This window comes from Anomaloglossus baeobatrachus, chromosome 5 (assembly GCF_048569485.1).
Source record: "Anomaloglossus baeobatrachus isolate aAnoBae1 chromosome 5, aAnoBae1.hap1, whole genome shotgun sequence".
NCBI classification, from domain to species: domain Eukaryota; kingdom Metazoa; phylum Chordata; class Amphibia; order Anura; family Aromobatidae; genus Anomaloglossus; species Anomaloglossus baeobatrachus.
In genome coordinates this window covers 470,407,980-470,696,337 of record NC_134357.1, presented here as the reverse complement: position 1 = coordinate 470,696,337, position 288,358 = coordinate 470,407,980, and the positions used below count along the sequence as shown (strand labels likewise).

At 48.4% G+C, this 288,358-nt stretch overlaps 1 protein-coding gene across 2 annotated transcripts; it reads left to right on the top strand.

The window, feature by feature from the left end:
• The first annotated feature begins 83,124 nt into the window (after window positions 1–83,124).
• On the top strand, window positions 83,125–275,049 carry PREX1 (phosphatidylinositol-3,4,5-trisphosphate dependent Rac exchange factor 1). Of its 2 annotated transcripts, XM_075350642.1 has the most exons (39): window positions 83,125–83,946; window positions 149,817–149,888; window positions 166,120–166,242; window positions 174,512–174,616; window positions 175,226–175,327; window positions 176,330–176,491; window positions 177,294–177,427; window positions 177,816–177,931; window positions 185,498–185,647; window positions 188,342–188,486; window positions 191,192–191,292; window positions 192,695–192,798; window positions 194,467–194,516; window positions 195,860–195,935; window positions 200,632–200,704; window positions 201,595–201,731; window positions 203,349–203,441; window positions 210,041–210,189; window positions 210,722–210,807; window positions 221,471–221,607; window positions 221,737–221,887; window positions 223,286–223,464; window positions 223,555–223,716; window positions 223,943–224,153; window positions 225,241–225,520; window positions 225,970–226,179; window positions 226,523–226,611; window positions 234,911–234,993; window positions 236,719–236,809; window positions 237,213–237,383; window positions 237,465–237,682; window positions 244,551–244,650; window positions 259,713–259,856; window positions 260,073–260,184; window positions 268,226–268,283; window positions 268,383–268,570; window positions 271,913–272,015; window positions 272,112–272,179; window positions 272,908–275,049. In XM_075350642.1, exons 1-39 carry the CDS (start codon window positions 83,794–83,796, stop codon window positions 272,948–272,950), a joined length of 4,929 nt encoding a protein of 1,642 aa, XP_075206757.1. In that variant the 5' UTR covers window positions 83,125–83,793; the 3' UTR covers window positions 272,951–275,049. The 2 variants fall into 2 exon arrangements, with proteins under 2 accessions (XP_075206757.1, XP_075206758.1); XM_075350643.1 differs by lacking the exons at window positions 83,125–83,946; window positions 149,817–149,888 and adding an exon at window positions 161,007–161,072.
• The last annotated feature ends 13,309 nt before the right edge of the window (window positions 275,050–288,358 follow it).

Sequence of the window (288,358 nt, the reverse complement as noted above, 5' to 3'; positions counted from 1 at the left end):
TGTCAATCAGGCATATCTCACCAGCGACCAGTGACCTCCCACCAGCGACTCGTGGAAACGATGCTGCGCTTGGTAACCAAGGTAAATATCGGGTAACGAAGCAAAATGCTTTGCTTGGTTACCCGATATTTACACTGGTTATGCACACCGCTTAGCGCTGGCTCCCTGCACTCGTAGCCAGGGTACACATCGGGTTACTAAGCAAAGCGCTTCACTTAGTTACCCGATGTGTACTCTGGCTACGTGTACAGGGAGCCAGTACTGGCAGCCTGAAAGCGGTGTACACTAGTAACCAAGGTAAATATCGGGTAACCAAGCAAAGCGCTTCGCTTAGTTACCCGATGTGTACCTTGGTTACCAGCGTCGGCAGCTGTTAGAAGCCGGCTCCCTGCACATTCAGATCATTGCTCTCTCGCTGTTAAACAGCGATGTGTGCTTCACAGCGGGAGAGCAACGAGCAAAAAATGAACCAGAGCAGTGTGTAACGATCAGCGATTTCACAGCAGGGGCCAGGTTGCTGCTTAGTGTCACATACAGCGAGATCGCTGATGAGGTCACTGGTGTGTCACAAAACCTGTGACAGCAGCGATTTTGCTAGCGATCTCGCTATGTGAGAAGTACCCCTTAGCCTTCAATTCAGCTGCAGCTTGTGATTATCTCTCTTATCTATTATATATACCCTTCACTGGCTTCAATTCATGTTGGATATAGAAATATGTATCCCTATTCTGACCACTGTGGAGGAGCATGTTTCTGTGAGCTGAGTGTTCATTCCTTTTGCAGTAGCACAGCTTCCAACTTGAGAAAATCTTGGAGTCCTGTCAAACCTGTTGCCTTACCTGTATTACCTGTGTAGTTTCTTGCTCTCCCGCCCCTATATTCCCCTTGGTGGGAGGGGGGGAATTTAGGTGAGTCGTATCCAGGAGTATGGCAAGGTACGAGACTCCGGAATCTACACCTTCAGGGGTAATCCTGAGTACAGTGATTAGCCTAGAGACCCCTAGCTTGAGGGGCAACTCAGGTGCACAATATCCCTGTTACCTGTTATCTCTGGACTAACATTATATTCTGCTCACATTTTTTGCAGGATTTTTTTATGGATATGTCGCAGTTATTGTAGATCAGTTGCAGACTCTGTCTTTAGATCTGACAGAGCTCCGGTCTGAATTTTTATATCTGCAAAGGCAGCCCTAAGGTTTGACAGCCAGCTATGCAGAATTTGAACCTAAGGTGGCACTCCCAGACAGGTTTTCTGGGGGATGTGATAAATTTGTGGTTTTTCGTGAAGCTGGCAAGCTCTACTTTAAGGCTATGTGCCCACGCTGCGGAAAATGCGCGGATTTTGCCGCAGATTTCTCGTGGAAAATCCGCGGATTTTCCAGAAATCTGCAGCACAGCTACTCCCCAGCCATTTCTATGGCATTTGGGAAATGCTGTGCCCACAGCGGAAATCGTGCGGATTTGCGTGCGGAAAAATCTGCAGCATGTCAATTATTGTTGCGGATTTCTCCGCAGGGTCCCATATACTTACCTGCCTTGATAGAGACCCGAGTCACTTTCTCCGTCCGGTGTAGCGGCAGCGGCAGCAGCGCGGTGGATCCAGCCAGGTACAGGAAGGAAGAGGTGGGCGGGGCCTGCACGAGCTCCGGTCATGTGACAGCCGGAGCTAGTTCAGGCCCGCCCACCTCCAGCACAGTGAACCAGACGCTGCCTGACAGTGACCCGGCCGCCAGCAAGCGAGGTGCTGCATGATGGAGGTAAGTATGAGCATCCCGATCACTGCAGCACTTGTTCTGCATTGAGGATGCAGTGACGAAGCCATGGTACTGTATCCTCAATGCAGAATGCCCGCACCATATCCGCACGACATTCCGCTGTATATCCACAGCATTGAAACAGAGAAAGTTCTGTTGCGGATTTCTGGGAGCACCTGCGGAATGTCTTGCGGATATATCCGCAGGACAATGTCCCCGTGGGCACATAGCCTAAGGCTATGTGCCCACGTAGCGTATTTTCATGCAGTTACGCTGCGTTCTGTACCGCAGCGTAACTGCATGCGTCCTGCGTCCCCAACACAATCTATGAAGATTGTGCCTAATCCATGCCCACGTGGCGTATTAGAACGCAGCACTTCGGCTGCTGCCGAAGCGCTGCGTTCTAAGAAGTGACATGTCACTTCTTTCATGCACTTTGCATGCAGCTCCCGCTCTGTCTATGGCCTTGTGCGCACTAGGCGTTTTGCCGCGTTTTTAGCGGCGTTTTTTACCGCGTTTTTGTGCTGAAAACGCAGTGACATTGCTTCCCCAGCAATGTCAATGGGTTTTCATAAGTGCTGTCCGCACACAGCGTTTTTTTTTAGCTGCGTTTTTGTGGTGACCACAAAAACGTAGCATGTCAATTATTTCTGCGTTTTTCACTGCGTTTTTCACCCATTGAATTCAATGAGATGTTAAAAACGCAATGAAAAACGCATATAGCCGTGTTTCTATGACTAAAAACGCAGCTATAAACGCAAGGGGTGGGTACTACAGTGACGTGTACAGGAAGAGGATTCCTTCTGTTGGTAAACACAGAAGCATGAATCCTCCCGGTACCATCACCGCCGCTTCCACCTCCCGTCCTGTGCATGTCAGCTCCGTGCGGCGCCATGTCTGGGCGGGAGGTGGAGGCAGCGGCGAAAACCAAAGTGAACAGTAGAAAAAAAAAAAATGTCATATATACTCACCTGTCTGCAGGGTCCCGGTGCCATGCCCGCTCCCAGCTCCTCCCGGTACCGCCGCTCTGGCTGTGTGCAGTCTCCCCGGGGCAGGACCTTGCTTGCAGGACCTGGCGGTGGATCACCTGATGCAGTCACCTGACGCATCAGCTGATCGCGGTGTCGCCGGCTTTTTCGCGCCCGGCCGGCTATCAGCTGATCCTGCCGTCAGGGGACTTCATCAGCTGATTACCGGCAGCTCCTGCTGCGATCGGACGGGATCAGACTCCTGTCCAATCGATCGCTCCAGGAGCTGCCGGTAATCAGCACAGCACATAAGTGAGTATTATATTTTTTTTTTTTTCTACTGATGCATCAGCTGATTGTATAACCGGCTTTTATACAATCAGCTGATGTGTGATGGGATTCAGGCACTTAATCCTGACACATCATCTGATCGCTTTGCCTTCCAGCAAACCGATCAGATGATATTGGATCCTGATTGGACGGCGCGGGACCCTGACCCAGGATTACTGCGGAGGGGGGTTTATTTCAATAAAGATGGAGTCACTAATTGTGTTGTGTTTTATTTCTAATAAAAATATTTTTCTGTGTGTTGTGTTTTTTTTTTATCATTACTAGAAATTCATGGTGGCCATGTCTAATATTGGCGTGACACCATGAATTTTGGGCTTAGGGCCAGCTGATAATATACAGCTAGCCCTAACTCCATTATTACCTAGCTAGCCACCCGGCTTCAGGGCAGCTGGAAGAGATGGATACAGCGCCAGAAGATGGCGCTTCTATGAAAGCGCCATTTTCTGGGGTGGCTGCGGACTGCAATTCGCAGTGGGGGTGCCCAGAAAGCATGGGCACCCTGCACTGTGGATTCCAATCCCCAGCTGCCTAGTTGTACCCGGCTGGACTCAAAAATTAGGCGAAGCCCACGTCATTTTTTTTTTTTTAATTATTTCATGAAATAATTAAAAAAAAAGGGCTTCTCTATATTTTTGGTTCCCAGCCGGGTACAAATAGGCATCTGGGGGTTGGGGGCAGCCCGTACCTGCCGGCTGTACCCGGCTAGCATACAAAAATATGGCGAAGCCCATGTCATTTTTTTTTTCTTTTTGGGCAAAAAACTGCATACAGTCCTGGATGGAGGATGCTGAGCCTTGTAGTTCTGCAGCTGCTGTCTGCTCTCCTGCATACACTAGTGAATGGAGGATGCTGAGACTTGTAGTTCTGCAGCTGCTGTCTGCTCTCCTGCATACACTAGTTCTGCAGCTGTCTGCTCTCCTGCATACAATGAACATTTTGAAGAAGGAAATGACATCAGACCTTTTTTTTTTTTTCATCAACAATCTTTAATGGCATTGTGCACTGATTAAAAATGCAGTGAGCAAAAACGCAGCAAAAAACGCACCAAATCAAAACCAAAACGCACCGTTTTTTAGCCGCGGGTGCGTTTTTTTAGACAAAAATGCACATAAAAACGCAGCGTGAAAAAAACGCCTAGTGCGCACATACCCTATGGGAGGGGGCTGCATCCAGAGCGCATGAAACGTCTTTGTCATAACGCACTGTTTCTGCAGCGATTTGAAGCGCACGTGTGCTGTTCAAATTGCTGTGGAAATTTCTGCAGGGACAGAACGCAACGTGGGCACATAGCCTAAGGCTGTATGCGCACACTGCAGTTTTTTCTGCACACAAACTGCAACCAAAACTGCACCTTGTCACAGAGAGCCTGGAAATGTAAAAAAAAGCTTGTAAAGTGGGTGTGTTTTTGGTGCGTTTTTGGTGCGTTTTTTTATGCGTTTTAATAATGCGTTTTTTAAAGGAGTAACAAAATATGATAGGATAGCATAATTGATAAATAGCTAGAATAGATGGATAGATAGAAAAAATAGATAGAAAGAGTAGATAAAATGAAGATAAAAGCAGTCACACACTAGAATGGCAAAGATATAAACTACTAATAAAAATGTTTTTAGAGGTGTTTAGAATATTAAAATGGCCGTTGTAATATCAGCCCAGCGCCACGTCACGGCAACCTCCTTTGCTGGGTCCTACTCTACACTGCATCTGACTGGGCTCCTAAAAATTCTACACAAGATCAGTAACTCTGGAAGTTTAAGGCCCTGTGAAGAAAAATTAAGAAAATTCCGCAGGGTCTAAACGATTATCGCACCCGCGGTAAAAAAACGCAGCAAACCGCACCCAAAAACCGCATGCGGTTTGCCGCGTTTTTTTCCGCTGTATTGTTCGCGGTATTGCCGCGGTTTTTCCGCGTGTGGGTTGGTACTTGTGTTTTAATGCATTCAATGCAATAAAGCACATTGAAGAAAAAGAAAAAAAAGAAAGAAAAGTTCCTTCTGAGATATATAGATAGATAGATAGATAGATAGATCACTGCATTTCTCCCGAGCGGTAATGTGTTCTTCACATTGCCGGCCGTGGGAAATGCCCTGTAATTACCTCTCTGCAGTCTGTCTCGTTGCGAGCCTGCATTCAGCACTGTGTGTCAGTCGCAGCTGGATGCAAGCATCGCAGGACGTGGATTACGCCGGAGCTGTGTGTTTCGGGAGGGGTTAATAAAGGGGTGAAACGGGCTTTTTTGTGTTTTATTTAAAATAAAGGATTTTTTGTTGTGTGTTTATTCACTTTACTTACGGGTTGATCATGTCAGCTGTCACATAGACGCTGCCATGATCAAGCCTGGACTTAAATGGCAGCGATCCGCTGTCATTTAACTCATTATTACCTGGATAGCCACGGCATCTGGAAGAGCCTGGGACACTCCGGTACTGCTGCATAATGGATGCGACAGTCCTGGGGCAGCTGCGGGCTGATATTCTCGGCTGCAGGAGGGGGGAGGGACATTAACCCTGGCCCTCGCCCTCCCCAGCTTGAGAATACCGGGATGCCACTGTGTGCTTACCTCAGCAGGAAGGTAAAAATACTGCGGAGCACACATGTTTTTTTTTCTATATGTCCGTTTGATTTGCATGTGTATTGTATGTGTCTGTGTGTGAGTGTGATGTGTGTGTATTGTATGTCTGTGTCTGTGTGTGTGTTTACTCTCTGCTCCGCTTCCTCTTCCTGTTATAATGACATCACTTCCCTGCAAACCGCAGGGCAGCGATGAACATTACCGCAGGTAAACCGCAGAATAACGCAGGAAAACGCAATGAACCGCACAGAATTTGCTGCCTGCGTTATTCCCTGCGGGATTTCACGATTACATTGCAGTCAATGGAGTGTAATGCCGCAGCGAAGTGCGGAAAAGAAGTGACATGCAATTGTTTTTGCTGCAGGAATCCCGCAGCAAAACATGCAGCTGTCAAATCCGCATAGTGCGCACAGCATTTTTTTTCCCCATAGGTTTTGTTGGTGAATCACTGCAGAGATGTTATGAACATAACATGCAGCAAAACATGCAGTAAAACCGCAGGAAATCCGCAGCAAAAACCGGCAAGTGCGCACAGGGCCTAAAACACAAGGATAAAAAGTGGGGGTTGGTAGTGCAAAGCCAGTCTAAAGAACATCACTCCATACTAGATATAATAAAAAAAACAAGAGAGGACTGGCAGCACTTGCCATAATGTGAATAGGTGCGTACCTTGTTCATGATACAAAATAAAAAGAAGATAAAAACAGTCACACACTATAATGGCAAAGATATAAACTATTAATAAAAAAGATTTTAGAGGTGTTTAGAATATTAAAATGGCCATTGTAATATTAGCCCAGCGCCACGTCATGGCAACCTCCATAGTTTTTTTAGGAGCCCAGTCAGATGCAGTGTAGAGTAGTTCCAAGGTTGCCGTGATGTGGTGCTGGGCTGGTATTACATAGCCATTTTAATATTCTAAACACCTCTAAAACATTTTTATTAGTAGTCTATATCTTTGCCATTATAGTGTACAACTGTTTTTATCTTCATTTTATTTTGTGTCATGAACAAGATATGCACCCATACACATTATGGTAGGTGCTGCCAGTCCTCTCTTTTTCATTATAGAAAGAATAGATAGATAGATAGAACATATAGAATAGATAATAAGAAGGACCAGCTAGAATAGATAGAAAGAAATAACAGAATAGCTTGATAAAGGGATAACCAGGACAGCTGTTTTTTTAATTTTTTGGGGGGTAAAAAAATAACGTGTGGTCCCCCTCATTTTTCATATCCAGCACAGGAAGAGCAGCAGCTGCAGGCTGCAACCCTCAACTGTCTCCTGTACCTTGACTGGTTATGAGAAATAGAGGGGATCCCACTCTTTTTTTAAGTATTTAATTTATTTAAAAAAAAAATGACGTGGGGTCCAGCCATTTTTCTAAAATCAGCCAAGGTACAGCAGACAACTGGGGTCTGATATTATTAGGGTGGGAAAGGTCATCGATATTTGGCCCTTTCCCGCCTAACAATAGCAGTCCACAGCCGCCCCAAAAGTGACACATCCATAAGATGCGCCAATTCTGGTGCTGGACCCAGCTCCTGCTGATTGCCCTTGTGCGGTGGTAATCGGGGTAATAAGGAGTTAATAGCAGCCCATAGCACCCACTAAGTCCTAGATTAGTGATGGCAGTCGTCTGAGACCCCGCCCCCATCACTAATCTGTAAGTGAAAGTAAATAAATACAAACATGGCACCGCTGATCGCGCAGATAACTTCAGTCACTTGGGTGATTTGCTGTCACAGGTGGAGGACTGCAGCTGTGGCTGCGGCTAGCCTGAGTGACGTCATCGCTGATAGCGCATCTCACTTCAGTTACTGCATGGAGCTCACAGCGGGCAGTCATGTTCTATGGCGCTCGCTGTGAGCATCAGATGTAGCAGTGCTGGAAGCGTTGTGGGACCTCGTGTGGATTACGTTGGCCCTGGAGGGGTGTTTGGGGTGTTAATAAAGTGGTGAAAGAGGGTGTTTTTTTTGTCTTTTATTTCAAATAAAGGATTTTTTGGGTGTCTGTGTTTATTTATTTTCACTTACAGACTAGTAATGGGGGGTGTCTCATAGACACATGCATGACTAATCTAGGACTTAGTGGCAGCTATGGGTTGCCATTAACTCCTTATTACCCTGATTGCTACCGCACCAGGGTAATCGGGATAAGCCGGGTAAAGTCCCAGGACTGTTGTATCTAATGGATGCGGAAATTCCGTACGGCTTCTGGCTGATATTTTTAGGCTAGGAGGCCCCCAATAACATAGGGCTCCCCAGCCTGAGAATACCAGCCCTCAGCTGTAAGGCTTTATCTTGGCTGGGTATCAAATTGGGGGGGACCACACGCCATTTTTTTTAAAATTATTTATTTATTGTACTGTACGATATAGATCTGTGTTATGATTCAGTGACCGAGGAGGATTAGAAAAAGGACAAAAACTCGGAAACCCAAAAAATAACCAGAGTGGCTGGAACCTTAACAGACTGCAGACCTAATATTGACACACAACTAGAAGTAGCCGTGGTGCGTGCCTACGATGACCTGGTCGCCTCAACACAGCCGGAGAACTAAATATTCTTACAGGGAGAAATATTAAAAAAGCAAATCTGCCTCGGAGCAGTCCCCAAACATATAGCTAGCCCCCCACATGTAAAACTAAGGTGATATAGGAAAACACAATACGTAGCTAGAGAATACATTTAGCAAAGATGAGGCCCAAACTATCTGCATAGGAAAGGATAGGAAAGAGCACTGACTGCAGCCGTAAAAACCCTAGTAAATATCAGCACGCCTGAAATGGAAAAATACTGAGCCTACACAGGCACTACCCCACTATATCAGTACTCTGGTGTTACTGGGATCCAAGAAAAACACTGATATAGAGGAGGGACTGAATTTAGTACCAAGCATGACAAAACACCATACATAGCAGAACATGGAGGAAAGTACACAGATACTCCCAGCAGGGAATGATCCAACCCCACCAAGAACTCCACACAGGCAAAATAACAAGAAAGTGAAAACCATAAGCAGAGGTACAAAGACCAACTTATCTGAGAGGAGTTCTGGTAGACACAGAGAAAAGGCTGGTTTCAGAATGTCCTTAGCACACAGGAGATACATTGAGCACCGGCAAGGAACAGGAGGAAACTACTCAGCTATATAGGCTCAATCCAAATGGCCTGATTGCCAATTCTCCTCCGCTGTCTGTTTCCCATTCAGCAAGTCAACTGCACTACCAGCACTGACCACAAGAGGGAGCCCCAAACTGGAATCTAATTCAAATGTATTCACAACAGATCTGCCCACCGGCGGCTGTGATTGATTGCAGTCAGACAGCAGTCACTCAGCATGGGGGCGCATCTGACTGCAACCAATCACAGAAGCAGTGAATATGTATGAGCCTAATGAGTGGGTGCAGTGAATATGTAATGAGGCTAATGAGTTCTTTGGGGAAGAAGAATGAGAGGCCACGGGATCAGAGTGACAGTCGCACCGGTGATCGGTGAGTATGAAGCACTTGGAGAGAGAGAGACACCGACACTGACACCATACAATCACTCCAGCATTGATTTTCTCATTCTATCTAAGTTAGTGAGCTGCGCTTTTGAGCAGGGCAGATCAAAGTATTGTAGTGCGCCTGCGCAGGAACGGCGAGTGTGTATGACGTAGCCGCATCATGCACACAGGCTTCCGAAAGAAGCCGAAGATGGCCGAAAGGGGAGGCGCCCACACCGGGCAACGGAGACGCCCATTAGGCCCTCATCCACTGCATAGCAACCGTTAAGTAAATATTATAAAGTGGTTTTTATGTTCTCACAGCGGCCTGGGCTCTTATATACAGCATGTTTGCATGCTGTATATAAGAGCCTACTGGTGGTAGCCGCAGCTTATACACCAAAAAAGTGGTGATAGGTTCCCTTTAAGTCAAGCTGTGAAAAAAGCTGTGGCTCATTGGGGCTTCTTTATGGTCTGAATCTTCTGAGTCAATTGTTGGTAATGACACCAAAATTATCCACCAAAGGTCAAGCAAAGGGGTTAAAGTATGGTGAAATTCCAAAGCGTATGGAGTCAGTGTTTGTGAAAAAGCTGTTCTTGATGGATTTTTTTTCAGAAATTGAAATAATAGAAAAATCACATCTTTTCAAACAATTTTACACATACAGACCTGTGTAATCAGTCATAAAATAGACACATTTGAAAAAAAACCCCTGACAAATAGGCACTAAAAGATTAAACGGACCTCTGACAAAGGTATTGTTAATGCAGAAAACATTGAATACACCACAGTTCTACTGACATTGGTCAACTACAATCATCCATATGTCCTGCTCACAATAATCCACAGTATCTGAAAGGCCTCTTTCACACGCCTGTGAAAAACCACGCACTTTTTCACGGACGTGTCAAAGGTGCGTTTTGCCCTCCGTGAGCCATGTTTATGGCTCATGTGTGTTCTCTGTGTGTTATCTGTGATAACACACGGAGAACGGGAACTTTCTGCTCACCTGTCCCTAACGTCGCTCTTCATGGTGCTGAACTTCCGTCTCCGGTCCTGCGACTCCCCGCTGCTGCAGCTTCCGGACGCAGTGTAGTGAATATTCAATTAGCATAATGAACGGCGGTTGGCAGCAAGGGACAGCAGTGGCAGGGCTGGAGAAGGTGAGTAAAGTTTTGTGTTTTTTTTCTCACAGACACATGTCTTCTCTCCGGTGCGTGTCACATGGAACACATCAAATTTGTTTTCCATTTCACTCTTTACTGTCATCTTTTTCCTTCAGTCCATACCAAGGTTGCGTTTATGGTTTCATTCTGTTGAGCCCTCGTTTGAGCAAATCCTATTTGGGAGCGTGGAGGTCCATAGACCCATGATTTCAGGTGGTTTCTGGAGATGTTCCAACTAGTGTTTGAGGCTCTTGGTCACAACTCCTCAGCTGCCTATTTGGTTATGACTCAAACGCAGACACCGTGGCTGTGCATTACGCATTACGCTTTTGTACCGTAGCCACAGAGCTTTCTTGCAATGAAGAAACCCTGGTGGTGATCTTCTGTCAGGGGTAAGGTTGGTACCCCTGGATCTTGGTAGACTGCCTTGGTGTGATTTTAGTGGAAAAGCTTTGGCTGTCATGATACTGTTAATTAGGGCTCTATGTGTTACTATTGAAGGGGGCAGGAGATGGATATGGCTCATGACCCTCTCTCAGAGCTGAATGTGACTCTCAAGGTCAGAAAGGTTGGGGACCTTTGCCCTAATGTGTACATTGTGTCCCTACTTTTTTGTGGTGTAGCAGTGTTAACTGATACTGTGTGACTTAAGTATTTATGGGTACTGTGATTTTGCTCTTTATGTTGCAGCAGTATTATGCAGACATTATATGACTGCTGTTTGTGGTCTAACAGGATTATGCGCATACTGTGTGACTTTGTTTTTTTGTAGTGTGGCAGTAGAATGGGGACACTGTTCAGAATGGGGACACTGTTCAAATAATTTATCATCTCATTTACATGTCAATCAAGTCTCTAAATTTGTCCAAACTTTTGTGTCTTTTTTTTGGTCAGGTCTTTTTTAAAAACTCTTTGTGGTAAACCACCATGTGTCAGATTTACTGTAATATGCACCAGAAACCTTGTGTTCATGGCCGGTGTAGATTCCATTTTTATTGGATAACTAGCTGTAGTACCCGGGTGTTGCCCAGGATAGTAACTGTCTCTCGGTCTGTCTCCCATCTTCGTCTATTTGTGTCTGTCTGTCTCTGTCCGTCTGTCTCTGTCTGTTTGTCTGTCTCTGTCTGTCTATCTGTCTATCTCTCTGTCTGTCTGTCTCTGTCTGTCTCGGTGTCTGTGTGTGTCTGTCTCTGTGTGTCTGTTTCGGTCTGTCTCTTTCTGTCTGTGTCTGTCTCTGTCCATCTGTCTCTGTATGTTTATGTCTGTCTCTGTGTGTTTGTTACTGTGTGTCTGTTTCTGTCTCTTTCTGTATGTGTGTCTGTCTCTGTCTGTTTCTGTCTCTTTCTCTCTGTCTTTCTGTCTGTCTCTGTCTGTCTCTTTCCCTGTCTGTCAATGTGTGTCTGTCTGTGTGTCTGTCTCTATCCATGTCTGTCTGTCTGTCTGTGTCTATCCCTCTGTCTCTGTATCAGTCTCTGTCTCTCTCTCTGTTTCTGTCTGTCTCTCTTTATCTCTGTGTCTGTCTATCTGTCAGTCTGTCTCTTTCCCCATCTGTCTCTTTCCCCGTCTGTCTCTTTCCTCGTCTGTCTCTTTCCCCGTCTGTCTCTTTCCCCGTCTGTCTCTTTTCCCGTCTGTCTCTTTACCCGTCTGTCTCTTTTCCCGTCTGTTTTTGTCTCTTTCCCTGTCTCTTTCCTTGTCTCTGTCTCTTTCCCTGTCTCTTTCCTTGTCTCTTTCCTTGTCTCTGTCTCTTTCCCTGTCTGTCTCTGTTTCTTTTTCTGTCTGCCTGTCTCTTTCCCTGTCTTTCTGTGTCTGTCTGCCTCTGTCTGTCTCTTTGACTCTCTGTCTCTCTCTCTGTCTCTTTCCCTGTCTGTCTGTCCTCTCTTTCCCTGTCTCCCTCTCTCTGTCTCTCTGTCTGTCTCTGTCTCTTTCTGTCTCTCTCTATCCATCTCCCCACTGACATCTTATTACCTCACACATAAGCTTCTTATACTAACAGTTTATTTTGTTCCTATAGCAACTATTGACAGTTGCTATTAATAGCCTGTAGCTCCCACCTCCATTCAGTTTAATGGAGGCAGGTTTTTTGGAGAGTAACTGTAAAGTGTGGGGTTAAATTTTTCCATGAAAGCATAGTCTGTTACGTTTCTTGAGTCACATGAGGTGTCTGTGCAAAATTTCGTGATTGTAAATGCGACGGTGCGGATTCCTTTAGCGGACATACACACACACACATACATACACACATACACTCGGCTTTATATATTAGACTAGAATACAAAGCATCCAAAAATTACACATTGATCTATTGTGGCTAAACAAAAATTTAGAAAACTGGACATGAGGTCCGAGGGTAACATTTTGATCAGACTGTATGAAGTCCACTGCCATTTGGTAATTTCTATTGTTTCATAGGTGGCATAGATTGAATTTTCTGGAGCACAGTCTGCCCAAAAGATGTGCCAAAATCTATTAAGAATCATGTGCCACTTAATGAATTTAGTTCATCTTATTCCAATTTGCTATTGATTCAAGATTATCATACGAAACGCCAGTCTGGTTACATTTTTCTCTTGTATCACTGTATATGTAGTGCAGTATTATTTAGGCCATATATACTTACTTTATGGTGTATGTATTGGTATTATTGAAAACTACCGTACTTTAATTTATAGTGTAGCAGTATTATATGAATGCTGTGCAACTACATTATTTGTTGTCTAGTAGTGTTAGGGCTCATTCAGATGTGTCACCACCAAAAATATATAAATGTATGAGAAAATATGAATCACCGACAAAAGAAAGAGAAGAAGTCTAATAAAAAAATAACTTTTATTAATTAATAGATAAAATATAAAAGCATAGACAAGGATGTCTTCAGGAAAAACAAACCCCATTAATGGGTCAAAAAAATGTAACTCACAAAGTCATGTTTGGGAACACCATAATATCGCATAACAATAATAATAACCATGAAGATATACCAATATTCCTGCAGTTATAAATATATATGTAATATAACACAAAAGTGTTGTAAAAATACAAGACTCAGCTAAGTCAGTTGTAACAAAGTAGCGATCAGTATACCTACGGAATCTTACATAAATGTAAATGATGTCCCGCACCCTCTCCGACGCACGTTTCGCGCTGTACAGCGCTTTATCCAGGAGTGAGGTGCAATTGAAAAAAGGTCCCGTTATATAGTGCTAATATCCAATCAAAAAAGTCCATAAGCAGACGCCTCCACCATACGTTCTTATTAGGCACAGCTGTTAACAAATGTCATGTCCTCTCAGCAAGAATAATAAAGCCCGTAGTTCAGTGCTCGTTGCCAGGTGGAGAGAACATGCGCCGCATCCAATCAAATTTAATTTAATTTAATCCTCAGAAACAACACCTTCAAGTTTATTGACAACTGGTTTATCCCGTGCTATGGTACAGCGATGGATACTGCCGTAGCTTGTTCCCAGCAAACATTTTTCCTGGTGTTTTTGAAAATAAATATATTTACAGTCTAAACAACCCCTTCTTGATGAATATGAAACATTACATTAGGTTTGTCGATGACATTATTATTGTTTGGAACGGTTCTGAGGAGGATTTCCAGGGCTTCATTGGATATTTGAATACGAGCAATTCTATGAACATGAGGTTTACGTCTGTATTCGGGGGTTCAGAGCTTGATTTTCTTGATGTAAAACTGGCTGTAAGGGAGGGACATATAGAAAGAGAAGTCTAAGGAAAATCTACTTCTACGAATATTCTGTACTATAATAGAGCGCATCCAGCACATAGTAAGATCTACCTCCCTTACAGTCAGTTTTTGCAACTTAGACGCAGTAATAATAATGATAACAATTTTTTGATCCAAGCTGAGGATTTAAAGAAAAGAGTTATCTACCCCTCAAGGTAACTCTTTTCTTTCTACCCACATAGTTTGATTCAAAATGCTTTTGAAAAAACATATTCTATTCCCCCTGAAAACATAGATAAAAGAAAAGGGATAAAATAGTACCTTTCCTAATAAAACGGAAAATGAAAGGTTTATTTTAATTTCAAGTATGGACCTCTGGATAATGTCATCTGATAGACCATTAATAAAAACTGGCACATCCTTGAGACATATGAGGATTTGAAAGATATTGTAGAAGTGTTTGTATATAATCACTTGGCCCCTAAAAAATCCTGATTGCAATAAACTGTGTTAGCCTGTAACTTTCAATCTGGCAGTTGTTCTTATTGTGCGTCGCATCTTATGGTTAATTCATTGAACATCGGCGATAAAATTCACCTTGTTAAAGATTTTATTTCCTGCAAAACCAAATTCGTAGTATATGTAATCTTTTGTCCCTGTGGCTTTTTTTTATATATCAGAGAGACTAATAGACCTTTGTACGTTAGATTCAGAGAGCATGTCAACTAGTACTTACAGGCAAAGGTGTACTACGGTTTATTAAACGTTAGAGATTGCCGTAAAGGAAACTCAGCGGTCCTGCGATTTCCAGGACCTGAAAAAGTAATTTATCCGCCCCAAGGAGGTGATCACCATAGAATCTTGTTGAGGAGAGTGGCCAGGTGGATCATGAAGACCAAGGCACAAGGTGCGGTTGGTCTCAATGACAGGATTGATTTGTCCGTGTTCTTGTGATTTTGTTTGACCATATATCTATATATATAATTGCCTTATTCTGTCTGTCTGTCTGTCTGTCTGTCTTGCTCCAAAATTGTGTCCTTACCGTGACATGTCCTTACGGTGACAAACAGCGGATTGGCCGCTGGCCTCGCCATGACCCCGCCCCCCGCACGGATTGGCCGCTCGTCTCGCCTCGGGTCCGCCCCCCCCGCACGGATTGGCCGCTCTCCTCGGCTCCGCCCCCCGCACGGATTGGCCGCTCGCCCAGGCTCCGCCCCCCACACGGAATGGCTTCTCGCCCCGAGGTGAGCGCATCAAGGTCCTGCAGCGGTGGAACACACACACGCACACACATAAGAACAGACACACACACACACATCAGATCACACTCACTCTCACACACCTCACACACACATCAGATCGCATCCACGTCCTGCAGCGGCGGAACACACACACACGCACACACATAAGAACAGACACACACACACACATCAGATCACACTCACTCTCACACACACCTCACACACACATCAGATCGCATCCACATACTCACAACATCCCGTGATATCGCTTGCTTCTCGGCGGCGATACTGTGCAGTGATCTTCCAGGACCTGCCGAAGGATCACATGGCCGGAAGCATGTGGTATCTCCAGATGTTGTGATTGTGTCAGCGCGTATGTGCGATATCGTCAGTGTGTGTGTGAGTGTATGCGATCGGATGTGTGTGAGTGTGAGTGTGTGTGTGTGTGAGTGTATGCGATCGGATGTGTGTGAGTGTGTGAGTGTATGCAATCGAATGTGTGTGAGTGTGTGTGTGTGTGAGTGTATGCGATCGGATGTGTGCGTGTGTGTGTGTGAGTGTATGCGATCGGATGTGTGTGAGTGTGTGTGTGTGAGTGTATGCGATCGGATCTGTGAGTGTCGGCAGAGGAGCACGGCGTGCAGCACAGCTGCTGGGACCGCCCACCGGTGGGCACAGGGAGAAGTGGTGTGTGTGTGTGTGAGTGTATGCGATCAGATGTGTGCGTGTTTACTGTCTGATGTGTGACTGTGGAGCACGATGGGGAGTGCGCATCATGGGGGATGGAGCACGATTGGGAGTGTGCAGCATGGGGGATGGAGCACGATGGGGGGTGCGCAGCATGGGGGATGGTGCACGATGGGGAGTGCGCAGCATGGGTGATGGAGCACGTTTGGGAGTGCGCAGCATGGGGGATGGAGCACGATGGGGAGTGCGCAGCATGGGGGATGGAGCACGATGGGGGGTGCGCAGAATGGGGGATGGAGCATGATGGGGAGTGCGCAGCATGGGGGATGGAGCACGATGGGGAGTGCGCAGCATGGGGGATGGAGCACGATGGGGAGTGCGCAGCATGGGGGATGGAGCACGATGGGGAGTGCGCAGCATGGGGGATGGAGCACGATGGGGAGTGCGCAGCATGGGGGATGGAGCACGTTTGGGAGTGCGCAGCATGGGGGATGGAGCACGATGGGGGGTGCGCAGCATGGGGGATGGAGCACGATGGGGAGTGCGCAGCATGGGGGATGGAGCACGATGGGGAGTGCGCAGCATGGGGGATGGAGCACGATGGGGAGTGCGCAGCATGGGGGATGGAGCACGTTTGGGAGTGCGCAGCATGGGGGATGGAGCACGATGGGGAATGCGCAGCATGGGGGATGGAGCACGATGGGGAATGCGCAGCATGGGGGATGGAGCACAATGGGGAGTGGGGATGGAGCACGATGGGGGGTGCGCAGCATGGGGGATGGAGCACGATGGGGGTTGCGCAGCATGGGGGATGGAGCACGATGGGGGGTGCGCAGCATGGGGGATGGAGCACGATGGGGAGTGTGCAGCATGGGGGATGGAGCACGTTTGGGAGTGCGCAGCATGGGGAATGGAGCACAATGGGGAGTGCGCAGCATGGGGGATGGAGCACGATGGGGAGTGCGCAGCATGTGGGATGGAGCACGTTTGGGAGTGCGCAGCATGGGGGATGGAGCACGATGGAGAATGTGCAACATGGGGGATGGAGCACGATGGGGAATGCGCAGCATGGGGGATGGAGCACAATGGGGAATGCGCAGCATGGGGGATGGAGCACAATGGGGGGTGCGCAGCATGGGGGATGGAGCACGATGGGGGGTGAACACCTCCCCCCAAAACACACACACACACACACTGCCACACACGCACTGCACAACACACCACACACACTGGGAACCACAAACACTGCCCTACAGACACCCACACACACAACGCCGCTCACACACAACACCCAACACACAAACACCGCGGCACACACAAATATACGCACATACCGCACAACACACACATTGCACAAAACATACCTCCCCCCAAAACACACACCCACACAAACCGCGCAACACACATACACAACGCTACAGACACACAGCGCTCCACAAATAACGACACACAACGCAACACACAAACAACACCGCTCTCACCCCCCGCCACACCCAGACAATACCCAGAACATGTACAGCCCCTACACAAACACTTGGTAACTACACACAACAACATCTATATATATATATATATATATATATATATTTATATATAACAAAAATCATACATTAACTACACAATACGTAAATTCTAGAATACCCGATGCGTAGAATCGGGCCACCTTCTAGTTTGTAATGATTTTCTAACGTTAATATATTTATTGTATTTTTCTTCCATGTTGTGATACTCACTACGTCCCTTTGAATTTGTACCACGTTTTTGTAATGTGATGATGTGTATATGATTTTACCTGAAAAGGAAGTGAAGGGGCGGTGTATTATTGAGTCTGGACCCGATGAAGCGCCATTGTGTGTGAAGTTGCTGCTGTCGTCCACATATGCTCGCCGCATCCCCTCCTGCCTTTTTTATATCTTGACTAAATAAATAAAGAAGAAGAGGGTGAGTGCCACCATTTCCTTTTCTTGTTATGGCTTTTGATATGTACTTTCATGGTATGGATTGAGCACTGCCTGTCTGGATTTCTGGCCAGTAAATTGTCTGTGCCAGGTGAAGATCTGTTTACGTGGAGCTAGGTGTCGGACTTTTTCATTTCCTTTGTTTTGGATTTTGCATGGAACCCTAAAGCTATGTATTTAGTTTTTACAAGGTGGCTCAATATTGTCGTCCCTATTATTATGTATATAGCACAGAGCCAAATCCTAGTTTATAGGTCATTCATAATCATATTTTCTCAGAAATTTCAACAATTGTGTGTCATTATCAAGAGGCAACAGAAGTTTTCTGTCAACGCAGAAGACAAAGAAAACTGTCCCCCTGAGGGAAGAAATATGTGTGAAGATTTCTGTAAATGCCTCATCTAATTGGAGTTATCTTATCTTCCCATTTGTTCTGATAGGTTTATCCCAGTCCCTTGGAGCCACATCCCAGCCATGTAGCCCAAACGCTGTGTTTCACCACAGATCAAGCAAAGTGGAATGATTTCTGAAATTGCATGCCCACTGTGCAATTAAAGAAGCTGTAGAACTGTGATTTTGGGGGGCTTTTTTTACTCCATTGGCTTTTATGCAAAGCCTGATAAACATGCATAAAATTATTGCTTTCATGAGTGTGGAATCCCAGCATTTCTACACTAAAAAGCCATGGAACATCTGCACTAAAAACACACAAAGGGTCCAACACATCCAAAAATTGCAACAAAAATTTAATCATCAAAGCCGACCACTATTTGATATTTTGGTGCGGACAGCTGTAGGAAAAAAATCCCGCATTTCTTGACATAGGAAATTTGCCTCACAATAAAGCTGACTTCAGACATCCGTATAGCATGGTCCGAGTAAATGAAATGCCACAATGCATAGACTGGCTGTGCTTCTCCTGACCTATCACCTTGGGTGTGTTTGAGAAACTGAATATGGCCCTCTCTAGTAAACCTACAGTGTAATTGTCTGCTTGATGTCTGCTAATATACACCAAATCACTTTGGTTACAGATAAATGAAGGGAATATGACAGGTAATTCCACATTCATACATCCATGTGTCACGGTCCGAATATGGACCATGATGCATGGGCTGTCCTCGGGTCTCCTGACTTGAGCTTTGCAGCCTCATCTATATATATAATTGCCTATTCTGTCTGTCTGTCTTGCTCCAAAATTCTGTCGTTACCGCGACAAGCGTCTCATTGGCCGCTCGCCTCGGCTCCGCCCCCCGCACGGATTGGCCGCTCGCCCAGGCTCCGCCCCCCACACGGATTGGCCTCTCGCCCCGGCCCCCTGCACGCATTGGCAACTCGGCCACGCCCCGCCCCCCTCACGCATTGCACGCTCACTCTGGCCACGGAGCCCCGACTCCCAGGTGAGTGCTGTACCCCCGGGAGCCCACACCAGCGTACGCCGGCAACCCAGCCGACACATACCCTCGCATTGCTGGGGTTGCCGGCGTACGCTGGTGTGGGCTCCCGTGCGTGCGGGGGGCGGGGTACGCTGGTAACCATGGTACACATCGGGTAATATTGTGTATCATGGTTACCAGCGTACAGTGAGCGCATCAAGGTCCTGCAGCGGCGGAATACACACGCACACACACACATAAGAACAGACACACACACACATCAGATCACACTCACTCTCACACACACATCAGATCGCATCCACACACTCACAACATCCAGTGATATCGCTTGCTTCTTGGCGGCGATACTGTGCGTGCAGTGACCTTCCAGGACCTGCCGGAGGATCACATGGCCGGAAGCATGTGGTATCTCCGGATGTTGTGATTGTGTGAGCGCGTATGTGCGATATCATCAATGTGTGTGTGCGTGTATGCAATCGGATGTGTGCGTGTATGCGATCGGATGTGTGCATGTATGCGATCGGATGTGTGCGTGTATGCGATCGGATGTGTGCGTGTCGGCAGAAGGCAGAGGAGCACTGCGTGCAGCACAGCTGCTGGGACTGCCCACAGGAGGGCACAGGCAGAAGTAGGGTGTGAGTGTATGCGATCAGATGTGTGCATGTATACTGTCTTTTGTGTGACTGTGGAGCACGATGGGGGGTGCACAGCATGGGGGATGGAGCACGATGGTGAGTGCGCAGCATGAGGGATGGAGCACGATGGGGAGTGCGCAGCATGGGGGATGGAGCACGATGGTGAGTGCGCAGCATGAGGGATGGAGCACGATGGGGAGTGCGCAGCATGGGGGATGGAGCACGATGGGGGGGTGCACAGCATGGGGGATGGAGCACGATGGGTGCGCAGCATGGGGGATGGAGCACGATGGGGGGTGCGCAGCATGGGGGATGGAGCACGATGGGGGGTGCGCAGCATGGGGGATGGAGCACGATGGGGGTGCACACCTCCCCCCAAAACACACACACACACTGCCATACGCGCACCGCACAACACACCACACACACTGGGAACCACAAACACCGCCCTACACAGACACCCACACACACAGACAACGCCGCACACACACAACACCCAACACACAAACACCGCAGCTTACACAAATATACGCACATACCGCGCAACACACACACATTGCACAAAACATGCCTCCCCCAAAACACACACACGCACCCCACACCCACACAAACCGCGCAACACACACAGCAACACACACAGACAACACTGCAGACACACAGCGCTCCACAAACACCACAACACACACACAGCGCTCCACACAAACAACACCGCTCTCACACACCCCCACCCAGACAACACCCAGACAACACCCAGAACATTTACAGCCCCTACACAAACACTTGACAACTACACACAACAACATCTATATATATAACAAAAATCATACATAAACTACACAATAAATTCTAGAATACCCGATGCGTTAGAATCGGGCCACCTTCTAGTAGTCATATATGAGGCTATTAAATTTTGGTCAGGAGATCAATGTACAGTTTGTGGATCACGGTCCATACTCGGACCGTAGATAGGGATAGCACGGCACTTCTGGCTGGGTGGTGCACAAGTACATTCCAAACTCGTATGTCGTGTAAAGTAATACTTGGCACTCAACTGGTGATTTTGTTCAATTTATGTTAAATATCCAGAAATAAAACAGGCACGAACGTTTCAATCAGGGCGACCTTCATCAATGTGCAGACATGTTTAACTGTCACTGGCATCAGGATGACCTAGAACTGTGTGCAGGCTGCGGCATCCACCTCTGGCATGATAGCCGCTGCTATCATTGGTGCTCTAAAAGCGGTGGATGCCATGGTCTGCACACAACGCTCAGTCACCCTGATGCCAGTAATACTTAAACATGCCTGCACATTGATTAAGGTCGCCTTGATCGAAATATGTGTGCCTGTTTAATTTCCGGATATTTAAAATGAATTGAACAAATGACCAGTTGAGTGCCAAGTATTACTAGATACATAGTCAGACCATGACATATGGATGTGTGAAGGCGGCATAAGGGTAAGGCCTAACAGTATAGTTGTGATCTGGTCATGACACAGTTGACCACGTCTTGGAGCCCACCTCAAATAGGTCTATATGGCGAAAAATAAGGTCTGACAGAGCACACAAGAAAATCCACTTGTGACTTTTAGGATCGCTACTTCCAATAGGTGGCGCTGTGCTAGAGTTTGTCTCCTTTACTGGAGAGACAATTTGAATATTTCCCAGAGGGGCATTGCAGCTATAAGTCCCCTTACCTGGCAGCCAGACTGGCTTGCAAAGTCTCCTTAAGGAGAATAGTGTTCCCCCGTGGAATTTTAGGGGCATTGCAGCTATAAGTCCCCTTACCTGGCAGCCAGACTGGCTTGCAAAGTCTCCTTAAGGAGAATAGTGTTCCCCCGTGGTCCCCACATAGCTTTCTCATGAGCCAGATCAGACACCCCCATACTTTGCACTGACGAGGGGCAAGCACCCCGAAACACCGTGTCTGCAAATTGGGATTCTGATCTGGCTTATATATCCTGAGTCATATTGCAAAGGATTGTCGAAAATCCACTTGTGACTTTTAGGATCGCTACTTCCAATAGGTGGCGCTGTGCTAGAGTTTGTCTCCTTTACTGGAGAGACAATTTGAATATTTCCCAGAGGGGCATTGCAGCTATAAGTCCCCTTACCTGGCAGCCAGACTGGCTTGCAAAGTCTCCTTAAGGAGAATAGTGTTCCCCCGTGGAATTTTAGGGGCATTGCAGCTATAAGTCCCCTTACCTGGCAGCCAGACTGGCTTGCAAAGTCTCCTTAAGGAGAATAGTGTTCCCCCGTGGTCCCCACATAGCTTTCTCATGAGCCAGATCAGACACCCCCATACTTTGCACTGACGAGGGGCAAGCACCCCGAAACACCGTGTCTGCAAATTGGGATTCTGATCTGGCTTATATATCCTGAGTCATATTGCAAAGGATTGTCGAAAATCCACTTGTGACTTTTAGGATCGCTACTTCCAATAGGTGGCGCTGTGCTAGAGTTTGTCTCCTTTACTGGAGAGACAATTTGAATATTTCCCAGAGGGGCATTGCAGCTATAAGTCCCCTTACCTGGCAGCCAGACTGGCTTGCAAAGTCTCCTTAAGGAGAATAGTGTTCCCCCGTGGAATTTTAGGGGCATTGCAGCTATAAGTCCCCTTACCTGGCAGCCAGACTGGCTTGCAAAGTCTCCTTAAGGAGAATAGTGTTCCCCCGTGGTCCCCACATAGCTTTCTCATGAGCCAGATCAGACACCCCCATACTTTGCACTGACGAGGGGCAAGCACCCCGAAACACCGTGTCTGCAAATTGGGATTCTGATCTGGCTTATATATCCTGAGTCATATTGCAAAGGATTGTCGAAAATCCACTTGTGACTTTTAGGATCGCTACTTCCAATAGGTGGCGCTGTGCTAGAGTTTGTCTCCTTTACTGGAGAGACAATTTGAATATTTCCCAGAGGGGCATTGCAGCTATAAGTCCCCTTACCTGGCAGCCAGACTGGCTTGCAAAGTCTCCTTAAGGAGAATAGTGTTCCCCCGTGGAATTTTAGGGGCATTGCAGCTATAAGTCCCCTTACCTGGCAGCCAGACTGGCTTGCAAAGTCTCCTTAAGGAGAATAGTGTTCCCCCGTGGTCCCCACATAGCTTTCTCATGAGCCAGATCAGACACCCCCATACTTTGCACTGACGAGGGGCAAGCACCCCGAAACACCGTGTCTGCAAATTGGGATTCTGATCTGGCTTATATATCCTGAGTCATATTGCAAAGGATTGTCGAAAATCCACTTGTGACTTTTAGGATCGCTACTTCCAATAGGTGGCGCTGTGCTAGAGTTTGTCTCCTTTACTGGAGAGACAATTTGAATATTTCCCAGAGGGGCATTGCAGCTATAAGTCCCCTTACCTGGCAGCCAGACTGGCTTGCAAAGTCTCCTTAAGGAGAATAGTGTTCCCCCGTGGAATTTTAGGGGCATTGCAGCTATAAGTCCCCTTACCTGGCAGCCAGACTGGCTTGCAAAGTCTCCTTAAGGAGAATAGTGTTCCCCCGTGGTCCCCACATAGCTTTCTCATGAGCCAGATCAGACACCCCCATACTTTGCACTGACGAGGGGCAAGCACCCCGAAACACCGTGTCTGCAAATTGGGATTCTGATCTGGCTTATATATCCTGAGTCATATTGCAAAGGATTGTCGAAAATCCACTTGTGACTTTTAGGATCGCTACTTCCAATAGGTGGCGCTGTGCTAGAGTTTGTCTCCTTTACTGGAGAGACAATTTGAATATTTCCCAGAGGGGCATTGCAGCTATAAGTCCCCTTACCTGGCAGCCAGACTGGCTTGCAAAGTCTCCTTAAGGAGAATAGTGTTCCCCCGTGGAATTTTAGGGGCATTGCAGCTATAAGTCCCCTTACCTGGCAGCCAGACTGGCTTGCAAAGTCTCCTTAAGGAGAATAGTGTTCCCCCGTGGTCCCCACATAGCTTTCTCATGAGCCAGATCAGACACCCCCATACTTTGCACTGACGAGGGGCAAGCACCCCGAAACACCGTGTCTGCAAATTGGGATTCTGATCTGGCTTATATATCCTGAGTCATATTGCAAAGGATTGTCGAAAATCCACTTGTGACTTTTAGGATCGCTACTTCCAATAGGTGGCGCTGTGCTAGAGTTTGTCTCCTTTACTGGAGAGACAATTTGAATATTTCCCAGAGGGGCATTGCAGCTATAAGTCCCCTTACCTGGCAGCCAGACTGGCTTGCAAAGTCTCCTTAAGGAGAATAGTGTTCCCCCGTGGAATTTTAGGGGCATTGCAGCTATAAGTCCCCTTACCTGGCAGCCAGACTGGCTTGCAAAGTCTCCTTAAGGAGAATAGTGTTCCCCCGTGGTCCCCACATAGCTTTCTCATGAGCCAGATCAGACACCCCCATACTTTGCACTGACGAGGGGCAAGCACCCCGAAACACCGTGTCTGCAAATTGGGATTCTGATCTGGCTTATATATCCTGAGTCATATTGCAAAGGATTGTCGAAAATCCACTTGTGACTTTTAGGATCGCTACTTCCAATAGGTGGCGCTGTGCTAGAGTTTGTCTCCTTTACTGGAGAGACAATTTGAATATTTCCCAGAGGGGCATTGCAGCTATAAGTCCCCTTACCTGGCAGCCAGACTGGCTTGCAAAGTCTCCTTAAGGAGAATAGTGTTCCCCCGTGGAATTTTAGGGGCATTGCAGCTATAAGTCCCCTTACCTGGCAGCCAGACTGGCTTGCAAAGTCTCCTTAAGGAGAATAGTGTTCCCCCGTGGTCCCCACATAGCTTTCTCATGAGCCAGATCAGACACCCCCATACTTTGCACTGACGAGGGGCAAGCACCCCGAAACACCGTGTCTGCAAATTGGGATTCTGATCTGGCTTATATATCCTGAGTCATATTGCAAAGGATTGTCGAAAATCCACTTGTGACTTTTAGGATCGCTACTTCCAATAGGTGGCGCTGTGCTAGAGTTTGTCTCCTTTACTGGAGAGACAATTTGAATATTTCCCAGAGGGGCATTGCAGCTATAAGTCCCCTTACCTGGCAGCCAGACTGGCTTGCAAAGTCTCCTTAAGGAGAATAGTGTTCCCCCGTGGAATTTTAGGGGCATTGCAGCTATAAGTCCCCTTACCTGGCAGCCAGACTGGCTTGCAAAGTCTCCTTAAGGAGAATAGTGTTCCCCCGTGGTCCCCACATAGCTTTCTCATGAGCCAGATCAGACACCCCCATACTTTGCACTGACGAGGGGCAAGCACCCCGAAACACCGTGTCTGCAAATTGGGATTCTGATCTGGCTTATATATCCTGAGTCATATTGCAAAGGATTGTCGAAAATCCACTTGTGACTTTTAGGATCGCTACTTCCAATAGGTGGCGCTGTGCTAGAGTTTGTCTCCTTTACTGGAGAGACAATTTGAATATTTCCCAGAGGGGCATTGCAGCTATAAGTCCCCTTACCTGGCAGCCAGACTGGCTTGCAAAGTCTCCTTAAGGAGAATAGTGTTCCCCCGTGGAATTTTAGGGGCATTGCAGCTATAAGTCCCCTTACCTGGCAGCCAGACTGGCTTGCAAAGTCTCCTTAAGGAGAATAGTGTTCCCCCGTGGTCCCCACATAGCTTTCTCATGAGCCAGATCAGACACCCCCATACTTTGCACTGACGAGGGGCAAGCACCCCGAAACACCGTGTCTGCAAATTGGGATTCTGATCTGGCTTATATATCCTGAGTCATATTGCAAAGGATTGTCGAAAATCCACTTGTGACTTTTAGGATCGCTACTTCCAATAGGTGGCGCTGTGCTAGAGTTTGTCTCCTTTACTGGAGAGACAATTTACATGAATATAGACATTTAGAGAAAAGTACAGGTCGCTTGCAAATATATGAATGCTTTATGATTCCTGAATGCAGGTAAGTGAAGAATACAACACAGGTAAGGTGGTGTGAAATGGAGGGTGAAAGATCACCTAAATTCAGGAAAATAAAACTATAGTATACAATCAAATATTTGAATTATGAAGCTGTATAATTTTCTGGCTCTGTATACATAGAGAATCAAGAAACATTTCGGTACTCTCCAGTGAAATTCCCTGAGCGCTTAGTTGTGGCCACAGACATTTCCTACTTAGTTCCCGTTTACTTCTGTCCAGACCTAATCTAAAGGGACCCTTCTTTGTGTGCAGTGGACGGCACTTATACCCCATTTATACAATCACATCAGTATAGTCTCAACACTCTCTTAGCATCACTGTATTTAATGAAACTCTTCAGAATAATCCTAGAACGTTGAAATCGGTACTGCGAATTATTCTGAGCTGGTTGCTAGGTGACACATTAAACTGTCAGCAACATTGTTACTACAGGGACTGAATATAGGAGCTCCTGAAAGAGCCTAACCGGTCACCCACCCTCCCTTCCCCCATATAGTAGCGTCACACATGTCACAAGTGCACTGTGCCAATCTGTTAGAGATGTAGAATATTTATAGAATATGCCATTGACTAAATGGATGATCATTTCATTTTGAAATAGAGGCAGGACCAAAAAATTCCACTCACTGTGTCCTTTTTCAAAGCTGCTGCTCCAGAATTCACACAAAAATCTCCACTACTCCCTGTATTATATTTAATAATTGTATCTGGTGCCATGGTGCATTTTTTTTGCTGCCGGTTGCGTTTTCCTGCATAGACTTTAATTAGTGCCGCATGGGCTTGCGTTCCGTCCGGTTTTTGCCGCATGCGGCAGATTTAGCCGATGCGGCGGCCTGATGGAACATTGCCTGGCACGTTTTTTGTGCGGCAAAAAACCCCGCATCGTGCCGCATACAGCCGATGCGGCGCATTTTTCATTGCATGCCTATGGACGCCGGATGCGGCGCGATGCGGCAAAAACCGCATCCGGCCGCCGCATGCGGTTTTTGCCACTGCGCATGCTCAGTAGCATGCCGCAAGCGGCAAAAACCGGACGGGCCGCATTTAAAAAACTTATGCAAAGGATGCAGCTTTTTCGCCGCATCTGTTGCATAGGTTTTAGAGCCCGACTGGCCGGCTCTGCACCGACCGGATGTGTGAAAGCAGCCTTACTTGGTCATTAGTTGGAAAATATTTGCATGCAACGTTTCATTTATTAGCAACTAAAATAATCCATGTGGCGCAATAGAAACATTTTTGATCAGGTAAAAAAAACAATCCTTGAAAATCCAGCTCACTGCCACCTGACCTGACCGCTGCCCAGACTCGGATGTGGGCCCTGCCCTGGCCGTGAATCAAACAATGAATAAAATAATCCAGCTGAGTGCAAACGGTATTTCTTTATTCGTGCATGAACAGACAGTGCACAACCAACGTTAATGTGTTTCTGGCTTAACGCCCTTAGTCATAAGCCAGAAACGCGTTTACGCTGGTTGTGCACTGTCTGTTCATGTACGAATAAAGAAACACCGTATACACTCAGCTGGATTATTTTTTTCATTGTAACAAAACAATATTCATGCTCACACCTTCCTAATGAGCGTTTTGATACATTACAAATAAGAGATCTTGTTTTATTGTGGGTATCTGTCAACAAATAGCTGGCCTTGTGTGCTATAGTTTTACCAGTTCGGGATGTTTTTTCTTGAAGAAACTTTAATTGAATTGTTTTTTAACACCACACAGATTACACAGGACTGCAAGGGTAAAATTGTTTGAAATTTAAGAGATGATTTTTATATACTTTCAATCTCTGAAAAAAATTCCATTACATATAGTTTTTTTAAGAAACACTGACTCAATAGATGTAACGCCCATACCGGCATCCCTGCACTGTCCTGCTCCCCTTCCCTGGCGGGAATGCCGGCTATCTCACCTTCCTGGCCACCTCTTTTCATGCTGCAGTCTCCCAGGGCCTGCGTGGGCCACACAGGTCCCCTGGGAATGTCAGTAGGATGCATGTGCCGCCATGTCCCTTTTCTTAAAGGACCTGTATGCCCTGACCCGAAAGTGCCTCTCAGCTCGCTAAGAGGCATCAGATATTTAAAATACCTACCCCTTTAGGGAGGTGCCTGGGGAACAAGTTATATATTTTGCTAGTTCTCAGGTCCTCAGTGCTTCTGTTGCTGCTGTCATTGTAAAAATATGCAACCACAATCATAGACATGGAAAAATGCCAGAAAAACAAAGTATCTCTGGTTATACCTGCATAGGGAGTCTGTAACAAAAGTTAAACTATGGCGTCCCCTCACACCCAAGTGATACTATGTTTTTCTGGACCTTTTCCATATCTATGATTGTGGTTGCATATTTTTACATGTAATACTAATATGCCACACTTGTGTTTTTATTTTAAAAGGTACTGTATATTTCCCATTTGTTTAAAAACTATTATGACACACGTATCTTTTTTGAAAAGATATTTCCCATATTCATGGTAATTTATTTTACAAGATATTGGTCCTGAAGTATTAGTTATTTTTCTTCATTAATTTTTATACACATTGTGTAGGGGGTTTGGCCAGGTGTCCCTAACATGTACCATCTGCCTTCTGTTTTTTTTTTTTTTTTATAATGAGACATGTTTTATGTGTCTTACTATTTTTCAATAAAAAGGTATATATTTTATGCGGTTTCATAAGTGTTTTTCTTGGTGTCATTATTTCCTGTTATGTGTTCCCACTATTGAGATTGGGGTATAAGTGTTATTATCTACTTCTTTGTGGACTGAAAGGGATTTGGTCCTGGGGAAAGGTCATGGAAGCCAAGGGAGAATCTTAATGCACCTCTTAAGAGATTCCTGGAAAAGAAGGGCATAAGGGGGTACTGTAATGCCCATACCAGCGTCCCTGCATTGTCCTGCCCAACTTCCCCGGTGGGCACGACGACTCTGTCAACTTACCGCCCGCCCAGTGGTGGCCACCCCATCCCTGGTCCATGCTGCTGTCATTGGATGTTTGATTACAAACTCATTAGGTGCTACGACAGCTCAGGCTATGTTCACATTGCAGTCTGACAAGCAAATTGATGTCTCCTAGTTGTTCATCCAGAGCTGGGCGTTGGCTGTTTCATATCCACAGTCCTGCAGGAGTTAATTTCTGCTGGCCTGGGGAACTCTGCTAGGAGCTCAGGTAGATAATTACCAATCACAGCCGTCTCCTTGTTATATAAGGTACTGGATTATGGTGCTCAGTGTCGATAAGAGCTCCAGCTTGTACAGAAATTATACTCTGATAATGCTAAAGTATGGAAACCATGAATATGTGAACATGGACCTGCATTACTGCTAAGGAAAATCTGAGAAAAATGAGATATTTAGCATATATAAATGGCCATTTGTATATCTGCCCAGTTGCCCCTTCACGGCATATTGTCACGCTCCCCGGGTCCTCACCCCCGTTCCCCGGCTCACCTGCCACGCTCTCCGCTCCCCAGTCACCGGATTCCGTCCGTCCCAGGGCTCCGGGCCCCCGATCCCGGCGCCCGACAGCTTCCCTGGACCTGGCCGGCTCCCCTGCGTCCTCCTCGCAGCCTCCTTCCCTGGCTTCTGGCACCCGGGCGGCGCGCATGCGCATTAGGGCGCGCGCGCGGTCACTGACCCTTTCTTAAAGGGCCAGCGTCCATTAACAGGAAATGAGGTTGCACAGGTACAGGGTATATAAGGGGTCATTGTCCAAGGGGGCGGGGCCTGATCTTCGTGTTCCCTGAGCTAGGAGTCAGGTCTCCTGGTGTTACTGTGCTCGTACTCACCTATCTCTCTTTGTAGAGCCGTGCCTGCTTCGCCATCCAGTCTGCCGTATCCTGAAACCCGAACGCTGTCCATCTGCCATCCTGACAGTCCGCACCACCTCGGATCCCTGCGGTGACCCGTCTTCTTGCTCCCAAGGTTCCGGACCCCGCCTGACATCATCTCGGCTTCCGAACCTGAGCTGCGTCACCCGGACTACCACCCGTAACTCCGTAGTCCCAGGGACTTCTCCGCTATACCTGTGTGCAAGGACTGCTCTGCTGTTTCTAGTGCTCCAGCTGCCGGACTCTTTGCTACCATCTAGGAGTTCGGTCCAGTGGATCCACCTCCTGGGCCTGCCCGTACACCTGGCCGTGACAGTAAGATCAGGCCATGGATCCCGCTGCAGCACTATTGGCCCTGCAAGAGGAACTCCAACGCCAGCGTGAAGTCCAGACCCGCATGCTGCAATTTATGACCTCCGTGGACACCCGCCTGTACACGTTACAAGCATCCATGACGCCTGCGGCACCCAGGTCCTCCAATGGACAATCCACGGCTCCCGCACCAGTGGCAGCCTCGTCGGGTGCTTCCCAACTCCGGTTGGCTTCACCACCTCGTTATTCTGGAGATCCCAAGACCTGCAGGGGCTTCATCAACCAATGTTCCCTTCATTTCACGCAGCTGCCACATCTATTCGCCTCCGACCAAGCCAAGGTCGCCTTTATAATGTCCCACCTAGAGGGCGAGGCACTGGCGTGGATGAACCCCTTGTGGGAGAAGGAGGACCCCGTGACCAAGAACCTTCGAGAGTTCCTGCAGGCCTTTCGCAGTACCTTTGACGAGCCGGGACGCGCCTCTGCGTCTGCCTCATCACTTCTCCGCCTACGTCAAGGAACACTGACGGTGGGCCAATACGCCATCCGTTTCCGCACTTTGGCTTCTGAACTCGGGTGGAATAATGAGGCCCTGACAGCCGCCTTCTGGGAGGGACTCTCGAGTCGCATCAAAGATGAGTTGGCGGGTCGTGACTTGCCCTCCACCCTAGATGCCCTGATTGCCCTGGCTACTCGAGTGGACATTCGTTTTCAGGAGCGCTCTAAAGAGCTGTCTCGTGAGAGACGACCGGTACGGCATTCCTCACCTCCCCAGAAGCCCTCCGCACCTCAGTCATCAACAGCTGGGATTCCCGTCCACGAGCCCATGCAGATTGACCGAGTACGACAGTCTGAACAGCGTCGAGCAGAGCGGCTCGCCAAGGGCCTCTGCTTTTACTGCGGAGAGGGCACACACCTGCTACGCGCCTGTCCAGAGAGGCCGGGAAACTCCAAAGCCTAGGGTTGGTAGGAGAGGCCACCCTAGGTGCTGGGACTCTCTCAGACCCGGTTATGTGGACTGTGCAAGTGTCAACGGGAGAGACACGGTTCACGGCTGAGGCATACCTCGATTCCGGGGCAGCAGGCAATTTCATTCAGCAGGCCACGGTGGACAAGTACCAGCTGCCTGTTACTCCACTTGACAAACCCCTCGTGATAGCCTCTGTGGATGGGAGACCCCTCTCTGATACCATCTCCTGGGTCACCAGACCAGTCGAACTACGTATCGGTGCCCTGCACACCGAGAACATCTCTCTCTACGTCCTTCCACACATGTCCCATCAAATCCTGCTGGGACTTCCCTGGTTGCGGACACACGAACCCTCAGTCAGCTGGGGTACTGGCGAAATCACCCGATGGGGTCCTTCTTGTCATGAGAAGTGTCTGAAGTCCATACCACACATCCGACGACCTCCGGTTCCAGAGAACCTACCGGAACTGCCCTCGGCCTATTGGTCCTTCGCAGACGTTTTCGACAAGAAGGAGTCTGAGGTACTTCCGCCACACCGTCCCTACGATTGTGCCATCGACCTGCTCCCAGGAACAACACCACCTCGAGGACGGATATATCCGTTGTCCCCAGCCGAAACCAGGGCCATGTCTACCTACATCACAGAGAGCCTGGCTAAGGGATTCATCCGGAGATCCTCCTCTCCTGCGGGAGCGGGCTTCTTCTTCGTTAAGAAGAAAGAGGGTGACCTACGCCCCTGCATCGACTACCGGGGTCTGAATCAGATCACCGTAAAGAACAAGTACCCTCTGCCGCTCATCCCCGAATTGTTCGACCGGCTCAGAGGAGCCCGTGTGTTCACCAAACTGGATCTTCGGGGTGCTTACAACCTAGTTCGTATCCGCTCTGGGGACGAATGGAAGACCGCGTTTAATACTCGCGATGGGCACTATGAATACTGCGTGATGCCCTTCGGCCTATGTAATGCACCAGCAGTCTTCCAAGAATTGGTGAACGACATCTTCCGGGACCTCCTCTACGTCTGTGTAGTAGTGTATCTGGATGACATCCTTATCTACTCTCCGGACCTCCAGACCCACAGAGAGAACGTCCAGCTGGTCCTACAACGACTGAGAGAGAATCGTCTATACGCCAAATATGAGAAGTGTGTCTTTGAGCAGTCTTCTCTCCCTTTCCTGGGATACATCATCTCGGGTACTGGACTGCAAATGGATCCTAAGAAGGTGTCCTCCATACTCAACTGGCCTCCCCCTTCTGGACTAAAGGCAATCCAACGGTTCCTGGGATTTGCCAACTACTACCGCCAGTTCATCCCTCCCTTCTCTGCCCTGACTGCTCCTCTCTCCGCTTTGACCAAAAAGGAGGCTAATCCAAAGGACTGGTCACCTGCGGCCGACGCCGCGTTTTGCTCACTGAAGCGAGCATTTGCCTCCGCTCCTGTACTCCACCGTCCGGAGTTAAACCGCCAGTTCACCTTGGAGGTGGATGCCTCCTCCTCGGGAGCCGGAGCAGTGCTCATGCAAAAGTCCTCCTCCGGGAAGATGGTTACATGCGGTTTCTTCTCCAAGAGCTTCTCTGCACCTGAACGTAATTACACCATCGGTGACCGAGAACTATTGGCGGTCAAACTGGCTCTGGAGGAATGGCGCTACCTCCTGGAAGGAGCAGTGTACCCCGTGATTATCTACACGGACCACAAGAACCTGGAATACCTACGGTCCGCTCAGCGACTGAACCCACGGCAAGCCAGGTGGTCCTTATTCTTTGCCAGGTTCGACTTCCAGCTCCATTTCCGACCCGCAGACAAGAATGTACGTGCGGATGCCTTGTCTAGGTCTTTCATGCCCATGGAGCAGGAGGAAGAGACTACCCAGCCTATCATCCCTCCTAGCAAGATTATTCCGGTGGCCCCTGTCACCCTGGCCCAGATACCGCCCGGAAAGACCTATGTCTCTGAGACTGACAGGCAAAAGGTGTTACACTGGGGTCATGCCTCGAAAACAGCCGGTCATGCAGGCCAGAAGAGAACATGGGGTGCGATTGTACGCCATTATTGGTGGCCATCCCTTCGCACGGACGTCGCTGCTTTTGTCTCTGCCTGCTCCTCTTGTGCCAGGAACAAGACGCCCAAACACCTGCCCTATGGCCGTCTTCTGCCTCTGCCGATACCCACAATTCCGTGGCAACACATAGCGATGGATTTTATTACGGACTTGCCATTATCCTCTGGACACACAGTCATATGGGTCGTGGTGGACCGGTTCTCCAAAATGGCTCACTTCGTCCCTATGGCTGGACTGCCCTCTGCTCAGGAACTCGCGGAAGCCTATATACATCACATCTTCCGCTTGCATGGTTTCCCATCCCACATCGTGTCCGACCGAGGAACTCAGTTTACCTCCCGCTTCTGGAGGGCGCTCTGCAAACATCTGGGTGTGACTCTGGACTTTTCTTCTGCTTACCATCCTCAGTCTAATGGCCAAGTGGAGAGGGTCAATCAAATCTTGACCTCCTTCTTACGTCACTACGTCAACGCCCATCACGACGACTGGTCCACGCTTCTACCTTGGGCTGAATTCTCACATAACCACCACATCAGTGAGTCGTCCTCCAAATCTCCCTTCCATGTAGTTTACGGACTTCAACCCTCCGTCCCGTTGCCTATATCCCCTTCATCGGATGTTCCGGCTGCTGATACTGCAGTTCGTGACTTTGCTACCATTTGGGACTCTGTCAAAGCGTCCCTTGGGCGCGCTTCCCAGCGGATGAAGAAACACGCTGACAAGAGACGTCTGGATCCTCCGTGTTTCTCTCCTGGTGACCTGGTCTGGCTTGCTTCCCAGTACATCCGATTGAAGATACCTTCCTACAAGCTGGGTCCTCGCTACATCGGGCCGTTTAAGGTCCTCAGCAAGATCAATGAGGTATCCTACAAGCTACAGCTCCCGGCCACGATGAGGATACCCAACTCCTTCCACGTCTCTCTGCTCAAGCCGGTTGTCCTTGGTCCCTTCTCCGCTGCTGCCAGTCCGGCCCCTCCTCCTATTGCCGATGATGACATCTATGCGGTAAGGGATATCGTGGCCATGAAGACCGTACGAGGTCGGCAGTTCTTCCTGGTGGACTGGGAAGGGTATGGTCCTGAGGATAGGTCTTGGGAGCCCAGGGAGAACGTGGGCACTCCTCTTATCCGTGCCTTCATGTCCCGGTTGCGGGGAGGGGGGCGTGGGGGGGGGGGTACTGTCACGCTCCCCGGGTCCTCACCCCCGTTCCCCGGCTCACCTGCCACGCTCTCCGCTCCCCAGTCACCGGATTCCGTCCGTCCCAGGGCTCCGGGCCCCCGATCCCGGCGCCCGACAGCTTCCCTGGACCTGGCCGGCTCCCCTGCGTCCTCCTCGCAGCCTCCTTCCCTGGCTTCTGGCACCCGGGCGGCGCGCATGCGCATTAGGGCGCGCGCGCGGTCACTGACCCTTTCTTAAAGGGCCAGCGTCCATTAACAGGAAATGAGGTTGCACAGGTACAGGGTATATAAGGGGTCATTGTCCAAGGGGGCGGGGCCTGATCTTCGTGTTCCCTGAGCTAGGAGTCAGGTCTCCTGGTGTTACTGTGCTCGTACTCACCTATCTCTCTTTGTAGAGCCGTGCCTGCTTCGCCATCCAGTCTGCCGTATCCTGAAACCCGAACGCTGTCCATCTGCCATCCTGACAGTCCGCACCACCTCGGATCCCTGCGGTGACCCGTCTTCTTGCTCCCAAGGTTCCGGACCCCGCCTGACATCATCTCGGCTTCCGAACCTGAGCTGCGTCACCCGGACTACCACCCGTAACTCCGTAGTCCCAGGGACTTCTCCGCTATACCTGTGTGCAAGGACTGCTCTGCTGTTTCTAGTGCTCCAGCTGCCGGACTCTTTGCTACCATCTAGGAGTTCGGTCCAGTGGATCCACCTCCTGGGCCTGCCCGTACACCTGGCCGTGACACATATCTCGTAACTGGGTCCCTGACGCTATGCTGAAGCCTCTCTCTAGGTTAAAAACCTCCTGTGTATGGGCAAGTAGGAACCTGCTATATAGGATACGATTACCTGTGGCACCTGGGGGAAGGGTGCACGGCCAGAAGGTATGACCCTCTTCATATAGACAAAAAAGACTGACTGCACTCCTCGACCTGACGTGTGAACAGGTGCATAACTCCATGTTCACATATTCATGGTTTCCATACTTTAGCATTATCAGAGTGCAAACTGTTTTTTTGTATTTTATGTCATGTTCAGTTATGCACCTGTTCACACGTCAGGTCGAGGAGTGCAGTCAGTCTTTTTTGTCTGTACAGAAATTATAGTCTTATAGTGGTGGTCCAATCTTTGGTGATCTGTGGTGTGCTATACTGTGTGGTGCAGAAGTTTCCCAGTTGTTAGTTTACTTCCTCCCTTTTATGTTATTTTCCCCTGTGCATGTATTGTCGCGCCTTTCTGTTTGGTTGCTGTGTGTATGAGTATTGGTTATTCCCCTGTCTGTGTCTAATTGTGGGGTTTGTGACTATGGTCCCAGCTTACCCGAAGGGGAGGGTGTCACAAACCACCGGGGGGGTCACTCAGAAGTCCCCCGCGCTGGCTACCAGTACGTCACAATCGGGGGGTAACAAGTGGGGTCACCCCTCCTTTATACCTCCCGACCGACAGACAGAGCACGTGACGCGCTCTCTAGCGCCCCTCTTATAGTCAGGCCAATTATGGAATTGCCCGACAATAAGCAAGGAGGCCGCTATACTACTTATGCCGATTATTGAAGGGTCCCCGGTGAGAGTAAGGTATATATTCCCCCGACCTCCGCGGGCGGAATATATAATATCTTCCCGAGTCTCACTGGCCTCCCCACAATAATCCTTGGCACAACTCGCTGCCACCAACCGCTTCACGGTAACTATTAGCCGAACACACGGACGTGGGATTCGAGATCGAGATAACAGAACAGCTCAAGATTAATTATATACTTTAATCAGCCTAAAGCACACTAGAACTACAATATATACAATAGGGAATCTACAGAATATACATATGTCAGAGTACAGTTACAGATAAAGCATGGGTTACAAACAGGTATACAATTACATCAGTTACCTTGTGTGTCTGGCCACAGGGGGGCGCTGTAGACCAGGTTTCTAGGATTCTTCCTCACAGGTCTTTCCCAACCAGGCCCCCGAGCAGAAGAACACTGGAAAATGGCCGAAGTAGGGTTATCAACCTGGGCAGATCCAGGTCCCCTCCTACCTTAGTGACCTCACAGGGAAGCACTGCCACTCCCCCTGCATGGATCAGAATTATCCAGCAAAGGGGATATTGGCCATAACTTTGCCTGGGAGCGTCGTAGGCGGACGCCAATGCTCTCATTGTGACAGTTATGAATTTAGCTACAGAACGAGGGGACTCATGACCTGTCTACGAGTTCCCATATGGCTGATATCACGCCTGGGGTATTTCCCAAGCTCCCCCTTCCATAAAAAAGGTGTGCCAGCATCGTCCGCCTGCGCAAACACCATTTTTATGGTTGCCATATTTATCGGAGATATGGCTTGCGAGATATGAACCATTTTTTACTGGAGTCGTTCTGTCTGGCTACTTCCAAGCCTTGCTAATGAGATACAACTCTTGTTACAGGGTGACGGCAGGGAGTCATCCTGGGTCCATTGTCCTCACATCATCTCATCTCCATATCAGAGGAGATGGCTGTTGGAGGTGTAAGTGGGATGTGACACCTTCACAGATGCTGGACATTTGAGCACAAGAAGGGAGGGGGGCACTGCCAGGGAGTGATGAGAGCAATTATGACTTCTAGTCATAATTCCTCTTCATATCCCAGGATTTACCTCACACCTCCCCCCTTTTGAGGGCGCTAGGGGGCAGCACACTCCGGTGTTCCCCCGTGCGCCCGTCCGCGACCTCTCCTTGTCGGGACAGCCCGTCTGCGTTACCGTGGTCACGGCCCCTTTTGTGGCGAATGGTGAAGTTGTATTGCTGGAGCGCAAGGCTCCATCGCAACAATCGCCCATTCGTCCCAGAGACGGTGTGCAACCAGCTGAGGGGATTGTGGTCCGTCTCCACGATGAAGTGGCGCCCGTATAGATAGGGTTGCAGACGCTGCAGGGCCCACACTATGGCCAGGCACTCCTTCTCCATTGTAGAATAGGCCACTTCCCTTGGTAACAGCTTCCTGCTCAGGTACAAGACTGGGTGCTCTTGGCTCGCAGAGTCCACCTGGCTGAGCACCGCACCGAGGCCGAAGTCACTGGCGTCGGTCTGTACTACAAGCGGCCGCGTGAAGTCGGCTGCCTGTAGCACGGGCGGGCTGGACAGGGCGTCCTTTAGGGCCCGGAAGGCTGTCTCGCAGTCCATTGTCCAATCGACTGCAGAGGGCAGCTTCTTCTTGGTGAGGTCCGTCAAGGGCTTTGCCAGGCTACTATAGCATGGAACAAACCTCCTATAGTACCCAGCGGTCCCCAAGAAGGACATCACCTGCTTCTTGGTCCTGGGGGTGGGCCAGGATGCGATGGCCTCCACTTTCTCAGGCTCGGGCTTCAGCGTTCCCCCACCTACCCGGTGACCGAGGTACTGGACCTCGCTCATGGCCAGCTGACACTTTCCCGGCTTGATGGTCAAACCTGCCCGGTGGATCCGCCTGAGCACCTGTGCTAGATGCTCTAGGTGGTCCTCCCAGGTGGGACTGAAGACGGCAATGTCATCCAGGTACGCGGCCGCGTACCCTTCAAGTCCCTTGAGCAGGGTGTTGACCATCCGCTGGAAAGTGGCAGGGGCATTCCTCATCCCGAATGGCATCACCGTGGACTCGTACAGTCCAAATGGGGTAATAAAGGCAGAGCGTTCCCTGGCCTTGCGAGTCAGGGGGATCTGCCAATATCCCCGGCTCAGGTCCATGATGGTCAGGTACTGAGCCCCGGCCAACTGATCGAGCAGGTCATCGATGCGTGGCATTGGGTACGCATCGGCGACCGTGACAGCATTGAGCCCCCTGTAGTCCACGCAGAACCGAGTGGTTCGGTCCTTCTTAGGGACGAGGACTACAGGCGAGGCCCAAGCGCTGTTGGATGCCTGGATCACCCCCAGCTCCAGCATCTCGTCAATCTCCTGGCGCATGTGTTGCTGCACCTCCAGGGAGACCCGATATGCTGAACGCCGGATCGGGGGATGATCCCCAGTGTCCACGTGATGGACAGCCAAGTCAGTCCTTCCGGGCTGGTTGGTAAACAACCCCCGGAAGGGGTGTAGGGTGGCCCACAGCTGGGACCGTTGGTCCTCCAAGAGCTGGTGGCCAACCTCCACATCCTCAATGGATCCGCCTGCCCTAACCTGGGCTAGCATATCCAAGAGGGTTTCCGCTTCTCCCTCCTCGGGCAGGTTGCACACGGGGAGCGCACATGCCTCCCGCTCATGATGTGCCTTCATCATGTTCACATGGAAGGGCTTCCGCCTTCCACGGGCAGGGTCCAGGGTGACCAGGTACGTCACAGGGTTGAGCTGCTGGTACACGAGGTATGGGCCTTCCCAGGCTGCCTGAAGCTTGTCCTGTGGTACGGGGACCAGTACCCACACCTTTTGACCCACTTGGTAGGTCCTCTCACAAGCGTTCTGGTCGTACCAACGCTTCTGATCGGCCTGGGCTTGAGCCATATTGTCGTGTACCAGTTGCGTCAAGGCCTGCATTTTGTCCCGGAAGCGCATGACATACTCGATAACCGACACTCCAGGGGTGGCCAAATCCCCTTCCCAAGCCTCCTTCACCAGAGCCAGGGGGCCCCGCACACGTCGCCCGTACAGGAGCTCAAACGGTGAGAATCCTGTTGAGGCCTGTGGAACCTCCCGGTAAGCAAATAACAGGTGTGGGAGATACCGCTCCCAGTCACGCCCATGGGAGTCGACCAACATCTTAAGCATCTGCTTTAAGGTGCCATTGAACCGCTCGCACAGGCCATTAGTCTGTGGATGGTACGGGCTGGCCACCAGATGTCGCACCTGGACTTGCTTACAGAGGGTCTCCATCAACTGGGACATGAATTGGGTCCCCCGGTCGGTGAGCATTTCCTGGGGAAAACCCACTCGGGAGAAAATCTCCAGCAATGCGGTGGCCACCTTGTCAGCCCGAATGGACGACAAGGCCACTGCTTCTGGGTACCGGGTGGCATAGTCCACTACCGTCAGTATGAAGCGTTTCCCGGAGCTGCTGGGGATGGCCAGCGGGCCGACCAGATCCACAGCCACCCTCCTGAAAGGCTCATCGATGATTGGCAGAGATACCAGTGGGGCTTTGGGGCGTGGCCCCGCCTTCCCCACTCTCTGACAGGTTTCACACGAACGGCAGTAGGCAGCCACATCGGCCCCCATTTTTGGCCAGTAGAAATGCTGGTTTAACCTGGCCTTGGTCTTAGCGATCCCTAGGTGTCCGGCCATCGGAATCTCATGTGCGATCCGCAACAACTCCGTCCGGAACGGATAGGGTACCACCAACTGTCGGTCCCTGGGCCACGCCTCCGGTGAACCCTGCTGGACCGTGGCCCGGTACAGCCGTCCTTGGTCCCAGACCACTCGCTCCGGGTCCGAGTCCGAGGGAGGCTGTGCCGCCTGCTCCTTTAGAGCTTTCAGGCTGTCGTCAGCTTCTAACGCTGCCTGAAACTCCTGACTAGATGTGGCCAGAATCGACGAGACTGTCACATCTTCAGTCAGTACCCCGGGACCTGTGTCCTGGCCTCCACCTGACTCGGCTGCCACTTGGTCAGAAGGGGAAGAGCTATCGGACCTCCGGGAGGCCCCTTGGCTTCCAGCACTCCCACTGCGGGTGACAGCGGCCACAGCCGCTGCGACCGTGGGTCGTGCCTGCTCCTCCTCCGTTCCTGACCAAGTCGCCGGTTCAGGCAGACCTACCTGGCTTCCTGACACCCCGGTTGTGGGGGAACCCTGCACCGAGATCTTACCTGGGAGCACTTCCGCTCCTGGACCGGCCCCAATCTCACCTGCCTGTTCCCCCCCTGCAGCAACAGAACCCCGCTGTGAAATCTCTGGGGACCCCACATTTGCTGTGGTAGCCCCCACCCCACACACTGGTCCTCCCCCTGCAGCACCCTGCTCTCTGCTTATCCCTGCAGAGGGCAGCAGATCCCAGCTCACAGGCTGGTTACTTGTAGAGGCATTGTCACACCTTTCTCTGACCCCCTCCCCTGTCACAGCTGCAGCTGCGTGTGTGTCTATGGTGTCTATGCAAGCAGAAATATCAGAGTTCACTCCCTCCTCCCTTACATCATTCATAGATAACACATTAACATTGTCCAGAGGCACGTCAGCACTGGCTGAAGGTTCAGCCTTTGGGGCGGGGCCAAACTGGGAGGTTATTTGCCCCAAATCTGTCCCAAGTAGCACGTTTGCAGGGATCCGATCAGTTACCCCCACCTCCCTCACCCCTCGCCCTGCGCCCCAGTCCACATAAATGTCAGCAACAGGCAGCGCCGGGTCAATGCCTCCAATCCCGGAGACAGCGAGGGTTTTTCCAGGGATCAAGTCTTGGGGGGACACCATCTCAGGCCGCACCAGAGTCACCTCCGAGGCGCTGTCTCGCAGTCCTATGGTCACAGACTGGCCGACGGTGACAGGTTGGAAGCTGTCCAGGGACCTACCACCACCCCCACCCACACAATACACCTTGGGCGGCCCTTGGGACGGGGACGGAGCCGGGGCCTTGGGACGCTGAGGGCACATGGCCTTGAAGTGTCCAGGTAGGTTGCACTGGTGGCACCGTCTTGGTTCTGCCACGGGCCTGGAGAGGGGAGTTGAGGGGGACACCCCCTGCAGTCTAGGGGCAGGTGGGGCAGTCGCAGAGTTCATCTTACCCCCTCTCCAGGTGCTGCTGGTGGCTGCTCTCCTGGCTTCAGGAGCCCGATTGTTGGTGTAGTCATCTGCCAGGGCAGCTGTAGCCGTGGATCCCTTTGGCTTCTGGTCTTGGATGAACTGGCGGAGATCCTCAGGGCAGTTCCACAAGAGTTGCTCCGTGATGAACAAGTCCAGGATCTCCGGTCCGGTGGAAAGCTGCAGGCCTTGGGTCCAGTGGTCGGCAGCTCGGGCAAGTGCCCGCCGGTGGTCAGCCCAGGAGTCCTTTGGTCCCTTCTGTAGGCTCCGGAACTTCTTGCGGTAGGACTCCGGGGTGAGGTTGTACTGTTGGATCAGGGCCCGCTTGATGGTGTCGTAGCCCTGATCTGCCTCAGCAGGCAAGTCCCCAAGGACATCCAGGGCCTTACCCCTTAAACGGGGGGTCAGGTATTTGGCCCACTGGTCCTTGTTCAGATGGTGCTGCAAGCAAGTCCGTTCAAAAGCAGTCAAGAAAGAGTCCAAGTCTCCATCCTTCTCCAGCACTGGGAAGTCCTCAACACGGACCTTTGGAAGTTTGGTGTCTGGAAGGTCACGGGTGGCTGATGAGGGCCGGAGCTGAGCTAGCTGCAGCTGGTAGTTACGCTCTGCCTGGCGCTCTTCACGCGCTGCTTGCCGCTCACGCTCGGCCATGAGTTCCTTGTAGCCCTCCCGGTCTCCAGCCTGGCGTAGGGCCATAGCCATTTGAAGAAGGCTATCCGAGCCTCCCAGGCTCGGTGGAATGGCACGTGGTGATCTGCGGCCCGCTGCGGAGCCTGGTGCTTCACTGTCCATTGCAGAGCGGAGGGCTGGCGTCTGGCTCGTTGAGGACCCTTGGGCGAGCTGCTCCTCATCTTGTCCAGCAGTGCCCGGTTGTGCAATGTCCTCTGCAGAGCTGTTTTCTGGCGTCGAGCTCCTGGAGGACTCGTGGACAACCTCCTCATCGTCTCTGGCCTGAGCATCGGCCATTCCTTTGGCTTTGCTCCTGGTGCTCTCAGCCATTCTTGCAGACTTTTGGTCACTGACACAGAACTGACACCTGATGCCTCCACACACCTTACAGTATCTGCACTCTGACACTCTAGTGTTGAGCTAGTCTGAAGACCCCAGCAGCCACAGCTGCTGCAGGCAGTCTTTAGTGTCTGGGAGTATGGGTCTCACACTCACACACACTATTATCTCGATCCCACCGCTTGCCACCAATATGTCACAAACCACCGGGGGGGTCACTCAGAAGTCCCCCGCGCTGGCTACCAGTACGTCACAATCGGGGGGTAACAAGTGGGGTCACCCCTCCTTTATACCTCCCGACCGACAGACAGAGCACGTGACGCGCTCTCTAGCGCCCCTCTTATAGTCAGGCCAATTATGGAATTGCCCGACAATAAGCAAGGAGGCCGCTATACTACTTATGCCGATTATTGAAGGGTCCCCGGTGAGAGTAAGGTATATATTCCCCCGACCTCCGCGGGCGGAATATATAATATCTTCCCGAGTCTCACTGGCCTCCCCACAATAATCCTTGGCACAACTCGCTGCCACCAACCGCTTCACGGTAACTATTAGCCGAACACACGGACGTGGGATTCGAGATCGAGATAACAGAACAGCTCAAGATTAATTATATACTTTAATCAGCCTAAAGCACACTAGAACTACAATATATACAATAGGGAATCTACAGAATATACATATGTCAGAGTACAGTTACAGATAAAGCATGGGTTACAAACAGGTATACAATTACATCAGTTACCTTGTGTGTCTGGCCACAGGGGGGCGCTGTAGACCAGGTTTCTAGGATTCTTCCTCACAGGTCTTTCCCAACCAGGCCCCCGAGCAGAAGAACACTGGAAAATGGCCGAAGTAGGGTTATCAACCTGGGCAGATCCAGGTCCCCTCCTACCTTAGTGACCTCACAGGGAAGCACTGCCACTCCCCCTGCATGGATCAGAATTATCCAGCAAAGGGGATATTGGCCATAACTTTGCCTGGGAGCGTCGTAGGCGGACGCCAATGCTCTCATTGTGACAGTTATGAATTTAGCTACAGAACGAGGGGACTCATGACCTGTCTACGAGTTCCCATATGGCTGATATCACGCCTGGGGTATTTCCCAAGCTCCCCCTTCCATAAAAAAGGTGTGCCAGCATCGTCCGCCTGCGCAAACACCATTTTTATGGTTGCCATATTTATCGGAGATATGGCTTGCGAGATATGAACCATTTTTTACTGGAGTCGTTCTGTCTGGCTACTTCCAAGCCTTGCTAATGAGATACAACTCTTGTTACAGGGTGACGGCAGGGAGTCATCCTGGGTCCATTGTCCTCACATCATCTCATCTCCATATCAGAGGAGATGGCTGTTGGAGGTGTAAGTGGGATGTGACACCTTCACAGATGCTGGACATTTGAGCACAAGAAGGGAGGGGGGCACTGCCAGGGAGTGATGAGAGCAATTATGACTTCTAGTCATAATTCCTCTTCATATCCCAGGATTTACCTCACAGAGGGGAATTACACCAGGGCTAGGAGTTAGGGTCACACTGGCGACTCAGACCTTGCTACCATCAAGCGTACTTCTGAGCTAAGGGACAATGTAGGGTCCCCACTCTGAGGGCCAGCCTAGGTGTCCTTGTCCAGTGATCAGCTATCTCCCAGGACCTGCACAGGTCTCCTGGGAAAGCCCTTGTGGTACACACAGCCACACCCCTTTTCTTGAAGGGCCATTACGCCCTGACCCAAAAGTGCCTCTGAGGTATAGGCATCAGGTATTTAAGATACCTTTCCCTTTAGGGCAACAAGTTCTATACGCTGCTAGGTCTCAGGTCCTCAGTGCTGCTGCTGTCATTGTGCTGTATGTTGTTACTGATTTGTATCTGAGTTTCAGTGGATTACAAGTCCACTGCTGCAACTATCCACGCCGGCTGCTTCCTAAGATATTCACTGCTGCAAGCATCCACACTGGCCGCCTACCACAATATCCGCAGCAGCAAGTATCCACATCGGCCGCTGATACTGCATCCATCCATCTTGGCTGAATCGACGACACCAGCTGCTGCTGCTGCTGTTCCTACAACCAGAGACTGTTTGTATCTGTGGCACCAGCCGGTGAGGTACCGTTGATCCCCTAGTGCGGCGCCTCTGTCGGCTGCCTACCAGCATATGTACCTAACCACCACCTCCGGTGGCTTTAGTGAAGACTCAGTGGTTGATCCAGTTTGCTCCTACTGGCCGGTGATCTGTACTTTTGGTACAGTGGACCCACTAACCCGTGCTCGCCCTGCGAATATAATAGGCTTTTTCTTGCACTGTATTTTGACCGCTTTTTCATAACCTTTGGTGGATGGTTTTGGTGCCATTAGAGTGGTTAGAAATTAATAGACGCTTAAAGGATTCTGACGAACACTTTCAAGCTAGTCTCAACGAGCCACAGCATTTTTTCACAGCTCAAATTAAACAATTTAGTCAGGGTCTTGAACATTTCTAAACATTCTGCAGAATTTTTAGGATTTATACTAAAGAAAAAAAACTGCTAGCTCTTGGTACCTGTTTTTCACGGTATAGAAACAGAGAAAAGTAATTCCTTCCATACACTGACAGGCAAAAGGGTAACAATGTTCTGGAATTTTGACTTTCAGGCTCCATATCTTACCATATACAACAGCCTCATGAGAGTACCTTCATTTTATAGACAATCATCTGAGCTATATCATACATGAATTTGACTTGCAACTATTTAACCAATGTTTAGTTATGCAGATTCTTGTCATGTCATGGCATTGTTACGGTTTTGCTCCATAAAATCTAATTTTTAATTTTTGCTATTTTGTTAGTAATTTGTAAATCCACCTTTTGGCTTTCAACACTACTTGAATCCTTCTGGACATGCTCTTGATCCAACTCGAGCATGTCTCCACTGAAATCTGATCCCAGTTCTCTTCTACACGTTCCCGATGGTGCATACGGTCAACTTACTTGAGTATGTATACAGCTTTTTCTTCATCTCTAACCACAAGTGTTCAATTAGGTTGAAGTCTGTGAACTGTGGAAGACAATACAGCACCTCTATGTCATTGTCATTGAACTATTTCTTCGTCAATCTTGACATATACGTTGGGTCGTTGTCCTGCTGGAATATTATGTCGTCCATTTCATACACATAGTACTCAAATGTATGAAGTAACTCGTCTTGTAGGATACTCACATATAGCTCAGCATGGAGACCACCACTTATCCTGGTCAAGTATCCAATGCCTTTGGCTGTCAAAAAAAAACATATCATAAGGCTTCCTCCACGGAACTTGACAGTTCCTTTAAGTTCTCGATTTGTTAGGCCCTTTTTTCTTCCAGATCCATTTGCACACATCAGAACCGAGTCTATTGACATTCGTCTCATCACTGCAAATCATCTAGTTCTAATCATCTACTGTCCACTGTTTTGTACTTTTTTTGCAAACTTGAGCCAATGCTTCTTATGACAATATTGAAGTTGAGGCTTCACCTTTTTTCGGGCCACCATTCCAGACTTCTGTAACGTGTGTCGCACAACGCTTTCATGGATGAATGTGATCTCACTATTACAAAATATATAAGCAGCCTCCACTGCCATATTTGTCACGCCAGAACTGATAGACCCTGTGATGAGCCGACTTGTTGACTTTGATATTTTGCTTAGACATTCACCTCTTGGCTTTTGAATGGATCAACGGACATTGTTTCATATTCTTTCAACTGTCAAGGCACTCACATGATGCAGTTTGGCAATTTTCTTGGGTGAGACACCACTATCGATTAGCTGGATGATGCTGTTTCTCTTTTCTTGGCAAATCTTTTTTGTGGCTGCTCCTCAGTTGAAACCAGTGACGTTTTGTTTGGGAATCAACCTAATAACACACTGAACTATTAGTGAATGTGATAACAGGTTGTAATTTGTAGTTTACAGGAAGAAAAAGATTTTTCCACTACAAGGAGCAAAACAGTAACAATGCAGAGAGATGACAATAATCTGCATAACTAATCGTAGGCTAAATAGTTACAAGTCAAATTTATGTATGAGATAGCCAGGATGATTGTCTATAAAATGAAGGTAGTCTCACGTTTGAAGCTGTAGTGGATGGTAAGATATGGAGCCTGAAAATCAAAAGTGTAATACATTGTTACCCTTTTGCTCATCAGTGTACTTTTCTCAAGACTATGCTCTAATGTATTACAGTGATTTTCCTGGGCAGATGGAAAAAATTTAACACCGAGTACAATATGAGCGAGTGGAGACTATTGCTTCAGCCAAAAAAAGTCTGAAAGCTGTGCTACTGCAAAATGGCAGCAAGCATGCTTCAGTGTCTGTAGGGCATTCTGTGCACTTGAAGGAAAGCTATGAGAATTTATACGTCATTCTGAAGAAACTTAACCACGGGGAGCAAGGATGGTCATTATGTGGGGATCTGAAAGCTCTCTCTCTGCTCCTTGGGCAGCAAGGGGGATACACAAAGTACCCCTGCTTTTTGTGTGAATGGGATAGCCGGGATAGGACTCATCCCTGGAGCCAAAAATGATGGCCCACGAGTACATCTCTGCAACCTGGACTCAAGATCATAGTTGTGGAAAGTTTAGTTGATCCCACTAAAGTTCTCCTGCCACCACTCCACATTAAGCTTGGATGGTTGAAGCAGTTTGTGAAAGCTCTACCGAAAGAATGAGAGACTAAGTACTTGTGTACCAAATTTCAGGGACTTTCTAAAGCAAAAGTAAAGGAAGGCATTTTTGTTAGTCCGGATATTCGGAAACTCATGAAGGACATGTACATTTTTGGCTACAATAAAGCTTTTTCTTGTTCATCTCGCTGGTATGTTATTTCACATGTGTTTTGTGCAAATTCCATATATTATGTTTAAAAAATAGAAGTGTTTTTTTATCAGGGCATAAGAAAACATGAGAATCAGTCATTAGATTTTAATCAATTTTCATAAACCAAAATTTTGTATACAAGTGTTATTAGACAACCTAAGTCTACCTACCTTGTGTCCGATGCTCTGTCTGTATTGACATCCGAGACAATTGTAGCAGGTAAACTGTAATCAGGGAGAGGACGTCATTATCGGGAAAAAACAAGTTTAAGGCCTTGTGCGCACTAGGCGTTTTTGCCGCGTTTTTAGCGGCGTTTTTTACCGCGTTTTTGTGCTGAAAACGCAGTGACATTGCTTCCCCAGCAATGTCAATGGGTTTTCATAAGTGCTGTCCGCACACAGCGGTTTTTTTTTAGCTGCGTTTTTGTGGTGACCACAAAAACGCAGCATGTCAATTATTTCTGCGTTTTTCACTGCGTTTTTCACCCATTGAATTCAATGAGATGTTAAAAACGCAATGAAAAACGCATATAGCCGCGTTTCTATGACTAAAAACGCAGCTATAAACGCAAGGGGTGGGTACTACAGTGACGTGTACAGGAAGAGGATTCCTTCTGTTGGTAAACACAGAAGCATGAATCCTCCCGGTACCGTCACCGCTGCTTCCACCTCCCGTCCTGTGCATGTCAGCTCCGTGCGGCGCCATGTCTGGGCGGGAGGTGGAGGCAGCGGCGAAAACCAAAGTGAACAGTAGAAAAAAAAAATGTCATATATACTCACCTGTCTGCAGGGTCCCGGTGCCATGCCCGCTCCCAGCTCCTCCCGGTACCGCCGCTCTGGCTGTGTGCAGTCTCCCCGGGGCAGGACCTTGCTTGCAGGACCTGGTGGTGGATCACCTGATGCAGTCACCTGACGCATCAGCTGATCGTAGTCTCGCCGGCTTTTTCGCGCCCGGCCGGCTATCAGCTGATCCTGCCGTCAGGGGACTTCATCAGCTGATTACCGGCAGCTCCTGCTGCGATCGGACGGGATCAGACTCCTGTCCAATCGATTGCTCCAGGAGCTGCCGGTAATCAGCACAGCACATAAGTGAGTATTATTTTTTTTTTTTTTTTCTACTGATGCATCTGCTGATTGTATAACCGGCTTTTATACAATCAGCTGATGTGTGATGGGATTCAGGCACTTGATCCTGACACATCATCTGATCGCTCTGCCTTCCAGCAAACCGATCAGATGATATTGGATCCTGATTGGACGGCGCGGGACCCTAACCCAGGATTACTGCGGAGGGGGGTTTATTTCAATAAAGATGGAGTCACTAATTGTGTTGTGTTTTATTTCTAATAAAAATATTTTTCTGTGTGTTGTGTTTTTTTTTTATCATTACTAGAAATTCATGGTGGCCATGTCTAATATTGGCGTGACACCATGAATTTCGGGCTTAGGGCCAGCTGATAATATACAGCTAGCCCTAACTCCATTATTACCCGGCTAGCCACCCGGCTTCAGGGCAGCTGGAAGAGTTGGATACAGCGCCAGAAGATGGCGCTTCTATGAAAGCGCCATTTTCTGGGGTGGCTGCGGACTGCAATTCGCAGTGGGGGTGCCCAGAAAGCATGGGCACCCTGCACTGTGGATTCCAATCCCCAGCTGCCTAGTTGTACCCGGCTGGACTCAAAAATTAGGCGAAGCCCACGTCATTTTTTTTTTTTAATTATTTCATGAAATAATTAAAAAAAAAGGGCTTCTCTATATTTTTGGTTCCCAGCCGGGTAAAAATAGGCAGCTGGGGGTTGGGGGCAGTCCGTACCTGCCTGCTGTACCCGGCTAGCATACAAAAATATGGCGAAGCCCATGTCATTTTTTTTTCTTTTTGGGCAAAAAACTGCATACAGTCCTGGATGGAGGATGCTGAGCCTTGTAGTTCTGCAGCTGCTGTCTGCTCTCCTGCATACACTAGTGAATGGAGGATGCTGAGACTTGTAGTTCTGCAGCTGCTGTCTGCTCTCCTGCATACACTAGTGAATGGAGGATGCTGAGACTTGTAGTTCTGCAGCTGCTGTCTGCTCTCCTGCATACACTAGTGAATGGAGGATGCTGAGACTTGTAGTTCTGCAGCTGCTGTCTGCTCTCCTGCATACACTAGTGAATGGAGGATGCTAAGACTTGTAGTTCTGCAGCTGCTGTCTGCTCTCCTGTATACACTAGCTCTGCAGCTGTCTGCTCTCCTGCATACAATGAACATTTTGAAGAAGGAAATGACATCAGACCTTTTTTTTTTTTTTCATCAACAATCTTTAATGGCATTGTGCACTGATTAAAAACGCAGTGAGCAAAAACGCAGCAAAAAACGCACCAAATCGCGGCAAAAACGCATGCGTTTTTGCCGCGGTTTTTAGCCGCGGGTGCGTTTTTTTAGACAAAAACGCACATAAAAACGCAGCGTGAAAAAAACGCCTAGTGCGCACATACCCTAAGAATAAGCAATCTCTTGGTAAAAAAAAAAAATCCCAGATGTGGATATTGCCTTGAAATCTATATGGATACGACCAACTTAGGTGGAATGTCTGGATTTGACCAGGAACATGTATTATTATTAATATTTAATTATAGAGTACTATTGATTCCATGGTGCTGTACATGAGAAGAGGTTACATACAAAATACATATATGTCGCGGGCGGCGGGGCGCTGCGCTCACCACGCTCGGGTCCGGCGCTGCTGCTGCTCGGTGGCTCGAGCGTTGGGCCGGATCCGGGGACTCGAGCGGCGCTCCTCGCCCGTAAGTGAAAGGGATGGTTGGTTGGTGTTTGGTATGTCGGTTTGTGACGCCACCCACGGTGTGTGGTGAGATTGGGGCACCACCGCTGCTCTGTACGGGGATCCCGGGAGCGATGGCAGGGAGCAGCTGAGATGTTTCTCTCCCCTCCGTGGGTAGGGGGGTTTTTGGCAGCCCCGGGGCCCGGAGTTGTTGTCTGTAAGGAGGGTTGCGGGGCTTGGCCAGGTGCAGGGTCGCGGGGCAGCACAGTGCCAGACGGCACAGTGGTACTTACTCAGCCAGTAACGCACACGGAGTCTCTGGTAAAACAAACGGCTGGATGGACGAGTCCCACAGATGGCTGCGACGGTCACTCCCGGTAGGTTGGCGGTAACTGTCTCTCCCTGCACCGGTATTAATTATGTTCTCGGCCCCGATGGCTTCCCACCGGTAACCCGCTCCCCAGCGGTTGGTTGGCTAAGGGAGCCTCTGTTTGCCCGCAGGCTCTGGCCCTGGGAGCTCTAGCTCTGGCGGTAGCTTTCTCTCCCTCACGGTTTGGACGGTTGCCTTCAGTCGGGTCTTTACTGCTGGGAGACCCCGGAGGTTTCCGTCGCTGACGGATTTGACCGGTTTAATGGCGACTCCTAGCCTGGTCGGGGTCCGTAGGCCCTGCCGGATGGTGCTGGCTTCTCTTCGCTCCCCGATCCGGTACCGGCGGGCCACCGCCCGTCCCCGGTCCTTACGGTTGTGCGTCAATTGGCCTCTCCTGCAGACGGTCACCACTGTCTGCCAACCTTGCTGTCAGGTGCCCGGGCCACGTACCCGGACACGGCCAGTCAGTTCCTCCACTACCACTTCCCTGACTCTCACTCTCTACACTCCAAACTCGACTCTAACTGCCTCCTTTTCCCGCCTCCAGGACTGTGAACTCCTCGGTGGGAGGAGCCAACCACCTGGCTCCGCCCCACCTGGTGTGGACATCAGCCCCTGGAGGGAGGCAACAAGGATTTGTGTCTGACTTTGATGTTCCTAACCGGGGTGTGAGGTGTGTTGTTGCAGTACCTGAAAAAGATAGAAAACGGTAAAACATGTAAAATCACAAACATTTTATAACGGTACGGCTTCCGCTCTCCCCCCGCCCAAACAACCTGGCCCTGATGCTGCCCCTAAGAAGTGGGCAGCACCCCTTGCCCCAGTCCAGAACCAAATTGCCCGAGCGGGTACGGTCTCTTTCAGGGGACCCACGTCCATGGGGGACCCCTGAACCCCCGGAGGATTGCCACCGGTTACGGTAGTGGTGGGCCTGGGCCATCCCTTTCCTCCAGGCCCATCCTCCCAAATCAGCCTCTCCGGAGGCAATCACGGTAACAAGCCAACAATTTATTTACACTCCACAAGTTTGTGGTTGCCCTGTGAGTTGTCAGGCTTTTCCGTAAGAAGTTCCTTACGCACGGTGCAGAAAGTCCCAACGGGGACTAGTTGCCGGCAACGGCCGGTTCAATCACGGTGTTAATCTGATAAACTTCTTCGGTTGATTGCTTCTTCTTATCATTCGGTTACATTCAACAACATACAAGAACATCACACCCCTAAATGTTAGTCTCCCTGTACCTAAGCGGGGGTCGACCTAGGTTGGGACGTGCGGACCTACGGGGGCCAATGTTGGTGGTGGTAGGCAGTGGAGTAGAGGGCACAGCTAGTCCCTCCCCCCGGCTATCATGTGGGGCAGGCAGAGGCATAGGGGAGCTGGGTACAGGCACATCCCTGGGCGCTGGGGCATTAACGGCCACTTCCATCTCTTTTTCCTCCACGGGTTGTGGGAACAGTATTACAGGAAGGATCACTGCGCCGTTCTGTGTTGGCCAATCGGCCGGGAAATCGCCCATCATGGTGTGGATTACCCCTTTCTCCTTCTCCTCTCCGCCAGTTCGGTGGCCGGGGCTTCAGTTGCCGTCCTCAATGGTGGGGGATACCTCTTCAGGTGATCTCGGGAAACCGTGGCCGAAGTCTTCCCCTGGTCACGGCTGATCTGGTAGGCCTTTCCATTCTCCCATTTGGTGGGTTGTATTACATACGGGGCCTCCTCCCACTGGTTGTTTAGCTTGTGGGTCCTTCGCTTCAGCTTCAAGACGACATCTCCGGGCAGGAAGGGACCTGCAGCCGCCTTTTTGTTGAAGCACTGCTTTTGCTGCTTCCGACTCTGGCACAAATTCTTTTCTACATAGTCTTGGACCTGTTGGTACTGTGCTCTGCGTTGAATGTCCCACCCCGCGGTCGAAGGGAGCGCTTCTGGGGCCTCCAACCCCATCTCTAGGTCCACTGGCAATCGACCGGGCCAAGCTCTCATCAGGTACGCCGGTGTGCACTTTGTAGAGCTAGAAGGAATGTTGTTGTACATATCGACCAGGTCAGGTAGTTTCTCTGGCCATAGGTTCCGCTCCTCCAGCGGCAATGTCTTGAGGAGGTTCAGGACCAAGTGGTTCATCTTTTCGCACATGCCATTGGTTTGGGCGTGATAAGGCGTGGTCCGAATTTTCTTGCAACCGTACAGCTGGCAGAATTCTTGAAACACCTCCGCTTCAAAGGCCGGGCCCTGGTCGGTAAGTACCTTCTCCGGGTATCCATGTGGCCGACAGAAATAGGCCTGGAATGCTCTAGTGGCGGTATGGCCGGTCAGGTCCTTGACTGGGACAACCACCATAAATCTTGAATAGTGGTGCACAATGGTCAGGGCATAAGTATACCCACTTCGGCTAGGGGTGAGCTTCACATGGTCGAGGGCCACCAGCTCCAGCGGTTGATGTGTAACGATTGGGCGTAGCGGGGCCTTCTGGCTGGCCTCATCCCTTCTGCTCAGTGTGCAGGGGCCGCATTCTCGGCACCAGGCCTCCACAGATTCCTGCATCCCGCTCCAATAGAACCGCTCTCTTAACAGCATTTCCAGCTTTTTCCAACCGAAGTGTCCGGCACCGTCATGGTATGCCTGGAGGACAGTGGGCACGTTAGCTTGAGGAATCACCAGCTGGCGAATCTTCTCGTGGGTCTTCGGATTGATTAACTCCCGATACAGCTTCCCTTGATGCAGGTATAACCGGGTTCGTTCCCACCACAAGCGTTGGGCCTCGGTAGGGGCAGTAGGGTCCATTCCAGCCGAGCCCTGTTCCACCAGGGTTTTGACCAAACGGACAGCGGGTGCTTGATCCTGGGCTTCTTGCCACCCCTTACTGGGCAGCGGGTCCAGGTTCACCTGTTGTTGATAGACACGCAACTTCTCGACTGGCGGCCGGTGAAACGCAGGCAACTCTATCTCTTCGAGGTCATCATCGTCCAGCCCCTCTTCCGACAGGTGGGGCATCCGGGAGAGGGCATCGGCGTTGGCATTTGTACGGCCGGCCCGGTATTTGATGGTGAAGTCGTAATTGGCCAGCCAGGCCACCCACCGCTGCTCCAATGCACCCAGCTTGGCTGTATCCAGATGGGTTAGTGGGTTATTGTCCGTGTAAGCGGTGAACTTGGCCGATGCTAGCTAATGGTGGAACCGCTCGGTGATAGCCCACACTAGTGCTAGAAGCTCGAGCTTGAAGGAGCTGTAATCCTCAGGATTCCTTTCGGTGGGTCGGAGTTTTCGGCTGGCATAAGCGATCACCCTTTCTCTTCCGTCTTGATTCTGGGCCAATACCGCTCCCAAGCCCACATTGCTGGCATCAGTGTAAAGCAGACCTGGGCAAGGGGCGGCCCGCGGGCTACTCTCTGTGACCGGCACGCCTGGCTCCGGGCGTCCTTCCTGGCCGGTCACTGATGAGGGCAATCTGACCTGTTGTTCAGAGCTCCAGGCTCCGGGCGGCCCATGGTCAGATTGCCCTCATCACACGCTGCGTGCCGGCGTGCAGGGAACAGAGGACAGATCCTGCAGCGCCGCACAGTGCAGCAGCGGAACGCAGGAATCTGTCCTCTGTTGCCTGCCGGCACTTTCTCTGTGACACAAACGCGCGCGCCCTGATGTCGTCAGTACGGCGCGCGCGTGTGTGTCATTTGAAAAGTTCCCGCCCGGCAGGAGAAGAAGATGCAGCAGCCGGGGCCTCTATGGAGAGAGAAAGCATCTCAGTGGGGGGCCGTACAAGAGAAGAAGGATGTCAGCGGGAGCCCGTACGGAGATGCCTGAGGAGGGAAAGGTGAGTGGTGACTAAGTAACCAGAGGGGACAATGGGGGGAGTGGAGTGGAGGGAAGGGGGGGGTAACTGGTGAGTAATATTTGGGTGTAGCGATGTAGTATATGGCAATGTTGTTTTACAGGTGTAGTATATAGGGGTCTAGTGATGTATATGTGGATGTAGTGATGTATATTACAGGTGTATATGGGGGTGTAGTGATGTATATTACAGGTATATATGGGGGTGCAGTGATGTATATTACAGGTATATATGGGGGTGCAGTGATGTATATTACAGGTGTATATGGGGGTGTAGAGATGTAGTATACGGGGATTGTTTGTGTATATATGTATATAGTGTGTGTGTGTGTGTGTATATATATATATATAGAGAGAGAGAGAGAGAGAAGCCCGTAACTGCAAGTGTTACTGGAGTTACATCGGGTACCACGTGCTGTCTTCCCGCCCCCTGCAGCGCCATACCGCCATTACAGGGCCTGATTGCGTTTCTCCGGTACCTGTTTGCATACATGTGACAGGTACAGGAGAAAACACAAGTCTGTGAAATAAAAAGTTTTTCCACATTTACCTGCTTTCTTCAGCTCTGCTGCCTCCCGCTCCTGACCACCGCTCATTCATTGATTATTCACCACACTCAGGACCTGGAAGCCGGAGCATCACGATGACAGCACCGAGCACAGCACCGTTGAGGACATCACCGCAGGGACAGGTGAGTATTCTGCAAGCACAGTGACCTCCAGGAGGTCATCAGAGTTTCCAATGAACTCTGATGACCACCCTGCGACACCCACGCTACAGCTTCATGGGCTCATCAGAGTTCATTGGGAACTGTAACGAGTCCCCGAGATGCTCCGGCTTCCAGGTTCTCAACACACACACACACACACACACCTGTATACTCACCCAGCGATGCGGTCCCCAGCGCTGTCCCTGCTTCCAGCTGCTCACTGCAGTGAATATTCAGTGAGTATAATTACCAGTGATAAGGAGCGGGAGGCAGCAGAGCGAGAGACATCAGAGCCAGAGACAGCAGCGCTGGAGAGCGGTAAATATAGAAAATCTTTTTATTAAAAAGACCCGTGTTTTCTCTGGTACTTGTCACACTGATGTCACACAGATCACATCTGTGTGCGGTCCGTGTGACACCCGTGCTGCCGGAGAAAAAAAGGACATGTGTGCGTGCAGGGCCACGAGGGGTCACACAGTCCGTAACTTACTGTTTGTATATGAAGGGATAGTATATATACTGTATACAGCATTGGGTAAAACTGAGTTAATTAAATTAGTCAGGCCCTCTAAAACCATCCCAATTTCTCATGCGGCCCCATGGGAAAATTAATTGCCCACCCCTGGTGTAAAGGATGAATAGGAGGCTGTAGTCTGGGTACGCTAGGATCTCTTCCCCGGTCAACGCCGCCTTCAGCTGGCGGAAAGACTCATCGTGCTTTTCCTCCCACACTGACTGAGTCCCAGTAGGCCTACCACCCTTGGTCTGTCCCACGAGGAGGTCTTGCATGGGGGCAGCCATCTTCGTGTACCCTTTTATGAAGCGGCGGTAGTAGCCCACTAGGCCCAGGAACTGTCTCACCTTCCTCACCGTAGTCGGCCTCGGCCAGTCCTGTATGGCAGTGATCTTTTCCGGGTCCGGGGCGACGCCTTCCGCGCCCACCACGTGTCCGAGGTACTGTACCGTGGGCTTCAACAGTTGACACTTGGAGGGTTTCAGTTACATCCCATACTTGGCAAGGGACGCGAACACCTCAGCGAGGTGCTCCAGGTGAGCTTCATACTTCTGTGAGTACACAATTACATTATCCAGGTACAGCAAGACAGTCTCAAAATTCAGGTGTCCCAGATAGCATTCCATTAGCCGTTGGAAGGTTCCAGGGGCGTTGCACAGCCCAAACGGCATGCTGTTGAACTCACAGAGTCCCATGGGGGTAGCGAAGGCGGTCTTTTCACGGCCCTCGGGGGCTACGGCCACCTGCCAGTACCCGCTGGTGAGGTCGAGGGTAGAGAAGTAGTTAGCGGTCCTCAGCGCGGCTAGAGATTCTTCAATACGGGGCAGAAGATAGGCATCTTTATGGGTTATCTGGTTGATCTTCCGGTAATCCACACACATCCTCATTGTGCCATCCTTTTTCTTGACCAGCACCAATGGAGCTGCCCAGGGACTGCAGCTATCCCGAATAACCCCTGCCTCTTTCATGTTTTTCAACATATCTTTGGCGCATTGGTAATGTGCGGGCGGAATAGGCCTATACCTCTCTTTAATAGGGGGGGTGCCTGCCGGTGGGTATGTAGTGTTGGACCCCCTTAATCTTCCCAAAGTCTAGTGGGTGTTTGCTGAAAACCTGCTTGTATTCCTGTACTACCCGGTATACCCCGTCCCTGTGATATGTGGGGGTATCGTCAGTGCCTACATGCAGCTCTCGACACCACTCACCCAACTGGGCAGGGGGCGTGTGGTGACTGGCGGAGGGCGAGGAGGTTGGGGAGACTGCCTCTTGGATGGAGTGGGGGTCCAGGGTGAGTAGCTTGGCGAGGGTGGCGTACCGTGGGAGCCTAACCTCTTCCTCACCACAATTTAGCACTCTCATGGGCACCCTCCCATTCTTAACGTCCACCACTCCCCTGGCGGCCATTACGGTGGGCCAGTGTTCTGAGGGCATGGGCTCTACCATGGCCGGGTAATCACGTCTCTGGGGACCTACCACTGCCCTACACCAGATCATCATTTCGCTCCGGGGAGGCACAGTTAAAGGGGCCACATCCATGACTCTCACTCCCCCAATCTCTCTTCCCGCAGAGTTCACTTGCTGCCGGTACATCAAGGCCCGAATCTCTCGCTGCACCGCCCTTTGTCGACCTCCCGCTGCGGTGGTGGCCAGCTGTTGTAGTAGGGTCAGCACCTCACTCATGCAATGCTCCATTACATTCGTTCCTAGCACCACCTTTGGATCATGATCGCTGGGGATATTCCTGATCACGACCATCCCTTGGTGTTGTAGCTCGGTTCGCCCCACAGTCATAGCCACATGTTTGTACCCCACTTGGGTCAAAGGGAGGCCATCAGCGGCAATCAATGTCATGCTGCTATCTGGAGGGGCAAGTTCATCTTCCCCCCAATAACGTTGATACATTGTATACGGGATCGTTGTTACCTGAGATCCAGTGTCCAGGAGCGCCATCAGCGGGACGCTGTCCACAGCCAGAGGGATGATGGGGCGGGCCCCGATGAACCGGTTCCGCCAGTCGGGGGGGCCACTGGGTTCTACTCCTGAGGATTGGCCCTTGGCCCCAGGGGTTGTTCGTTTAACGGACACCGTCGGGAGTAGTGACCGGGCTTGCTGCACTTGTAGCAGATCGGAGGTCCATACCGCGGGTCGGTAGCCCTTCTCCGCTGCATCCAGGGAACATCTTTGGGGCGATCGGCGAGCTGTAACCCCCCCAGGGGCCTGGACCTCGTTGGAGGCTGCAGTGCGGCGAGGTTTGGGTTCGCCCATCCCTAATGCTCAGGAGAAGTGTTAGGGTACCGTCACACTAAACGAAGTACCAGCGATTCCGACCACGATACGACCTGGTCAGGATCGCTGGTACGTCGAGCTGTCAAACAGTAAGATCTTCCCAACGACGCAACAACGATACGGCAGTCGCTGGGTTCTGTCACATAGCACAATTCAAATCTTGATTAGTAACATAGGCGTGCATCTACATTGCCTTTTCCACGCCCCCTCTGCTCCGATTGGTGGTCGTAACTGTGTTGTGACTAGACGGCCTTGCTTTTAGAGAAGGCAACATAATAACGCTTGCATCCTTCTCCATCATGGTCCATCCTACAGTCCCGATGCAGAATGGACTGTATTACGATCTGCTGCTACACGCGGTCCGGGACAAGTGAATTCAGCCCTCCATAATGTACTGCGATCTACAAGCGAAAACATAGGATGGAAGCGGCCAATCCGAGCGCAGTAGCGATCACCAATCGGAACAGAGAGGGTGCGAAAAACGACAAAGATACACGCTTACGTGAGTCGCGAACGAGGACGTTAGGTAAGGTGTCAAACACACCCATGCGTGCTGCCCTGCGGGAGCCCGACGACCAAAAAATGAACCAGAACAGTGTGTAACGATCAGCGATTTCACAGGCCAGGTCGCTGCTTAGTGTCACACACAGCGAGATTGCTGATGAGGTCACTGGTACGTCACAAAACCTGTGACTCAGCAGCGATCTTGCTAGCGATCTGGCTATGTGAGAAGGGGTACTTCTCACATAGCGAGATCGTTAGCGAGATTGCTGCTGAGTCACGGTTTTGTGATGCACCAGTGACCTCATTAGCGATCTCGCTGTGTGTGACACTGAGCAGAGATCTGGCCCCTGCTGTGAGATCGCTGCTCGTTACACACAGTGCTGGTTCATTTTTTGGACGTTGCTCTCCCGCTGTGAAGCACACATCGCTGTGTTTGACAGCGAGAGAGCAACGATCTGAATGTGCAGGGAGCAGGGAACCGATGTGTGGCAGCCTGCGGTAAGCTGTAACCAAGGTAAATATCGGGTAACCAAGCAAAGTCCTTTGCTTAGTTACCCGATATTTACCTTGGTTACTAAAGTCCGCCGCTCTCAGGCTGCCAGTGTCGGCTCCCTGCTCCCTGCACATGTAGCTGGAGTACACATCGGGTAAATAAGTAAAGCGGTTTGCTTATTAACCCAATGTGTACTCTGGCTAGGAGTGCAGGGAGCCAGCGCTAAGCGGTGTGGGCTGGTAACCAAGGTAAATATCGGGTAACTAAGCGCTTGGTTACCCGATATTTACCTTAGTTACCAAGCGCAGCATCGCTTCCATGCATCGCTGCTGGCTGGGGGCTGGTCACTGGTCGCTGGTGCGATCTGCCTGATTGACAGCTCACCAGCGACCATGTAGCGACGCACCAGCGATCCTGACCAGGTCAGATCGCTGGTGGGATCGCTGGAGCGTCGCTAAAGTGTGACGGTACCCTTAGAGGTGGTTGAATGAGGAGTGAATGAGATTGAGGAGAGAAGGAGATCTAGGGAGGACCAGAGAATACGTGTTGGAGTGTAGTGGGAGATTAGTTTGGAGATATACGAAAGAAACAGACTATGTTCGGCTTTGTAGGTCAGTGTTACTAGTTTGAATTGGATTCAGTGGAGAATTGGGAGCCAATGGAAGTATTTGCAGAGGGGAGAAGTGGGGTAGTAGCGAGGAGTAAGGTGGATCAGTCAGGCAGCAGAGTTAAGGATGGACTGCAGAGGTGCGAGAGTGTTAGCAGGGAGGCCACAGAGGAGGATGTTGAAGTAATCAAGGTGGGAGATTATGAGGGCATGGACTAGCATTTTTGTAGATTGAGAATTGAGGAAAAGACAGATTCTGGAAATATTTTTGAGTTGAAGATGGCAGGAGGTGCTGAGGGGTTGGATGTATGGCTTGAAGAACAAGACACAGTCGAATGTTACTCCGAGGCGGTGGACTTCAGGTACTGGGGAGAGCGTAATGTTATTTATTGTAATAGATAGATCAGGTAGGGAACATTGGTGAGATAGGGGAAAGATGTTTAGTTCAGTTTTGGCCACATTGAGCTTTAGGAAGGAAGAGAAGAAGGAGGATATGGCCGATAAACATTCCGGGATTCTGGACAGCACAGTGGTGACATCTGGGCCAGAGAGATACCGTGCCTACAAGTAGTATTCAACCCCCTGCAGATTTAGCAGGTTTACACATTCGGAATTAACTTGGCATTGTGACATTTGGACTGTAGATCAGCCTGGAAGTGTGAAATGCACTGCAGCAAAAAAGAATGTTATTTCTTTTTTTTTTTTTTTTTTATTTAAATTGTGAAAAGTTTATTCAGAGGGTCATTTATTATTCAACCCCTCAAACCACCAGAATTCTGTTTGGTTCCCCTAAAGTATTAAGAAGTATTTCAGGCACAAAGAACAATGAGCTTCACATGTTTGGATTAATTATCTCTTTTTCCAGCCTTTTCTGACTAATTAAGACCCTCCCCAAACTTGTGAACAGCACTCATACTTGGTCAACATGGGAAAGACAAAGGAGCATTCCAAGGCCATCAGAGACAAGATCGTGGAGGGTCACAAGGCTGGCAAGGGGTACAAAACCCTTTCCAAGGAGTTGGGCCTACCTGTCTCCACTGTTGGGAGCATCATCCGGAATTGGAAGGCTTATGGAACTACTGTTAGCCTTCCACGGCCTGGACAGCCTTTGAAAGTTTCCACCCGTGCCGAGGTCAGGCTTGTCCGAAGAGTCAAGGCTAACCCAAGGACAACAACGAAGGAGCTCCGGGAAGATCTCATGGCAGTGGGGAAATTGGTTTCAGTCAATACCATAAGTAACGTACTCCACCGCAATGGTTTCCGTTCCAGACGAGCCCGTAAGGTACCTTTACTTTCAAAGCGTCATGTCAAGGCTTGTCTACAGTTTGCTCATGATCACTTGGAGGACTCTGAGACAGACTGGTTCAAGGTTCTCTGGTCTGATGAGACCAAGATCGAGATTTTTGGTGCCAACCACACACGTGACGTTTGGAGACTGGATGGCACTGCATACGACCCCAAGAATACCATCCCTACAGTCAAGCATGGTGGTGGCAGCATCATGCTGTGGGGCTGTTTCTCAGCCAAGGGGCCTGGCCATCTGGTCCGCATCCATGGGAAGATGGATAGCACGGCCTACCTGGAGATTTTGGCCAAGAACCTCCGCTCCTCCATCAAGGATCTTAAGATGGGTCGTTATTTCATCTTCCAACAAGACAACGACCCAAAGCACACAGCCAAGAAAACTAAGGCCTGGTTCAAGAGGGAAAAAATCAAGGTGTTGCAGTGGACTAGTCAGTCTCCTGACCTTAACCCAATTGAAAACTTGTGGAAGGAGCTCAAGATTAAAGTCCACATGAGACACCCAAAGAACCTAGATATATTGGAGAAGATCTGCATGGAGGAGTGGGCCAAGATAACTCCAGAGACCTGTGCCGGCCTGATCAGGTCTTATAAAAGACGATTATTAGCTGTAATTGCAAACAAGGGTTATTCCACAAAATATTAAACCTAGGGGTTGAATAATAATTGACCCACACTTTTATGTTGAAAATTTATTAAAATTTAACTGAGCAACATAACTTGTTGGTTGGTAAGATTTATGCATCTGTTAATAAATCCTGCTCTTGTTTGAAGTTTGCAGGCTCTAACTTATTTGCATCTTATCAAATCTGCTAAATCTGCAGGGGGTTGAAGACTACTTGTAGGCACTGTAGATCTGAGTGTCATCAAAATATACAGTAGGTGGTACTGAAAGCCATGGGAGTTTGAGCGGTCCCAGGCCAAATGTATAGATGGAGAAGAGTAAAGGCTGCTTTACACCAGACAATCTATCGTGCGATAGATCGTCGGGGTCACGGATTTTGTGACGCACATCCGGCATCGCTGGCGATGCCGGCCTGTGTGACACCTCCTAGCGACGCAGTATCGCTCACAAATCGTGAGTCGGGTACTGCTCGCTAGGTTCCATAATATCGTTTAATTTAGTTGACCATCGTTTCCGTGGTAGCACACGCCGCTCCGTGTGACACCACGGGAACGATGAGCAGCTCACCTGCCTCCCGCGGCCGCCGCCGGCTCTATGTGGAAGGAAGGAGGTGGGCGGGATGTTTACGTCCCGCTCATCTCCGCCCCTCCGCTTCTATTGGCCGGCGGCCGTGTGACGTCGCTGTGACGCCGAACGTCCCTCCCACTCCAGGAAGTGGACGTTCGCCGCCCACAGCGAGGTCGCACGAGAGGTAAGTATGTGTGACGGGGGTTACTAACTTTGTGCGACACGGGCAGCGATTTGCCCGTGACGCAAAAAGGACGGGGGCGGGTACGATCGATTGTGAAATCGCACAATCGGTCGTACCGTGTAAAGCAGGGTTTAGGGTCCCAGGACAGAGCCTTGAGGGACACCAACATAGAGAGGGTGGGATGAAGAGGTTGTGTGGGAATGGGAGACACTAAGGCCCTGTGCCCACGGGGAAAGTGTCTTGCGGATAGATCCGCAGGAACTCCCAGAAATCCGCAGCACAACTTTGTCTGCGTTGTGCTGCGTTTTTGGTGCGGCAGTCCAGCGGAATGTCCTGCGGATATGCTGCGGGTATTCTGCATTGAGGATACAGTACCATGGCTTGGGCACTGTATGCTGAATGCAGAACAAGTGCTGGAGTGATCGGTGAGTTCCTACTTACCTGTATTGCACAGCAACTTGGTTTCCGGCCGACTCCTGCAGAAGATAAGCGGGGCCTGGACGAGCTCTGGCTGTCACATGACCGCAGCTTGTGCAGGCCCTGCCCACCTCTTGCAGCCTGCTCCTGGCTTCGTCCCGCTCTTCTACACCGAAGGAAGCATCTCCGGTGTCTTCAATCAGGGCAGGTTAGTATAGAGATCGCGCGGAACAATCCGCAGAAATAATTGACATGCAGTTCTTTGCGGCTGCGGAATTCAGCAGCATTTCCCGCAGGTGCAAATTCCGCAGCATTGAAACAGCATTCCCCAAATCCAATAGAATAACATGGGGAGTGCCTGTACTTGCGTAAATCTGCAAATTTGTCTGGAAAATACAGAAAATCTGCAGGTTTTCCGCCGCAAAATCTGCATGAGTTTTGTCTCTTGGGCACAGGGCCTAAAAGTGTGGCTGGAAAGGTATGAACAGATCCAGAAGAGGGCAAGGTCTCTGACACAAAGGAAAGAGAGAATCTGTAATAGGAGGGAGTGGTCGACAGTATGAACCAATCCTCTCACTCAACTATCCAGATAGTGACATCAGGCTTTGTTCACATCTCACATTTATCTTTTTTTACGTTTATCTTTTTGGTTTAAAACTGATAAAAGTGAATTAGCATCCGCCACATTCCATTTTCAAATGGAAGCAGAGGAGCCTCTCTGATTTATTTGGAGTTCGTCTGGTTTCCGTTTGTTGTTTATTTTTAGAACAAAATAAAAGACTCTCAGAATTTTTTTCTTTAGGGTAAGTTCACACAGTGCGTTTTTACGCGGCGTTTTTGCGCGTTTTTCGGGTGCGTTTTTGCCTCAAAACTGCATGACTTTGCTTCCCCAGCAAAGTCTATGAGTTTTCATTTTTGCCGTCCGCACACAACTTTTTTTTTAAGCTGCGTTTTTGAGCTTAAAAAAAAAATGGACATGTCAATTCTTTCCTGCGTTTTCTGCATTTTCCTCCCATTCAATGCATTGGAAAAACGCAGCAAAACGCAGAGATCAAAAACGCAGCAAAACCCAGCCAATCGCGGCAAAAACGCATGCGTTTTTGACGCATTTTTTGACGCAGGTGCGTTTTTGTGCGTTTTTAGAGCCCAAAAACGCAGCGTCAAAAAAACGCAGCGTGTGCACATAGCCTTAGTTGTAAAAATAAACAACGAAACGGAACAGACTGACATCATATGAATCCACGGGGCTCATCTACTTCCATCTGGATCAATTCCAAAAAAGTGTGACCACAACAATTGGTTCTAAAATTCTTTATTTCTTCATATAAATATATTATATAAAAACATAAAATTAGGAACCATTAAGTTCTGATGTAGAGGATGAAGGGGCAAAAGTGGTGCTGTTAGCCTGGTAAAATGTATATAAATGGAACACCTAACCACAAATTTCTTCATACATTTAATACTAAATATAAATGATCAGAAATTTGATATTGGATATCAGGAACAATCTATACAAATATATTCATGAAATATCGTACTGTAAATGGGATTAATTATCATTAACATGTATAAAACATGCAAATGCCTCATGACTGTACCCATCAAAATATACTCTGTTCACCAAATAATTACACAAATAAATATCCCGATCTCTGCGAATATAAATGTACAGTACTAAGATATAGAATTAAACCAAACCATCCACAGCAATGATTATGAGGGTATGTAGCCAAAAATATAAAATGTAAATGTACAGTAACCAGATATTTAGCATGGAATTGAATTATTAAACAATCCCCATATATTATATATTATGATGATATATTGAGGGGCTGTTGGGGCTGCAGTCATGATCATGGTAATTATGACATATTAATCAATCTGGATATACTACAGGAATGCCTGGATAGGACCATTCAAATCTTGAGTAGTGGATGGATTTATTATTTAGTTGAGCATTGTAGGATTCACAACAGTGGTTACATTTGTCCCGTGGTACACTACCGTTTTTTTATCTATGTGTGTATGGGGCAGAAACACCTTGGAACACGGTTACACTTTTGTTAGATTTGGCCATTAATATATCATCATAATATATAATATACAGTGGAACCTTGGATTCCGAGCATAATTCGTTCCGGGAGTGCGCTCTTAAACCAAGTTACTCTTATATCAAAGGGAATTTTCCCATGGGAAATAATTGAAATGCAGACAATTAGTTCCACAACCCAGAAATATTTACTGTATTTATACAAACTTATTACAGTAATACAAAATAATGTACTGTATTCATAACAAATTATTACAGTGCACTAATACAAAATACTGTACAGTAAAACCATATAAAACAAATTAAACTGCACGTTGGCTTACAAAAGAATTGTTGATGTGCGGGAGGTACAGTATGAGCAATGTGCTGTACTGGTTAGCAGAAAGAAAGTACAATACTGTATCCACAAATGCAAATTGATAGACATGCTATATAGTATATACTGTACTATGGTATACTATATATACAGTATACAGTACATATGTACAGAAAGTTACCTCCAGATTAGGTTAGAACGCGGTGAAAGGACAGAACCGGAAGTGTGCACGGTGATTATTTGCTCTTATTGCAAAGCTTACAAATTTTTAGAAAGATTTGCTTGTCTTGCAAAACGCTCTTAAACCAAGTTACTCTTAAATAGAGATGAGTGAACCGGTCGCGGTTCGGCTCGAGTTCGGTTCGGCGAACGGACGTCTCGTTCGAGTTCGGTTCGGCGAACGTTCGACGAACCGAACTCGAACCGCATAGGAAACAATGGCAGGCAATCACAAACACATAAAAACACCTAGAAAACACCCTCAAAGGTGTCCAAAAGGTGACAAACAACTCACAACACAACACAAACACATGGGAAAGTGACAAGGACATATACTCATGCGAAAACAAAAGAGCTGGACAAGGAAAAAGAGGAGGAGACACAGATATAGGCATGGCACGCCCTTCTAAAATCATGTAAAACACCGCAAGGTGACTCCAAGCGGAGTCTCCCTTTTTTTCCAAAAATTGGGCCACACACACACACACACACACACACACACACACACACACCCCTTCAGTGGCAGCACTTGTGCCCCAGTTGTACACTTCACAGCTAGATTTACATCAAGCACATTCAAAAATACGCCATACTTAACCGTCCCCAGGATGACACCGGGGTAGGTAGCAAAGTCTTTGCTGAACCATGACTTGTTCATCTTGGCTCCTTTTAAAAAACACAGCAAGCAAGGGTTACTCCAAGCGGAGTCTCCCTTTTTTCCAAAAATTGGGCCACACACACACCCACCCCTTCAGTGGCAGCACTTGTGCCCCAGTTGTACACTTCACAGCTAGATTTGCATCAAGCACATTCAAAAATACGCCATACTTAACCGTCCCCAGGATGACACCGGGGTAGGTAGCAAAGTCTTTCCTGATCCCAGCTCTGTGCATCTTGGATCATTTTTAAAAACAATGTAAGCAAGGGTTACTCCAAGCGGAGTCTCCCTTTTTTCAAAAAATTGGGCCACACAGACACCCCATCAGTGGCAGCACTTGTGCCCTAGTTGTACACTTCACAGCTAGATTTGCATCAAGCACATTCAAAATACACAAGCATTTACTCTCCCCAGGATGACACAGGGGTAGTAAATTCCTTGTGGATCCATGACTTGTTCATTTTGATGAGCGTTAGTCTGTCCACATTGTCACTGGACAGACGCGTGCGCTTCTCTGTCAGCACACACCCAGCAGCACTGAAGACATGTTCAGAGACAACGCTGGCAGCTGGACACGACAAAATCTCCAAGGCGTAAGTGGAGAGCTCTGGCCATTTTTCAAGATTTGAAGCCCAAAATGAGCAAGGCTCCATTTGCAAAGTAATGGCATCGATGTTCATTTGGAGATACTCCTGTATCATCCTCTCCAGCCGTTGACTATGTGTCAGACTTGTTGTCTCTGGTGGCCTTGCAAAGGAGGGTCTAAAAAAAATTATGAAAAGATTCAATAAAATTGCTGTTACCAGCACCAGATACGGTGCTACTGGTACGGGGAGACTGTTGAAGATGACGAGACCGTCCCATGTTTGTCAAGTTACAACTGGGAGATTCACTACCTGCACCTGCACGGTTGTTTGGTGGAAAAGCTGAGCTAAGATCGAGTAACAGCTTCTGCTGATACTCCTGCATACATGCGTCCCTTTCTATGGCTGGAATTATGTCACAAAATTTGGACTTGTACCGGGGATCTAATAGTGTGGCAAGCCAGTAGTCATCATCACTTCTAATTTTGACAATACGAGGGTCATGTTGGAGGTAGTGCAGCAAGAAGGCACTCATGTGTCTTGCGCAGCCATGCGGACCAAGTCCACGCTGTGTTTGTGGCATAGAGGTGCTAACCGTTCTTTCTTCCTCTGACATCTCCCCCCAACCTCTTTCAACTGAAATTTGACCAAGGTCTCCCTCATCCGCTGAGTCTTCCATGTCCATGGACAGTTCGTCCTCCATTTCTTCATGTTCTCCTGCACCTTCCTCAACATTTCGCCTGCTACCATGCGCCCTTGTTGATCCCTGTCCCCCATGGTCCCATGCCTGCCGCGTTGGTGATGATGAACGTCTGGACCTTGGTAATGTTGTGTCTTGCGCATATGAATCCTCCTTTAGTTCCTCCCCTTCCTGTTGTCCCGCCCCCTGACTCCGAATAGTGTTTAGCGTGTGCTCCAGCATGTAAATGACTGGAATTGTCATGCTGATAATGGCATTGTCAGCGCTAAACATATTCGTCGCCATGTCGAAACTGTGCAGAAGGGTGCATAGGTCCTTGATCTGAGACCACTCCATCAGGGTGATCTGCCCCACCTCTGCATCTCGTTGGCCCAGGCTATACGTCATGACGTATTGCACCAGGGCTCGGCGGTGCTGCCACAGTCGCTGTAACATGTGGAGAGTCGAATTCCTGCGTCTCGCCACATCGCATTTCAGGCGATGAACCGGCAGGCCAAAAGACTTCTGGAGCGATGCAAGTCGCTCAGCAGCGGTGGTTGAACGGCGGAAGTGAGCAGACAGTTTTCGTGCCCTGTTCAGAAGGCCATCTAGACGGGGATAGTGTGTTAAAAATTGCTGGACAACAAGGTTCAACACGTGAGCCATACAAGGCACGTGTGTCACCTTGCCCAGGCGAAGGGCCGCACCCAGGTTTGCAGCATTGTCGCACACGGCCTTACCAGGCTGCATGTTGAGTGGAGACAACCATTTATTAAACTCAGTCTGCAGAGCTGCTCACAACTCATCCGCTGTGTGACTCCTATTTCCAAGACATGTCAAGCTAAAGACTGCCTGATGCCATTGCGCTCTGCTGCCAGCATAGTAATGAGGGGTGCGTGATTCCTTCTGCGCAGTGAGAACACTGGTGGCCTGACCAGGCAGGCTTGGGGCGGAGGTGGAGGACCAGATGAGGTGGAGGAGGCAGAAGCAATGGCGGAACTTGGACAGACAGAGGATTGACACACAAGTCGTGGGGATGGCAAGACTTGTGCAGCAGACCCTTCACCATCTATCATCATAGTTACCCAGTGCCCAGTCAGCGACATGTAACGTCCCTGTCCATGCTTACTGGTCCAAGTATCGGTGGTGAAATGCACCCGTTCACACACACAGTTTCTCAAGGAAGCGGTGATGTTGTGTGCGACATGCTGGTGTAGCGCGGGCACACCTTTCTTAGAGAAGTAGTGGCGACTGGGCATCTGGTACTGGGGCACAGCGACAGACATAAGGTCTCTAAAATCCTGTGTGTCCACCAGGCAGAAAGGCAGCATTTCGGTAGCCAAGAGCTTACAGAGGGATAAAGTCAACCTCTTAGCTTTGTCATGGGTCGCAGGAAATGGCCTTTTATTTGTCCACATCTGAGGGACAGAGATCTGGCTGCTGTGTGTAGACGGTGTTGAGTAGGGTGTCCCTGGAAAAATGCAGGTTTGTGAGGAAAGTGCAGGCGTAGACATGATGTTGCCTTCATCCAACGTTGGTGCTATCGATGTCTGAGAGAGCTGTACACACGCACTTGTTTCCCCTTCCAAACCAACTGACGACCTACCAAGCAAACTGCCTGTTGCGGTTAAAGTGGGGGAAGTTGTGCGTGGAAAACCAGGTGTGACAGCTGTCCCCACAGTCCTAGAAGATGAAGAGCGCGTGGATGCACTGGAAGGGGCAGGCGGTGGATGGTTCGCTCCGCTAGGCCGCATTGCAGCACGGTGAGCTTCCCACTGGGACATATGATATTTATTCATGTGACGATTCATGGAAGAAGTTGTCAAACTGCTGAGGTTTTGCCCTCTACTAACAGAATCATGACAAATTTTACAGATCACATAATTTGGGCGATCTTTTGCTATGTCAAAAAAGGACCAGGCTAGGCAAGGCTTAGAGGGCATGCGACCTGCTGATCCACCCCGACTAGTGCTCAGAGGCACAGTGGTGGCTGAGGATGCAGTTGTAGACGTGCTACCAGTACTCCGACTCTGTCCAGGAAGGCGCAAGGTAACTTCGTCGTCAGTTGCATCCTCCTCCACCGTCTCTGTTGACCTCGTCGAGGGCCTGACTGTGGGTTGACAGTAGGTGGGATCTAGAACTTCCTCATCAATTGTTGTGTTTGCACTCCCCTCACCCTCAGACCGAGCCTCTTCTTGCCCTGACCGAATATTTAAGTTGTCATCCCAATCTGGTATCTGCGTCTCATCGTCCTCAGTATGTTCCTCATTGTCTATTACAACAGGTGTTTTAGTTTGTGAATAAGGGTCAACATTATGCTCAGAAACTTGGCCATCACGACCTGAATCTGAGTCACAAAGGTTCTGGGCATCACTGCAGACCATTTCCTGGTCTGTACTCACTGTAGCTTGGGAGCAGACCTCTGATTCCCAGGCTATAGTGTGACTGAACAGCTCTGCAGACTCAGCCATCTCAGTTCCACCATACTGTGCAGGACGGATGGAGACTTCAGAGCTGGGAGAAAGCAAGTGTGATTGGGATGACAACTCAGAGGACTGGTGTTTTTTGGATGCGGTAGTTGAGGTGGAGGAGAGGGCACTTGTTGGACCACTTGAGATCCATTCAAGCATTTTCTTTTTTTTGCTTTCATCTACCTTTTTTCCAGTTGTTCGTGTCCGTAAAAAAGGGAGCACATCGGATTGTCCACGGTAAGTAGTAGACATCTTACTTTTGCTGGAAGATGGTCTATCTTCAGCAGATGTTAATGGAGCTTTGCCACCTTCCCCACGGACAAACCCTTTTTTTCCTTTTCCAACACGCCTCTTCCCCTTTCCACCAGCATCTGTCATTTTGCCACTCATTTTGATTGCGACAAGATTGTGCACTTAAAATGTGGTAGTAAAAATTGAGAGGTGGTGTAGATTGCAGCGGTGGTCTATCTTTATTAACAGCAGAATAAACAACAATAACTATCCCTGACAATGCAACTACGACCCTTAAACTGGCAGCATAGTTTGCTAGTATAATGGCTTAGTAACAATGAGTTTGAGTGTGCAATGCAGAGGTGCTGCACATAGATATGCACCAGTGGGACACTAATGGAAGTCCAACAGACACTTTTAGGATGCCACTACGTTTACTCAGTGTTTGCTAGTATAATAGCTTAGTAACAATGAGTTTGAGTGTGCAATGCAGAGGTGCTGCACATAGATTTGCACCAGTGGGACACTAATGGAAGTCCAACAGCCACTTTTAGGATGCCACTAAGTCTCCTCAGTGTTTGCTAGTATAATGACTTAGTAACAATGAGTTTGAGTGTGCAATGCAGTGGTGCTGCAAATAGCTTTGCACCAGTGGGACACTAATGGAAGTCCAACAGCCACTTTTAGGATGCCACTAAGTTTACTCAGTGTTTGCTAGTATAATGGCTTAGTAACAATGAGTTTGAGTGTGCAATGCAGTGGTGCTGCAAATAGCTTTGCACCAGTGGGACACTAATGGAAGTCCAACAGCTACTTTTAGGATGCCACTAAGTTTACTCAGTGTTTGTTAGTATAATGGCTTAGTAACAATGAGTTTGAGTGTGCAATGCAGAGGTGCTGCACATAGATTTGCACTAGTGGGACACTAATGGAAGTCCAACAGCCACTTTTAGGATGCCACTAAGTTTCCTCAGTGTTTGCTAGTATAATGGCTTAGTAACAATGAGTTTGAGTGTGCAAAGGGCAGGAGGGTACAGTGGCAGGGTTGTGGGTCTGGGTAGAGGAAAGGAAGCCTCCCTTTCTATCCCTCCTAATGGGGAAATGCAGCAAGGAAATCCCTGACCTTAGCTACACAGACGCTGTCATCTTGTGTAGCTGTTAAAATCTGTTTTCACGGACCTGACTGTCACCTATGGCTCTGACCCTGCCGGTATTAGCCCTTACAAGGGCTGAAAGAAACTTCTATCCCTATTCTGTATAGCGCTGTGTATAGAGCGTACACAGCAGTATCGGAGACAGGAGCTATGCCAGCGGTGACTGACACCAAGACGCAGAAGGGAGATAATGGCGTGCTGGAGGAAAATGTCTGTTTTTATAATGCATGGACATGTGACATGGACATCCTATCACACATGCCGTTGCTTCTCTGGCTAAAAGTCCACTTAGCTGTGTGTGTGTCTGGGATTGGCTGACATACTGGCCCGCCCCGCTACACGCGCGCGCTTAGGGAAGGAAGACAAGGGAAAAAAAAATGGTGATCGCCATTATCCAAACAGCAGTGATCTGAATGCGCTGTTCCCTCACACTATATGCTGAAATTTCATAATAGTGTGAGTCACAGAGTAACTTACACTATTACAGCGGAAAGCCAGCTAGTAATTAGCTTGTCTTTTTGCTGCTAGAACCGTTCTCTAATGTATCTAGAACTATCGAGCTTTAGCAAAAAGCTCGAGTTCTAGTTCTATCTAGAACAGCCCCGAAAATCACTTGAGCCGCGAACTGGAGAACCTCGAACCGCGAACCGCGCTCAACTCTACTCTTAAACTAATGCAGCCAAACGAGAACAAGTCCTGCACTGCCTGCCCTCAATTTACCTTTTGGTTCAGGAGCTCACGTGCTGATGGTTATCATGTGGCGCTGGTTTCAGGCGCAGCGTGCTGGTCGGTAGCAGACAGCTAGGGGATCCAACAGCAGGGAGACGAAAAATCGACCGCAAACAGCTGCTATGCCAAACAATTTCTTTTATTTAGACGATTTTCTCCATAGGTGCAGGTAAAAATGCCGGAGGTGGCTTGGATGCGAGTCCCTCCACAGGACGACGGCCATTTCGTCTGTAAGTCAGACTGCCTGCACACGTAGCAGAGTACCCATCGGGTAATTAACCCGATGGATGTGTACTGTGGCTAGGTGTGCAGGGAGCCAGCGCTAAGCGGTGTGCGCTGGTAAACAAGGTAAATATCGGGTTGGTTACCCGATATTTACCTTAGTTACCAAGCGCAGCATCGCTTCCACGCGGCGCTGCTGGCTGGGGGCTGGTCACTGGTTGCTGGTGAGATCTGCCTGTGTGGCAGCTCACCAGCAACCCGTGTAGCGATGCTCCAGCGATCTCTGCCAGGTCAGGTTACTGGTGGGATCGCTGGAGCATCGCTTAATCAGCCCCAAAAAGCCCTCCATGTCCGGCGTAATCCACGGACCTCCAGCGTCGCATTCAGCTCTGCTGCATGCAGGTGACAGGAGCAGCAGAAGACACCGCCGCTTCTGTCACCTCCACGCAGCTAATGAAGGCAATAGCGCGATCGGCTGAGCTGTCACTGAGGTTACCTGGATCTAGCGGTGGATGCAGTGGTGGCCGCGGGTAACCTCAGTGACAGCTCAGCTGATCGCGCTACTCACCTCAGTTGCTGCGTGGAGCTGACCGGAGCGGACCTGAGCTGTCACTGAGGTTACCCGCGGCCACCGCTGCATCCACCGCTGGATCCACCGCTGGATCCAGTGACAGCGGGTAACCTCAGTGACAGCTCAGCTGATCGCGCGGCTGTCTTCATTAGCTGCGTGGAGGTGACAGGAGCGGCGGTGTCTTCTGCTGCTCCTGTCACCTGCATGCAGCTGAGCTGGAAGCGACGCTGGAGGTCCGTGGATTACGCCGGACATGGAGGGCTTTTTGGGGCTGATTAAATTGGTGATGAGGGAATTTGTTTCTGTTTTTTATTACTAATAAATGATTTTTTCAGTTGTGTGTGTTTATTTACTGTAATTTACAGATTAATCATGGAAGTTATCTCGGGGAGACGCCTGACATGATTAATCTAGGACTTATTGGCAGCTATGGGCTGCCAATAACTCCTTATTACCCCGATTTGCCAACGCACCAGGGCAAATCGGGAAGAGCCGGGTACAGTCCCAGAACTGTTGCATATAATGTATGCGGCAATTCTGGGCGGCTGCTGACCTATATTGTTAGGCTGGGGGGCTCCCCATAACGTGGAGCTCCCCATCCTGAGAATACGATCCTTCAGCCATATGGCTTTATCTGGCTGGTATTAAAATTGGGGGGGACCGCACGCCGTTTTTTTTAATTATTTAATTATTAATTTCACTGCACAGTATAGACCCGCCCCCCGGCTGCTGTGATTGGGTGCAGTGAGACACCTGTCACTCAGCGTGGGGGCGTGTCTCACTGCAACCAATCATAGGCACCTGTGGGCAGGGAAAGTAGGGAATATGAAATTGTTTAATGAGCGGCCGGCTTTTTCAAAATAGTAAAAGCCGCCGCAGCAGTGTGAATGCCGTGCAGCACCGCGCCGGGGATCGGGGATCGGTGAGTATGAGAGAGGAAGGGAAAATGACCGACAGACTGTGAGAGAGGGACAGAGATAGTGACGGACCGACAGAGAGAGAGAATAGAGACCGAGAGGGAGAGACCGACTGACAGAGAATAGTGATTGACAGATATTGTGACACATCACTCGTTTCCAGTGTTTGACTAGCTAGGTCGTTCTGCAGGTCCGGATCGCTGTTGCGTCGTTGGCCAGGTTTGCCTGTTTGACAGCTCACCAGAGACTCACCAGAGACTTTGTAGCGATCCCGGCCAGGTTGGGATCGCTGGTGTGATCGCTTAAAGTCTCAGTATGTAAAGGGGCCTTTAGTGTGACATCTCACCAGCGACCTCCTACCAACTTACCAGCGATCCCTATCAGGTTGTATTGTTGTTGGGATCGCTGGTAAGTTGTTTAGTGTGACTGGGCCTTTAGTGTGACTGATCAATTACAGGCTGATCATTCATATGTAGATATTGCCTTGAAACCTGTATGTAAATGTCCCATTCAAGTCAACCATTCAGACGCTAATATTGACTTGAAATCTGTATAGCTGACTGACTCAGGCAACCACCTAGATCAGTTGTTCCCAAACTCCAGTCCTCAAGGCCCCCAACAGATCATGTTTTCAGGATTTTTTTAAGATTGCACAGGTGAGAGAAAATGTGGTAATTTATGATGTCATGTTAATTCCATCACCTGTGCAATGCTATGAAAATCCTGAAAACATGACCTGTTGGGGGCTGTGATGACTGAAGTTTAAGAAACACTGGCCTAGATGCTGATATTGATTGGATATATGTGTTAATAAATGGACAACTTAACTTAAAAGGGCAATTACACTGCAATTTAACCGTAAATGAGCATTGTTAACTCCTTCACGACTGGCCGATTTTGCGATTTTCGGTTTTTCTTTCCAAATGCAGAAAAGTGCGGTTCCATGATTGTTTGGGGGGATATTTTATTCACTGTGTTCACATTATGGTAAAACTGATATGTCAGTGTGATACCTGAGGTTGGTGCGATTTCGTAGACACCAAACATGTATAGGTTTACTTTTATCTAAGGGGTTAAAAAAAAATCAGAATTTTGTCCAAAAAAAGTGGTGCATGTTTTGCGCCATTTTCCGCGATCCATAGCGTTCTCATTTTTTCAGGATCTGGGGCTCAGTGATGGTTCATTTTTTGGGTCTTGAGCTGACATTTTTAATGGTACCATTTTTGCGCTACGTTTTGATCGCCTGTTATTGCATTTTTCACAAAATTTGCTGTGGCCAAAAAGCATAATTTTGACATTTGGAATTTTTTCACTCTTACAGATCAGAATAATTGATTTTATATTTTGATAGATCAGGCATTTATGAACGTGGCGATACCAAATGTGTGTATATTTTTTATTTTTTTAACCCTTTAATTTTCAATGGGGTGAAAGGGGGGGTGATTTGAACTTTTAGGGGTTTTATATTTTAATTTTTCAAACCTTTTTTTTTTTTTTAACTTTTTTTAATTTTACTAGGACCCCCTAGGGGACTATAAGGATCAGCAGTCTGATCGTTCTTCCATGTCTGCTGATCACAGCTACACAGCTGTAAACCCCAGATATGCTCATCTCCTATCTCACACCGCTCTTGGATGGGTGAAACAGGAAGTGAGTCATGTGAGCTATCGGAGTCATCACATGATACATGACAACCATTGGATCCATGTGATCACGTCACATGACTTCTGGTTTTGGGGGGAGGTGGTGAGAAAACTTTAACCGCAATTATAATGACGCTGTCACATTTTGACAGCACCATTTAAGGGGTTAACCGGTATGCGCAGATCGCGGATCTGCTCGTGCCTGCCAGGTACAGGCGTCAGCTGTACAAATCAACTGACATGAGCGTGGATCCCCCCGGCTGCTCGCGGCAGCCGGGAGGGATTGATACTATGACCGCTGAGACGTAATTATATTGCCCGCGGTCGTTAATAGGTTAAAAACGTTCGATTCACGAGTATCTTGCCATGTAAATTGGTTGCCAATCACCCAATGCAAGTGCAAAACACTTATTTCATCAGGATAAGTGATCTTTTCTGCAGCACAAAAAGATCATCATTCATGGCAGTGCATTGCCTTGTGTAAATAGGACTCACATTGTTGAGAATTATGGCAGCTTATGCGCAAGTATGATTACTCAGTTTTCATCGTTTACTTTGGTCTTGCTATGTAAACAGGTATACAAACAATCGTTAATAAGTAAATATTTACTTATTGACAGGTGTATCATGCTCCTGATCAGTCTATGTAAATGGACCTTGTAAAAATTGAGATACTTAGCACACAAAAATGGCCAGTTGTATCTGAGCCCAAGAGCCAACGGCAAGGCAACCTCTTTTTGTTGGGTCGCCTTGTCGTTGGCTGTTGGGCTCACATCAAAAACTGGCCATTTTTGTGTGCTAAGTATCTAAATATTTACGTGATCTTGATGACAGTAGCGCATGTCTATATTCCCATATTCATTATTACACATAACTTAGCACTACAGAGTGCAACTGTATCCTGTTTATTACTGTTTCATGTTCAGTTTGAACCTGTTCACATTAGAAAAGGTAGGATGTGCCATCAGGCTTTTTCTTAGGTTACAGGGTTATGCCTTCTGATTGAGCACTCATGCTCTTCAGCCTTAGGCTGTGTGCACACGTTGCGTTTTTTCCTGCGTTTCCGCAGCGTTTTGAGCTGCAGCATTTTCATGCCAAATTGCATGCGTTTTGATTTCCAGGCATAGTCTATGGAAATTAGGGCTTTCTTGTGCGCACAATGCTTTTAAAAATGCAGCGTTTTAGGTGCGTAAAATTTCTCAAAATCTCTGCGTTTGAAGAAGCAACATGTCAATTGTTTTTGCCATTTTGGCAGCGTTCTACACCCATTGAAATCAATGAGTTGTAGAAAAACACTGCCAAATGTGAAGCAGTGCGTTTGCATTGCATTATTTTTGCGATCCACATGTTTTTAATAACATAACAAAGGCAAGTCTTTCGGTCTCTCTGTCGGTCGGTCTCTCTATCTATGTCTCTCTGTCGGTCGGTCTGTCGGTCAGTCTCTCTCTATGTCTCTATCTCTCTGTCCATGTCGGTCTCTCCCTACCACCCCCTCTCTCATACTCACCGCTCCACGATCACCGGCGCGGCGCTGCACGGCGTTCACACTGTGGCGGCTTCTCCTATTTTGAATATGCTGGCCGCTCATGAATCCATCACGCTTCCCCTGCCCATCGGCGCCTATGATTGGTTGCAGTCAGACACGCCCCCACGCTGAGTGACAGCTGTCTCACTGCAACCAATCATAGCCGCCGGTGGGCGTGTCTATATCGAGCAGTAAAAAAAATAAATAACTAATTGAAAAATAAACGACGTGCGGTCCCCCAATTTGGATACCAGTCGGGGTAAAGCCACAAGGCTGAAGGCTGGTATTCTCAGGATGGGGAGCTCCACATTATGGGGAGCCCCCCAACCTAACAATATCAGCCAGCAGCCGCCCGGAATTGCCGCATCCATTAGATGCGACAGTCCCGGGACTTTACCCAGCTCTTCCCAAATTGCCCTGGTGCGGTGGCAAATGGGGTAATAAGGAGTTAATGGCCGCAGCCCATAGCTGCCACTAAGTCCTAGGTTAATCATGGCAGGCGTCTCCCAGAGATACCTTCCATGATTAACCTGGAAGTTAAAGAAAATAAACACACACATCCAACAAATCCTTTATTTGGAATGAAAGACAAAAAACAACACCCTCTTTTACCACTTTATTAACCCCTCAAAAAGAACTCCAGGTCCGACGTAATCCACGCAAGGTCCCAAGACGCTTTCAGCTCTGCTACATCGGAACCTGACAGGAGTGGCAGTAGAACACCGCCACTCCTGTGAGCTCCATGCAGCAACTGAAGTGAGTCGCGCGATCAGCTGTGCTGTCACTGAGGTTACTCGCAGCCACCGCTCTCAGGTGGAGGACTGCAGCTGTGGCCACGAGTAACCTGAGTGAAAGCACAGCTGATTGCGTGGCTCACTGCAGTCACTCAGGGGATTTGCGATCACAGGTGAGTCCTTCACGTGTGACTGCAAATCAAGCCGCGGCACACGCACAGAGCCGCGCGATCACAATGAAGCTGGGTGAAGTTCATCCGAGTTCATTCTGATCGCACGGCACTGTCTCGCAGCCAGCCATGCTCTTTTTGACAGTGCGGTCCCACTTGGCTCTGCTGCAAGTCTATGGGGATGCTGCAGAGCCGAGTGGGACCGCACTGAAAAATGTGCGTTCTGGATGCTTTTCCCACTCTGTCTATGGCAGAGAAAGCATCCAGAACGCATGAAATTTCCAGGAATGTGCGCACGTTGCGTTCTGCCGAATGCGTCTCAGAACGCAGCTTTTTCGGCTGCATTCTGAGACGCACAGGCAGTGACTTACACGCTGCGGAATAGATTGCAACGTGCGCACATGGCCTAAAGGCTACTTTACACGCTGCGATATCGGTCCCGATATCACTAGCGTGGGTACCCGCCCCCATCTGTTGTGCGACACGGGAAAATCGCTGCCCGTGCCGCACAACATCGCGCAGACCCATCACACATACTTACCTGCCCGGTGACGTCGCTGTGCCCGGCGAACCGCCTCCTTTCTAAGGGGGCGGTCCGTGCGGCGTCACAGCGACGTCACTGAGCGGCCTCCCAATAGAAGCGGGGGGGCGGAGATGAGTGGCCAGAACATCCCTCCCACCCCCTTCATTCCTCATAGCGGCCGGGACGCAGGTAAGGAGAGGTTCCTGCGGCGTCACACATAGCGATGTTTGCTGCCGCAGGAGTGACAAACTACATCGTTACTGCTGCAGTAACGATAATCGAGAATGGACCCCCATGTCACCGATGAGCGATTTTGCACGTTTTTGCAACGATGCAAAATCGCTCATCGGTGTCACACGCAGCAACATCGCTAATGCAGCCGTATGTGCGTCATAAATTCCGTGACCCCAACGACTCCGCATTAGCGATGTCGCAGCGTGTAAAGCCCCCTTTAGGCTATTTTAATTCATTATCAGCAGGTTCCTGTCTGCCCCTAAATTGGAGATTTTTTTTTTTACCCAAAGAGAGGCATTAGTTTGATAAGGACCCAACAATAAGAGGTCGCCTTGCTGTTGAGCTCACATAAAACTGGCCATTTTTGTTTGCTAAGTGTCTCAAGTTTTACATAACTTTCATAGCAGTAATGCATGTCTATATTCCCATATTCATTGTTAAACATATCTTAGCTCTACAGAGTGCAACTGTCTACTCATTGTTACTATGTTTCATGCTCAGTTTGCACCTGTTCACATTAGAAAGGTAGGATGTGCTGTCAGTGTTTTTCTTATGTAAATGGTCCTTAATTGTCAAGATGTTGGTTTTGACTTGACCAAGGTTTACCAGTTGCAGAGATGCTCTAATTGTCTGAAAATCTGCATTTGAAATTGACCAACTAAAGCTGATTAGCAGGATGCCATTGTTGACTGAACATTTATCCATCTGAACTTCCAGACTACCAGGAAATCTATGAGCAACTGACCTAAGATCTGTTTAGATCAGTGTTTCCCAAACTCTAGTCCTTAGGGGCACTTTGCACACTACGACATCGCAAGCCGATGCTGCGATGCCAAACGCGATAGTCCTCGCCCCCGTCGCAGCTGCGATATCATGGTGATAGCTGCCGTAGCGAACATTATCGTTACGCCAGCTTCACATGCACTCACCTGACCTGCGACGTCGCTCTGGCCGGCGAACCGCCTCCTTCCTAAGGGGGCGGGTCATGCAGCGTCATAGCGACGTCACGCGGCAGGCGGCCAATAGAAGCGGAGGGGCGGAGATGAGCGGGACGTAAACATCCCGCCCACCTCCTTCCTTCCACATAGCCGGCCGGGACGCAGGTTGGAGATGTTCCTCGCTCCTGCGGCTTCATACACAGCGAAGTGTGCTGCCGCAGGAACGAGGAACAACATCGTAACATCGGTCTTTCCCAATTCATGGAAATGACCGAGGCTACCCCGATGATACGATTACGACGCTTTTATGCTTGTTAATCGTATCAGAAAGGCTTTACACACTACGATGTCGAGAGCGACGCCGGAAGTGCGTCACTTTCGATTTGACCACACCGACATCGCACCTGCGATATCATAGTGTGCAAAGTGCCCCTTAAGGTACCGTCACACTAAGCAACATCGCTAGCAACATCACTGCTGAGGCACAACTTGCTAGCGATGTTGCTTAGTGTGACATCCAGCAACAACCTGGCCCCTGCTGTGAGGTCGCTGGTTGTTGCTGAATGTCCTGGGCCATTTTTTAGTTGTTGCTCTCCCGCTGTGAAGCACAGATCGTTGTGTGTGACAGCGAGACAGCAACAACTAAATGTGCAGGCAGCAGGAGCCGGCTTCTGCGGACGCTGGTAACCACGGTAAACATCGGGTAACCAAGAAGCCCTGTCCTTGGTTACCCGATATTTACCTTCGTTACCAGCGTCCGCCGCTCTCAGCTGTCAGTGCCGGCTCCTGCTCCTTGCACACATAGCCAGACTACACATCGGGTAATTAACCCGATGTGTACTGTGGCTCGGTGTGTAGGGAGCCAGCGCTAAGCGGTGTGCGCTGGTAACCAAGGTAAATATCGGGTTGGTTACCCGATATTTACCTTAGTTACCAAGCGCAGCATCGCTTCCACGTGTAGCGACGCTCCAGCGATCCCTGCCAGGTCAGGTTGCTGGTGGGATCGCTGGAGTGTCGCTTAGTGTGACATCTCACCAGCGACCTCCTAGCAACAATATTAAGGAAATCCTGAAAACATGGCCTCTTGGGGGCCATGAAGACTGTAGTTCAGGAATCACTTGGTGTAGAGGGAGCACAATATGAACGCTGATTGGTAAAATTTTATTAATTGGCAGACATTTGACACAGGCAGAGCAAAGTAAATGAAGTGCACTGAGAGATACATACTATATCACGGAGTACACATTGACTGCCATGGTTCTTGGCAGTGCAAGTCATGTTTACACAAGACGATTCTCCACCGAGAACGATTTTCTTTTATGCTGCATTAAAGATCATTTCACCCAATGAACGAGCTTTTGTTCATTCATCGGATGGTCAGCAGCCTGTTTACACCGCAAGATAATGGTAAAACGAGCGTTTTTAGCAATTCTTATCATGCACCTTAACTCAAATGACCATTCAGATATGAATGCTGCCTTAAAATCTTTGTCATTTGAACAGTTTAGTCAACCATCAGGATCAGGGATCCCCAACCTCCGTGTCGAGAGCCACAAGTGGTCGCAGGCCTGTGATGTGTGGCTCATGGCTGACTGACAACTTGGTGCATAAGAACCAGATCCAGCAAACAGCTAGGAAAACTGTATCCAGATGGTGACTTTTGTGATTAGCCCTGCATAGAGGAGCACTTCATAATGCTCATATACTGGCAGGGTGGGGGGGGTGCTTGGGGATAAATGTGGTAAGATAAAGGAGGTGTTGAAGCTGATGGGATAGTTTGGTGGAAGAGCTTCATGTGAGAAATGAATGTGAAAAAAATGTAAACCCCCGGATTTAATTATACTGAGTGTAAGGAAGGGGGGGTCACATGGTGCTTTCTGTGGGAAAGCTTTGGCTGTCATTACACAGGTTACTCGCTACTGTTGTCTTTAGGCCGGAGTCACACTTGTGAGAGTCTCGTGCAAGTCTTGCATCACATCACCCGACATGGCATGCAGCTCTCCGGACAGGAGCATCTCAGCTGCATAGAAATACATGCAGCTGACCCGCTCCTGTCAGGACAGTGTGTGGCCATGCTGGGTGATGCGATGTGAGACCCGCGCAAGTCTCTCGCAAGTGTGACTCCAGCCTTAGGGTACGGTTCCACTTGCACATGCGCGAGTCTCACATCGGTATCACCTGGCACGGTCACACATTCTCCGACAGGAGCGGGTTGGCTGCATGTATTTCTAAGCAGCTGAGGCGCTCCTGTCTGCAGAGCATCAGGCCATGCCAGGTGATACCGATGTGAGACTCGCACGAGTCAAACGCAAGTGGAACCGTACCCTTAATGTCCATACATTGAGAGCAGTGGAGACGATACACACTTACATTGTCTAGATGTTTGTGAGCTGCTCGGAAAAGTAGTGGAAGAAATTTCCCTTGAGAAATATCGCAGTAAACATCCAAATGTGAAAAATCAGGACACATGGCTGCTGTTGGCCGATGGATGCCCACAATTCAATAATATTTATTCACTTATATAGTGCCATTAATTCCACAGCGTTTACATACATTGGCAACGCTGTCCCCATTGAGGCTCACAATCTAAATTCCCTATCAGAATGGTGTTTGGAGTGTGGGAGGAAACCGGAGTACCCAGAGGAAACCCTCACAAAGATGGGGAGAACATACAGACTCCTTGCAGATTTTTTCCTTGGTGGGATTTGAACCCAGGACCCACAATACAATAAGCATTCTAGTTTTTAATGTATCAGAATGCTGATTAGGAAGAGTGTGTATGTGAAAACTGGTTTGGCACGACATCAAAAATGTTGACTAAAAATCTCAATGTAAATGCTCCATTGACATTTAAAGGGATTGTCCGTCCATGGGCTACAAGTCTGCAGTCACTCTATGTGACCACAAGTATGTGAGTTGCATACATGTAGTTTCTTGCAGACTAGTTGGGCGCAGGCTCATTGTATGCAAGTATATATACTCGAGGACAGTTATAGTCTAGTCAGAATTTGGCCGGAAATATGCAAGTAACATTCTGCGGAATGTGAGGATACACAAGTGTGCATCCCTTTTTAACCATCCAGGTGCTCAATTGTCCACCTGGAAATTTGCAAGTGTAACAACCAACATAGGCCAATCATTCAGCTATTGACCAAAAGTCTGTACAAACGCAAACTCAGGCCAACCAACCATATGGACTATAAATCATCAGCATGAGTAACCAACTATCTTACAACCCCCATATACACTAGACCAGGGGTCGGGAACCTTTTTGGCCGAGAGAGCCATGAACGCCACATATTTTAAAATATAATTCCGTGAGAGTAATACTCACCAGGGGGAGAGCGACGGTGGTGGAGCAGCTCAGAAGGTCCCAGGAGGCAGGGTAGGTGATACTGCGGGCATGGAGGAGGTGGTGTCGGGACTCAGGAGGGTCAGTGTGTGGATGGTCAGCAATACTGCTGCGGGTTTGTGGCGTGTCACAGTGGCAGGCGCCATTGATCTGCCGGCATGCTGCTTTGAATTTCCCGCAGTTGACGAGATCTACTTCAAGAAAATGGGCGCGGTGCGCGCGCAGATCAATGCGATGGACTTCACGAAAATGGCCGCGGAGTCCTATCTGCGCACACGCCGCCCCTTGGCCATTTTCTTGAAGTCGATCTTGTCAACTGCGGGAGATTCAAACCAGCCCACAGGTCAATGACGCCGACCACCGAGACACCCCATGAGCCTTCAGTATTGCCGACCCAGCGCCACCACTGCCGCACCGGTAAGTCATATGTGGTTTGTAAGACACACACGCATTTTTCCCCCAGTTTGGGGAAAAAATGCTTCTTACAAACGGGAAGATTTGTCTGCGAGCCAGATGCGTCCATCAAAAGAGCCACATCTGCCTTGCGAGCCATAGGTTCCCTACCACTGCTCTACACCAAAGTTGTACCAATAGATGATTTTGTCCAAATCGATCATTTCTCTCTTTAGATAGCAAGCAATTCGCTTTTGGGCGATGAACATTTGTAGTCACCTGGAAGATGAGTCGGTGTGACTGATATTTTCATCCGATTATTATCTGTGGCATAATGTGTATGTGCGGATTGTTTGGAAAATGAAAGATCTGTTGATTCCCTTATTCCATCCCACCGTATCGAGTGATTTTGTTCCCAATAGGTCTAAAATGCTCGGCTTCATCTGAAGATGTTTGTACAATGTAATCGCACGTGTATGGGACGATACTGAAGACTAGGTTTGTACGAACAACGTTTCATCATTCGACTGTCATGTTGTGTATGGGGGTCTTTATCCAACCACCAAGATGACACTGACTGGAAGTCCCTTGGGCAATGATGAGATCGCACCATTTGTTCATGGAAATGTGATGGTAATTGACAGACTCAGAGCCACCATCCAGATGCCCCTATTCACCAGAAATCTGTGTGTGGTGGAGACAGACCCCCTACAGGGAGGGAGGGGGCTTCTCTTATCTCTGCAGCTTGATAAACAGATGTATACAACATGCGCTGGCCCCCTGCTGTGCTACCTGTGAATGGGCAGCAGGGGGCAGAGCATTTCCAGCACTTATTTACATCTGTTCTGTGGTATCTATAGCTCTGCTACATGATATTACCAAACTTTTTCGGGTTCATCATCTGGGATCATATACAAGGGGTTAATGATGAGAGTGAAGGGACAGGGGAGAATGAGGATCCTGCCCAGAAATCGAGCGATGTGATCGTACTATGAGGTGTATCTCATCACATGTGCACCGAATAACAAGGGCAGGCTTGTATTGAGAAAGCATGGAGTAAAGGGGGCTAAAATATTGGGGTGCACAGTGGAGGAGTAGGGGCTGGATGTCCCGGGTGTGGTGATCGCAAATTGTGCAACAGGGGCGCTCCATCAGGGGGGGCAGCACCACTTGTTCCGCACTGTGCCCGACCTCTGCCCCCAACCCCGGGGACCGACCCGTCACAGGGCGAGAGGAAATGCACAGATACAGTGTAGCAGAGCCGAGGGCGACAATAGACTGAGAGATTGGGAGCAGCGCACCTCCACCCTCCCCCATCCTGTATTGTGCGCTCTGCAGGAACACAAGACGCTCCCAGCAGCACAGAGCAGGCGATCAGCAGCACCGGGGAGGACAGCAGCACCGGGGAGGGGAGCCACACCGGGAGGACAGCCTGACAGCAGCACCGGGGAGGACAGCAGCACGGGGGGCGCACCCTCCGCTGTGCACCATTAGGACATCGCTGTAAACTTTCCCCTAAGCTGTACACTGGCCGCCCCCGACCCCTCTCTGAGCAGGGGACGATGCTCTCCCCCGTCCTCCCCGTGCAGGAGAGCACACTGAGCGCAGCCGCCTCCTGAGCCCGGGTGGATGTTGGACATGGAAGCCGAGGAGCAGATGAGCAGCGCGGACACCGGCAGCAGCAAGGACTCCGAGCGGCAGCTCCGGCTCCGGCTGTGCGTCCTCAACGAGATCCTCAGCACTGAGCGGGACTATGTAGGAACCCTGCGCTTTCTGCAGTCGGTGAGTAGCTCCACATGGTCTTTGTGTTGTTTAGCATGATGTGTGTGTGCTCCACCCTGCAACCTGAACGGTGTCCTGCGACCTGCGCTCAATGTGTGCTCCATCCTGAGACTAGACCCAGCTGTGTGCTCCATCCTACAACTAGACCCAGCTGTGTGCTCCATCCTGCAACTAGACCCAGTTGTGTGCTCCATCCTGCAACTAGACCCAGCTGTGTGCTCCATTCTGCAACTAGACCCAGTTGTGTGCTCCATCCTGCAACTAGACCCAGTTGTGTGCTCCATCCTACAACTAGACCCAGTTGTGTGCTCCATCCTGCAACTAGACCCAGTTGTGTGCTCCATCCTGCAACTAGACCCAGTTGTGTGCTCCATCCTACAACTAGACCCAGTTGTGTGCTCCATCCTGCAACTAGACCCAGTTGTGTGCTCCATCCTACAACTAGACCCAGTTGTGTGCTCCATCCTGCAACTAGACCCAGCGGTGTGCTCCATCCTACAACTAAAGCCCAGTTGTGTGCTCCATCCTCCAACTAGACCCAGTTGTGTGCTCCATCCTGAGACTAGACCCAGTTGTGTGCTCCATCCTGAGACTAGACCCAGTTGTGTGCTCCATCCTGCGACTAGACCCAGTTGTGTGCTCCATCCTGCGACTAGACCCAGTTGTGTGCTCCATCCTGCGACTAGACCCAGTTGTGTGCTCCATCCTGCGACTAGACCCAGTTGTGTGCTCCATCCTGCGACTAGACCCAGTTGTGTGCTCCATCCTGCGACTAGACCCAGTTGTGTGCTCCATCCTGCGACTAGACCCAGTTGTGTGCTCCATCCTGCGACTAGACCCAGTTGTGTGCTCCATCCTGCGACTAGACCCAGTTGTGTGCTCCATCCTGCGACTAGACCCAGTTGTGTGCTCCATCCTGCGACTAGACCCAGTTGTGTGCTCCATCCTGCGACTAGACCCAGTTGTGTGCTCCATCCCTCCATCCTACAACTAGACCCAGGTGTGTGCTCCATTCTGCAACTAGACCCAGTTGTGTGCTCCACCCTGCAACCTGAACGGTGTCCTGCGACCTGTGCCCAATGTGTGCTCCATCCTGAGACTAGACCCAGCTGTGTGCTCCATCCTACAACTAGACCCAGTTGTGTGCTCCATCCTGCAACTAGACCCAGTTGTGTGCTCCATCCTGCAACTAGACCCAGTTGTGTGCTCCATCCTGCAACTAGAGCCCAGTTGTGTGCTCCATCCTGCAACTAGAGCCCAGTTGTGTGCTCCATCCTGCAACTAGAGCCCAGTTGTGTGCTCCATCCTGCAACTAGAGCCCAGTTGTGTGCTCCATCCTGCAACTAGAGCCCAGTTGTGTGCTCCATCCTGCAACTGGAGCCCAGTTGTGTGCTCCATCCTGCAACTGGAGCCCAGTTGTGTGCTCCATCCTGCAACTGGAGCCCAGTTGTGTGCTCCATCCTGCAACTGGAGCCCAGTTGTGTGCTCCATCCTGCAACTGGAGCCCAGTTGTGTGCTCCATCCTGCAACTGGAGCCCAGTTGTGTGCTCCATCCTGCAACTAGATCCAGTTGTGTGCTCCATCCTACAACTAGATCCAGTTGTGTGCTCCATCCTACAACTAGGCCCAGTTGTGTGCTCCATCCTACAACTAGGCCCAGTTGTGTGCTCCATCCTACAACTAGGCCCAGTTGTGTGCTCCATCCTACAACTAGGCCCAGTTGTGTGCTCCATCCTACAACTAGGCCCAGTTGTGTGCTCCATCCTACAACTAGGCCCAGTTGTGTGCTCCATCCTACAACTAGGCCCAGTTGTGTGCTCCATCCTACAACTAGGCCCAGTTGTGTGCTCCATCCTACAACTAGGCCCAGTTGTGTGCTCCATCCTACAACTAGGCCCAGTTGTGTGCTCCATCCTACAACTAGGCCCAGTTGTGTGCTCCATCCTACAACTAGGCCCAGTTGTGTGCTCCATCCTGCCACCAGAGCCGAGTTGTGTGCTCCATCCTGCCACCAGAGCCCAGTTGTGTGCTCCATCCTGCCACCAGAGCCCAGTTGTGTGCTCCATCCTGCCACCAGAGCCCAGTTGTGTGCTCCATCCTGCCACCAGAGCCCAGTTGTGTGCTCCATCCTGCCACCAGAGCCCAGTTGTGTGCTCCATCCTGCCACCAGAGCCCAGCTGTGTGCTCCATCCTGCCACCAGAGCCCAGCTGTGTGCTCCATCCTGCCACCAGAGCCCAGCTGTGTGCTCCATCCTGCCACCAGAGCCCAGCTGTGTGCTCCATCCTGCCACCAGAGCCCAGCTGTGTGCTCCATCCTGCCACCAGAGCCCAGCTGTGTGCTCCATCCTGCCACCAGAGCCCAGCTGTGTGCTCCATCCTGCCACCAGAGCCCAGCTGTGTGCTCCATCCTGCCACCAGAGCCCAGCTGTGTGCTCCATCCTGCCACCAGAGCCCAGCTGTGTGCTCCATCCTGCCACCAGAGCCCAGCTGTGTGCTCCATCCTGCCACCAGAGCCCAGCTGTGTGCTCCATCCTGCCACCAGAGCCCAGCTGTGTGCTCCATCCTGCCACCAGAGCCCAGCTGTGTGCTCCATCCTGCCACCAGAGCCCAGCTGTGTGCTCCATCCTGCCACCAGAGCCCAGCTGTGTGCTCCATCCTGCCACCAGAGCCCAGCTGTGTGCTCCATCCTGCCACCAGAGCCCAGCTGTGTGCTCCATCCTGCCACCAGAGCCCAGCTGTGTGCTCCATCCTGCCACCAGAGCCCAGCTGTGTGCTCCATCCTGCCACCAGAGCCCAGCTGTGTGCTCCATCCTGCCACCAGAGCCCAGCTGTGTGCTCCATCCTGCCACCAGAGCCCAGCTGTGTGCTCCATCCTGCCACCAGAGCCCAGCTGTGTGCTCCATCCTGCCACCAGAGCCCAGCTGTGTGCTCCATCCTGCCACCAGAGCCCAGCTGTGTGCTCCATCCTGCCACCAGAGCCCAGCTGTGTGCTCCATCCTGCCACCAGAGCCCAGCTGTGTGCTCCATCCTGCCACCAGAGCCCAGCTGTGTGCTCCATCCTGCCACCAGAGCCCAGCTGTGTGCTCCATCCTGCCACCAGAGCCCAGCTGTGTGCTCCATCCTGCCACCAGAGCCCAGCTGTGTGCTCCATCCTGCCACCAGAGCCCAGCTGTGTGCTCCATCCTGCCACCAGAGCCCAGCTGTGTGCTCCATCCTGCCACCAGAGCCCAGCTGTGTGCTCCATCCTGCCACCAGAGCCCAGCTGTGTGCTCCATCCTGCCACCAGAGCCCAGCTGTGTGCTCCATCCTGCCACCAGAGCCCAGCTGTGTGCTCCATCCTGCCACCAGAGCCCAGCTGTGTGCTCCATCCTGCCACCAGAGCCCAGCTGTGTGCTCCATCCTGCCACCAGAGCCCAGCTGTGTGCTCCATCCTGCCACCAGAGCCCAGCTGTGTGCTCCATCCTGCCACCAGAGCCCAGCTGTGTGCTCCATCCTGCCACCAGAGCCCAGCTGTGTGCTCCATCCTGCCACCAGAGCCCAGCTGTGTGCTCCATCCTGCCACCAGAGCCCAGCTGTGTGCTCCATCCTGCCACCAGAGCCCAGCTGTGTGCTCCATCCTGCCACCAGAGCCCAGCTGGGTGCTCCAGCCCTGCAACTAGACCAGCTGGGTGCTCCATCCTGCCACCAGTGCCCAGCACAGCTGGGTGCTCCATCCTGCCGCCAGCTCCCAGCACTGCTGGCTGCTCCATCCCGCCACCAGCGCCCAGTTGGCTGCCCCATCCCGCCACCAACGCCTAGTCGGGTGCCACCCATTTGCACCCAGTTGGGTGCCACCCATTTGCACCAATCTATTATTGCATACTCCACCCTGCCACCTGAATCTTGTGTGCTTGCTCCACCCTGCCACCTGAACCTTGTGTGTGCACGCTCCACCCTGCCACCTGAACCTTGTGTGTGCCCGCTCCACCCTGCCACCTGAACTTTGTGTGTGCCCGCTCCACCCTGCCTCCACAACCTTGTGTGCGCATGCTCCACCCTGCCACCTGAACCTTGTGTGCGCATGCTCCACCTTGCCACCTGAACCTTGTGTGCGCATGCTCCACCCTGCCACCTGAACCTTGTGTGTGCATGCTTCACCCTGCCACCTGAACCTTGTGTGTGCATGCTTCACCCTGCCACCTGAACCTTGTGCGTGCATGCTTCACCCTGCCACCTGAACCTTGTGTGTGCATGCTTCACCCTGTCACCTGAACCCTGTGTGTGCATGCTTCACCCTGTCACCTGAACCTTGTGCGTGCATGCTCCACCCTGCCTCCTGAACCTTGTGCGCACATGCTCCACCCTGCCCCCTGAGCTCTGTGTGCATGTTCTCCGCCCTCCAACCTGAGCTCTGTATGTGTGCTACAACCTCCAACCTGAACACTGTGTGCGCATGCTCGCTCCACCCTCCAACTTGAACTTTGTGTGTGCGCCACACTGCAAACTGAATGCATTGTGTTGCCTTTCCCCATTCAACCTGAAACCTTCGTTTGTGTGTACTCTGTTGGAACCTAAACCCTATGGCCATGATTCATCAAGCAGTTTAGGCCAGCTTTCTGATGTAAAACTACTAAAAATAGGCCTTTTTTGACAGCCACCTCCGCTATGGTTTTGAAAAGTGGACGGAGTTTAGCAGGGAGGGGGCCTGGCTGAGAACAAGTAACAAATTTATCAGAATTTGCACCATAAAGTGGCATAAATTACAACTGATCTTGACTACAGTACATTTCTTGTGGCGCTAAATTCATTGAGTGGCAGTGATGCTATATGTCGCAACCCCCCAACAGTCAAATATTGGTGGACTTTCCTAAGGATAGGTCAACATTATAAAAATAGTGGTCAACCCCTCTAAAGTTAGTTTTGTCAGCATAAAATGAGTATTCAAAATAAGTACAGGCGCTCACACATCATGGCAGCCAAACGTTTAGGGGCACCTTCCCACCTGCTGGTTTTCCCTCTTTCTCTGCTCTGGTTCTATGAAGCCAGAACTCTCAATCAATGAAGAGGGGAAAGGAGATAGAGGGAAAACCAGCATGTGGGAAGGTGCACTTAAATGATTAGCGCCGCCATGGTGCACCAAGCACCTGTATCTGATTTGAATAGTCATTTCTGAGCTGACAGTCCCTTTAAACCCAAGTGTGCCTGCTCTCAACCTGGAAACCTAAACTTAATGTGTATGCCACACTGAGCCTTGTGCGTATTCTCCATCCTGCATCCTATACACTTAATGCTTTTAGAAGGGTGCAGGCAGCTGGAGCCTATGGAGTCTACAGGTGTAGATCTGCTGCGTAGTTGTATTAGTGCATCCTTCTCCTTTGGTCTTCCCCAGAAGATGGTCTCATTGAGGCAGAGCAGGGGACATTGTGATACCCCCTGGAGTCTGAACGCCTAGTGTTGGGTTGTGCCTGTGTTTTTCTGTTCACGAATTGTGTGTAAATGTCTTTGCTTCTGGTTTCAAAACTGGATTAAAGAGACAGAACGACTCCTCTTGAGAAATCTGAGAGATTACGCACTGTGTCCTCCATTTGTGGACCATGAGGTCACAAGGATTCAAAGTAATCTGTCACTTTCTGCAGCCGTAGTTTGAGTGCTGCTTTATTAACCTCAGCACTGCTGGATTGGAGAGGATCTGCACTTGTCAGAGGAGTAGTTTCATTGTCAGGCTTTTGTCTAAACTATGCATCAGGAAATGTTTCCAATGTATTGCTGTGATTTAGGCTCATCTTGACATTATTTTACCATTCAAGTCGCAGTGTGTCAAATGGTCTGAGCTGTGTTATAAAGCAGGTCCTGAGCCCTTTAAGAATTGTAAAGCCGTGATAATACGGAGGACGACTTGTGGAATCCCTAAACAGATGCAGAATATTACATGGTATAACAGTTCTCATATTGCTGGGGTCCTGGATGCGCTATATCTGCTGGTAGACTGCGGTACACGGTATAACCAAGAAAGTCCACATATCAAAATACTATAGTATGTCATTGCTCCACGGTGTTATGTCCACTGCGTCAGAATGGTATCATCACCAAATCACTGCGATGAGGAGCCATTATCACCACAACACTGCGTTAGGGTGCTATGGTCAACACGTCACAGTGACAGAGTGCGATGGTCACTGTGCCATGCTGCTATGGTCACCACTTTACTGCGTCAGGGTTCTTTGGTCTCCTTGTCACTGTGTCAGGGTGTGAGGGTCACTGCGCCATGTTGCTATGGTCACCACTTTACTGCATCAGGGTGCTTTGGTCACCCTGTCACTGTGTCAGGGTGTGATGGTCACTGTGCCATGCTGCTATGGTCACCACTTTACTGCGTCAGGGTGCTTTGGTCTCCCTGTCACTGTGTCAGGGTGTGAGGGTCACTGCGCCATGTTGCTATGGTCACCACTTTACTGCGTCAGGGTGCTTTGGTCACCCTTTCACTGCATCAGGGTGCGATGGACACTGCGCAAGGTTCCTATGCTCACCATTTTACTGCTTTGGGGTGCTTTGGTCACCCTGTCACTGCATCAGGGTGCGATGGACACTGCGCAAGGTTGCTATGGTCACCAGTTTACTGCGTCAGGGTACTTTGCTCACCCTGTCACTGCGTTAGGGTGAGATGGTCACTGCATCCGGTTGCTATGGTCACCACGTCAATGCATCAGTTTGTGATTGCTGTAGCATAAAGCTGTCATCTTGTCACTGGATCATGGTACTATGCTGTCTGTATCAGGGTGTTGTAGACCCCCAGTCTCTCTGTCGGGGTGCTTGGCCAGTTCATCACGGTGGTATTGTGCTGTGTTACTTTTTTGCTCCCCTCCCCACTCTCCAGACCATTTTGGACAGTCATTCCTGAAAATATTTCATACAGGACTGGTGTGGCTTTTTTTACATATATTTTCCTCCCATACATTGTAAATTGTCTTCTCTAGTGAAACATCCACTGTGGTGAAGTAACCTTTCTTGCCTAAGATCTTCTCAGGACTTCCTGTATATGACATGAGGACACTGAGAATAGACTTCCTCCTAATGTCGCACAGTATCAGATGAGAGGAAAGATAGCAAGCTCACAGTATCAGCTGCAAAATCCCTTCTTAACATAATATGAATCTCACCAACTGGGTCTGTCATGAAGAATCGTGATACGAGAACCTGGTAGACCCATTCACACAATGTCTGTACGGTCATCAGGAGTAGCACAAAGAAGAGGAACTGATGGTTTCTAACCCAGTGCCACATATGTCGTACTTCTCATAGACTGTGGGTGCAGATCCTCCTCACGGACTGTGAGAGAATGTTCTCTCTCTTTTCATCATGGATTAATTGCGAGGTCTTACTTTTCCTCAAACTGTGGGTACAAGCCTGACCTTCCCCTGCAGACAGTGTGCAGGTTCTACTGAGACTGATTGTGGTCCTACCATACTTCTCGCAGTGTTTGTGTGCTGGTCCTATCTCTCACACACTTGGTACAAAATTTACTTTTCCTATTAGACAAACGTCTTATAAAATATGGGTGCTTTTTCTATCTTTCCTTTTAAGACATGGGGGGCAGGTCATCGCCACATAGGCCATGGGTGCACATCCTATTTTCCTCATAGATTTTGTGTGCAAGTTAAACTTCTTACAATCAGTGACTGCAGGACCTATTCCTCATAAACTGGAAATACATTTTACATTTTTCCTTGGAGATCTTTCCTGTGCAGACTGCTGCACAGGTACAGGTCTCCACGTCGCAGGCTGTGGGCGCGGGTCTCCACGTCGCAGGCTGTGGACGCGGGTCTCCACGTCGCAGGCTGTGGGCGCGGGTCTCCACGTCGCAGGCTGTGGGCGCGGGTCTCCACGTCGCAGGCTGTGGGCGCGGGTCTCCACGTCGCAGGCTGTGGGCGCGGGTCTCCACGTCGCAGGCTGTGGACGCGGGTCTCCACGTCGCAGGCTGTGGACGCGGGTCTCCACGTCGCAGGCTGTGGACGCGGGTCTCCACGTCGCAGGCTGTGGACGCGGGTCTCCACGTCGCAGGCTGTGGACGCGGGTCTCCACGTCGCAGGCTGTGGACGCGGGTCTCCACGTCGCAGGCTGTGGACGCGGGTCTCCACGTCGCAGGCTGTGGACGCGGGTCTCCACGTCGCAGGCTGTGGACGCGGGTCTCCACGTCGCAGGCTGTGGACGCGGGCCTCCACGTCGCAGGCTGTGGACGCGGGCCTCCACGTCGCAGGCTGTGGACGCGGGCCTCCACGTCGCAGGCTGTGGACGCGGGCCTCCACGTCGCAGGCTGTGGACGCGGGCCTCCACGTCGCAGGCTGTGGACGCGGGCCTCCACGTCGCAGGCTGTGGACGCGGGCCTCCACGTCGCAGGCTGTGGACGCGGGCCTCCACGTCGCAGGCTGTGGTCGCGGGCCTCACTTTTCCTTATATGAGCAACATATAAACTTCAATGACCATGTAAATCTTGCCTCCATCTGTTGAGGCCAATTATTACTTGTTTCGCTGTAAATTCATGGAGGTCTATTACTACTATTACAGCACTGGCCTTTTCACAATTCTCTGTGATTGCCCTCTGGAGTATTCCTAGTAAATCGTAAAGAGAGAAGGTGAAACGGGGGTTACGTCTGTGATGAATACTTTACATCGATACATGTAATGAGGCTCCTGTACCTTTAAGATGGTTCCCAGCACGGTGCTTTACAGGCCCGGACCTGGCTCCGGCCTCGTTTCTTGCTGACTGTTTATCTCGTCTGTAAAGCTGCCTCGCCCAAGTGGCACAGGGCCCTGTAGACCAGAGCGAGGAGCGGAGTTGTGGTTTCTGTGTGTTGTTTTTTTTCTGTTTCACCTACTTTTAAGCATACAGAGAAAAAATGTGGGTTTTTTTTCTGCTGTGGGTGGCACCCCTGCTGTGATTCAGAAAGTAAAGTCTGGCGCTGACACGGGCCGCGTATCACATAATGAATGTCCCTGGCTTTAGGTGACCATTGTCTGCCCTGTGACAATTCTTTCCTATCCCCCCCCCCGTCCTACGGATTTCCCTGTTTACATGTTCAAAACTATGGGGTGAGGTTTGACCTGTAGGGCTGTAACCTCGGGGTAATTTGCTGGTTGCTTTGGCTCCTTGAAGGTAACGGTCAGCGAGCTTTCATTAGTCTCAGGTCCTGTCAGAGTCCCTGATGTGACTGCATAAAGAAGAGGAGAATCCACGGCGTTTGCAGATGAAGATGTGGCTATCATTACGATCAGCGGAAGAAAACGCGTTTTTTCATGCTGAAAACAAAATCCGCCGTGGGGACATGTCCCGAGTGTTCCCCAGCCTGACGGCGCTTCCTCAGTAGCTGTCTGTCATGAATGCCGGAGCTGCTCGGATTGGAAGAGTGTCCCCTCCATGAGGCCTCGGCTATCACAAGTGTGCCGCTCTCTAATGACTTTTGCAGATAAGAAAAACTGCGTAACACTCTGGACACTTCACAGTTTTCTGCTCTGTTTTTTTCCAGTCAGGTGGAAGCAGAATAACATTTTCCCTCCAGGTTTCACTGTCTGGTTCGGCTTTATCCCATTGCATCATATACAGAAGTCTGGAGATCGGGCTGGAAGAATCCCAGAGGGCGTTAGATGGTAGTAATAAAATGCACGGGCAATGACAACCTCACACTGGCCCATGATGTCTGGAAAAAGTTTTGTTTTTCTCAGCAATAATACCAGAAACAATTTCAAGTTCAGCGCTAAAAAGCCTTACTTTTACTTCATAACGTGCGCCATCCACCAGGAGCATTTTACATAATCTGCGCCATCCGCCTGTAGCATAATCCATAACGTGCACCATCCACCTGTAGCATCATCCATAACGTGTGCAATCCGACTGTAGCGTCACCCATAACGTGCGCAATCCTACTGTAGCGTCATCCATAACGTGCACCATCCGACTGTAGCATCATCCATAACGTGCACCATCCGCCTGTAGCATCATCCATAACATGCGCAATCCGACTGTAGCGTCATCCATAACGTGCGCAATCCTACTGTAGCGTCATCCATAACGTGCACCATCCGACTGTAGCATCATCCATAACGTGCACCATCCATCAGGAGCATTTTACATAATCTGCGCCATCCACCTGTAGCATTTTATGTAATCTGCACCATCCACCTGTAGCATTTTACATAATGTACTCCATCTGCCTGTAACATATTACATATTCTGCACCATCCACCTGTAGCATTTTACATAATGTACTCCATCTGCCTGTAACATATTACATATTCTGCACCATCCACCTGTAACATTTTATGTAATGTGCGTCAGCCACCTGTAGCATTTTACGTAATCTGCGCCATCCACTTGTAGCATTTTACGTAATCTGCGCCATCCACTTGTAGCATTTTACGTAATCTGTGCCATCCACCTGTAGCATCATCCATAATGCACGCCACCCGCCTGTAGCATTTTCCATACTACAGGCTAATGGCGCACGTGTTATCATCCATACCGTGCGCCATCCGCATGTAGCATCAATCATAACGTGCGCCATCCGCCTGTAGCATTTTACATAATCTGCGCTATCCACCTGTAGCATTTTACATAATCTGCGCTATCTGCCTGTAACATTTTACGTAATCTGCGGTATCCGCCTGTAGCATTTTACGTAATGTGCGTCATCCGCCTGTAGCTGATGGAGCAGGGTGCTCATTCTCATCCCACCTGTCGTGGCGAATTTAACACCAAGTGGCAATTTCCAGCAGTGGTGGAGCTGTGCTGGGGGTCTGCTGTTAATGTCGCGGGCGGGGAGGGGACGCTGCGCTCACCACGCTCGGGTCCGGCGCTGCTGCTGCTCGGTGGCTCAAGCGGTGGGCCGGATCCGGGGACTCGAGCGGCGCTCCTCGCCCGTGAGTGAAAAGGGTGGTTTGTTGGGGTTTGGGATGTCGGTTCGTGACGCCACCCACGGTGTGTGGTGAGGTTGGGGCACCACCGCTGCTCTGTACGGGGATCCCGGGAGCGATGACAGGGAGCAGCTGGGATGTTTCTCTCCCCTCCGTGGGTAGGGGGATTTTGGTAGTCCCGGGGCCCGGAGTTATTGTCTGTTTGGTGGATTGCGGGGCCTGGCCAGATGCAGGGTCGCGGGGCAGCGCAGTGCCAGACTGCACAGTGGTACTTACTCAGCCAGTAACGCACACGGAGTCTCTTGTAAAACAAACTGCTGGATGGACGAGTCCCACAGACGGCTGCGGCGGTCACTCCCGGTCGGTTGGCGGTAACGGTCTCTCCCTGCACCGGTGTTATGTTCTCGGCCCCGATGGCTTCCCACCGGTAACCCGCTCCCCAGCGGTGTGTTGGCTAAGGGAGCCCCTTTTGTTGCCCGCAGGCTCTGGCTTTGGGAGCTCTAGCTCTGGCGGTAGCTTTATCTCCCTCACGGTTTGGACGGTTGCCTTCAGTCGGGTCTTTATTGCTGGGAAACCCCGGAGGTTCCCGTCGCTGACGGATTTGACCGGTTTAACGGCGACTCCTAGCCTGGTTGGGGTCCGTGGGCCCTGCCGGATGGTGCTGGCTTCTCTTTTCTCCCCGGTCCGGTACCGGCGGGCCACCGCCCGTCCCCGGTCCTTACGGTTGTGCGTCAATCTGCCTCTCCTGCAGACGGTCACCACCGTCTGCCAACCTTGCTGTATGTGCCCGGGCCACGTACCCAGACACGGTCAGTCTGCTCCTCCACTACTACCTCCTTCAACTTCAAACTCTCCTACTCGACTGCCCTTCTTTCCCGCCTCCAGGACGGTGAACTCAGTGGGAGGAGCCAACTGCCTGGCTCCGCCCCACCTGGTGTGGACATCAGCCCCTGGAGGGAGGCAACAAGGATTTGTGTGTGTGTGGCTGGTGTGCCTAACCGGGGTGTGGGGTGTGTTGTTGCAGTACCTGTGACGTCCTGGCTTGTCCAGGGCGCCACATTAACACTTGCGTTGCTCTTATTACTCTGTTTTATTTATAACATTTCACAGTTTACATGTTCTTGGCGGTGGAGCCAGGTTACATTTCTTGGCTCATGAGAGAGATTATGAAGAAATGTGGGGTTTATTAACTCCTATTACCCAATCAGTGTCTCCGATATATAGCCCATATGTCAAACTCTGGCCACCTCTCCCCCTCCCGCACATGGAATCGCAGGTTCAGCTGTATTGGCACCCTTGATGTCGATACAGTTGAAAGCAATGATGGACGAGGGAAGCCGTCCACTCCCTCCCCCATCATTCTGCAAGGTTTTTCTTGTTTGTTTTGTTTTTTAAAGTGGGGCCCATAATACTATATGGAGGATTATGTGGGGCCCATTATTCTGTATGGAGTACTATGTGTGGACCATTATTCTGCATGAAGGACTATGGGGCCATAATACTATATAGATTGCTATGTGGGGCCCATTATTCTGTATGGTGGGCTATGTGGGGCCCATTATTCTGTATGGTGGGCTATGTGGGGCCCATTATTCTGTATGGAGGGGCTATGTGGGGCCCATTATTCTGTATGGAGGGGCTATGCGGGGCCCATTATTCAGTTTATAAACTATATGGGGCCCATTATTCTGTATTGCGGACTATGTGGGGAACAATTATTCTGTATGAAGGACTGTTGGGCACATTATTCAATATGGAGCACTGTGTGGGGCCTGCAACCAGGTTGGCTCGCGACTTTGTCCAAGTTTTTAATGTTGTCCCTTTGTGTATTTGAGTTTGTAATCCCTGTGATATAGGGTGCATAGTTAAATGTGGAAAATAGACCTGCCCGGGCTTAGGATCTTACAGTCTGGCTAGCAGGGACAAGCAAGTAAGGCTTCACGGTGTATCTCTGCTAGACATCTATGCCCTATCTGGAACCAGGCCAGAACTGGATAAAAGTTAGAGATGGGATGCAGGTCAGCAAGGCCACTGGATCTTGTTACCAACTTCACAGAAAGGAAACCTGAATCTTCCTTCTGTTCTCCTCTTCTCTTAACCTTTTAGCAAGCTGCTGGTGGAGAGTGGATTATCTGGCCCACAATCCATGAGTATGGGCTCACCTAGGGACAAAATCATCAAACCCTCCTCCCCATGCTGACCCTGTAAAGTAGGGATCTGATCTAGCTGGTATGACCCAAACTACCGGGCACTACCATTGTCTTTGTACCGCCCCGCGGGCTCGGCCGGCTGCCGAGACGCTCGGATCCGTGCTCATACGGTGGGTGGCTCGAACTCCTCACAGACCTGGGGGTCACGTCGCTCTGCAAGGGTGGTTTGGCGCTACACGCAGGGACTTCGGTGGGGAGTTCCACAGCCGGGGCCGCGGTGGTTTGTAAGGGATAAAAGTTCGTGACTCCACCCACGGGTTGTGGTGAATGGATGGACACCACCGCTGCCGTTGACTAGGCCTCCCAAGGACGGTGTTGCGCAGCTTGGTGTTGACCCCTCCGTGGGTAGGGGAGTGATGGTCCCGGGGGCCCGAGGGAGGTGCAGAGGCGGCGGAGCATACTGGGTGCTGGTGCGGTGCACGGCCCGAAGGCACTGGTGTACTCAGTATGATACAACACACTGGAGTCTCTGGTAAACCAAACGGGGTGATGAACGGTGCCCGCAGCCGGCTGCAGCTTCTCCCTTAACAGGTTGGTGGTTTCCGCCTTTCTCCTGCACCTCTTTATGTGAATGTTTTGATTCCTATGCCTAAGCAACGGTAGTGTGCTCCCCGGCTTGCTGAGTGTCGGGAGAGCCCTGTTTTCTCGCAGGCGCTGGCCCCTTGGGTCTCTATGCCTTGGCAGTGGCTTTACCCTAATGGTTGGGCTGTTGTCTTCAGTCGGGTCTTGTGTGGAAAAGGTCCTAAAGTCCAGTCCTCAATCAGTTGATTCGACTCGGCCCGGTAGTTTCTGGGCTTCGTACTGGGTCCGAGTACCCCTCCTGGTGCTCCGGTTTCCAATCGGTTCCCCGGTTCGGTACCGGCGGGCCACCGCCCGACCCCGGTCCCTACGGTTCCACCGGCTGTAATCCCAGCTCCTGTAGGCGGCCGCCACCATCTGCCTCCTTGCCAGAGGTGACTGGGCTCCAACCCAGACACCTGAGTAGACTATTGGCAGGCCTGGTCACAGGTCTGCCCTTGAACTTGACTTCTCTCCTCCACTTGCAAACTACTCTCCAGAACTACTCTCTCGAACTACTGTATTCCCGCCTCCAGGCCTGCGAACTCCTCGGTGGGCGGAGCCAACCACCTGGCTCCGCCCCCCTGGTGTGGACATCAAACCTGGAGGATGGTGACGAGGTTTTGAAGTTTGGCTGCTGTCACCTTTTTAGGGAGGAGAGTGTGTGTGCATGGGACTACCTGGGACAACCTGACTAGTCCAGTCCGTCACATCTCATATAAAGGACCTGTTCACACCCGTTCGCCTCTGAAGATGGCACTTCACAAGAGGCTGATGTGACGCCCCTGGCAAAACCAGGTAGTCACAAAAGTAGACACCCTCCTTGTTACCACCAAAAACCCACACCCAGGTACAACACACAGCCATAAAAGCCTAGCCACCCCCTCATGATAATAAGGACACACCAGTGGGTGGGATCAGACAGATGAGAACGCCTACCTAGGGGTCCTGAGGTTTCGGGCGGAAACACAACAGTTAAGTAGAGGAGGTGAAGGAGAACAGAGCTGACAGTTGAAGTTGAGAGTTGTAGAGGAGTGCCGACAGCAGTGGAGTCAGGGGTAGGGGCCCCTGGGCTACCTGGCTAGGTGGCAGACAGTAAACAGGGCCACAGGCGACGGAGATCCGGTCGCGGAAGACCTTAAGTGGACCGGGGCAGGGTTGTAGCCCGCCGGTGCCGACAGCGGGAATCCGATCCGGAGGCCGTGCACAGACTGGGTGCCTGGACCCTAGGGCGAGGAAGGTTGCATGCCCCTTGTTAAAGGGAACCTGTCAGCAGAAATTTTGCACTAAACATAAAAGATTCCCCCTCTGCAGCTCCTGGGCTGCATTCTAGCAAGGTTCCTGTTGTTATTGTGCCCCCTTTTAGACCAAAAGAAATACTTTATAAAGTGGTACCTTTTTGTATGCAGATACTGTAAATGGTACACGGGGGCGGGCTGCCTGGTGTCCGTTATTCTGCCTCCTGCCGCTTTAGGCCGTCCCCCATCGCTCATTTCCATAGCTGTGGACGCCGCCCAGTGCTCCAGAGGTCCCCTGCTGACCCCACGTTACCTCTTTCCCATCTTGCCCTGAGGCAGGAAATAGATGGGAGAAGCGCGGAGAAGGACATTTGTTTGTTTTTACATGTTTTTTTTACTGTGTACGTCGGTAAGCTTCTCTCCGCGTCTCCTCCTGATCGGTGGTGTCCTGCTCCGCTCCTCCCATCTATTTCCTGCCTCAGGGCAAGATGGGAAAGGTAACGTGGGGTCAGCAGGCCCACGCTTGCGCAGAACAGTGGAGGCAGAGGGGAAAGCGCGGTCACGCGATTATGGGCGGTTACTTGCTGAGGAAAATCACAGCGCCGCCCATAATCTAAAGCCTGCGCAACACGTCACCAGCGGTGACACTGGGCACAGTGCTCATTCATGAGAGATAGGCACTGGGCATGCGCGGGGACCTCTGGAGCACTGGGCGGCGTCCACAGTGATGGGAGACGGCCTAAAGCGGCAGGAGGCAGAATAACGGACACCAGGCAGCCCGCCCCGTGTACCATTTACAGTATCTGCATACAAAAAGGTACCACTTTATAAAGTATTTCTTTTGGTCTAAAAGGGGCACAATAATAACAGGAACCTTGCTAGAATGCAGCCCAGGAGCTGCAGAAGGGGGAATCTTTTATGTTTAGTGCAAAATTTCTGCTGACAGGTTCCCTTTAATCAACCAGCAGAGGACGAGGTTTCAGGCCTTGTTCTCCAGAAGCCCAGAGAGTGAAACGGAAGCCCAATGCGGGGGATAGGGTGTCCGTCAGAACCCACAGAAATCCCAAGGGTCAGATTTCGCAGGCTACAGCTCCCAAACATACACAGTACCGGGAGTGGACTTCCCCGTTCCATGCGGAGTTGTCCCACAGAAGACACAAACAAAGAGTGCAGGAGGAAGGGACCTCTGTTTGCTATACCCGGGTGTGGGACCCGAATACATCCACCAAAGGCGACCGGTCACTGGCAACTTGGTTTATCCCTGGACTTGTGTGTGATTACTGAACCGTGAGTACACCATTGATCCCCGGTCCAACCCGGCGCGTCCCCTCCAGCAGCCATTACTCCCGTGTACCGAAAACTGGCCCCGGGACTACACCTCCCCTACCCGTGGAGGGGACTCCATCTTGCTGACCCGCTCAATCAGCCCCGGGCGTCCCATCACCAGGCAGCGGCGGTGTCACCATCCCTCACCGCAACCCACGTTTGGCGTCACAGACACAACTCCCCTCTAAATATTCCCCTTTCCGACGGTTGTGAGGACAGACGGCCGTGCGAGCCCGGGTCCGGTCACCACTCAAGCCGCAGCAGCGAACCTGGATTCGAGCGGCCCCAGAAGCAGCAGCGGCCCCTGCTCTCAACACTGACATATAAAGCCAGAATTAAGAAAGTGTGTATGCCTTGTGGGGACTCATTGCAGCTTTGCCCAATAATGGGCTCACTCTTTAACCTAACTGAAAGACCTGTCCCTCACCAACTCTTCCTGTCACTGGTATATCTTGTAATATCTCACGCAGGACTGTAATTAGAGGTTGCTCGTCTTACTTTTGTAGTTGGGTGTCACGCTATGTATGGGGAAGTAGCAAGCAAAAGGGAAGAGGATGGAAACCCTGCGTCTAGGGAACAATTAGACCCACTGAGGAAACTTTCTGCTGGTCCCTGGGTTCCTACACCACCCTAGATAGGTTCCGCACCTATGTGCCAAGCAGGATACCTGACCCTAGGTATCCCTGGACCCTAAATCGGGAACGGGTGGTTGATGGCTCTTCGTAAACCTCACTAAACAATAAAGAAGACACAAGGAGGACACACAGGGGAAAAGTGCATGAAATAGTTATTCACAGATGACTCAGGTGGAAGTTCAGGAAAGTTTCAGCAACGATACCACAGATGAGTACACGCCACCTGCTTGCAACCAGAGCTTGAATGAACTGGATAATATCACCAGCACAGTCCAGGGGAGATGGAACTATTTAAGCACAAGGGGGAATACTGATAATCAGCAGCTGGATGGAAGGAGAGCTCCCCAGGGTCCTAAAGGTCAAGCAGAAAAGCTACCTAGTACAATGAATACTAACAGCAGGAACAATAGAAAGTCAGGGAGCATTTTGCGCAGCCAAACGCTGTGACCTTCTTTTGCCAAAACCATATAACTGTCACCCGTGACACACCTGTAACATTGGGTGAAAACCGCCCCGCAGCACTGAGGCCCTGGCAGCAGTAAGGCCCGACATGATCTTCACATTGTATCAGATGTCAGCTTGTTGTTATCATTTTAGTATTGAGTAATTAGCGTGAGCATCTTGCTGCGTACCTCCCGCCCCTTCACTTCTTGAATTTGAGTATTAATGATAAACTCCTCTCTTCAGATCACTTCATGTCCTCTAAAGGCTAATAGTCTGGACTAACCTGATGTTGCCATGACTTCTACCATCAGTTTCTTTCATGCACATGTCATAAATGATTTATTGTGAATTGACCGCATTATTGCATGTATTACAGAGACAGATCTCGAAGCTCCTGGGCCCCAATGCAGAATCCATAGCTGGGTCCTCCTCTATTTGTGATATGTCATTATTGCTGGTCTGCTCCTGCGGTGTCACTGCGCTTCCTGCATCTACTGTCGTTAAGTCACTTGTTCACAATTTCATGCTCCATTTGATATCTTGCATTTCGATTCATTTGCTATCAAGTGGGTAGATTAGATAGAGCTGAGCCATGCATATTTTACATCAGGGGTCTCAGCACTATTCACATAAGGGGAAAAAGAATTACACTTTGTTTTATCACTTCCGATGTTTCTTTTGTGTTTTCGAGATATATATGAAAACTTTGCTGTGCCCCAATGTTATCTTCTCCCTTATTTTTCCCCATTTTTCCTTCTGTATCTTTCACTTATCTTCCTCCTGCTTCTTTGCCGTATATTCTTCCACATCCTAATTTATGTAGTTTTCTCATGCAGCTTTCCCGGGTCTTCTTCTTTGTCTTCCTGTTGTCCTCTCCCACATTCTCATGTTGTCATCCCTCACGTCTTTCCAGTCTTCCGCTTCCCTCCTTATCCTCATCTTCCTATTGCATCTTTGCCCTCGACTTCTTCCTCCAAATTTTACACCCTTGTCCTACTCTCGTGTCTTTGACCCTTGTCCTCCTCCAGCGCCTTTTACGCTCATCTTCCTTCCACGTCTTTTACCCTCATCTTCCTCCCACATCTTTTACCTAGTCTACTTCCTGCTCCTTCCCCTGTTTTCCTCCTGTGCTTTCCCCTCATCTTTCTCATGCTCTTTTCCTCCCCGTCTTCCTCCTGCGCCTTTGCCCCGTCTTCCTCCTGCGCCTTCGCCCCGTCTTCCTCCTGCGCCTTCGCCCCCCGTCTTCCTCCTGCGCCTTCGCCCCCCGTCTTCCTCCTGCGCCTTCGCCCCCCGTCTTCCTCCTGCGCCTTCGCCCCCCGTCTTCCTCCTGCGCCTTCGCCCCCTGTCTTCCTCCTGCGCCTTCGCCCCCTGTCTTCTTCCTGCGCCTTCGCCCCCTGTGCCATCGCCCCTTGTCTTCCTCCTGCACCTTCGCCCCCCGTCTTCCTCCTGCGCCTTTGCCCCCGTCTTCCTCCTGCGCCTTTGCCCCCGTCTTCCTCCTGCGCCTTTGCCCCCGTCTTCCTCCTGCGCCTTTGCCCCCGTCTTCCTCCTGCGCCTTTGCCCCCGTCTTCCTCCTGCGCCTTTGCCCCCGTCTTCCTCCTGCGCCTTTGCCCCCGTCTTCCTCCTGCGCCTTTGCCCCCGTCTTCCTCCTGCGCCTTTGCCACCGTCTTCCTCCTGTGCCTTTGCCCCCGTCTTCCTCCTGCGCCTTTGCTCCCGTCTTCCTCCTGCGCTTTTGCCCTCGTCGTCCTCCTGCGCCTTTTCCTTTCGTCGTCTTCTTGCGCCTTTTCCCTCCGTCTTCTTGCGCCTTTTCACGCCGTCGTCTTCTTGCGCCTTTTCCCTCCGTCGTTTTCTTGCGCCTTTTCCCTCCGTCGTCTTTTCTTCTTTTCCCTTCGTCATCTTCCTGCTCCTTTTCCCTCTGTAGTCCTGCGCCCTTTCCCTCCATCATGTTTTCTTCTTTTCCTTCCGTCGTTGTCCTGCACCTTTTCCCTCCATCATCATCCTGCGCCCTTTCCCTCAGTCATGTTTTCTTCTTTTCCCTCTGTTGGCCTCCTGCACTTTTAACTACGGTCTTCTCATGACTTTATATATTCTTCCATGTTACTTATGTAGCACCCACGGAGCAAGGGATAAAACTTGTTACTCGTCGTGGGGCCTAGTGATGTCGGGTCTGGGGATGTCACGGGTGACCCTTCCCGGCTTCGTGGCCCCGAGGTGTACAATAAAGAAGGGGATGACTATAATGGAGGTTTGTCTCGTGACGCCACCTGCGGTATGCGGCCAGGGATTAGCCGCCGCTGCTGTCGCTGGCCTTCGGGGCGGATGGTTGTAGCAGCTAAGCTGTTTCTGCTCCCCACAGGGACCGGGGAGGATGATGAGGGTTGTAGTGATGGCGGGCGCAGGGCGCTGGCAAGGACAGGCGGACACAGTTTCTGCGGTTTCAAGGTTTCTTTACTCACAGTCCCAGTTGCCACTGCCGGAGTACCGGTCACCGCCGTGATGGGCCCTGGTCAATCCCGAGCAATTCGAGGTCACCACCGGTGTTCCCACTGTGAATCCTTTCTGGTTGGGGTTCCTCCAATCCCGGTGTATGTGGAATGGGCTGCGGGTGTTTGCTGCACTCTCCGCATACCCTGGAATCCCGTGTAGCTGTGAGAACCCGGGCCGAGCAGCCTGCTCCAAGCCACGGGTCTTGTAGTTCTCACAGAAGTGTGAAGGTATAGGAAATGTGCCTGGACCAAAGTCCCGACTGTGCTCCTCACCCCAAGGTGTGCCGGGAGCTAACTGGCTATATATGAAGATACTCCTTCCCTTTTCCCCAAGTGGTGCCTGCCCCCCACGTGGTTGTCCTAGTGACCGGGAAAGTCCCATGCTTCGTGATGGCCACCCCCACCCACCTAACTGTGTTTGGTGTGTGAATGTGAGAAACACCAGCGATTAACCTCTCCTTACCCGGGATGAGTACTAAATCTTAAGGGAGATGAGTTAGGAAAGCACCTAACTGTGTTTGGTGTGTGAATGTGAGAAACACCAGCGATTAACCTCTCCTTACCCGGGATGAGTACTAAATCTTAAGGGAGATGAGTTAGGAAAGCACCTAACTGTGTTTGGTGTGTGAATGTGAGAAACACCAGCGATTAACCTCTCCTTACCCGGGATGAGTACTAAATCTTAAGGGAGATGCAGTACCCTGTGGCGACTGAAGCCTCAGGGGCGCCACACTTATAATAAATTTACTTTACATGTACTGTTTTCTATCTGGGAGAAACATCTATGATTTCCTGTGTTGCTTCAAGGAATGTAATAAAACAGACTATTCCACGTGTAAAGAGGACCTCTGGACCTCAGACAGATGCAGCGCCGTGCACCAGATTCCTTGTTCCGACACTGGTTCACTGGTGTCCGGTGTCACATCAGTGTTTTGCTGCTGTGTCCAGTGATACCGAAATAGTAAAGTTAAAATAAAATGGACATTTTCTGGGCATCCCCCTAATCTCCCTCTCTGGCATCATGAAAGTGTATCCTTTGTTTCGTCTTTTCAAAGAATCGACTGTCAGTTGTGAGCAGAACGTTTGAAAATAAATACTCTAGTGTTTATATGTATGAAGTGTCATGGAGGGGCAGAAAGGGGGTGATGGGGGGGGGCTGGTGTCCAGCCAATGAGAGTCCAACCAAGAGAGAAAGGGACCATTGAGCGGCTCTTGTGGATGGATAATTGATATATCCTGTAAGTCCTCATATACAATGAAATCTGACACATTTGTAATCTCCACAGCTAGTTCCCACAGATTATACTGGTGGACAGGCCTGAATTATAGATCAGTATTGATTCCAATCACACATTTATGTTTCGGGTTTTTTTTCCTGCTATCCTCTTAATATGAGCCATCGTTATCTGATATTGTATCTGGCCAATATCTACTGAACGAACGCCTGACGCCAGCTTCTGCAAAACATTTATACATTGTGTAGGTGGTTTCAGGTGAACTCGGCACTGGTGACTTGTGGTGGACTTTTCCTAAAACCCATTGAGCCACAGTAAAGTAGAGTTCAGCCCTGTCCTCCTGTAGTTTGTCCTAGATCTCCAGCTTTTCTCCACTCTTGGGCTTCAGGTCATCAAAGCAAAGTCTAATGTCCAAAGGAGACCTTCCTCGTCAGAAAGGCCATAGTGTGGATAGCCCATTGTACAAGCTGACTTTGCTATAAAGTGGTGGCACTCAGTTGTCATATTTTAAGAGTAATGCAGTGTTCTTGCCGTGACTCCCTCTACCCCAACAAAGGACAGTGACAAAATAGTGAACCCCACTGCCCACATTTATCTGCCCAGTAGTGTAGACATTTAGGATTATCCATCCATAGTAGGATAGGCGGGATTTTCTCCTTATGTGATCGGCTCATATAGTTCTCCTATAACCTGACTTGATCCCTTTACTAGTTGTCTATTTTAGATTAGTTCTGGCCGGTTCCAAACAAACCAAAAAGGAGATGTGTGATATTAGCACTATTCAATATGTACAGAAAAATATACAAAACTACCAAAAATAATACAAAAAGAAAAATATTTCACAGCACGAATTGGACCAAAATAGTATGTTACCTATGTGGACATGCTCTACAAATCTCGTTATGCAGGACCCTCTCTGTACATCTGAAGGCACCATTGTGGGTGGCCGGACACTTGGGGAGACGCTCCCTGGCCATGTACTGATTATATATATACTATTCATTCTGCCGCTTAGATTTTCATGGGTTTCAGGTTCATCACTTTTTTTTTTTCCTCTATTAAATATTATATGTTGATATTTTTTTTTTGTTCATTGTGTCGCTCATCGGCCTCCCCTTGTTTTCATTGTTCCTTTTTTTACTATTAACTTATAGGTTCTATTTTTATTGTGTAGTTTAATAGCTTAATAAAATATTTATTGTGTCTGTATGCATTTTGTCTGATGTTTGATTAAATTAGAGCAACGCTTATATGATGTATAGGCTTTTTCTGCTATATTGGAATTACTTTTTGGATTCTAGGCTTCTTTCCCTCCCTTGATATTGTTTTCGTATCTAGGGTTGAGAGAGTACATCACGTATTTGGGTACAGACTCTTGGTTAGTTTGTGCTCTTTCGTACCTATTTTATCACTTATAAAAGAATTATCGTTGTTAAAAATTATATTTCATAAATCATGGGTACATATGAAAATAAGCAACTTTGTAATACATGTTATCAGACAAATTTGCTCTTTTCTCCTTTTGGATTGAGCTTTCCTTCTCAATTCATTGGTTCCCTTTAAAAGCACTAAATTTTACCAATCAGGATTTTAGTATATAAGCTAAAGCCAGTGCTATACTGGCACTATCAGGCTGATTATCTACATACCATTAGTGGTCAGCTCGGATGTTTAGGCTTTAAAATCCAAGAAAGTAAAATTTTAAAAAATCGGCAGCTGTTTGATTGGCATTTGCAACGGAGCAGATAATCTCTGGGTGGGTATTCATATGGATTCCCGCCCCCCTGCCTGTTGTTCCTCCTTCTCTCTGTTCTCTATGCTAATTTTACTATTCATCTTTTTTGTCACTAAGATGGCGTTGGAGTTGGCACCTGCGCATAGCGCTTATCTCCGGCGCCATCTTTATGAAGATTGTGTTACCTCTTGTTATTCTAGTCTTGCGGCTGAGAGGGCGGCTCATGCGCCCTCGCTTCTTCAGCTCTCGTTGTGACCACGGGAGCGAGTGCGGTCACAACAGGAGTGGAGAACAGTTGATCGTACTGATTAGTTGCAGAAGAGGACACCGGACCACCCCAGGACACCAGAATCTTCACAAATATGGCACCGGAGATGAGTGCTATGTGCAGGCGCCAACTCCGACGCCATCTTATTGACGAAAAAGATGAATAGTAACAGCATGGAGAGCAGAGAGAAGGAGGAACAGTCAGGGGGGCGGAATCCATATGAATACCCACCCATATATTATCTGCTCCATTGCAACTGCCGCTCAAGAAGCTGATGATTTTTAAACTTTACTTTTTTGGATTTGAAAACCTAAACATCCGAGCTGACCACTACAGGTATGTATAGAGTCACCTCGATAGTGCCAGTATAGCACTGGCTTTAGTTTATATACGAAAATCCTGGTGATTGGTTCCCTTAAATTTTGTAGAAGGGTGGGGGGCTGAGTTGCCCTGAATGACAGGCGATGTGCACACGTTGCAGATTTGATTGTAGACAATCTGTAACCAAATCTGCACGTTCTGGCAGAAAAAACGCTGTTGCAAAAACCCGCATTTTTTGCCATGGTTTTTTCATTGCTTTCAATGGTGAAAACACAGCTTAAAATGCAAAAAGGAAAAAATCCTGAATGTGTGCACAACACTTCAGGATTCTCATAGACACTTTGCCTCACACACCATGCATCCGGCATGGTATGTGAGGCTCTCAGTAGCTCAGTAACCCGGGGTTGCCATGGTGAGGACCCAGGGTTTCTGTGGCAGAGTTTGGATCTCTGTGATTGTGTTACACGGACCCGATCGCCAGGGAGAGGTAACTAATCCCTCTGCCTGGCTCCTGAATGCTGCGATCACGGTTGATCGCAGCAATTAGGGGGTTAAACTGCCGGGGGTTAATTGCACTCAGATCAATTAACATTGGTCAGAGTCCAACGCAAGATTTTCTCACATTGCACTATATTAAGTAACGCCATACTGGCAGTGAGGGCTGGGTCTGAGCGGTAACATCTGCCAGAGACCCTGCGGGGGTACAGCGCGGTCACCATGAGCTAAAAACTCAGGGGAAAAAAACGCATTAAAAGAACGCGATAGTGTATTTTTTCTATGTTGCGTTTTTTCTGCTAAAACATTTAGTTTTGTGTGCAGAAAACCTGCACCCAAATCTGCTACATGGGCACATACCCTTACAGTTCTCCATAGAACTTTAGAAGCACCAACTGCCATCTCCTATCTCAGTAATGGGAAAGTCTGTATTCACTGAAGACTGATATTATCAGTGGACTGAACAGCCCTGGAGTAGAAAGAAACAGATTTCTAAGATATGTGACAAGTTTCTTACTTTCTTGTGTATTATTGATTTATGAAAAAAGATTGAAACCATAGTAAATCTTTAAATTTATTTTTTTTTTTGCTCTCCTGTTTGTGCTTTAGTAATATTGTGTATTTTTCTGTGTATATTATATAGTTGTTTTTTTTATTATACACTCTTATTTTTGTTTTGTTCTGCGCTCGCAGCTCCTCTCCTTTGTTCTTTATGGCCTGGATGGTTCCACCATTGTCCTCCAGTTAAATTCATGACATTCGCTACTCATTTTTTGATAGAAATTATGTAAAGTGCAAATAAGAGGAACGTCTGAAGTTGTCAGGGCAGGTACACACCTCCCTCCACACTTCCTTTTGCCTGACAGCTAATTACTTCACAAAAAGGATGCGGCACATCAGAGGGCGACAAGTGGAGGCATCAAAACCAAAATACATAACAACTTTACCAAATATAGAAGATCTATGGTTACTGAGAACCTAATTTGTGGGTATTGTCTGTGCACACTTGATAAGCTCCGATACACCTCTACAACAGACATTCTTACATGCAAGTCTTAGACTGATCTAGCTGGCCCAATCATGGCTGCAGATTGGCTAGATGGCGGTTATTTGAGCAGATATTCTTTACATGGCGGTTATTTAATATCCGGTGTAGAACAGACTGTACTTCCATGTGCACAGAACAAATGTAAATATGAAAGTTCTGTGCAAATACAAGGTATACTAAGACACCTGAAGAAGGCTCTTCCCAGCTGAAACAATTTGGGCACCTGAGGAAGCCTCTTCCCAGCTGACACTTTGGACACCTGAAGAAGGCTCTTCCTAGCTTTAACGCATTGGTCACCCGAGGGAGGCTCTTCCTAGCTGAAACGCATTGGCCACCTGAGGGAGGCTCTTCCTAGCTGAAACGCGTTGGCCACCTGAGGGAGGCTCTTCCTAGCTGAAACGCGTTGGTCACCCGAGGGAGGCTCTTCCTAGCTGAAACGCGTTGGCCACCTGAGGGAGGCTCTTCCTTGCTGAAACGCGTTGGCCACCTGAGGGAGGCTCTTCCCAGCTGAAATGCATTGGAAACCTGAGGGAGGCTCTTCCCAGCTGAAGCGTGTTGGAAACCTGAGGAATACTCTTCCCATCTGAAACACGTAGTTTTAATAAATTTTAATAGTTTTTGTACATTCCTAGTGAACACTTGGATCTTCTTCATTATTTGGGAGCGCCAGTACCTGAATTTCATATGCTCTTCTGGAATCTTCTCTGGGGGATATCTCAACAGCACACTGCATCTTCTGCACCCGCTCTTATCTTTAAAGTACATGCATATGGAGTTATCCACTAGTGGCACAACCTAGCCAGGTGAGAACCTTCTCTTCTTATTGCCATATTGATCTCCAACTTATGCCGGGGTCACATTAGTATATAGCATCAGATGCAATATGCTAATGACACTCAGCTCAAACTTTGGTGCGAGTGTGATCTGAGTATCATTGTACTGTGATACGATTCTGTCGCATGCAAGAATCTGAGAAGATATGAGGTGAAAATGGAGAGAATAATTTCTCCATTTTCTCCATTGCCTGTGTCAGCTTATATCGGACTGCACACTGATGTCATCTGAGTGCATTCCGATGTTTCACACGCACCCATAGACTTGTATGGGTGTGCGTGATCTGATATACGCTGCCAAGCCCTGCTTGCTGCGAATTTTTGCTCATTCTGAATCGGCTTGAGAAAAATAATAGCAGATCAGGTCTGCATCATTGATTAACATTGCGAGATTTTCTCACTTTGCACTCGTCCGATTTAAATGCAAATGTGAACGAGGTCTTACTGCTCTTCCTTTTCTCCCTTTCCCACAGGGATACTCCATATTATAAGTGTTGTGCATGGAATAAATATCATTGTTCTTGGCAGCTCATATTTACACAAGATAATGCTAAGAATGATCATTTTTAAATAAGCTTAAAAATAATTTAATTTGAAAAATAAACATTGGGCAAGTGATTGCCAACCTGTTTATTTAGGCAAAAGGAGCTGTGGAAAGAGAAGGCGCAATAGGGTCTTACCCGGTATGACACAAGGGGGTGAATGCAAATAAAAGCACTCACCTGGTAGGGTTGTGCCAGTCACAACCCCTTAACAAGCGTATAAGTAGCGTGGAAGGCAGCAGTCCCGCAACGAAGGGGTATATCAGATAGCAGGAGAAAAGCAGGTTTAAATACCGCGCCAAACCATAGGAGTCCAGATGGTGTTAGTAAAATTCTTCCCTTTATTTTCACAGGTCTACGTGTTTCGAGGACATATCCATCCTGTTCCTCAGGACAATGTACAGCGAATACTATAGCAGAGAGGGGGGCCGCAGGCTCCCATATATATGTTACAAACAAGCCACGTATTCACTATTTGCGTCATCACCCTCCTCGTGACTCATGGACACAAGGGGAGTGGATAAAGTTCTGAATGTTGAAGAAAAAGAAAAAAAAAGAAAAAAAGGAGGGAGAAAACAAGAGAAAAAAAAAAGGAAGAGCGAAAAAAAAAACGATAAAAGGGGAAAAAAACGCCGTGATGGGATTGTGCTGATAGAAGGGCAAAAATAAATAATAATATATATAAATATATATATATATGCGGTGGCGAATGCAAGGTAATTGGAAAAATGAGCGGACATGGTAGAAAATAGAGATGAAAATAGGGATGTATGAGCGGACATAAACACTTACATACATATTTACATCTCTATTTTCTACCATGTCCGCTCATTTTTCCAATTACCTTGCATTCACCACCGCATATATATATATATATATATATATATATATATATATATATATATATATATATATATATATATATATATATATATATATATATATATATATATATATATATATATATTTATATATATTATTATTTATTTTTGCCCTTCTATCAGCTCAATCCCATCACGGCGTTTTTTTCCCCTTTTCTCTTTTTTTTTTCTCTCTTCCTTTTTTTTTTTTTTCCTCGTTTTCTCCCTTCTTTTTTTTTTTTTTTTTCCTTTTCTTCAAAGAAATAAAATCACTGATTAATCAGCACAAAATTATCATTACAAGACTATTTGGCGTGCTGCAGGTAGTCCAGCATATTCATGAGCTCTCTATAACTGCTAGATCTGCAGCAAAGAAAACATTGATTTTATCAAAATGACAGCAGACAGCTCAGTAAGGCCTAAGCCACACGGCGAGAAAATTGGTGCGAGTGGAGTGCGATAAAACATCGCATTCCCCTCGGACCAATTCTAGCCTGTGTGTCAGCGCACATGAGTGATTATTTTCTCAGCCCTAATCAGACCGAGAAAACGATCGCAGCATGCTGCAATTGTAATGCGAGACTCTTTTCTCTCGCACCCATTGAAGTGAATGGGGCGAGAGAAAAATTGCTCTGCACTCGCGGTACACCGGTGTGCCGCGAGTGCAGTGCGAGAATCACAATAGCCGGCTACGGAGGAGAGAAGGAGATAAATCCCTCCCGCCCCTCCTCAGTGCCGGCCCTCCCCCCGCAGCTGAGGTCCGCTCGCACATTCGGTCTTCAGTTGCAGGGACACTCGCATGACACTCGACTTCCGATGTGCTGCCAGCAGGAGCAGAGTGTCATGCGAGGATCACACCAGTGCCCCGTGTGGCCCCGGCCTAAATGACACAGCGCTAGAATCAGGGTCTCTGTCTCTACATTATGCTGCTCTCAGATGGAGGAGAAAAAACCCGGTGACAGATTTCCTTTAAGAACACTCGGTCTCCAATTGGCTTGTCTAACTTTGCCATTAGCTACAACTCCTCTATCCCTGGAAACGTATCACTCTGAGCCATGGGTTTTGGGAAATGACTCTTTTGACTGATGGAAGTTCATTTTTAGCACTTAGCTCTGTTCAGTTTTGCTGAAAAGTGAAGTTGTGTTTCCTCTTTTCATCAGAACAGACAAGTCGTCACTTACTCATCGGGAACTTCTCCATTTTGTCGGATGTTGTATGCAGTTACTGAAGCTTATTTTTTATAACTTTATGGCAGGCTTTCCTCTTCTGATCACTGATAGAGATGACTGAGAATGGGGGCCCTGGTGGAGGAGGCCCGGGGCCAGTGATGTCATTCATTCATTCATTCATTTATTCAGGGGATGTTCTGTCCGCCATGTGTTTATACTGTGCTAGCTGTCAGGGGGGAGCACCATCAGGCATCTCGGAGGCAGAGTATTTGACCCTTTCACACAGATTCGGTTTCTATTGATTTAAGCTGAGATTTATTTCCTAATGGTTCCCAGTGTGAGCACATAATGTAGCAGGATTAGTAATTCTGCGAGCTGTAAAACCTCGGGCACAGTGATGAGTTATAACCATCGACCATTCTAGAACTGGTGAATTGGGTGCAGAAAACTAAGCACCATCATAGAAATGTATGGACATCACTGACTGTCATCCCATAATACTTATCATCATCATCTTTCTGATCATACCTGATGGCATCGACCTGCATGACAGGATTCATTGTCAATCTGCACAGGGGCCAACTATGACCAATTAGATGCCAAATTATCGGCAGCACATAACTGTTTACATAATCGATGAAAACAGGAATATATTTTTAGATTGCATGTAAAATACAATCAGCCGTTGAATGATCAGTTTTCCATTCTCCAGCTGCAATATGTACACAGGCGAATGATTAGGAACGAGCCTTCCGAGTTTTGGCCTGTACAAATTGTTTTTAAAAGGCCCCTACATATAAGCTAAAACATCTGAACCTGATAATTTGGTGGGATACGTCGACCATCTTATGTGTAAAGAAGCCTCCCGACATAAATATCTGGTGAGTTTAAGTCAATGCCAGATTCATTAGTTCGGCAGCGAGATCAGCTACAGCCAGATGATTCTGTTAGCGAGTCCTTCATAGATAACACAGGAACCTTTAGTGGAGCCAAGCGGTCCTATGTATGGGGCAGTCGAGAAAGATAGGACAACAGGTATGTAATATGTATCCACTGCTCAGGCCCTGTTCACATATACATTTTTATTTCTGTTTGTATAATACATTTGTGGAGCAGAGAAAACCAGAAATGAAATGTTCCGTTACAGGACGCATTCATGGTCTTTTATATATTCAAAAAAGCATCCGTTCCATGAATATCTGTTTGTTTGTTTTTTTTTTATGGACTAAAGAAGATAGTCTTCACAACTTTTCTGTCCATCCAAAAATTGTTAGCAAACTGATTTTTTTTTTTTTTTTTTTTGTTCGCTTGATTTTTAGGAGTGGTTCACTACTCTGCAATAGTGACCACATCCCTGTAAGGCCTCCTTCACACGTCAGTAATTCTGGTACGTTTGTGCTTTTTTTTTTTTTTTATACGTACCAGAATAACTGACATACGCAGACCCATTATAATCAATGGGTCTGCTCACACATCAGTGATTTTTCACTGAACGTGTCTCCGTGCAGCGTACACGCGTGTCCGTGAGTCTGCACGGAGACAAGTCAGTTTGTTTCCGGCATCACTAATGACCCACGGACCACACTTTGGTGTGATCCGTGTGTGATCCGTGAAACACTTACCAGAAAAACACTGACATATAAAATCAACTAACCTTTCCAGCGATTCGCTGTGCAGCCTCCGCTCTCTGCAGCTCCTGCCCGGCTCATGAATATTCATGAAAGCAGGAACAGCCGACCAGGAAGTAGGTGCTGAGAGCGGTGGGCGGACGCTGCAGAGCCGAGGAGTTCAGCACCATGGACAGCAGGAACGAAGGCAGGTGAGTAATGTCCATTTGCAATCACGGATCACGGATTGCACATGGACAACCATGTGTGCCGTGAATCATGGAACACTGAGGGACATGTGCGTGTTTTACACGTCAGTGAAGAACGTCAGTGTTTTTCACTGACGTGTGAACCGGGCCTAAAACTGATAGGGAAGGCTTTTTGTAAATACCTTGATTAGCCAATTCTGCCCTTGAGCCGGTGATATTGCGGTCCGCTCATCCCCATGAAGTGACCCCCCACAGGCTCCGTGACCTCTGGGATCCGGTGATGTCACTTCAGATTCCAGTTGACCTGACACCACCGAGGCCGACCCCAGTCTCTCTGACCGACTGGGCTGTAGGCGGAGTTTCACTTCTTGTCACACCGCAGCATCTTGCACGCACTCTCTCCTTCACTGCAGAGCACCGCAAGCAGGAGCGATGCTGGTCTGTGACGAGGGGTGAAACTGCTTCCACAGCCTAGTCACTCAGGGAGACTGGGGTCAGCATCGGTGGTGTCAGGTCACCCGGAAGTTGACATGACATTATTGGATCCCAGAGGTCATGGAACCTGGGGGGGGTCACGTCATGGTGATAAGCGGACCGCAATATCACCGCTCAGGGGCAGAATTGGCTGATTACGGTATTTACAAAAAGCCTTCCCTAGCAGTTTTACACAGATGTGCTCACTATTGAAGAGTGGTGAACCACCTCGTTAACCAAACTGTCCATTATATATATATACTGTATATGTGTGTATAAATGTGTGTATGTATATGTATGTGTATATATATATATATATATATATATATATATATATATACTGTATATAGTATATCCTTTTTTTCTCCTATTGGATCTGTTCAAACCCTATTAGACAGGAAAATTATTTAACAATAGCGATTGATTAGTGTTGTATTGATTGAATAGTTATCGTGCGTACAAGCTCATTATTGCACAAGCAGATGATCTCTCAAAAGATCGCTGTTGCGGTCGATGGAGAGTCGTTAGTCGTTCACAATGGCATGTATTACAGCTAAGCTTCAGACCAAGATTTTAGCCCACAAAGAGGAATCCACTCCTCTAGTGCGATGTGTTGACGAGGTGTTGGCCACTTATTACGCAGGGAAATTGTATGCCGACAATGGATAATTTTTAAGCAAGTTGAAAGATTTGGTTTCACGAGAATCGAATAATATTACGATCACTGGCAGCTTTTGCACACTGCGAATATCACTGTTTTTCGAACAATATTTGTTTTTTTCACCGTCTAAAAACCACTTACAAAGTAATTTAAAACTGGACATGTGAATGGAGACTTAACGGCCTTCTTCCATCTTTTGACTTTACCATTCTCCTCATCAATCTTTTGCTGCATTTTTTTGCTGCATTTTTTTCTGCAGCAAAACCTGATATCTTGGTAGTAAAACAAAAACAAACCTTTTTTTTGCTGTGGTTTTGGTGTCATTTGTCCACAGTACAGGTTTAAATAAAATTAGTTTGTCACCAAAAGCGCAGCTGTTTCACTCTCATTGCTTTCAATGGTGAAAAAAGCAGCAAAAACGCTGAAAGAACTGACAGAAAAACGCAGCAGTTTTCTATTTCCGTCAAGAAAAAAAGAAGCAGGTGTGTGCTTTTGAGATTTCTGGGATCTCACAGGCTTTTGCTGGTACTGTAAAAAGCAGCTTTTTATTAGCACGCATTTGCATAAAACTAATGAAAAAAACATGTAAAAAAATGCTCTTGACCATAACCTTAGGGTTCATTTACTACAATACAAAATTATTCTGAGAGAGCCATTCCAGAAACCTTCAATTCATGATATTCTTGTTGTCTAATCAGGATGATGATCACCCGACGAACAAGCAAAACTCATTTGTCTAGTGAGATGAACTTTAGTGCTCCTTACTAGAGCCTCATTCTTAAGCTGGGTTTACACACTGCAACATCGCAAACGACATCGCTGTAACGTCACCGGTTTTGTGACGTTACAGCGACCTCCCCAGCGACATTGCAGTGTGTGAAACCTATCAGCGACCTGGCCCCTGCTGTGAAGTTGTGATCGCTACAAATCGTTCAGGACCATTCCTAGGTCCTTTGTTTCCCGCTGTGCAGCATGCATCGCTAGCAAGTTTCAGTGTGTAAAGGGGACTTTACAGCGACTCCGCGGCTCTGTCTGTGTAGCGTCCTGATTAGCGGTCACGGGTGAAGGATTCACCGGTGACCGCTAATCCCCCGAGTGACTGAAGTGTCCCCCCCTCTCTCATACTCACCGATCCCCGATCACCGGCGCTGCACGGCGTTCCCTCTGCTCCAGCGGCTTTTCTTTTTTTGAAAAAGCCGGCCGCTCATTAAACAATCTCCTATTCCCTGCTTTTCCCCGCCCACTGGCAAATATGATTGGTTGCAGTGAGACACGCCCACACGCTGAGTGACAGCTGTGTCACTGCACCCAATCACAGCAGCCGGTGGGCGTGTCTATACTGTGCAGTAAAATAAATAAATAATTAAAAAATCCGGCGTGAGGTCCCCCCCCAATTTTAATACCAGCCAGATAAAGCCATACGGCTAAAGGCTGGTATTCTCAGGATGGGGAGCTCCACGTTATGGGGAGCCCCCCAGCCTAACAATATCAGCCAGCAGCCGCCCAGAATTGCCGCATACATTAGATGCGACAGTTCTGGGACTGTACCCGGCTCTTCCCGATTTGCCCTGGTGCGTTGGCAAATCGGGGTAATAAGGAGTTATTGGCAGCCCATAGCTGCCAATAAGTCCTAGATTAATCATGTCAGGCGTCTCCCCGAGATACCTTCCATGATTAATCTGTAAATTACAGTTAAAAAACACACCCCCGAAAAATCCTTTATTAGAAATAAAAAACACTAACAAATTCCCTCATTACCAAGTTATTACCCACAACAAAGCCCTCCTTGTCCGGCGTATTCCACGGTCCTCCAGCGTCGCATCCAGCTCTGCTGCATGCAGGTGACAGGAGCAGCAGAAGACACAGCCGCTCCTGTCACCTGCACGCAGCTAATGAAGAGAGCCGTGTGATCGGCTGAGCTGTCACTGAGGTTACCTGGATCCAGCGGTGGATGCAGCGGTGGCCGCCAGGGCTGTGGAGTCGGTAAGCCAAACCTTCGACTCCGACTCCTCAAATTCTCTTGCACCGACTCAGACTCCGGCTCCGGCTCCGACTCCGACTCCGGCTCCGGCTCCGACTCCGACTCCTACATATATTGCTTATAGTTAGGTGAAAAATTTATTGTAGTACATGAATATGTGTATGTGAACATCAGACATTTAATAATTTTTATGATACAATAATCAAGATATTTGGATAGAACATAAAATATATTTATTGGAATACAACTTTAGAACACAAAAAACTGTAATAAATTGTAAATATGTAATACACTATGTAATATACAGTAGATTACATATATATCTTGTGTGTATATACACTGTGTGTGTATATATATATTACATATTTACAATTTATTAGTTTTTTGTGTTCTAAAGTTGTATTCCAATAAATATTTTATGTTCTATCCAAATATCTTGATTATTGTATCATAAAAACAATTAAATGTCTGATGTTCACATTGTACTACAATAATTTTTTCACTTAAATATAAGCATTATACTAAATGTTATTATTTAGTAAAATATTCAGCACATTCTGCATTGCACTCCTGTCCCCAATTTATTATATATTTTAGGAGTCGGAGTCGGTGCATTTTATACCGACTCCGACTCCACCAAAATGAACTCCGACTCCACGACTCCGACTCCGACTCCACAGCCCTGGTGGCCGCGGGTAACCTCAGTGACAGCTCAGCTGATCGCGCTACTCACCGCCGCTCCGGTCACCTCCACGCAGCAAATGAGGTGAGTAGCGCGATCAGCTGAGCTGTCACTGAGGTTACCCGCGGCCACCGCTGGATCCACCGCTGGATCCAGGTAACCTCAGTGACAGCTCAGCCGATCACACGGCTCTCTTCATTAGCTTCGTGCAGGTGACAGGAGCGGCTGTGTCTTCTGCTGCTCCTGTCACCTCCATGCAGCAGAGCTGGATGCGACGCTGGAGGACCGTGGAATACGCCGGACAAGGAGGGCTTTGTTGTGGGTAATAAATTGGTAATGAGGGAATGTGTTTGTGTTTTTAATTTCTAATAAAGGATTTTTTCGGGTGTGTGTGTGTTTATTTACTGTCACTTACAGATTAATCATGGAAGGAATCTCGGGGAGACGCCTGACATGATTAATCTAGGACTTATTGGCAGCTATGGGCTGCCAATAACTCCTTATTACCCCGATTTGCCAACGCACCAGGGCAAATCGGGAAGAGCCGGGTACAGTCCCAGATCTGTCGCATCTAATGTATGCGGCAATTCTGGGCGGCTGCTGACTGATATTGTTAGGCTGGGGGGCTCCCCATAACGTGGAGCTCCCCATCCTGAGAATACCAGCCTGCAGCCGTATGGCTTTATCTGGCTGGTATTAAAATAGGGGGAACCGCACGCCGGATTTTTTAATTATTTATTTATTTTACTGCACAGTATAGACACGCCCACCGGCTGCTGTGATTGGGTGCAGTGACACAGCTGTCACTCAGCGTGTGGGCGTGTCTCACTGCAACCAATCACATTTGCCGGTGGGCGGGGAAAGCAGGGAATACGAGATTGTTTAATGAGCGGCCGGCTTTTTCAAAAAAGGAAAAGCCGCCGGAGCAGTGTGAACGCCGTGCAGCGCCGGTGATCAGGGATCGGTGAGTATGAGAGAGGGGAGGAAATCACCAGCAAATGAGGTGAGTAGCGCGATCAGCTGAACTGTCACTGAGGTTACCCGCGGCCACCGCTGCATCCACCGCTGGATCCAGGTAACCTCAGTGACAGCTCAGCCGATCACACGGCTCTCTTCATTAGCTGCGTGCAGGTGACAGGAGCGGCTGTGTCTTCTGCTGCTCCTGTCACCTGCATGCAGCAGAGCTGGATGCGACGCTGGAGGACCGTGGATTACGCCGGACAAGGAGGGCTTTGTTGTGGGTAATAAATTGGTAATGAGGGAATTTGTTAGTGTTTTTTATTTCTAATAAAGGATTTTTTCGGGTGTGTGTTTTTTAACTGTAATTTACAGATTAATCATGGAAGGTATCTCGGGGTGACGCCTGACATGATTAATCTTGGACTTATTGGCAGCTATGGGCTGCCAATAACTCCTTATTACCCCGATTTGCCAACGCACCAGGGCAAATCGGGAAGAGCCGGGTAAAGTCCCAGATCTGTCGCATCTAATGTATGCGGCAATTCTGGGCGTCTGCTGGCTGATATTGTTAGGCTGGGGGGCTCCCCATAACGTGGGGCTCCCCATCCTGAGAATACCAGCCTTTAGCCGTATGGCTTTATCTGGCTGGTATTAAAATAGGGGGGGACCGCACGCCGGATTTTTTAATTATTTATTTATTTACACGGCACACAGAGCCGCGCGGCATTAAATGAAGTCGGGTGAAGTTCACCTGCTTTTTTGACACGTCCCCAACGACCAGCTAGTCGCTCTGCAGGTCCGGATCGCTGTTAGGTCGTTGGCCAGGTTTGCCTGTTTGACAGCTCACCAGAGACTTTGTAGCGATCCCGGCTAGGTTGAGATCGCGGGTTTGATCGCTAGAAAGTCTCAGTGTGTAAACCCAGCTTTAGAGACGCTTTGTCCTGTGTAAATAAGACCCACACTATTACAGCTCGTTAAGTGCAATCTTCCTGTGTAATCAGGCTATTAATTGACTGTCAATCGGTAAATACCATTCGGCGGTCCCTTAATGCCACAAGTTGGGTGGTGTAAACCCAACTTTGAGACCCCTATACACATTAGAATAAAGTCATCCAACAGTAATGGGTATGGGGTTGCTGGCCATCACCAGCTGACTGATGGCCGGGAGAGATGTCGATCATGCATGTCCGATCATGGACTGCCGATCACATTATTCTTCCTGAGACAAGTCGTTGGCTGACTTGTCAATTTGCAGCTTTCTAATAGACAACACAGGAGTGCTCTGCCGCAAGAACGCTCCTCTGTTTGGGAGTGTCGCCTGAGATCGCTGCTGCCTGAACGATCATTGGCCGACAGCCATCTAATATGTATGCCAGCTGTTTGTTTGTTCGGCAGACACATTTCTCTCCCAGTTTTCCTCATACATAGGTTTTCAGAAGGTAGAAAGCCACTGCCAGACACCTCTGACTGTAGCTGATCTTTTGTCAATCAAAGGATCGGGCATTGAAATTCCATCTATCGTTTGATATTATGTGTGAGGGGAGAATCCGAATGGCTCCATAATTATCAGATAGACCAATGCCATCGATTCAGCAGGTCCAGCTGTCTTTTATCTAATGTGTACAGCGAGCATTGCACAATTATTGTGACCGAGCACTGCTACTAAGTTTCTCCGAAAATAAGACCCTGTCTTATATTATGTTTTGCTTTGAAAAATGCACTAGGACTTATTTTTGGGTAGTGTTTATTCTCAGGGAAACACGGTTGGGGGAAAGTTTATGTGATGCCCTGGCCGGGCCAGGTAGTCACAAATAGGGCCCCGCATTACACCTGTCCTTCATAGGTAACATACAGCCAAACATTTAAACCCCAGTCACCCCCCTCAGGGCTTGATGGACACCCCAGGGGGCAGAACCAGGCGGTTGGAAAACGCCCACCGAGGAGTTCAGAGAGCCTGAGGTGGGAAAGTAAACAGAACAAGTCTAGAGTTCAAGTTGGAGAGGTGTGTGAGCTGGAGCTGTGTGCAGCTCCAGCAGAGGAGAGAGATCAATTTCAGCAGGTGCCAGGGTAGGAGCCCTGGTACCTTTTGGCTAGGAGGCAGACGGCGGTCTCCGTCTGCAGGAGCCGGGAAGACGGCTCGGTGGGACCGAGGTGGACTGGGACAGGGTAGTGGCCCGCCGGTACCGACCCAGGGAACCGACTCGGAAACCGTAGCACAAAGGGGGGTACTCAGACCCTGAAGCTAGGTCCAGAAGCTACTGGGGGCTAGCTAATTAACTGATTGTGGCCAAGACTAGAGGTCCTGTCCCACCCAAAGTCCCAACTGAAGGCAACAGCCCAACGAGGGGGATAAGCAGCCACGGCTCAGAGATCCCACGGGCCAGCGTCTGCGGGCAAAGGGCTCCTTAGGCGACTACAAGCTGGGAGCAGACTCCTGAGGTTGCAAGCACAGGCTGTCCACCATCCAATACAGGTGCGGGAGAAAGACAGAGACCACCAGCCGGGTGGGGGACCAGATTGCAGCCGGCTGCGGGCACCGACCACCATCACCTTGGTTTACCAGAGACTCGTGTGTTTACTAATGGTGAGTACAACAGCACCCTCCGGTCACCCATCTCCCTGCACCGCCAAACACCCCCAACGAGTCCCGGGGCCACCATCCCTGCCCACGGAGGGGTTAACAACTTGCTGCCAAACATCTCCCCCGGGTGCCCCGTAACTGCAGCGGTGGTGTCCACCTTCACCACATCCCATGGGTGGCGTCACGAACTTAACACTGCTCCGGCCGTACATCTACGTCCCCAAACCACAACCCCCCCGGGTCCAGAGACCCTCAAGCCACCCACTGAAGGTCCGGATCCGAGCGGCTCGGCTGCCGAGCACGGGGCGGTACACCTCAATTTCTGGCGTCACAAACAGGATACTTACCCATCCACTTACCTTGTGGAAGTGCGCCTTGTAGTGAAGTCAGCAGTGATCCCTTGCGAAAATTTTCAGAATTCGCCATCTTGTTGCCATCTTGTTGGCGTAAAAGTTCCCGCCCAAGGTCTCCTTCCCCGAGAAAGGGCGTGAAGCTGAAGCCCCGCCCCTTGGGAACACGGCCGCAAAGAAAATCCGGAAGTCAAAAAACGACACTTACCGGCCGGCTAGAGCAGTGCCAAGAAAAGACCAAGGGGAGAAGCGGGTGAAGATCAGCGGCATGTAACTAACGCTGTGAAGTGCAGGGATGCCAGGACTCTGCGGCAACCCGTTCCTGGATACCAACGCGGCAGGATGAGTCGGAGTACGCAGGCCCAAGCCCACTTCATGCTGGCGAAGTGGGCGTCGGAGATGAAGGGCCTGGCTGCAGCTGTCCAGGCACGCGAAGTGGAGATGATCTCAGAGGAGCGGGTAAGCAGTGACCCACGCCCCTATGTTCCCCAGGAACCGGCCGTCTCGGCTGAGGGACCCGGCCTGCTCCCGTCCACCACACAGTCTCCCTCGTCACCCGTGTCCGCAGTCACCGCCCTGACCGACCTGCTGCCTCAGTCCGTGGCAGCGGAGCCCGTACCACCTACGAGGGAGGACCCAGCTACTGGGCCCTCAGGCCTTACCATCACCATCGCTTCAGCACCGCCGACGACATCCCATCCGGCCCCGAGCATGGCCGCAACAGAGATGATGACGGCTCCGGCAGTCCGCCCGGCTGCAACAGAGGCAATCCTCGGCCAGAAATCGACCGCAGCAGCGACGCTAGTCGCTCCCAAGTACCCAGTCCCGGCTGTGGAGCAGCCGGAGTGCCACTGCAGAGAGGATGAGCAGGCCACTGAGCAGTGAGGCCTATGGCAGAATGTGAGTCCGGTCGTAGCCGGCGCTGGGAGCATCTGAGTGAGCCTGGCTCCTGGGCAGGAAGGGGGGCACGGAGCCCGTGCCCCATACTGGGTGCGGCAGCAACGGGAGCTGCGCCAAGAAATTGCTGTTTAAAGAAGATGAAGAGTGTTAAGTGGTAGCGGTTGCCGGCTACCTTTCTGCCCGTCCCCGTTGGGACCTTGTTGATGTTCCCGATGTTTTAAAGTTAAATAATGACATGGCTGATAACTTGCAGGCCAACCCAAAAACTTTTGGGCCTTGTAAATAGCCCTGGACCACCCTTTCACCGTCCTGCAGTCTCCGGAGAGGCTGGTTGGAGGAAGGGCCTGCGGCAGAGTAGGCTGAGGTCCCGTCACCATGGAAACCGGTGACCAACCTCCGGGTCAGGGGTCCCCTGGACGTGGGGCCTCTTGAGACAGACTGCCGGGTAAGGAACTTATTACCAGGCCCGTGTGGGCAACACCCGGACCCGAACCCGTTTCCTGGACTGGGGAAAAGGGGTGCTGACCTGGTTTTTAGAGGCAGCATCAGGGCTAGGTTTGCTTGGGTGGGCAAAAGTGAAAAGGACCCGGTCCCGTCCCGTTCCCGGTTAATAAAAAATGTTTCCTTTCTCGCCTTTTCATTGGGGGACACAGACAGTGGGTTATATGGTGTCTCCAGGGGAGGCTTGACACTAGGTTTAAAAAAGTGTTAGCTCCTCCTCCCACAGCATATAACCCCAGCTAGGCGGGAACTAGCTCAGTTCTTTTTAGTGTCAGCAGGGAGGCTGACACGTCTGGCCTGAGCCCCAGGCCAGCTCATGTTTTTTGTTTTTCTTTCTTTTTCTTTGTGATTTTATTCTATTTTTGACTATGGGGCAATACCAGGGTGTGCTCACCCTCGTTCCCCCCGCTTACAGGCAGAGGAAACCTGGCGTGCAAAAGCCGTCAGTCTTCCCTCGCGCCCAAGTGGTCGGGTCTGCGTACCCCTCCAGGCTCCCTGGAAGCACCTCACAGAGGTGCCGAGCACCTGCTAGCCTTGAGCCGAAGATGCGTCCCCGAGATCTCCGCATCCCAGGACCGACGCGTCTTCAGACGGAGCAAGAGCAGGTAGGGAGACGACGTGTACCCGTCCCCTGCATCCAACCGCCGCCGGAGGAGGCGCCGGTGGGGCAATGCAGGCCGTGATCCCGGGGAAGCATCATTAATTTAGCTCCCGGCGTCGGCCTGCATTCTTAGCAACGCCCCCTCCACTGCTCTAGAAGCCGCTCCCTCTAGTGGGCCGTCTCTTCCCTCCCATGCTGCCAGAGAATACTGGACGCCATTACACGGTGGGAGCAGACACGGGTGAGATCGCCTCCTTGGCTCTGCAACTCTGCAGCACTATATACCGCTCTGTTCAGCGGTATATCGCTGTCTTTCTAGCGGTATGTGCCTGCTGGCTGGCGGTGTATATCAGCTTTTAGCGGTATATACTGACTGTGCCTGCAGGTATATACTGACTGTTTGGCAGTGTATGCGACTTTACTATTGGTATATACCAGCTCTGTATAGCAATCCCTTTCTAATACTGCTAGTAGCTCCTCACCCACAGTAGTGTAATACTGCTAGAGGGTCACAGTATAATTGTATGTTTGTTGCTGACATGCGTAAAAACCGCAAGGGTCATAAAGCTTCCCAGACATCCTCTATGGACCTGTACTATGCTTGTACCACCTGTGGAAGCTCGTTTCCCAATGATCGAAGCTATCCACTCTGCCGGGGCTGCGATGCCCCTACTACAATGTCACAACAGGCGTTGCCGGACCAGGGGGTCGTGCAATCTGTGGGTTCAGCCCCGGCCACCGTTCAGGCACCCCCGTCTGATGAGGCTATCCTTGCATGGGCTCTTCTGATGTCTAAAAGGTTAGATGACCTGGCCGGTCAGATATCTCAGCCTTCCACAGGCTCCCACAGCCTCCCCCCGGCTCAGCTCCCTCAGAGGAGCCCGCCTTCGTCTGGTGTATCATCCCCAGTACGTAAAAAGGCTGTCTCCAAAAGGCGCCATTGTGACCGCTCCGCCTCATCTAATTCACACGATGGTCAGTCTGACTCAGGCTCCGTGACCTTTAGTAGTCACGATTCCCGAGACTCTGACTCTGATTCAGATGTCCCTTCTGACTCTAGGCATATGGAAGACACTTTAATAGCGGCTGTCAATCACTCTCTGTCGATTTCTGATCAGCCCTCGGACCCGACTTCTCAGTCTGCAATCAAGCGAGCCAAGAAGCCTCCTAAGTCCTTTGCCCAGGATCCGATTTTTCATCAAATCATATCTAAACGGTGGGATCACCCTGATAGGAGGTTTAATAAAAAATCCTCCTCTTCATTCCCTTATCCCTTTCCTCCGGAAATGGTTAAGTCCTGGTCAATTCCCCCCGTTGTGGATCCGCCAGTATCCAGACTGGCTAAACACATGGTTATGTCTGTTTCAGACAACGCGTCTCTCAAGGACTCGTCCGACCGCGCAGTTGAGGCTGCGGTCAAATCTATTTTCCAGGCTTCGGGCTCCTCTCTGCGCCCCCTGTTTGCCATGACATGGGTGGCAAGAGCTATGAGCGTGTGGAGAAGGAACCTGCGCAAGTTGCTTCGCCCTTGCAATATTCCTCCGGAGGCTCTTGAGATTCTTGATTTGTTCTCTCTCGCCTCTAATTATTTTCTTCACGGTTCCCTAGATGTAGCTAGCTGGTCAGCCCTAACGGCAGCCAATGCTGTCTTCGCCCGCAGGGTTCTGTGGCTAAAAATATGGAATGCGGACAGTGCCTCCAAGACAGTGCCTGTCCACACTTCCCTTCCAGGGTCTTCGTCTGTTTGGTGAATCCCTGGACAAACTCATATCTGAGGCGACGGGTGGTAAAAGTACCATTCTACCACAAAAGCGGCCTGTAGCCAGAAATTTCAAAAAATCTTCTTTGTGCAGGCAGTCCTTTCGGCCTGCCCCCCAAACACCATCGGCCCAAGGACCGTCCCAACGCTCAGATCGAGGATCCGGTCCCTCAAGGGGCTCTTCTTAGCGTTCCCACTCCAAGCAACCTAAACACAAAGGACCTCTCTCTGTACAGGCCCCCTCAGCATGACGCCAGGTATCCCGCAGATCCGACTCCTGTGGGAGGGCGGCTTCTGCTTTTTCGAGATATCTGGCTAGACGACACTCACGATGCTTGGGTTCGAAAAATCGTCACCTCAGGTTACAAAATCGATTTCCATTCCCTGCCGGCCAACAGGTTTCTGCGTTCTCGTCTTCCAAAGTCCAAAACGCAAAGCCAGGCCTTATTTCAGACCATAGCCTCTTTACAGAAAGCAAACGTTATCATTCCAGTGCCCCTGGAACAGTGTGGCAAAGGTTTCTATTCAAACCCTTTTGTCTTTCCCAGAAAAGATGGCTCTGTCCGCCCTATCTTGGACCTCAAACGGCTGAACAAATCCGTACGGATTCGAACTTTCCGAATGGAATCATTGAGAGCAGTACTAGCCGCCATGGAACCTGGAGAATTCCTAGCTTCCATAGACGTTCAAGATGCTTATTTACACATTCCCATATGTGTCTCTCATCAACGGTTCCTTCGCTTTGCCGTAGGACACAGTCATTTCCAATTCAGGGCCCTCCCCTTTGGGCTGGCCACTGCGCCTCGGGTCTTCACAAAGGTCATAGCGGCCGTCATGTCCATTTTACACCCCAGAGGCATCCTGGTCGTTCCCTATTTGGACAACCTTCTTGTCAAAGGGAGCGCTCTTCACGTTTGCTCAGAAAGCGTGCAGATTTGCCTAGACACGCTGTCAAGGCTAGGGTGGGTTATCAACTTCAAAAAGTCATCCCTCATTCCTCATCAGCGCATCACCTTTCTAGGTATGCTGATAGACACGGCTCAGTCCCGGGTTTTTCTTCCAGAGCCCAATCCCTCCCCTCTCGCCATCACACATCCCTTCGGAATGGAATGAGAGTGTTAGGCAAGATGGTGGCGGTCATAGAAGCCGTGTCCTTTGCCCAATTCCATCTGCGCCCTCTACAACTGGATCTTCTATCCTCCTGGGACAAGAATCCAGCTTCCCTGGACCGGTCAGTCCGCCTATCTCGGTCTGCGCTCAGCTCCCTCGTCTGGTGGACTCAAGCCTCATCCCTATCTCAAGGGAAGTCCTTCCGCCCGGTCCACTGGTAGGTAGTCACGACGGATGCCAGCCTGATAGGCTGGGGGGGCGGTGTTTCTCCACCACACTGTTCAGGGACGCTGGTCTCCTTCTGAGCGCTCTCTGCACATCAATGTTCTGGAGATCAGAGCCATATTTTTGGTCCTTCAGAATGTTCAACCCCTACTATTGGGCCTCCCTTGTCGGATCCAGTCAGACAATGCCACGGCCGTGGCTTACATCAACAGTCAGGGAGGAACTCGCAGCAAGGCAGCGAAGAAGGAGGTATCCAGGATTCTTCTTTGGGCAGAGAAGCACATCCCCTTTATTTCAGCTGTCCATATCCCAGGGGTAGACAACTGGGCCACAGACTTTCTCAGCAGGCAAGGTCTAGCGGCAGGGGAATGGTCCCTCCACGACGAAGTGTTCCATCAGATCACTCTTCGTTGGGAACTCCCAGATGTGGACCTCATGGCGTCTCGAATGAATGGCAAAATACGTCCCTTCATATCTCGGTCGAGAGACCCGCTAGCGCTCGGCTCCGACGCCCTAGTCTTCCATGGTCGCAGTTTCGCCTGCCCTACATCTTCCCTCCGTTTCCTCTCATTCCGAGAGTAATCAAGAAAATCAAAGCGGAGGGAATCCCGGTGATCCTCGTGGCCCCGGACTGGCCCAGGAGAGCCTGGTATCCAGAGCTCCTCCAACTTCTCAGCGACACTCCCTAATGTCTTCCCGACCGCCCGAATCTTCTGTCGCAAGGTCCAATATTCCACCAGAATACAGCACAGCTGCATTTGACGGCGTGGCGCTTGAATCCCTGATTCTAGCCAAATCGGGTCGTTCTTCCAGGGTAGTTCATACCATGCTTAATGCTCGGAAGCCTTCCTCCGCCAGCATTTACCACAGGACCTGGAAGACCTATCTTTCCTGGTGTGACCGTCATAATCGGTCGCCCCTGACCTTTTCAATCCCTAATGTTCTTGCTTTTCTGCAAGACGGTCTGGACTCGGGTCTTGCTCTCAGTACCCTTAAAGGACAAGTTTCTGCCTTGTCGATTTTTTTCCAGAAGCAGCTGGCTTCTCGCCCTCAGGTCTGTACCTTTCTTCAAGGGGTAGCGCATTTGGTCCCTCCTTATCGCCACCCCTTAGATCCCTGGGATCTTAATCTTGTTCTGGGAGTCCTTCAACTTCCTCCTTTCGAACCTCTGAGAGAAATCTCTCTTCAACGACTGTCTTGGAAAGTTGCCTTTTTAGTCGCTATTGCCTCCATCAGGCGAGTGTCCGAACTGGCAGCTCTTTCCTGTCGCTCACCTTACCTGATATTCCATCATGATAAGGTGGTCCTTCGGCCTTCCCCCGCCTTCCTTCCGAAGGTCGTATCCTCTTTCCACCTGAACGAGGACATTGTGTTGCCGTCATTCTGCCCGGCCCCGGTCCACTCCTTTGAGAAAGCCCTTCACACTCTCGATCTTGTCAGGGCTCTAAGGATCTACATCTCCAGAACAGCGCCGTTGCGCAAGTCCGATGCCCTCTTCGTCCTCCCAGTAGGACACAAAAAGGGCAACCCGGCGTCTAAATCCACGATTTCTCGATGGATCAGGACTGCCATCTATGAGGCATACAAAGCATGAGGTGCCATTCCCCCTCAATCTGTGCGGGCCCACTCTACACGAGCAGTGGGTGCCTCCTGGGCTATCCGCCATCAGGCTTCGGCGGCCCAACTTTGCAAGGCCGCTACCTGGTCCAGTGTGCACACGTTCACAAAATTCTACAGAGTGCATTCGCATGCCTCCGCGGATGCTGCTCTTGGAAGACAAGTCCTTCAAGCGGCAGTGGCCCATTTATAAGTGGCCACTGCTCGGTTCTTGACAGTGTTTTGATATGAGTTCACTGTAGTTGCCGTTGTTGGTCAGCTCTTAGTCTGATGTTATACACTGTTAATAGTTCAGTTCCCACCCAGGGACTGCTTTGGGACGTCCGACTGTCTGTGTCCCCCAATGAAAAGGCGAGAAAGGAAAGGACATTTTTGTGTACTCACCGTAAAATGTCTTTCTTGGAGCCTTTCATTGGGGGACACAGCTCCCGCCCTTGTGGTTTTGGTTATCCTTTTCCTACTGCTTTTACACCAAACTGAGCTTAGATCCCGCCTAGCTGGGGTTATATGCTGTGGGAGGAGGAGCTAACACTTTTTTAAACCTAGTGTTAAGCCTCCTCTGGAGACACCATATAACCCACTGTCTGTATCCCCCAATGAAAGGCTACAAGAAAGACATTTTACGATGAGTACACAAAAATGTCGTTTTTATTATGTAACGTTTAAGCAAACTGCCTCCCGTCATGGAGATGAAACAAAGCCTTCATGAATGTAAATATGTTAGTATAATTGTACATGTGTTTTATCTTTTACAGTTCAAAAAGCAAAATAAACCGGTGGTGGTCAGACAGCCTGCGGACGGTCTGTGGTTAACCAAGGGGGAGTGTGACGTCCTGGCCGGGCCAGGTAGTCACAAATAGGGCCCCGCATTACACCTGTCCCTCATAGGTAACATACAGCCAAACATTTAAACCCTAGTCACCCCCCTCAGGGCTTGATGGCCACACCAGGAGGCGGAACCAGGCGGTTGGAAGACGCCCACCGAGGAGTTCAGAGAGCCTGAGGCGGGAAAGTAAACAGAACAAGTCTAGAGTTCAAGTTGGAGAGGTGTGTGGGCTGGAGCTGTGTGCAGCTCCAGCAGAGGAGAGAGACCAATTTGAGCAGGTGCCAGGGTAGAAGCCCTGGTACCTTTGGCTAGGAGGCAGACGGCGGTCTCCATCTGCAGGAGCCGGGAAGATGGCTCGGTGGACCGGGAGAGGGTAGTGGCCCGCCGGTACCGACCCGGGGAACCGACTCTGAAACCGTAGCACAAAGGGGGGTACTCAGACCCTGAAGCTAGGTCCAGAAGCTACTGGGGGCTAGCTAATTAACTGATTGCGGCCAGGACTAGAGCTCCTGTCCCACCCAAAGTCCCGACTGAAGGCAACATCCCAACGAGGGGGATAAGCCGCCACCGCTCAGAGATCCCACGGGCCAGCTTCTGCGGGCAAAGGGGTCCTTAGGGGACCACAAGCCGGGAGCGGACTTTTGAGGTTGCAAGCACAGACAGTCCACCATCCAATACAGGTAAGGGAGAAAGACAGAGACCACCAGCCGGGTGGGGGACCAGACTGCAGCCGGCTGCGGGCACCGACCACCATCACCTTGGTTTACCAGAGACTCGTGTGTTTAGTAATGGTGAGTACAACAGCACCCTCCGGTCACCCATCTCCCTGCACCGCCAAACACCCCCAACGGGTCCCGGGGCCACCATCCCTGCCCACGGGTGGCGTCACAAACCTATCAAGGCTCCGGACGTACATCTACGTCCCCAAACCACAATCCCCCTTTCAGTTGAAGTGACCGCGAGACCCCCGGGTCCGAAGACCCTCGAGCCACCCACTGAAGGTCCGGATCCGAGCGACTCGGCTGCCGAGCACGGGGCGGTACATTTACCCCCCCAAAAAAGCAGACCCCCCCTCCCTTCCCAGGAGAATCATACTTTCCAGACCCCAGACGTCTGAGTGGCTCCCAGGTCCTTCTGCGATCTTTGGCTGTCCTCCTCTGCTTCTGGCTGACATACTCATATACATCAGATCGCGCACATACACACACACACACACACACACACACATCAGATCACACACATCAGATCACACACACACACACACACACACTCACCACATCCGGCGAGACCGATTGCTTCTGGCTTGTAGAAACATAAAGGACCTGCAAGTCCTTCATACGTTCTACTGCAGATCTTTGCGCTCCACTGCATTGCATTCCATCTTTCCCTGCCAGCCAGACTCCGCAATCTGTTTCGCCGGATGTAGTGAGTGTGTACGTGTGCGATCTGATGTGCGTGTGTGTGCGATCTGATGTGTGTGCATTGCACTGCAGGTCCTTGTTGCGTGCCACCTCAGATCCTCCCATTCGGTGTCTGGTGAGTATGATTGCAGAGTCTTCTTTTTTCTCTCTTTTGGAGGTGTCTGCTTTCTATAATAAGTATCCTGCTGTATTTAACTAGTATTTAACTAGTTTAGCTGCATGGACACTTCATTATTGAACTGAGACTAGGGCTTATTTTCGGGGTAGGGCTTATATTTAAGCCTTATGCCAAAAAGGCTGAAAAGTCCTGCTAGGGCTTATTTTTGGGGTAGGGCTTATTTTTGGAAAAACACAGTAGGAACATCCATTCCCTGATGACCATGCAGACTAAGCTGATCACCAGACAAAATTTGTTGAGTGAAATGGTCCCTTGGTCTGCGCAAAAGGTCATATTTCTCGGCAGCTCTTCGTCCTGTGTGCGCAGGACTTGTGCTGCCGAGAACAATGGCAGCGCGTATGCACACCGAACAGCTTAATCAGTCAGTGCACATCTAAAGCGAGGTCTACCTGTGTAAAAGTGCCGCTGATTGGCCAGTGCGAACAGCTCTTTACTTCCTCATCATCCTCGTTCTTATCACTTTTTTTCGCCACGAATATCAAATAAATGTATTAGAAGACGTTTACTTAGTCAGGAAACCACAAATTGGGTTGGGCCGAGCAGCCCTCGTCTGCTGTCACCTGCTTATTTCCGATTTACCAGCCGGCGCTTCCTCTGCTGTATGTGTGTATATATAGAGATTTACCCCCCACACCACTGGTGATCATGGTATGAGTGTACAACATATTGTATGTTCAATTAAAATATATCCCTACACTGTCATATCTTTTTGAGGCTATCACGGCCTGCACAATCCCGATATGGTATACTGTACAGTGTATAATGTTCTAGGAGATTCTCCTCTTTGTATCCTCTCATGAGGAAAGTATTTGGAGGTCTTGTCCCCTGCTGGGGATGTTTCATCTGCTTCTCTTCCCTCTTGAGGAATGATGGCAGTGGGCGCAGCCATTCATGGTGAGGGTAAGAAGCTGGGGTCATCTCTAGGCTGCCCTGTCCCTCCCGCAGTTCAGGGGTCCTCAGATGCAGGAGCCTGGTTGCAGTGTCTTTCTGGATAATATCGTGATGTAGCTCGCAGACATTGTGGCCGCTTTGGCGCTTTTCCTCCTTCTTATGTTTGTTTTCCTGAATTTCACACATTCTTCTTATATAACGAGCTCGCAGCTTCCACAAAGGAGATGCTGTGTATTCTGGCTTCTACAGAGGACCACTCCATTTCTTTCTTTGGCACGTTAGCTGAATAAATAGTGGCACTTGTCATATGCTCCACATTTACAAGTTAGGAAAATCTGAAACTCTGTGAGCTCTATAGTTGGTGATTGACATAGATAATCTGCCTAGAGATTTCAAATTATATTCCCCCCTTTATTTTCTTTGTGATAGGCCTCTGGGGTTTGGCACATGTGGTCATTCTTCACCCTGATGTCTGTCCTCAGCTCTTCTAATCCTGGGATGATCCAGTTCTGATTTATGGAGGAAGAGGAAGCTTTTGCTTTAGTACTGAGATTTCTACAATTGGTCTTGTCCTCCAAGTGACTCCCTCACCAGGAGATGATAAAAAAAATGAGCAGAATTCATTGGCTTGAACCCTGGAGGTGATGCACTCCATATCCTGACCGCCTACTCTGTATCTTCTAGTTTTGAGTACATGATGGCCATATTGGCAGGTTTTGTAGGAACAGATAGAACGAAGAAAGAAATGAATCATATTTTTTTTAGAGGACACTTCATTTATGGGATTGTGCTCCAGCGAGGGGCCTCCTCCTTCATACATACCTCCGTAGAGCATGACATACTTGCCAACTTTTTGGCGTTCTTGTCCAGTGAGGCTCTCTAGTGAGGCACTCGTAGTTCACTTATGGAAAACGTTTGCTGAAAACCATGTCTTTTCTTTTTCAGGCCTCTTTTCCCCTCCACTCCTTGATTACTCCATGTATGTGTTTGGCTGCTAGGGATCTGTCCAATGATGGAGTGATTGGAGTTTCACATGTTGAGTATTTGTTGAGGGGTTTTTTACCTCAGTATTTGTAAGACAAAACCCGGAGTGGGTGATAAATACAGCATTGGTGCTCGTGTTTCTATTATACTTTTCCTCTGATTGTTCCACTCCTGGTTTTGGCTACAAATACTGAGGTAAAAAACTCACCAAATACTCAACATGTGCATGTGGCCTAAGAAGGGTTTCGAAAGCCTTATTTTTCCCAGAGGATTTGGTGTGAACTGAGATTTGACAACTCTTCCAAGAGATTTGGGAGTTCTCCCCTTTTTTGGAGGCCTCCTAGACTTGTCAGGATAGATGGTAAAGTGTATCTTGTGATGTGTACAGTGCTGCCTCTGACGAATCCGCCATGTTACCCCAGAGATTTCCTGTTATCCACATGGCTGCTTCCGACATCAGTCATATCTGGTAGGGTTTACTTTTGACTCTGAGCACCTGCTGCTTGGGCAGACGTGTTACACTGGGCGCACAGGATCTTATATAAGAGCAGAAAGCTCAAGCCTTCCAGAAAGCATTTCATTTCTTATCTCAAGTAGGTCAGAGCTGTGCACAATGGGTCTTTGGACTGCAATCAGAAAATGTCTCGTCTTCCCTGGGAACCGCTGCTTGTTTTGTGCTGTGAACATTGGGTGCTTTATGAGCATCGAGAGTCGTCTGGGAAACCTGACAGAGAACGCGGTGGAAACGAGAAGAGAGGCGAGGGCTCTATAGCATTTTTAGGGGGTCAAGAACTGGACAGACTTACTGTACCCCTCTATGTCTCTGGCCCGTGAACAGTTTATGCCTGTCTTCCCTATGCTTTTGAATCTGGGTCCCTGTAGATCTTCCCTGTGACATCACATGTTACAATCAACATAAATCAGTGCCAACTGGTATCACCATCACTGATTTATGGGGCTATGTACAGTTACATCCAGCTCCCCATAGACATTTCTTAAGTTGATGAATCAGGTGGCTCAGGATAAGCGTTTACTAGCCCCTCTAAGATATCTTTGGCTGCAGAGCAGGAAAATGAGGGGGAACACAGTGATAAAAGCCAATCCAGACCAATGCTGTCTCTATGGGGGTCTTTAAGGGAATCTGTCATCAGGTTTTTGCCACCAAATCTGAGAGCAGCATAACATATGGGTAGAGATCCTGGTTCCAGCGGTGTGTCACTTATTGGGCTACTTAGTGTAGTTTTGATAAAACCACTGATTAATGAGCAGGAGATCATCATTGGAGGACTACATGGCGTGATGCTAGGTAGTCCAGCATATTCATGAGCTCTGTATAACTGCTAGATCTGCAGCAGAGAAAACAATTAAAATGACAGCAAATAGCTCAGTAAGTGACACATCACTGGAATCAGGGTCTCTGTCTCTACATTATGCTGCTCTCAGATGGGGGAGCAAAAACCTGCTGACAGATTCTCTTTAAAGCCAGAAACCCACTGTCATGTGGCTGTAGTTTTTTTTTTTTTAAATAGCTTTACTCACCGTACCTGGGTACAGCGCTTAATCTATACCACTGCTCCTGGGGTCTGTTATTGCCTGCAAAGCTGGCATGAAATTGACAATGCTGCAGTCAGTCGGTGAACTGAGCAACCATTAAATAGCAATTCTTGAGTGTTTTTATCTTATATCTCTGGATTGTGCTGTTCCTCTGTTATTCCTCTTAAATCTGTGAAAGAATGGATAACTAAGCTCACCCAGTGGCCCCAGTATAGAATATATACTTAAAAGGGTATTCCCATCTCCAAGATCCTATCCCAATATATAGTAGGTATAATAATAATAATAATATTAGCAAATAGCTGCAATTAGAAATGTAGTATAGTTCTTCTAATTCACTATGTTGCTTACCTCATGTGCAGGGCATTGCAGGACCTTAGGTATTCATGGTTACAATCACTAATATAGTGACTGTTAGTTGATAGTGGTCGTAACCATGGATACCTAAGGTCTTGCAATGCCCTGCACATGAGGTAAGCAACATAGTGAATTAGAAGAACTATACTACTTTTCTAATTGGAGGGATTTGCTAATATTATTACACCTACTACATTTTGGGATAGGATTTAATACAATCTATACACAGATTCTTGCAGCAGAGCGGTGACCAGACAGGTGCAATCTCCGTCCTTTACGGTTAGCAAGATTCCAAAATGTCTTCTCAAATGTAATTAAGGGCCACATTATTTTATAAATTTACGATCACTGCCCCAATGGTAACCTACTGTACCTTGTTTCCGGAGCCCATTACACTTTTCGTGCATTAAAGTGCCATTGATGGGGTGCAGGATACTAGAAAAGGAACAGTTGGTTCCTGTGAACTTGGTGCTGCATCTTTATTGCATGAGTGGCACTGAAACCTGTCAGCGCATGTCCTAGAAATGCTCACCTCCGAGGGTAGACAACATTCCTTGGCCTGGCACACCCAAGGAAGCGACCTCAGGAGCACTCATGTCTGGAGAACCTCGAAACAAGAGAAGAACATTGAGAAGTCTACATCTTCACACATTCGTCGTTTTATCCTCCAGTGCCCAAGGAGTAAAGTGGGCTTTACACACTACGATATTGTTAATGAATTATCGTCGGGGTCACGTTGTTTGTGACACACATCCAGCGTCATTAACGCGATCGCAGCATGTAACACTTAAGAGCGATCTTAAACTATTGCAAAAGAGGGCAAAATCGTTTGCCACGGAGAGGTCGTCCTGAAATAAAAAATCGTTTTCTGCTTATTAGCGATGTTGTTCGTCGTTCCTGCAGCACCACACATCGCTATGTGTGACACCGAAGGAGTGACGAACATCTCCTTACCTGCCTCCACCGGCAATGCGGAAGGAAGGAGGTGGGCGGGATGTTTACATCCCTCTCCTCTCCGCCCCTCCGCTTCTATTGGACGGCTGCCGTGTGACGTCGCTGTGACGCCGCATGACCCGCTCACTTAGAAAGGAGGCGGTTCGCCGGCCAGAGCAACGTTGCAGAGCAGGTAAGTGCGTGTGATGCTGCCATAGCGATAATGTTCGCTACGGCAGCGATCACACAATATCACACGTACAATGGGGGCGGGTGCTATCGCGCTCGACATCGCCAGCAAATGCTAGCGATGTCGCAGTGTGTAAACCCCGCTTAATTCTCACCTTGGAAGGGCACTAAGGAGTATGTATGGCTGCTTTCACACATCCGGTTTGAGCCGTGCGGCTCAATCCGGCTGTGAAACCTATGCAATGGATGCGGTGATAACACCGCATCCTTTGCATAAGTTTTTTACATGCGGCCCGTCCGGTTTTTGCCGCTTGCGGCAGGCTACTGAGCATGCGCAGTGGCAAAAACCGCATGCGGCGGCCGGATGCATTTTTTGCCGCATCGCGCTGCATCCTTAGGGATGCATTGGGGGTTTTTTCGCCACACAAAAAAACGTGCCAGGCAACGTTCCATCCGGCCGCCGCATCGGCTAAATCTGCCACATGCAGCAAAAACCGGACGGAACGCAAGGCCATGCGGCACAAACCGGCACTAATTAAAGTCTATGCAGGAAAAACGCAACCAGCAGCAAAAAAAAACGGTTGCGTTTTTCCTGCAAAGTGCCGAATTGTGCCGCATAGCAAAAACCGGAGGTGTGAAAGCAGCCTAAGGCTGCTTTTACACATCTAGTTTTTGCCGTCATGCACAATCCGGCAAAATGCGGATAAAACGGATCCGGCGCCGGATCCGTTTTATTCCCCATTGACTTGTATTAGCGCCGGATTGTGCCGGATGGTCTTGTGTTGCACGTGGTGTCTGTCTGATCCGGCGAAATTTCTTCGTTCGGCTGCTGGAAAGGATGCATCATGTCTCTGGCAAAAAACTGGACCACGGTGGATCCGGCATGTTGTATAATGGAAGCCTAGGGGCGCCGGATCTGTCGTCATCCGGCATATGACGGAATCCAATGACGGATCAGTTTTTTTTAACTGAGCATGCTCAGTAGCACAACAGATCCGTCAAAAAACGAAAGTAACGCATGGAAAAAACTGATGCGACGGATCAGTTTTTTCGCCGGATTCGTTGCATCAGTTTTTTCGCTGGATCGTGCCTGACAGCGAAAAACGAATATGTGAAACCAGCCTAAGCCAGTCTCCAGCTACAACGTCTTCATAAATGGCTCAGGTTTACTATAATAAAACGGTAACATCAAGACTTTCATAAACATCATGTTTTAAATGACTAATGTAATTTCAGCAGAATTTGCTTAAATCAATAATGCCAGTGGAAATAAGATTATTATTTTTTTAATATTGCATAAGGAGAAGTTGCATTTTGCACCACTTATGAGCCACTTCTTCCCCGCTTTCCTACTTTTCTAAAAAAAAAAAAAAAAAAAAAAAAACAACCCAAAAACAAAAATGCTAAAAGTCGTCATGCTCAAGAAGGGTTGGGATGCCAGGTCACTATGGGATCAGAATACATATAATTATTGAGACCTGAGGAGAAGGAAGGATCAGAGTGGGGAGAGGAACTGAGAGAAGCAAAGTGAGGGAAGCAAGAGAGGTGAGATAAATTAAAGAGAGGCAGTGAGACACACGCAGATAGTGCTGCAGCTTTTTAGTAAGTTGTTGGGGTTTTTTTCCTCCATTTTGCCCCAGAGCTGGATTTACAGTCACACAGCTCAGTACGTACATCTGTACAATGCCCTCCATGCTGCTGTTGTCTCTGAACATGTGCGGCATAGGGACATGGGAGCAAGAGTCAGTGTTACAAAAAGGACATTTTACCAACTCTAACCCCTCTAGGGGAACATTAAAATATTACCTTGATCAGATCTCGTGCCTGCACCCCTCAGTGTGACTGTATATGGGAGGTTTAGTAAATGCACATCTGACATAAGACAGGAGAGGATGGACATGTGGGAGACGGAGACTCGTCACTCACAGGGATCCGCTGACTTGGGATGACTGCGAGTTGTGGCTACCAGCCCAGTCATCTCCTGCCAGTCATTGAGCTGGGAGCTTTGTCCCTCTCGGCAGGACCTCGTCACAAAAGGAGTCAGCTGAGTTCTCTAGATTAATGAGATGTTTCATTGTCTTGGCCGAGCCACAGACAAAGCGTCCGATCTGAGAAAAGAGATTGTTTCAGTGGGAAATCCCTCGACTGGAGTTTTCTCCTGCTCGTGTGGTTCCAAGTCTCCAATTTTAAGAAAAGAGACTGAGACGACAAAGTCCTTTGGGAAGTCTCTGCTTAGTTATATTATGCTTGGGACAGGACATCAATCTCAGGGTGCAGTGCTTCACCCTCCTCCGTCAATGGATGGCACGGATTGTCCAACCATGCAGATCCAGGACACTGGAAAAATTTATGACTAGTTTTACGTAAAAAAAAAAATACACAGAACTCAGATGAGCATGAAACGTGGTATTTTGGAATTGCGACTTTGGTAGAAAACATGAAATATCAGAATGGGTAAAGAGTAGGTGTGTGCTTCGGTGATCCTTTACTGTATCCTTTAAAGAGAACCAACCAGCAGGATTTTCATATATAAAATAAAGCCAGTGCTATACTGGTGTTAGGATGTTAAATCTATAGAAATAACATGTCACTTCCAAGTGCCTGGTTTACTGACTTTTAGGATGTTAAATCTAAGCACACCTTTTGTTCAGAAATTGGTTGTTTTATTTCAGAAATATGTGCAAGTAATGTTCCAGCAATACACTGCTATTGGATTGACAGGTGCAACAGGAAGGGAATATGCTATCTATCCCTGCTCATGTCTGTTTGCCTGAGCTGTAACTAACGTCTATGACAGTGACAGGGGAGGAAGGACAGGTAGGCAGACAGGGGCGGGAGTAGATAGTAAGACCCGACCCACATATTCCCTTGCTGTTGCACCTGTCAATCAAATAGCAGTGCATTTCTGTAACTTTACTTGCACATATTTCTGACATAAAACTTCCAATCTCAGAACAGAAGGTATGGTTACATTCAGCATCCTAGCGCCAGTATAGCACTGGCTTTACTTTATACATTAAAATCCTGCTGGTTGGTTCCCTATAAAATATCATATGATTGTCACCCATATTGTGACGTGACTGGTCACACTTAAGGGGGCTTTACACGGTAGCGATATCGGTGACTATATCGTTATTGTGCGTACCCGCCCCCTCGTTTGTGCGTCACGGGCATATTGCTGCCCTTCGTGCACAAAATTGCGCTCCCACGTCACACGCACTTACCTGCCCTGCGACGTCGCTCTGGCCGGCGATCCGCCTCCTTTCTAAGGGGGCGGGTCGTGCGGCGTCACAGCGACGTCACACGGCAGCCGTCCAATGGAAGCGGAGGGGCGGAGATGAGCGGGACGTAACATCCACCAACCTCCTTCCTTCCGCATTGGCGGTGGACGCAGGTAAGGAGAAGTTCCTCGCTCCTGCGGTGTCACACATAGCGATGTGTGCTGCCGCAGGAACGAGGAACAACATCGCTAATTAGAAATAAACGATTTTTGGTTTTAGGACGAGCTCTCCATGGCAAACGATTTGTGCCGCTTTTGCGATCGTTTTCGATCGCACAAAACTGTTACACGCTACGATATCGTTAATGACACCAGATGTGCGTCACTAACGATAAAACATTAACGGTATCGTAGCGTGTAAAGCCCCCTTTAGTCCATGTATCATCCGGTATGGGTTGTCTGTCACAGGCCACTCGTTGATGTAGAAGATCTGTGGCTTTTCCTTTTTAGCTTCATGTTGTAAAAGCAATTGTCACAAATTCATTCCTACATTCTGGTGGTCAGTCACCAATTATGCGGGTGGTCAGGAGGTGAGTAGTCAGTGGCTGACCAGGGGGTGGTCTGCCTTTTTTGTTCTTGTACACATTCTTTGCTTCTATAACCGTGGTGGTGTCTCGGTAGCTGTTAATTGTAGCGTGGTCACACCTCGGCGTCTGTCAGTCAGGTGTCATCACAGTCATCTCCAGGAATTTCACACACCTCGTGTTAAATGAATGAATAATTATCAGAACCCAAACCTAATTTGTTTTTAGCGTTCTTTGCAGAGAACCGGCAGGGACATCAAACGGCATGGAAACACATCTTCATGAATTCGGCGCAAACTCCACCAGTGGAAAAGAAGACAAAATAATGACTTAACCCCCCCCACCCGCAAATTAACGAATCTAGGCCAACATTTTTAAACACATCTGACGTCTTTCCAGATTGATTTTGTTGAAATCGACCCATTTTTTTTAGCGTACCCTCAAACTAATGTTTTTGGACAATACAGCACCCCAGGGGCTAACCACCTATTTTTCCTACAGTCGCGATGTGATGAAGCCGAGTGTATAGAGTTTACGATGGCGAGTCTGGAAGATTTTAGATTTTATATCATGATTGGGGTTTCTGGATGTATGAGAGACTCTGGTCTGAATATAGCCCGGAGTTACGTGAAATTAACCAAGTGGGGAAGTGTCGATTAATGAGGTGAAGATGAGTAGCTTTTCCAGCCTTTCTTCGTCTGCTCGTGGATTCTTTTCTTTTATAGTTCTGCTCTCTGGGGTAACGTGTGATAATTGACATCCAGGCTAGAGCTCATATGATGTCATGGTAAAAATAGACGGGCGGCTCGGGTTACTGAGTGACATCCTGCAGGGAGTCTGCTCCAGACGCCACGTCCAGAACCGCTCTCTGGATCTGTGTCACTACTTACTTCTACCTCTATGGCAGTAGATAATGGTTTCTGCTGCTGCAGTGTCAGGCAAATCCTGGGATAAGTATCACAAAGGGGTGACTGATTATAATAAGCTGTCACCGCAGGCGCTAACAATGTGCTGCACTAGGGATTGCTGGATGCGTCCGTTAAAAGTTCCATCATCGTAGAATGAGAAGGTCTGCAACTTCCCAATAGACTTCCTTACCTTTTTCATGATGTGTGCTTGCTGTCAGTGAATGGGAACATTTGTGTTTATATCCAATTGCTAAAAACGCTTCCTAAACTAGTCCTGATATCAACTGTTAACCCTAGAACGCATACCTGGGGCCTCGCAGGCCTGCTAGATCATTTGTTTTCTATGGTAGATTGAATTGCTTGCGCGTTCTAGGGTTAAGATACATTCATTCCATATATCTTAGGTGTACACCCTACTCTTCCTTAGGAGAAAATTTTGTTCTCAATTATCCTTTATATTATTGTGCTTTTAGGGGTGTTACAGTCTTAGCAATCACTTCCACGCTGTGCCCAAACTGCAGCTGTTGTTACCTGTATTTCAGCAATCGCCTCCATGCTGTGCCCAAACTGCAGCTGTTGTTACCTGTATTTCAGCAATCACTTCCACGCTGTGCCCAAACTGCAGCTGTTGTTACCTGTATCTCAGCAATCACTTCCACGCTGTGCCCGAGCTGCAGCTGTTGTTACCTGTATTTCAGCAATCGCCTCCATGCTGTGCCCAAACTGCAGCTGTTGTTACCTGTATCTCAGCAATCACTTCCACGCTGTGCCCGAGCTGCAGCGGTTGTTACCTGTATTTCAGCAATCGCCTCCATGCTGTGCCCAAACTGCAGCTGTTGTTACCTGTATCTCAGCAATCACTTCCACGCTGTGCCCGAGCTGCAGCTGTTGTTACCTGTATCTCAGCAATCACTTCCACGCTGTGCCCGAGCTGCAGCTGTTGTTACCTGTATCTCAGCAATCACTTCCACGCTGTGCCCGAGCTGCAGCTGTTGTTACCTGTATTTCAGCAATCGCCTCCATGCTGTGCCCAAACTGCAGCTGTTGTTACCTGTATTTCAGCAATCACTTTCACGCTGTGCCCGAGCTGCAGCTGTTGTTACCTGTATTTCAGCAATCGCTTCCATGCTGTGCCCAAACTGCAGCTGTTGTTACCTGTATCTCAGCAATCACTTCCACACTGTGCCCAAGTAGCAGCTCTTGTAGCCTACATCTTTCAGTAATCACCTCCACACTGTGGCCAAGGTACAGCTGTTGTAACCTGTATTTCTCAACAATCACATCCACGCTGTGCCCAAGCTGCAGCTATTGTAACCTGAATCTCAGAAATCACCTCTACACTTTGCCCATGCTGCGTTGTAACATGCATCTCAGCAATCACCTTCACTCTGTGCCCAAGCTGCAGCTCTTGTTACCTGCATCTGTCAGCAATCCTCATCATGCCTTGCCCAAGCTACAGCTGTTGTAAACTGCATCTCTTAGCAATCAGTTCTACACTGCAGCTGTTGTAACCTGCATCTTTTGGCAATCACCTCCATGCTGTGCCCAAGCTACAGCTGTTGTAACCTGCATGTCAGCAGTCATCTTCACATTACGCACAATCTCTAGCTGTTGTAACCTGCATCTCTTAGCAATCACCTCTATTCTGTGTCCAAGCTGCACCTCTTGTAACCTGCATCTCTCAGAAGCCATGTACAGTACCATATGTACCTTATAGACCCTGGTGATACTGTTATTTATATATTGTATAAATATAGGACAGGTCATCTTCTATATACTGTATATTTGTATAGTCTTCCCTGAGATACAGTGTATTTGTATAGGTTATCGTCAGGCTGTCTTCTGCATTTTATATAGATCCTGGTCAGGCTGTCTTGTATAAATACCTTTTAGACAGTCAGTCTATCCTCTGTGCCCATGTATTCACATAGGCCCTAACTTCATAAGGCCATTCTCTGTATACCGTTTTCATATGTATATATGTGTCTGCTTTACATTGAACTATGGCCCCACTTCCTCATTTGCAATCTATTGAAGTACCATTTTCTTGTCTTGTGGTATTTGTTGACATTTTTTTTTAGACATGTTTTTCAAAATGAGGCACACCGTTTATGGATTTGGTGCAACATAACAAATACTCTTTATTTTTGTCTTTAATTTGTGAATTTAAGTTCAAAAAGTTGCAAATCCTTTAAGAAAGACACATGTTTGCCGTCAAAGCTTAAATTGAAAACTCCACTAGAAACTTTATTGCAGGAGAGAAATATGCCCCCTCCCCCCCAAACAAAAATAAAAGGATTAAAACCTCCGGGTGGCCAAGGTTTTTGAGGGAAAAAATAACCCCTAATAAAAAGTTGACATTAGAGGATTATGGGATTTTTGGTAATGACTTTCCTCTCTCGGGTTCACACCTTCCTGATCTTTCTAATGTTCTTCTCTTCGTCTTCCTCAGTCTAGGCCGCAGCGCTTGGTGCTTTTATTTTCACAGTCATCTCTGGCATTGTCTCTTATATCACAGGGGAGACCACCCATGAGAGACAAAAGAAGGGGCTGCAGGAGAATAGAATCTCCTTGTCCTGGGGGGGCTGTTACCTCTGAAGAGTGAATCCACTCTGCTGTGCGCAGGTGAAGCAGGCCTTTGTTTCACTCCTTAATTTTTGAGGGACATCTGAAATTTCCCAATAGCATTTCCCTCTTATAACAGAGAATTGTGATGAAAATTGGATGGAGGGTTCATTCCAGAGCAATTATTAGAACCCCCATTTTATATTTAGGTGTGTGGATGTCCTCACGCCACACAGTAGAAAACCTTAGGTCACATTGCAATGATCAGGAACGATCACTCGAGCTTGGGGCGCTGGATTCAGAGCAGTCATGGGTGTCCCAGAATCTGTGGGGAAGAGGGGGTTAGTGTCAATAGTTGCAGACAAGTGTTCTTCATTCCTTGGCCCTTTTTCTTTCTCTTCACAAGTCCTTAATGCAGCCATTATTGAAGGCTGACCAGCTGTTCCTCACATATAAATCTTCTCACAGCTGTAGGGCTGCACATCTGTTGTGGACCCCCACTCTAATAAACAGCAGTCTGTGTTGCTTTGGATGTTGCTCGACGATTAGTGGTCCTATCTTCCATGAGACATCCCCCATCCTTCCTGGTAATACATGACCCAAATTTTATCTGTGTGATGAATCCTCTCCAAAGTGATAGGAGAACCCAAGGATTATTCTGTACCAAATGATCACTCATCACAGAAAGGTACTTCAGAGTTCCCCAACTTATAAGGCTTCCTTGTAGGAGTGATCTGAAGGTAAAGAAGCCTTGATTATGTTAATTCTTCCAAATCTGTACCTTTTATCATTATGTAAAATCCTTAAATAAGCTGCCATTGATGTATTCACTGGACACATAGACGGAAGTATTGGGGCACACCATTTAATCATGAGGGGCACTGCAGCCAGAAACTTGAGATGCTGCCCCCTGACTGCTGGCCCCTCTGCATGTTAAAATAGAGTTCTCCCCCCTGGAAAGACACTGACCTGCCGCCCCCGCCTCCTGTGGTGTGACTGGCCTAAGCCCCGCCTCCTGGATACATATCACTGTGCTGCCCTGCTTCCGGCCTCTCGGCTGCAGGACCCGGACCTGTTTCCCACCCTCCCTCCCTTTTGTTTTCCAAGTTTGTTGGAGTTTACTGTGTTTTAAGTCGCAGCAGCGGAAGGGGTAGGAAAAGTGGTGGTGAAATACCCGCGCCGGACGGCCGGATGGCGGTACATTTGCCTGAACCCCGTGATGTTGGCAAGTTAATGCCTGGTTAAAAGCTGCGACCAAATTTTATGCCAAAAGATGAGAGTGGTTTTTTCCCCATACCTCTCTCCAAAAATGGAAAATTCAAATAAAAGTATTTTAATTTATAAGAGAACGGTGTTGTGTCTTTCTAGGGGGGGAAAAATGGTGGTTGTTGGGTCCTGGCAGTCTTGCATTAATGTTCTTTATCCATCCAATTGCCAAACATATGTCAAATCTTCCCCATATCCAGAAAGGACTCAATGAATTCAAGAGTGATCCTGTAATAGAAACCACTGGGGCAATAACTCCGTTCATGACATTTCTTCCCTCCTCCGGTGATGGAGGAATATTTAGAAGTGTATGGAACTGCAGCCGTTCAGCCTCAAAGTGGAGACCACGTAACATTACAGAGTGGGGTCACCGAGTGCTGAGGAGCAGAGAGCAGAAAAGTCACCAATGCTCTTCTGACTCCATAACTGCAGAGTCCAAACCTCCTCTGATGTTAACATCAGCACAAACACTGCGCCCCGCTGCGAGCTTCATGGCCGAGCACTGCTTGTAGCCTTACATCACCAAGAACAATACCAAGAGTCGGATGGAGTGGTGTAAAACCGCCATCACCAGACTCTGGAGAAGTGGTAATGTGTTCTGTGGAGTGACAGATCATGCTTCCCTATCTGGCGTCTTGATGGCCAAAACTGGATTTGCCTAATGTCAGGAGAACGTTACCTACGTTGCTACTGTCTGTCCTACGTTGGTCGGCGTAGGCCTTTTAGTTCTAGTGAAGAGAAATCTTAATGTATTGGCCTATCAAGACGCTTTGGATAACTTTATACTTCCAACTTTGTTGAACCCGTTTTGGGAAGGCCCTTTTCTGTTTCCCATGACTGTGCCCAGTGAACAAGGTCCATAAAGACATGGTTGGGGGAGTTTGGTGTGGAAAAACATGACCCCCGACCTCAAACCCATCTAACATTGAAATGGACTAGAACGGAGCTTGTGAGCCCGGCCTCTACTCCAACATCAGTGTCTGTCCTCACAAATGCTCTTGTGGATGAATGGGCAAATTTCCCTCTCACATCTCCAAAATCACTCATGTAAAAGCTTCATTTTGTTGCCTTCATCCCCCCACAAAGAGGTAAAATTGCTTTTGATGCATACGCCTGTCTAATGTGTCCAGGAACTGTCCTGATTCTCATGCTCTGTAACTTGCCATCCACTTCTTTTCAGTGGGCAGTTGCTTGTTGGTAGCATTTTGCCAGCACTATATGTGCAGGAACTTTCATTCTTTCCCTTTTGTTTTCCCTAAATTCAAAGCCCACCTCCCTGATATGTCTGTATGCAAGATCTGCTCTCTCTTACTGTAATCTGTCTGTGTCTCTTCTGTTAAGAATGGATTACACTTGACAGCAGGGAATGGACTGCAAGTTAGACCAAAGGGTTAGACCTAGTTGATGGCTTTTGGTGGTGATATTTTTTTTCATCATCTAAGTTTAAGGAAATAATAGTGATGATTTAAAGTCCAAAGTAGTCGTCCTCGTGTCTCTCCTGTTGTCCTCAATCCAGGTGCTTTGTATATGTCTGTAGGTCCTCACATTGTCAGGTGCAGCTTGTGGGACAGGTCTTCCTTAACCACTTCTGGATGTGATAGTCCAGGTGTAGGGACATGTGCGGATGTCTTGTACTGTGAGGTGATTAATACCGGAGCTCTGCCGTGGGCGAGATGTGTGGGATTGTAGGAATAGGTGGGAGATGTAATTGTTGTATGTGCGTCATATCTATATGACTGGCTGGTGACGTGCTGGGCTTCTCCGTGCAGGACGCAGGTTGTTTCATGAAATGTACTTACGCTTTATTATGGTTATCAGCCTTTATGCTGCATCCAGTAATTGCCATACACCGTGTACATTCCCAGGTCATTGTTCTCGGTTCATTAGCTATTTCTGTGTCTAATGTGACAGGTAACACAGACGTAGAGACTTCCTGCCAATCTAATGTGAGATCATTTATTTATCCTCCACCGGTGTCCTTGTTATAAAAAGACCGCACGTCGTGTTTAGGGGATGGGGCACATCACAGACTCCGATTCCAGCCCACGATCACATCAGTCTTAAGGCTATGTTCACACACTGCGTTTTTCACCTGCGTTTTTGGTCCGTTTTTGGTCCGTTTTTGCTGCAGAAATTTCTTGAGAAATTCTTGTAACCTTTCTGCAGACATTCCCCAGCAAAACCTATGGCAAAAAAAATTAGCTGTGCGCACACTGCGTTTTTTTCTTAAGAAAATTCTTTCAGTAGATTTTCTTAAGAAAAAGAATGAGCATATCAAATCTTTTCTGCAGCTAACTGCGTTTTTTGCCATATATAATTGGCACAATAACACAGGGAGCAACCAGCGGTAAAAACGCACCAAAAACGCACCGAAAACGCACCAAAAACGCACCGAAAACGCGGCAAAAACGCAGGTGCGTTTTTGGTGCGTTTTTTAACACAGGTGAACTCTTAAGAAATTTCTTAAGAAATTTCTTAAGAAAAATCATTTTTCTAGTGTGAACATAGCCTTATAGGGCGATGGCCTGTCTGAACAGCTACTTAAACGCAAATTCTAAGCCCAGGCCTACATCCATACACTAGTTCCAATACCATTGGTAGAGTACAAGTAAATAGGAAAAGATGGAATACGTCAGTGGTTCTTGCACCTGAATATCTAAACCTGTGCTTACCTGGGGTGCTGGTGCCTAAATCCTGAATCGAGAGAAACTATATTTCTCGTTCTTCTCTGTGTGATTTTGGGACTAATCAGTTCTGCAGGATTTTTATAAGCATCTGTTTCATACGGTCTAGTGATTAGGCAGATCTGCAAATTCTCCTGTAGGACTGCTCCGTGTGGCTCAAATGGGTTTTTTTTTTTTTTTTTTTTTTTAATCTGCTGTGGTACAGGGCTCAGCAGATCTGTAGTTTACGAAATTGGCAAGTTCTCTTGCGGATGTACTCAATAAGGTCCGGAGTCTCAGCACATTTGTAGAATCCCTCATGGATCTACTCAACATGGTCCGGAGACTCAACACATCTACAGAGTCTCTCATGGATCTACTCAACATGGTCCGGAGGCTCAACACATCTACAGAGTCTCTCATGGATCTACTCAATATGGGCCGGAGGCTCAGCGCATCTGCAGAGTCTCTTATGAATCTACTCAATGTGGCCAAGGGTTGAGCACATCTGCAGATTTTCTCATGGATCTACTCAATATGGTCCGACGGCTCACCACATCTGCAGAGTCTCTCATGAATCTACTCAATATGGTCCAGAGGCTCCGCTTATCTGCAGATTTTCTCATTGATTTACTCAATATGGTTCGGAGGCTCAGCACATCTGCAGATTCTCTCATGGATCTACTCATTGTGGTCTGGAGACTCAACAGATCTGCAGGCTCTCATCGTTCTACCTTGTGTGGTCTTAGCAGATCTGCGGGTTCTCCCATAATTTTGCCATGTTTGGTCCTGGGGTATCAGCAGAGATGCCGACCTTTTCATAGATCTTCCTGTGTGGCTCAAGAGCTACACATACAGTACAGACCAAAAGTTTGGACACACATTCTCATTCAAAAAGTTTTCTTTATTTTCATGACTCTGAAAATTGTAGATTCACATTGAAGGCATCAAAACTATGAATTAACACATGTGGAATGAAATACTTAACAAAAAAGTGTGAAACAACTGAAAATATGTCTTATATTCTAGGTTCTTCAAAGTAGCCACCTTTTGCTTTGATTACTGCTTTGCACATTCTTGGCATTCTCTTGATGAGCTTCAAAAAGTAGTCACCGGAAATGGTCTTCCAACAGTCTTGAAGGAGTTCCCAGAGATGCTTAGCACTTGTTGGCCCTTTTGCCTTCACTCTGCGGTCCAGCTCACCCCAAAGCATCTCGATTGGGTTCAGGTCTGGTGACTGTGGAGGCTAGGTCATCTGGCGTAGCACCCCATCACTCTCCTTCTTAGTCAAATAGCCCTTACACAGCCTGGAGGTGTGTTTGGGGTCATTGTCCTGTTGAAAAATAAATGATGGTCCAACTAAATGCAAACCGGAGGGAATAGTTTGCCGCTGCAAGATGCTGTGGTAGCCATGCTGGTTCAGTATGCCTTCAATTTTGAATAAATCCCCAACAGTGTCACCAGCAAAGCATCCCCACACCATCACACCTCCTCCTCCATGCTTCACGGTGGGAACCAGGCACGTAGAGTCCATCTGTTCGCCTTTTCTGCGTCGCACAAAGACACGGTGGTTGGATCCAAATATCTGAAATTTGGACTTATCAGACCAAAGCACAGATTTCCACTGGTCTAATGTCCATTCCTTGTGTTCTTTAGCCCAAACAAATCTCTTTTGCTTGTTGTCTGTCCTTAGCAGTGGTTTCCTAGCAGCTATTTTACCATGAAGGCCTGCTGCACAAAGTCTCCTCTTAACAGTTGTTCTAGAGATGTCTGCTGCTCGAACTCTGTGTGGCATTGACCTGGTCTCTAATCTGAACTTCTGTTAACCTGCAATTTCTGAGGCTGGTGACTCGGATAAACTTATCCTCCGCAGCAGATGTGACTCTTGGTCTTCCTTTCCTGGGGCGGTCCTCATGTGAGCCAGTTTCTTTGTAGCGTTTGATGGTTTTTGCCACTGCACTTGGGACACTTTCAAAGTTTTCCCAATTTTTCAGACTGACTGACCTTCATTTTGTAAAGTAATGATGGCCACTCGTTTTTCATTACTTAGCTGCTTTTTTCTTGCCATAATACAAATTCTAACGGTCCATTCAGTAGGACTATCAGCTGTGTATCCACCAGACTTCTGCACAACACAACTGATGGTCCCAACCCCATTTATAAGGCAAGAAATCCCACTTATTAAACCTGACAGGGCACACCTGTGAATTGAAAACCATTTCCGGTGACTACCTCTTGAAGCTCATCAAGAGAATGCCAAGAGTGTGCAAAGCAGTAATGAAAGCAAAAGGTGGCTACTTTGAAGAACCTAGAATATAAGACATATTTTCAGTTGTTTCACACTTTTTTGTTAAGTATTTCATTCCGCATGTGTTAATTCATAGTTTTGATGCTTTCAATGTGAATCTACAATTTTCAGAGTCATGAAAATGAAGAAAACTTTTTGAATGCGAAGGTGTGTCCAAACTTTTGGTCTGTACTGTATGTGCAGGTGTTCCTGTAATTTAATATGTGTTCTTGGGGCTTAGCATACCTTCAGGCTATGTCAAGGTTCTTCCGGTGTGGTCTGAAGGGTGTGCAGGTACTCTGAGGCTCAGCAGATCCACAAGTGCTCTCGACGATGAAGGAAATTTCCTTCTCCTACTGATCTGATGAGTACATATGAGTGACAGCGTTGTTCAATGGACTAGCCATGTGTTGGGGCCATCCAAAAATCCTGAGATGCCTCAGCACCAGCTTTATGGTACAGATCATTCAGCTCCTATTTTCATATGGACCCTAACCTAGATTAATATAATTAATATTTGTTTGTTTGTTTTTTCTTTCTAGGCGTTTCTGCAGCGCATCCGACAGAACATCAGCGAGAAAACTGAAAGCTGCATCTCCGAGGAAAATGTCAAGGTAAGATATTGAGATTAGCGCCATTAACCTGTGTGGTTGTGGTGGGTATATGGCCCGTGATTGATCTGTGGCAACAGACATTATTCCATGATGGGTAAGTGAATAGACAGGCACAGGTATGATTGTCATTGTGTTGGAATACAATAACTATAAGTGAGTGAAGACCACAGCCATTATACAGAGTTGGTGGAAACCTTTCTGTAACCCCAGGACCAATCGGCCATAAAAGAACTTGGGGACATGAGACCACCAGTGGCTGTATACATTTGTCACCCTGGGAGGTAGAGGGGCTGGGAGGAGTAGGGATCTTGGGGACCACATCCAGGAATGCAGAGCTGACGGAGAGGAGCCACAGCACAGAAGCAGGAAACCCCAGAGGAGACGACCGGAGCCAGAACCCTTCCCCCACCACCTCCCGGGAAATATCTGAGGAAGGAAAATGCCGGCAGTCACATAGATGTGAATGGAGTGGAAGGAATTTTCTGCTGTTACAGATAAGGGGATAACTCTTCAGACTGGTAATTTGTGATTTCACACTATGACCATGCTCCACACACTCCACAATCACCCAGGACAGGATGCAAAGAACGGCGCCAGGATTGGGCAGACACAACTCTGAGCAGAACTGGCCTCTATGTGAGAACCAGGAGAAGGGTGGAAATCCACATAGGAGTCAGCCAGAGATAGCGGTGTGATTATTCGGTCCTAATGCAGGTGATCAGAGTATCTCAACAGCAGTGTCGATGTCATGTCACCCTGTATAAGGGTGCTTTCACATCAGTGTTTTTTTGACGGTTGGCAAAAAATCGCAAACCACATATGACTGGATCCTTTACAAATGTGTTGTCATTTCAATTCATCTGTAATGGAATGACGGCAATATGCGGTCACATACGGTTGCGTGCGACACACACTGGATCCGGTGTTTTGCGGTATTTAACTTTTTGTCCTCCGGCAAAATACTGCAGCTCACTGGATCTGATGCATTGCAATGGACGCCAGATCCTGCTGTACCGGAAGTCGGCAGATCCTGATAGACAGGATCCTGTTTTCTGTACTGAGCATGGCCAGAAAGCAGCCTGGCATGGTCAGTACAGAAATTTCTTTCTTTCTTTCTTTTTCATTTTTTTTTTCTTTCTTTTTTTCTTTCTTTACTTTTTCTTTCTTTCTTTCTTTTCTTTTCTTTCTTTCTCTTTTTTCTTTCTTTTCTTTCCTTCTTTTTTTTTCTTTCTTTTTTTTCTTTCTTTTTCTTTCTTTTCTTTCTTTCTTTTTTTTTCTTTCTTTTTTTCTTTCATTTTTTTCTTTCTTTTCTTTCTTTCTTTTTTTTTCTCTTTCTTTCTTTCTTTCTTTCTTTCTTTCTTTTTTTCTCCTGCATCAAATCCTCCTTTCTTTCTTTCTTTCTTTCTTTCTTTCTTTCTTTCTTTCTTTCTTTCTTTCTTTCTTTCTTTCTTTCTTTCTTTCTTTCTTTTTTTCTTTCTTTCTTCCTCCTGCATCAAATCGTCCTTACTTTCTTCCTCCTGCATCAAATCGCAAGTAGAAAGATCCGCTAAAATAACAATTGCGGTTGCATGCGTTCAACATTAAATCCACAGGATCTGGTCGGTTTGCATTTTTGGACGCTAAGATGCTCAGTACAACCTCTCCCTATTGTCCTCGTATAAGGTACACATATAATATTTGCTCACATATGGGGATATCGTCTTGTTCCTACAGCAGCCATTACTAGCATTACAAAAATGAAACATGATAACTTCTCTTCTGGATAAGTAGCTCATCATCTGCTTTCGCATCAACATTCTTGTCATTCATCGTCACCATCAGCTTCTTTGTCATTTATGTTACCTTACTAAAAGAAGACCTGTTACCGGGGGGAAAGTGGCCAGTTTCTGCTCTTATGTTTTATCTGCTCCTTCTTTGAGTATTCTGTTTTTTGTTTTTTTTTTATAGTGACTGTCATTTTATTTTTTTTCTCATATAATCAATAGTACTTGTGAAAATTAGCAACTTTGTAATATATTTATTTTACTCACTTATATAGCGCTATTAATTCCACAGCGCTTTACAGATGTGGTCATCACTGTGCCCATTGGGGCTCACAAGACCATTCCCTATCTTTATATCTTTGGAGTGTGGGAGGAAAACTGAGAACCTGGAGGAAACTCACACAAGCACGGAGAGAACATACAAACTCCTTACAGATGTTGTTCTTGGTGGGATTTGAATGCAGGACCCCAGCGCTGACCACTGAGCCACCGTGCTGCCCATATATATAGCTTCTTTCTCATCCTGGACTGATCTTTCACTTTTAGATTTTATCCGTGGATTGAAAATTTTGTCGACGGTGAATACAGATTTTTCCATTATTCAAATAGGAGATATCCCTCTTTACCTTAGTACCCAGCTTTCCCACACTCTATCTTTCTTTCCCTAATACCCAGCCTTCCCATGCTCTGTTATCCCGCTTTTCCTCACCACCCAGCTTTTCCACACTCTGGTATGCCTCTTTCCCAGTCTGCAAAACTTAATGTCTATCTGGTTGTCATTCCAACCAGGCTGGGCCTAGGTTGTGTTCTAGATTAGAGTGCATCCTCAGCCTGACCCTCTGTGACCTGTGACTATGCTAATCACATCACTTTACTTGTCCATTCATGGCCGTTCTCTCTTAAGGCCACGTCACACTAAGCAACATCGCTAGCAACATCGCTGCTGAGGCACGACTCTTGTGACGTAGCAGCGATGTTGCTAGTGATGTCGCTGTGTGTGACATCAAGCAACAACCTGGCCCCTGCTGTGAGGTCGCTGGTTGTTGCTGAATGTCCTGGACCATTTTTTAGTTGTTGCTCTCCCGCTGTGAAGCACACATCGCTGTGTGTGACAGCGACAGAGTAACAACTGAATGTGCAGTGAGCAGGGAGCCGGCTTCTGCGGACGCTGGTAACCACGGTAAACAGCGGGTAACCAAGAAGCCCTTACCTTGGTTACCCGATATTTACCTTCGTTACCAGCGTCCGCCGCTCTCACGCTGTCAGTGCCGGCTCCCTGCTCCCTGCACACGTAGCTGGAGTACACATCGGGTAATTAACCCGATGTGTACTTTGGCTAGGAGTGCAGGAAACAGGGTGCCGGCACTGGCAGTGTGAGAGCAGCGGACGCTGGTAACGAAGGTAAATATCGGGTAACCAAGGTAAGGGCTTCTTGGTTACCCGATGTTTACTGTGGTTACCAGCGTCCGCAGAAGCCGGCTCCCTGCTGCTTGCACACATAGCAGACTACACATCGGGTAACTAAGGCTGCTTTCACACATCGGGTTTGAGTCGTGCGGCTCAATCCGGCTGTGAAACCTATGCAACGGATGCGGTGAAAACACCGCATCCTTTGCATAAGTTTTTTACATGCAGCCTGTCCGTTTTTTGCCGCTTGCGGCATGCTACTGAGCATGCGCAGTGGACAAAACCGCATGCGGCGGCCGGATGCGGTTTTTGCCGCATCCGGCGTCCATAGGCATGCATTGAAAAATGCGCCGCATCGGCCGGATGCGGCACGATGCGGTTTATTTTGCCGCACAAAAAAAACGTGCCAGGCAACGTTCCATCCGGCCTCCGCATCGGCTAAATCTGCCGCATGCGGCAAAAACCGGACGGAACGCAAGCCCATGCGGCACAATGCGGCACTAATTAAAGTCTATGCAGGAAAAACGCAACCGGCAGCAAAAAAAAAACGGTTGCGTTTTTCCTGCAAAGTGCCAGATTGTGCCGCACAGGAAAAACCGGATGTGTGAAAGCAGCCTAACCCGATGTGTACTGTGGCTAGGTGTGCAGGGAGCCAGCGCTAAGCGGTGCGCGCTGATAACCAGGGTAAATATCGGGTTGGTTACCCGACATTTACCTTAGTTACAAAGCGCAGCATCGCTTCCACGCGTCGCTGCTGGCTGGGGGCTGGTCTCTGGTTGCTGGTGAGATCTGCCTGTGTGACAGCTCACCAGCAACCCGTGTTGCGACGCTCCAGCGATCCCTGCCAGGTCAGGTTGCTGGTGGGATCGCTGAAGCGTCGCTTAGTGTGACGGTACCTTTAATACGATGTGTCTATTATTTTACATTTTACGGCCCTTATTATCTTGATTATTGTCACATTTCCTTATGTTTTATGTCTTTATAGTACATTCGTATTGTCCAATCTTTCAATGAGGTCAGGGGTCATCACACTTAAACTTCTTCTCAGTGTATATAGTAGAGATTAGGATTTATTATGCCTGAGGAAGACACTGGCGAGCATTGAAACGTTTTGCATAGACCTTCACCTCTCATTTTATGCCTTTTTGTTGTCTCTAACCTCTTGAGTAATTTATTAACAATAAAATACTCACTAAGGCTATGTGCACACAGTGCGTTTTTCGCGGCGTTTTGTGCGTTTTTCTGATGCGTTTTTGGGCTCAAAACTGCATGGCTTTGCTTCCCCAGCAAAGTCTATAAGTTTTCATTTTGTTGTCCGCACACAACTTTTTTTTTAAGCTGTGTTTTTGCGCTTAAAAAACAATGGACATGTCAATTCTTTCCTGCGTTTCCCCCCCATGCAATACATTGGAAAAATGCAGAGATCAAAAACGCAGCCAAAAACGCACCAAAATGCGGTAAACACGCATGCGTTTTTACCGGTGCGCATTTTTGCTGCAGGTGCAATTTTAGAGGCCAAAAACGCAGCGTCAAAAAACGCAGTGTGTGCACATAGCCTTATTCTACATCCTAAGGAATGCCTCCCTAAGGCAAAAATGTTACGTCATTTTTGGTCCACTTCTTCAATCCATCTGGATTTCTACAACCAATAGCGCCCGAGGCTCAGTATTTTCCTCATGACTTTCTTTAGTGTATTTGGCATGGATGCCCAGACGTCACAAGGGCTCCTGGTGCACTTGGATCTACACCGTATGCTGGGCCCCAGTTTGTGCTCTCTCCATGCGTAGCCGCCTACGTTGAGCAGTTCTTCGGTGGGTTTCCACTAGCCTGGGGATACAACCCATTTTGAAGTTATTGTGCAGGAGATGGCAGGTGACTTACAGTATCAAAAGTCAGCACAAGTAGAAGGCAATTTTCATCCTCTGTAAAATGGTCTTTTAGTCTCTTCATCCTCCTCGTCACTAAGTCACTTCTCAATCCCTTTCCAACCATGTCCTCCCTCACACCCAATGCTTCCACCAGAGAAGATCACCTGTCATAACCATCACTTTCGTGCCGCCTCTGTTCCCTAATATTTATATCCCCCCTCATATCCTTCCACATTGTAAGTAAGCTCCTTTGGTCAGGGCTCTGAGGTGACTACACCATATAACAGCAATATTATCAGTAATGGAGCCTGTGCCCAGGAAGTTATTGAGTTGCGGCCTTGTTTCTTTTATCTTGGGGGGGGTCACAATTCTCTGCAGCACATTTCACCTGCTCTGCATGAACAGACGACCCTGTGTGCTGTGCTGTGAATGGGGGAAGCACAGCCCCGCACCATGCAGCCTTTATGAGCAGCAGCTGAGCATTGTGTCCTCAGAGAAGTCTCCCAGCTGTCTCCATCTTACTGAAGCCCCATTCAGGGCGGAGCTTTTATGGAGAATGTGACTCGAAGCCACATGAGAGGCATCAAAGGCTCTACTGTCAGCAGCCCCTTCCTCTGTCCCAGCTCTGAGGTTAGGAGTCTGGAGCATGTGCTGATACAGCCTGATCCTAATTAGTCCCCGTGTGACCCTGGTGGGATGTCGGGAAGAAGTGGAATTGCTTATAGGGGCAGAGTCAGTGTCAGTCAGTGTCTGTGGAAAGTTTGGTTACTTTTTAGGTTTAGCGTGTAAGCTATTGGGGTCGGTCGTCACATCAGCAGCTAAGAAATCCTCCTGGAATCCATGATGTGGGAGTCCCTAGGATCCGATGACATGATGGTTGATTACAGAAGGTCTGGTGTATGGGAAGTGGTAGATGTGACTCCATATATCACCCCCCCCCCCCCCAAATATCAAATTGATTGACTTGTAATGTGTGATACAGACACCTCTGTTAAACACGGACATGAAGGTGGTGAATATGTGGGCATTCAGTTTACGTGTGTAACATGTGGTCTCTACATAGGATTTGGAAGCCAAAACATACAATACAGTTGTGTATGACAAAGATTTATATAATGTTCCCTATATGATGGAATTACGCATGCTCCTACAGAATATCCTCTATAATATACCGTATGTACACAACCTTCTGCAGACTATCCTCTAAAATTTAACTACACATTCTCCTACAAACTATCCTATATAATAGAATTGCACATTCTCGTACAGACTATCCTCTATAACTGGGTGGGCAATTTATTTTTCCCAAGGGGCCATATGAGAGACTGTGACTGTTGTGGAGGGCTGAACCAATGGCTTGAAATTAATTCTGCTTAATATTAATAGTGACACAATTAATATAAAATAATTAATATATCATTTAATATTGATCAAAATTAGGTATGCTAACCTCTCCCTATATACTGTATGATCCCCTACACAGCCCCCCTATATACAGTATGAGCCTCCACATAACTCCCTATATACAATACAAGCCCCCCACAGAATTCCCTATATACCGTAGTAGCCCACACACAGACCCCTATTTGCAGTAGGAGCAAAAATCTAGCCCCTCTTTAAACATGGCCCCTCTATATATAGTGAGCCACATAACCCCTATATATGCAGTATCAGCCCCACATAGCCTCTCTATATACAGCATGAGCCCCCACACAGCCTCCTAAATTACAGCACGAGCCTGCCAAAAAGCCTGTGAAAGACCGTATGAGCCCTCACATAACCTCCTATATACATTATGGGTCCCATAAAGCCTCCTATATACTTTGAGCCCCACATAGCCTCCTACAATCCTTATCATTATTGGCAACCATGAAGTTTAAGTACATAATGTAGAATATCTCCTAAAAAAATGAAACAGGTTTTTTGTATAGAGCACTCATGTTAAATACAAAAGATCAAATAATAAACAGCCATTTAAAACAAAAAACAATGGGAGTGAAAGATAGAAAAACCTAAATCTTGCTGTGACACTGGTATTGGCCCTCTTTACATTAAATAAGTATGGAAACACATTTTGACTCAATTATGGTAAATCACGAATGAGAATCACCTGTGATAAATTCAGTGCCCATATGACATGAATTAGCCAATGAATGATGACTTCAGTGTTTTAAAAAAGCCATATGGTAGGCCCCGTTGCTTTTTACAGTGGTGAAGACAAAGGAGCTGTCTGAGGACATCAGAACTGCTATTATTAGCAAACACAAGACTTCCTAAAGGGTTTAAGGCCATCTCCAAAGACCTTGGTACCCCAGTTTCAACAGTGTGCAATGTTATTAAGAAGTTTGCCAAGCATGGAACTGTCAAGAAACCTCCCTAGACATGGGGGAAAGAGGAAAATTGACAAGAAATGTCTTAGAAGGTTAGTGCGAATGGTGGAAAAAACAGCGCGTCAAACATCCAAAGACCTGGAACAGTCTGGGGTCATGGTTTCAACAATACTATACGCTGCACACTAAACCAAGCAGAGGTTTATGGGTGAAGGCAAAGGAATAAACAATTACTGTTGAAAAAGCATAAAAAGAACTACTGATCTTGGCCAAAGAGTACTTTGACAAACCACATTCCTTCTGAGAATATGTTCTGTGGATAGATAAATAAAAAAATAACCTTTTTGGCAATGCAAAGCAAGTTTGTTTACAGAGGGCGCAATTATACCTATAAGGAAAAGAACGCCCTACCCACAGTTAAAACATGGTGGAGGATCCATATTGCTGTGGGGTTGCTTTTCTGCGTCTGGTACCAGCGGCCTTGACCGTATCAAGGGAGTCATAAAATCAGAATTTTGAAGGGATTTTAGAGTGAAATGTCCTACCCAGTGAAAGAAAACTTGGTTTGAGATGAAGATCATGGGTCCTCCAACAAGACAATGACCCAAAGCACGCAACCAAAAGTACACAGAAATGGTTGAAAAAGAAAAAATGAACTGTCTTCTAATGGCCAACAATAAGTCCTGAACTCAATCCCTTTGGAAATCTTTGGGGTGAGATGAAATCTGCCATTGGGAAAAAGAACCCTCAAATATTAAAGAGCTTGAACAAACTGCGAAGAAAGAATGGGAGAAAATACCAGCGGAGAAGTGCAAGAAGCTTATAGATGGCTACAAGAAACGTTTGGAGGCTGTCATCAATGCCAAAGGGTGTGAACCCAAGTATTAATTAGAAAAAGTTATAGAATTCTGAAAATCACAGGATGCATAGACATATATTAATGATATGCAAATTCTGAAAAAAGGGAAGAAAATTATTGAAGCATGTTGCTTTATGTATTATTGAGTATGTATGCGTAGAATTCACGGCACTTACAGCGCTGGCATTTTATCAGTGAAGTTATTAATGGTTGACTGAGGAACACTCAGCCATGCTGAATGCATTTATGCAAACCATCAAGATCCCCTGCTGCTGGCAGCTCCTTTTGCAATTGCCGACCAATGACATCCCAGTTGTGTGCGATGGGAGACAAGTCTGGAGATGCTGCAGGCCCATGGTAGCATGTTTAGGCCACACAAGCAGCTCACAGTAGCACCAGCAACATGACCCCAGGCGTGTTTTTAAAAATTGCAAAGGGAGATCTTGCTATTTCCGTGTACATTCAGTGTGGCAAAACATTCCTCAAAAAAACATTAATCTCATTGATAGCATGAGAATTGGTATATGTGCAGGGATTTCTATGCAAGGAGCTCATACTCATTAAAGGTAACCTGTCAGCAGGTTTTTCCCTTATGAGCTGCGGCCACCACCAGTGAGCACCTATATACACCATTCCAGAATACTGTATATAAGACCCCAGGCTGCTCTCTATAATGTAAAAACTCCTCTATAATACTCACCTAGGGGGCGGTCCGGTCCAATGGATGTCGCTGGTCTTGGTCCGGCGCCTCCTCCACCTTGTGCGATTGTCGTCTTCCTGCCCAGCTCCATGTGCATGACGTGTTCTGCGTCATTCACAGAGAGGCCTCTATTGTGTTCTGGCGCATGCACACTTTGATCTGCCCGGCAGAGGGTAGATCACAGTACTGTAGTGCGCATGCGCTGGCGGTCTTTGACCTTTTCTCTTGCCTGCACATTACAGTACTTTGTATTGCCTACAGCCGGGCAGATAAAAGTGCGCATGCGCAGGAGGCCCCTCTGTGAATAACGAAGGACATGTCACAGAAGCTGTGAATCACACAAGATGGAAGAGGCACCGATGACTAGACCGCGCCCCCCCCCCTCAGGTGAGTGTAATAAAGGTGTTTTTTACATTATACTGTGCGGTCTGGGCTCTTTTATACAGTATATACAGTATTTTCGAATGCTGTATATAAGGGCTCACTGATGGTGGCCGCAGCTCATACTTCTTGGAAAAACCTGGTGACAGGTTCCCTTTAATGAATACTTTGAAACTAAGTGAAAAATGTGTTTTCCTTTTTTTTCCTCATTTTCAAATTAATAAGGGGAACCAGACAGCAGATCCATAGTGCCTGAACCTGGGGCAGCATGTATCAGACACTGGCTATATGATTTTGGGCAGGTATGCTTGATCATACTTTAAAGTTACCAGGCACTGAGCCATGTATATGACTAGTCTAAGAGGCTGATTCCAATCAGCTTGTGTCCGCCCGCTGCCAGTGACTGACAAGTCTCTCCCTGTATACACACACACACACACACACACACACACACACACACACACACACACACACACAGACACACAGACACACACACACAAACACACAGTGACCCATTAAACAGGGGAAGTGAGCAGGGAGAAGCCACCGGGGACAAAGCCTTTTCGGGCAGTTTTTGTTTGTTCTCCCACTTTTTGAGGATTGCCCACACGTTCTCAATGGGATTGAGATCTTGAAAAATGAAGATCAGCACTGAATATATTGAGTCTAGGTATAAACTTCATAAAACTGTAATATGAAATGCTGATAATTGTACTTCGTCACCATAGAAACATTTGGTTAAAAGATTTGAGAACACTGAAGCAGCAAACTGAAAACCAAAAATGTGTGTCAGTCTCCAAAGTATTAGCCACGACTCTATATTCATAAAAGTACAGTACTCAGGATAAATGAGTACACCCTAACAGATTAGTCAGAAAATCTTTTTTTTTTTTTTCATTTTTATTCAACTTTCAACATACAAAATCAGAACAGCGTTACCCACCTCCACGCTCCAGTCCCTCTCCCACCCAACTACCCCCTCTTGAACCTGCCAAGGAATCCTTAAGGTGGCTTTTCACGCAACGACATTGCTAACGAGATATCGTTGGGGTCACGGAATTCGTGATGCACATCCGGCCTCGTTAGCGACGTCGTTGCGTGTGACACCTACGAGCGACCGCTAACGATCAAAAATACTCACCTAATCATTGATCATTGACATGTCGTTCATTTCCAAAATATCGTTGCTGGTGCTGGACGCAGGTTGTTCGTCTTTCCTGAGGCAGCACACATCGCTACGTGTGACACCCCAGGAACGACGAGCAACAGCGTTCCTGCGTCCATCGGCAATGAGGTGGGCGTGTCGTTAATGCGGCTGGTCTCCGCCCCTCCGCTTCTGTTGGTGGGCCGCTGTGTGACGTCGCTGTGACGCCGCATGAACCGCCCCCTTAAAAAAGAGGTTGTTCGACGACCACAGCGATGTCGGTAGGAAGGTAAGTATGTGTGACGGGTGTTAGCGATATTATGCGCCACGGGCAACGATTTGCCCGTGACGCACAAACGACGGGGGCGGGTGCGATCGCTAGCGATGTTGCAGCGTGTAAAGCGCCCTTTACAGTTGAAGAAAATAACACAAGAATTTGGCGGTACAGAATAATAAAGAGGAAGATACAAAGAGAATCCAATGTCACTTGTCTGTTTCAAAAAGAAATACTTGTACAGTTAATAAATACCCTTTCCCTTCAGAAACCAAGTGCCTTTCCTCATATACCCAACCAAGGAGACCATAGTTTTTCAAAATATGCACTTCTGTTTCTGTTATGGTATATCCCTTTTTCTATTTGGATATGACAATGTAGTTGTTGAACATACTCTCTACAAGATAGAGGACCTTCAGCAATCCAATATTTGGTGATAAGTTTCCTAGCCACATAAGGTAGGTGTGAAATGGCAATCTTGTTTATACAGTATCTTCAATTTGCAATTCTTCAACTTAACCCAATATACAAATCCGAGGCTTTTATGGTATGTTACACCTATAAGATTCGGTACAATAGTCCAAATAGCATATAATTGTGGGCATAGCTAGATCCTGTGTAATATTCCTGCCTTTTTACCAGAATGCCGAGGACATTTGGAGTCAAATCTGATAGATAATAATATTATGTGATTTGTATGCCCCCATGTATAACAACTAAATGTGAGAGCCTTTTAGGTTCGCTAAGTGAGCGCTTTGGAATATATTCCTGGATTCAGAAATATCACCGATCTCCAACTCCCCCATTTTTGTTTAACCGTTAAGGGAACTTATTTAAAAAGGTGTGAAGTCATTGTACACATATTAGATATTTCTCCCTTTGTACCTCCTGTTAAGCAGACAGTCCATTTGAACCTGCATATGTAAGAAAATAAGAAAATCTTTAGTTTCCTTTGAGAATCAACATTTTCTATGGGATACCATATTAAAAAATACTCCCACAAATGTGTGCGATTGATTGAAAACAAGACTTATGCGGGCGCCACACGAGACGATCTATCGTGCGATGCATCGTCGGGGTCACGGTTTTCGTGACGCACATCCGGCATCGTTTGCGACGTCGTTTCGCGTGACACCTCCGAGCGACTCTAAATCTGTCACAAATCGTGAGTCGTGTACACGTTCCTTATTATTAAAAAATCGTTTATTTTTCATGGCGCCGGTTGTTCATTGTACACATCGCTCCGTGTGACACCCCGGGAACGATAAACACAACTTACCTGCGTCCCGCGGCACCCGCCGGCTATGCGGAAGGAAGGAGGTGGGCGGGATGTTTACGTCCCGCTCATCTCCGCCCTTCCACTTCTATTGGGTGGCCGCTGTGTGACGTCGCTGTGACGCCGAACATCCCCCTCCCTTCAGGAAGAGGATGTTCGCCGCCCACAGCGAGGTCACTCAGCAGGTAAGTACGTGTGTCGGCGGTTTAACGACTTTGCGCAACACGGGCAGCGATTTGCCCGTGATGCACAAATGACGGGGGCGGGTATGATCGCTCGTGCGATCGCACGATAAATCGTACTGTGTGACGCCCGCATTAGTTTGCACACTGAAAAAAGTAATTTGCCTAACACATTCAAGACCATATTGCAAAAATTTGTACATAACAATGAGACACAAAGCTAAAGTTTAGACTGTACAATTCTAATTAACAAGAAATCAACCACGGGTAAGTCTGATTGTTCATTACACAGGTGGTCAGCAGACTGGTTACTATAAAAGGGCTTTACTTAAGAAAACCTCTTCCCATTTCATGTTGTCCGCAATGGCACCATGTGGAAGAGAAATGTCACTAGACCTGAGAAAGAAAATATATTGTTTACACAGTAAAGGTGAAGGCTACAAGAAGATCACAAAAGCTTTACTTATCAGTCAGAACACTGGAGCAAAAATGATAGAAAAATTTAACAAAGATGGAACTTCAACTATCTTACCTAAACAGGAGGTTTCTACCTAAACAGGAACGTCTTCTGATGAGAAGGATTCAAGAAAACAGATTTGCAAATTCACTTCAGTTCGCTAAAGAAGTAGAAAGCCAGACCGGGCTAAATGTTTCCCATAACACAAAATGGTGTATACTGCAAGAGGCCTAAAGCATATGCACAAAAAAGCCCGATTACAATTTGCCAGGTCCCTGGATGAAAAATATGAAGTCTACTGGGACTCTTTAGGCTGGAGCAATGAAACCAATGCAAAGGTGAGAAGTGCAACAAAAAATGCAGTGTCCTTATTTGAGGCTGCATGAGTGTGCTGGTGTCGGGGGGCTACATTTCATTGATTTGTATCATGAATTCACAGATGTACTGCTCTTGATTGAAAGAGATGATGTTGCCACCAGTCAGTGCCCTTGGTAGACGTGCACATTTCCAACATAAGAATGAGCCAATTTACACATCTGTTGCACTTCTGAAGAAGAAAAGGGTGAAAGTTATTCAGTGGCCAAATGTTTCATGATCTGAGCCCACACGAACACCTATGGGGGATTAAGAAGAGACACGTTGTTTCCAGGCTCTAACAGAAGTCGTTCTTAAAGAATGATAAAAGTTGCAGTATGTCACCACCGTGTTTATTCCAGGCCTAGAACACTTGGTGCTATCCTTTAAAAATCATGGAGGTCATACAAAATATTAGATTCAGTCGTTTTTGATGTGGGGTGTACTCATTTTTTGCAGCAACTAATATGAGAATAAAAAAAAATGAAAAATTTTGTGATTAAAATTATATTATGAACCTTGCTTTTATTTTATGAGTTTAAAAAATGTTCTATGAAACATTGGTCTTTTCAAAATTTTGCAAATTATTCTTTTATTCTGTGAGATGTTAAAAGACTAAAATATAACTTTTCAAAGGGGGCGTACTCATTATGCTGAGCATCGTATTGTTTTTATCATGTTTGTTTATCAATGGTTTTTGTTTTTAATGAACTATGTATTTGTTAATGTGATGTCCTCTTTACGTTTCACTTGGGTTGTCTGTGTAATAATAATATTGCGTAAGAAATAGACTAACGGTGAGCCGAAACGTGTCAATTTATGATGTTTGGAGTCATACAATAAATCCTCTCGATTTTAAAGAGGACGATCCAGCAGTATTTTCCTATATAAACTAAAGCCAGTGCTATACTAGCACTTTCATGCTGATTCTATACATACCTTTAGTTGTGAGATCGGATGTACACTGTGTGCAGAATTATTAGGAAAATGAGTATTTTGATCACATGATACTTTTTATACATGTTGTCCTACTCCAAGCTGTATAGGCTTGAGAGCCAACTACCAATTAAGTAAGTCAGGTGATGTGCATCTCTGTAATGAGGAGGGGTGTGGTGTAATGACATCAACACCCTATATAAGGTGTGCTTAATTATTAGGCAACTTCCTTTCCTTTGGCAAAATGGGTCAGAAGAGAGATTTGATGGGCTCTGAAAAGTCCAAAACTGTGAGATGTCTTTCAGAGGGATGCAGCAGTCTTGAAATTGCCAAACTTTTGAAGTGTGATCACCGAACAATCAAGCGTTTCATGGCAAATAGCCAACAGGGTTGCAAGAAGCGTGTTGGGCAAAAAAGGCGCTAAATAACTGCCCATGAATTGAGGAAAATGAAGCGTAAATCTGCCAAGATGCCATTTGCCACCAGTTTGGCCATATTTCAGAGCTGCAACGTTACTGGAGTATCAAAAAGCACAAGGTGTGCCATACTCAGGGACATGGCCAAGGTAAGGAAGGCTTAAAAACGACCACCTTTGAACAAGAAACAGAAGATAAAACGTCGAGACTGGTGCCAAGAAATATCTTAAGAATGATTTTTCAAATGTTTTATGGACTGATGAAATGAGAGTGACTCTTGATGGGCCAGATGGATGGGCCAGAGGCTGGATCAGTAAAGGCAGGGACCTCCACTCCGACTCAGACACCAGCAAGGTGGAGGTGAGGTACTGGTATGGGCTGGTATCATCAAAGATGAACTTGTAGGACCTTTTCGGATTGAGGATGGAGTGAAGCTCAACTCCCAGACCTAATGCCAGTTTCTGCAAGACAACTTCTTCAAGCAGTGGTACAGGAAGAAGTCAGTATCGTTCAAGAAAATCATGATTTTCATGCAGGACAATGCTCCATCACATGCATCCAACTACTCCACAGCATGGCTGGCCAGTAAAGGTCTAAAAGATGAAATAATAATGACATGGCCCCCTTGGTCACCTGATCTGAACCCCATAGAGAACCTGTGGTCCCTCATAAAATGTGAGATCTATAGGGAGGGAAAACAGTACACCTCTCGGAACAGTGTTTGGGAGGCTGTGGTGGCTGCTGCACGCAATGTTGATCGTAATCAGATCAAGCAACTGACAGAATCTATGGATGGTAGGCTGCTGAGTGTCATCATAAAGAAAGGTGGCTATATTGGTCACTAATTTTTTTGAGTTTTGTTTTTGCATGTCAGAAATGTTTATTTCTAAATTTTGTGCAGTTATATTGTTTTACCTGGTGAAAATAAACAAGTGAGATGGGAATGTATTTGGTTTTTATTAAGTTGCCTAATAATTATGCACAGTAATAATTACCTGCACAAACAGATATCCTCCTAAGATAGCCAAATCTAAAAAAAAAAAACACTCCAACTTCCAAAAATATTAAGCTTTGATATTTATGAGTCTTTTGGGTTGATTGAGAACATAGTTGTTGATCAATAATAAAAAAAAAAAATCCTCTAACATACAACTTGCCTAATAATTCTGCACACGGTGTATAGTTTCTGAAATATAGGCAAGTAAAGTTTGTGAAACGCACTATTTAATTGATAGGGGCTGCAGAATATCTAATAGTTATTCCCACCTCTGTCTGCCTGTCTGTCCTTCCTCCCCCCTGTCCTTCCTCCTCCTGTCTCTATTACAGGGGGAGGAAGGAGGAATAAAGGACAGGCAGGCAGACAGAGGCGGGAATAACTAGCCAATCCCGACCCACCTATTAGATATTCTGTTGTACCCATTATCAAATAACAGTGCATTTCATAAACTTTACTTGCCTATATTTCAGAAACTATACATCCGATCTCCCAACTAAAGGTATGTATAGAATCAGCATGATAGCACCATTATAGCACTGGCTTTAGATTACCGTAGATTATATACGAAAATCCTGGTGGTTGGTCCTCTTTAAATGAATTAAGAGCTGCTCTTCTTTTTCTACATTTCTTCTACAATACATGACCTCCTATAGACTGAAGGACATGTGATGTACTTACACAGCTTCCTATAGACCATCCTCCACATACTGTAATGACGTGGCCTCCTACAGACTGTTCCCTATGTGAAATATATACACAACCTCCTATAGACTATACTCTATAGTATAACTGCACAGCCCCCTATGGACTGTCCCCTATATAATATAATGTATATGGATTTTTGTGTCTCCTGCTCTCTTAAGATCATGTTTCTTTTTCTCCTCCAGATTTTATTCTCCAACATGGAGGACATCCTACAGGTTCACCGCGAGTTTCTGGCAGCGCTGGAGAGTCGTCTCCAGCCGGAGCCTCACCCGCATCATGAGCTAGGAAACGTTTTTCAGCAGTTTGTGAGTATGAAGCTTCTTTCTACTTATCTGCCACCATTTGTGACCTGTAACCTCCCTGGAATGTTAGTTCATACAGCACTAGAAACATGTAAATTAGAGGAACTCGGAGCTAACCAGAGCAACTCTCGTCACATAAGACCTCTGCAGCCTCCTCCACCACACACAATGTGTTACATGGGACTGCAGGGGATCAGGCTAGAATTGCTGCACTTGTTTCTCAGTGCGGCTCCTCTGTTGGTGGGGTCAGAGGTGGCATCCTGGCAGCTGTGCAGGAACATGTGTTCGCGCTGCTGGATCTGTGACCATCCAGATTGTTTCTTGCTTCCTGACTCTGAAAGTTGCCAAATCTGCAGGATTATTGATGTCAGGTGAGGAGTGAATTTCCCAACGTCAAACCCGATCTTCTGCAAAACATAAACATTGAGATGGCAGCCAAACGTCTGGCTACGTGTCAGAATCCTGTGGTCCAAACCAGTGGTCCAAATGTTGCCGATGTAAGAGAAATCCCATAAGGTTGTCTCTACTTCATTAATGATCTGCATGGCGCACACTGGTCACATCACCTCGCTTCTGATCCAAGTCTTCAACTCATAGCAAATTCACTTGCTCTGTAATGGGATCCATCAATTTACAGATTATAGACCAGAGAAGAATAACTATGTAATAAAATCACAACATGGGGATCCTGAGAAATGGATAATACATATAACTGACAACATTTTGGATACATGATCATGCAATAGTTTTCTTTGTTTTTATTGGAATGGGCACATTGTAGATTCATGCACAACAAAGAGACCTGCGGCAAATTTTCATTAAAGTATAGGGCCAACCACACTATAGCATAAAGGTGTTAAGCCCATACCTACTCCAATAATATTAGAAACAAAGAAAGGGACAATGGAGTTTTATAGGTGAAAAAATTAAAATACAATTTTATTAGAAACACATTTTTAAAATTACATGATTATGTGCAGGTTTAAATGACACGGCATGATGATAAATATAAGATTAAATATACAAAACTTGGCAACAAAAAAGCACAGTGGGTGGGCATGACATAGTGATTGGCAGTACACCTTTTCCTGGCACAACCCTAATAACACAATCCCCAAATCTGGAAGCACAATGGTGTTACACACAAAGAAGGGGTTGGGAAGCAACTGGATTATTATCTAAGGTGCCAGTACACACAGCGTGCCAGTGGAAGGAGAGCTCCATGTGGAGGACCCGACGTACGTGTCGCAAAGGATTATGGTCACTAATCCATGAATAAGCGACCATAATCCTTTGCTAGAACCATCCTTTCCTAGAACCATCAACAAGCTTCTTACACTTCTCATCTGGAATTTTGGATCATTCATCCAGGTCTCTCGTATTTGAAGGTGCTCCCAAGAGAAATTTTAAGATGTCTCCACAGGTGTTCAATGGGATTTAGATCCGGACTCCTTGCAGGCCATTTCTGGGTTTCCTGCCATAGTGTTATTTCGTCCCAAAATTGATTCATAATTCGTGTTGACACTGATGCACCCTAAGCTTGCAGGACAGCTCGAATTTCTTTGGAACTTGATTGGGGCTGTTGGATTAGCCTGCTTTGCAATTTTTCATCAATTTTTTTTCTGTCATCCACATCCAGAGAGATTAGCTACAGTGTTGTGTTGTAAATTTCTTGATTATGTTGCGCACCGTGGACAAAGAAACATCAAGATCTCTGGAAATGGACTTGTAATTTTGAGATTGTTGATAATTTTCAACAATTTTGGTTCTCTAGTCCACAGACAGTTCTCTTTTCTTCTTTCTGTTCTCCGTGGTTAGTGTGGCACACACAGACACACAATGTAAAGATTGAGTAAACTTCTCCCCTTTTGATCTAATTTCAGATGTGATTTTCATGTTGACCACTCTTGTTACTTGCTACAGGCGAGTGTGAATGAGCAACACATGCTTGGAACAAAGTTGGAGGTTGTGTGAAGTTATGTCCAATTTGCTCTTTTTTCCCATTTTTTTTGTGTTCCAATACGCACAAAGAAAATAAACATGAGTATAACGAAACGTGTAATTGCAATAATTTTCTGGGAGAAATACTTCATTTTCTGGAACAATTTCAAGGGGGCCAGCACCTTTGGCCATCACTGTATGTACATTCTGGACGCTAGGCGGGAGTGTGTGTGTGTGTGTGTGTGTGTGTGTGTGTGTGTGTGTGTGTGTGTATATATATATATAACACACACACATATGTACCGCCCCGTGCTCGGCTGCAGCCGAGCCGCTCGGATCCGGGCTCGCTGGTGGGTGGCTCGAGCGTCTCCGGACCCGGGGGTCCTGTGGTCACTCCGATCTGAAAGGGGCTGGCGGTTTAGGGGACGTAGGTGTACGGCCGGAGCCGTGGTTAAGTTCGTGACGCCACCCACGCGATGTGGTGAAGGTGGACACCACCGCTGCAGTTATGGGGCACCCGGGGGAGATGTTATACAGCAAGTTGTTAACCCCTCTTTGGGCAGGGATGGTGGCCTCGGGACCCGTTGGGGGTGTTTGGCGGTGCAGGGAGATGGGCGGCCGGAGGGCACTGGTGTACTCACGATTAGAAACACACACAAGTCTCTGGTAAACCAAGGTGATGGTGGTCGGTGCCCGCAGCCGGCTGCAGTCTGGTCCCCCACCCGGTTGGTGGTCTCTGCCTGCACCTGTTTGTGTGATGGTGGACTACCTGCGCCTGCAGCGTCAGGAGTCCGCTCCCCGGCTTGTAGATGTCGGAAGAGCCCTTTGCCCGCAGACGCTGTTGCCTTCAGTTGGGATTTTGGGTGGGACAGAACCTATCGTCCTGGCCGCAATCAGTGAATTAGCTAGCCCCCAGTAGCTTCTGGACCTAGCTTCAGGGTCACAGTACCCCCCTTTGAGCTCCGGTTTCCAGTCGGTTCCCCGGGTCGGTACCGGCGGGCCACTACCCTGTCCCGGTCCAACACGGTTCCACCGAGCCGTCTTCCCGACTCCTGCAGGCAGAGGCCTCCGTATGCCTCCTAGCCAAAGGTGCCCGGGCTCCTACCCTGTCACCTGTCAGTCTGCTGCAGGCCTGTCACACAGGCCTGACCTCCTCCACTGGACTCTCAAACTCAACTGACTACTTTTCCCGCCTCAGGCTCTCTGAACTCCTCGATGAGCGTGGCCAACTGTCTGGCTCCGCCCCCTGGTGTGTCCATCAGGCCCTGAGGGGGGTGACTAGGGTTTTAATGGTTGGCTGCTGACACCTTGTTAGGGGACTGGTGTAGTGCGGGGCTCTATCTGTGACTACCTGGCTGGTCCAGGGCGTCATACATACATACATACATACATACATACATACAGTTAGGTCCAGAAATATTTGGACAGTGACACAATTTTCGAGAGTTGGGCTCTGCATGCCACCACATTGGATTTGAAATGAAATCTCTACAACAGAATTCAAGTGCAGATTGTAACGTTTAATTTGAAGGTTTGAACAAAAATATCTGATAGAAATTGTAGGAATTGTACACATTTCTTTACAAACACTCCACATTTTATGAGGTCAAAAGTAATTGGACAAATAAACCAAACCCAAACAAAATATTTTTATTTTCAACATTTTGTTGCGAATCCTTTGGAGGCAATCACTGCCTTAAATCTGGAACCCATGGACATCACCAAACGCTGGGTTTCCTCCTTCTTAATGCTTTGCCAGGCCTTTACAGCCACAGCCTTCAGGTCTTGCTTGTTTGTGGGTCTTTCCGTCTTAGGCTATGTGCGCACTAGAGCAAAATACCCGCGGATTTACCCGCGGATTTGCCGCGGAAATTTCTTGAGAAATGTCTGCAATCTTTGTGCAGACATTTCCCATGAAATTCTATGAGAAAAAAAAAAAGCTGTGCGCACTGGTGCGGATTTTTCTCAAGAAAGTTTCTTGAGAAAAGTTTCTCGAGAAAGTTTCTTGAGAAAATGAACATGTCCATTAAATCCGCAGGTATCCCGCGGATTTCTGCAGTACAGACTGCAAAAATCCGCAGGGAACCACCCGCGGGAAAATCGCGGCAAATCCGCGGTAAATCCGCGGATTTTTTCCGGAGGTCAGCAAATCTTTCACTCCCAGAAGTTTCTCGAGAAGATTTTCTCGAGAAACTTCACATCTCTAGTGCGCACATAGCCTTAAGTCTGGATTTGAGCAAGTGAAATGCATGCTCAATTGGGTTAAGATCTGGTGATTGACTTGGCCATTGCAGAATGTTCCACTTTTTTGCACTCATGAACTCCTGGGTAGCTTTGGCTGTATGCTTGGGGTCATTGTCCATCTGTACTATGAAGCGCCGTCCGCCGTCCGTCCACGGATGACAACAGTGGTGGATGATTGCCGCATACTTTCTTTGGTGAAGAAGAACCCGTTCACAACATCAACTGAAGTCCAGAACACTCTCAGTGAAGTAGGTGTATCTGTCTCTAAGTCAACTGTAAAAAGAAGACTGCATGAAAGTAAATACAAAGGGTTCACATCTAGATGCAAACCATTCATCAATTCCAAAAATAGACAGGCCAGAGTTAAATTTGCTGAAAAACACCTCATGAAGCCAGCTCAGTTCTGGAAAAGTATTCTATGGACAGATGAGACAAAGATCAACCTGTACCAGAATGATGGGAAGAAAAAAGTTTGGAGAAGAAAGGGAACGGCACATGATCCAAGGCACACCACATCCTCTGTAAAACATGGTGGAGGCAACGTGATGGCATGGGCATGCATGGCTTTCAATGGCACTGGGTCACTTGTGTTTATTGATGACATAACAGCAGACAACAGTAGCCGGATGAATTCTGAAGTGTACCGGGATATACTTTCAGCCCAGATTCAGCCAAATGCCGCAAAGTTGATCGGACGGCGCTTCATAGTACAGATGGACAATGACCCCAAGCATACAGCCAAAGCTACCTAGGAGTTCATGAGTGCAAAAAAGTGGAACATTCTGCAATGGCCAAGTCAATCACCAGATCTTAACCCAATTGAGCATGCATTTCACTTGCTCAAATCCAGACTTATGACGGAAAGACCCACAAACAAGCAAGACCTGAAGGCTGCGGCTGTAAAGGCCTGGCAAAGCATTAAGAAGGAGGAAACCCAGCGTTTGGTGATGTCCATGGGTTCCAGACTTAAGGCAGTGATTGCCTCCAAAGGATTCGCAACAAAATATTGAAAATAAAAATATTTTGTTTGGGTTTGGTTTATTTGTCCAATTACTTTTGACCTCATAAAATGTGGAGTGTTTGTAAAGAAATGTGTACAATTCCTACAATTTCTATCAGATATTTTTGTTCAAACCTTCAAATTAAACGTTACAATCTGCACTTGAATTCTGTTGTAGAGTTTTCATTTCAAATCCAATGTGGTGGCATGCAGAGCCCAACTCGCGAAAATTGTGTCACTGTCCAAATATTTCTGGACCTAACTGTGTATATATATATATATATATATATATATATATATATATATATATATATATATATATATATATATATATATATATATACACACACCGTACACTACATATATATATAAACACTCCGGTTTACACCGATCTATTTCCTGTCAGTTTCCTTCTCTTCTCTCTTTCCTGTGGAAACAATGACGACAATGCTGATATGGAGAGGCCACTCCGTCAGATTTCCCCTGACTCCTGAGATGGACTCTGAGCGGAAACCCAGTGAGTGAGGAGGTGATGTCACCTGGATGTGTCTGTCCACACGTTATCCTGCCCAGGCGCACTTATCGTGATGTGCGTGCCATCAGCCCTAGGTTAGCTTATGTGGGAGCACACTGACCCTAGGAGGGCTGTGGTGATCCAGAGTGACTTCACTCATGAGTATAGGCAGGAATGGAGACGCTGAGGGCGATAAGACAAATGGATTATATATGGGCCTGAAGCTCGAGGTGAGGTGCTGCAAAGGACTGGAAAATCCCACATAGAAAAATGACATGAATCTAAGATCATTAATTACAGAAGAGTACATAGATGAGTGGGGGCACCAGGAGAAGCCAAAATTATAGAAGCTCCCCCACCATCCAACCCGCTACATGTCACAGCAATAGGGCAGAAGAGAGACTGGCTGACCAAAAATTCTTTGTATAGAATTGTAACAAGTATATAACCAATAAACAAAAAAACGAACAAAGGTCAATTGATTGGAAAAATTATGTAGTGTGTTATTAATTATAAAAAACAGTATTCAAGTGGTAGCAAAACAGAAAGGCATCCACACAATATAAGATCACAAAATATAGAAATGACACTGATCTAGAGGTAAGTATATATTATAACCCATAAAAAATGTTGGTAATACCAATTTCAGGTTAGGTATGTATGATGTATTATAGGTGTAAGAGCAAATCTATAAAGACCCCTGTACATGAAGATCACGGGATCCTATATGTGCCTATATTATAGCTATATAGATGGACCTGTGAAGAAAACATCATCATGAATGCCACATTGTACAAGCGTTATAAAAAGTACAATGTGCAAAAACTAATAAGGACCAGTGTAAAGGCATCTGATGACATTCGACACTAGGGTTAGTAACAAAAAGTAAGAAGGCCAAAGTAGTAATTTCGTCAGGATGAGCAGTGCAGAGTGTGGCATCCTCCCTCCTCAATGCTCGTTTTAGCATTTCTTTTGTCACCCCCTGAAACGGGCGTCGGGTTGGCCAATCCTCTCGGGAGTAATAAGACCGTTTAACGGCACCCAATCACTGATGCTGGCGCAGAAGGATGTGCAGGATAATGGGCAGATGGAAGGGCTGAATATTCATTTTGTATTAACATACGTTTGACTAGCGGGCGCGCAACTATAAATTTTCCGGAGCTTACAGCAACACAACGGGGCAATAAAAGTTACATATCCTGAAAGGGCTGCCTCTCAATCACTGACGCCGGCGCAGAGGGGTGTGTGGGATTATGGGCGGGGGAAGGGCAGAATATTCATTTTGCATTAACATACATTTGACTAGTCGAATCGCGGCTATATATTTTGTGAGGCTTACAGCAACAACAAAAGGACAACATACAGCATTAAAAGGTACATATCCAGAAAGAGCTTCCTAATCCTTATTTCAGGATACTAGGTATTAAGATATCCCCTGACTTAAAGTCTAGTCCATCTTTCGGAGCTGCAAATAATATAAGACCCTGTGTTATTTCAGGGACATGCGGTACTATTAACTCCAATGGTCTTATTTCTATTTCAATTGTTAAATGCGTCACCCATTATATCATACTCATGTTGATGCATCTATCATTGTAGGTTCTTGATTTTGGTATTAAATATTGTAACAAACCCTCAGCTGTGAGACGTACTAAGTCTGTTTTATGCATCTGAATATTCCCATCTAGATTGGGAAATTGATGACAAATTGAAACACAAATACTTATCAGTGATGCAGAAAGGCCATTTTTGTGAGGGTGTAATTTTGTAGTAGCTCTCACTGCCGTCTCTGCTCATCACATAGCAAATTACAGGGCACATGGTGTCCCCCGAACCCACAGCAGCCATAATATGAGGGGAGCAGTGACGGGGACCAGCATTTAGTGCACTGCAGCCTAATTACATGGGATTATAAAGGTGGCTCTCTAACCTTACATCCCCTGCCCCATCATCATTATACCACAGGGCCGGACTTCTGATTACCGCTGTGTGGCGCTTTCAGTCCCCATAACCAGAGCCAGATTGGTCTCTGTTGCCGCTTTCATTTTCTTAGACTCTAATCCTTGATTATTGATTGTGAGATGGATGAGTTGACTGGATCCAGGGTCTGGATTGGTTTAATTTTCTTGATTTCCCAAAAAGTCACCACCTACCCCCATGTCATAAAAACAAGTAACCCTCCTTATTGATATAAGCCTTGAATGACCCTCTTCTATCGGACTCTGACATATTCTGGTCACCCCTTCTGCAGTGAAATATCATGGACCAAGGTGAATTATATTGATAAAAAATACCTTTATTAGAAACATTAAAATCTGATCCTATAATTCCACCATCACCCATGCTAAAGTGCTGGTCTAGCTAGCTTAGAAAATTACTCAGGGGGCAATGCCAAATGTGAAAAAGCTTATATTCCCTCTGTAATAGTGGACCCCTTCCATAGTGGCTATCACTATCCTGAATGTAGAGGAGACAATGAGCGTGGACAAGCGAGGAGTTGTATGGGGGATGTAGCCCCCATTATCTGTCCCTTTGCATATTATAATATTTGATTTGTATTTTTGTCCTCACAGAAGGATCGTTTCTGCGTCTACGAGGAATACTGCAGCAACCACGAGAAAGCCCTAAGGCTGCTGATGGAGCTGAACAAAGTCCCTAGTGTCCGAGCCTTTCTGCTGGTGAGCCTCACATGTCCACACTACATCCGGGGTCTTCTAAGCTTTGCTGCTCCTTAAGAACATTATTCTGCCATTTTCCTTGGAGGAATCTCGGACGTCGGAGCAACAAGGAGTCAGGCTTTTATCTGGGAAGTGCAGAATACCTTTGCTGGGGCTTCTGTCCCTTTAAATATTGGTACTCCCCCTGTCAGTCCCTGCTGTTAGTTTATCAGATTTGGGTAATTGGTGACCTCACCGGAGCCGCAGCACTAATCCTTATATCGTGCTATATCGCTCCATGGGTCACATAACTATACAGCCATCAATGTTACATGACTCCAAATAGGATCCATATGCTGCAGAAGGGGGTGAATTGACTATTCATATTTATGCAAATCTTTAGTTTTTTGCTCCAAATTCTGCCATTGTTGCACCTAGGACACAGCAATAAGCCGCCAAAGAAATCTGCATCAGTCAACAACACAGATTCCAGCTCTTGTGGAAAGAAACAATCTGATTGGAAAATATTGATATTTTCACTAATTTTCATACAAACCTATGTATTGTGTCTCATGATAAAAAAAAAGATCTGTGTGCAATCATTGCTTCTAATTATTTTGTCTCTATTAGAGCTGCATGTTACTAGGTGGCCGCAAAACGACAGACATCCCCCTGGAGGGTTACCTGCTGACCCCCATTCAGAGAATCTGCAAGTATCCCCTACTCCTCAAGGTAGGACTCCAAAATAATCCTGTGAGCTGTCATGTGGAAGTTGGGGTTCATCTATCCCCCAAGTGATGCTTCAATACATGACCTCTAGTCTCTAGATAAGACTTCATAGGATCAGCCCAATAGGAAGACAGATGCACAAGTGCCTCCTGAAATGTGCCTTGATTATTAGACAGAATGGTGCTGTGAGATCATGGGCGGGGCACACAATGATGTGCCTGCCCCCGAGGATCCTGTTATAGAGTAGATAGACAATTTCGATAAACCTTCTGTGGTCCACAGAAATACTATAGGTGGGAATGTCATGCCCAGGGCCCAGCAGGGCCCAGTTCTCAGGGCAAACATACTATTGGGCACATGGAGGCCAGGTAAAGGACTAGAATTCATCTGATGATACTTATGAAATAAGAGAATTCCCAAATTTTTGCCTGACTAGACCAGATTCGGCACCCCTCAGAAGATTGTGACTCTTCATAGTGCCAGTGACTTGGTGACATTGTGTAATCCTCCAGCGCAGGATTAGGGATGTTCTGGCTTTTATAAATAAACCACAGGAAATGAGGTTGGTTTCGGATCCCATCACGAAAAAATTCTGCTTTTCTAATTCCTGTTTCTGCTGCAGCACGATGGCCGCACAGCTGTGTTTATCAGCGCTGATACTTCAATCTGTTACATGCAGGAAACATTCAGCGCGGTCTGCGCCAAATATTAATGTAAGGCAAACAAATACAGGTGGCTGAGAAGTAGTTAGGAATTCTGGTAGTTAATACTCCAGTCCCATCCAGAGCTGCGGTTATACTTGTTCCACTTGACCCTGCCATCTAAGCCCCCTCTATTCACGGCACTTGATATTGTGAGTGCTGCACCTCCATGCTGCCCGGTGTCTAAATTCTGGGAAAAATGTATTCTAGCTTTGTGGACAGGAATGAGAGGAAACTAAGATGTGCTCTGCACCAATGATGGGGGGATAATTATTTACATTTTTTTTTTTTTAATTTAATAAAGGAACTTGCAAAAAGGACCCCAGCAAAACACCCAGACCACCAGCCGGTACATAGTGCCCTACAGGCGATGAAGACCGTGTGCACCAACATCAATGAAACCAAGAGGCAGATGGAGAAGCTTGAGGCCCTGGAGCAATTACAGTCCCATATAGAAGGATGGGAGGTCTGTAGTGGTACTATGCACTGAACATAAATACAGAGTAAAAGAAGTGGTACAACGCGGTGTCCTTGCATACGAAACAGGAGCTGATGCAGAGAATTATACCCATCATATAAGAGAAGTGGTACTGTGCAATATCCATATATACAGCATAAGAGCAAATACAAAGAATTACATGAGAAATGGTACTGTGCAGTGTATATATACAGAATAATACAGATACTGAGAATTAGACTCCGTATACACGACAGGAGAAGTGGTACTGTGGTGCAGTTTATATATACAAAATAATATAGATACTGAGAATTACACCCAGTATACAGGACAGGAGAAGTGATACTGTGTTGTGCACATATACAGAATAATATAGATAATGAGAATTACACCCTGTATACACGACAGGAGATGTGGTACTGTGCAGTGTATATATACAGAATAATAGATGTACTGAGAATTACACCCAGTGTACAGGTCAGGAGAGGTGCTACTGTGCAGTGTATATATGTATAGAATAATGCAGATACTGAGAATAACACCCAGTATACAGGACAGGAGAAGTACTGTGCAGCGTATATATACAGAATAATACAGACACTGAGGATTACACCCAGAATACAGGACAGGAGATGTGGTACAGTGTATATATACAGAATAATAGATGTACTGAGAATTACACCCAGGATGCAAAATATGAGAAGTGGTACTGTGCTGTGTTTGTACATACATCAGTCCATTCTCTTTCTTTTCCACCATTTATGTGATATGTTTATAATTATTGAAATACAACCATTTTCTCTGGGTACAGGGTTCAAATCTTACAGACATCTGCACTCAGCTGCTCCTCCAGGGGACGCTGCTCAAGATATCGGCTGGAAATATCCAGGAACGCATGTTTTTCCTTTTTGACAATCTGCTAGTTTATTGCAAGAGAAAATCCAGGTGAGAAATGGCCAAAGTCGATAAACTCTAGAGCTCTGCTTATGCAGAAATATTTTCCCTGACTCCCCATTAGCACATATGATTGGCTTATGTATGGTATGAACCTTACTGGCAGCACCTGCTCAGCCTCTAGAAGACAGTCGGGACCACCCTCTGTCGCGTTCACTGATCCCACCAAAGTCTGAGGGTTGAGTCAACTTTGGTTGATGTGTATGTCCAGTTTGACAGTCACCATTATAACAAACACACAGCTGTGCTGACCTTGTGGTTCTCTCTGCCGCTTAGTCCCTATGTTTTCCTTTTTATGGTATATCTGAGGGGGGATCTCCACATTTTTTACCATACATAACTATATGCTGTCTATTACTCATCCAGTTTTTCCTTCCAGGGTTGCAGGGAAGAAATCCACAAAGAGAACCAAATCTATCAACGGCTCATTGTACATCTTTCGGGGGAGGATCAATACAGAAGTTATGGAGGTGGAAAACGTAGAGGATGGGACAGGTGGGGGCAAATCACAAGTTCTGCTTATAAAATAGTTTGAGCCCCAGTTGTTTTGTCTCTGGGAATAGACAGAATCCCATATATCTAGGTAAATTTTAGTATCTTCAAGCCTTTAAATGTCAAAATTATACAGGATGAAGGAGTTACTTTCCATTTTATAATAGCAAGTACAGAAACTGGATCTTCAGGGGTGGAGATAAGAAAGTATAAACTTACTATGACCCACCTCCAAAGAACAACTATTGAAAATAATACCCAAGGGAATGAGCTGACTTATCAATGGCTCTGGGGCTAATGGAATTGATTCTTGGTCTCCAGGATTAACATGTGATCTTAGGTGGCTGTATTCTGCGAGATGGACAAGACGGCCTGTACCCCAAACCCTTCAAACATATTGGCAATTGCTATTCCCCTCTACTTACCTGGATTCTTCTCACAATTAAACTCTTTGCATTGGCATTTTACCTTGCATTATTACCCTATATTAATGGTACCAAAGTTCTACTAAATGCAATGATATTTTTGTATATCTGTATACCAGAAAATGCAATAATTAGGTGTAGATTTGTGCTAAAATTGATGCCAACTCTGGTGTAAAATATAGTAAATTTCCACCTTTTAAAGTGGTTAACGAAAATATTAATAAGGATAGGGATTAATTTGCGCAGCTTTGTTATCCTCATTAATGTCGTCATCCTCATCCTTCTGTGCAGGAGTCACTTCTTTTTAGACCAATAACACAATCCTGGAGAAGATGAAACAAGATATGTTATATCTGCGCTCTACGGGGAGGTGGATTTTTTGTCAGAGCTTATTAGTGGATGCCATGCAGGTTATGGTTTACACATTGTTAAAGTTGTGTTAATGGCTAAGGCACTTCCAATTGTCAACAGCCATGCTGAACACATTGTGCCTGCCCTCATCGGATTGCAGACGTTACTTAGTTTGAGGCCTGGCAAGTACCAGCATGGGAGACTGGCTGGGAATCCCCGGTTCCGTTGACTCTTAGTCAACGGCTATGCTGAACTCATTGTGCCTGCCCTCGTTGGATCGCAGACTTCCAATTGTCAGTTAGTACAGGTAATAGTGCAAGTTGATATTTGGCAAAAGTTGAGGTGCCCTCTGTCTGTCATTTTTTTTTTTTTAGGTGTCTGCACTTATAGTTATGTTTAGGATCACAGTAGTGTAGGGTCAGCCAAATGAATATTTCTTTATCGTTCCTTTGGGAGACCCAGACCATGGGTGTTTAGCTTCTGCCTCCGGAGGACACACAAAGTACTACACTTAAAAGTGTAGCTCCTCCCTCTGAGCTTATACACCCCCTGGTAGCCAGTCCTAGCCAGTTTATTGCTTTGTGTCAGGAGGCATACATCCACACATGCATTCTCATCTGATTTGTTTGACTTTTGGAAAGAGTTTGAAGAAAAGCGGGTCCATGTCTGGACTCCCGGCATGTCCCTTCTCACCCCACTGTGTCGGCGGTGTTGTTAAGGTTGATTTACAAGGCTGCAGCCTTACATGCCGCGCTCCTTCACCATCCCTTCTGGGCTCTGGCTTGAAGTGGGAGCCAGCACGGTCTCCATGCCTGGCAGGAGTCCGGTCTCCATCCAAAGCCCCTTGAGTATTCTGTTGGACCGGAGCACTCATCCCCAGGGACATGGCCCTGCGTCTCAGCAGCTAAGTACCTGAGACGTTTATGTTGGGGGTCCCGCTTCTTTATTGTAAGGGGAGAGTATGCTGTATGTGATTGTTTTTAACTTTTCCGGCGGGTTCTCTAGCTTTTGCCTGAGAACCGCGCCGATGGTGCCTGCTTGTCGGCCTCGCCGCTTAAATTTAGGCCCCGGCTTCGCAGGAGGCCTAGTTTCATTTTCCTGCCCTCGCATGTCACTCATGCAGAGGGACAGGTTCGGCTCCTCCCGGCGGCCGTTCTACACAGGGGAGGGACACTCCCCACTGCTGGGGCGTCCCTCCTTCCCTGCAGGTCTTTATAGCCCTCCAGTTCCTGCTCTTTTATAGGAACGCCCTCTTCTCAGGCAGAATTCACTCTGCTCTGGGACATCCTGCATTCTGCATCTCTGCTGAAGTGCTGCGACTGGGGGACCGAGCTTCGGGATCTGGAGGGCACACAACACCGCGCTCAGCGGTCTGGTAAGCTACAGCCGGTCTCCGGTTGTGGACCTCTGTATATTCTCCCTGGGGTTCATTCTCTGCAAAGCCCCCACTCCAGCAGCATGTCTCACACAAGGAGCAAGGCTCCAAAGCCTTATTCTGCATGCACTGCATGTAAGCTCCTGCTGCCTGAGCCGAGCACCTATCCACATTGTGATGTCTGCTCTAACTTGGCGGTGCCACAGCCTGGAGTCTCACCCCCAGTGGTCTCTCAGGCTGCTGCTGCACCTGTGATTGACCCCCCGGCCTGGGTAGAGTCCTTTTCTAGGTCCATATCCCAGTCATTTGCTGAGTCCATGGGGCTTTTGTCCAGGACTTTGATGAATATGCTTCAGCCCCCCCTCACAGGGTGCCTCTAATACTCTTGACAGAGGATGCCTATCCTCTGACCTCCATCCATCGGAGCTCACGGAGGATTCATCATCTGATCCCAGACCCCGTCCTTCTAAGAGAAGGCGCAGGGTTTCATCCCCCTCCCCATCCCACGGCTCTGTCTCAAGAGCTGACTCTCTAGATGAGGAGGATGCCCTCACTGGGGGCTCGGAGGCTATGTATCCCATCGATTTCTCTGAGGGTGACTCAGATCTTAGTGATTTGATTGCTTCTATTAATTCTGTGCTGGATCTCAATCCGCCAGTGTCAGAGGAGCAACTCTCTTTGGCAGAAAAACATCAGTTTACCTCGCCTAAGAGAGTGAAGAGTGTGTTCTTTAACCACTCCAGTTTTCAGACCGCTGTGACCAAACCCAGGGCCTGCCCTGACAAACGCTTTCCAAAGCGTGGTTCTGATGACTGATTTCCATTTCCACCTGAGGTGGTCAAGGAGTGGTCTCACTCCCCAAAGGTAGACCCTCTAGTGTCTAGGCTATCAGCCCGGACCGTTGTGTCGGTGGCTGACGGCACCTCACTTAAGGATTCCACTGACCGTCAGATTGACCTTCTGGCCAAATCTGTGTATGAAGCTGCGGGGGCGGCGTTTTCCCCGACTTTTGCAGCAGTGTGGGCTCTCAAAGCCATCTCTGCTTCTCTAGAGGAGATGCATTCCCTCACCAAGGAATCTATGCCTGAGATGGTTACCTTAACTGCTCAGGCTTCAGCTTTTTCATCCTATGCCATGTCTGCCATGCTAGAGGCTGCTCACCGCACTGCGGTGGCTTCAGCTAATTCTCTTGTTATCCGCAGGATTTTGTGGCTTTGAGAGTGGAAGGCAGATGCTTCTTCCAAGAAGTTTCTTGCTGGGCTCCCTTTTGCTGGTTCACGGCTGTTTGGTGAACAACTGGATGAAATCATTAAAGAAGCTACTGGCGGGAAGAGTACTTTCCATGCCACAAACCAAGACCAGGAAACCTGCCCAGGGTAGGAATCAATCAAGGTTTCATTCCTTTCGTTCCTCCAACTGGTCATTCTCTAAGCCTTCCGCCTCGTCCGCTAACTCAGCCAAGGATCAGAAATCCAACTGGCGCCCAAAAGCGCGTCCGCAGAAGACCGCAGGAGGTTCTGCCACTAAGGCAGCTTCCTCATGACTCTCGGCCCGCTCCAGCCACGTCCTTAGTCGGTGGCAGGCTCTCCCACTTTGGCGACGCTTGGTTAAAGCAAGTCTCCGATCAGTGGGTGAGAGACATCATATCTCACGGCTACAGGATAGAATTCTCTTCCAGCCCTCCAAACAGATTTTTTCTCTCAACTCCCCCCTGCTCCAAGGCCGCCGCCTTCTCGCAGGCCGTGGCGTCCTTGCAGGCAAACGGAGTGATTGTCCCAGTTCCCGCTCAGGAACGGTTCAGAGGTTTTTACTCAAATCTCTTCCTAGTTCCGAAAAAGGACGGTACCTTCCGGCCCATCCTGGATCTCAAGCTTCTCAACAAGCATGTCCGGGTACGGCATTTTCGCATGGAGTCTCTGCGATCAGTCATTGCCTCTATGACCCAAGGTCAGTTCCTGGCGTCCATCGACATCAGAGATGCCTATCTACATGCGCCAATCGCAGTGTCACATCAGCGTTGGTTACGTTTTGCGATAGGAGAGGATCATTTCCAATTCGTGGCTCTCCCCTTCGGGTTAGCCACGGCCCCTCTGGTATTCACCAAGGTCATGGCGGCAGTGATTGCGGTCCTGCACCTCCAGGGGTTAGCAGTGCTTCCTTATCTGGACGACCTTCTGGTCAAGGGTCCATCCAGCGCAGACTGTCAGCGGAGTGTTTCGCTCACTCTCGCCACCCTAGCCCAATTCGGGTGGATTGTCAATCTTCCCAAATCCACTCTGACTCCGACCCAGAGTCTGACGTACCTAGGGATGCAGTTCGAGACTTTGCCGTCACTTGTGAAGTTGCCCTTAGACAAACAGCTGTCACTCCGGTTGGCGGTGCGCTCTCTCCTGAGGCCCCGCCGTTATACCCTCAGGCGTCTGATGCAGGTGCTGGGTCAAATGGTGACCTCCATGGAGGCGGTTCCCTTTGCCCAGTTCCATCTGCGTCCTCTGCAGCTGGACATTCTCCGCTGTTGGGACAAGCGGCCTTCCTCCTTACAGAGGTTAGTGGCTCTGTCGCCACGGACCAGGAGCTCTCTTCAGTGGTGGCTTCGACCCCTCTCCCTGTCCCAAGGGCGCTCCTTCCTGACTCCGTCCTGGGTGATTCTCACCACGGATGACAGCCTATCCGGCTGGGGAGCGGTACATCTCCACCACAGAGCACAGGGCACTTGGACTCCGTCCGAGTCAGCCCTTTCAATCAATGTGCTGGAAACCAGAGCTGTGCTTCTAGCTCTCCTAGCCTTTCACCACCTGTTGGCGGGCAGGCACATTCGAGTCCAGTCAGACAACGCGACAGCGGTTGCCTACATCAATCACCAAGGCGGGACACGCAGCCGCCTGGCAATGTTGGAGGTCCAACGCATTCTTCAATGGGCGGAGGACTCCAAGTCCACCATATCCGCAGTCCACATCCCTGGCGTAGAAAACTGGGAGGCAGATTATCTCAGCCGTCAATCCGTGGACGGTGGCGAGTGGTCCCTGCACCCGGCAGTGTTTCAGTCAATCTGCCGCAAGTGGGGCACTCCGGACGTGGACCTAATGGCATCCCGTCACAACAACAAGGTTCCGGTTTACGTGGCTCGCTCCCACGATCCTCAGGCCTTCGCCGCGGATGCTCTGGTTCAAGACTGGTCCCAGTTTCTTCTGTCCTACGTGTTTCCCCCTCTAGCTCTCTTGCCCAGAGTCCTGCGCAAGATCAGAATGGAGGGCCGTCGAGTCATCCTCATTGCACCGGACTGGCCCAGGCGAGCTTGGTATCCGGACCTGCTCCAACTGTCCGTGGAGATGCCGTGGCATCTTCCGGACCGTCCAGACCTGCTCTCGCAAGGTCCGTTTTTCCGCCCGAATTCTGCGGCACTCAAATTGACGGCGTGGCTCTTGAGTCCTGGATTTTGACGGCTTCTGGTATTCCTCCTGAAGTCATCTCCACTATGACTCGGGCCCGTAAGTCTTCCTCCGTCAATATCTATCACAGGACTTGGAAATTTTTCCTGTCCTGGTGTCGCTCTTCCGACCATTCTCATTGCCGACCCTTCTGTCTTTTTTACAGTCCGGTCTGCAGCTAGGACTGTCCCTCAACTCTCTCAAGGGACAAGTCTCAGCTCTATCAGTGCTGTTCCAGCGGCGTCTCGCCCGGCTGGCTCAGGTCCGCACCTTCATGCAAGGTGCGTCTCACATCATTCCGCCTTATCGGCGGCCCTTGGATCCCTGGGACCTTAACTTGGTCCTCACGGTATTGCAGAAACCCCCTTTCGAGCCCCTTAGGGAGGTTTCTTTGTATCGTCTTTCTCAAAAGGTGGCCTTTCTAGTTGCCATAACTTCTCTCAGGAGAGTCTCTGATTTGGCTGCGCTCTCCTCAGAGTCACCTTTTTTGGTTTTTCACCAAGACAAGGTAGTTCTCCGTCCGACCCCGGACATTCTTCCTAAGGTGGTCTCTCCCTTCCACCTTAACCAGGATATTTCCTTCCCTTCCTTCTGTCCGGCCCCTGTTCATCGCTTTGGGAAAGCGCTGCATACTCTAGATCTGGTGCGTGCTCTCCGGATCTATGTGTCTCGCACCGCTGCGCTTAGGCGGTGCACCTCTCTTTTTGTGCTAACCACAGGGCGGCGCAAGGGTCTCTCTGCTTCTAAGCCGACCTTGGCCCGTTGGATTAGATCGACCATTTCGGACGCCTACCAGTGTACTCAGGTGCCTCCCCCGCCGGGGATCAAAGCACACTCGACCAGAGCTGTCGGTGCCTCTTGGGCTCTTAGGCACCAGGCTACGGCTCAACAAGTCTGTCAGGCTGCCACTTGGACTAGCCTGCATACCTTTTCGAAGCACTACCAAGTGCATGCTCATGCTTCGGCAGATGCGAACTTGGGCAGACGCATCCTTCAGGCGGCTGTCGCCCACTTGTGAAGTTAGGCTCCGCCTACTTCTTAGTTTTTTCTGTTTATTCCCACCCAGGGACAGCTTTGGAACGTCCCATGGTCTGGGTCTCCCAAAGGAACGATAAAGAAAAAGAGAATTTTGTTACTTACCGTAAATTCTTTTTCTTATAGTTCCGTATTGGGAGACCCAGCTCCCTCCCTGTTGCCTGTTAGCAATTTTCTTGTTCCGTGTGTTATCACCGGCTGTTGTCGTGGACAGAGTCTCCGGTTGTTCCGGTTCTTACTCGGTTCTACTTGTGGGTGGCTATTCTCCTTCAGCTTTTGCACTAAACTGGCTAGGACTGGCTACCAGGGGGTGTATAAGCTCAGAGGGAGGAGCTACACTTTTAAGTGTAGTACTTTGTGTGTCCTTCGGAGGCAGAAGCTAAACACCCATGGTCTGGGTCTCCCAATACGGAACTATAAGAAAAAGAATTTACGGTAAGTAACAAAATTCTCTTTTTTTTGACTGGTCTGCAGAATTCACTGCAGATATATTGACTTCATTTATATTGACTTCATATCGCAGGTCCCAGCTCTCACCCATATGCTAATTCTTTGGGAGCTTTAACACCTCAAACTCTGCAATGTTACCCTTGAAAATTTGGCTTATTTTCAATAGGGGCTCTTTGGAGGCGGGTCAGAATAAATATACACTTTCTTAACTCCACCCCTGAAGATCCAGTTTCTGTACTTTCTATTATAAAATGGAAAGCAACTCCTTCATCCTGTAAAATTTTGACATTTCCAGGCTTGAATAGACTAAAATTAGTCACACAAAAGAAACCGTAGGATAAGGATGATGAGGATGAGGTTATATTTTCTCTGATGTGGATAAAAATGGTTAAAGTAATTATTCCTCCAGGCCAAAATCTTGGTGACCCCATATCTTATGATCTGCAGCTCTGTAAACACAGCACCTCCAGGTGCACTTGTGCTGACGTTCTTGTCTTCCCGGCAGCTGATTATCACAGTAATGGGTACACCGTTACCAATGGCTGGAAGATCCATAACACGGCCAAAAACAAGTGGTTTGTTTGCATGGCGAAGACCCCTGAGGACAAGCAGAAATGGATGGATGCCGTCCTGAAAGAGCGAGAGCAGCGAGAAAGTGAGTCCGGCAGTACACAAACTCAGTTTACCTTGGAGGAGATGAGTTTGGTGCAGATGACCATATTTCTACACTATTTCTCCCTACAGCGTCATTACCATAGAACAGCATTCATCACCATGCTTAGGCTATGTGCGCATGTAGCGTTCTGTTTCTGCAGAAATGTCTGCAGCGATTTGAACAGCACACGTACACTTCAAATTGCTGTAGAAAGAGTCCGTAATGGGAAAAAAAAAGCCGATTCCATGCGCTCTGACTGCAGCCTCTCCCATAGACAGAGCGGGCGCTGCATGCAGAGCGCACGGAATAAGTGACATGTCACTTTTTAGAACACGCGCTTCGGGCAGCAGCCGAAGCGTTGCGCTCTAATACGCTACGTGCGCACGTCTCTTGCATAATCTTCATAGATTATGCTGGGGACGCAGGACGCATGCAGTTACGCTGCGGTGCAGATCGCAGCGTAACTGCATGCAAATACGCAACGTGCGCACATAGCCTTAGGCAGGATTACATGTAGTTATGGGGAGACGCAGTCAGGAGGCTTAGTACCTTCAGTTTCTCTCTATTTTTGTTGCCCCTGATTTAATCATTATCAGAGGCCCATGGTAGTAGTGAGTCAGTGCTAGCAACTCACTCAAACCCTGTATATAGTGGAGCAAAGCTGTATATAGCAGGGGGAGCTGCTCTGGCATATCTTCCAGTGGAAAGATCCAAGTGGTGTGTTCCTGCGGACTCAGCATTCTGTGCAGAAGCTCTCGATCCATCACATTAACCGTAATCCCTAATGTTTATTGATTGATGTTGATACATAATTAATGCCATGATAGAAAGAGAAACGAACAAGCAGCGTAATGTCCCCAGCTCCGCTTCACATATCAGCTGCAGATTGTTACATTGTCTCCTGTGGAACGAGCTGAAGAAGTTTAAATAATCCATTAAAAGAAATGTCAGTTCACCTGCTGTGGATGCGAAGCTGGTCGAGCGTGTGCATAGCGATGGCTGAGCATGTGGAGTGTGTGCAGAGCGATGGTTGTGTATGTGGAGTTTGTGCAGAGCAGAGACTGAACATGTGGAATGTGTGCAGAGCAGTGACTGAGCATGTGGAGTGTGTGCAGAGCGATGGCTGAGCATGTGGAGGGTGTGCAGAGCGATAGCTGAGCATGTGGAGTGTATGCAGAGCGATGGCTAAGCATGTGGAGTGTGTGCAGAGCGATGGCTGAGTATGTGGAGTATGTGCAGAGCAGAGACTGAACATGTGGAATGTGTGCAGAGCGATGGCTGAGCATGTGGAGTGTGTGCAGAGTGATGGCTAAGCATGTGGAGTGTGTACAGAGTAATGGCTGAGCATGTGGAGTGTGTACAGTGCAATGGCTTACCATGTGGAATGTGTACAGAGCGATGGCTGAGCAGGTGGAGTGTGTGCAGAGCGATGGCAGAGCATATGGAGTGTGTGCAGAGCGATGGCTGAGCATGTGGAGTGTGTGCAGAGCGATGGCAGAGCATATGGAGTGTGTGCAGAGCAGTTAATGAGCATGTGGAGTATGTGCAGAGCAGTGACTGACATATGGAGTGTGTGCACAGTGGTTACTGAACATAAGGAGTGTGTGTATCTACGATGTAGAGAGTGAGGAGGGAACATGTCGGATGTAGAGAGCAAGGAGGGAGCATGTCAGATGTAGAGAACAAGGCAGGAACATATCGGATGTAGAGCACAAGGAGGGACCATGTCAGATGTAGAGAACAAGGCAGGAACATGTTGGATGTAGAGCACAAGGAGGGAGCATGTCGGATGTAGAGAACGAGGAGGGAACATGTTGAATGTATCGAGTGAGAAGGGAGCAAGTCGGATGTAGAATGATGAGGGAGAAATGTAGAGCACGAAGAGGGATCATGTCGGATGTAGAGCACGATGAGGGACCATGTCGGATGTAGAGCACGAAGAGGGATCATGTCGGATGTAGAGCACGATGAGGGACCATGTCGGATGTAGAGCACAATGAGGGAACATGTCGGATGTAGAGAGCGAGGAGGGAACATGTCGGATGTAGAGTACGATGAGGGATCATGTCGGATGTAGAGCACGATGAGGGATCATTTCGGATGTAGAGAGCGAGGAAGTAACATGTCAGATATAGAGCATGATGAGGCAAGAGGAAACATATTGGATGTAGAGCACGATGAGGGATCATGTCGGATGTAGAGAGTGAGAAGGGAACATGTCGGATGTAGAGAACGAGGAGGGTATTTAAAGTGTGTATAAAGCAGTGATAGAGGACACAGAGTGTACGTAGTGAGGATGAAGCATGCTGAGTATACGATCGTGGACCGAGCATGCGACATGTGGACTAAGTGATGAGAGAACGTGTACAGTATAGTGTGTGCATTGCTTGTGCATAGCAGATACAGATCTTTAGTTTAGCGTTTTACAGTTGATTTACTGTGAGTGTTAATGGGAATGAACATTAACATCTTTTAAAGGTGTAGGACAGTGGAAGGGGCAGAGGCCCAGTACTCCTTCTTGGCGTCAGAGCTGACAATCCACTTGTACATTGTCATGTGATGAGTGAGGTCATATTCCAGATCTGTTGATAACATAACTTTGAGACCTCATCCCTGGTCCACGTAGCTCGCAGTCTACAGTGTGCGTGAGAGACGTGCAGCCCATGTGCGGAGGTAACGTTGTTGTATCTGCAGGTCTGAAGCTCGGCATGGAGAGAGACGCTTATGTCATGATCGCAGAGAAAGGGGAGAAGCTCTACCACATGGTCAGCAAGAGGTCCAGTCTCATCAAAGACCGGAGGAGAAAGTTCAGCACCATCCCCAAATGCTTCCATGGAAAGTAAGTTCTGCAGCTGAAAAGCTCCATTCATGGCCGTGACCTGAAAAGCTCTGCAGGGTGGTGGAGCCGCTGCGCTGCGCTGCGCATACGTAATGAAGCTGACTCTGACAGGCCACCCCATTCATCGCTGTGAGGGACGAGTCCAGAGAGAGACCCCTGATATAGTCCTCTCACCCCCATGTTCTCACCCTGCAAGAATAAAACCACAACAATTGGATGTAGGAGTGGTGCAACATGGCGGAGAACACAGGACACGTAAACACCTTCTACCATGGCCACAGTCTGTACACACGCCAGCAGGGGACATCATTTTGATTAAATGTCTGGAATCTAGTCATTGTAGAGGGTCTGGAAGAAGTGACACCACATTCATCGGCTTCTCCATATCCTTCCATTAAAGGGCCGGTGCAGTATATAGATTCTGCTTCAGTTCCTCAATAATTTCTTACTCCTGCTTGCTGCCACTGAATGGTAATTTAAAAAGACTGGCCCTTTAAATGAAGAGTACCCCACCCTCCTAGGCTGTGATGTTGTCTACATAGACATCATTGATCCTGAAATAAACCATTGTCTATAACGGGGGAGGGTGACAGTGTATGAATGCGAGGACATAGGGCTCAGGTGATTATCTGGTGATGTACAGTATAGATGTTCTGTTGCTGGCCAGGCAGATGTGACTGCTGCCAGGACCCCGCACCGCCCGCTGCTCCCATCCCTCAGGGTGTAATGGTGGCGCTCTGTGTCTGCAGCATAAACACGTCGAGATGTCGATCTGTTTCTTATTCTCTCGGTGGAGAACGAGCAAAATGTTAATAAGTTTAAGGTTCGTCCCATTACACATCTGACTCATGGGGAGCCCGAGATTGAACGGCGTGAGAGAAAACAGACCAGGGCAGGAACCACCGCCGGCTCCACAGTTAACCCCTACATGGCTGTGTGCCCCAGAAGATAAGGGGCAGATTATGAAAAGTGATGCCATATTCAGGAGTGATGGGTGTCATATTTATGAGTGATGAGTGTCAGGTGTATGGTGGTCGACATCTCATCCTTCGCCTTGAATGAGAAAATACAATTTGCTGAAGTGAAATGTCTAATTTTTCTGCTGTCTGTGGCATTATCGGGTGGGCACTGTTTTCCAGTTACTGATCCTGAGTGCCCACAATGCGCCGCTTTCTGCAATAATCTATTGTGATGGATCCAGGTGCAACATCGTCCCTACAATAATATCTGTGCCCGGGAACTACATGTATATACCTACTTGTATAGGTATATTCATGTGTATCACTCCCTTAAGCATTGGAGTACCATCATCTATTCTTGGGGTGGCGTTTCCATCATTGTTTTTTGCTGGTGGCCCCATTATCTCTTGTTGTGAGGTTCTCATCATGTACTATTTTATAATTCTGTGTAGGTGGAGGCTTTGTCTTCTTTTGTGATGGGCGCCCGTCATGTTGATTCGTTGGGCCCATATTTTTCTCTTGTGATCATAGCCCAATCATCTATTCCCATGGTGGGAACCCATCATATTCTCTAGTATTGGGAGCCGATTAATTATCCCATCAGCTGGTAGTCCAATCATTTTCCTATTTGGTGGGCATCCCATCATCACAGTGTCAACATATTCATCATTTGTGGTAGTAGCCCCTTCCCCTACCCATGTGGTAAAAACTCATCATATTCTCTTGTAATGTGGTCCCATCATCTTCTCATGTGGTTGGAGCCCCATCATATTTTCTTGTTATGGGGGTCCATTCATTAATCCTAGTACTAGTAGCCTCATCATCTTGCCACATACTGAGAGCCTATCATAATGTCTTGTAATTGGGACCCATCCTTTTCCCTTGTTATATTAGTCCCAACATCTTCTCGCATAGTAGAAACCACCATCAAATTCTCTTGTAGTAGGGGCCCATTATCTTCCTTTGTGCTTATAGCTCCTTCATCTTCCCATGTGATGGGAGCCCCATCATATTTTCTTGTAACGGGGGCCCATTTGTTATTTTTTTTGTGCTGATAGCCCCATCATGTTGCCACATATTGGAAGCTCTATCATATTGTCTTGTAATTGGGGCCCTTTCATCTTCCGTTCTGCTATTAACCCCATCATCTTCCCATGTGTTACTAGCCTCCATCATATTCTTTTTTAATAGGGGCTCATTCATGTGCTCTTGGGCTGGTAGCCACATTATCTTGCCACATACTGGGAGCCCTAACTTATTCTCTTGTAATGGGGCACCACCGTTTTCTTTTGTGAAGTTAACCCCAACATATTCCAACATGGTAGGAGGACCATTATGTTCTTTTGAGGTGGAGACTTCTTCTCTTTGTTGTATTGGCCTTGTTATTTTCTCTAGTGGGGGAGGCACCTTTGACTTCTCTTGTTTGTGGAAGCCCCATTATTTTCTCTTGTGGTGAGCTTCCCATCGTGCTCTTGTAATCTTTCGTGGAGCTGGAAGATTTGTCCTTTTCTCTTGTGGGGTCATATAGTCTTGTGGCACTGACCCTATATTCTTCTCTTGTGGTGGTAGTCCTATCATCTTCTTGTTGCTGTTTTCTGCTTTACTGTTGAGTATTGCTTAAAGTTCACAGATCCTGAACCAGCAGAGTGTACCAAGCAGATGAAGAAATGGATCCTGTCTGTATGATAGTCATGTTATAAGCCGCCGTCCATCCTGCTGCTCACTCCTGGTCTCTTTCTGTTGTAGTGAATTTGTGTCTTGGCTGATGGAGAATGGAGAGATCAGTAAACCCGAAGAAGGTGTCAACTTGGGCCAGGCCTTACTGGAGAATGGGATCATCCATCATGGTAAGATGACGGTCTGGGATGACGGTAGAGCATGTTGGCAATGTGGAACCTGGAAACCATCACGTTGCTTATTGAAGCTCATTTCAAATCTGTTGCGGAAGTATGTGTCTCTCGAATGGCAGCATGGAGTCTACATTTAAAATAATAGGACAGTTTGTCGTTAGTTTTCATGGGAATATCGGCGCAGATTAAGCAATGAAATTGGTGAAAAAAATCCTCTGCCTCAGAATTTCCAGGGGTTTTACAACAGATTTAATTCTTTGGATTTTAGATGGGGAAACCGGCTGCAATTTTGTAACATAATAGGCATGTGATAGATTTGAAAATCAGCGATGTGCTCTACATGACATGATGTTGTTTTCTACTGCACATTCATGAGGTTTTAAAAATCTCTTCCACATGTATTATTCAGGAATGTGTAGTGGATCATCAGTGCACATATGACGTGCTCTTAGGGTATATTCAAACAATGCAGTCATGTCATTATACAAACCTATGATACACGCATTTTATACATTTAAACTATACATAATACACCCATGATATCCATATCATGCAAACTATCATGCATATATGACACATTATACAATGCAATACACAGTACACACATATATTAAACACACTATTATACACATGCACTATACACACATTCATACATCTTTGACACTCATTATACACATATACTATACCCACTATTATACATTGAGTGCACACGTTATACACATACACTCAATTATAGACACATATTATAAATATACACTATACACACTATTATACATATACTACACAAATTATACACATGCAGTATACACACTATCATACATATATGACATGCATACTATACCATACAGTACACACACACGTCATACACATGCACTATACATGCAACAGAATCATACATACGACACACATTATATACTATACACACTCATATATATATACAACACACAATATACAATAAACATAGAATCATACTTTTATATACATATATATATATATATATATATATGTATATATATATATATACATACACACGACACCCATTACAAACATGCACTATACAAACCCATACATATGACACCCATACACTATGAACATAATCATACGTATACGACATATATACACTATACACACTATCATACATAAGTGACACATTATACACATGCACTATACACACTATCATAAATATACGACACCCACTATACACATAATTATACATATACGACGCACATTACACACATACATTATACACACTATTTTATATATATATATATATATATATATATATATAAAACACACATTATCCATATACACTATACATGCAATCATACATTTACGACATGTATGTGTCCTTTTTTTTTAAGTATTTTTTTTCTTGCTGTTTTTCCTATCCTGCTTTTAGTGTCAGACAAGCACCAATTTAAGAATGAGCAGGTTCTATATCGGTTCCGCTATGATGATGGGACGTACAAGGCGAGGAGTGAACTTGAAGACATCATGTCTAAGGTACGTTCCAATCTTTCCATGGTTTATGGTGCTGGTTGCTGACCCCGCTCATGCCATGTGTCGTACATGAGGATGTTCAGTCATTGTGAGTTCAGGGCAATTAGTCAGATTTAAGAAAGTGATGTGACCCATGTAATGGCCACCATCACTGCTGCTCCCCAGGGAAGCCAGGGAGATGATCTCATCAGATAGCCCCATCAAGCAGCTTAATAATTCAGTTCGTTCATAAAGGACATGTAAAACAGCTGACCCCATCACACCCGGAGCAGCGGTCATATCCCCGTCATTGGAATTTTTTTTTACAAGATTACAGAGGTGGTCCACCATCCATAAAAACATTTAAAAAAGAGAAGGCTGCTGTAGAATCTAAAAAGTTATGCTCACCTGCTCTAATTCCCGTCATGCCAGCATAGGCCTTTCCGAGATTATCGGAGCTGGGAGTAACGGGGTAAGAGGCTATAAGTATGTGTTCCTTTGTTATTTTGCAATATTCCTTGCTTTTTTACTGTTATTTTAGAAGTCAAACAACACCTTTAAATCCCTTCTCCGATGGTATTGTAGCTCATAAAGAAGTGTCTATCCATAAGCTTATGTACATGCCAATAACACCAATCAGAATAGCGAGTGCATCTCTAGAGAATGATGTACAGTGGAACCTTGGTTTACGAGAACAATCCGTTCTGGGAGGGTGCTCTTAAACATATTTACTTATCTAGCAAAGCAAGATTTCCCGTAGGAAATCATTGGAAAGCAGACAATCCGTTCCACAACTTGTAGCATGTCCCATCCTGGTCCCCTATTGTGCCATTCCACACATGCGCACACATGCACAAACACGCGCACACACACACATGCACAAGCACGCGCACACACACATGCACATTATGCTCATTATTATCCTCCATTCCCTCATCGTCCTGGTTCTTGCAGTCCGCCGGTAACCATGGCGGCCGATGCAAGATCTGCTGCTGTCTGGCCTTCAGCGGCTGTTGTCATTGCCATGAGCTGCTTTACTCTGTGATTGGCCAGTGCGCTGACGTCAGAGGCATGAGCCGCTTGCCTCTGATTGGCCAGGGCGCTGACGTCAGTGACTCAAATAGGTCAACAAGCTGCCATTCGGAAGCACAGCGGCAGCTCCTGTATTGGTTGCGCTGGTTACCGGATCCACATACCGGCGGACTACAAGAACCAGGTATGAGGCCAGCGAGGGAACAGGGGATATGTGAGCATAATATGTATGTGTGTGTTTGTGCGTACGGAACCGGAAGTGTGTGCGGTATTTTGCTCATACAGCAAAGCTTGCTCGTAAATCGAGTTACAAATTTACAGCAAGCTTTGCTCGTATAGTGAAATATTCGCACACCAAGTTACTCGTAAACAGAAGTTCCCCTGTAGAATGTAACTCTGGATCAGTACAGGATAAGTAATAGATATATCCAGTGACTGCACAAGCAGAATAGTGAGTGCAGCTCTGAAGTATAATGCAGGATGTAGCTCAAGATCAGAGAAGGATAAGTAATGTAATGTATATACACAGGGACTCCACCAGCAGAATAATGAGTGCAGCTCTGGAGTATAAGCCATATAATCGGGTCAGGCGTAGATCTGGTCACTAAGCTTTAGATGTGAATGTGGTGCTGGTGGTGACTCTGCTCCTTTCTTTTCCAGGGTGTCAGACTTTACTGTCGTCTTCATAGCCTCTTTAGTCCTGTCGTCAAGTAAGTGTGAGCTCTCCGCTGGCGATGTTTCTGTGCGCTGGCATCTCCTTCTCTTTCTGTGTGTCAGTGTCGGTGGTCATTTTGTTGGGGAAGCGTTATATATATACAGTTAGTGAATAACCCACTGTTCTCTCCTCATCATGACACGCTGTTTACTTTGGTCCACCTATGTGCCCGGTTTTCTACGCTGTATGTCTGGTTTTCAGCACAAGTGTACAAAGTTCTTAGATAATTATTGAGTTGCCATTTGTTGTGTGTTCTGGAAGTTACAATATCGGATCCTCCAAAGCACCTGAGAATAACAGGCCTCAGTGTGAGCGTCGGCTCACTATTTCACATATTCTTGCCCTGTAGGTACAGTGTAAGGGTCACCCGTGCCTTATGTCCTCTCTATCCTACTAGCTCACAATATACTGGGGGCACTCATAAGGGTGGGTGAGGAAGGAATTTATTCCCGAGAAGAGTGTACGTGTCAGCAGAGCCTTTCAGTAGAGCCCCCTTTATAATGTTAATGATTTGTCATCATCATAGTGATTGGGTAAGGAGAATAAGGCGCCGGACTTCAGCAGGACGAGGGGTCACTGGACGGCCCGAATCGCCCTCTTCTGTGCAGTCTTTGGATATTGTTTTTCCGCTGATTTGAGGTTTAGTCTTGGATTAGTTTTGCTTTAGAGGCAGATTTAGCTGCAGTTGCCGGCGATGGCATCTGATGAGCTGGCACCTCCGCACCACAGATGAGGCAGCTGCTTCTCCCACTTCCTGTTTGGGTGAAATGAGTAAAGTCCAAGGATCTTGAGATGCCCGGTACTTGCATAATATGGCTCTGTGACGAAGGGAGATGCGGCTTTATCAGCGGTGCAGCAGAGTTACTGCCTGGGGAGCTGCATACAACAATCACCATCCCCTACACATTAGTATGGCTGCCACTCTGCACTTATAGCACCCTTCAGGTGCCCATGTTGTGTGTGGGCCACATCACCACATGTACTGACCGTTCTCTGTTCTTGTGCTATATTAATGCTGTGACGTCAATGCTGCAGATCGGTGTAATGGAGAGGGTTACATTCGTTCACTAGGACCTGGCAACAAGTTTACTTGGATGACGAGGGTGATGGTGTTGTCCTGGTATTAGATATCACGTGTTGGACGGCTGCCATGTTTACTGCCATGTTATTATATATATATATACACCCCTTGTCCCTGGCACAGAGATGTCACATCACATGTACCTACTGGTGAATAGTAACACACAGGACAGGGTCATGGCATTATTATATGGTTCTATCTCCGCGGTATCAGTAACATCCCATCAACAGATAATGACTCTCTGTTCTGTCCTCTAGAGACCGAGATCACCACCTGAAAACCTACAAGTCCGTCATCCCAGCCAGCAAGCTGGTGGATTGGCTAATATCACAGGTAACGGCTACTGCCTTCAATAATAAGCACAGGAATAGCAGAGCCACCTCTGCTGGCAACAGACTCGAGAATTAGCCATATACTAGCCAAAGGAACTAGTATTGTATAATAGCACCAGGTGACTGATATCTGTATTATATAATAAGCCTATGTAACTCATATCTGTATTATATACTAACCGTAAGTGACTGATATCTGTATTATATACTAGCCCTTTGTGACTGATATCTGTATTATATACTAGGCCAGGTGACTGATATCTGTATTATATACTAGCCCAGGTGACTGATATGTGTATTGTATACTAACCCTAAGTGACTGATATCTGTATTATAGGCTAGCTCCAGGTGACTAATATATTTTATTTTGTACCAGCCCTGGTGACTGATATCTGTATTATATATTAGCCCCAAGTGACCAGTATCTGTACTGTATACTAGCATATTAGCCTCAGATGACTAATGTTGTATTATATACGAGCCCAGGTGACTGATATCTGTATTTTCTAGTAGCTCCAGGTGACTGATATTTGTATTTAAATACTAATCCCAATTGAATGTTATCTGTATTATATACTAGTATTGTATACTAGCCCAGGTGACTGATATCTGTATTATATACTAGCCCCAGGTGACTGATATCTGTATTATATACTAGCCCAGGTGCCTGATATCTGTATTATATACTAGCCCCAGGTGACTGATATCTGTATTATATACTAGCCCAGGTGCCTGATATCTGTATTATATACTAGCCCAGGTGCCTTATCTCTGTATTATATACTAGCCCAAGGTGACTGATATCTGTATTATATACTAGCCCAGGTGCCTTATCTCTGTATTATATACTAGCCCCAGGTGACTGATATCTGTATTATATTCTAGCCCAAGGTGACTGATATCTGTATTATATACTAGCACAGGTGACTGATATCTGTATTATATACTAGCACAGGTGACTTATATCTGTATTATATACTAGCCCGAGGTGACTAATATCTGTAATATATGCTAGCCCAGGTGACTAATTTCTGTATTGTATACTAGCCCCAGGTGCCTAATTTCTGTATTATATACTAGCCCAGGTGACTGATATCTGTAATATATGCTAGTTCCAGGTGACTGATATCTGTATTATATACTAGCCCCAGGTGCCTGATATCTGTAATATATACTAGCCCCAGGTGCCTGATATCTGTATTATATACTAGCCCCAGGTGCCTGATATCTGTAATATATACTAGCCCCAGGTGCCTGATATCTGTATTATATACTAGTCCGGGTAACTGATATCTGTATTATATACTAGCCCAGGTGCCTAATATCTGTATTATATACTAGCACAGGTGACTGATATCTGTATTATATACTAGTCCGGGTAACTGATATCTGTATTATATACTAGCCCCAGGTGCCTAATATCTGTATTATATACTAGCACAGGTGACTTATATCTGTATTATATACTAGCCCCAGGTGACTAATTTCTGTATTATTTACTAGCCCCAGGTGCCTGATATCTGTATTCTATATTAGCCCAGGTGACTGATATCTGTATTATATACTAGCCCCAGGTGACTAATTTCTGTATTATATACTAGCCCCAGGTGCCTGATATGTGTATTCTATACTAGCCCAGGTGACTGATATCTGTATTATATACTAGCCCCAGGTGACTGATATCTGTATTATATACTAGCCCCAGGTGACTGATATCTGTATTATATACTAGCCCAGGTGCCTGATATCTGTATTCTATACTAGCCCAAGGGGACTGATATCTGTATTATATACTAGCACAGGTGACTGATATCTGTATTATATACTAGCCCAAGGTGACTGATATCTGTATTATATACTAGCACAGGTGACTGATATCTGTATTATATACTAGCACAGGTGACTTATATCTGTATTGTATACTAGCCCCAGGTGCCTAATTTCTGTATTATATACTAGCCCAGGTGACTGATATCTGTAATATATGCTAGTTCCAGGTGACTGATATCTGTATTATATACTAGCCCAGGTGCCTGATATCTGTATTATATACTAGCACAGGTGACTTATATCTGTATTGTATACTAGCCCCAGGTGCCTAATTTCTGTATTATATACTAGCCCAGGTGACTGATATCTGTAATATATGCTAGTTCCAGGTGACTGATATCTGTATTATATACTAGCCCAGGTGCCTGATATCTGTAATATATGCTAGTTCCAGGTGACTGATATCTGTATTATATACTAGCCCAGGTGCCTGATATCTGTATTATATACTAGCCCCAGGTGCCTGATATCTGTATTATATACTAGCACAGGTGACTGATATCTGTATTATATACTAGCCCCAGGTGACTGATATCTGTATTATATACTAGCCCCAGGTGCCTGATATCTGTATTATATACTAGCCCAGGTGCCTGATATCTGTATTCTATACTAGCCCAGGTGACTGATATCTGTATTATATACTAGCCCCAGGTGACTAATTTCTGTATTATATACTAGCCCAGGTGCCTGATATCTGTATTATATACTAGCCCCAGGTGCCTGATATCTGTATTATATACTAGTCCGGGTAACTGATATCTGTATTATATACTAGCCCCAGGTGCCTAATATCTGTATTATATACTAGCCCAGGTGACTTATATCTGTATTATTTACTAGCCCCAGGTGCCTGATATCTGTATTCTATACTAGCCCAGGTGACTGATATCTGTATTAAATACTAGCCCCAGGTGACTAATTTCTGTATTATATACTAGCCCCAGGTGCCTGATATCTGTATTCTATACTAGCCCAGGTGACTTATATCTGTATTATATACTAGCCCCAGGTGACTGATATCTGTATTATTTACTAGCCCCAGGTGCCTGATATCTGTATTCTATACTAGCCCAGGTGACTGATATCTGTATTATATACTAGCCCCAGGTGACTGATATCTGTATTATTTACTAGCCCCAGGTGCCTGATATCTGTATTCTATACTAGCCCAGGTGACTGATATCTGTATTATATACTAGCCCCAGGTGACTAATTTCTGTATTATATACTAGCCCCAGGTGCCTGATATCTGTATTCTATACTAGCCCAGGTGACTGATATCTGTATTATATACTAGCCCCAGGTGACTGATATCTGTATTATATACTAGCCCAGGTGACTGATATCTGTATTATATACTAGCACAGGTGACTTATATCTGTATTATATACTAGCCCCAGGTGACTGATATCTGTATTATATACTAGCCCAGGTGACTGATATCTGTATTATATACTAGCACAGGTGACTTATATCTGTATTATATACTAGCCCCAGGTGACTGATATCTGTAATATATGCTAGTTCCAGGTGACTGATATCTGTATTATATACTAGCCCCAGGTGACTGATATCTGTATTCTATACTAGCCCAGTTGACTGATATCTGTATTATATACTAGCCCCAGGTGACTGATATCTGTATTATATACTAGCCCCAGGTGCCTGATATCTGTATTATATACTAGCCCCAGGTGCCTGATATCTGTATTCTATACTAGCCCAGGTGACTGATATCTGTATTATATACTAGCCCCAGGTGACTGATATCTGTATTATATACTAGCCCAGGTGACTGATATCTGTATTATATACTAGCACAGGTGACTTATATCTGTATTATATACTAGCCCCAGGTGACTGATATCTGTAATATATGCTAGTTCCAGGTGACTGATATCTGTATTATATACTAGCCCCAGGTGACTGATATCTGTATTATATACTAGCCCCAGGTGACTGATATCTGTATTATATACTAGCCCCAGGTGCCTGATATCTGTATTCTATACTAGCCCAGGTGACTGATATCTGTATTATATACTAGCCCCAGGTGACTGATATCTGTATTATATACTAGCCCAGGTGACTGATATCTGTATTATATACTAGCACAGGTGACTTATATCTGTATTATATACTAGCCCCAGGTGACTGATATCTGTAATATATGCTAGTTCCAGGTGACTGATATCTGTATTATATACTAGCCCCAGGTGACTGATATCTGTATTATATACTAGCCCAGGTGACTGATACCTGCATTATGTAGTAGCCCCTTTGGCCGCTTTTGGTATGCGTTTTGGCCTCTCGTCTGCTCCGTCTCTTTGGACCTCCTCTGCCGCTATCTTCCTGTTTCTAGTGGTTTTTTGTATCTGACGTTTTATAAACAATGAATTTGATTTGAACTTTAACTTTTGCCAATTTTCCAAATAGCACAGTTTTGGCTGCGGACCTATAGTGCAGGGTGATGGCTGACTCCTATCCGACCCTCGCCTATGTGCGAGGCCCGGGACGCACTCCTGACAGGAACAATCTCAGGATAATCAGGGCAGGCGCGGCTTCCATCTTTTCTTCAGTTCCTTCATCCTCTTCCCATCCAGTGGCAGCTTCTCGGCACATATTTTGTACGTTTGGCTGCTGCACCCGAGACGATCAGCCCAACAATGGCCATGATTGCCTGCATCACAAATAGTCATCTGACGGGCACAGCCATGCTTCCAACAAGTTAGGGAAACGCACAGAAATAGGAGTCACTGATTTGCAATCATTGCTGGCTCGCTGTGAGCGTGCGGGCTGTGATTTGGATGTCATAAGCTCTGTGTTGTTCCTTCTATAATAATGAAACACTTCTCTGCTTCCAGGGAGATTTTCAGACGAGAGAAGAAGCTGTCGCTCTTGGCGTTGGACTCTGCAACAATGGATTCATGCATCATGGTAATTGTGCCGACTTTTAGTACGAATATGAGCCGTTCCATTGTACAAATATAACAGCGATAATGAGATCCAGTCCCAGAGCAACGTCCGCGCCTGTGCTCTGGATTGATTGGTATGCCTGCTCTGGGCGGACAGTGTGTTTCCATTGTAAGGTGTCTGCACACGGCCAATCAATCCGGCACATGAACCAGCATCCTACTCTGAAGACCTCAGCATTCAGGGGCTGAATAATGGTCGTCCCTGATCACATTATACAGGTTTTATATAAACTGCAGTAGGATTATTTCTGTATAATGGGGGTGGGGCAGGCAGGGTGGACACAGACTGGAAAGGGCTCCTGCGTGATATCTATGTAGGACGTGTTCATGTGTCCATGATGGAATCGGCTTGTTACTTTAGATGTAGAAATTGCCCCCTTACCACTTTGGCCCTTTTTCGGTTGCATAGATTGCACCAATACTTTGTCCACCCCTTCAAACAGAAGATCTGAGGAGGAATGCCGCCTGTATCTCAGGTCATTAGTATACAGCTGAAGTGCGCTATGTGCTGGTCACTTTATCTGCTTTTTGGCTCAGAATGCCGGTGTTCCCTCTCTTATTATGGCTACTGTGTGGTTGGAGACATTGGGCGTTGACAGCTCCTCACCATGTACCCTGTAATTTGTGTTGTGATGTGCAGAGGTGGCTGCGGCTCTGTAAGCTCAGGGACATTACACCCTTTCCCAGAAGACTATATAGCCCCTTCCATGGATGCCCATCATACAATAAGGACTTTGTGATTCAGTTCGTCGTCAATTTGACGATCTCTTCTAGAACTTGTCCCTCATCAGTTTTCTTTCTCCTCTTCCTTGTTATTTGTTACCTTCTCTCCCTCTGATTTCTCCATATTAGTGTTGGAGAAGAGCGAGTTCAAAGACGAGTCGCAGTTCTTCCGCTTTCACGCTGACGAGGAGATTGAAGGAACCAACTCCAAGAACAAGAAGAACGACTTTAAACTCCTGGAGAACATCATGGCCAAGACTTTGCTGGTATGGACTGGTGGTCAAAAACACAAGGGGGCGCAATATTCAGGGGTCCAGGTGTCTGACACATCATTCAGAAGATACAGGTGGATAAGGGAAGGCGAGAATGATGAACTAAAGCTGGTGTCACACACAGCGACAACGATGTCGCTGCTACGTCACCATTTTCTGTGACGTTGCAGCGACGTCCCGTCGCTGTCGCGGTGTGTGACATCCCTCAACGATCTGGCCCCTGCTGTGAGGTCGCCAGTCGTTGCTGAATGTCCAGCTTCATTTTTTGGTCGTCACTCTCCCGCTGTGACACACACATCGCTGTGTGTGACAGCGAGAGAGCGACGAAATGAAGCGAGCAGGGAGCAGGAGCCGGCGTCTGGCAGCTGCGGAAAGCTGTAACCAGCGTAAACATCGGGTAACCAAGGGAAGACCTTTCTCTGGTTACCCGATATTTACCTTCGTTACCAGCCTCCGCCCTTGCTGCCAGCGCCGGCTCCTGCTCTGTGCACATGTGGCTGCAGTACACATCGGGTAATTAACCCGATGTATACTGTAGCAAGGAGAGCAAGGAGCCAGCGCTAAGCAGTGTGCGCGGCTCCCTGCTCTCTGCACTGTGACATGTAGCTGCAGTACACATCGGGTTAATTAATCCGATGTGTACTGTACCTAGGAGAGCAAGGAGCCAGCGCTAAGCGCGGCTCCCTGCTCTCTGCACATGTAGCACAGCGACGTTATGATCGCTGCTGAGTCGCTGTGTTTGACAGCTAAGCAGCGATCATAACAGCGACTTACAAGGTCGCTGTTACGTCACAGAAAATGGTGACGTAACAGCGACGTCGTTGTCGCTGTCGTTTAGTGTGAACCCAGCTTTACACATAAGTGTGTGTGTGTCCTTGGTGATGTGAGTGCAGTCTCCTTCGTGTGTGAACTGTGACCTCGGCCATGTGTGAAATGCAGAGTATTCCCTGGTGATGGTGGCTGTAAGTATGGTGCAGGATGTGATAAATGGCTTTGTGATTTCCGTACATAGGTCCCAGCGCCCCGTGTCCTCTACATGTTGTACACCTCATAGACTCCTATGCGAACATAAATAAATCTGCTGCTCTCACACATTCCAGACCGCTCCGACCGCCGGCACAGGAATAGAAACACCCCTCCCCCGATCCCAGAAATGAAAACAGTAATCACACACTGCCCAGAGTTATGAGGGGTCAACCAAGGGGATTATCACGTGGACAGGTCAAAGAGATCAGATTGTCAGCTCTCAGGGACAGGGATGATGGGAGTGATAAAAGGAGATTATGGTGATGAGATTAGATTGTGAGCTTCTGGGGACAGAGATTGTGTGATGCAGTATGTGTGGTAATGAGATTAGATTGCCATCTTCTGGGTATGGGGATGATAGACATAATATATTGTGTGTACTTGGGAGATTAGATTGATATTTGTAGAATTTACAAGTTGTTGGTTCCTTTTTTGAGGGGTCACTTGTGCTTGTAGTTCTTCACAGCTAGATTGTACTGTCCTTCTTGTGTGGGCTGGCATGTGGCTGCGGTCAGCCAGCTTTCCAGTCGATCAGTCACCAGCTAGTGAGGAGTAGTAATAAGTTTCTGCTCTGTTCTTTCGCAGATTCTACCTCAAGAAGAAGATTACGGCTTTGATCTGGAAGAAAAGAACAAAGCGATCGTGGTGAAGTCGGTCCGGAAGGGATCACACGCTGAGGTGAGACCCATCAGGCCGAGATATAAGACCAATGTTGCCACTCACAGCTCACAAGTATGCTGACACCAGCAGAGACCAGCGCCAGAACAATAGCATTAAAGGAGTTTTCCCACAGGAGACTTTTATCACATTTCAGGGCTATTGGAACAGTACCAGGAAATTTAGGACCGTTGGCCACTATGAACTAGGGTCCATTTACACTGCGAGATTAACTTGACTAAGCACGATAATCCTACAGTGTAATCTGTCTGCTGCTCACACGATAGACAAGCAAAACTATTGTTCGTCTGCCACAATGATAGCTTGTGCTGCACAAAATATCATCTTCTCTGCAGCACAATGTCCTGGGCAAGTAGGACATGCGCTGTCGAGAACAATGGCAGACTATGGGCATTGAACAATCTTATACATATTGTTGAGTGTGCCTAAAACACCATGAAAATACAGTCCAATCTGTAGTAATCATGTAATAGACAAGGAGGAGCTGAGTATATATAGTTTTCTGAGATTTTTCGTCCTGTGGGTGGTCCTTTCAGTGATAGACAGCTCTCTCTTATGGACTTTTATTCAAAGAAAGCTGTAAGTCACTGATGGTCAAAGAATAAGAAGCAGATGCGCTCCATGTGTTAAATCGGTGGGATAACACTGAAGAATGGATATTCAAGGGAGCTGCTCACCTGGTAAGATTGGGCAAACTGCAAGCACAGCACTGCATAGGGCTTGAGGAATGGTGGGACTCTGCTGCTCCTCCCGCTGAACCTGACCAAGTCAGGCATGGAACTTGAGGAACAAGGGCAAAAGTGGAAAATGCTTTGTTTGTGAGCGCTGCTGGGACCAGAGGAAACTGGCTATCCAGGATCCACAATGAGGGGTATATTATTGGCAAAAATTCCCCTCTTTCCAACCTCGTATCCTTTGGACCAAGAACCGCCGCAAACCACTGCTTTTTTTATTTTTTCCTTTCTTTGTCGCTCCATTGGGAGACCCAGACAATTGGGGTGTATAGCTTCTGCCTCCGGAGGCCACACAAAGTATTACACTTTAAAAAGTGTAACCCCTCCCCTCTGCCTATACACCCTCCCGTGCATCACGGGCTCCTCAGTTTTATGCTTTGTGTGGAAGGAGGCACACATCCACTCATGCATTCCCATTTTAGTCAGCAGCAGCTGCTCATTTTATCGGATGGAAGAAAAGAGGGCCCCCACAGGGCCCCCGGCATGCTCCCTTCTCACCCCACTAAGTCGGCGGTGCTGTTAAGGTTGAGGTACCCATTGCGGGTACAGAGGCTGGAGCCACATGCCGTTTTCCTTCACCATCCCTTAGAGGCTCTGGGAGAAGTGGGATCCTGACCGGTCATCCATTCACTGGGACCGGGCTCCCTCCGCAGCCCCTGTGGGAATCTGCCGGACAGGAGTCTATGTATCCTCAGGGACAGGGCCCTGCATCTAAAGGTACTCTGTGTCTCCACGGGGACGGTGCATGGAGCGCTTGTTTCACAGACGCTGCAGCAGCTGCTGGTTTGTGAAGACCGGGACTTCCGCGCCGACCGCGCCTGTTTGTCGGCCGCGGTATTAAATTTAGTCCCCGGCTTCATTGCGGCCTAGTACCATAACTCCCGCCCCCGGGCCTGCCAGTCAGGGGTAAGGGCGGGACGGTCGACCTGACGTCGGCAGTGAGGGCTGGAGCATACTTTATGTTTCCTCCCCCCCCCTCACTGATCACTGTGGGGCCCCAGATTCCCGCACTTTACTAGTCGCCGCCCACGGCTCCCTTCTCCCCTGAGAGCTCCGGCAGCCATTTTTACACACATTCTGCCGGTGGAGGATTTCAGGAACGAGCTCTGCAGCTCTGGGAGACCTAAGGCAGGGAATCTGGTGGACACACACCGCTTTGGGCGGTCGGTTAGCCACACCGGTCACCCGGTGCTGGTCCCCCTAGGGTGCCGGAGTATATATATATATATACTTGTATATATTTTCTCTGTTCGGCCGGGTTGTTTTGCTTTTGGCTATATACCCTCAGTGATCACTCTCCTAGGAGACAACAGCATGTCGTCCACAGGGAGCAAGGGCGCTAAGGCAAAGGTTTTTTTTTTGCAACCTGTACCTCTTTTGTGGGGCTATGTTACCTGCGGGTTCCACCTACCCTCACTGTGAGCAATGCTCGACCCCTGTTGCACTTGCTCAGCCGGAGCCTCGGTCACTAGTGGGCCCCTCGGCTCAGGCAGACCCTCCTGCTTCCCCTGTCCAGGCGGCAGGGACAGAGTTTGCCGTTTTTGCTGAGAAACTCTCTGAGTCGCTTTCACAATCCATGGCTCAGTCTATGGACAAATGGTCTGCCAAGCTACTAGAAGCCTTGCAGTCCAGACCGGTCCTTACACAGGCCCCGGGCACTGTTGGATCATCGCCTCCAGGCCCCTCTCGGTCTGCGCCGCAGCGTGCTCCCGGGGTGGCCCCTAGGTCTCACGTGGAGGACTCCGGCACGGACCACAGTCCCAGACCGGCTAAGCGGGCTCGCTGGGAATCTTCCCCGACTTCCTCACGCTGCTCGGGGTCTCAGCTTGAGGACTCTCTGGAGGATGAGGCGGACGTCGCAGCTCAGGGCTCTGACCCTGACGTTGCTCTCAATCTTGATACACCTGAAGGGGACGCCATAGTAAATGACCTTATAGCGTCCATCAACCAGGTGCTAGATCTTTCTCCCCCAACTCCACCTATAGAGGAGTCGGCTTCGCAGCAGTAGAAACACCAGTTTAGGTTTCCCAAACGTACACGGAGTGCGTTTTTCGATCACTCTAACTTCAGAGATGCTGTCCAGAAGCACAGAGCATTTCCGGACAAGCGCCTTACTAAGCAACTTAATGACACACGTTACCCCTTCCCCTCTGACGTAGTTAAGGGTTGGGCTCAATGTCCCAGGTGGATCCTCCAGTCTCTAGACTGGCGGCTAGATCTGTAGTATCAGTTGCAGATGACTCATCGCTCAAGGATGCCACTGACAGGCAGATAGAGCTCCTGGTGAAATCCATCTATGAAGCCACAGGCGCATCTTTTGCCCCGGCCTTTGCAGCCGTGTGGGCACTCCAAGCTATCTCAGCTTGTCTGTCTGAGATTAATGCGGTCACACGTACCTCTGCTCCGCAAGTTGCGTCTTTGACTTCTCAGGCGTCGGCTTTTTCGTCCTACGCCATGAACGCCGTCCTGGACTCTGCTAGCCGTACAGCGGTAGCATCCGCTAATTCGGTGGCAGTCCGCAGGGCCATGTGGCTACGCGAATGGAAGGCAGACTCTGCTTCCAAGAAGTTCTTGACCGGTTTGCCGTTTTCTGACGACCGATTGTTTGGCGAACGATTGGATGAAATTATTAAGGAATCCAAGGGAAAGGACTCGTCCTTACCCCAGTCCAAACCGAAGAGACCTCAGCAACGGAAAATACAACCGAGTTTTCGGTCCTTTCGGCCCTCAGCCAAGTCCCAATCCTCCTCGTCCAACAGGCCAGAGAAGGGCCAGAGGAACTCTTATGCGTGGCGGTCTAAGTCACGCCCCCAAAAAAACGCCGGAGGCAATGCCTCCAAGGCGGCATCCTCATGACTTTCGGCTTCCCCGAACCGCTCCTCGGTCGGTGGCAGGCTCTCCCGCTTTTGCGACGCCTGGTGGCCACATGTCCAAGACCGATGGGTGAGAGACATTCTGTCTCACGGTTACAGGATAGAGTTCATCTCTCATCCTCCGACTCGTTTCTTCAGAACATCTCCGCCCCCATCTCGGGCCGGAGCACTTTTTCAGGCTGTGGGCGTTCTGAAGTCAGAAGGAGTGGTGATTCCCGTTCCCCCTCAGGAACATGGTCACGGCTTCTACTCCAACTTGTTCGTGGTGCCAAAGAAAGACGGATCATTCCGTCCCGTTCTGGACCTCAAATTGCTCAACAGGCATGTGAGCACCAGAAGGTTTCGGATGGAATCTCTCCGCTCGGTCATCGCTTCGATGTCACAAGGAGACTTCCTAGCATCGATCGACATCAAGGATGCTTATCTCCATGTGCCGATCGCACCCGAGCATCAACGCTTCCTGCGTTTCGCCATCGGGGACGAACACCTTCAGTTCGTGGCACTGCCTTTCGGCCTGGCGACAGCCCCACGGGTCTTCACAAGGTCATGGCATCCGTTGTGGCGATCCTACACTCTCAGGGCCACTCGGTGATCCCTTACTTAGACGATCTCCTAGTCAGGGCTCCCTCCCGGGTGGCGTGTTAACACAGCCTGACCGTCGCTCTGGAGACTCTCCAGCAGTTCGGGTGGATCATCAACTTCCCAAAGTCCAAGTTGACACCGACCCAATCACTGACTTACCTCGGGATGGAGTTTCATACTCACTCAGCGGTAGTCAAGCTACCGCTGGACAAACAGCTTTCGCTGCAGACAGGGGTGCAATCTCTTCTTCGGGGTCAGTCACACCCCTTGAGGCGCCTCATGCACTTCCTGGGGAAGATGGTGGCAGCAATGGAGGCAGTGCCCTTCGCGCAGTTCCAGCTGCGCCCACTCCAATGGGACATTCTCCGCAAATGGGACAGGAGGTCGACGTCCCTCGACAGGAACGTCTCTCTTTCCCTTACAGCCAAAACCTCTCTTCAGTGGTGGCTTCTTCCCACTTCTCTATCGCAGGGAAAATCCTTCCTGCCCCCATCCTGGGCTGTGGTCACGACGGATGCGAGCCTGTCAGGGTGGGGAGCGGTTTTTCTCCACCACAGGGCTCAGGGAACCTGGACTCCGATAGTCTTCCCTTCAGATCAATGTTCTGGAGATAAGGGCAGTGTATCTAGCCCTAAAGGCGTTCCATCGGTGGCTGGAGGGCAGGCAGATCCGCATACAGTCGGACAACGCCACGGCGGTCGCGTACATCAACCACCAGGGCGGCACGCGCAGCCGTCAAGCCTTCCAGGAACTCCGGCGGATTCTGCTGTGGGCGGAGGCCACAGCCTCCACCATCTCCGCAGTTCACATCCCGGGCGTAGAAAACTGGGGAAGCAGACTTTCCCAGTCGTCAGGGCATGGATGCGGGGGAATGGTCTCTTCACCCAGACGTGTTTCGAGAGATCGGTCGCCGCTGGGGAACGCCGGACATCGATCTCATGGCGTCACGGCACAACAACAAGGTCCCGGCCTTCATGGCACGGTCTCAAGATCACAGAGCTCTGGCGTCGGACGCGTTAGTTCAGGATTGGTCGCAGTTTCGACTCCCTTATGTGCTTCCTCCTCTGGCGATGTTGCCCAGAGTGTTACGCAAGATCAGATCCGACTGTCGTCGCGCCATTCTCGTCGCTCCAGATTGGCCGAGGCGGTCGTGGTACCCGGATCTGTGGCATCTCACGGTGGGTCAGCCGTGGGCGCTTCCAGACCGCACAGACCTGCTGTCACAAGGGCCGTTTTTCCATCTGAATTCTGCGGCCCTCAACCTGACTGTGTGGCCATTGAGTCCTGGCTCCTAGCGTCGTCGGGTTTATCTCAGGATGGCATTGCCACTATGAGACAGGCCAGGAAACCAACGTCCGCCAAGATCTATTACAGGTCGTGGCGGATCTTCTTGTCCTGGTGCTCTGATAAGGGTTTACTCCCTGGCCTTTTGCCTTACCCATTTTTCTTTCATTCCTTCAATCCGGAATGGACAAGGGTTTGTCACTCGGCTCTCTCAAGGGACAAGTATCGGCGCTCTCAGTATTTTTTCAAAAGCGCCTGGCAAGGCTTCCGCAGGTCCGCACGTTCCTGCAGGGAGTTTGCCACATAGTTCCACCCTACAAGCGTCCGCTGGAACCCTGGGACCTTAACAGGGTGTTAAGGGCTACGGCTCAGCAGGTGTGTCAGGCAGCTACGTGGTCTAGTCTGCACACCTTCACAAAACACTATCAAGTGCATACCTATGCTTCGGCAGATGCCAGTCTAGGTAGGCGAGTCCTTCAGGCGGCGGTTGCCCACCTGTAGGAAGGGGTCGTTTTTCGGCTCTCTGTTATTGAGGTATTCTTTTACCCACCCAGGGACTGCTTTTGGACGTCCCAATTGTCTGGGTCTCCCAATGGAGCGACAAAGAAGAAGGGAATTTTGTTTACTTACCGTAAATTCCTTTTCTTCTAGCTCCTATTGGGAGACCCAGCACCCGCCCCTGTTTCCTTCGGGCTGTTTGTTCTTTTGTGTACACATGTTGTTCATGTTGAATTGTTCTTTTGGTTCATGGTTTTCAGTTCTCCGAACATCCTTCGGATTGAAATTACCTTAGACCAATTTATAAGTTTCCTCCTTCCTGCTTTTGTACCAAAACTGAGGAGCCCGTGATGCACGGGAGGGTGTATAGGCAGAGGGGAGGGGTTACACTTTTTAAAGTGTAATACTTTGTGTGGCCTCCGGAGGCAGAAGCTATACACCCCAATTGTCTGGGTCTCCCAATAGGAGCTAGAAGAAAAGGAATTTACGGTAAGTAAACAAAATTCCCTTCTTTTCCTCAAATCACTCTCGGACCACCAATTGGACTAAAAGAGCAAAAAATGTTGATGGCAGAGTCTGATATTTAAATTTCATCATTTTGTTAATGTCCCTCTCTTCTGCCTGTTAGATGGCTGGACTACAGGTTGGACGTAAGATCTACACCATTAATGAAGACCTCGTCTTCCTCAGACCCTTTTCTGAGGTGGAGATTCTTCTGAACCAGTCGTTTTGCGCTCGGCGGCCAATCCGCATCCTGGTGGCAACCAAATCCAAAGAGTAAGTGTCGTAAGTCCCTCCATACACATTATATGGCTGTTGGCTGGCCGATGCTTTGGCCAACCATTCAGCCGACAGCCATCTCAGCTGTCTGTCCTATACAAAGGGGCACGACTTTATCTGAGTGCTCCTGTGTCCTCTGTAAGAGCACTGCCAACAGAATCTCAGCCAGCAGCTTATCTCCTGAAGAACAAAACGATCGGAAAATGAGACCTACCTGATTGACACCTGCCCCGACAATCAGTAGGCTGCACCCATTTAGATATTCGTGTCGTCCAAACCCATCAATGTTGGCAAATGTGGCCGGCATTAGTCTAATGTGTATAAGGGTCTTTAAAATGTTTGTGCAGCATCCGGCGAGTCCCTTTATATTACGGGGTGTGCTGTGATGTGAGGTGCAGAACATGACGTTACATGATATCTGTACTGGACACTTCTACAATGGGTGAGAATTGATTGTTGTGGGGGAGGGATATTATATACCGCCCGACATTATCCTCTCTGAATGTAATTATTCATCTTGTTGCTCTAGAATTGTGAAGATTCCGGATTGTCCACAGTCCCTGTGTTTCCAGATCAGGGGTTCAGCTCCTCCTTACGTCCACGCAGTGGGGAGAGGTGAGACCTGTGGGTGCAGTGATGGGTTCATGAAGTGATTAGAGGTGCGGTGTAGACATTGAATACAGACTTGGCATAGTGTCACATATTATTGCTGTGCTATGGACATGTCAGGGTCTCATCTCTGCATCAGCCGGGCCATATAAGCATCATGTTTTTTACACTCAGAAGACGTCTCCTCTTGTATGAGAAGCTCAGACTTCATGGTGAACGCTTCATAACAAGTGCTGTGTCTAATGTCAATCACAGCCGGCGAGCATCAAAAATATCCACCACATCCTAAGTACCTACAGATGTGAGGCCGACATCTGGTGTGCAGGGGTGGCAGGCAGCAGACTGCTTTATGACCCCCCGAGGCATTGATTTACCATTTTACATCAGGACTAGAAGGTTTAGGACTAAAAGCAAACTATACAAAGTGTAAAGGTGTCTGTAGGTGATTGGTGTGTACACGTGTGCTGTATGTGTGTCTGTCTATCAGATTGCATGTGAGGGACTCCGCTATTGACTTTCAGAACTCTTGTTTGCTGCTGGACGGTGTATTGGTTTACATGATGTGAAGAGGTTCATTATTTTAGGTGCCCTCTGCTGTCTGTATCCGCCCCTGGTACTGTATATATATATATAAATAAATGTGCTCAATGTATGATGTGTGTGCATTGTATGTGCTCTCTCTGTGTTTGTATGTAGGTGTGTTTTGTCTATGTACATACACATGCACTGTAAGGGATGTATATATGTTGGTAAACTAGATTGTATATATGTATATATGTGTTATACTGTATGAAGGTAAGTGTATTTTTGTGTACAGAATGTATGTGTGAGTACTCTACATGCATGTAAAGAATGTGTTTGTATATCGCGCTGTATATCTGTGTACTGTGTGAGTATGTGATAGTGTGTGTGTGTTTGGATTCTACATGTGTGTACAGTATGGTATCTATGAATTTGTGTAGTGCGCTATATGTACAATGTATAGTGTGTGTACATGTGGGTGCACAATATGATATGTACGTGTTCACAGTATGGTGTTTGTATATACAGTCATGGCCAAAAGTTTTGAGAATGACACCAAAATTAAATTTTCACATGATCTGTTGCCCTCTGGTTTTTAATTGTGTTTGTCTGATGTTTACATCACATACAGAAATATAATTGCAATCATATTATGAGTACCAAAAGGTTATATTGACAGTTAGAATGAGTTAATGCAACAAGTCAATATTTGCAGTGTCGACCCTTCTTCTTCAGGACCTCTGCAATTCTCCCTGGCATGCTCTCAATCAACTTCTGGATCATATCCTGACTGATAGCTGTCCATTCTTGCATAAGCAATGCTTGCATTTTGCCAGAATTTGTTGGTTTTTGTTCGTCCACCCGTCTCTTGAGGATTGCCCACAAGTTCTCAATGGGATTAAGATCAGGGGAGTTTCCAGGCCATGGACCCAAAATCTCTATGTTTTGTTCCATGAGCCATTTAGTGATCACCTTTGCTTTATGGCAAGGTGCTCCATCATGCTGGAAAAGGCATTGTTGGGCGCCAAACTGCTCTTGGACAGTTGGGAGAAGTTGCTCTTGGAGGACATTCTGGTACCATTCTTTATTCATGGCTGTGTTTTTAGGCAAGACTGTGAGTGAGCCGATTCCCTTGGCTGAGAAGCAACCCCACACATGAATCGTTTCAGGATGCTTAACAGTTGGCATGAGACAAGACTGGTGGTAGCGCTCACCTCTTCTTCTCCTAATAAGCTGTTTTCCAGATGTCCCAAACAATCGAAAAGGGGATTCATCTGAGAAAATGACTTTACCCCAGTCCTCAGCAGTCCACTTCCTGTACCTTTTGCAGAATATCAGTCAGTCCCTGATGTTTTTTCTGGAGAGAAGTGGCTTCTTTGCTGCCCTCCTTGAAACCAGGCCTTGCTCAAGCAGTCTCCGCCTCACAGGGCGTGCAGAAGCACTCACACCAGCCTGCTGCCATTGCTGATCTAGATCTAGCTCGGCACTGCTGGTAGTCCGATCCCGCAGTTGAAACAGTTTTAAGATACGGTCCTGGCGTTTGCTGGTCCTTCTTGGGCGCCCTGGAGCCTTTTTGGCAACAATGGAAGCTTTTTCCTTGAAGTTCTTGATGATGCGATAGATTGTTGACTGAGGTGCAATCTTTGTAGCTGCGATACTCTTCCCTGTTAGGCCATTTTTGTGCAGAGCAATAATGGCTGCACGTGTTTCTTTAGAGATACCCATGGTTAACTAAAGAGAAACAATAATACCAAGCACCAGCAACCTTTTAAAGTGTCCAGTGGTGTCATTCTTACTTAATCATGACTGATTGATCGCCAGCGCTGTCCTCATCAACACCCACACCTGTGTTAATGGAACAATCACTAAAACAATGTTAGCTGCTCCTTTTAAGGCAGGAATGCAATGCTGTTGAAATGTGTTTTGGGGGTTGAAGTTCATTTTCTTAGCCAATATTGACTTTGCAAGTCATTGCTGTTAAGCTGATCACTCTTTATGACATTCTGAAGTATATGCAAATTGCCATTAGAAAAACTTAAGCAGTAGACTTTGTAAAAATTAATATTTGTAGCATTCTGAAAACTTTTGGCCATGACTGTACTGTATATGTGTTTGTACACAATGGTATGGGTATAAGAAAAAAAGAGTCTTACAGCTCACCCGATATTAAGGAGTACACCGGTAAATTCAATAAAGTCCGGGTGGTGCACAAAAGGCTGAATGCCGACTATCCAGGTGAGCTCTAGGTAAATAGAAAGATGCTGGATCTTTTTCTATTTACGATGGTACAGTATGTGTGCATACTGTATGTGTGTGCACTGTGTGATATGTGTATATGTCGGGGCACTAGATGCTATGTACATGTGCACATTATGGTCTATGGGTATGTGTATACTCTTTATGTATAGCATTCTGTTTTGTTATACTGTATGTTCTATATATGTATGTATTGTATGTGTTTGTGTATGTTGATGTGTAAATTATTTGTTTGTGCGCATGTGTATTTGTATACAGTTGTGTGTGTGTATAGTGTAGTATATGTATTCAGTATGATATATACTGTAAGTATTGCATGTTTGTACAGTATGTATACAAAGGAATGTATGTGTATAGTATGTTATTTATGTACAGTATTGCATGTGTATCGGTGTACGGTATGGTTTTTGTGTACAGTATTGCATATGTACAGTATTCCATGTTTGTAACGTTTCGCGTGTACAGTTTTGCGTGTGTACAGTATGGTATTTGTGTGTACAGTATGACATGTGTACAGTATGGGATTTGTGTGTACAGTATGACATGTGTACAGTATGGGATTTGTGTGTACAATATGGTGTGCGTAATTTGGCATGTGTATAGTATGGTATTTGTGTGTACAGTATGGCATGTGTACAGTATGGTATTTGTGTGAACAGTATGGCGTGTGTACAGTATGGCATGTGTGCAGTATGGTGTGCGTAGTTTGGCATGTGTATAGTATGGTATTTATGTGTACAGTATGGCATGTGTGTACAGTATGGTGTGCATAGTTTGACATGTGTACAGTATGGCATGTATACAGTATAGTATTTGTGTGTAGTATGGTATTTGTGTGTACAGTATGGCATGTGTACAGTATGGTGTGCATATTTTGGCATGTGTACAGTATGGCATGTATACAGTATAGTATTTGTGTGTAGTATGGTATTTGTACAGTATGGCATGTGTACAGTATGGTGTGCATAGTTTGGTGCGTGTACAGTATGACGTGTGTACAGTATAGTATTTGTGTGTAGTATGGTATTTGTACAGTATGGCATGTGTGTACAGTATGGTGTGCATAGTTTGGTGCGTGTACAGTATGGCATGTGTACAGTATGATGTGTGTACAGTATAGTATTTGTGTGTAGTATGGTATTTTCTTTGTCGCTCTATTGGGAGACCCAGACAATTGGGTGTATAGCTACTGCCTCCGGAGGCCACACAAAGTATTACACTTAAAAGTGTAAGGCCCCTCCCCTACTGCCTATACACCCCCCGTGGGATCACGGGATCCTCAGTTTTCAAGCTTTGTGCGAAGGAGGCTGACATCCACGCATAGCTCCACTGTTTAGTCAGCAGCAGCTGCTGACTATGTCGGATGGAAGAAAAGAGGGCCCATACTAGGGTCCCCAGCATGCTCCCTTCTCACCCCACTTTTGTCGGCGGTGTTTGTTAAGGTTGAGGTACCCATTGCGGGTACGGAGGCTGGAGCCCACATGCTGCTTTCCTTCCCCATCCCCTTAGGGCTCTGGGTGAAGTGGGATCTTACCGGTCTCCAGGCACTGAGGCCGAGCTCCATCCACAGCCCCTGGGATCTGCTGGACATGGAGCTGAGTATCGTCAGGGACAGGACCCTGCTACATTAAGGTACTCTGTGTCCCCGTGCAAATCGCGCACACACACACCAGCATTGCTGGGTGTGTTAGTGCGCCCGGGACAACAGCGCTGCGCGCTTGTGCCACACTATCTTCAGCTAGCTGAAGGAGTTAATGTTTTGGAAACGGTCGCGCCGGCCGCTGCTGTCAGTTTTAACTGCGGCGCGGCTGGGACTTGTGGTTCGCCGGGGACTTCCGCGCTGGCCGTGCATATTTGACGGCCGCGCTTACTACTACAGTCCCCGGCTTTTTGCGGCCTAGTTTCGTTTCGTTCCCGCCCCCAGGCCTGCCAGTCAGGGTGGGGGCGGGACGCTGTGCAGAACGTCAGCGCCGAGGGATGGAGTTTACTTTACATACTCCAGCCCTCACACTGAGCACAGTGGGACGCTGGTTTCCCGCTCTTCGTCTGAGGCACGCCCACGGTCCGCCCCTCTTCACAGAACGCCGGCAGCCATTCCTGCATGCAGTTTGAGCTGGAGAAGGGGAGACAAGTTATGGGAGACCCAGGCACGGGATTCTAGCGACCACACACCCGCTTTCAGCGGGCGGTAAGTGGCACCTCTGGTGCCTACCCCACTAGTGCCGAAGTGTACAATTGTATTTTTATGCTTGCATGCTATACATTGCACTGTACGGGCGCTGGTAATTCTTCACTATATACCCTCCTAGATTGCTCTGAGACAACAGCATGTCGTCCGCAAAAAGCAAGGGTGCCAAGGCACAGGCTTTCTATGCTGCCTGTACCGCATGTGGGGCTACTCTACCGGCAGGTTCCACTGACCCCCATTGTGTGCAGTGCTCGGCCCCTGTGGCACTTGTTCGGCCGGGGCCTCTGCTAGAGGTGACCCAGGGAGAACCACCTGTGAATACTGTCCAGGTGACGGGGACAGAGTTTGCAGCTTTTGCTGATAGATTATCTGTGACTATGACTAAAATCCTAGAAACTTTGCAGTCTAGACCAGTAACTCAGACCATGGGCACGGTTGAATCACTGTCCCCTGGTCCCCCTCAGTTGGAACAGCTCCGGGCTCCGGAGGTGTCCCAGGCATTCCAGGGTGACGGCTCTGACACGGACGACAGTCCCAGACAGCCTAAGCGAGCTCGCTATGAGCGGCCCTCGACTTCATCACACTGGTCAGGGTCCCAACAGGAGGACTCTCTATACGACGAGGCAGAGGTAGCTGATCAGGATTCTGATCCTGAGACCGCTCTCAATCTGGATACACCTGATGGTGACGCCATAGTGAATGATCTCATAGCGTCCATCAATAAAATGTTGGATATTTCTCCCCAAGCTCCTTCAGCGGAGGAGTCAGCTTCACAGCAGGAGAAATTCCATTTCAGGTATCCCAAGCGTAAATTGAGTGCTTTTCTGGACCACTCTGACTTCAGAGAAGCAGTTCAGAAACACTACGCTTATCCAGATAAGCGTTTCTCCAAACGGCTTAAGGATACACGCTATCCCTTTCCCCCTGACGTGGTCAAGAGCTGGACCCAGTGTCCAAAGGTGGATCCTCCAATCTCCAGGCTTGCGGCTAGATCCATAGTTGCAGTGGAAGATGGGGATTCTCTTAAAGATGCCACTGATAGACAGATGGAGCTCTGGCTGAAATCCATCTATGAAGCTATCGGCGCGTCGTATGCTCCTGCATTCGCAGCTGTATGGGCACTCCAAGCTATTTCAGCTGGTCTTGCGCAAATTGACACTGTCACGCGTACATCTGTTCCGCAAGTAGCGTCCTTAACCTCTCAAATGACTGCATTTGCGTCTTACGCTATCAATGCTGTCCTGGACTCTACGAGCCGTACGGCAGTGGCGTCCGCCAACTCCGTGGTTTTACGCAGAGCATTGTGGTTAAGGGAATGGAAGGCAGATTCTGCTTCCAAAAAGTGCTTAACCAGTTTGCCATTTGCTGGTGACAGACTGTTTGGTGAGAGATTGGATGAAATCATTAAACAATCCAAGGGTAAGGATTCATCCTTACCTCAGCCCAGACCAAATAAACCCCAACAGAGGAGGGGACAGTCGAGGTTTCGGTCCTTTCGAGGCTCGGGCAGGTCCCAATTCTCCTCGTCCAAAAGGACTCAAAAGGATCAGAGGAGTTCAGATTCTTGGCGGGCTCAGTCACGCCCAAAGAAAGCAGCCGGAGGAACCGCTACCAAGGCGGCTTCCTCATGACTTTCGGCCTCCTCTCTCCGCATCCTCGGTCGGTGGCAGGCTCTCCCGCTTTTGCGACATTTGGCTGCCACAGGTCAAAGACCGTTGGGTGAGAGACATTTTGTCTCACGGGTACAGGATAGAGTTCAGTTCTCGTCCTCCAACTCGATTCTTCAGAACTTCTCCGCCTCCCGACCGAGCCGATGCTCTTCTGCAGGCGGTGTGCTCTCTAAAGGCAGAAGGAGTGGTGATCCCTGTTCCTCTTCAGGAGCAAGGTCACGGTTTTTACTCCAATTTGTTTGTGGTGCCAAAAAAGGACGGGTCTTTCCGTCCTGTTCTGGACCTAAAACTGCTCAACAAGCATGTGAAAACCAGGCGGTTCCGGATGGAATCCCTCCGCTCCGTCATCGCCTCAATGTCTCAAGGAGATTTCCTAGCATCAATAGACATCAAAGATGCTTATCTCCACGTGCCGATTGCTCCAGAGCACCAGCGTTTTCTACGCTTCGTTATAGGAGACGAACACCTTCAGTTCGTAGCCCTGCCTTTCGGTCTGGCGACAGCCCCAAGGGTCTTCACCAAGGTCATGGCAGCAGTAGTAGCTGTCCTGCACTCTCAGGGTCACTCCGTGATCCCTTACTTGGACGATCTACTTGTCAAGGCACATTCTCAAGAGGCATGCCAACACAGCCTGAACGTTGCGCTGGAGACTCTCCAGAGTTTCGGGTGGATCATCAACTTTTCAAAGTCAAATCTCACCCCGACCCAATCGATAACATACCTTGGCATGGAGTTTCATACTCTCTCAGCGAAAGTGATGCTTCCGCTGGACAAACAGCGTTCACTACAGACAGGGGTGCAATCTCTCCTTCAAGGCCAGTCGCACCCCTTGAGACGCCTCATGCACTTCTTGGGGAAGATGGTAGCAGCAATGGAGGCAGTCCCTTTCGCGCAGTTTCATCTGCGTCCACTACAATGGGACATTCTCCGCCAATGGGACGGGAAGTCGACGTCCCTAGACAGGAACGTCTCCCTTTCTCAGGCGGCCAAGGATTCTCTTCAGTGGTGGCTTCTTCCCACCTCATTGTCAATAGGAAAGTCTTTCCTACCCCCATCCTGGGCGGTGGTCACAACGGACGCGAGTCTATCAGGGTGGGGAGCAGTGTTTCTCCACCACAGGGCTCAAGGTACGTGGACTCAGCAAGAGTCCACCCTTCAGATCAATGTTCTGGAAATCAGAGCAGTGTATCTTGCCCTACAAGCCTTCCAGCAGTGGCTGGAAGGCAAGCAGATCCGAATTCAGTCGGACAACTCCACAGCGGTGGCATACATCAACCACCAAGGAGGGACACGCAGTCGGCAAGCCTTCCAGGAAGTCCGGCGGATTCTGACGTGGGTGGAAGGCACGGCATCCACCATATCCGCAGTTCACATCCCGGGCGTAGAAAACTGGGAAGCAGACTTCCTCAGTCGCCAGGGTATGGACGCAGGGGAATGGTCTCTTCACCCGGACGTGTTTCAGGAAATTTGTCGTCGCTGGGGGATGCCGGACGTCGACCTAATGGCGTCCCGGCACAACAACAAGGTTCCGGCCTTCATGGCACGGTCTCACGATCTCAGAGCTCTGGCGGCGGACGCCTTAGTTCAGGATTGGTCGCAGTTTCAACTCCCTTATGTGTTTCCTCCTCTGGCACTGTTGCCCAGAGTGCTACGCAAGATCAGGTCCGACTGCCACCGCGCCATCCTCGTCGCTCCAGACTGGCCAAGGAGGTCGTGGTACCCGGATCTGTGGCATCTCACGGTAGGACAACCGTGGGCGCTACCAGACCGACCAGACTTGCTGTCTCAAGGGCCGTTTTTCCATCAGAATTCTGCGGCCCTCAACCTGACTGTGTGGCCATTGAGTCCTGGATCCTAGCGTCTTCAGGATTATCTCAAGGGGTCATTGCCACCATGAGACAGGCTAGGAAACTATCCTCTGCCAAGATCTACCACAGGACGTGGAAGATATTCTTATCTTGGTGCGCTGCTCAGGAAGCTTCTCCCTGGCCATTTGCATTGCCTACTTTTCTTTCCTTCCTGCAATCCGGGTTGGAAAAAGGTTTGTCGCTCGGCTCCCTCAAGGGACAAGTCTCAGCGCTATCTGTATTTTTTCAGAAGCGCCTAGCACGACTTCCTCAGGTACGCACGTTCCTGCAAGGGGTTTGTCATATCGTCCCTCCTTACAAGCGGCCGTTAGAGCCCTGGGATCTGAACAGGGTTCTAATTGCTCTCCAGAAGCCGCCTTTCGAGCCTATGAGGGATGTTTCCCTTTCTCGCCTTTCACAGAAAGTGGCCTTTCTAGTAGCGGTCACGTCTCTTCGGAGAGTGTCCGAGCTAGCAGCGCTGTCATGCAAATCTCCCTTCCTGGTGTTTCACCAGGACAAGGTGGTTCTGCGCCCGATTCCGGAGTTTCTCCCTAAGGTGGTATCCTCCTTTCATCTCAATCAGGATATCTCCTTACCTTCTTTGTGTCCTCGTCCAGTTCATCAATGTGAAAAGGATTTGCATTTGTTGGATCTGGTGAGAGCACTCAGAATCTACATTTCCCGCACGGCACCTCTGCGCCGCTCGGATGCACTCTTTGTCCTTGTCGCTGGCCAGCGTAAAGGGTCGCAGGCTTCCAAGTCAACCTTGGCTCGGTGGATCAAGGAACCAATTCTTGAAGCCTACCGTTCTGCGGGGCTTCCGGTTCCCTCAGGGCTGAGAGCCCATTCTACCAGAGCCGTGGGTGCGTCCTGGGCATTACGGCACCAGGCTACGGCTCAGCAGGTGTGCCAGGCGGCTACCTGGTCGAGTCTGCACACTTTTACCAAGCATTATCAGGTGCATACCTATGCTTCGGCGGACGCCAGCCTAGGTAGACAAGTCCTTCAGGCGGCGATTGCCCACCTGTAGAAAAGGGGCCGTTTTTACGGCCCTATCATGAGGTATTATTTTACCCACCCAGGGATTGCTTTTGGACATCCCAATTGTCTGGGTCTCCCAATAGAGCGACAAAGAAGAAGGGAATTTTGTTTACTTACCGTAAATTCCTTTTCTTCTAGCTCTAATTGGGAGACCCAGCTCCCGCCCCTGTTTTTTTGTATACACATGTTGTTCATGTTGAATGGTTTCAGTTCTCCGATATTCCTTCGGATTGAATTTGCTTAAACCAGTTTATTGGCTTTCCTCCTTCTTGCTTTTGCACTAAAACTGAGGATCCCGTGATCCCACGGGGGGTGTATAGGCAGTAGGGGAGGGGCCTTACACTTTTAAGTGTAATACTTTGTGTGGCCTCCGGAGGCAGTAGCTATACACCCAATTGTCTGGGTCTCCCAATTAGAGCTAGAAGAAAAGGAATTTACGGTAAGTAAACAAAATTCCCTTCTTTACGTACAGTATGACGTGTATTTGTGTGGTATGTGTGTACAGTGTAGTATGTGTGCCTTTCACATTATTTGTGTCGGCTGTGATCTGAGGAAATATGGACACTATTCTTGTTCTGCAACAATGGAAACCCCAGCAGACACCCATCACAACTGTTATATAATGGCTGTAGACTTGTGTATGTCTTATGTCCTCTCCCAGAGCCGGGGGTGGACACGCTTCTGTATACCTGCATGTGTTGCCCCAGTGGATAGTAGGATGGATAACAATGGGGCCAATGATTTTATTTTGTCTGTGCTCAGCCACTGGAGCAGAACTTTCCCACAACTCTTTTCCAGACATGTAGACCCCTTCCAGGTGCCATGGGGGTCCTGTAGTGTGAGAACCTGGAGCTTATAAATCACCTCCAGCAATAACATTCCAGCCGCACGTGTTATGCAGGTGACATTCACCCGTAACAGAGGGTCTTCAGGCTACTGAGGGGGTAGCATTGCTTTATAGATTTCCTAAACAAATATTCAAGTACATAGTGTTCTAAATAAGTATTCTGTATTTACTTATATTGGAAAGTATGCGTGTGTGGGGTCCTACATGGAGAAAGATGGGTCTACTGCTGCTTCTCTATGTAGATTGGGTGTAGTCATTGGTCTGATTCTTATGGTGTCTCATATCTCCTCGTGTTCAGGGTCACAGGCGGCAGCTGTTGGTCTCCATCCTGGACAATGTATCCTCAAGGTAAATGGGACAAACGTCATACACGACAGTCACTCCGAGGTCCTGGAGCACTTCAGCGCGTACCGGAAAAGCCCACAAAACCCTCTGGTGAGTGTGAAGAAACAATTACTACTCCCAGCATCCTCCGCTATAAGAGTATACAAACTGGTAAAATATGTGATGACCGCAGCACCTTGAGATTGTACGTGCAGTGGATAATATGTCTTCTGATTTCAGGGGCTGTTCCAGTGGATCTACCGGACCCACGAGGACGCGGATGAGGACAGAGCGCAGAGGTGTAAATCTGATGAGTGTCTGAACGGCGGCTTATCTGATGACCACAGCACCGGCCTCCTGCTGGACACGAGCATTCATAACAGACAAGCAGGTAGTACACAAGTGGTCACATCTCCTGTATATAAGCACATCCAGACCCTACGATATCAGGTAATATTGAGGGTCAGAGATGTGACAACCATTAAATGGGCAGTCAAATATTTACATTTATGATTTAGCTATGTTATATTCCATAAATGTATAGTAGATATGGGTCCCACCAGTAAGACACCAATCTATCTAGAGAATGGAGCCCTGTTTTCATTGGAGTAGTGGTCAGAATTCAGACCACCCCTGCATTGACAGTAGAACACCTCAAGACCCATTGATGGGCCTACACCTCCTATATATAAGGACGTCTGGACCCCCTGTTATGAGATACTTTTGAGGGGGCAGATATATGACAATTAAAGGGGCAATCACATCTTGTACATTTATGGGTTATCCATGGTTTATTCCATAAATGTATAGTACATCTAGGTCCCACCAGTAGGACACTAATCTATCTTGAGAACGGGGCCATGTTGCTCCTGCTTTTCATTGGAGTAGTGGTCAGAATTTAGACCACCCCTGCTTTGGCAGCAGGAGCATGTAAGGGGACCCATCGAGGGGCCCACATCTATACATTTCTGGTATATCTTGTGGACACACCATATATTTACAAGGTGGGAATGGTCCTTTAGTAAGGGTTTGAGTCCTGCGGCTTTCTTACAGACCTTGTGCTTCACTTCCACACCATTTTTTCCATTTCTGCTTGCAGTCAGTGATCAGGAATATTCTTTCTTCCACCCAGAAGCAGGATCCCCCCATCCTGACCTAGTACTGCTCACACAACTGACGGTCGGGTATAATTGTATCCAGTCTAGGTGATTCGCTACTAACTGACTTCAGATTGATAGGTTTTACCTGCACTGATACATTGGAGCAAACTCTCAGTGCTAGGTTTTTAGGAGTTTTCAGTCCATGAATGTTTCAATTCTCTGAATAGTGAAAATGGTGAGGAATTGAGTCCCCTGGTACATCGGAAGCTGCAGAACTTCTCCAACATGTAGCTGGACGTTATGAGTGACAGCCCCTTCTTGTAGGGTACAATGTATAGCAGAGTGCAGGCGGCTATGTGTGGCAGTGAATGGGTTAGGCCGCGGCGCTCTCTTCTCTAACCGACAGCTGCTTATTTATTATTCATGTTCTCAGCCGCTTCCCTGAAATCCCCAGCACTTCTGCATCAGTAGTATAAGAGGGGGGTAAAGTGACTCAAAACTCATGCCCTGGGTGGGAGGGGGGCACAGATTTACCCCTGGCCATATGTGTTTATGACAACCTTTGGGGAGCATTATGTCACTACCGTCCCCCTCTGTAGTGTACTCCCCGATGATGAGTTTATTGGCCAAATGGGGGAAACTAAAGAAATCCAGATATTTTTAGGCTCTGACTCATTGTCCCTTTGCAGATATTATCCCCTGCCCCTCCACTCCCATCATGGAGGACGGTCCGCTCATTAACCTGACGGTGGAGAACGTCCACCTTGAGCATGGCGTGATGTATGAGTACGTCAGCACCGGTGGGATAAAGTGCTATGTCTTAGAGAAGATGGTTGAACCTCGCGGCTCCTTTGGGATCACTGCTAAGGTAAAGCACATCGTCTCTGACCTCACATAGAGGGTCACATTACTCTTGGGGGGCCGGGCTCTTCAATCTGTCTGCTGCTTGTCTTCTCAGATCCTGCAGGCATTTATCTCTGATGACATGGAGTTTGTAAAGAATTGTACGAGACTTATCGCAATGAGTAAAACGGTGATGACCATGCCACAGTACGAATTCCGCCACATCTGTGACACCAAACTGGAGAACATCAGCCGGAGGATCAGCAACTACAAAGGGGTAACAAGTCGGGGTCCTAATCCCCAAAATCTTATAGCATCATTCTCCGGCCCTATATATCATTGGCCTCAATTTTCCATTCCTCTCCTCTGTACTGTGCTCTTCACCCTTAACTGTCCTCAATATTTCTGATCCTTTGTCCTGTTTCATCTTCTCGTTATCTGTGCTGCTGACTTTTCACCCTGTGACTAGCGACTGTGTGATTAAGGTTTGTGTCATCTCTCAGTTTGCAGATGAGCTCAGGATGAAGGTCAGTCCGTCCTTTAAACAGGCAATGAGTGAGCAGCACAGGCTGCAGAGTATGGACTTCTGCCCCACCAACTGCCACATCAACGTCATGGAGGTGTCGTACCCCAAAACCACCACCTCAATAGGAAGGTCCTTCAGCATTCGCTTTGGCAGAAAAAACTCCTTCTTTGGCCTTGATCCAGACCAAGGTGAGATCATGAGACTTCTGTAAATCGTGACTCCACCAGCAGAATACTGAGTGCAGCTCTGTAATAAAAAAATAGGATGAGGGTCAGTAAAAATAATATAATCTATGTACACAGTGACTGTACCAGCAGAATAGTGAGTACAGCTCTGGAGTATAGTACAGGATGTAACTCAGGGTCAGTACAGGATAAGTAATGTAATGTGTATACACAGTGACTCCACCAGCAGAATAGTGAGTACAGCTCTGCAATATAATACAGGATGTAACTCAAGATCAGTGTAGGGATAAGTAATGTAATGTATGTACACAGTGACTCCACCAGCAGAATAGTGAGTACAGCTCTGGAGTATAATACAGGATGTAACTCAGGATCAGTACAGGATAAGTAATGTAATATATGTGCACAGTGACTGCACCAGCAGAATAATGAGTGCAGCTCTGGAGTATAATACAGGATGTAACTCAGGATCAGTACAGGATAACTTAGGTAATGTAGGTACACAGTGACCGCACCAGCAGAATAGTGAGTGCAGCTCTGGAGTATAATACAGGATGTAACTCAGGATCAGTACAGGATAACTTAGGTAATGTAGGTACACAGTGACCGCACCAGCAGAATAGTGAGTGCAGCTCTGGAGTATAATACAGGATGTAACTCAAGATCAGTGTAGGGATAAGTAATGTAATGTATGTACACAGTGACCACACCAGCAGAATAGTGAGTGCAGCTCTGGAGTATAATACAGGATGTAACTCAGGATCACTACAGGATAAGTAATGTAATGTATGTACACAGTGACTGCACCAGCAGAATAGTGAGTGCAGCTCTAGAGTATAATACAGGATGTAACTCCGGATCAGTACAGGATAAGTAATGTAATGTATGTACACAGTGACTGCACCAGCATAATAATGAATTCAGCTCTGAAGTATAATGAAGAATAATTGGGATACGTACAGCAGAAGGATATTGACGTTTATCTTTTTGTAGCCTGATATAGCTGGGACCAGCACTATATTTTGCCCTGTATACTGCAGCGCTCCCTTCTGATTTGCACTCAGGTCCTACCCATGTGTTTTCTCCACAGTCGGCAGCTTGAATCCTATGACGTACTCTCAGCACTGTATGTCCAGTATGGCGGCTCCTGCCTGGAGGTGTCACAACGTTAAGGATGACGATGGAATGAATGGAGGATGCATGGACAGCAGCTTCTCTCAGATGAATGGAGGGATGAAGAGTGAGGAGCGAGGGCTGAGCCATCTGCTGAAGCAGGAGGACACGGAGATTCAGGACGCCTATCTGCAGCTTTTCAATAAGCTGGACGTGGCTCTGAAGGAGATGAAGCAATATGTCACCCAGATCAACAAGTGAGGTTCCTGCTTGTATTATGTGACCAAGACGACCCTAGAAATCACAGCCAAATCCTCCATTCCCAACCCCAATCTCACTGCTGGCTGCACACTCATGTACCTGTGCTGATACATTGTAGCAATCTATCAGCACAGGGGAGATAGCTTTACTTATATAGGACTTCATCTGGCTTTCAACTTAATTTACATAGGACTGCACCGCCCCTTGGTGATGTGTTTTTTTGGGATGTATGTTGTTATATAGTTTTTCAGAATCAGAGGAGCTAAATATTAGAGGTGTGGTAACTGCTGAGCTTGTAGTCAGACCATGGCATATATAAAACGCCACGACTTGGTGTTCAAGGTTCTGATATTTTCTTCTGATCCTGGTACAAGACCTGAGAAGGGCCGGGGGAGCACGGAGTCCTCTCCAGTGAGTATAATTCCCTTCTCCTTTGTTTCTGCAGGCTGCTGTCCACCATTACCGAACCCCTGGAGCCTGAGCCGGCATGTGAGGCCGCTTCTGCTGGAGGAACCCCCCCATCTTCCCTGGTGACGGACGATGGAGACGGTGACCGGGGGGAACCCGGGGGCATAAAGAAAGTTTGCTTCAAGGTGTCAGAGGAAGATCAGGAGGACTCTGGGCATGACACGGTCAGCTACAGAGATTCCTACAGGTCAGTGCAGGTTCCTTGGTTTATGTGAGGGGGAGCCCTATGGATGTCTACATCCTGATCTGCAGAACTGTGATGTCCTCCATCATGTCACATGACTACAACTCTCAGCAGCCACAGGGGTTGAGTCACTTGGGTGGGTGGATTGAGACTTCATTTTTCTTTCACCACCTCCTCCATCAAACCACAGGAGCGATAAGATCACTGAGTGACGGGATGTGGCGTCTTCACTGCACACAACTAGGACACCACTCTCTCTGTTGATAAGGCTTTAGTATTCTTGACTTTTCTTGGGTGGTGTCCTGCTCATCTCAGAGTAAATATCATATTTTTGTCTGTCCGACAGCGAATGTAACAGCAATCGAGACTCTGTTCTGTCCTACACAAGTGTCCGCAGCAACAGCTCCTACCTGGGCAGCGACGAGATGGGATCAGGTGATGAGATCTAATGTATCCTATGTACCCCGTCATCCATACCTATACCTCAACATATATATCTTCTATATATACCTCTGTATGTTCATTCAATACCTGGACATTTACAGTACTGTGCAGAAATTTTAGGCAGATGTGGAAAAAAAAGTATACAACTTAAGAATGCTTTCAAATATAGAAGTGAGTTAATAAAATAAAAAATGATTGAACAAAAGAGAAATCTTAATTCAATATTTGGTGTGATCGCCCTTTGCCTTCATCAACTCTTCGATGTTTATGAATTTTGAAGGGACACGGCAGGAGGTTGTTCCAAACATCTAGGAGAACCAAGCCCAGATCTTCTATGTATGAGGCTTGTGCCGATCCTTCATATGATCTCAGATAGACTGGGTGATGCTGAGATTGGGACTCTGTGGGGCTGGATCATCACCTCCAGGACTTCTTATTCTTTTTCACACTTAAGATCGTTCTTGATCACATTGGCTGTATATTTGAGGTTGTTATTCTGCTGCAGAATAAATTTGGAGCTAATCAGATGCCTCCTGGATGGTAGTACATGATGGATAACTATCTGCCTGTATTTCTCAGCATTGATGACACCATTAATCCTGACCAAATGTTCAACCCCATTTGCAAAAATGCAGCTGCAAACTTGCAAGGAGCCTCCACCATGCTTCACTCTTCCTGCAGACACTCATGATTGTGCTGCTCTTCAGCTAAAAAACTGCCTTCTGTTAGAGATAAATATTTCATATTTTGGCTCATCAATCCAGAGCATCGGCTGCCATTTTTTTCTTCTCCCCATTTCCTAATTTTTTTTTGCATAGCTGAGTTTCTTGGCATTGATTACAATTGGAAGGTCTGGCTTTTGTTTGCAATTCCTCCATGAAGACCACTTCTGGCCAGACGTTTCTAAACAGTAAATGGGTGTAGCTGGTCCCACTGGTTACTGCCAGTCCTGAGCTGATGGCACTGCTCGACATCTTCCTATTTGAAGGGAAGGAAGCATGATGTGTCTTTCAGTGCTGCATTGTTCCTTTTTCCGACCACTGCGTCTACAGTTCCTCAATATTACTTGTGTTGGTGCGCCTTCAAATGATCTTGAACCCGGTCTGCTGTGAGATCTTTGCCGGGGAGAAATTTGCTGATACATCATAACTACCTTGTCTTGTTGCTGTGCTTAGTCTTGCCATTGGCTATGGCCTGTGACATGAAACTGTCTTCCACAACCTCACCCAGTTTTAAGTCTACTACACATCTGTTTCTGCTTCACCTGTTTGGTATAACTACTCATACACTCGACTATAATCCTACTTAATCCCTGACTTTGTGCAAGTGTACCTAGAAGAATTAATGCTGTTTTGAAGGCAAAGGACAGTCACACCAAATATTGATGTTAGATTTCCCTTCTAATCATTCACTCTGCATTTTATTAATTGATAAAAAATAAACTATTAACACTTCTATTTGTAAATGTTTTCTTACTTCTTTGTCGCTCCTTATTGGGAGACCCAGACAATTGGGGTGTATAGGCTATGCCTCCGGAGGCCGCACAAAGTATTACACTAAAAGTGTAAAGCCCCTCCCCTTCTGCCTATACACCCCCCGTGCTCCCACGGGCTACTCAGTTTTTTGCTTTGTGCGAAGGAGGCAGACATGCACGCACAGCTCCACAGATTGGTCAGCAGCAGCTGCTGACTATGTCGGATGGAAGAAAAGTGGGCCCATATAGGGCCCCCAGCATGCTCCCTTCTCACCCCACTCTTGTCGGCGGTGTTGTTAAGGTTGAGGTATCCATTGCGGGTACGGAGGCTGGAGCCCACATGCTGTTTTCCTTCCCCATCCCCCTCAGGGCTCTGGGTGAAGTGGGATCCTATCGGTCTCCAGGCACTGAGACCGTGCTTCATCCACAACTCCTGTGGAGCCTGCTGGATAGGAGCCGGGTACCGTTCAGGGACATGGCCCTGCTACTTGGAGGTACTCTGTATCCCTGTGGGGACCGCGCACAGCAACACTTCAGCTTTGCTGGGTGTGCTAGTGCACCGGGGACCGCGGCGCTGACCGGGTTAATATGTGCCATTACACACTCAGCGTTGCTGAGTGTGTTTTATGTATAGGGACTGCCGCGCTGACCGCCGCTGCCACGGAAACACTGCGGCGCGGCTGGGACTTGTAGTGCGCCAGGGACTTCCGCGCTGGCCGCGCTTATACGGCGGCAGCGCTTATTACTTGAGTCCCCGGCTTTTTGCGGCCTAGTCTCCTTTTCCTCCCGCCCTCACCCCTGACAGGCAGGGGAAGGGCGGGAAGCTGCACAGAACGAGCAGCACTGAGGGCTGGAGCATGATTTGCATACTCCACCCCTCTCACTGTGCACAGTGCGGCTCCAGTTCCCGCACTTTCTTGGCCACGCCCACGACTCCCTCCCCTCCTCAGGACGCCGGCAGCCATTCCTGTCAGCTCCTCGGACGCAGCAGAGGGGGACAAAGTCTGGGAGACCCAGAAACAGGGACTTGGGTGGCCTCACAACCGCTTTAAGCGGGTGGTAAGCAGCACCTGTGGTGCTAGCCCCATTGTGCAGTAGTGTACCTATACAGTATATGTTTATGGTATATACCTTACACTGTATGGTGCACAGTTGATTGCTGGCTATATACCCTATTGTGTTGCTCAGGGAAGATAATAGCATGGCGCCCACAAAAGGCAGGGGTGCCAAAACACAGGCTTATTATGCTGCCTGCGCCGCATGTACGACCCCACTACCGGCAGGTCCCACTGACCCTCATTGTGTACAGTACTCGGGCCCCGTGACACTTGCTCAGCCAGAGCCTCTGCTAAGAGGGGCCCAGGGGGAGCCACCTGCTGACAATGTCCAGGTGACGGGGACAGAGTTTGCAAAACTCTCTGAGACTATGGCTAAGATACTAGAAGCCTTGCAGTCCAGGCCGGTATCTCAGCACAGGGACTCTGCTGAATCTTTGTTCCCTGGCCCCCCTCAGTTGGACCAACAATGTCCTCCCGGGGTATCTCATAGATCCCAGGCTGAACGTTCTGACATAGACCCCAGCCCCAAACCGACTAAGCGAGCTCGCTTAGATTTTCCCTCAACATCATCATATTGTTCAGGGTCTCAGCGAGGGGAATCTCGGGTTGATGAAGCGGAGGATCAGGATTCTGATCCTGAGGGCGCTCTCAATCTTAATACTCCAGACGGGGACGCCATAGTGAACGATCTTATTGCATCCATCAATCAAATGCTGGATATTTCTCCCTCAGCTCCTCCGGCAGAGGAGTCGGCTTCTCAGCAGGAGAAATTCCGTTTCAGGTTCCCCAAGCATCAGAAAGAAACTGGAGAAAAAACAGGTTTTTTGCCGCGCTTGAAGACCACAGACATTGATGTCGGAACAGATGATTCTTTTATTGTTTCATTCCTACGCGTTTCGGAGATCCAAACTGTCTCCTTCTTCAGGGAAAGAATTTTGAAAATTCTTTCCCTGAAGAAAGAGACAGTTTGGATCTCCGAAACGCGTAGGAATGAAACAATAAAAGAATCATCTGTTCCGACATCAATGTCTGTGGTCTTCAAGCGCGGCAAAAAACCTGTTTTTTCTCCAGTTTCTTTCTGATGTTCCTCCTGTGTAGCAGGGCTGCTGCTGGACCGCTTGGGCGCTCATTCTTGCTATCAATGGTGTTGTGACTGGCACAACCCGATCAGGTGAGTGCATCACTTCTTTATGTTTGCCCAATATATCGGGTAAGACCCTATTGCGCCTTTTCTCTCCCATATAGTAGGTTCCCCAAGCGTACACCGAGTATGTTTCTGGACCACTCTGATTTCAGAGAGGCAGTCCAGAATCACCATGTTTGTCCAGATAAGCGTTTTTTTAAGCGCCTTAAGGATACACGTTATCCCTTTCCCCCTGACGTGGTTAAAGGTTGGACTCAGTGTCCCAAAGTGGATCCTCCAATCTCCAGACTGGCGGCTAGATCCATACTTGCAGTGGAAGATGGGGCTTCACTCAAAGATGCCACTGACAGGCAGATGGAGCTCTGGTTGAAATCCATCTATGAAGCTATCGGCGCTTCTTTTGCCCCAGCATTCGCAGCCGTATGGGCGCTACAAGCTATCTCAGCAGGTCAAGCGCAAATTGAAGCAGCCACATGCACGTCCGCGCCACATGTGGCGTCCATTACCACTCAGACCTCGGCATTTGCGTCTTATGCTATTAATGCTGTCCTGGACTCTGCGAGCCGTACGGCGGTGGCAGCCGCCAATTCGGTGGTACTCCGCAGGGCCTTGTGGCTACGGGAATGGAAGGCAGATTCTGCTTCCAAAAAGCGCTTAACCAGTTTGCCAATCTCTGGCGACAGATTGTTTGGCGAGCGTTTGGATGAAATCATCAAACAATCCAAGGGAAAGGATACATCCTTACCCCAGCCCAAACCGAACATACCCCAACAGAGGAGAGGGCAGTCGAGGTTTCGGTCCTTTCGGGGCGCGGGCAGGTCCCAATTCTCCTCGTCCAAAAGGCCTCAGAAAGAGCAAAGGAACTCTGATGCATGGCGGTCTAAGTCACGTCCTAAAAAGACCACCGGAGGGGCAGCTAACAAAGCGGCTTCCTCCTGACTTTCGACCTCCTCATTCCGCATCCTCGGTCGGTGGCAGGCTCTCCCGCTTTTGCGGCACCTGGCTGCCACGAATAGAAGACCGCTGGGTGAGAGACATTCTGTCTCACGGTTACAAGATAGAGTTCACCTCTCGTCCCCCGACTCGATTCTTCAGGTCATCCCCGCCTCCCGAGCGAGCCGAGGCTCTTCTGCAGGCGCTGCGCACTCTGAAGGCAGAAGGAGTGGTGATCCCTGTTCCTCTTCAGCAACAGGGCCACGGTTTTTACTCCAACTTGTTTGTGGTCCCAAAGAAGGACGGGTCTTTCCGCCCTGTCCTGGACCTGAAACTGCTCAACAAACACGTAAAAACCAGGCGGTTCCGGATGGAATCCCTCCGCTCCGTCATCGCCTCAATGTCCCAAGGAGATTTTCTTGCATCGATCGATATCAAAGATGCTTATCTCCACGTACCGATTGCTCCGGGGCACCAGCGCTTCCTGCGCTTCGCCATAGGAAACGAACACCTGCAGTTCGTGGCACTGCCGTTCGGCCTGGCAACAGCCCCACGGGTTTTTACCAAGGTTATGGCTTCTGTAGTAGCGGTCCTACACTCTCAGGGTCACTCGGTGATCCCGTACTTGGACGATCTGCTGGTCAAGGCACCCTCTCAAGAGGCATGCCAACGCAGCCTCGACGCTACCCTGGAGACTCTCCAGAGTTTCGGGTGGATCATCAATTTTCCGAAGTCAAATCTGACACCGGCCCAATCGCTGACATATCTTGGCATGGAGTTTCATACCCTCTCAGCGATAGTGAAGCTTCCGCTGATCAAGCAGCAGTCACTATACAAAGGGGTACAATCTCTCCTTCAAGGCCAGTCACACCCCTTGAGGCGCCTCATGCACTTCCTGGGGAAGATGGTGGCAGCAATGGAGGCAGTCCCTTTCGCGCAGTTCCACCTGCGCCCTCTTCAATGGGACATCCTACGCAAATGGGACAGGAAGCCGACGTCCCTCGACAGGAACGTCTCCCTCTCTCAGGCGACCAAAGCTTCCCTTCGGTGGTGGCTTCTTCCCACTTCATTATCGAAGGGGAAATCCTTCCTACCCCCATCCTGGGAGGTGGTCACGACGGACGCGAGTCTGTCAGGGTGGGGAGCAGTTTTTCTCCACCACAGGGCTCAGGGTACGTGGACCCAGCAAGAGTCATCGCTTCAGATCAATGTTCTGGAAATACGGGCAGTGTACCTTGCCCTGAAAGCGTTCCAGCAGTGGCTGGAAGGCAAGCAGATCCGAATCCAGTCGGACAATTCCACAGCGGTGGCATACATCAACCACCAAGACGGCACACGCAGTCGGCAAGCCTGCCAGGAAGTCCGGCGGATTTTGCTGTGGGTGGAAGCCACGGCCTCCACCATCTCTGCAGTTCACATCCCAGGCGTGGAAAACTGGGAAGCAGATTATCTCAGTCGCCAGGGCATGGACGCAGGGGAATGGTCCCTTCACCCGGACGTGTTTCAGGAGATCTGTTGCCGCTGGGGGGTGCCGGACGTCGACCTCATGGCGTCCCGGCACAACAACAAGGTACCGATGTTCATGGCTCGGTCTCAAGATCCCAGAGCTCTGGCGGCAGACGCCTTAGTTCAGGATTGGTCGCAGTTTCAGCTCCCTTATGTGTTTCCTCCGCTGGCACTGTTGCCCAGAGTGTTACGCAAGATCAGGGCCGACTGCCGCCGCGTCATCCTCGTCGCTCCAGACTGGCCGAGGAGGTCGTGGTACCCGGATCTGTGGCATCTCACGGTCGGCCAACCGTGGGCACTACCAGACCGACCAGACTTGCTATCCCAAGGGCCGTTTTTCCATCTGAATTCTGCGGCCCTCAACCTGACTGTGTGGCCATTGAGTCCTGGATCCTAGCGTCTTCAGGGTTATCTCAAGACGTCATTGCCACTATGAGACAGGCTAGGAAACCAACGTCCGCCAGGATCTACCACAGGACGTGGAAAATTTTCCTGTCGTGGTGCTCTGCTCAGGGTGTTTCTCCCTGGCCTTTTGCCTTGCCCACTTTTCTGTCCTTCCTTCAATCTGGACTGGGAAAGGGTTTGTCGCTCGGCTCCCTTAAGGGACAAGTCTCAGCGCTCTCTGTGTTTTTCCAGAAGCGCCTAGCCAGGCTTCCACAGGTACGCACGTTCCTGCAGGGGGTTTGTCACATCGTTCCTCCTTACAAGCGGCCGTTAGAACCCTGGGATCTGAACAGGGTGCTGATGGTTCTTCAGAAACCACCATTCGAGCCAATGAGAGATGTTTCTCTCTCACGCCTTTCGCAGAAAGTGGTTTTTCTAGTAGCAGTCACTTCTCTTCGGAGAGTGTCTGAGCTAGCAGCGTTGTCATGCAAAGCCCCTTTCCTGGTGTTTCACCAGGACAAGGTGGTTCTACGTCCGGTTCCGGAATTTCTCCCTAAGGTGGTATCCCCCTTTCATCTCAATCAGGATATCTCCTTACCTTCTTTTTGTCCTCATCCAGTTCACCAATGTGAAAAGGATTTGCACTTGTTAGATCTGGTGAGAGCACTCAGACTCTACATTTCTCGTACGGCGCCCCTGCGCCGCTCGGATGCACTCTTTGTCCTTGTCGCTGGCCAGCGTAAAGGGACACAAGCTTCCAAATCAACCCTGGCTCGGTGGATCAAGGAACCAATTCTCGAAGCTTACCGTTCTGCTGGGCTTCCGGTTCCCTCAGGGCTGAAGGCCCATTCTACCAGAGCCGTGGGTGCGTCCTGGGCTTTGAGGCACCAGGCTACGGCTCAGCAGGTGTGTCAGGCGGCTACCTGGTCGAGCCTGCACACTTTCACGAAACACTATCAGGTGCATACCTATGCTTCGGCGGATGCCAGCCTAGGTAGACGAGTCCTTCAGGCGGCGGTTGCCCACCTGTAGGAAGGGGCCGTTTTACGGCTCTATTACGAGGTATTATTTTACCCACCCAGGGACTGCTTTTGGACGTCCCAATTGTCTGGGTCTCCCAATAAGGAGCGACAAAGAAGAAGGGAATTTTGTTTACTTACCGTAAATTCCTTTTCTTCTAGCTCCAATTGGGAGACCCAGCACCCGCCCCTGTTTTTTTGTGTACACATGTTGTTCATGTTGAATGGTTTCAGTTCTCCGATATTCCTTCGGATTGAATTTACTTTAAACCAGTTTATAATTTTTTTTCCTCCTTCTTGCTTTTGCACCAAAACTGAGTAGCCCGTGGGAGCACGGGGGGTGTATAGGCAGAAGGGGAGGGGCTTTACACTTTTAGTGTAATACTTTGTGCGGCCTCCGGAGGCATAGCCTATACACCCCAATTGTCTGGGTCTCCCAATTGGAGCTAGAAGAAAAGGAATTTACGGTAAGTAAACAAAATTCCCTTCTTTGCAGTATTTTTTCCACACTTGCTTCAAATATTTGCACTCTACTGTATATACTCTTTCATCCTAGTATATCCCCCATATACCGGCATATATACTGTACTTTCCATGTCCTCTCAATACCCGCACCTTTATATACCGCCTTATCCACCCATATGCTTGTAGTGGTGTATTACTGCACATAAATATATATCTACTGCTATATCTGCTCACGTATATCCCCCTTAAACTGCTATATATGCTCATTTACCTGCCGGTCTAATGATGCCTGTTCCTGTGTCCCCAGGGGACGAGCTGCCGTGTGATATGCGGATCCCTTCTGATAAACAGGACAAGCTGCATGGCTGCCTGGAACATCTGTTTAATCAGGTGAGTGAAATCCCTAAGCTGTGACCACCATAGCTATTGTAACCCACCTCCAAACTAACATTATATATGAGGAAGGTAGAGCGCCCACTGGTGGCGGAAATCAGTACAGACACCAGTTTATATGTATCACACCACTAACATTTATTCCATTTCTTTGTCGCTCCTAATTGGGAGACCCAGACAATTGGGTGTATAGCTATGCCTCCGGAGGCCACACAAAGTATTACACTAAAAGTGTAAAGCCCCTCCCCTTCAGCCTATACACCCCCCGTACTGCTATGGGCTCATCAGTTTTCTTGCTTTGTGCGAGACAAACATTCATGGCTCGATCTCAAGATCACAGAGCTCTGGCGGCAGACGCCTTAGTTCAGGATTGGTCGCAGTTTCAGCTTCCTTATGTGTTTCCTCCTCTGGCTCTGTTGCCCAGAGTGTTACGCAAGATAAGGGCCGACTGCCGCCGCGCCATCCTCGTCGCTCCAGACTGGCCGAGGAGGTCGTGGTACCCGGATCTGTGGCATCTCACGGTCGGCCAACCGTGGGCACTGCCAGACCGACCAGATTTGCTATCTCAAGGGCCGTTTTTCCATCTGAATTCTGCGGCCCTCAACCTGACTGTGTGACCATTGAGTCCTGGATCCTAGCGTCTTCAGGATTATCTCAAGAGGTCATTGCCACTATGAGACAGGCTAGGAAACCAACGTCCGCCAAGATTTCCTCCCTAAGGTGGTATCCCCTTTTCATCTCAATCAGGACATCTCCTTACCCTCGTTTTGTCCTCATCCAGTTCACCAATGTGAAAAGGATTTGCACTTGTTAGATCTGGTGAGAGCACTCAGACTCTACATTTCTCGTACGGCGCCTCTGCGCCGCTCCGATGCACTCTTTGTCCTTGTCGCTGGCCAGCGTAAAGTGACACAAGCTTCCAAATCAACCCTGGCTCGGTGGATCAAGGAACCAATTCTCGAAGCTTACCGTTCCTCGGGGCTTCCGGTTCCCTCAGGACTGAAGGCCCATTCTACCAGGGCCGTGGGAGCGTCCTGGGCCTTGCGACACCAGGCTACGGCTCAACAGGTGTGTCAGGCAGCTACCTGGTCGAGCCTGCACACTTTCACGAAACACTATCAGGTGCATACCTATGCTTCGGCAGATGCCAGCCTAGGTAGGCGAGTCCTTCAGGCGGCAGTTGCCCACCTGTAGGACGGAGCCGTTACGGCTCTATTATGAGGTATTATTTACCCACCCAGGGACTGCTTTTGGACGTCCCAATTGTCTGGGTCTCCCAATTAGGAGCGACAAAGAAGAAGGGAATTTTGTTTACTTACCGTAAATTCCTTTTCTTCTAGCTCCAATTGGGAGACCCAGCACCCGCCCCTGTTTTTGTATACACATGTTGTTCATGTTAAATGGTTTCAGTTCTCCGATATTCCTTCGGATTGAATTTACTTTAAACCAGTTTATAATTTTTTCCTCCTTCTGGCTTTTGCACCAAAACTGATGAGCCCGTAGCAGTACGGGGGGTGTATAGGCTGAAGGGGAGGGGCTTTACACATTTAGTGTAATACTTTGTGTGGCCTCCGGAGGCATAGCTATACACCCAATTGTCTGGGTCTCCCAATTGGAGCTAGAAGAAAAGGAATTTACGGTAAGTAAACAAAATTCCCTTCTTTTTTTACTGTAATGCGAGTTCTGTGCTCATCCGTTTCTTCCCCACTTTTCTCCTTGCAGGTAGATGCCATTATTACACTCCTCAAAGGAAAAATGATGTCTAAGACCTTCGAGGAGACAAAGCACTTTCCCATGGAACACAGCCTACAAGGTAAGTGACAGCAGCGAGGTCATGTGACGTCTGACAGCTGCCACCTGTGCAGAAGTGTAAAACGATGGAACTCAACGGACCCAGAATCAGACGGCAGCCAATCAGACGACCGCAGTATAATATCATCATTCTCTGATTGGATGCCAGGTCTATAGATAACTGTGATAAGCGGTGCACATTTTCATCTGCCTGATGGTCTCTGCATTTTCTGGATATGATGGTGTTTGACACCACATGCTTTGTTCCCTATTTTTCCATCTTGTCAGCCTACTCCTAGCACACACTCATCACTGACCCTGGATGACGCCGCACATCCGCCAGCTTGTGGCGTCTAGAGAAGTTTTGGATCCTTCTGGATCCACATCACTCAGAGCTCCTTATTAATGTTGTTTTCTCTCTCCAGAGTTTCAGAAAAAAGAAGAATTCACAATAAAGTGCCGCAGTATGATCCAAATCAGCGTTCGAGAAGATCCATGGAATCTGCCAAACTCCATCAAGATCCTAGTGGAAAGTATCCAGAAATACGTGGAAGATGGGAAGAATCAGCTCCTGCTGGCTCTGCTGAAATGTACAGGTAAGCTCTTTATAACCCCCCCACGGCAGGGGAGACCCGCAGGTGATGTAGGCCGGCTATAACCTTCTTCTCTCCTTGTAGATACGGAGCTGCAGGTCAGGAGGGATGTGATCTTCTGCCAGACGCTGGTCGCTGCCATCTGCACATTCACAGAGCAGCTCATGGCCGCCCTCAACTACCGATATAATAACAATGGCGAGTACGAGGAGAGCAGCCGGGAGGCCAGCAGGAAGTGGCTGGAGCAGATCGCGGTGACTGGTGTCCTCCTCAGCTACCAGTCCCTGCTGTCACCCAGCGTGGTAAATATCCAACTCCATGCATTCTCCTTTCTGAATTATAGCCCCCCATATATGATGGATAAAGGGCGTGGCCCGTATAGTAACTATAAACCTTGCCCACTGTGGAATGAGAGGTCAGGCTCCCCCACACAGCTCTGCCCATGACTGCATCGTCAATAAATCCTTCTATCCAGGAATACTTGTGCAATGAGCATAACACTGGCGTATCAGCCAAGAGCCAAATTCATAGTCCATCAGCGACCTCTAGTGACCACAACTGGAACTGCAGTTAAACACTGACCTGTACAGTAGTTACATACTGTACATAATTACATAGTTGCATAGGTTGAAAAAAAGAGCTAGGTTCATCTACTTCAACTTTCCCCCGCTAATTATATATTTTGTCGCTAAAATATTTATATCCCACAATGTTGAGTGTAATGAGGAAATCATCCAGCCCTCTTTTAAAAGCTGTTCTAGTATCTGCCATCACTAACTCTTGTGGTAGGGCATTCCACAGTCTGACTGCTCTAACTGTAAAGAACCCTTTCCTATTTAGCTGCTGGAATCGCCTTTCTTCCACTCGCAGTGACTGACCCTTGGTCCTTAGTATTGTCTTTGGAAGGAATAAGTCATGTGCCAGTTCTTTGTATTGACCACGTGTGTGTGTGTGTGTGTGTGTGTGTGTGTGTGTATTGTGTGTGTGTGTGTGTGTTTGTGTATTGTGTGTATATGTGTTTTTTTCTGAGATGTGTTTTTTTTTTCTCTAAGCTAAACAAATCATTCAACTCTTCCAATCTCTCATCATATGGGAGGCCTTCCATTGATAGTAATAATCTAGTTGCCCACAATTAAAGTGAATCTAACTTCTGAATGTCCTTTTTAAAATCTGTAGCCGAAAACTGGATCCTATATTCCAGATGTGGCCTTACAAGCGATCTATAGAGGGATGATGGGATCTAATTTCTCTTTTTATACACCCTAAAATATTGTTTGCTTTAGCAGCTGCTGTTTGACATTGAGTGCTGCTGCTCATCTTACTTGTAAACAGAATACCCAAGTCCTTCTCCTGTTCTGTAGTCTTGAGTTTACTTCCATTTAATGTATACGCAGTTATAGGATTACTTCATCCTCTGTGCATTACTCTACATTTATCAACATTAAATCTCATTTGCCAAGTGTTTGCCCATTCTGACATCTTATCCAGATCTTTCTTTGTCGCTCCTAATTGGGAGACCCAGACAATTGGGTGTATAGCTATGCCTCCGGAGGCCACACAAAGTATTACACTAAAAGTGTAAAGCCCCTCCCCTTCAGCCTATACACCCCCCGTACTGCTACGGGCTCATCAGTTTTTATGCTTTGTGCGAAGGAGGTCAGACATCCACGCATAGCTCCACAGCTTAGTCAGCAGCAGCTGCTGACTATGTCGGATGGAAGAAAAGAGGGCCCATAACAGGGCCCCCAGCATGCTCCCTTCTCACCCCACTCTTGTCGGCGGTGTTGTTAAGGTTGAGGTATCCATTGCGGGTACGGAGGCTGGAGCCCACATGCTGCTTTCCTTCCCCATCCCTCAATTAGGGCTCTGGGTGAAGTGGGATCCCTTCGGTCTCCAGGCACAGGAGACCGTGCTCCATCCACAGCTCCTGAGGACCCTGCTGGATAGGAGCCGAGTATCGTTCAGGGACATGGCCCTGCTACTTGGAGGTACTCTGTGTCCCCGTGGGGACCGCGCAGAGCAACACTCCAGCATTGCTGGGTGTGCTAGTGCACCGGGGACAGCAGCGCTGGCTGCATTTGTGCCACTATACACTTCAGCGTCGCTGAGTGTGTTTGTGTCTTTCTTCCCGCCCCCAGCCCTGCCAGTCAGGGGAAGGGCGGGACGCTGTACAGGTCGGCAGCACTGAGGGCTGGAGCATGCTTTGCATACTCCACCCCCCTCACTCTGCACAGTGGGGCACCAGTTCCCGCACTTTTCTGGGTCACGCCCACGGCTCCCTCCTCTCCTCAGGACGCCGGCAGCCATTCCTCTCAGCTCTGCTAACGCTGGAGAGGACAGACAAGCTCAGGGAGACCCAGGCAGGAATTCTGGTGCCCACACAACCGCTTTGCGCAGGCGGTAAGCAGCACCTGTGGTGCTGGCCCCACTAGTGCAGAAGTGTATTTATAGTTTATATGATTATAGTCTATACTTTACACTGTAGGGTGCACTGTTGATTTGTGGCTATATACCCTCCTGTATTGCTCAGAGGAGACAACAGCATGTCGTCCACAAATAGCAAGGGTGCCAAGGCACAGACTTACTATGCTGCCTGTGCAGCATGTACGGCTATACTGCCGGCAGGTTCCACTGACCCTCATTGTGTGCAATGCTCGGCCCCTGTGGCACTTTCTCAGCCGGAGCCTCTGCTAGGGGTGGCCCAGGGAGAACCACCTGTTGACACTGTCCAGGTGACAGGGACGGAGTTTGCAGTTTTTACTGAAAGACTTTCTGAGACTATGGCTAAGATATTAGAAGCCTTGCAGTCCAGGCCGGCATCTCAAGCCAGGGGCACTGTGGAATCATTGTCCCCTGGTTCCCCTCAGTGGGAACAGCAATGTCTTCCCGGGGTGTCTCATGGATCCCAGGGTGAGGTCTCTGACACGGACCGCAGCCCCAGACCGACTAAGCGAGCTCGCTATGAAATTCCCTCGACATCATCACAATGTTCAGGGTCTCAGCGAGAGGACTCTCTGTATGATGAAGCGGAGGTAGCTGGTCAGGATTCTGATCCTGAAGCCGCTCTCAACCTTGATACTCCTGATGGGGACGCCATAGTGAATGATCTTATTGCGTCCATCAATGAAATGTTGAATATTTCTCCCTCAGCTCCTCCTGTGGAGGAGTCAGCTTCTCAGCAGGAGAAATTCCGTTTCAGGTTTCCCAAGCGTACAAAGAGTATGTTTCTGGACCACTCTGACTTCAGAGAGGCAGTCCAGAAACACCGAGCTTATCCAGATAAGCGTTTTTCCAAGCGCCTTAAGGATACACGTTACCCTTTTCCCCCTGACGTGGTCAAGGGCTGGACTCAGTGTCCCAAGGTGGATCCTCCAATCTCCAGACTGGCGGCTAGATCCATAGTTGCAGGGGAAGATGGAGCTTCACTCAAGGATGCCACTGACAGACAGATGGAGCTCTGGTTGAAATCCATCTATGAAGCTATCGGCGCGTCTTTTGCTCCAGCATTCGCAGCCGTATGGGCACTCCAAGCTATCTCAGCTGGTCAGGCGCAAATTGACGCACTCACACGTACGTCTGCGCCGCAGGTGGCATCCATAACCTCTCAAACGTCGGCATTTGCGTCCTACGCTATTAATGCTGTCCTGGACTCTGCGACCCGTACGGCGGTTGCAGCCGTCAATTCGGTGGCAATACGCAGGGCCTTGTGGCTGCGGGAATGGAAGGCAGATTCGGCTTCCAAAAAGTGCTTAACTGGATTGCCATTTTCTGGCGACCGTTTGTTTGGTGAGAGATTGGATGAAATCATCAAACAATCCAAGGGAAAGGAAACATCCTTACCCCAGGCCAAACCAAAAACACCCCAACAGAGGAGGGGACAGTCGAGGTTTCGGTCCTTTCGGGGTACGGGCAGGTCCCAATTCTCCTCGTCCAAAAGGCCTCAGAAGGATCAGAGGAACTCCGACGCATGGCGGTCTAAATCACGCCCTAAAAAGACCGCCGGAGGTGCCGCTACCAAGGCGGCTTCCTCATGACTTACGGCCTCCTCACACCGCATCCTCGGTCGGTGGCAGGCTCTCCCGCTTTTGCGACACCTGGCTGCCACAAGTAAAAGACCGTTGGGTGAGAGACATTTTGTCTCACGGTTACAGGATAGAGTTCAGCTCTCGTCCTCCGACTCGATTCTTCAGAACATCTCCGCCTCCCGAGCGAGCCGAGGCTCTTCTGCAGGCGGTGGGCATTCTGAAGGCAGAAGGAGTGGTGGTCCCGGTTCCTCTTCAGCAACAGGGTCACGGTTTCTACTCCAACCTGTTTGTGGTTCCAAAGAAGGACGGGTCCTTCCGTCCTGTTTTGGACCTAAAACTGCTCAACAAACACGTAAGGACCAGGCGGTTCCGGATGGAATCCCTCCGCTCCGTCATCGCCTCAATGTCCCAAGGAGATTTCCTAGCATCGATCGATATCAAGGATGCTTATCTCCACGTACCAATTGCTCCAGAGCATCAGCGCTTCTTGCGCTTCGCCATAGGAGACGAACACCTTCAGTTCGCGGCACTGCCGTTCGGCCTGGCGACAGCCCCAAGGGTTTTCACCAAGGTCATGGCTACAGTAGTTGCGGTCCTCCACTCTCAGGGTCACTCAGTGATACCTTACTTAGACGATCTGCTGGTCAAGGCACCCTCTCAAGAGGCATGCCAACACAGCCTCAACGTTACTCTGGAGATTCTCCAGAGTTTCGGGTGGATCATCAATTTTCCAAAGTCAAATCTGACACCGGTCCAATCACTGACATATCTTGGCATGGAGTTTCATACTCTTCCAGCGATAGTGAAGCTTCCGCTGGACAAACAGCGTTCACTACAGACAGGGGTACAATCTCTCCTTCAAGGTCGGTCACACCCCTTGAGGCGCCTCATGCACTTCCTGGGGAAGATGGTGGCAGCAATGGAAGCAGTCCCTTTCGCGCAGTTTCACCTGCGTCCTCTTCAATGGGACATCCTACGCAAGTGGGACAGGAGGCCGACGTCCCTAGACAGGAACGTCTCCCTCTCTCAAGCAACCAAAGCTTCCCTTCGGTGGTGGCTTCTTCCCACCTCATTATCGAAAGGAAAATCCTTCCTACCCCCATCCTGGGCGGTGGTCACGACGGACGCGAGCCTGTCAGGGTGGGGAGCAGTTTTTCTCCACCACAGGGCTCAGGGTACGTGGACTCAGCAAGAGTCCTCACTTCAGATCAATGTTCTGGAGATCAGGGCAGTGTATCTTGCCCTAAAAGCGTTCCAGCAGTGGCTGGAAGGCAAGCAGATCCGAATTCAGTCGGACAACTCCACAGCGGTGGCTTACATCAACCACCAAGGTGGGACACGCAGTCGGCAAGCCTTCCAGGAAGTCTGGAGGATTCTGCTGTGGGTGGAAGCCACAGCATCCACCATATCCGCAGTTCACATCCCGGGCGTAGAAAACTGGGAAGCAGACTTTCTCAGTCGCCAGGGCATGGACGCAGGGGAATGGTCCCTTCACCCGGACGTGTTTCAGGAGATCTGTTGCCGCTGGGGGATGCCGGACGTCGACCTAATGGCGTCACGGCACAACAACAAGGTCCCAACATTCATGGTTCGATCTCAAGATCACAGAGCTCTGGCGGCAGACGCCTTAGTTCAGGATTGGTCGCAGTTTCAGCTTCCTTATGTGTTTCCTCCTCTGGCTCTGTTGCCCAGAGTGTTACGCAAGATAAGGGCCGACTGCCGCCGCGCCATCCTCGTCGCTCCAGACTGGCCGAGGAGGTCGTGGTACCCGGATCTGTGGCATCTCACGGTCGGCCAACCGTGGGCACTGCCAGACCGACCAGATTTGCTATCTCAAGGGCCGTTTTTCCATCTGAATTCTGCGGCCCTCAACCTGACTGTGTGGCCATTGAGTCCTGGATCCTAGCGTCTTCAGGATTATCTCAAGAGGTCATTGCCACTATGAGACAGGCTAGGAAACCAACGTCCGCCAAGATTTCCTCCCTAAGGTGGTATCCCCTTTTCATCTCAATCAGGACATCTCCTTACCCTCGTTTTGTCCTCATCCAGTTCACCAATGTGAAAAGGATTTGCACTTGGTAGATCTGGTGAGAGCACTCAGACTCTACATTTCTCGTACGGCGCCCCTGCGCCGCTCCGATGCACTCTTTGTCCTTGTCGCTGGCCAGCGTAAAGGGACACAAGCTTCCAAATCAACCCTGGCTCGGTGGATCAAGGAACCAATTCTCGAAGCTTACCGTTCCTCGGGGCTTCCGGTTCCCTCAGGACTGAAGGCCCATTCTACCAGGGCCGTGGGAGCGTCCTGGGCCTTGCGACACCAGGCTACGGCTCAGCAGGTGTGTCAGGCAGCTACCTGGTCGAGCCTGCACACTTTCACGAAACACTATCAGGTGCATACCTATGCTTCGGCAGATGCCAGCCTAGGTAGGCGAGTCCTTCAGGCGGCAGTTGCCCACCTGTAGGACGGAGCCGTTACGGCTCTATTATGAGGTATTATTCACCCACCCAGGGACTGCTTTTGGACGTCCCAATTGTCTGGGTCTCCCAATTAGGAGCGACAAAGAAGAAGGGAATTTTGTTTACTTACCGTAAATTCCTTTTCTTCTAGCTCCAATTGGGAGACCCAGCACCCGCCCCTGTTTTTGTATACACATGTTGTTCATGTTAAATGGTTTCAGTTCTCCGATATTCCTTCGGATTGAATTTACTTTAAACCAGTTTATAATTTTTTCCTCCTTCTGGCTTTTGCACCAAAACTGATGAGCCCGTAGCAGTACGGGGGGTGTATAGGCTGAAGGGGAGGGGCTTTACACTTTTAGTGTAATACTTTGTGTGGCCTCCGGAGGCATAGCTATACACCCAATTGTCTGGGTCTCCCAATTGGAGCTAGAAGAAAAGGAATTTACGGTAAGTAAACAAAATTCCCTTCTTTTGTAATATTGTACTATCAAGGTCCGTTTTTAATATCCTACATAGTTTGGTGTCGTCAGCAAAGACTGACACTTTACTATCAATCCCATCCACAAGGTCATTAATAAAGAGATTAAAAAGAATCGGCTGATTATGTAGGAAGGGGTCATTGGCCCCCATAAATTAGATGCTGTGAATGTGGGGGGTGAATAACACCCATGTCTCTGTCTCACAGAAAGAAGAGCGGGTGATGCTGGAGGACATAAAGGCGACGCTGCAAGACCTGGACAAAGTGGTGTTTTACTTCAAGCAGATGGACGAAACGCTGGTAGCCAGTAAGAGACTCTGACCATCATCATCACCCTGATTGCTGACTGATATTCCCACCCTGACCACTGACCCATAGCAACATCCTGACCACTGATATATTATTATCCTCACCAATATCAGATCCATATCATCACACTGACCAGTGTCTGCCTCCATATCACACATAAAGGCTTATTCACGTGTTGCATTTTTGGCATGTTTTTTTCTTTGTCGCTCCTAATTGGGAGACCCAGACAATTGGGTGTATAGCTACTGCCTCCGGAGGCCACACAAAGTATTACACTTAAAAGTGTAAGGCCCCTCCCCTTCTGGCTATACACCCTCCCGTGGGATCACGGGCTCCTCAGTTTTCATGCTTTGTGCGAAGGAGGCACACATACATGCATAGCTCCACTGTTTAGTCAGCAGCAGCTGCTGACTATGTCGGATGGAAGAAAAGAGGGCCATACTAGGGCCCCCAGCATGCTCCCTTCTCACCCCACTCTTTGTCGGCGGTGTTTGTTAAGGTTGAGGTACCCATTGCGGGTACGGAGGCTGGAGCCCACATGCTGCATCCTTCCCCATCCCCCTTCGGGCTCTGGGTGAAGTGGGATTTTTACCGGTCTCCAGGCACTGAGACCGTGCTCCATCCACAGCCCCTGGAGACTCTGCTGGATATGGAGCTGAGTATCGTCAGGGACAGGCCCTGCTACGTCAAGGTACTCTGTGTCCCCGTATATATCGCGCCCACACCGCAGCATTGCTGGGTGTGTTAGTGCGCCGGGGACAACAGCGCTGCGCGCTGGTGCCATTCCTATCTACAGCTCTGCTGAGAGGGGACATGTCTTTGAAACTGCCGCGCCGGCCGCTGTTGTCAGTTTTTTCGCTGCGGCGCGGCTGGGACTTGTGGTGCGCCGGGGACTTCCGCGCTGGCCGTGCATATATGACGGCCGCGCTTATTACTCGAGTCCCCGGCTTTTTGCGGCCTAGTTTCGGTTCGTTCCCGCCCCCAGGCCTGCCAGTCAGGGGAAGGGCGGGACGCTGTACAGATCGTCAGCGCAGAGGGCTGGAGTCTGCTTTGCATACTCCAGCCCTCACACTGGGCACAGTGGGACGCCAGTTTCCCGCACTTTGTTTGAGGCACGCCCACGGTCCGCCCCTCTTCACAGGACGCCGGCAGCCATTCCTGTGTGCAGTCTGAGCTGGAGAGTGGAGACTGGGAGACCCAGACACGGGATTCTGGTGCTCACACACCCGCTTTTTAGCGGGCGGTAAGCTGCCCTCAAGGGCTGACCCCCACTGGTGCCGAAGTGTATATTTGTATTTTATGCTTGCAATACATTGCACTGTACGGTCGCGGTGATTCTCTGCTATATACCCTCCTAGATTACTCAGAGGACACAACAGCATGTCGACCGCAAAAAGCAAAGGTGCCAAGGCACAGGCTTTCTATGCTGCTTGTACCGCATGTGGGGCTGTTCTACCGGCAGGTTCCACTGATCCCCACTGTGTGCAGTGCTCGGCCCCTGTGGCACTTGCTCGGCCGGGGCCTCTGCTGGAGGTGACCCAGGCAGAACCTCCTGTGAATACTGTCCAGGTGACAGGGACGGAGTTTGCAGTTTTTGCTGACAGATTGTCTGTGACTATGACTAAAATTCTTGAAACATTGCAGTCTAGACCAGTAACTCAGGCCATGGGCACTGTTAACTCATTGCTCCCTGGTCCCCCTCAGTTGCAACAGCTCCGGGATCCGGGGGTGTCACTTACATCCCAGAGTGATGGCTCTGACACGGACGACAGTCCCAGACAGCCTAAACGAGCTCGCTATGAGCGGCCCTCGACTTCATCTCACTGGTCAGGGTCCCAGCAGGACTCTCTGTATGATGAGGCGGAGGTAGCTGATCAGGATTCTGATCCTGAGACCGCTCTCAATTTGGATACACCTGACGGTGACGCCATAGTGAATGATCTTATAGCGTCCATCAATAAAATGTTGGACATTTCTCCCCCTGATCCTCTTGTAGAGGAGACAGCTTCACAGCAGGAGAAATTCCATTTCAGGTATCCCAAGCGTAAATTAAGTGTATTTCTGGACCACTCTGACTTTAGAGAAGCAATCCAGAAGCACCACGCTTATCCGGATAAGCGTTTTTCCAAACGGCTTAAGGATACACGTTATCCTTTTCCCCCTGACGTGGTCAAGGGCTGGACCCAGTGTCCCAAGGTGGATCCTCCAATCTCCAGGCTTGCAGCCAGATCCTTAGTTGCAGTGGAAGATGGGGCGGCACTTAAGGATGCCACTGACAGGCAGATGGAGCTCTGGTTGAAGTCCATCTATGAGGCTATCGGCGCGTCGTTTGCTCCAGCATTCGCAGCCGTATGGGCACTCCAAGCTATTTCAGCTGGTCTTACACAGATTGACACAGTCACACGTACATCTGCTCCGCAGGTGGCACCCTTAACCTCTCAAATGTCTGCATTTGCGTCTTACGCGATTAATGCTGTCCTAGACTCTACGAGCCGTACGGCAGTGGCGTCCGCCAACTCCGTGGTTTTACGCAGAGCCTTGTGGTTAAGAGAATGGAAGGCAGATTCTGCTTCCAAAAAGTGTTTAACCAGTTTGCCTTTTTCTCGTGACCGACTGTTTGGTGAGCGCTTGGATGAAATCATTAAACACTCCAAGGGTAAAGATTCATCCTTACCTCAGCCCAGACAAAACAAACCCCAACAGAGGAGAGGACAGTCGGGGTTTCGGTCCTTTCGAGGCTCAGGCAGGTCCCAATTCTCCTCGTCCAAAAGGACTCAAAAGGATCAGAGGAGCTCAGACTCTTGGCGGACTCAGTCACGCCCAAAAAAGACAGCCGGAAGACCCGCTACCAAGGCGGCTTCCTCATGACTTTCGGCCTCCTCTCTCCGCATCCTCGGTCGGTGGCAGGCTCTCCCGCTTTGGCGACATTTGGCTGCCACAGGTCACAGACCGTTGGGTGAGAGACATTCTGTCTCACGGGTACAGGATAGAGTTCAGCTCTCGTCCTCCAACTCGCTTCTTCAGAACTTCTCCACCTCCCGACCGAGTCGTTGCTCTGCTGCTAGCGGTGTCCACTCTAAAAGCGGAAGGAGTGGTGACTCCCGTCCCTCTTCAGGAACAGGGTCACGGTTTTTACTCCAACTTGTTTGTGGTGCCAAAAAAGGACGGGTCATTTCGTCCCGTTCTGGATCTAAAACTGCTCAACAAGCACGTAAAAACCAGGAGGTTCCGAATGGAATCCCTTCGCTCCGTCATCGCCTCAATGTCTCAAGGAGATTTCTTTTTCGCTCCTAATTGGGAGACCCAGACAGTGGGTGTATAGCTACTGCCCTCTGGAGGCCGCACAAAGAACTACACTTAAAAGTGTAAGGCCCCTCCCCTTCTGGCTATACACCCTCCCGTAGGAGTACAGATTCCTCAGTTTTAGCTTTGTGCGCAAGGAGGTCAGACACGCACGCATAGCTCCATTGTTTTTAGTCAGCAGCAGCTGCTGACTATGTCGGATGGAAGAAAAGAGGACACATATAGTGTCCCCAGCATGCTCCCTTCTCACCCCACTGTATGTCGGAGGTGTTTGTAAGGTTGAGGTACCCATTGCGGGTACGGCGGCAGGAGCCCACATGCTGATTCCTTCCCCATCCCTTTTTACAGGGCTCTGGGTGAAGTGGGATTTACTGGTCTCCAGGCACTGAGACCGGGCTCCATCTACAGCCCCTGGACAAGATGCTGGATGGAGCGGAGTACATCAGGGACATGGCCCTGCATCCTCAAGGTACTCTGTGTCCCCGTGCAGGCGCTCACACCGCAGCATGCTGGGTGTTGTAGTGCGCCGGGGGACATCAGCGCTACGGCGCTTGTGCCATGGCCTCATTCAGCTTAGCTGAAGCAGGCACACTTCCAGGAATCGGTCGCGCCGGCCGCTGGGACTGCGGCGCGGCTGGCACTTGTGGTGCGCCGGGGACTTCAGCGCGGCCCGCGCTTTTACGGCGGCCGCGCTGATAACTCGAGTCCCCGGCTTTTGCGGCCTGCTTCCGTTCGTTCCCGCCCCCGGACCTGCCAGTCAGGAGAGGGGCGGGACGCTGGCCACATCTAGAGATCGGTCATGCCGGCCGCTGGGACTGCGGCGCGGCTGGCACTTGTGGTGCGCCGGGGACTTCAGCGCGGCCCGCGCTTTTACGGCGGCCGCGCTGATAACTCGAGTCCCCGGCTTTTGCGGCCTGCTCCCGTTCGTTCCCGCCCCCAGACCTGCCAGTCAGGAGAGGGGCGGGACGCTGGCCAGTGCATCAGCGCTGAGGGCTGGAGTCGTTTTTACATACTCCAGCCCTCACAATCGGCACAGAGGGGACACTGTTTCCCGCACTTTTGTTTGGGAACTCCCACGGACCGCCCCTCTCCACAGACGCCGGCAGCCATTCCTGCTGACACGCTGAGCTGCAGAGGGGAGCCGGGGAGACCCAGACAAGGATTTCTGCAGCCTCTTACCCGCTATTCAGCGGGCGGTAAGCAGCCCTCAGGGCTCACCCCTCTTGTGCCAGTAGTATCCTTAGTATTTTGTTGCTACAAATACTTGGTATTACATAGCGCTGGTCGCCCTTTGGCTATAGACTCTCTCACATTCAGAGAGCCAGCAGCATGTCGTCCGCAAAACGCAAGGGTGCCAAAGCACAGACATTATATGCTTCCTGCACCGCATGTGGGACTTTTCTACCGGCAGGCTCCACAGACCCCCATTGTGTGCAGTGCTCGGCCCCTGCGGCGCTTGCACAGCCGGGGCCTCTGCTGGACGTGACCCAGGGTGTACCACCTGTGAATGCTGTCCAGGTGACAGGCACTGAGTTTGCAGCTTTTGCTGACAGAATGTCTCTCACTATGTCACAAATTCTTGACACATTGCGAGCTAGGCCTGTACTTCAGGCCACGGACACTGTGCAATCATTGCCCCCTGGTCCCCCTCAGCTCCAAGCTTCGGGGCGGGCATATACACCTCAGGGTGAAGACTCTGACTCGGACGATGGCCCCGGGCAGCCTAAGCGGGCTCGCTATGACGGGCCTTCACATTCATCCCAATGGTCAGGATCCCAGCGAGATGAATCTATGGGTGATGAGGCGGACGTAACTGATCAGGATTCTGATCCTGGAACCGCTCTCAATCTAGATACACCAGATGGTGACGCCATAGTTAATGATCTTATATTTAACATCAATAAGATGTTAAATATTTCCCCACCAGCTCCTCTTGTGGAGGAGTCAGCTTCGCAGCACGAGAGAATCCATTTCAGATACCCTAAGCGTACTTTAAGCACTTTTCTGGACCACGCTGACTTTAGAGACGCAATCCAGAAACCCCACGCTTATCCTGAAAGGCGTTTTCCTAAACGGCTTAAAGATACACGCTATCCTTTTCCCCCTGAGGTGGTCAAAGGTTGGACCCAGTGTCCAAAAGTGGATCCTCCAATTTCCAGGCTTGCAGCTAGATCCTTGGTTGCAGTTGAAGATGGAGCGGCACTTAAAGATGCCACTGACAGGCAGATGGAGCTCTGGCTGAAATCCATCTATGAAGCGATTGGAGCGTCATTAGCGCCTTCTTTTGCAGCCGTATGGGCACTCCAGGCTATCTCAGCCGGGCTTGCGCGAGTTGACTCCGTCACACGTGCATTTGCCCCGCAGGTAGCACCATTGACCTCGCAAATGGCGGCATTCGCGTCGTACGCGATTAATGCTGTTCTTGACGCTACAAGCCGCACGGCAGTGGCGTCAGCCAACTCCGTTGTTTTGCGTAGGGCCCTGTGGTTGAGACATTGGAAAGCAGATTCTCATTCCAAGAAGTGCTTAACCAATTTGCCTTTTTCTCGTGACCGATTGTTTGGAGAGCGTTTGGATGAAATCATCAAACACTCCAAGGGTAAGGACTCATCCTTACCGCAACACAGACAAAACAGACCCCAACAGAGGAAGGGTCAGTCTGGTTATCGGTCCTTTCGAGGACCGGGCAGGTCCCAATTCGCATCGTCAAAAAAGACTCAAAAGGACCAGAGACGCTCAGATTCTTGGAGGTCTCAGTCACGCCCAAAAAGGGCAGCCGGAGGAACCGTTGCCAAAACGGCGTCCTCCTGACTTGAGGTCTCCGATTCCCACACCCGCGGTCGGTGGGAGGCTTTCCCACTTTGGCGACATCTGGCTGTCACACGTCAAAGACCGTTGGGTGAGGGATATTCTGTCTCACGGGTACAGGATAGAGTTCAGTTCTCGTCCGCCAACTCGTTTCTTCAGAACTTCTCCCCCACCAGACCGAGCCGATGCTCTGTTGCAGGCGGTGGCCGCTCTAAAAGCGGAAGGAGTGGTGACCTCTGTCCCTCTTCAGGAACAAGGTCACGGTTTTTACTCCAATCTGTTTGTGGTCCCAAAAAAGGACGGATCGTATCGGCCCGTCCTGGATCTAAAGTTGCTCAACAGACACGTAAAAGTCAGGAGGTTCCGGATGGAATCCCTACGCTCCGTCATAGCCTCAATGTCTCAAGGAGATTTTCTAGCATCAATAGATATCAAAGATGCGTATCTCCACGTGCCGATCGCACCAGAGCATCAGCGTTTCCTACGCTTCGTCATACACGACGAACACCTGCAGTTCGTAGCGTTACCTTTCGGTCTGGCAACAGCCCCCCGGGTCTTCACCAAGGTCATGGCAGCAGTAGTAGCTGTTCTGCACTCGCAGGGTCACTCGGTCATCCCGTATCTAGACGACCTGCTTATAAAGGCACCCTCTCAAGAGGCATGCCAACACAGTCTGAAAGTGGCACTAGACACTCTCCAGAGTTTCGGGTGGATTATCAACTTTCCAAAGTCTCATCTAACCCCGACCCAATCTCTGACTTATCTTGGCATGGAGTTTCATACTCTCTCAGCGATAGTGAAGCTTCCACTGGACAAGCAGTGCTCGCTGCGGACTGGAGTGCAATCTCTCCTTCAGAGCCAGTCGCACTCACTGAGGCGCCTCATGCATTTCCTAGGAAAGATGGTAGCAGCAATGGAGGCAGTCCCGTTCGCGCAGTTTCATCTGCGCCCTCTACAATGGGACATTCTACGCCAATGGGACGGGAAATCGACGTCCCTCGACAGGACTGTCTCCCTCTCTCAGACTGCCAAGGACTCTCTGCGTTGGTGGCTTCTCCCCGCCTCATTGTCACAGGGAAAGTCGTTCCTTCCCCCGTCCTGGGCAGTGGTCACGACGGATGCGAGCCTATCAGGGTGGGGAGCGGTGTATCTCCACCACAGGGCTCAGGGGATGTGGACTCTGGAAGAGTCCACCCTGCAGATCAATGTTCTGGAAATCAGAGCAATCTATCTTGCCCTGCGAGCCTTCCAACAATGGCTGGAAGGCAAACAGATTCGGATTCAGTCGGACAATTCCACGGCGGTGGCGTACATCAACCACCAAGGGGGAACACGCAGTCGCCAAGCCTTTCAAGAAGTCCAACGGATTTTGACGTGGGTGGAAAGCAGAGCGTCCACCATATCCGCAGTTCACATCCCAGGCGTGGAAAACTGGGAAGCAGACTTTCTCAGTCGCCAGGGCATGGACGCAGGAGAATGGTCTCTTCACCCGGACGTGTTTCAGCAGATCTGTTGCCGCTGGGGGACGCCGGACGTCGATCTGATGGCGTCACGACACAACAACAAGGTCCCAGTTTTCATGGCACGGTCTCACGATCACCGAGCACTGGCGGCAGACGCCTTGGTTCAGGATTGGTCGCAATTCCGACTCCCCTATGTGTTCCCACCTCTAGCATTGTTACCCAGAGTTCTCCGGAAAATCAGGTCCGACTGCCATCGAGCCATACTCGTCGCTCCAGATTGGCCAAGAAGGTCGTGGTACCCGGATCTGTGGCATCTCACGGTAGGCCAACCGTGGACACTACCAGACCGTCCAGATTTGCTGTCTCAAGGGCCGTTTTTCCATCTGAATTCTGCGGCCCTGAACCTGACTGTGTGGCCATTGAGTCCTGGATCCTAGCGACCTCAGGTTTATCTCATGAAGTTGTTGCCACAATGAGACAGGCTAGAAAACCATCCTCAGCTAAGATTTATCACAGAACGTGGAAGATATTCTTAGCGTGGTGCATGGCTCAAGGGTTTTCTCCCTGGCCATTTGCATTGCCAACTTTTCTTTCCTTCCTGCAGTCTGGGTTGGAAAAAGGCTTGTCGCTTAGCTCTCTTAAGGGTCAAGTCTCCGCGCTATCCGTATTCTTTCAGAAGCGCTTGGCACAGCTTTCTAAAGTACGCACTTTTCTCCAAGGAGTTTGTCATATCGTTCCTCCTTACAGACGGCCATTGGAACCCTGGGATCTGAACAAGGTTCTCATTGCTCTCCAGAAGCCGCCTTTCGAGCCTTTGAAAGAGGTCCCCCTTTCTCGGCTTTCACAAAAGGTAGTTTTTCTTGTGGCGGTCACGTCTCTTCGAAGAGTGTCCGAGCTAGCGGCGTTATCTTGCAAATCTCCCTTCCTGGTGTTTCACCAAGACAAGGTAGTACTGCGTCCAATTCCAGAGTTTTCTCCCAAGGTGGTTTCTTCCTTTCATCTCAATCAGGATATCACTTTACCATCTTTGTGTCCGCATCCAGTTCACCAATTTGAAAAGGGTTTACATCTGTTGGACCTGGTGAGAGCACTCAGGATTTACATTTCTCGCACGGCGGCTCTACGCCGTTCTGATGCGCTCTTTGTCCTAGTCGCTGGTCAGCATAAGGGATCGCAAGCTTCCAAATCCACCCTGGCGCGGTGGATCAAGGAACCAATTCTTCACACATACCGTTCTGCTGGGCTTCCGATTCCATCTGGACTGAAGGCCCATTCTACCAGAGCCGTGGGTGCGTCCTGGGCATTGCGGCATCAGGCTACGGCTCAGCAAGTGTGCCAGGCGGCTACCTGGTCGAGTCTGCACACGTTTACCAAACACTATCAAGTGCATACCTACGCTTCGGCAGATGCCAGCCTAGGTAGACAGGTCCTTCAGGCGGCGGTGGCCCACCTGTAGGAAGAGGCTGTCTGACAGCCCGTTCATGTGGTATCTTTTTACCCACCCAGGGACTGCTTTTGGACGTCCCACTGTCTGGGTCTCCCAATTAGGAGCGAAAAAGAAGAAGGGAATTTTGTTTACTTACCGTAAATTCCTTTTCTTCTAGCTCCAATTGGGAGACCCAGCACCCGCCCTATTTGTTCTTAGGGTTTCGTTTTTCGGGTGCACATGTTGTTCATGTTGTTTCTTAAGTTCTCCGATCATGTTATCGGATTGAATTTGTTTTTGAAACTGTTATTGGCTTTCCTCCTTCTTGCTTTGGTACTAAAACTGAGGAATCTGTACTCCTACGGGAGGGTGTATAGCCAGAAGGGGAGGGGCCTTACACTTTTAAGTGTAGTTCTTTGTGCGGCCTCCAGAGGGCAGTAGCTATACACCCACTGTCTGGGTCTCCCAATTGGAGCTAGAAGAAAAGGAATTTACGGTAAGTAAACAAAATTCCCTTCTTCCTAGCATCTATAGACATCAAGGATGCTTATCTCCACGTGCCGATTGCTCCAGAGCACCAGCGTTTTCTACGCTTCATTATAGGAGACGAACACCTTCAGTTCGTAGCTCTGCCTTTCGGGCTGGCGACAGCCCCACGTGTCTTCACCAAGGTCATGGCAGCAGTAGTAGCAGTCCTGCACTCTCAAGGTCACTCTGTGATCCCGTATTTGGACGATCTACTTGTCAAGGCACCCTCTCAAGAGGCATGCCAACACAGCCTGAACGTTGCGCTGGAGACTCTCCAGAGTTTCGGGTGGATCATCAACTTTTCAAAGTCAAATCTGACCCCGACTCAATCGCTAACATATCTTGGCATGGAGTTTCATACTCTCTCAGCGATAGTGAAGCTTCCGCTGGACAAACAGCGTTCACTACAGACAGGGGTGCAATCTCTCCTTCAAGGCCAGTCACACCCCTTGAGACGCCTCATGCACTTCCTAGGGAAGATGGTAGCAGCAATAGAAGCAGTACCTTTCGCGCAGTTTCATCTCCGTCCACTACAATGGGACATTCTCCGCAAATGGGACGGGAAGTCGACGTCCCTCGACAGAGACGTCTCCCTTTCTCAGGCGGCCAAGGAATCTCTTCGGTGGTGGCTTCTTCCCACCGCTTTGTCGAAAGGAAAGTCATTTCTACCACCATCCTGGGAGGTAGTCACGACAGACGCGAGTCTATCGGGGTGGGGAGCAGTGTTTCTCCACCACAGGGCTCAAGGGACGTGGACTCAGAAAGAGTCCACCCTTCAGATCAATGTTCTGGAAATCAGAGCAGTGTATCTTGCCCTACAAGCCTTCCAGCAGTGGCTGGAAGGCAAGCAGATCCGAATTCAGTCGGACAACTCCACAGCGGTAGCGTACATCAACCACCAAGGTGGAACACGCAGTCGGCAAGCCTTCCAGGAAGTCCAGCGGATTCTGACGTGGGTGGAAGACACAGCATCCACCATATCCGCAGTTCACATCCCAGGCGTGGAAAACTGGGAAGCAGACTTCCTCAGTCGCCAGGGTATGGACCCAGGGGAATGGTCCCTTCACCCGGACGTGTTTCAGGAGATCTGTTGCCGCTGGGGGATGCCGGACGTCGACCTGATGGCGTCATGGCACAACAACAAGGTCCCGGCTTTCATGGCACGGTCTCACGATCACCGAGCTCTGGCGGCAGACGCCTTAGTTCAGGATTGGTCACAGTTCCGGCTACCTTATGTGTTCCCACCTCTGGCATTGTTACCCAGAGTGCTGCGCAAGATCAGGGCCGACTGCCGCCGCGCCATCCTCGTCGCTCCAGACTGGCCGAGGAGATCGTGGTACCCAGATCTGTGGCACCTCACGGTGGGCCAACCATGGGCACTACCAGAACGACCAGACTTGCTGTCTCAAGGGCCGTTTTTCCATCTGAATTCTGCGGCCCTGAACCTGACTGTGTGGCCATTGAGTCCTGGATCCTAGCGTCTTCAGGATTATCTCGAAAGGTTATTGCCACCATGAGACAGGCTAGGAAACCATCCTCCGCCAAGATCTACCACAGGACGTGGAAGATATTCTTATCTTGGTGCGCTGCTCAGGGAGTTTCTCCCTGGCCTTTTGCATTGCCTACTTTTCTTTCTTTCCTGCAATCCGGGTTGGAAAAAGGTTTGTCGCTCAGCTCCCTTAAAGGACAAGTCTCAGCGCTATCTGTATTTTTTCAGAAGCGCCTAGCACGACTTACTCAGGTACGCACGTTCCTGCAAGGAGTTTGTCATATCGTCCCTCCTTACAAGCGGCCGTTAGAGCCCTGGGATCTGAACAAGGTTCTAATTGCTCTCCAGAAGCCGCCTTTCGAGCCTATGAAGGATGTTTCCCTTTCTCGTCTTTCACAGAAAGTGGCCTTTCTAGTAGCGGTCACGTCTCTTCGGAGAGTGTCCGAGCTTGCGGCGCTGTCATGCAAATCTCCCTTCCTGGTGTTTCACCAGGACAAGGTGGTTCTACGTCCGATTCCTGAGTTTCTCCCTAAGGTGGTATCCCCCTTTCATCTCAATCAGGATGTCACATTACCTTCCTTGTGTCCTCATCCAGTCCATCAATTTGAGAAAAGTTTGCATTTGTTGGATCTGGTCAGAGCACTCAGGATCTACATTTCCCGCACGGCGCCCTTTCGCCGCTCGGATGCACTCTTTGTCCTTGTCGCTGGTCAGCGTAAAGGGTCGCAAGCTTCCAAATCCACCCTGGCTCGGTGGATCAAGGAACCAGTTCTTGAAACCTACCGTTCTGCGGGGCTTCCGGTTCCTTCAGGGCTGAAGGCCCATTCTACCAGAGCCGTGGGTGCGTCCTGGGCATTACGGCACCAGGCTACGGCTCAGCAGGTGTGCCAGGCGGCTACCTGGTCGAGTCTGCACACCTTTACCAAGCATTATCAGGTGCATACCTACGCTTCGGCGGACGCCAGCCTAGGTAGACAAGTCCTTCAGGCGGTGGTTGCCCACCTGTAGGACAGGGCTGTTTGACGGCCCTATCACGAGGTATTCTTTTACCCACCCAGGGACTGCTTTTGGACGTCCCAATTGTCTGGGTCTCCCAATTAGGAGCGACAAAGAAGAAGGGAATTTTGTTTACTTACCGTAAATTCCTTTTCTTCTAGCTCCAATTGGGAGACCCAGCACCCGCCCTGTTTTCTTAGGGATTTTTGGTTTTTTCGGGTACACATGTTGTTCATGTTGAATGGTTTCGGTTCTCCGAGGTTTCTTCGGATTGAATTTGTCTTTAAACCTGTTATTGGCTTTCCTCCTTCTTGCTTTTGCACTAAAACTGAGGAGCCCGTGATCCCACAGGAGGGTGTATAGCCAGAAGGGGAGGGGCCTTACACTTTTAAGTGTAATACTTTGTGTGGCCTCCGGAGGCAGTAGCTATACACCCAATTGTCTGGGTCTCCCAATTGGAGCTAGAAGAAAAGGAATTTACGGTAAGTAAACAAAATTCCCTTCTTTTTCGCTACGGAAAAGAAGGCAGTGTTTTACTATACCAGTAAAGTGAATGAGAGTTTGGAAGTCTCACGTACGTGCCGTTTTGTTGGTTTTTTTTTTGTAGACTTGAAGAAGTTTCATTCTCCAGCATGTCAATTCCTTCAGTGTTTTTGCAGCTTTTTTCACCCAATCAAATGAATGAGAAAAACACATAAAAAGTGCATATTTAACGCAGTGTTACTCCTGGTGCAGAAATCTGTGCTGCAAATACTCAACTTGTGCACATACCCTGATGCACACACCCACAAGCAGGTGGAGGAATCCTCCTAAATCCAGCTCACCATGTGCACTTGGAAGTCCTTTTAGATGGTGCACGGAAAATCTCCAGCCAAGAGGTTAGCACAAAAATTCAGGAATCCGGCACAGCATCTTCATAAAAAAACAAATTTTATTGATCCATTAAAATCCAAAAAAACGGACAACACTCGTTTCGGGGACACCCTTGTTCACAATCCGTGATTGTGAACAAGAATGTCCCTGAAACACGTCTTGTCCGTTTTATTGGATTTTAATGGATCAATAAAATTTGGTTTTTTAATGAAGATGCTGTGCTAGATTCCTGAATTGTTCTGATGCACATGTGTCGCCCGGGGATAAGGGGTACTCAGATCCGGGCCACGGGGTCACTTCTGTGGGTATCACGGTGGCGTGACCCGGTCTGTGATCCCAGGCTCCAGAGTAAGAAGGGGATTAGGTAAGGGAGATTGTCCGTGACGCCACCCGTGGTGTGCGGTGAGGTAACGGAGCACCGCCGCTGCTGGTAAATGGATCCCGGGGATGGTGGTGGGCAGCAAGGTGGTGATTTGCCTCCACGGGTAGGGTGTTGGTGTCCCGGGACCCCGGTGAGGTGGTGCAGGGAGGAGATGGAGACCGTCTGAGAGCTGTGCGCCCGGTTGGATCGGGGGATGTTGTTACTCACAGTTCGCTTTTCAAGGAAATTCACACAGAGTCAGGAATTAACCAGAAATTGCCGGTGTCTGCAGCCTTCGGTGCGGAGGGTGTTTGGGGTCCCACACACAGTACAGCAGGATCCTGGTCTTGTTTTGCAGCCAGACGCTTCTTTCTCCTTCCTCAGTCGGGAACGGGGAGCCCACTCCCCCTGCAGTGATCCGGGTCACCCCTTGATGCCGGCGGGCCACTACCCTGCCCCGGCCACCTCGGGCCCCTTCCTCACACTTCCCTTCCTTATAGCAGCCAGGAGCTATCTCTCCTGGTCTGCTCTCTTCACACTCCAAACTCACTTTGCTCCAGCCCCTCCCCTCGCTGCTCTGTTTAGCTCTTACACTGGGGGTGTGTGTCTGTCCTGCAGCACTGGTGTGGGATCAGGTTACCAAGGAGGAGAATGGCCTACACTTTGCTTGATGTCTGCAGGCCCTGTTACACCCTGGTTTTGCCAGGGCGTCACACACACAGTATGAGGAGAAGACATGACTGTCCCCGGACAGATTGCTCAGTAAGGCGGTGTTCACACAGTTATTTTGACACATTCAAAAAACAGCAAAGTAGTAACCACACCAGGAAACCTTAATTTTCTTTTTCCTTTTATTTTCCTGAAACTTTTTTGAAGAAGTTTTGGAAGTGATTTTTCTTTCCTGAAGAGTTTCTTTTTTCAGTCTTTCGATTGTCCAGTATCAGGTCTCCTTCTGTTTCAGAGAAGTGACGTCTATTTTGTTTTTATTCCCAGTTTTTCAAATCCTCTTCAGGAAAATATAAGTTTCAAAAACTCTTCATATGAACAGCAAAGAGTTTTCCAAAAATTTTCCAAGCAGTTTTTTTTAGGTGGATTAACTCTAAAACACTTCTTCAGAAAACTCCATGTGCACATCTCTAAGAGCTTGATCTTCCTGCGTCTTTTTCTGAAGGTCTGAAACATCTATTTTTCAAGCAGAAATGGCTTCAGTAATTGCCCTTTTTTTTCCTGGAGTTTTGTAAACTTCAAGCATTTTTTTGCTTCCTGACTTCTTTTTAAAAAGTTCTTTAATCGTTTTTTTATTGTTTCTTTTTTAACTGATGTTTAGCTAGCATTTTTTTAATATTCATTAGACAATGGAGAAAATGCTGACTTTTTTTTTTTTTTATAAACAAAAACACAAGCTAAGCTAAAACCAACCCTCCCACTTGTATTTTCAGCCTACACATTGGCTTTTGTTGGAAAGTAGTGATTGTCTTCCTAGTGGAAAAGGCCTGAACATATGAACACCATGTTGTTTTCCCATACAAATTAACAAGATCTTTCTTTTAATTGTTTTGTTAGAGCCTTTTCCACCATCTTTTATTCTAAGCAAACCGGCTCTAAAAAAACAGCAGAACAAAGATGCAGTGTGAATATACCCCGAGACTCCTGCACCATGACCGCCATGTCCCTAACTGCTCTGAGCGGGGATCTGTGCCGCTGACCTCTCGGCTCCCTCTTGTAGACTCTTTGACCTGAAGGATAATTGACTCCTCTATCCCCCCGACTCGTGCCCCCAGCAGGCAGGTGTAACACATTGTTTCCCCCCCAGATACAGCCGTCTTCCACCATATAGAAGGATGCCGCCAGTCCCTCAAGGTCGTCTTTTACCTGGACAGTTTCCATTTCTCAAAACTGCCAATAAAGTTTGAGCACGGCGGCTGCTTGAAGCTTCAGTCCGTCCTATTCACACAAGGTGAGTTAACCCTGTATGGGCGACGTCCCACCGGGAGCTGTACAATTAGGGTCCGGCTAGTGACAGAGGCTGTCAGATTAATAGCTGGTGTCTGATTACATTTTTATTTAAAAATATTCAGTAGATATATATTTTTCAGTCTCTGTTACGCATCTTTGAGGGCCTCCTGTACATTTCCCTCCTCTTACTCACGACCCATACTCTTTGTCATTGCAGCTCTGGACAGTGCAGAGGGGCAGCCAGGCAGTATTGTACCCCCGGAGGAGATTCGGCAGCAGATTAACCAGAATTCCCTGGAAAAGGTGCAGAATTACTACCGGAAAATCAGGTAAAGCTGCAAATGGGAGTTTTCACTATATTTAGCTCTTGCTATGACCAGTTCCTAGAACTACTTCATCAAATTGTCAGAACTTAAACAAGAGACGAAAATCCGAGAGAACTGAGAATTCACAGCAATCTACCCCAATAAAGGATACCCGCCATGTTTAACCTTCTAAGGCTATGTGCACACGTGTGCGCTCTGCACTGCACCTAAAAGGTGCGCTTCAGAGCGCAGCTGAAAAGCTCCGTTCTGAAGCGCATGGTGCCGGCGAGAACGTGCGCTCTGCCTGCAGATCCTGCCATAGACAGAGCAGGGGCTGCCGGCAAGGCGCACGGAAGAAGTGACATGTCACTTCTTAGAACGCAGCGATTCGGGCAGCAGCCGAATCGCTGCGCTCCAAGACGCCACGTGCGCACGGCCCCTGCACAGTCTCCATAGATTGTGCAGGGGACGCAGGACACATGCAGTTACGCTGCGCTACAAAGAGCAGCGTAACTGCATGAATTACGCACACGTGCGCACATAGCCTAACAATGCAGCCTAGTTTGGACCTTAGGGATGCTGGGATTTTTATTTTATTCTGGGATTGAGGTTTCTAAACCAATACACCTGATAATGTGTGGTTAGAAGTATCTAATATACAAGTTGCAACCTGCTATAGGAGCCATAATATCGCTTTATCAAGATCTGTATCTACAGTATATCAGAAAAGTGAGTACACCCCTCAGATTTTGTAATGTTTTTTATTATATCTTTTCATGGGACAACACTGAAGATATGACACTCTTATACAATGTAAAGTAGTCAGTGTACAGCTTGTATAACAGTGTAAATTTGGTGCCCTCTATATAACTCAACACAGCTATTAATGTGTAAAGCGCTGACAACAAAAGTGAGTACACCTGTAAGTGAAAATGGATAGATTGTGTCTAAAGTGTCACAATTTTGTCTGGCCACCATTATTTTCAAGCACTGCATTAAATCTCTTGGGGAGATGGAGTTCACTAGAGCTTCATAGGAGCCACTGGATCCTCTTCCATCTTCCATGACATCACAGAGCTGGTGGATGTTAGAGACCTTGCACTCCTCTATCTTAAATTTGATGATTCCCCACAGATGCTCAATAGGGTTTAGATCTGGAGAGATCCTTGATCAGTCCAGCACCTTTACCCTCAGTTTCTTTAGCAAAGCTGTGGTCGTCGTGGAGGTCTGTTTGGGGTTTTTAGGTTGGATTACTGCCCTGTGGCCTAGTTTCTGATGGGAGGGGATCATGCTTTGTTTCAGTATGCCACAGTACATATTGGCATTCATTTACCTCAATGAACTGCAGCTCCCAACAGCCGGCAGCACTCACCCCAAACCATGACACTCCAACCACCATGCTTGACTGTAGGCAGGACACACTTGTCTTTGTACTCCTCACCTGGTTGGCGCCACACACACACTTTACACCATCTGAATAAAATACGTTTATTTAGGTCTCATCAGACCACAAGACATGGTTTCAGTAATCCATGGCATCAGTCTTTTTGTTTTCTGCAAACTGTTTGCAGGCTTTCTTGAGCATCATCTTTTGAAGAGGCTTCCTTCTGGGATGACAGCCATGAAGACCAATTTCATGCAGAGTGCTGCATATGGTCTGAGCACTGACAGTCTAACCCCCCCCCCTTCCCGCCCCTTTAACCTCTGCAGCAGTGCTGGCAGCACTCATACATCTATTTTGAAGAGACAACCTCTGGATATGACACTGAGCACGTGCACTCAACTTCTTTGATCGACCTTTGCACAGCCTGTTTTGAGTGGAATCTGTCTTGTTAAACCTCTGTATGGTCTTGGCCACCATGCCTGCAGCTCAGTGTTAGGGTGTTGGCAATCTTTTTATAGACTAGGCCATTTTTATGTTGAGCAACAATTCTTTTTTTCAGATCCACAGAGAATTCTTTGCCATGAGGGGCCGTGTGGAGCTTCCAGTAACCAGTATGAGAGAGGGTGAGAGCGATAACTGTAACTCACCTGCTTCCCATTCACACTTGAGACCTTGTAACACTAAGGAGTCACATGACACCGGGGAGGAAAAATGGCTGATTGGGCACAATTTGGCCCATTTCACTTAGAGGTGTACTCACTTTTGATACCAATTTTTAGACATTAATGGCTGTGTGTTCCGTCATTTAGAGTACACACCAAATTTATACTGTTATACAAGCTGTACACTGACTACTTTACATTGTATCAAAGTGTCAGATCTTCAGTGTTGTCTCATGAAAAGATATAATACAATATTTACAAAAATGTGAGGGATGTATGCTCATTTGCTTGGTGCTAGCATAAAAATCATCATTATCAATAGCGAACCACCGCGTGTAAATGGCGGATGTGCTGCCTATAGCATGGTAGTGTATTGGGACCGTGTTAGCATTCATTTTAACTTCATCATTTTGTTGCCCTGTGTAAACAAATTGGGTTACACAGATGATTCGTGATCGTTTAACCCCTTCCCCCAAATGGACAGATTGGTCCATCCAGACTGCAAGTGCTTTCCCGCAATCCTGCATACAATTGCATCCCAGAGATTGCACAGGAGTTGTGCCTTGTGCCCATACCATCCCCAGCAGGAACTGGCTGTAATATACAGCTGAGCTCCCGCTGTGTGTGGTGGCATCGAATCTAGCTCTGATCCCCTCACTGTAGCCCCCTCACATGCCATTGTCAATAGTCAGAGGCATGTGTCTCCTCTCTGTTAGCCGATTAGCACCCCTAAAACACAATTGCAGGGTGCTAATTGGTTGCAGGTATGCAGATATGGTAGCCGAAGGCCTAACTCTCTCCTCCATAATTTCTCAGATCCTGGTGGAGGCAGAATCTAGGGGGCTCCTGTCAGTCCGCCATGGACAGGCAAGATAAAGCACTGTACTACATAAGTTTTACAGTATATACTGTATGTAGTGGCCCTGAGCCACTCAGGGCACTCTAGGAACTGCATCCTCACCAGGATGCAGGGCCTACCCCCTGGGACCTGGAACACCAGCGTCAGCAACACCCACATACACCAAAATCCCAGTTTCCACTCCACAGCAGGGATAATTGGCTAGTCGGACACAAAGGGATGGCCACCTAGAGGGTGGAGCCAGACTAGAGAGACTAGACAACCTGGTTGGAGGGGACAGCAGGCAGTTTGAGTAGGAAGTGGAAGTGGAAAGAGGTGCCTGAGAGCTGGGTCGTGTGACGGTGACCCGGGGGCACAGGAGAGTGGTCGCCAGGGCAGGTACACTCAAGTACCACTGGGACCAGAGCACCGACAGGGCACAGGACCCTAGGTCAGACGTCAATTTCATACGGTCTGGCAAATACCTGCACAGTGAGGGGACCTTCACGGACCTCACTGACCCACAGATCCGGGGGCACCAGCAGTAAAGTAAGGATCAGGGTTCGGGACACAGACCAGCCCTACAGGGTCCACACTGCCCACCGTACAAGGAGACTGCCACAAAAAGGGACAGTCTGACCCCAAACGCTCCACACTACAGGGACCCAACTACACTGAGGGTACCGGGGATAGAGCAACCGAGTTATCAACTGGCACTAGAACTAGAGGGACCTGAACCAGCCGTCCGAGGGTCAAGAGTGAGTAGAGACTGTTAACTACAACCCATGGTGTGGCCTCTCTCATTACTCCATCATACAGCTCCTGGGCTCAGCCCTACCTGCGGAGGGCCTACCACCACAGCTGCCATTACCACCAGCCCTAGAGATAATCAACTCAGCAGCGGCAGTTCCACCATCTTAACCGCAACCTGCAGATGGCGTCACACAAATTACTTTATTTTCCCCTGTAAATACTCCCCATTAAAAAGCACCCAGGGCACGGGACCGGGCAACGGCCACCAAAGTGATATTCCCCAGTAGTAAACTGCCCGGGACCAAGTACTCCATTCCCTGGGCGACACAGCTTTTTCCTGGCGTCACAAACAGGATATGGACTAGGCCCGTTAACTCAGGTGACGTGCGCCTTATGGACTGTTTTGTGCAAAAACTATATATATAGTAAAACATGAAAAGGTGTAAATTGGGTATCAACACAACCATATCGACCTGTAGAATAAAGTTAATATGTCAGTCATACTGGACAGTGAAATCTGTAAAACCTAGAACGCCACATTTGAAAACTGTTCCAGATTTTATGTCTACTACTCAAAAAAAAGGTGATCAAAACATTTTATGTACCCTAATAAGGGACCAGTACAGCTTTTCCCGCAAAAAAAAGCACAAGAATCAGAATTTTGTGACCAAAAACAAGATTTTTTTTTAATTATTTCTTTAGCAAAAGTAGTATAACATTAAAAAAAACTTAAATTACATTTACATTTTGTATTGTCCTGATTGTATCTCCCTATAAAATAAAGATAACATGACAATTATACAGAAGTGAGTCACATTTAGCTAAAGATAAAATATAGAATTAGTTGTTATTTTTGCCTCCCAAAAGTGATGAAAAAGTCACATGTACCATAAAATGTCACCAATGAAAACTACAGCTTGGTTCACCAAATAAAGCTGTCATACAGCTCCACTGACAGCAAAATATCAAGCTTCTGGCTCTTAGAATAGGAAAACAAAACTGAAAAGGATTTTTTGATTTACCGTAAAATCACTTTCTCATAACCTGGGAGACACAGGAAATATGGGTATACGCTGCCTGACACTAAAGCCCACTTTACACCTTACGATATCACATACGATATCGTATGCGATCGTACCCACCCCCATCGTATGTGCGGCACGTTCAATTTGTTGACCGTGTCGCACAAACGATTATTTGCCGTCACACGTACTTACCCTTCCATACGACTTCGATGTGGGCGGCGAACATCCACTTCCTGGAGTGGGAGGGACATTCGGCGTCACAGCGACGTCACGCGGCATCCGGCCAATAGAAGCGGAGGGGCGGAGATGAGCGCGACGTAAACATCCCGCCCACCTCCTTCCTTCCGCATTGCCGGCGGGACGCAGGTAAGATCTGTTCATCATTCCCGGGGTGTCACACACTGCGATGTGTGGTACCTCGGGAACATTGAACAACCCGACATGCAATTTTAAGGAAATGAACGACGTGTATGCGATGAACGGTTTTACGTTCAATCACAATCGCACGTAGCTGTCGCACGCTGCAACAACACTAACGATGCCGGATGTGGTCATTTACGACGTGACCCCGCAGACACATCGTTAGATTTGTTGTAGCATGTAAAGCCCGCTTAAGAATTACATCTTTAAGAAAAAATCAGCTCCTCCTCAGGAGGCTACAACCACTTACTGGCAACGAAGCTACTTGGTTAGTGAAAAAAGCAGGAGGAGTAGCAAAAAATGTTATTAACACACATACACAAGTCCATCTAGGCACCATGAACAAGGGGGAAGAGGAGAGGGGTGCTGTGCTATCCAATGAAGGCTACAAGAAAGGTATTTTACGGTAAGTCCAAAAATCCTTTTTTTCTCAGGTGCTTCATTGTGGACACAGGAAACCATGGGGCATCCCAAAGCAGCATCAAAGGTGGGAAATATAAGAATGTGTAAGGCAAATCCGTTAAGAAGTACTAGTAACTCGAGAGACTGCCACTTGCAGCACCTTTCTGCCCAGATACCCATCTGCTGATTTGAGCAATTTGAGAAAGTCTGGAAGGTCAATGCCTAATGGCAAACAGCCCAGGAAGCTCCCACCAACTGACTTGAATGAGCCTTGATCCCAAGGCTCAATGTTTTTGGCTTTATAAGCTTCTGTCCAGCGTATTCTGCAGACTGTAGGTTCTTGGAGTAAGAAGGAGCCTTGATAAGGATCTCAACCAGGTACAGATTGACTACTATTCCACAGTGTTGCAGCGGAGTCATGATGGCAACCTTCACTTTTGTGAATACCTGAGGAACCATGACCAACCTGAAGGGAAGCCCACAAACTGACAGTGGAAATGATTGACAGCAAAGAGGAGAAACATCTGGTGCACCCTGGCATTCTAAATGTCTACTGAGGAAACAAGTTCTCCTGGTTCCTTGCATGCAAAAATGAGTGAAGGGACCCAATTACACACTTCTTCAGCAATTTTAACTCCAAAAAGGGAGAAACTAAGCCATCCTTTTTGGGGATGACAAAATGGCTTGAATAAAACCTGTGAACCGTTCCTGGTTAGGAACCAGAAGAATGAAACATGAGTAGAGAAGAAAAGAAATGGCTTTGAAAAAAAACACCACTAAGGGATTCCATGCAGGAAGAGATGGAGAAAAAAAAATATACCATTGGCAGAAACCAGTCTGGATCTTCAGAACTGTGTCTGTCTCCTAAGTGACACCAAGCTAAAGTGGATAGCTTGGTTGCCAGTAGGTGGGTGTAGCCTAAGGAGGAGAATCCTTTTTTTTTTAAAGGTTGTAATTCTTAGTGTTAGGCCTAAGCCACACGGCGAGAAAAACGGTGCGAGTGGAGTGCGATAAAACATCGCATTCCACTCGGACCAATTTTAGCCTGTGTGTCAGCGCACATGAGCGATTATTTTCTCAGCCCTAATCGGACTGAGAAAACAATCGCAGCATGCTGCGATTGTAATGCGAGACTCTTTTTCTCGCACCCATTCAAGTGTATGGGGCGAGAGAAAAATCGCACTGCACTCGCGGTACACCGGTGTACCGCGAGTGCAGTGCGAGAATGGCAATATGCAGCTACGGAGGAGAGAGAGGGCGAGAAATACCTCCCTCCCCTCCACAGAGCCGGCCCGCCCCCGCAGCTGAGGTCTGCTCGCACAGTAGGACCTCAGTTGCAGGGATACTCGCATGACACTCGACTCTGCTGTACTGCAAGCATGAGCCGAGTGTCATGTGATGATCGCACTAGTGCCCCGTGTGGCCCCGGCCTTAGCCTCCTGGTGGCATCAGCATGCACCCATGGTCCCTGTGTTCCCCAATTAAAGGGAATCTGTCAGCAGGTTTTTGCTATATAATATGAAGACCACATGCTGTAAGGGTTAACACACAGAATTTACAAAGTGTCTCTTATCAAGGTTCATGTTGTTGTTTACTTGAAATGTTTGTTTTAGCACCAGAAGCTTATCATTGCTGTAACTAAAGCTGGTGTCACACTAAACGACAGCGACAACGACGTCGCTGTTACGTCACCATTTTCGGTGACGTAACAGCGACCTTGTAAGTCGCTGTTATGATCGCTGCTTAGCTGTCAAACACAGCAGAAGCAGCGATCATAAGGTCGCTGTGCTACATGTTCAGAGAGCAGGGAGCCGCGCTTAGCGCTGGCTCCTTGCTCTCCTGCAGCACACATCGGGTTAATTAACCCGATGTGTGCTGCAGCTACATGTCACAGTGCAGAGAGCAGGGAGCCGTGCGCACTGCTTAGCGCTGGCTCCTTGCTCTCCTTGCTACAGTATACATCGGGTTAATTACCCGATGCATACTGCAGCCACATGTCACAGAGCAGGAGCCGGCGCTGGCAGCAAGGGCGGAGGCTGGTAACCAGCGTAAACATCGGGTAACCAGGGAAAGGTCTTCCCTTGGTTACCCGATGTTTACGCTGGTTACAGCTTACCGCAGCTGCCAGTGCCGGCTCCTGATCGCTTCATTTCGTCGCTCTCTCGCTGTCACACACAGCGATGTGTGTGTCACAGCGGGAGAGTGACGACCAAAAAATGAAGCTGGACATTCAGCAACGACCGGCGACCTCACAGCAGGGGCCAGGTCGTTGCTGGATGTCACACACAGCGACAGCGACGGGACGTCGCTGCAACGTCACAGAAAATGGTGACGTAGCAGCGACGTCGTTGTCGTCGTCGTTATGTGTGACACCAGCTTAACTAGCTGGTGTAGTCAGTCCTCCGCCTCCTTCTGTGATTAGAAGGGGGTGCAATCAGACAGCTCACTGTCTAGAGAGCCTTGTGTGGGGCAGCTCTCAGCTCTGCTGCATGGCTAAATCTAAAAAGTGTGAGTGTATCATTCAGTATTCCTTATTTGTGCTGCACTGTACCCTCGTGTTAGATCTATATCTTTATTTTAGGGCTTTCTACCTGGAGAAGTCAACAGACTCAAATACTACAGCCATAAAGATTGACCAGGTAAAGATAAGCGTTATCATGGTGGTCTTGTAAAGATGTTTGAGGAAGGGGTAATGTATTTCATGGATAACTAAAGTCTCTTTGGTTCTGCTTTCTCAGCTGATTCGCCCTATAAACGCACTGGATGAGCTTTGTCGGCTCATGAAATCTTTCATCACCCCAAAACAGTCACCATCAGAGTTATGTAGAAACAATTTGTCGGGGGCCGCACTTTTGCCCATTTCCTCCGAGCTGTGCTACCGCCTGGGGGCCTGCCAGATCGTCATGTGCGGCACAGGAATGCAGAGGTAACTGATGCCGTACTATCCTGTACATACATTTCCTCCATAGCCTCACAAATGTACTTTCTGCCCCTCTTCCATATGTGTACATCCTCCATACCTTGTACTATCAACCCATCCTTCACACACATACATAGAATATGACTCTCATCCCCATGAACATACATACATATATTACCGTGGGGAAAATAAGTATTTGATCCTCTGCCAATTTTGCATGTTTTCCCACCTACATAGAATGGAGAGATCTGTAATTTTTATAGTAGGTACACTTCAATTGTGATACACAGAATAAAAAAAAATACAAAAAATCACATTGTATGATTTTCAAATAATTATTTTGCATTTTATTGCATGAAATAAGTATTTAATACAATAGAAAAGTAGAACTTAATATTTGGTACAGAAATCTTTGTTTGCAATTACAGAGGTCAGATGTTTAGTGTAGTTCTTGAACAAGTTTGTACACACACTGCAGCAGGGATTTTGGCCCTCTCCTTGCTGGCCAACATTCAGTTTCCGCTCCCTCCAAAGATTTTCTATTGGATTTACGTGTAGAGACTGGCTAGGCCACTCCAGGACCTTGAAATGCTTCTTACTGATCCACTCCTTAGTTGCCCTGGCTGGGTGTTTCAGGTTATTGTCATGGTGGAAGACCCAGCCACGACCCATCTTGCTATACATCACCCCATCTATGGTCCCCTCAACACGGTGCAGTCGTCCTGGCCCCTTTGCATGAAAGCACTCCCAAAGTATGATGTTTCCACCCCCATGCTTCACAGTTGGGACAGTGTTTTTGGATTGTACTTATACTTCTTCCTCCAAACACGGCGAGTAGAGTTGATAAGAAAAAGTTCTATTTTGGACTCATCTGAACACATGACCTTCTCCTATGCCTCCTCTGCATTATTCAGATGGTCATTGACAAACTTCAAGCAGGCCTGGACTTGTACTGATGAGAGTAGGGAGACCTTGCTTGCCATGCAGGCTTTTAAGCCATGACGGTGAAGTGTGTTATTAACAATAATCTTTAAGATTGTGGTCCCATGTCCTCCCGTGTATTTCTGGGCTGATCTATGACCTTTCTCAGAACCATCCTTACCCCACGAGGCAAGATCTTGCATGGCACCCCAGACTAAGATTGACAATCATCTTGTGTTTCTTCCATTTTCTAGTAATTGTGTCAACAGTTGTTGCCTTCTCACCAAGCTGCTTGTCTATTGACCTGTAGCCAATCCCAGCCTTGTGCAGGTCTACAATTTTGTCCCTGGTGTCCTTAGACAGCTCTTTGGTCTTCGCCGTGGTTGGGAGGATGGACAGTGATTGTGTGATTGAGTGTGTGGACAGGTGTCTTTTATACAGGTAACGAGTTCAAACAGGTGCAATTAATACAGGTAATGAGTGCAGAGTAGGAGGGCTTCTTAAGAAAAATATAACAGGTCTGTGAGAGCCAGAATTCTTGCTGGTTGGTAGGTGATCAATTGCTTACTTCATGCAATATTATGCAAATTAATTATTTATCAATCACATACAATGTGGTTTTCTGGATTTATTTTTTTTCATTCTGCCTGTCAGTTTGTCAGTTGAATTGTACCTACTAACAATTACAGACCACAGAAGTGTATCAAATGCTGATTTTCCCCACTGCATACCACCCATCTTCCATACCTGTACAGGCACTTACTATCTAGTGCTGGGTGAACCTGCAGATATTCGGAATCAGTGGGTCCAACCGGATTTTTTTTTTTTTTTAATCCCAAACATCTGCCTGGATGACGATCCCCATATAAGTTGATGGGGACCCGAAAATTGTACTTTAAAATGGTGGTAAAAAGGGCTAGGAGGAAATGAGCTGGATCGTTATACTTACCGAATCTCCCGCATGGCTGTAACACTACTTCCAAAGCTGCTCATTACCCTTATACATTTTCACTCATTCCCCCACCCACAGGAAGTCTTTGTGTCTGAGATTGGTTGCAGTCAGACTGCGCCCCCACCCTGTAAGACACACACTGTCTGCATCTCTATAGTAGTGTAAAAATTGTTTAAAAAAAATTGGCTTAGGGTCCCCCCATATTCTGATACCTAGCATGGATAATGCATACGGCTATAGGCTGCAGCACCCAGTTGTATGTATAATTTTGGCTGTGCATAAAAATAAGGGACCCTATGCGTTGTTTTTTTTTTTTAAGTTATTTAAATAAACAAAAAAAAAATGGCTTTAGGTTCCCACCCTCTTCCCCCCACAATTTGATACCCATCCATGATAAAGCAAACAGCTGGAGGCTGGTATTCTCAGGCTGGGGAGATAACCCCAGCACTTTATCATGTTCATCCCGATTGCCCTGGTGTGGTGGCAATTAGGGTAATATAAGGAGTTAATGACAGTTCGTAGCTACCTCTAAGCCCTATATTAAAATTGAAGGAAAAGACCGGCACTCTTCTTTATGAATGTAGATTATTTTTATTGTACAATTCCATGTACAGGCGGCAAATATTATCAATAATATAATAATTATCAATAATAATATTTGACGCCTGTACATGGAATTGTACAATAAAAATAATCTACATTCATAAAGAAGAGTGCCGGTCTTTTTCTTCAATTTTGATTGTGGATGCCTTCCATAGACCTGAGCACCGTTCATCCCTGCACCGTTCATCCCTGAGTGCCACCCTGGAACTTTTTTTCCTTTTTTTTCCTAAGCCCTATATTAGTAATGGGAGATATCTGTGAAACCCTCCCCCCATTACTAATACTGTAAGTGAAAAGAAATAAACACAAACACCGAAAAAACTTTAATTTGAAATAAAATACAAAAAAAACCCCAGTCTTTTTCTACAATTTATTAACCCCAAACACCCAGTTCCGACATAATGCGCACGAAGTCCCACGACGATTCCTCTTCTGCTACATACTGAAGTTACAGCACGCGGGCACAGAACATGACTGCACAATGTGGCTTCAGGCAGAGACTGACTAAGCCGCAGCTGTGAACAGTGTCACTCAGTTTATCTGCGGTCACAGCTGAAGGTTCCCACAGTACTCCACCTGTGACTGCAGATAAACTGACCTCAGGTGACCTCATTGAACTCGGTGACCTCACCTCAGGTGAAATAAATTCAATGAGACCTGCGTGTCCTGGCAGAAAACCCACATTTTTTTTGCCAAGAGATGCAGATATGGTGCTGGAATTGATACACCAAATTTATACACCAAACAGATGTGTACTACTCCTCCCATCCTCCATAAGTGTACATACATGTTCTACATCCTCATTCTTCATACCTGTACAAATGAGTACTACAACATTATGAGTGTATGACTCTATTATTCCTTCTGCACAGGAGTACGCTGAGTGTGTCCCTAGAACAGGCTGCCATCCTGGCCCGGAGTCACGGACTGCTCCCCAAGTGCATCATGCAGGCTATGGACATAATGAGGAAACAGGTAAGAACTGGGCATTGATGTTGAAGGATTAGTAATCTCCAGATGGATGGACATGGTGGTCTCTGACCCTTCTCTAATCTTCTCCCTTTTTTTTAGGGTCCTCGTGTAGAAATCTCAGCAAAGAATCTAAAAGTCAGGGATCAAACATTGCAGTCTGCACCACGGTGAGTGCATCCCCTCCTCCACCCTCTACCATACTGCCAGATAGTGTTGCCCATTCACACACTACCACGTATTACCCCTGCTTGGTGCCATCTATTCCCACACTACCTGATACTACCCCTGCTCAGTGGTGTCCATCCCCACACTACCAGTTACTAACCATAGCCAGTGACGCGCATTCCCACACTATCAGATACTCCACCTGCTTATTCCAAAACTACCAGATACTAACCAAGACCTGTCTTGCCCATCCTCACACTATCAGATACTACCCCTGCTCAGTGTCTTCCATCCCCATATTACCAGATACTAACCATGACTAGTGCCATCTATTTCCAGAATACTAGATGCTTCAGTTGCTCAGTTCCGCCCATTCCAACACTACCAGATACTAACCATGACCAGTGCTACCCATTCCCACACTATCAGATTCTAAGCATAAACAGTGCCGCCCATTGTTGCACTACCAGATACTACCCCTGCTCAGTACCACCTGTTCCAATACTACCAGCTACTAACTATGACCAATGCCACCAATTCCCACACTACCAGATACTACCGCAATCTCCAGTTACTCCCCCTGTCAGCTTCAACCCTCACCCAATTACCAGACATCAGCCAGTGAGACTCTCCATACCATCAGATGCCATCCTGTCCTGCCATGCTGGACTCTTCTCCTGGCTTTGATAAGATATTGTTCTTGATGTTCCGCTTCTTGTATTTCCCGCAGGATCTACAGACTGTGTGTTCCACCACTAGATGGAGACTTGTAATTTTCTGCCTGTAACATCATCTTACACCACTGGGCACCGGTGATATGAAGGGACCCGTTGGAGACAGAGGGACCAATGCCCATTGTGACTTACCCTGAGGAGGTTAAAGCTGACAAATTAGGCTCCTCCTCAGGTTTCCTGGCACATACTGGACTCTTTGGACACTTGACATGTGCCAGGGTATATCAGTGTTATGTGGCCACTCTGGAGGGTGAGCACTGGACTGCAAAACTTGACTCCCTGCCCGCCCTAACCAGGAGTAAAGCTCCTCTGTCTGCCCAACAAGCAACGCCACTGCCGCCAGTATTAGGAACCGAGCTGCACTTTCTGACCATTGTTGGCACAAAACTATTTATTATGACTTGTAGATGGCTCTCTGGATCCTCTCCCTGCTTTTACCCCAGTTTTATCTCTCAGCTTTTGTTTTAGATTTTTATGTTCCTTTGTTTTATATGTGGAGATTTTACTTTTATATTTAAAGAAGCGTCTAACGAAAGAAGCAAAACCAATCCCTCTGGTTGCACCAAAATGGAGCCTTACCCAGAATCCTTCACTCTGCTGTCGAGGAATAATGACGTCTTCTCCTGCGACCAATCTCCTCCATCCCCGATAGGTTTGTTCTACTCATGGATAATGGCACAGTCACACTATATCACTATGACCTCTATCATTCAATCAATATGGCCAGCTCCTATAACACCACAGTGAAGAGTGGTCCTCTTCCTCTAGGGTTGACCATCTGTCCGCCAATGGGATGTTATGTAGATAGGTCCCCCTGACTCAGAAGCGTCTGTGGATGAAGTGATGGCCGCCGGAGAACCCTATAAAGTTACATGTGGAGATAACATACTATCTGATGTTGGATGTTCCATGCCAGGTGTCCATGGGGATTGGAGCCACCTCAAAACCACAGAGCAAACTTGTACTCCACTGTTGGCTCCTCGTGTGATATTATTGGCTTTGTAATATACAGTATGTCGTCTTAGGCCTGGACATGGCATGAGTATTTCATATCTGCCTCATACTAAATTGTGGCATAATGGTTGTCGGTTGTCAGGGTATTTATACATTTCACAGCACGTATTGCTTACAGTTGGAGTGGCCTTAAGAAGAGAAAGTTCACAAGGTCAGGACCGGACCTCCTTAAAGGGGTGAAAACCCTTATCCTCGGTACAGTTTGTTTTAAAAATTAAACTGCTTTACTCATCTTTTCTGGGTCAAGAGCTGAGTCTCCGCAGCTCAGCCCTATTTGATAGCACGAGCCTCTGAGCTCACTGACTGATTGCCTCGCTGCTGAGGTGATGTCGGCGCTGCAAACAATAAAAAGCGGAGACACTCTGGAGGGTAATAATGAAACAGGTTGGTGGCTTTTCTAAAACAAATTGTAGCTGGAATATGGGGGTTTTACAAAACCCATTTAAGATCCTGTACATGTTCTGCCGGTTCTTCCTCTCATGTGGAGTATTTTATCAACCGGGCTTCAGTCATATATCACGCCATCTCTCCGTTTACTCAGAATTCCTAAAAGCAGAGCACAATCCCAGTAATGGTTCATCTGGAAGAAGCAATAACGTCCCGAGAAGTGACCTTACATTAGTGGCCGCACTCTCCAGACTCACTCATGATGCCATTTCTTCTGCCACAGCCTACCGTACAGTCATCGGCGTAGATTGAAGGGTCTTGGTGTATTAGGGTTCAGACCTGGATGTGATCACTACCCCATCTCCATCATTGTTATACATTCCTCTTACTTGAATACATTATAATTTGGGGGGTTTGTGGGTGTCCATTTTGTTTATATTATCATGAGCCTAAAAAGAGAAGCCGATGTCCGCTGCATGATGACTGAATCTTAAAAGCACCACCTGCGTTTCAGACACTTTGCTCCCTGCAGATTAGATGTCGCTTCTCGTAACACTTGCAACGCTATAGAAATCCATCCATCCGGGCATTCTACTAAGGATCTCATTACCTTACATAAGACTTTACATAAGACGTGTTCACTATTATTTTTTTTTTTTTTTTGGAGGCGCCACTTCCCTTTGTACAGACGACCTTGTCATTTTAACTGTGTCTTAAATAAACAATTTACATATAAAGCGTGTGGTGACTGATCTGTAATACTTCCCGACCCCCCTGTCTGGACAATTGTCATATGATCAGGTTTCAGAAAAAAATAGAATTGCGTTTTCTTATTTTATTCTGGTCATTGTTATTTTAATGTTATCTAGATGTTTTCATGTGATGTTTTTTTTTCAATAATTTCTTGGTGGCATCACTGTTATGTAAACTTCAATGGATCCCTCCCTACGTAATCTTCAATTGGGCGAACATACCATTGGAGCACCCTGAGCAGTCGCCCAGGGGCCAAGAGATGAGGGGTCACTATCTCCAAAGCAGCTTCTGTAACCAATAAATAGGACTGCAGAAGGTACTGTTCATGCACAGGGTGTAGACCTAAATTTAGGACTGTCCACTGCATTCAGGACGGTTGGAACTAGAGATGCAGGGTTCGATTCACGGGATGCCGGTCCAGGTCAGTGGTACCAGGTGGCCGCACGAGAGCCTCTGAATCTCTTACCTTCCGGCGTCCCCGGCTTTTGATTATCCAGGGCTGGTGTGACGTCATCTGGGCATCCTGTTCATATCTAGTTGAGATCTGTGGATTTATTTTTTGTTCATTCATTCATAGTTGTAGCAGCTGGAACTTTCTCATCTTGATGTAGCATCAATATACAGTATCTGGCTTTTTTTGTGTCTGTAAGACCGTGTTCACACGTTGCATATATACTGTACTTTTGTTTTTTGCAGATGTTCGCACCAAACTACGCAATAGCAATCTTCTCTGGTTATTGCATTTTTGCTGCGTTTTTTATGCTTTTCCCCAACACTTATTTACCGTAATGTATTTTTGATGTAGATGTGAAGGCGCATTTGTAATGTGGTTTTTATACTACAGAAAAACTTGGATTCTGCACTGACAAATATATTTGCAGTTTTCTCCATGAGTTCTTTATATAGGCTCCACATAGCAGCCCGTAGAGAAAAAAAAGCAACAAAACCACTAAATTCAGCAGCGTCTTTAGATGCACAGTTGGTGAAGTTTTCATGAAATCACAGCCACTTGTACAATTAAACATACTAGAAATTCTGCGCAAAAAAGGCAGCAAAAAACAACATTTACACTACATGTGAACACAGCCTAAAGGCTGCTTTAAACGCTACGACATCGCTAAAGTGATGTCGTTGGGGTCACGGATTTTCTGACGCACATCCAGCCACGTTAGCGATGTTGTTGCGTGTGACACCTATTAGCAATTTTGAATCGTTGCACAAACGTTCAAAATCGCTAATCGGTGACATCCCCCCCTAATTTCAATTATTGTTGCAGCTGCAGGTACGATGTTGTTCGTCGTTCCTGCGGCAGCACACATCGCTATGTGTAACACCGCAAGAACGAGGAACCTCACCCTACCTGCGTCCCGCCAGCAATGAGGAAGGAAGGAAGTGGGCGGCATGTTCGCCTCGCTCATCTCCGCTCCTCCGCTTTGATTGGGCGGCCGCTTAGTGACGTCGCTGTGACGCAGAACGAACCGCCCCCTTAGAAAGGAGGCGGTACGCCGGTCACAGCGACGTCGCTATGCAGGTAAGTAGTGTGACGGGTCCACGCCATTTTGTGCGCCACGGGCAGCGATTATTCCTGTGACGCACAAACGATGGGGGCAGGTACGTACGCTAGCGATATCGCTAGCGAGATCGCAGCGTGTAAAGCGGCCTTAAGGCTATGTGCGCGAAGTTGCGTAATTTCATGCGTTTACGCTGCATATTGCACTGCAGCGTAAACGCATGCATCCTGCATCCCCAACAAATCTATAAAGATTGTGCATAATCCAGCCTTAGGCGGGCTTTGCACACTGCGACATCGCAGGTGCGATGTCGGTGGGGTCAAATTGAAAATGACGCACTTCCGGCATCGCATGCGACATCGCAGTGTGTAAAGCCTAGATGATACGATTAACGAGCGCAAAAGCGTCGTTATCGTATCATCGGTGCAGCGTCGGCGTAATCCATGATTACGCTGACGCGACGGTCCGATGTTGTTCCTCGCTCCTGCGGCAGCACACATCGCTGTGTGTGAAGCCGCAGGAGCGAGGAACATCTCCTACCGGCCTCACTGCGGCTTCCGTAGGATATGCGGAAGGAAAGAGATGGGCAGGATGTTTACATCCTGCTCATCTCCGCCCCTCCGCTCCGATTGGCCGCCTGCCGTGTGACGTCACAGTGACGCCGCACGACCCGCCCCCTTAACAAGGAGGCGGGTCGCCGGCCACAGGGACGTCGCACGGCAGGTGAGTGTGTGTGTGAAGCTGGCGTAGCGATAATTTTCGCTACGCCAGCTATCACCACATATCGCTGCTGCGACGGGGGCGGGCACTATCGCACTCGGCATCGCAGCATCGGGCTGCGATGTCGCAGTGTGCAAAGCCCGCCTTAGGTTGCATTTGAGAACGCAGCGATTTGCATGCTGAAATTTTGATCCAAATCGCAGCGCTCAAAAAAGTAACATGTCACTTTTTTCGTGAGCTTTGGATGCTGCTCCCACTCTGTCTATGGGAGAGGCAGCATCCCGAGGGCATGAAATCGGTATCTATTCTGCAGACACTGCATCCATTACACAGTGGTTCTCCAGCTATTTGAAGCGCACATGCCTTCCAAATCGCTGCAGATTTTTCAGCATGGACACTACGCAACGTGCGCACATAGCCTTAATGTTCAAGCAAATTGGATGTGATTTCATGAACTCTCTTCCCACTTTGCGTCTACAAATGCTTTTGCTTAGGTGGTTTTGGTGTTTTTTTTTTCCCTCTATAAACTTCTATGTGGATAGGATCAGTATCATACGAACCCAAAATATGAATAAGCTTCTATGTAAAAAAAAAAATATATATGCTGTTGCATTTTTAAACACAGAATAAAAGCTTTTCCATCTTACTAAAAAAGCATTAAAAACTCAAGTTCACACCTATACCAAAAATGCATCAAATAAGGATTAAAACTCGTACCGCAAAAACACAAGCCCTCATATGGCTATATTAAAGAAAAAATAAAAAAGCTCTTAGAAGAAGGGGAGGAAAAAACAGAAAATCGCTGCAGGGTGAAGGGGTTAAAAAAGATTTCTGCAGCCATGGAAAGGATTGTTCAACATTTGTTCGCTTCTATTAAATCTGCCTCTCCAGCCTTACCAACAACTAGGGGATGCCTAAGCCTATGTGCGCACATTGAGTATTTGGTGCAGAAATGTACTGCATCAAATCTGCACCTTCTGGCAGAAAATCGCACCAAAAAATAAGTGCGTTTTTCATAATGAAGTCAATGGCTATATGTCACGCTAGGTACGGGGGAAAGGGAACCCTGACCAAACCTACTGCTGGTCCCTGGGGTCCCTCACCACCCTAACTAGGTTCCGCTCCAATGCGCCGAGCCGGATACTTGACCCTAGGTGTCCCTAGTGCTGGGCCCTAAATAGTGAACTGGTGGGATGAGCTCTTTGTCAACCCCACTAAACACTAAAGAAGACACAAGGAGGACACACAGAGGAAAAGTGCATGAACAGATGACTCAGAAGTTCAACAAAGTTTCAGCAACGATACTACAAATGAGTACAAGCCACCTGCTTGCAACCAGAGCTTGAAAGAACTAAATAATATCACCAGTCCAGGAAAGATGGAAGTATTTAAGCACAAAGGGAATACCGATAAACAGCAGCTGGGTGGAGGGAGAGCTCCCCTGCGTCCTAAAGGGGGAGAGAGGAAAATCCAGTAGGAAAGTTACCTAGTACAATGAATACTAACAGCAGGAACAATAGAAAGTCAGGGAGCATTTTGCACAGCCAAAACAAATGATTGTCACATGTGACAGTGTAAGAGCTGGCTTTGCTGGCATGAGAATAGGCATGCATATTTGTGACAAAACTGTACCAAAAACGCATCAACAGCGCAGTGTGCACACAGCCTTACTGGTGAGGTTCGCTTCACAGTTTGATAAGCACAAATGTAGGAGATGGCAGTTTAAGCCTCCCTGTCAGTGTTTTTACAATATATTAGCTTTTTTATTGGAATTTAAAAGGCAGTATAATCATAGTTTTCTCTTCGAAGGCAGCAATGCTTTGGGGGTATGGGCACTAGCTGGGCCTGCGATGTACTATTGATGCATCATGGGATTGGTAGCAGAGAAAAAGAAATAAAGTGCAGGATGGGAGCTAGGAATTAAGAAGTCTGAACCTAAGGGAGCAGGCTGACTACAGGGAAGTACACGATACATACAGTGAGTACAGAAAGTATTCAGACCCCTTTAATTTTTCACTCTTTGTTTCATTGCAGCCATTTGGTAAATTCAAAAAGAAGGGAATTTTGTTACTTACCGTAAATTCCTTTTCTTCTAGCTCTTATTGGGAGACCCAGACGATTGGGGTATAGCTACTGCCCTCTGGAGGCCACACAAAGCACTACATTAAAAGTGCAAGGCCCCTCCCCCTCTGGCTATACCCCCCCCCGTGGTATCACGGGTTCTCCAGTTTTAGTGCCAAAGCAAGAAGGAGGAAGCCAATAACTGGTTTAAACAAATTAACTCCGAATAACATCGGAGAACTGAAAAACCGTTCAACATGAACAACATGTGTACCCGCAAACAACAAAAAAACATCCCGAAGGACAACAGGGCGGGTGCTGGGTCTCCCAATAAGAGCTAGAAGAAAAGGAATTTACGGTAAGTAACAAAATTCCATTCTTCTTCAGCGCTCTATTGGGAGACCCAGACGATTGGGACGTCCAAAAGCTGTCCCTGGGTGGGTAAAGAAATACCTCATGTTAGAGCTGCAAAACAGCCCTCCCCTACGGGGGTGTCACTGCCGCCTGCAGGACTCTTCTACCTAAGCTGGCATCCGCCGAAGCATAGGTATGCACCTGATAATGCTTGGTGAAAGTGTGCAGACTGGACCAGGTAGCTGCCTGGCACACCTGTTGAGCCGAAGCCTGGTGACGTAATGCCCAGGACGCACCCACGGCTCTGGTTGAGTGGGCTTTTAGCCCTGAAGGAACCGGAAGCCCCGCAGAACGGTAGGCCTCTAGAATTGGTTCTTTGATCCATCGAGCCAGGGTGGCTTTAGAAGCCTGCAACCCCTTGCGCGGACCCGCGACAAGGACAAAAAGTGCATCGGCACGGCGCATGGGCGCCGTGCGGGAAATGTAGATTCTGAGTGCTCTCACCAGATCTAGCAAACGTAAGTCCTTTTCATACCGGTGAACCGGATGAGGACAAAAAGAAGGCAAGGATATATCCTGATTAAGATGAAAAGAGGATACGACCTTAGGGAGAAACTCCGGAATAGGGCGCAGCACTACCTTGTCCTGGTGGAACACCAGGAAGGGAGCCTTGGATGACAGAGCTGCCAGCTCAGACACTCGCCGAAGCGATGTGATCGCAACAAGAAACGCCACTTTCTGTGACAGCCGAGAAAAGGAAACTTCCTTCAGAGGCTCGAAGGGCGGCTTCTGGAGAGCAACTAGTACCCTGTTCAGATCCCATGGATCTAACGGCCGCTTGTACGGGGGCACAATATGACAGACCCCCTGCAGGAACGTGCGCACCTTAGAAAGACGTGCTAGACGCTTCTGAAAAAACACGGATAGTGCCGAAACTTGCCCTTTAAGGGAGCTGAGCGACAAGCCCTTTTCTAACCCCGATTGCAGGAAGGAAAGAAACTTGGGCAATGCAAATGGCCAGGGAGACACTCCCTGAGCAGAGCACCAGGATAAGAAAATCTTCCACGTTCTGTGGTAGATCTTAGCCGAATTCGACTTCCTAGCTTGTCTCATTGTGGCAACGACTCCTTGAGATAATCCTGCAGATGCTAGGATCCAGGACTCAATGGCCACACAGTCAGGTTCAGGGCCGCAGAATTCTGATGGAAAAACGGCCCTTGGGACAGTAAGTCTGGTCGGTCTGGCAGTGACCACGGTCGACCGATCGTGAGATGCCACAGATCCGGATACCACGACCTCCTCGGCCAGTCTGGAGCGACGAGTATGATGCGGCTGCACTCGGATCTGATCTTGCGTAGCACTCTGGGCAAGAGCGCCAGAGGCGGAAACACGTATGGGAGCTGAAACTGCGACCAATCTTGAACCAAGGCGTCTGCCGCCAGAGCTCTTTGATCGCGCGACCTCGCCATGAATGCCGGGACCTTGTTGTTGTGCCGGGATGCCATTAGGTCGACGTCCGGCACTCCCCAGCGGCGACAGATTTCCTGAAACACGTCCGGGTGAAGGGACCATTCCCCTGCGTCCATGCCCTGGCGACTGAGGAAGTCTGCTTCCCAGTTTTCTACGCCTGGGATGTGAACCGCGGATATGGTGGATGCTCTGTCCTCCACCCACATTAGAATGCGCCGGACTTCTTGGAAGGCTTGCCGACTGCGCGTCCCTCCTTGGTGGTTGATGTATGCCACCGCTGTGGAGTTGTCCGATTGGATTCGGATCTGCTTTCCTTCCAGCCACTGTTGGAAGGCCAGTAGAGCAAGATACACTGCCCTGATCTCCAGAACATTGATCTGAAGGGTGGACTCCTGCGGAGTCCACGTCCCCTGAGCCCTGTGGTGGAGAAATACTGCTCCCCACCCTGACAGACTCGCATCTGTCGTGACTACTGCCCAGGATGGGGGCAGGAAGGATCTTCCCTGAGACAATGAGGTGGGAAGGAGCCACCATTGTAGGGAGTCCTTGGCCGTCTGGGAAAGCGAGACTTTCCTGTCCAGGGACGTTGACTTCCCGTCCCATTGGCGGAGAATGTCCCATTGAAGTGGGCGCAGATGAAACTGCGCAAAGGGAACTGCTTCCATGGCTGCCACCATCTTCCCTAGGAAATGCATGAGGCGCCGCAAGGGATGCAACTGGCCCTGCAGAAGAGATTGCACCCCTGTCTGTAGTGACCGCTGCTTGTTCAGCGGAAGCTTCACTATCGCTGCTAGAGTATGAAACTCCATGCCAAGATACGTTAGTGATTGAGTCGGTGATAGGATCGACTTTGGAAAGTTGATGATCCATCCGAAAGACTGTAGGGTCTCCAGCGTAGCATTCAGGCTGTGCTGACATGCCTCTTGAGAGGGAGCTTTGACCAATAAATCGTCTAGGTAAGGGATCACCGAGTGTCCCTGAGAGTGCAAGACTGCTACCACCGCCGCCATGACCTTGGTGAACACCCGTGGGGCTGTCGCCAGACCAAATGGCAGAGCTACGAACTGAAAATGGTCGTCTCCTATCACAAAACGTAGAAAACGTTGATGTTCTGTAGCAATTGGCACGTGGAGATAAGCATCTTTGATGTCTATTGAGGCAAGGAAGTCTCTTCTGGACATTGAGGCAATGACAGAACGCAGGGTTTCCATCCGGAACTTCCTGGCGTGCACATGTTTGTTGAGCCGTTTTAGGTCCAGAACAGGACGGAACGAGCCGTCCTTTTTTGGAACCACAAAGAGATTGGAGTAAAACCCTTGCCCTTGTTCCTGAGGAGGGACTGGGATCACCACTCCTTCCGCTCTTAGGGAGTCCACCGCCTGCAGCAGAGCATCTGCTCGGTCTGGATGTGGGGAGGTTCTGAAGAACCGAGCTGGAGGACGAGAATTGAACTCGATTCTGTACCCGCGAGACAAAATGTCCGTCACCCACCGGTCTTTGACCTGTGACATCCAAATGCCGGAAAAGCGGGAGAGCCTGCCCCCGACCGGCGATGCGGAGGGAAGGGGCTGGAAGTCATGAGGTAGCCGCTTTGGAAGCGGTACCTCCATTTGCTTTCTTGGGGCGCGTGTGAGCCCGCCACGAATCTGAGTTTCTTTGCGTCCTCTGAGTCCCTTTGGACGAGGTAAATGGTGTCTTGCCCGAACCTCGAAAGGACTGAAACCTCTGCTGCCACTTTTTCTGCTGAGGTTTGGTTGTTCTGGGTTGTGGTAAAGAGGAGTCTTTACCCTTGGACTGCTTAATGATATCAGCCAATGGCTCGCCAAACAGTCTATCTCTAGATAAAGGCAAACTGGTTAAACATTTTTTGGAACCAGCATCTGCTTTCCAGTCCTTTAACCACAAGGCTCTGCGCAAAACTACCGAATTGGCGGACGCCATTGAGGTGCGACTGGTAGATTCTAGGACCGCATTGATAGCGTAAGACGCAAACGCCGACATCTGCGTGGTAAGGTGCGCCACTTGCGGCACTGCTGGATGTATGATAGCATCCACTTTTGCTAAGCCAGCTGAAATAGCCTGGAGTGCCCATACGGCTGCGAATGCCGGAGCAAACGACGCGCCGATAGCTTCATAGACAGATTTTAACCAAAGGTCCATCTGTCTGTCATTGGCATCTTTAAGTGAAGCGCCATCCTCCACTGCAACTATGGACCTAGCTGCGAGTTTGGAAATCGGGGGGTCTACCTTTGGACACTGTGTCCAGCGCTTGACCACCTCAGGGGGGAAAGGGAAACGCGTATCTTTAGATCGTTTAGAGAAACGCCTTTCTGGGTGAGCGTCGTGCTTCTGGATTGATTCTCTGAAGTCAGCGTGATCCAACAAAGCACTCAATTTACGCTTGGGATAAAGGAAACGAAACTTCTCCTGCTCCGCAGCCGCCTCTTCTGCTGAAGGGGCTGGGGGAGAAATATCCAACAGCCTATTGATGGCTGAGATAAGGTCGTTTACCATGGCATCCCCATCAGGGGTATCCAGGTTGAGAGGGGTTCCAGGAATGGATTCCTGATCACTCTCATCAGACACATCACAGGGAGACTGATTGCGCTGAGACCCTGAGCAGTGTGATGACGTCGAGGGTCTTTCCCAGCGAGCTCGCTTAGGGTGGCTGGGGCTATCATCTGAGTCATAATCCTCGGCCTGTGAAGCCGGGGACCCCCCTGTGGGCTGGATTAATTCCAAGTGAGGGGGACCTGAGGACAGAGGCCTCGCCGTGCCCAAAGACTGAGCCCCATGCATAGATTGCAAGGTTTCAAGGATTTTTGCCATAGACACAGACATATTATCAGCAAAAACTGCAAAGTCTGTCCCTGTCACCGGGGCAGAACTTACAAGCGTCTCAGCCTGGGTCACTACCTCTCCTGACTCCGGCTGGCGAAGCAGCACTGGGTCGGAGCATTGCACACAATGGGGGTCATCGGAGCCTGCTGGTAGATTAGCCCCACATGCAGCACACGCAGTATACACAGCCCTAGCCTTGGCAGCCTTGCGTTTTGAGGATGGCATGTTGTTGCTTCCACAGAGGGATCTGGGAGATGCAGCCAGAAGCGACCTCACAGTGCAAGAAATACAATATCTCTATATCCTACACAGTACACCGATACACCGTGAGGCACTAGAGGGACCAGCACAGAAAAATCGCTTACCGCCCGCTTAAAAAGCGGGTGTGTGGTCGCCAGATAGCCCCTAGTCCAGGTCTCCCAGAGCCTTGCGTCCTTCCTCCAGCCAGACTGCATGTAATGGCTGCCGGCGTCCTGAGAGAGAAGGGGGGCGGGCCCTGGGCGTTCCTGGCTAAGAGCGGGAAGCCTGCTTCCCTCTGTGCCTAGTGTGAGGGCTGGAGCATGTAAATCAGGCTCCAGCCCTCGTCGCTGCTAGCGAACAGCGTCTCTCCCCTACCCTGAATGACAGGGTGGGGGCGGGAACGAATCGGAGCTGCCGGCGTCCTAGGCCCAAAAAGCCGGGGACTCAATTTATAACCGCCGCCGCCGTAAAAGCGCGGACGGCGGATCCCCGGCGCACCACAAGTCACAGCAGCGCCGCCCGGTCCAGAGGGGGTCGGCGCTGCGTTCCCATACACAAAAAATCCCCCAGTAATCTGTAGGGACACTAACTCCAACGTTGCGGTCCCCGGCGCACTACAACACCCAGCCAGCCCGGAGTGTGTCTGTGCCTGCCGGGGACACAGAGTACCTGTATGATGCAGGGCCTGTCCCTGATCGTACTCCTGCTCCGTCTCCATCAGGTTCTAATGGGTCTGTGGATGGAGCCCGGCGTCAGAGCTGAGAGGCCGGCAGGATCCCACTTCCACAGAGCCCTACCAGGGGATGTGGAAGGAAAACAGCATGTCAGGCTCCAGCCCTGTACCAGCAATAGGTACCTCAACCTTACAACACCATCCAGGGGTGAGAAGGGAGCATGCTGGGGACACTATATGTGTCCTCTTTTCTTCCATCCGAAATAGTCAGCAGCTACTGCTGACTAAAATCTGTGGAGCCATGCATGGAATGTCTGACCTCCTTCGCACACAAAGCTAAAACTGGAGAACCCATGATACCACGGGGGGGGTATAGCCAGAGGGGGAGGGGCCTTGCACTTTTAATGTAGTGCTTTGTGTGGCCTCCAGAGGGCAGTAGCTATACCCCAATCGTCTGGGTCTCCCAATAGAGCGCTGAAGAAAGTTCATTTTTTTCTCATTAATGTACACTCTGCACCCTATCTTGTCATAAAAAGAAACGAAATGTAGAAATTTTTTCAAATTTATTAAACAAGAAAAACTGAAATATCACATGGTCATAAGTATTCACACCCTTTGCTCAGACACTCATATTTAAGTCACATGCTGTCTATTTCCTTGTGATCCTACTTGAGATGGTTCTACTCCTTCATTCGAGTCCAGCTGTGTTTAATTAAACTGATAGGACTTGATTTGGAAAGGCACACACCTGCCTATATAAGACCTCACAGCCCACAATGCATGTCAGACCAAATGAGAATCATGAGGTCAAAGGAACTCCCCAAGGCGCTCAGAGACAGAATTGTGGCAAGCCACAGATCTGGCCAATGTTTCTTCAGTACTCAAGCTTCCTAAGAGCACAGTGGCCTCCATAATCCTTAAATGGAAGAAGTTTGGGACCACGAGAACTCTTCCTAGACCTGGCCGTCCAGCCAATCTGATCAATCATGAGAGAAGAGGCTTGGTGAGAGAGGTAAAGAAGAATCCCAATGTCACTATGGCTGAGCACTAGAGATACAGTAGGGAGATGGGAGAAAGTTCCTCAAAGTCAACTATCACTGCAGCCCTCCACCAGCCGGACCTTTATGGCAGAGTGGCCCGACGGAAGCCTCTCCTCAGTGCAAGACATATGAAAGCCCGCATAGAGTTTGCAAAAAAACACATGAAGGACTCACAGACTATGAGAAATAAGATTCTCTGGTCTGATAAGATGAAGATAAAGCTTTTTGATGATAATTGTAAGCGGTATGTGTGGAGAAAACCAGGCACTGCTCATCACGTGCCCAATACAATCCCAACAGTGAAAAATGGCGGTGGCAGCATCATGCTATGGGGATGTTTTTTAGCTGCAGGGACAGGACGAATGGTTGCAATAGAAGGAAAGATGAATGCGGCCAAGTACAGAGATATCCTGGAAGAAAACCTTTTTCAGAGTGCTCTGGACCTCAGACTTGGCCAAAGATTCACCTTCCAACAAGACAATGACCCTAAGCACACAGCTAAAATAACAAAGCAGTGGCTTCAGAACAACTCTGTGACCATTCTTGACTGGCCCAGCCAGAGCCCTGACCTAAACCCAATTGACATCTCTGGAGAGACCTGAAAATGGCTGTCCACCAACGTTCACCATCCAACCTGATGGAACTGGAGGATCTGCAAGGAAGAATGGCAGAGGATCTCCAAATCCAGGATCCCAAGAAGACTCATGGCTGTACTAGCTCAAAAGGGTGCTTCTACTTAATACTGAGCAAAGGGTGTGAATACTTATGACCATGTGATAATTTCAGTTTTTCTTGTTTAATAAGTTTGCAAAAATTTCTACATTTTTGTTTTTTTTTCTGTCAAGATGGGGTGCAGTGTGTACATTAGTGATAAAAAAAATGAACTTTTTTGAATTTTCCAAATGGCTGCAATGAAACAAAGAGTGAAAAATTTAAAGGGGTCTGAATACTTTCCATACCCACTGTAAAAGAAGTGCATAGTGTGACAGAGCATCAGGTAGGTAAAACAAAGCATCTTTAATATGCTCACTTGTATCAAAACTTCTCGCAACAACTGGGGAGGAGAGTGCGTGTACTCAAACTTTCAGAAACCTTGCTTTAAACTGTAGCACTGCTTCAGATTTTGACAACTCAGAAAGAGTCCAGCACATGGAGACATTATTTTTATTGGTATTAATAGAGGGCTTATTCCATCTAGTATATTTAAAGTGTGTCGCCCAGGGAAGGGGGTACTCGGTCCCAGGGGGCTGCAAATGGGAATGTCTCTCTGGTGGCCTTTGCCCAGTCCCGTGCCCTGGGGCTTCTCTTGTAAAAAGTTAAATATTTACAGTAGGGGTGAAAGTTAGTGTATGTGACGCCACCTGCGGGTTGCGGTTAAGGGTGTAGAACCGCCGCTGCTGAATGTGGGTACTCCCATGGCTGATGGTGGTTGCAGCAATGATGTTGGGCCCTCCGCAGGTAGAGCCATGCTTGGGAGATGTGTAGGGCAATAACAGAGACAACACAAGATTGTAGTGACCAATCTCTACTTACTTCGACCCGTGGATGACTGGTTCAGGTCCCATGGAGTATAAGTGCCAATGCAGTGACCCAGGTTGCTCTGTTCCCGGCACTCTCTGTTGATTGGGTCCCCGTAGCATAGAGCGTTTGGGGCCCGACTGTCCCTTTTGGAGTATCAGTCTCCTTCTCCATATGGCGGGCAGTGCGGACCCTGTGGGGAGGTAAGTGTCCAAACCCTGATCCTAGTTTACTGCTGATGCCCCCGGATTATTTGGTTCGGTGAAGTCCATGAAGGTGTCCTCACCGTGCAGGTGATTATCAAGCTGTGTAGAACTGGCGCCTGATCAAGGGTCCTGTGCCCCGTGCGTGCTTCGGTCCCAGCGGTACTTGTCCGTACCCGCCCTGGCGACCTCTCTCCTGTGCCCCCGGGTCACCATTGCACGGACTCAGCTTGAGCACATCCGAACACCTCTCTGTGTGACACGGTTCTTGCTGTCCCCTCCCACCAGGATGGCTAATCCCTGGACTCGTTCCTAACTCTAGGCGACCATCCTCTTACTTGATTAACCCCTTAGTTCCGGTGTGAAGTGGAGAACTAGGATTTTGGTTGTGTTTTGGTGGTATCAGCACTGGTACTCCAGGTCCCAGGGGGTAGGTCCTGCATCCCCAAGAGGAGATGTGTAGCCCCGCATTACCTGCTGGTGCAGGTCGCCGCAGGGTCTCCACGGGCTTGAAAATCTTCTGGTCACAGGTAGGTTAACTTCAATTAGGAATTCGTGATGCCACTCTCGGTAATTGCGGTCAGGGTGACCGCCACTGCAGATTAGGGGACGCCTGGGGCTGATGTCAGGTGCAGTTAGATGTGGTGGCCTCCCAAGAGTGA

What these genes read in the sequence shown, in the direction of transcription:
- PREX1 (XM_075350642.1), top strand. Translation starts at nt 83,794, where the DNA reads ATGTTGGACATGGAAGCCGAGGAGCAGATGAGCAGCGCGGACACCGGC. An exon ending in TCTCCGAGGAAAATGTCAAG is followed by an intron (nt 149,889 to 166,119) that starts GTAAGATATTGA and finishes TTTCTCCTCCAG; the next exon opens with ATTTTATTCTCCAACATGGA. An exon ending in GTGGCAACCAAATCCAAAGA is followed by an intron (nt 210,190 to 210,721) that starts GTAAGTGTCGTA and finishes TTGTTGCTCTAG; the next exon opens with AATTGTGAAGATTCCGGATT.